At 43.2% G+C, this 284186-nt stretch overlaps 6 protein-coding genes, 1 long non-coding RNA gene and 1 other non-coding gene across 13 annotated transcripts; 6 read left to right on the top strand and 2 right to left on the bottom strand.

Annotated features, from left to right (window-relative positions):
• The first annotated feature begins 1407 nt into the window (after positions 1–1407).
• On the top strand, positions 1408–10827 carry HDC (histidine decarboxylase). 3 transcript variants are annotated; one of them, XM_072345611.1, is made up of 13 exons: positions 1408–1523; positions 2754–2926; positions 3451–3564; positions 4674–4796; positions 5591–5725; positions 6664–6807; positions 7062–7128; positions 7429–7591; positions 7729–7819; positions 8967–9065; positions 9735–9836; positions 10035–10388; positions 10419–10827. In XM_072345611.1, the coding sequence occupies exons 1-13, from the start codon at positions 1496–1498 to the stop codon at positions 10791–10793; spliced, it is 1968 nt and encodes a 655-aa protein (XP_072201712.1). In that variant the 5' UTR covers positions 1408–1495; the 3' UTR covers positions 10794–10827. The 3 variants fall into 3 exon arrangements, with proteins under 3 accessions (XP_072201712.1, XP_072201711.1, XP_072201713.1); XM_072345610.1 differs by having other exon boundaries at positions 10035–10827; XM_072345612.1 differs by lacking the exon at positions 8967–9065 and having other exon boundaries at positions 10035–10827.
• Positions 10828–21455: 10628 nt separating this feature from the next.
• GATM (glycine amidinotransferase) lies at positions 21456–33985 on the top strand. The gene is made up of 9 exons (XM_072345720.1): positions 21456–21595; positions 21925–22140; positions 27063–27258; positions 28000–28190; positions 29407–29544; positions 29813–29977; positions 31010–31073; positions 31181–31297; positions 33141–33985. The coding sequence occupies exons 1-9, from the start codon at positions 21527–21529 to the stop codon at positions 33251–33253; spliced, it is 1269 nt and encodes a 422-aa protein (XP_072201821.1). The 5' UTR covers positions 21456–21526; the 3' UTR covers positions 33254–33985.
• A 32777-nt stretch (positions 33986–66762) lies between these two features.
• PDE8A (phosphodiesterase 8A) lies at positions 66763–174812 on the top strand. 4 transcript variants are annotated; one of them, XM_072345638.1, is made up of 23 exons: positions 66763–67155; positions 141223–141279; positions 143257–143447; positions 144095–144151; positions 146266–146323; positions 147456–147544; positions 147768–147846; positions 148961–149098; positions 154138–154226; positions 155140–155191; positions 155292–155334; positions 156248–156325; positions 157192–157262; positions 157871–158035; positions 160195–160243; positions 160383–160518; positions 162378–162576; positions 165255–165472; positions 166310–166442; positions 171254–171418; positions 172465–172594; positions 173339–173461; positions 173544–174808. In XM_072345638.1, exons 1-22 carry the CDS (start codon positions 66895–66897, stop codon positions 173446–173448), a joined length of 2568 nt encoding a protein of 855 aa, XP_072201739.1. In that variant the 5' UTR covers positions 66763–66894; the 3' UTR covers positions 173449–173461; positions 173544–174808. The 4 variants fall into 4 exon arrangements, with proteins under 4 accessions (XP_072201739.1, XP_072201740.1, XP_072201738.1 ...); XM_072345639.1 differs by having other exon boundaries at positions 173742–173773; XM_072345637.1 differs by having other exon boundaries at positions 173339–174812.
• A 4277-nt stretch (positions 174813–179089) lies between these two features.
• On the top strand, positions 179090–182182 carry LOC140256776 (uncharacterized). The gene is made up of 4 exons (XR_011904852.1): positions 179090–180071; positions 180701–180949; positions 181136–182046; positions 182155–182182. It is a non-coding gene; the product is annotated as an uncharacterized lncRNA (long non-coding RNA).
• On the top strand, positions 179418–179548 carry LOC140257049 (small Cajal body-specific RNA 15). The gene has a single exon (XR_011904937.1).
• Positions 182183–182660: 478 nt separating the features above from the next.
• Positions 182661–202805, bottom strand: FSD2 (fibronectin type III and SPRY domain containing 2). The gene is made up of 13 exons (XM_072345568.1): positions 202729–202805; positions 198080–198858; positions 197904–197999; positions 196690–196923; positions 195367–195389; positions 194300–194421; positions 193220–193375; positions 192049–192183; positions 191563–191716; positions 190337–190470; positions 188056–188188; positions 185237–185413; positions 182661–183039 (listed from the first exon to the last, which is right to left on the bottom strand). Exons 2-13 carry the CDS (start codon positions 198815–198817, stop codon positions 182787–182789), a joined length of 2355 nt encoding a protein of 784 aa, XP_072201669.1. The 5' UTR covers positions 198818–198858; positions 202729–202805; the 3' UTR covers positions 182661–182786.
• Positions 202648–215785, top strand: WHAMM (WASP homolog associated with actin, golgi membranes and microtubules). Its single transcript, XM_072345567.1, has 10 exons — positions 202648–203426; positions 205326–205499; positions 206802–206952; positions 207433–207602; positions 208465–208630; positions 209578–209765; positions 211159–211245; positions 211330–211425; positions 211789–212260; positions 214513–215785. The coding sequence occupies exons 1-10, from the start codon at positions 202650–202652 to the stop codon at positions 214797–214799; spliced, it is 2568 nt and encodes an 855-aa protein (XP_072201668.1). The 5' UTR covers positions 202648–202649; the 3' UTR covers positions 214800–215785.
• Positions 215786–221433: 5648 nt separating this feature from the next.
• On the bottom strand, positions 221434–273749 carry HOMER2 (homer scaffold protein 2). Its single transcript, XM_072345704.1, has 9 exons — positions 273515–273749; positions 254211–254367; positions 239417–239548; positions 234212–234304; positions 232728–232867; positions 231420–231576; positions 230063–230173; positions 227640–227720; positions 221434–226385 (listed from the first exon to the last, which is right to left on the bottom strand). Exons 1-9 carry the CDS (start codon positions 273604–273606, stop codon positions 226197–226199), a joined length of 1152 nt encoding a protein of 383 aa, XP_072201805.1. The 5' UTR covers positions 273607–273749; the 3' UTR covers positions 221434–226196.
• Between the last annotated feature and the right edge of the window lie 10437 nt (positions 273750–284186).

Genomic DNA, 284186 nt, shown 5'->3' with positions numbered 1-284186 from the left:
AAAACAAGTGATGATGCATACGGTATGTTTCTGTGCGCTCTTCTTGGACTTCTTTCAGTGCTTTTATCTTCCTTTTTTAATTTCAGTCTATTAATCTGATGTGTGTATCAGCATCTTTTTTTTATCTCTGAAACAGCTCTTTCTCAAATATCTAATCGCAGCATGAACTCAGGAAGGTTTTTACACTGTTCTACAGAAAGGAAGATGTAGCAGCTTTTTAGAATCATGAAAGAGTTCAGGCTGAATTGAGCTGCATTGAGGGCTGGTTCCTTTCTGTATGACACAAATAGGGGAACTGCTGCGATGTATCAGACCAAGGGTCTGTCCAGCTGGCACTTCGTCCCCAGCAGTGGCCAGCCACAAATAGGAGCCTGGGGAGTAACAAAACTGAGTATATTAGCCTGTGTAATCATTTCTCCTTCTAGAGCTCAGTCGTTTAGACTGCTAAGATGTTTAAGTCCTACTTCTCTCTTTTCCCAGGACTGCCTGATATCAGTGTAGAGCAAGTCAGTTGCTTCTGCTGAAGATGGTTAGTGCTCCACATCGAAGTGTCAAAGACTCTGCTGCCAATGACAGGTCAGGATGTGTTTTCAGTTCCTAAGTGAAACTGGAACAAGGGGAACTCTGTGGCTATTTGTTCAAACTGGGAACAATATAGGTAGAGGACTTGAAGGAATTCTGGAAATACACGGCCAAGTCCCAGTGCTTGTGCATCCCAAATGTGAGAAAAGCAAGCAGGATGTGCAAAGCTGTGTTTTCCCAACTTAGCACTCTAGAGTGGTATCAGTGGAGGAATATAACTACTCGGTATAACCTAGTCTGATCTGCAAGGGCAGAATTTCCACAAAGAATCACTGCTTTGTATCACAGGTCTAGAACTGGTAGTGTTTGTAATGCTGTTCTTTCCAACAGGGTGAGTGTGACAGTGCAGAGGATGAAGAGTTGTGGAGATGTTCTATTCTTGGGGAGAACTCAGTTATAGATTAATGAATTAATTAATTGTTTAGCCCTTACTTGCTGGAAGTGCAGTGTCTAGTTAATGTGCTGGTCCCTTTGTTACAATGACTACTGCTAGTGCTGATTTCAGCCTGCAGAAGAAATACGGCTGCTTTTATTTGTTTTTGAAAGCTCCTTCTCTTGCATGATTCTGATATTAATGTGTCTTATATCCACGATGGATTACTGCGTGTCTTCTGAAAGGTGCTTGCAAAACAAGAAAGAATTGGAGCCGAGGAAGCTGGTCTCACAGACGTACTATCTTATACATCAAAAGAGCACAGATGAGGATGTACAAGAGACTGTAAAAGCCCTCCGTTGGGAGGAGTTAGATAAACACCAATAACCTGCCTGTGTTAAACCTTGTACGCAAGTCTGAGATAAAGAGAGAGCTATAAAGGGTGAGCGGCTAGCAGGGCACCAGACCAGTCTGCCCACAACTCCCTGAGAGGTTGCAGGCCAAGCAAGAGGTGAAGAGGTGCTCCTGGGAGGAATTGGCATGGAACCTGAGGAGTACAGACGGAGAGGTAAGTGATCCTCTGCTCATGGAAATGGGTAGCATTTGCCTCTGAGGAAGAGCTGTTGTAAGGCTGTGAGTTGTACCCAGCAATGAGGGTGGGCTGTGGACTGTTTAACTGCCCGTGTCCTTGGGGCTTTACATCTGCTGGAGTGGAGATGATGGTGTGTCCCAGGACTGAGTTTGAATTAACAGATTTAGTCAGTGGAAGACTTGGACTTTTTGATCTTGCATTTGAAATACTGTGGGAAAGCCCCAAAGCCATAATTCTAAATAAACTTGTGTGAAGGGGTTATGCACAATGGCTCTTCCCTGACTGACACTGAATTGTTCTGGAGATGGGGAGCAATCTTTGGTCCCAGGGCTGGGGGAGGTTGCCTCATAACTGGAGCTGTGTAGTTGTTTTCAGAGGATGCTAAAGGGATTATGCTGTAATAACAGAGAAGAGTGAACTGCATTTCTCTGTTTTCATTTTATCTGAGGAAAATCTATCCCATCTGTAATCAGTCTGTATTTGCATCGTGATCTTATCTTAGAAGAACATTTGAACTACTGAGCGATGACAACCTTGTGAATCTGTTCAGTCTCCATGAAGTCTGTTTTGGAAGCTGTGTCCCTACCTTATTAGTTGGGACTTATAATGCAGACAAGGCATAAAGTTTGGGTAGCTTTCCCTAGATTATCTGGTCACAGAACCAGAGATTATTTCAGGTCTCCTGTTTTTTACCTGCTGTTTCTTTCAGTGAAGAATGTTTTCTCTGAATAATCTGAAGCCTTCCAAAGGCCATTCAGTTCCTGTGTGTGGTGCCATATGCCCCTGGTAAACAGGAGCACTAATTCATGGGGCTGGTTCGTAATACATTGAATTGAGAATCGTACTGTGGAATATGGCTCTATTTTCTTAGATAGGTAAGGTAATGAATTTATTGTCAGAGTGCTGACAATAAATTTTTTCCACTAGTGGACCATGTGGTGTTAAGTGATGATTCAGAGGACTGGTCTGAACCAAATGTTGAGCAGAACGTCTTTTTTTTTTTTCCTTTTGTGTAAATCCTGTATCCATTTTAAAGCTGTTAATAGATGGGGTGGGGAGGAATTTTTAAAGCAAACTTCTCTCTAGCCATCAGTTGGCAACAGCCTAGGCTGTGTCCAATGCTCCTGACAGACTGCGTGATGTGCTAATGCTGCAGTTTGATTTTCCTACAATCCTAAACTCAAAGCACTGTCTTACTTCTTCCAGGGAAAGAGATGGTGGATTACATTTGCCAGTACCTGAGCAGTGTGAGAGAGAGACGAGTGACTCCTGATGTACAGCCGGGTTACATGAGAGCTCAGCTGCCGGATTCTGCCCCAATGGACCCAGATAGCTGGGACGACATCTTTGGAGATATAGAGAAGATCATTATGCCTGGGGTAAGAAATACAATAAGAAGTCATTACTAACTGGGTTAAACACCCAAAACCTGGGAATGCACAAGTTGTGCAGGATGTGTTTTTGGATGCATGCTTACATTGGTGACCAGCGAGTGAGCTCTTTTGGGAGTACTGAGGAAGGCTATAAAGCTGTGGCATATAGCTAAAAACAAATAAGCAATAGCAACCTGGTTGTAAGGATTCCCCATATCAGGGTAAAATTTTCGGACTCTGTTGTACAATTTTGTTCAGTTCTTTCCTGTTCACAATCTTTGTCTGCCTGTTAAATTCAGATAAATGCTTTTGCTATAATTTGGAATTTATCTAATAACGGCACAGTTTTATCATTTGATAGTGCTGCACTCCTATTGATACTATCTTTATAGCTTTCTGCTAGCAGTTCTATAATTGCACATACTATGCTGCTATGATTCTTTCCCATCACAAAACAGACACTAATCACTACATCTTGTGCAGAATTTTCTCATGTTTTCGGAATTGACTTCCAGATAAATTCATTCTAGGTGGTCCATTGGCAAAGTCCACACATGCATGCCTACTTCCCAGCTCTTACTTCTTGGCCCTCGCTCCTTGGAGATATGCTGGCTGATGCAATTAACTGCTTGGGATTCACCTGGGTAAATTACTCTTATTGTTTTGTTACTTTAGAAATCCTTCTCCTGTGTATATTATGGAGATCACAGTCATACCTCCTGGTTCTATGAGTCAGTATAAATTTTTACCGTAGACCATTGTAAGCTATTTGTGTAACTGAAAAATGTCTCTTGTAGAAATAAATCATATATAAAAGCAAATATTGCCTAGTATTAAGAGTTGAATGAAAAAAATATACCACTAGAAAGGTCTGCTTTCTAATCATTTGCATATCTCACAGTAAGCATTGTTCCCTGATGATTTATTCTCAGTACTAAGACTGTTGCAGAAGCACTGCAGGCAGTATTGCAGCCAGCACCCCTAACTGCAAGCTAGGCTGGGCTTCATTCCAGTTCTGCTCATTTGAGAAAGCACGTTTTCTATTCTTCTCTTTCCAAAATAGAATGTTTGGTAGCCTGTCCCCTAATGTCCAAGTATTTGGTATTCCACTTAAATATTTGTCTCCATGTTAAGAAAGCAGTAGAAACCCATAATCCTGTAAGAAATGGGGTTTACAGTCTCTGTGTACTTGTATCAGATTAGCTCGTTGCATACACAGAAGTGTCCATTTCCATGTTCTCTATTTATTTTGTAATTCTATTTGTTTCTGTTAACTTTGTAATGTAAACTCACATAAGCTGTTTCTTTCATAAGCAGAAAGCTTGACACTGCAGAACTACTTGAGTCTTTTGCTGCTCTTCAGAAACCCACCTTAGCTGGAAGATGGATCAGAGACTTTTTCTGCTCTGGGACTGTGAGCAGTGGTAGTGAACTGCAGTTCTGCATTTTGGCCTCAAATAGCTTTCTACAATCTCAACATTGAGGTCACCAAACAACATCATCATTTTTATTGAAATAGCATTGTGCTCTGCTGGGTAGGAGTCATAGTTTTACAGGGTTAGCTATTTATATATCCAATGTTACAAAGCTTGTAATCTGTGTCTTTGTTGCATCAAGGTGAGATTTCTCCCAAGGCAATTACATGCTAACAGCTATGAATTAAAATGCAGTATGTGGTGTACTCTCTAAGGCTTAAACTCCTACTGTGTTTGCTGAGTGAATTTACAGCCTCTTTCTTGTTTGATTTTTCTAGGCCTCCAGTCCTGCCTGTACGGAACTGGAAATGAATGTGATGGACTGGCTGGCTAAAATGCTGGGCCTTCCAGATAAATTCCTGCATCACCATCCTGATAGCGTGGGTGGAGGAGTATTGCAGGTAAAGGAGATCAGAGTTAGTCCCATCAACATTTCTGGTTTCACTCAAGTAATTTCCTTCTCAGTAATCATTATCTTTGAGGCAAAATCAATGAAGTCTAAATGGAAACAAGTCCAATATTGACATTTCTTTCCCAGATTTTGGGTTTATATTTGGATGATAATGGAATAAGAATTAGTATTGCTTTCAGCCCTTAATATGTTATGGACTAGGAGCAGGTATTCTTGTGAATGGACCTAAAGATAAATGAGATAATCAGATTTGGTTGTCTGTTGCTTCACTGAAGTTATTCCTACCTAATTAAAGGGGAAGGCTTATCACTGTCCTCCCAGCAGTTCTCATCCACATAAATTGTTTTTCCTTTATCTCACATTGACTCTGTGTCTCTGAAAGCCCCAAGATCCAAGGCCTGAACCTCACCTTCTTTCAAATGGTCTCAGCAAGTGCTCCCTGGAATCAGTGCTAAGGCTCTGTCTTTACTGCAGGAGCTTTCTTTAGGCTTGTATTATTTATAGTAGATACTAAATTTAATCTGTAGAAGAACAAAAGAAAAATGTGATTTATTTGCTCACCTCAATACCATGAAAAATACATGGCAATGAAAAGGCTTTGCTTTGTGTTCTTGGCCCTGAGAGCTGCTCATCAGCTAGTGACTTTTCACTGTGTCTGAGAAAAGTGGTAGGAGAACCAAGAGACTGGGTCAGTAACTGGGCACTTGAATGACTTTGCTAAATCACTGGCAAAATAGTAACGAAGTAGAGAAATGTTGCAGTAAATGAGCAGTGTCTTTGCAGAGCACCGTGAGTGAATCAACCTTGGTTGCACTCCTGGCAGCACGGAAAAACAAAATTCTGGAGATGAAGCTTTCTGAGCCAGACGCTGATGAGTCCTCACTCAATTCTCGTCTCATTGCTTACGCATCTGATCAAGTAGGTTGCAAATTACAAAGAAAATAAATTGGCCTCTGTCTCAGGCAGACCATGAGATGACAATGTGAACTTACATTACTGTACGGAAACTAAAATACAAGCATGAACAAGTCACTCTAAAGCCCTTTTTTTCAGATGAGGAAATGAAATAGATGTGAGATGAGATTTTGCAGTGTTCCAGAAGTCTAAAAAGGACTTTCTCAGATGACTGATTTCTGCATTTCTTTCCTGTTTCCTGCAAAACCTTTCTTCATACCTATAGCTATGTGCTGATCTCATGCTACTTCAAGCTCTTCTTTTCAGCCTCTTGCCATTTGGAGACAGGCACACTCAAGGCCTCAGTGTTGCTAATGTTGTTTGTTGTTGTCCACACTCTAGGCCTGCAAGCTTGTTCTTGGAGAAATGCCTATAGAATGATGTGATTCTGTTTGCAAACCTGTTCTGTCCTTTGGCTCCTAATCTGAACTATCACATTCCCCTGTGGAAGACAGCAGTGGGAGTTGCACTCACGCTGGCTTGCATTTTGTATAACTAAAAGGGATTTTTCTTCTGAGATGTTTAAATCTATGTCAGCCCAGAACAAGGCACATTTCCAGGTTGCCTTACAACAGTGAGGAAAGCAAATGCTGAGACTGATCCATTTCTAGCGAGTCCCTCAAGATTTGAGTTTTGATAAATGACTGTTACAAGAGAAGTATGGTATTACTGGATTTTAGAGGCCAGTGTCCGAATAAATGAATTGTATACGTTTCTTGAAATTACAATGTGGTTTTTCTTTTAGTTGTTCACAAGGAACAAGCTTTCAGATTATATTAATCTGGATTACAAGAATTACCTTATCTGTGGCAACCAATGTCTTTTATAATTCCATAATTTATCACTTTTATTCAGGCTCAGAACTTGCTTTCTTACTGTTCTGTTTTTTGTTGTTTTTTAAGGCACATTCTTCTGTAGAAAAGGCGGGCTTGATTTCACTTGTGAAGATGAAATTTCTGCCTGTGGATGAGAACTTTTCCCTTAGAGGTGAAACTTTGAAGGAAGCCATAGCAGAAGACAGAAAGAAAGGCCTAGTGCCCGTCTTTGTATGTTCAGTTTTCTGATTAAGAGTATCAACATAATGTTGTAGTCTTAATGTCAACGTAAGAAATATCTTAGATGTAATTTTTTATGTGTTAAAATGCTTTAATTGAAGGTGAAAATGTGTAGGAGAATTTACGTTTGATTGAAATAAAACATGTTGGTTTCCTTTTAACTATACTGATAGTCTTTCAAGTTTCAAAGTGCTGCATCCATTTATTTAAAAAAATGCCATCTGAACAGTCTTATTTCGTTCCAGGTTTGTGCAACTTTGGGTACAACTGGTGTCTGTGCTTTCGATAGTCTCTCGGAGCTGGGTCCAATTTGTAAGTGTTATTTCTCCCTTTATTTCTGAGAATTTTGTTGTAGATTCAGCTCTACATCAGTTGACGTACATGTAATGAGAGTCAGAAATCAGTGTTTTCCCTTGTTTTGTGGTCCTGGTTCCACAGCCTTAAAATAAAATTAGATTTTCAATTTCTTATCTTACATTTTGTTTTGTTGTCAACCTGTCCACCTCCTGCACAAGCATATGCCTGATTTGAAGAGAGGAAAGTAGTGGTTTAATTGAGGAGGAACTTTGATTTGTTGTATCCCTTGTGTAATAGCAATTTCAATTCCAACAGGTGCTGCTGAGGGACTCTGGCTTCATATTGATGCTGCATATGCAGGAACAGCATTTCTTTGTCCTGAATTTCGATTGTTCTTGGATGGAATTGAGTATGCAGATTCCTTCACTTTTAATCCTTCTAAATGGATGATGGTTCATTTTGACTGCACAGGATTTTGGTGAGTAAAGGCAAAACAGAAACAACACCAAAGAGATAATAAAGTGAAGTTTTTCTCTGCACATTTTTTTTCCTTTTCTTTCTTTCTTTCTTTTTTTTTTTTGTTTTGCTAAATATAGTTCATTCTGCAATTGATAGGGTTAAAGATAAATACAAGTTACATCAAACCTTCAGTGTTAACCCCGTCTATCTCAGACATCCCAATTCAGGAGCTGCTGTTGATTTCATGGTAAGTTTTTATTTGAGTTGATGTTTTAAATTGCCTATGGAATGGTCAAATGCTGACTGAGAAATTCCTCCAGAGTTATTTTTCATGTGGTCGTACTACTTAAAAGTGTTAAAAAAGTCATTTGGAGGTCATGAGTAGATTAATTGATAAAGCTTTTGGAGATTTATAGAGATTGAAGTACACATTTTTTACACAGGTGGGGATCCAGCCTAGCCTTTTTAGTTAGAAGGATTGTTTTGGTACACTCTGTTGTTTGCATAATTCCCACTGATGGCATTTGGAGTGGTTTTCTTATATTTCTGCAATGTGATAAAATAGAAAAAGGAGTAAGCAATGTAAACACCAGGCTCTGAAACAGCTGTATAAGGAATTACGCTTTCCTCTGATTAAAACTTACTGAGATAAGAGAACTGAGGCATTTTGCTTTAGATTCATCTTAAAGCAGATTTCAGTACAGTGAACCAAAAGAATACTCAGCTGCCAGTTGTTTCTGCTGTGATCTCACCCAAGTCCTGAAAAGATAACTGTTTTCTCAGAATCAATGGTGCTTTTCACTAGGAGTGTGCATAGAGAGTGGAAAAAAATAAGTCTATGAGTCTCTCTTGTGGTAAAACAGGACCTTACATGTTATTGTGTAGCTCCTTAGAAGTACACTTCTGTCACTCTTTTCCATACAGTAGGTGATATTTTCTCTGCAGGAATTTTCTCCAGCATGAATTCTTGCTGTTGACTTGGGAAGATGGAATTTAAATATGCAAATTACAGAAAGTGAAGTGAACACTCAATCCTGAATTGTAAATAGACAGATCACATCTCGAGTTAATAATGCTCTTTGAGTGCAAACAAGTTGTTAATGGCCACATGCTGGAAATTCACTAAAAATTCTGAGTACGTCCAAAGATCAACACCTCACTTCTAGATGAAGGGGAATAGGCAAAATCTTACTGTTGTAAATGATTGAAAAAGACAGACATAGGATTTCCCTGATGGCTCTTTCCTAAGCTTACCTGTGTTTCAGTAACATGAAATTAATTGTCAGTAAAGATGTCTGAGTTGAGCACAGGTCTGAAGCAGCTGACCATGTTTGGTAAGGGGACGGTCCTTCTGTTGCTTTTGCCTTTATTGATATACTGTTGTGTTTTCACAGCACTGGCAAATTCCACTGAGTCGTCGATTTCGTTCTTTGAAGCTGTGGTTTGTGATTCGTTCATTTGGGGTGAAAAAGCTTCAAGCTCATGTTCGGCATGTATGTGCGTTAACCATGCAAGCATAAGTGTGTTATGTTTCATTTACCAGTAGCTGAGTCTCTTAAGTTCAGTCACCCAAAGATGAGTAACAGAAATTCACCATGTGTGCTAATTTTACCCTTAAGTGATACGTAAAGATTGACTGTGTTGGCAAAACATTTCCTGTACCCTTCTTGGAAGCAATAGGCAGTGAAAAGCAACTTGATAAACCAATGCACATCACTGAGTAAGTTTGTAGAGTCTTTCTTTGAACTGAAGTGGTAGATGTTTGGGAGGCAGGATGGAATGGGTGACTGAACACATTGCTATGAAATTTTATGGGATTAAGTCTTCGATGGAATGTAAATAGAAGAGATCCTATTGTGATTAAGTGGTTGCTGCAACAGGACTTTAATCTGATAAAAGAAACATTCAGATTTCTAACTTTCTTTGAATTTCTATATCCAGCCCAGGTACTCTTGATCACTATCAAGGATTTGGGCAAGTAGAGACAGCATTAACCATTCCTAGCTTTGTTGTCAGCTTTGCTACCATACTTGTAAATGGAATGATACCTCTTAGGGAGGATGGTAGTTTCTTTTAACAACGTAATGGTGTCTTACAGTGGGTTTGTGATAAACCAGCTTATAACTGCACTTTTTTTCCCTCTCCACCCCACCCAATCATAGGGCACTGAAACAGCCAAATTCTTTGAATCTTTGGTGAGAAGTGATCCGCTGTTTGAAATTCCTGCCAAGAGACATCTTGGACTGGTTGTGTTTCGTTTAAAGGTAAAAGCTGGGACATTCGCACGTCCTTTTGGAATAATTTGACTACAACTGGTATCTCCATAGGCATTAAGAACTGTGAATAAACTTTCACGTAAGATTTGTAATGACCGTCTTGCAGATATTTGGATGTAACTGGAAATCTTAACAGTTGTGTGTTGTTTTTTGTTTTTTTTTTTTTCCTATCCGTATTTAAAACAGGGCCCCAACTGGCTGACAGAAAAACTCCTGAAAGAACTGAGCAGTTCTGGCAAGCTCTTCCTTATTCCAGCAACCATTCATGACAAGTTCATCATCCGTTTTACTGTAACATCTCAGTTCACAACCAGGGAAGATATTCTGCAAGACTGGAACATCATTCAACACACTGCAGCCCACATTGTTAGCCAGCATAATGAATTGCACCACATCAGCTCTGGTGATGAGGCAAAAATCCCTAATACAGTATCTGAACCTAGTTCTAGTGTTATTAATCACGCTTCTCAGCTCTGTTTAGAAGAAGGAAAATACAAAGTACCTTCCAGAAAAATAGTAGGCCAGCCTAAGAAGTTAGCAGTGAGTCCTGGTACATGTGTGATCAGTCAGCAAGTGAAAGGTCAAGGGGACCTAGATGATTGTTTTCCAGACGATGTGCAAGATGTTACCAAACATAAGTTAACCTCTTTCTTATTCAGTTATTTGTCTGTTCAAGGCAAGAAAAAGACATCACGTTCGCTTAGCTGCAACAGTGTGCCAATGACTGATCTTCTTGAGCAATGTAATCCTACGGCAACAGACACTGACAAGAAGGAGCCTCATGGAAATGCCAGAATTCTTTCCAGGCTGCCCGAAGAGGTGATGATGCTCAAAAAAAGTGCCTTCAAGAAATTAATTAAGTTTTACAGTGTCCCGAGCTTTCCAGAGTGTAGCATTCAATGTGGTCTTCAGCTGCCTTGTTGTCCCCTGCAAGCCATCGTTTAACAAGTAAAAGAGATTTGGTGCTTAGGAGCTCTCTAGGTAGAAAGAGAACCAAAGTTTGCTTATTCATATGCAATACTACGTGTAATTTTCTTCAATATGTATGTTGTGGTAACGACCTCTGAGAAAATTCCTGTGCTTTTATTGGTGCAAAACCGTGTGTATTTATAGATTAAAATGTCAAATAAACCTTGTAGACATATAACATGAAACTCTGGTTTGTAGACTGTGGTAAAGAAAAAAGCTAACTTCTGCTTTATAAACCACCCTTTGCCAGGACTGATAATTGGTAAACTAGAAACATTTTGACAGAACATGTTGACCTCAATAGGGTGTTAAAATTCCATTCCCTTCTTTTTATTTTCTTTTATAATACCTTGCCTTAAACTCTGTAGATTGCTGTGAGAATTGGTGTGTGCAGGCAGTGCCAGCATCCCTTCTGCATTGTGAAAAGCGGATGACGTAACCAGACGTTTTACTGCACATCAGTGCAATTTTTTCAGCTCTTGAGTTTAAAAGCAGCAACTCTGCCATTCTGTCTGCACTAATCAGCTAACAGTACACAGGAGGCTTTATGTAACCGTGTTTCAAGAAAACAAGAATGGAATTGACCTAAAATGATGTATGTGTGTCTGTCTCCATCTGACTAACTCTGAATTGTCCTAGTGTGTTCCATTTGAGAAATTAATTGAGGAAGTACCTACTCAGAGTGAAGAACAGGACTGGACAGGTCAACAGTCAAAATTAGTCCCATGGAGATTTTGAGGATGACAGCAGCAGGTCACTGGAGGATGGAAGCACCCTTGCTGTAGAGCAGGCAGCTTAGGAAAGAGGAAACTCTGTTTCTTGGGTGGTGATGCTTTTAACAAGTGAGTCATTTTAGAAAACAAACCTTCAACGAGACATCTGGGTGATGAGATTTTACTTCTTCAGGCTTCAGCACAGTAGATGCCAAACTGTTTTCAAAGTCAAGCATGGGAATAATAGATGGCAGATATTTTGGAAACCTTCAGAACTATTTTGGAAAAACAAGTCTCTATTCAGAAGTACCTGCAGCAGCGCTCAGCTGTGTGTGGGTGTCAATTTACTTCATAGTGCAATATGGAAAATCTACTCTTATTTGTTGTGCTGGAAGACATATCCATGCAGAAAGAGGGCAGGAAGGAGTAAGAACCAGTTTATTGCCAAGTGAACAATTAATTTGATGCTGTGGGGTTCAGTACTTCAGATTTGTTACTTGGCTACAGACCAGGAGGGCTTCTTCCCTCCCCTTCTAGTGGCTGAGGACACCAAACAAACAGAAACATTTTGGTGTTTTGACAAATTCCTGGGTATTTAGATAATGCAAGTAGATCAGATCTGAGTATGCGGCATACCCGTGAGCAGCACTATGGTTATTTCTGTTATGTTTCTGTAGATCGTTTGAGAAGGACAAGCACTAGAGTGCTTGTGTAAAGCAACTACGTGGAAACAGTATTATATGGAATTTCACATTAGAACCCCACAGCCATTGCTATGAGTAAAGGGGTGGTGGTTTTTTTTTCTCTCTCTCAAAACAACCATAACTAATTTGAGCCACCTCCTCAGAAGAGGTTGTAGCAATGCCGTGCTGTCATGCTGCAGAAAGCCTTCTGAAGATGAGATTTCCTATGTGGCATTCACTCATTCAGTTATGCCTTTGGTTTTTGTATGTGGGCTCTGGCATTGGTTCTACAACTCTAGCAGGGAATCATGATCTGTGGTCTGGAGAGCCTACGAGAAGTTCTAATGTTGTATTTCCTAGGTTGTCTGCAAGAATTGAGCAAGTTGGCTGAAAACAGTGAGTATCATACCAAGTTTTCTAGCTAGATTAATATACATCAAACCTCGGCAGGTGACATATTATATTTATTTAACTGTTTAAGTTTTTTTTATGTCGTTGATAAAAAAAATGCCTAAGTATTTGAAAATGGAGGTTCCAAAATTAAGCTTCCAAAATCAGTTAATATTTTAACAACATGTCAGTAACCTTTTACTTAATGTCCAAACCTGATTCTGAGCTAAGTTATTGCTTCTAGCCTCTGCCAGCGATGTGTAGGAATACTGAGAGGGTTAGTCGTTTAATACTTGTAGGACACAGTGAGCTATGATTATTTGCTTTTATTTGCTTATTTGCTCTTATTATTTGCTTTCTGTGGCCACCATAGCAAGCAGTGCATAGGTTCCCCTTGGCTTAAGCTGGCAAACCCTCACTGCTTAACACTTGCTTACTCTCAACTTTAGAAAACAGTACCTGTTTATTAATAGAAAATGCAGTTCAAGGAGTTTACGTGCTGCCCTCTTTGAGGTTTCTGTGCTCATCTCTCCCATTTGATTTTTTCATGCTTACCTCTATTTTCAGTTCTTTGCACAGGGCTTGTTGCTGTAGTAGTCATTTGCACTAGCCATGAAGCAGTAAGGGAAAGAAAAAATGAAGAACAGCTAAAATGTTTAGGATGCTACAGAGCTCCTTGGACTCGGGAAGAGGATTCTCTCCACATGTGCAGGCACCCGTGGCTTTGCCAAGCGGTAGGCAAGGGCGGCTTGTTTTTATCCACAAGGTGTCACTAGAGGGTAACAAGTAACTGTGCAAGTTCGTATTAGACGGATTGGAGCTCACTGCATTGCTTGTTAAGGGGAAAACAAGCGAGCAGGAATCATAGGAAAGCCGAGCACTCCTTGTACCCCCTAACCACAGAATGCTCCAGGCTGCGTTTTTTTTCTGTTCATACAGCCTCCTCTCTTTTCTGTTTTCTATTTCTTAATGGTTTGGTGGGAGATCTCACTGTAACAGTACATGACAGCACAGTCCATTCTAGCTATCTCAAGCAACCAGGAACCACTCACTAATCAAGGGCAGAACACTGGGGTTCAGAGTGGATGACATGTGGTTTGAATGAATCTGTGTCACTGATCAGTCAGAATGTTTTCTTTTCTTGCCGGATTCATCTGGCTTTTCCTATGGAAAGCCATAACTGGATAATCTTCAGGACTGCTAAACTGAAATGTTCTAACTTCAGTTTCCAGTTTGAAGTGCCTTTCTGACTGATTTTGTTGTTGTTCACAGTGAATGCAGTTGCTATTAAGGATTTATTTGCAGTATTTATTCAGTAAGGTCATTTTAATTAGAAGAGGTAGGCTGACCTGAGCTAATTCACTGGTGCTATAAAAAGGGCTGATTCTGTTTCCCTCTCATCCTTATCAGGTCTCTTGGCTCCACTGCCTCTTTTGCTCCAGCTCTGGTGCTCTTTTGGCACCAGTGACCAATCCAGCTCCCTAAACCAGCAGAATATGTTTTTCTGAGAGAGTTCTCCGCTGACTCATTGGATAGAATTGACTCATCAAGGGGTTTTATTAGTAGCAGGAACTATGAAAAGGGTGGAGTGAAGAGACAATACACAGCCTCTTGAGCTCTCCCTGTTTGCTTTCCTATTCTGCATGAGTTGCAAGATGTCTATTAACCAGGAAAAAACACTTCTTTGTATTCAAAAACCAAGTTCATTTTAGGCTAGAGTTAAATCAGTGAACCTACTAGTGGCAAAGTTCAAGCCATTCCATTTTTGGCCTCCCAGTCTGGCAGAGATTCATGAGATAAGGGTCAGTAAAAGAAATGCCCTGGCACCACTTAAACTATGCTAACATCAGCAGCTTATTGGTATTCTTTTCCAGATCTTTCCCCGCTTCTGACAGATAATGCTCACAAATTTGTAATTCATCAGAATTTCTGGTCGGTCACCTACGTGAGCTGACTGGGCAACCAGCTCTGCAGCTGATCTGACACCTCTGTTCACTGAAATATTTTGCAATCAGCGACCTCCACAAAACTCTTGGAAGTGAGTTAACCTCTCCTGTGATACTGGAGTTTCTTAGAAAGTTTTACCCTGATAGGGTTGCAGGGTGCCTTTACTTTGCTGCACTCTATCACAAGTTCTTGTACGTTCCTTCTTGTTGAGGAAATTGCTTTTAAAGGTAAAAGAGGTGCAACCTTGCTGTGAATAAACATAGCACAACTTATTAAACAAAGCTATATAGATAGTCCAGATTTATATGACATACTTACAGATATTTAATTGTGCAGACAGTGTACTCCACTCCAAAGGAGATGGGAGCTATGTTGAATAGTATGAAATGACACTGCTATTACTATATATACAATTGATAACTATGGATCTCAGCTACTCCATCCTGCATATCATGGCTTTGTTGTTCAGCCCATTGCTTAGAAGCATGTATGGTATCTTGAGAGGTAGCCTGGACTTCAACAGCTTCCAGCAGCTCTTGTTGGAAATCTAAACTATTTTCCTGTGAAGTCAGAAGGTTTGTAGTACACATGCAGCACTCGCAATGGGCAGTCAGTATCTGCCTTCCCAGTGACCTGCATGGAAAACTTGAGCTAAAAGTAGTAGAAGGAAAGAGATCCTTTCGTGTATTTCTACCTGTATACATTGGATCTAAAACCTCTAATGAAATTTTCTTGTTGAAAAGAAATAGGTGTTTTCAGGTAGAAACTTGTTTTGCTAGGAAATTTCCTGCCAAATCTCCTTACAATGCCATGTTTGCTTCTAAGATATGAAAGTTGAAACCTTAAACTACTTTCTATTGAGGTGCCAGCTCAGCTGTAGCACTCTGTTCAAACACAACGGGCTGAAGGAATTCAAAGTGAAGCTCTCTGAGTCATAGTGAAAATCATCTTTCTGTTGCAGAGGTGTTAAAAGCAACTGGTGTGAAATTCTAGGAATCAAACTGTAATATTCTGCAATGACATACGAGAGATTCCTGGCGCTGGTTAGTAGCTAGATTCTTGTCTCTGAGCCCATCCCTATTCTCCTTGGGTAGAGATGGTTGGAATTCAACAGAACAGATGTGGTTTTCAAGGTCAGAGAAGAGAGACATCAAAACCCAGGACTGATCCCATCTCCTAATACAGAGACCCCAAAGGGAATCTTGCTCAGTTTTCTTTTGAGGAGATGAAAGGATAAGGATTAAACATATAGCTTAGATGAGCCACAACCTCAGGAGAATTTCAAGTTACTCTTTCCCAGAAAATTTCACTTTTGCCATTTTTTTTCTTGTCATTTATGATGGAAAAGTAGATGACATGCATACATCCAGGACAAGTGTTATTTTTGAACCACTGAATTTAGGCTTGAATCAGATTCAGTGTAAAAACTTCAGCGAATTTATGAAATAACTGTTCAAATCCTATCTTATAATTTAGTACCATCCTACCGTCAGGACAAGCTTATACTAGACAGACTTTTAAGAAGAATTAAAATATAAGCATTAATCACAGTTGCTGCCAAAAAGAGCTTTAAGTGATAGAACATGCTTATCAAAGAACTCTGTTTTCTTTGAAAAAGGGATGAGGAAAGAAGCAGCTTTATTCTCACAGCCTTATTTGCTGAACTATAGCAAACTGAATGGAAAAGATCTGTGATCTTGTGTAGTTCAAGAGTTCTCCAGCCTCTTTCACAGGAATAAACTGCATGCATACACTGTAAAATAATACTTGAGTAATTGCTCATCTGTCAAAGGGAATGTTAGAAACTCAAGAAGCTACATGGAGTAGCTGAGGTTCTGTGACTTACTACTTTTGTCAGGGAGTCTCTGCAAGACATTCTGTGCTTGTGTGTGGAAAAGACAAGGAGAAAGAAAGCTGCTTTTGCAGTGTTCTCCCTGAAGTATATAGAAGTCTAAGAAATTTGGTGCATTGAGCTCTTCTCTCCTTGAAGCTTGAGTGGATGAGGCTGTTGGAAAGCCTGTGTTTTCTGACTCTTGCAAGAAAAAACAAACAAGTGAAACAAATCTTAAGTATTGACACAAAATTCACTTAGACCTCCTTTGCATAAGGAGGTGGGAAGTTTTCTTTGTTGCCATTGATGCAGTGGTTAAAGGAGCCAGAATTTTTGGAACCATTCAGGTGCGTTTGTCATTGCTGCAATTTTAACTCTAGAAGGAGTGAAAGGGGAAAAAAGAACAGCTGCAGTTGTTACTTTAGGTGCACAGCAAATTTCTGTTATTAATGTCTATAATTATTTTTCAAGAAAAATGTAAAACAGCCTTCAAATTTTACGTGCTGATGCAAATAGGAGTTTGTCAATGGCTCTCTATTTGAGATTCAAGAGATTTCACGTGTGGTAAAGCCATGAAGTTCAGTTGGCAGCCCTGACAGAAAGTATTGTCACAGTACTGACCCTGAAATATGCTGGCAGATCGCGTTACTGTATGCATGGCAATACTGGTCTGAATGAAATCGATCCAACCAAGAGATGTGCCTTTTGCTGCATGAACCTCCTGCATTCTACGGTAGTCAGCAGTGTGCTGTCTCTAGAAAGGACAGTGTAAAATGTCATGGATTACGATCACTAAGTCCCTTGCATTCACAGAACTTTCTTCAGCTCTGTCACCTTTCTATAATAGAAACATGGCATCTAAAATTAAAACAGATATTTATATGTATGTTTGTACTCATGTTTATAAGCACATGCAGCGTAGTTAATCAGAACATGCGTTTTGCAAGCTCTTTTAGGAGAAGAAATTGATTATTAAGTCGGGCATTTCTATGATATAGCATGATCTGCGAGTTTCCAGTAGGACAGTATAAGTCCTATCTTCCTGAACTCAGATGGATTTGGTGAACAAGGAATATTTTATTTGCTTAAATTTCAAAACTTCTTTTGGACTAACTTTAAGCAAAAGAGTTGACCAATGGTTATCTCACTGGAGCTCTGTCATTATTTACTATTTAATTGCAACTTCTAGCTCCTCGTTGGCCCCTGTCCCATCCTTCATATATATGTGCCTCTGCTACCTGTACTGTACTGTTTGGATTTAGTTGTATTCCGCGATACCATTTAATAGATATTTTAGTGGAAAGAGATACGAGGTATGTTTGCATAAATAAAAAATGTACTACCCGAATCATGGCAGTGAGCTGGGAATCTTACAGAAGTTTGATTTGTTACTACTTATGTTCCTTATGTAACGCATCTACATAACTCACCCAATTTCATGTAGGAGAGCATTTTTCAAATTTCATTTCTTTAAGACAAGGAAATCTCAGTCTTCGTTCCTAAGAGCACAGGTTGCATGATTATGGATTGGATATGTGCATACATAGAACTTAAGAATGGTTTGAGTAGGAAGGAACATCAAAAACCATCCAGTTCAAGCCCTTTACCATGGGCAGGGACATCTCTCACTGGATCAGGTTGCGCAAAGCCCAGCCAGCTTCCATGGATGTCGCATCCACGTCTTCTCTGCACAGCCTGGTTAAGTGCCTCACCACCATTATAGCAAGGAAGTTCTTCCTTATATCTAATCTAAATCTAACCTCTTTCAGTTTAAAACCACTACTCCTTGTCCTATCACTACATCTTTCTTATAAGTGTCTTTTACTGGAAGGCTGCAATGAGGTCTCTCTGGAGCTTTCAGCCTATATCTGATCCTCTTTCTGGCCTCCTCTAGACCTGTTCCAAGTTTTCCTGAGGGATACCACTCACCACCAGTCTCTACCTAGACACTGAGCCATTCACAGCAACTCTGCATGCAGCCACACAGCCAGCACCTCACCCAGGGGATAGTCCTTCCATCAAATCCATGTCTCCCCAATTTAGAGACAAGGATGTCGTGTGAGACCATATAGAGTTGACAAGAAAATAAATATGAGCTCAAAAGAGAAACAATAATACATAATATGCAGTTTTACTATTTTTCATGCATCTCTTTCAGATTTCTGAACTTCAGGAATTTTGAAACTCGCTTTCTAAGAAGCATGTTGGATTCTTCTGTGTTGCTCCTGCTAGCAAACAGATAAGATCCGCAGTGCCAGCGGACATATCATGGTGACTCATGGGTGAGTTCTGATGGAGTTTAGCAAGCAGTATCCTTGAATTAATGTAAATTTTAGCAGCTTTCTTCTATTTGAATGAATTTATCCAGCTTTACTTGAATAATTATTTGAATAAGTGTTTCTGTTGTGTTCTAGGACTTACATCGCTGTTAAAACTTATATGGGTAGATCAAGCCTTCTTTCAGAAGGGGAAGAAGATATAAAGAACTTGCTGGCGTACAAAAAATCAGAGGACTCTCATGTTGATGTGAAAGTGTGGACAGTGAAGAATGACAGATTCAAACATCACGAACGTGAGTTTTATGAATTCCTATTTTATTAGAGAAAAAAAGTATGCAGAGAAATGTGAGGGATTACTTTAAAGAGACAAGTGAGATTTATTTATTTATTTATTTCAAATAACACTGAAAGTAGTCTGGTGATTAAAGAAGCATAACGATAACTAATTGCATTTTAGGTGATGGGTGCGCAGGTAGCATTACAGATATCAAGGCTCTCTGTGAGGGCAAACTGGTGGTCCAATGGTCTGGCCTCTGAAGGCTGGAAGGAAAATGCTGTGAAGCATGAATAAAGGGTTTAAGGTCAGGTGATATATATGTGCTAGTTAGGAGAAGGAAAGGATTTCTGCCTTGACTGTACTTAAATGAAGGTTGGCTTATGTCTGGGAAGAACTGCACCTCAGATAGGAAGGAACAGACCTTTGAGATGTGAGAAAGAATGTTTTTCACTGAAAACATATGAGCAGAAAAAATGCAGTCCAGCAGGAAAATAAATAAATGGTAGGGTATTCAGCACAAACCTGCTGTAATGGTGGTGGCAACGATCTTAGGGACCCTATAAAGTAAATGCCTCCTATAAAGTAAATGTCCCACAATGTCAGAGGCAGATGGTGGTGGGATGGCAGTAGAGGTTGAACCTTCCCACCAATATTCCATTACATTTTGTTGTTGTGTGACAGATGGCAGCAGGGAGGCAGTCTGACAGAATGGTGTCTGATTGTGAAAAAAATGGCTCCCATTGACATTCATTGATGCTTGGTGAACGTTAATGGAGACCAAAGAGTGGATGTGAGCACAGTGAGGTGGTGGATGGTGCATTTCAGCAGTGCTGACAGTTACAGTGGGTCACCTCTGCTGATGCAGATCTTTATGAGCACAGCACGCAGGCTCTTGTTCATCAGTGGTGAAAACACATGGTGGTGACTGTTAAAAAAGAGTGTTTTGTAGCTGAGAATTTGCTCTATGAAACAATGTTATTGTGCTATTTGTTGTAGTTCCAATGGATGTAAATAGGAGGCATTACTTTCAGAACGACCCACGCAAATATAGTAAGTTGGAAAAGTATTGTGCAGAGTCAGAAAAACTACATAAAAACTATGTAAACTGAGTTGAGAAAGAATGATCCAAAGGTCCCAAACTAGCTGATAAGTTGAGAAGGACAGGAAAAGAAGCAAGACCTTTGGATTTAGCCTCAAGCCAATCATTAATTCTTTTAGAAGGTCAATGTGAGTAGACTGACCTTAGCAAAATCAACTGAGTGAAATAACAAGCATTTGAGCATACTTAGAACAAACTTTTGTTAAAAATAAACAAATAAAATTAAATACATGGTAAAGAGAAACTGTCTTCTGAAACAATGAGGAATAAACTTTTTGATACAAGGAAATACTCAATACAAGGACATATAGTTTGAGACAACTATATTACAAATGAGTCCTAACAAAGATGAGCATGTCATCCAAAAGTTCCGCTGTCAGATGAAACAGGACAAGCGTTCTAGATGTCGTAGCAGCTACAATAACTGACTTTTCTCCAAGAAGTATGTAAATTCATGATGAAAGGAATTATACTGTCCTATTTCTCCTGTAGCGTTTGTCTGTGTCAGAAAAGCAAACTGCTGAATGAATAATTACCTGGTAGCATAAAACTTGCTTACTCCTGTATCTACCTTACTTCTGGTAAAATCTGTTGCTAATGTGCTGTATTCTAAGACCATAGTTTACGTTTTAATATACATTAGTGCTAATGATGTTTACCTTTTGCCTTCTGTATACACGTCTGTATCATTAGCACTGCTTGTGGTCTTATATATAGAAGTAATGTGGAGTATCATGTCTATTCATGGGCATCCCTGTGTCCCAGCACTGAGCAGTGAACGTGGACTGAGGGGGGCTGAGCAAAGATGAACAAATGGCACTGCATGGGTGGGAAAGGCAAAAAACAATAGGGTTGGAAGGAAGGTTTTCATTGCTTTAAACTAAATTACTCAGGCTAAAATAATTTTTTGCTACATCTGCTTCAAGCAACAAAAACAAAACAAAAAACCCCAGAACTTTTGTAAGGCAACATCAGCTGGTTGAACAGCACACTTTTATGTAAAGCTGAGAAAATGCAGATCCGTTTGTATTAGGGTAATCATTGCTATGTATTTTCTATTACTGGATATGAATAGAGCAGGCAGCTATAAAGTTTCTCATTGTAGACTGCCGTTCTGCAGAAACAGAAGTATGAAGATAATGTCGGTTAATATCATCAGGAGATTGCAGGGTCCCCTAGGAGCCAACAGTAGTGGGTCTCCACTTTAGGATGACTTTTCAGCTTAGCACAGCGTGCATTCGAGGAAACCGGGGTTTGCAGTTGCTCTGGATTTCACGGAAATACGCCTTCAGTAACTCAGTATCTGTGACGAGACCCATGTACGGGCAAGCAGCGCTGCCTGTTTCGGGACTGGCCTCACGCGGACAGCCCGCACCCGCAGCTCCACGAGGGGGAAAATGGCCGCGCCCCTCAGCGCTGGGCGGGAGCAGCGTGACCGGCCGCTATAAGGGCGCGGGCCGAGCAGCTCGGGGCTGTCGGGGTCCGCGGAGATGTTGCGTGTGCGGTGTTTGCGCGGGGGGAGCCGGGGAGCCGAAGCGGCGCATTTCATCGGCTCGCGGGTTGGTGCCGGGAGGGAAAGACGGGGCTCAGCGCGGCCGGGGCTCCTCACAGTGGGAGAGCGGGAGTGGGGCGGAGAGCCCCGGTTCGGCAGCGCCGGGATCGGTGACATCGCTCACCGCTGTCAGCGCTGTTTGCCCGAGTGCGCTTTAAAAGGCACGTTGTCCTTTAAGCATTGAGCACGCGATGAATCGGAGCGCTTCTAATAAACTGTGTTACTGCCGATGCTCCGAGCGATGCTCGTCGCTTTAGGATGGCGGCGCTCGGCGCGGACTGAGCCGTTGCATGTTGTCTTCTGTGAGGAAAACGTGATCTTTGTTTCTGTTTTAAGCTCGGAAGGGCCTTCACGGGATGGGTGCAGCGATCTTTGCAGAGCACCCAGGCGGCGGCGGCATCCCAGAACCGCTGTGCTGCCGAGGACAAGGCACACAGCCCCGCGCCCAAGGAGTGCCCCGTCTGCTCCTACAACGAGTGGGACCCGCTGGAAGAGGTCATTGTGGGAAGAGCTGAAAACGCCTGTGTGCCTCCTTTCTCTGTGGAAGTTAAGGTAAAAAAGGAAAAAAGCAACTTTAAGTGAGAAGTAATGCGTATTCTATATATACAGCTTAAGCTTTACGGTGCATAAGGTGTGGCTTTTGCTTAGGAGAATTCCCCTCTCAGGGTGGTGATTTACATCCATGGGATTTTACACCATCACTGCATTATTGAGAGATGAGATTCTTGTTTGTGCTGCCAAACTGCACCCTGTCGTATTCAAGATTAACCTGCGTCAGCCCTGGCACCCCATTGGTGAATTGGGGCTTGGAAGGAACCACTTAGAGTTACTACTTGAGGAGGGAGAGTGTCATATGCTACTGAGAAAGACAGGTCTGTAGCTGCAGGCAAGCAGGACTGTTTTGTTTAAATAGCTTTTGCTGGAACTCCCATATTCTGTATAGAAGTATATTCTCACCCTTTCTTCAGATTCTTCTTTCATGTAAAAAACTGTAGCAACAATTAAATCCATGTCTCTTTGTTCTCTAAATGTTGCACTTCTGCATGTTTGAGAGAAGCTTTACACAGAATAGTAGAATTTAAATGGTTTTAAACCAAGCAGAAGCTCTCATCCTCTAGCTTAAGAGGAGTGATCAAATGCTGGGCTTCCTCCAGATTCTTATTGTGAGCTTTACCTGGACTTTAAAGGTGCTGAATGTGTGGTTTTACCTGCATTCCTGGGGGTAATTGGGATGTACAGTGCATGGCTGTCCCAGTGAAATGGCACAACACATCTGCTGAAGGGGCCTTAGTAAAAATATTAAGAATATACTTACAAAATTGGCTGAAGGTCTCAGTATAAAAAAGGAAGCAGGAACACAATGACTCTAATGCTCATCTCCATGTCCCCTGCCAGGACCCACATCTTGGCAAAGAGGAGATTATACTAAAAAGATATTTGAAGTCCTGGAAATGGCGATGTAGAGGAAGTGCTGGATGTACTAGAGGAAAAGACTTGCCGTCCTCCAGCCTCTTTCCCCTTAGTAAATTATCATTTAAAACTTGAGTGATGATTCTGAGCAGAGGTGTCGGCAGGAATATGAATGAATTACTGCAGCTCGGTGGTTCTGGTTGCCAGTTAGAGGAGTACTCCTCTGACGTACGCTGGGATACTTGAGAAGATATATTGGCCCCAGTGAGCTCAATGAAAATTTGCTACTGACTTCTTTATGCCTTCTATTTACACCTTGAAAGCTGAAGCTTGTCTTACCAATCTCCAGAATCCTATTTCAGACAACCCAGAGAAATTCTAGCAGCCTCAGAAAAAGAAGCTAATGAGGGTTGGCATTTATAATGTAAAATGTATGTATGTACATTTATATATTTCTATATAAAATACCATAGTGAATGGACAGAAAGTGTATGCAAAAAGGCCCAAACCCCGAATGTCTCTCTTTGTTATGTGGTGTAACATCACATTTGGGTGAAATTCTGTTCTCAAGTAGTGCTTTAATGTCAGAAAAAATCTACTTTCAATTGTCTACCTTGCTGAAATGTCACAGCCAGGTTTTAATGAACACAGAACTTCACTTCTTGTTATGTGCAACGTAAAAAGATCAATGAGGAGGGCCAGAGTATACAGTTATCTCTGGAATCTGAAGGCCCACTATGAGAGGTTAAAGAAAGCTTTACTTTTAGCTGTCCTTTAAGATGTCAAATCTGAGGAATGCGTTGGCCACAACAGGTATTAGTAATAGAGTGTGCTTGATGAAATGTGTTTTCTTCTAATTTTCTCTGTTATCTATTCTTAATTATACTGTAAAAACTGAGACAGTAATTCTGCCAATAGTTGAATAATCCTACCTTGCCAATAGCAGAAGATATTAATAGATTCAGATGTTGTTCAAATCTCGGCCACCTGTCTGAATGGTAGGGGAGGTCTGTGCATGTTGCTACAGTGTAACACAACAGCCAGGAATGGGAGGTAAATAAAAATCTTTTTCTCAACGACTTTCCTTTAGATGGCAGTTCTTATGTTTTATATATATCACATGGCTTCTGCCAAGTATGAATGAGGGTTTTAAAAAGTAACACTAAAAACAGGCAGTTTAAGAAAGGAGAACTAAGGTACCTGAAATACTTCAAAAAGCACATCTCAAATTATAAAACACCTTTGGTAAATATTTTCTTTGGGGTTACTTCTAAGTTGTGTGTGAAAATTGTATACACGTTTGCAAAATATAAGGAATTATAGCTGCATTCAGCTCACCTGTGTGTATCAAAAGTATAAGGAGTCTTTTTGCTGTGATGTAGAAATGAAATGCTTGGTATAAAGAGGAAGAGTGAGTGAATTTCACAGTTAATTTAATGTGTATTATTTTGGGAGCTATGGAGTATGTAGGTTATGTACAGGTAAGTACACTATTAGAAAACCATGGAAAATCATAGCTACAAAGCTAACCATTAATTAGGAAGATGCCCTTGTTTGAATTAGCGCATTCATTAGAAGTCTTGTCATTCACTTGTGTTCTTCTGAAGCAGTTGATATTAAGCCAAATGGTTGAGCTTTATGACTTCGTCCTTTGCAATATTTTTTCAGTATGTTTTGTGAATAATGCATTTTTGATGAAGAGGCATTATTATATGAGAGTTGGGTCATAATATCTTAAGTGAAAGCTTACCTTAAGGTAGGTCCAGAGATCATTGGTAATATAGTTTCCCCACTATAAAGGTTTAAAACATAAATCAACTACAGGGGGTGATTCTCCCATTTCTTAAATATAATCCACTCTTACATTTCTTTCTGAAAATGAATTTGTGTTGTTATTGTTTTTTTCCACTCAAAGGCTACTACAGTTTTTTGGATACTTTCAGGCTATAGCTCGTAATGTGCACTGAGGAGATTATTTAAAGCTCTTTCCTGTTTCCTGGCTGCAGTACTTTTTGGACAGACTGAAAGAAGTTGCAAGTATATGATCTGAGGGGCCTGAAATCTTAACCCTGTGTTAATACAAAAGAGACATCCCGGATGTATAGTTTTTTCCTCAGCTATTCAGAAGGTATAGGATAAGAGGGGTGTTATTGCTGTGTTACTCTGTCTGCCTTCATTTTGAGTTTACACCATTGGATTAGTGTACCTCAGGTGTCTTTTTTCAGGTTTGAAAAAGAGGAGCTGTACCTCTAAGGAATTAATGAGATGAAAATATATCATGGGTGGCTCTGAAAATAGCTAGCTTTACTCCTCAGGACAAACTTATCTCCTTAACAGAACAGGATTCCATAGGAATGCTATGGGGTTCATGTGATCTGCATGTGGTGTATGCACAGCTGGCAGCCCCAAGGTGATCAAATTACCCAAGACTTCAGCTGGGGTTGGGAGGGAAGGAATAAACTCCTGCAAGAAGGATGAGAAGTTGTTCCAGTAGTGGAGGAGCAGATTGGCCATACTGAGGCCTTTTGCCTGTATATAAGTGTTAAGAATATCTATAAGATTGACTTTTTTTTTTTTTTGTCTTTCTTACATCTCTAGTTTAAAGGTAAATTCCCAGAAATAGTAGAGAATATGGTGCATAGCTTGGATTGATAGAAATACCTTCAGATGAATTGCTGTATCAGCAATACTCAGGGTTGGGGGTTCATCTCTGCGTTGTCTCTGCTGCTTTTGGGAAGGCAGCTTGGGCTGCAGTGGCAGGAGAGGCCTTGTGTTATAGAGGGCAGCTTCTCCTGCATCCCGTTGCTGTCCCTCACTCCGGCTGAATGAGCAGAACTGGTAGAAGGAGGTCCTGACTCTTGTTTACTACTTCTGATCCCTTCTGTTGTCATTCCAAAAGGGCTCTGTTTGCACTTGCTCCTCTGTCTGAGGTAGTGTTAGCAGAGAACCATCCGGGGTGCTTCAGAATTCCTTATGGCACTGCTATGACAGTAGCAGGGTGAGGTTGTGACAAGGTGACTGTAGGCGTGTGCACTTCTGCTACCTTTCTGTGGTGTGTTTGTACAGGTCTGGTGTAATGAGGCCCAAATCCTTCATGGCCACATGGCAGCACTACCTAGTAAACAGTAACTGAAGTGTAAATAGAAGATGTTTCTGTAGTCTGTCATGATTTTCGTCAGTGATTTGCTGATATTGAGACTTTCTGTAGGGCTGTGACTGGAGAGGGGAAAAGTCTTTTCCCTAAGTAGAAGGGATTTACTATGTTATTTGTGATAGTATTTCCATCAGTAAAACAAGGAGCATAAGCTACTGATCCATCTATAGCCAAAAATATGAGGGAATATAATACCCTGAAAATCCCATCTCAAAGTCAAAGCACTACATTTGCAAACGGGAATGAAATGTATACTTCTTCCCTTTCCTGAACTGATCTATTTTATTTTTCTTCCTGCTGTTCGTGAAAATACACTTTATTTGGGCATCGTGCCACAGGTACTGTCTGTCAGCAGTGCTAAAACTGTCTGCTAGTTGAGTAAGACTTCTCAGCATGTACAGCTGAAACTTAACTCTGTTACACTGCGTGTAAGTATTTGTGAAGACATCAGCCATTCACAGCTAGTCTAACACCTGCACTTACACCTATCTAGTAACTGGACACATGCACATCATAAAGCGTCTGAGCAAAGCCTTGCCAATGGTAAGTATTAATAGCAGAAGCAAGCACAAAAGTGCAGTGGTGTACTGTTAGGGCAGGAATTCTCTAGGAGGAATAATTGGTAGCATTTATCTGAAGTCTTGAGGCTTCTCCCTTCCTTTCCCTGCACCACTCTAGCCATATTCTAGAAGGATCAACAGGACAGTAACAACTCTTACCAACTCCTTGAATCACTGCTAGACCTGAATGTAAGATACACTGGGAAGTGATGGTGGTAACTTAATACAAAACAATTGGAACTGGTGAAAGAACAAGAAACTATAAATGTGAAGATTTGTATATTGTGTATCTATTCTACTTTTACAAAAATAACTGCTGTTTTTCCTTGTCACTTGTCCTTTTGCTTTAGGCCAATACGTATGAAAAGTACTGGGGATTCTATCAGAAATTTGGAGGCGAAAGCTTCCCCAAAGACCACGTGAAAAAAGCTATTGCTGAAATTGAAGAGATGTGCAATATTTTGACAAAAGAAGGTGTAATTGTCAAGAGGCCTGATCCAATTGACTGGTCTGTGAAGTATAAAACTCCTGATTTTGAATCTACGGGTAAATGTTATTCCTTTGTTGAAGGCATTATAGGCTGTTCAGACACCTAGTCTTATTTCCTGTTTCAAGCAGGAGTACAAACCAGTGCTAGATCAGATCATAGCGCCTCCGTGTAGCTGTGACTTAGAAAATCTCTGTAGTTGGAGATTCTGATACCTGCTTTGCTGGCATGTTACAATGCTGCACTATATAATAACAAGGATGTTGTTGGTTTTTTGTTTGTTTTTGTTTGTTTTTTCTTATTTACAAACTCTGTTGGGTCTATTTCCACATTGCATCAAATTCCTATTCTGTGCTGTAACTGTTAAAAAGGATGCAATATAAAGAAATGCAGTCAACTAAGATAGCCAGCTACCTCTTTTTATTTTGAACTGAGTAATCCATAGATGCTTGTCTATTTAATTTCCATTAACCAGTTTGGGAAGTGGGGACTTAGATTGTAGGTGACTCCCTTCTATCTGTAAAGGTGTTATGAGTGAGGCTTTGTAGCAAAGTACTGTGAGAATTTGTAGCAAATATTTTGATAAAAAAAAAACTAAACCAAAACATAAAAACGCTTAGAAAAACTGAAGAATATCAGTAAGGTCTTCTTTATGGGCTGGTTTTCTGACTTCTACGAAGATGCTATTTGCAAGTCTTTCAGAGAGCAGTAATGGTAAAAATCAGTGTGAAAAATGAATAACCTGAAAGAAATGACGAAAGCATATTTGTCTCATCAATGAATGGATTTTTTCCTTTTAGGTATGTATGCTGCCATGCCAAGAGACATCCTGCTGGTGGTAGGAAATGAAATCATTGAAGCACCTATGGCTTGGCGTGCTCGTTTCTTTGAGTACAGAGCATACAGACGAATAATTAAAGATTACTTCAACAATGGTGCTAAGTGGACAACTGCTCCCAAACCCACAATGGCAGACGAGCTCTATGATCAGGTATTACTCTCATTTTGCTTCAGAACTTGTTAGTTTCAATGTCTGTTTCACAAAATTGGAAGGGGTTGGAGAGAAATAGGGAACTTATCCGTGTATGCAAATGTTTTATGGCCTTTCCAGGTGGAACTGAATGAATGCCTGGGTAATAAGCAGGAAGCTGTGCCTGTTTAATTCAGGTCTTCTTTCAATTGTTTTGATTGCTGACTGAAATGTAGCATTGCTGGAAGGTCATTACAAAGATTGCTTTATAGAATTAAGATTCTTCGAGGGTGTCCCTATTTTCTGAGTGTATCAGCAAAGTCAGACTGCATGTTTTTCACCAAAAAGACCTCATAAGTCTTGTTTTGCATGAAGTTTTGGAAGTTAAATGAAGAACTAGTGGAGGATTTAAACTGGCTATTTACCTTATAAATACTTAAGTGAGTTTTTTACTGCTTCTTCTCCTCTGTAATGGTTTACTTTGACTCAGGCAATTTTGGTAGGTCCCCAAATACTTTAGGGTCTTGACAAAAGCATCTACAATAAATGCAGTAAAATTGCTTGTGGAATCATTAAAACTTTTTTGGTACAGTGACACTTCCCAATGATGCAATGTAGACTTTTTAAAATGAAATTACCTTAGAATAATTGTTCAGTATTAGGAAACATCCAAAGCGTATTCCAATGCATTCTTACTTATCTTAGTAGCTTTTTAATGCTCTTTTCCACCTAATTTGTTTTTAATTCCATTATATGATTCTAAAATGCATTTAACTTTTTGGAGATCTACCTTCTAAGTTGAAGTACTGCTCCACTCTAAAACATGGATAAAGTACAAAGTCCACCTGTGTTAGGAAAGAGCTTGCATATCAGTATTTTTGTCACTGTGCAGTGATTTGTTGGACTGATAGTTAAACTCCACTAGTAATGAATACTTTGAATCCAGAAGCCAGTGTACTGTAGAAACAGAGGCTCTAAGGGACTATTTACTTCTTAGTATAACTGATTTATCGTCACCTATTCTTGAATGTGCTTGAAATCTCATTTAAACTTCCATAATTAAGGTCTTTTTTTCTTCTCATTTAGAAGCAAGAAAACTAAACCAGCTTGAAGGAATGTGCTTGTTACTGGCTTAAATGTATTTTCTTCATTTCCAAATACTCTTTAAGTGTCAAATAGATTAAAAAAAACTTTCTCCTACCAACATCAGCCTAAAGTTGTTCTCTTTTATAACCAGGATTATCCTATCCGCACTGTTGAAGACAGACATAAACTGGCTGCTCAGGGAAAATTTGTAACTACTGAATTTGAGCCATGTTTTGATGCTGCTGATTTCATTAGAGCTGGAAGAGATATCTTTGTACAAAGGAGTCAGGTAAACAAAGGTTTCTTCCAGCAGTTTTGTTGCCTGTTTTAATGATTGGTATTTATATTTTTATATTCTTTAAATTCCTGAACAACATTAAAATAGTAATTTTGGCAAAGTAAATTATTTTATAGAGTGCCTCTTAGCTGTTAGAAGCTAGCTAGAGGCACCAACTTCTAATATTTTGGTGTTAAATATTTATTTAAATAAAACCTTAGAAAAACCATGCTAGGATGCTGTTCATGTTCTAGCTAGTGAAACTTAGTTCTGTTTTTAGGTTACAAATTACATGGGCATTGAATGGATGAGGAGACATCTTGCACCTGACTACCGAGTGCATGTAATTTCCTTTAAGGATCCAAACCCTATGCACATTGATGCCACGTTTAATATCATTGGACCTGGTCTTGTGTTGTCCAACCCAGACCGTCCCTGTCATCAGGTAAGATTGATGCAAAAGAAAAAGTATCATGTGTTTTATATTTAAAACTTATTCAGATGGATTAGGGCTCTGCTTGGCAAATACCAACCCACAAGTTGTATATACTCGAGTAACTCTGAATTATTCGACTTAAATAGCAATTGTAAGGTAAGAAATGTATCCCCCAGTTTTCTGCTGCTGCTGCTCTTTGCTTTCTTACTGTGGGTAGACTAGACAGGTGTGTTGTGTGTTTCTTCTTGTGTGCACAATTTAAATGTGATGGAAGTGATCTATTTTATAACAATGTAGGGTCAAAACAAGGATATAGGATATACTACTATTGTAATGCTTCCATAACTTAAATATAGTAATTGTATCCAAGGAGATATCGAGGGTCTTCTTGTTCCTATGAGGAATTCCTCTCTTCCCCCCTCCTACCCTCCTCTGTTGTTGTTGTTGTTCTAATTCTTGTTTCAGAAGCCTCTCCATCATTAACTGAGTTGCTTACTGAGTTTTTGGAATCAGAGCTCCCTCTCGTGGTTAATCATATACCCCTATAACCAGGAGCTCTTCCAAGAATTCAGGCAATGCAGTTGGAAAGTCAATTCTATTTTAGCCAAATTATCCTCTTCTTATTTTTAATAATTTTTTTAATCCTTAGAGAAACATGATTCCATACAATGCCTGTATTTCTTTTCTTTTGTTAAATAAAATGCATACTGAGTGTCTTAGGAAGCATGATGCAGAAGTAATTTCAAGTGATATTTTTGCTGATTCTGTCTTTATTAACGGCACTTCAAATCATACCAGTGATTCCTGTAGTCATATAAGAAGTAATAATACTAACAGTAACAAGCATAATACTAATATAATACTCTTATAAGTATCATTTTAACCTGACAGGCTCTGTGTTGCATATATCACCTTTGTCTGTAATGTATCTTTGTATATCTAGAGTGCATTAAGGAAAACACTAGAAAATGAAAAGAAGTGGAGGACATAATGTGATACTTTATGAGGTCTGTTTAGAATCTACCTAAATTTGTCTTTCAGATTGAGCTCTTCAAGAAAGCAGGCTGGACAGTGGTTCACCCACCAGTGCCACTCATCCCAGATGGTATATTCATACTTTCTTTTTTTAAAGAATTTCCAGAGTATTCTTAAGAGTGTTCTCATGGAACAAATTCTACGGTTACTGTAGAAGGTTCATTCTCTTGTATTTAGATCACCCACTGTGGATGTCTTCTAAATGGCTTTCCATGAATGTCCTAATGCTAGATGAGAAGCGTGTGATGGTCGATGCCAATGAGATTTCAATTCAGAAGATGTTTGAAAATTTGGGTATGTCTTAATTTATTCTAACTATTCTAGCATACTTTTAAAGTTAATTGATCTTGAGATCAGCTATGTGCTTCAGGAGGAATGGAGGCCTTGTAGTAGCAAAGCAGCCAGTATTGGAGAAAGTATTCAAACAATTGGATTACTGAATAAGAATCATTTAGTGATTTATCTCCTGAGTACTTAAGTCATATGAATTCAAGCTTCTTACACCTTGTGTCCCCTATGGCTTGCGGCAAAGGAGGGTATGAATACTAATTAAAATTATGAGTAGCATGCTTTTGAATTAGCTTTTTTAATATAAAACTGTCTGTTTGATTTGGAAGTCAAATTCTGTGCTACAGAGATTGCATGTACACACTGCTGAGTGAAGCAGCCAAAATGCTTCAGATTTCTCTTCTAGTTCCAAACTCTTTGTATTTCAGACTAAGACTGCTTAAACCAGGTACTTCTGATTACTTATGGAGACTTTCACTCCTGTGAGATGTAACCTCATTACAGGGAAAAATATGATATGCAGTGGCAGGAGAACTGTAATTGAATATAAAATCTGAGTCTTATGCTTAGCTCCTTGGAAAGACAAATAAGATAAACCTAGTTTGTTGAACTCATGCAGTTAATCTAATTGTTCCCATCACATTTGGAGGGAAGGATGTAGATGTATACTTACAGCTCATAAACTGCTTCTAAGCAACTGCTTTTGCTCAATGCTAGAACCAGATGACACTTGCTGCAGGTTAAGTTCATGGTCATGCAAGTGTTAAAGGGTTAGAATGACTGATGGTTAGATAAAAAAAATTAGGGAGAGTGAGAAATCATTATATTGGAGAGTAAGAGATGATAATCCTCAGTAGCATAAGACTCCTTTAAAGGGGAGTGAATGAACTAAAGGTGAAAGACTGATGGAGCCTAGAAAGAGGCTGGTGTGTTCATGGATGAATGCACTTCATTGAAGCTTCCCTCATCTGAGAGTGCTCACAGGGGCAAACCATGCAATGAGCAAGGAGCAGAAAATGTATAAGTGCTTTAATGCACTTAGAAAATGAGGCTATTAACACCAGTTGTGACACATCCTTTACACTTGAACTTTACTCCATGTGAATTCAATGTAAAATCCTGTAGTAAGCAAGTTCATAGGGCTGAGATCAGTCTGCTGGGAATTAACATATTCCTAACTGAGATGGTGGATTCTGCTGAGCTTCTCTTGAGTTCACAAAAAATACCAAGAAGCAAAACTTCAGACCGCAAAAGTCTTCTGATCCTAGTCCATCTGTCAGGACTTCTTATAAGCTGTGCCACAGCTGAAAAAAAATCAGATCTGAAAAGAAGAGGGAGGAAACTTACCTTAACCTGGGTATTAACTGCAACAGCCTTTTTCCCCTCTCAGAGAAGGACAGGCTTGGAGATCTGCACTTTGAATTCTACTTTTCTTGAAAGGCACTTGAAAGAGCACCTTCAGTGACTGAACCATAAACACTAAATGTGTGTTAATGTGCCCTGGTCGTATATCATAGCAGATTTCAGCAAATTTTTCACATACTGAAAAAAAATATTTCTTTTTTTAATCTTTTTATGACTGACGTGTCATAACACATCAAATACCAGCTGTGCTCTGGGTACTGTATATTCCCAGGGGCATGGCTGGAATTAATGAACAGACTGTGTTCCCAGCTTGTTCTCTGCCTAGAATTCAGGGAAATAAATTCTTAACAAATGAGTAGGAAATACTTTCTGTACTTGCATCCAGCCGTATGATCTGATAAAGTATTAATTGATGTCCTGATCAAAGCTTACCACATGAATTTGAGATTTTCATTTAAAGGTATGCAATGTATGTTTCTTGCAGGCATTTCTACAATTAAAGTGAATATTCGCCATGCCAATTCACTGGGAGGTGGTTTCCATTGCTGGACATGTGATATCCGCCGCCGTGGTACCCTGCAATCTTATTTTGACTAGTCACAAGCCAGCTAGGCAGCAATGGTTTAGCTTCAAGTATAAGCATAGGGAATGAGCTCACAAAACCATTTTAACAAAAGTGAAATTAATTTGCTCTAGTGCTTTATCAGTAGTGTCCTTACAGTGGTCTAGGGAATGATTTGCTCTTAAGTACTCTTCACTTTAAGCAACGTAATTGGAACTACTTCCATCAGCAATACAGGCTTTCTGGCTGGCTTTTTGAAAGACATCTTTTATCTGTGAAGCCTTTTCACCTTGGCTTTGAATGTAAAGACTTGACAAGACAGCTAAAGGCTCTTGCTTGATGAGCTTGGTCACCAACATTGGACATCTACCTCTGTCTAGTACTCTATGAAGTAGGCAGCTTGGAATGTTAAACTTGAATTAACATTTCTTATTCCTTTTAATCAGTTTATTATTCTAATATTAGTGTTTCAAGCAGTTAAAACAGGCACAACTGTACAGATTTCTTATAGAACCAAGTAATTTCATAATGCTTTTCTTGTTGGACCATACAGAGAATTTCTAGTATGATCTAACTTTAAAACAATATTTTTATTTTCTTGTGATGTCCTTCTGCATTTTCTTCTAACACATTTGTCATGCATCTGAACACATTTTTATATTACTTTTTGTATTGCTGAAATAGGTTCTCTTATTTAACTTTTTAAAGTATATAAATGATAGCTAGTCTGCATTTACGGGTTTTACTGTGAATTGTTTACATAACTTAAAAATGAAAAAACAAAACAAAAAAAAAATCACAAAAAATGAAAGCAAAAAAAACAAAAAGACACAACATCTCCCAGCTCAAACCTCCAACACTCTTAACAACGTCCTTCAACAGTAGCAGGTACAGAAATTTGAGTATTGATTACTGAATATGTACTTTTTATGCTAATAAATGTTTTTGCATTCTCTGTTTGTGTTGCCCTTTTTCTTCTGAAAAGGAGTAAGCAGAAAGCATCTGGAGGGCAGATAGAAGGAAAGGTGATAAATCATTTGCCTCTTCTACAGAGAGAGATTTCCAGGGTAGTTCAGACTGGTTCAGCTCAACTGCACGGACTTTCAAACCACTCCCTAGGCAGGGGCTCTGGGTTTGCTTCTGAGACCCAGCTGCTAAAGGCTCACTGATTATGAGAAGCCATGTGTATCTGTGAAAATGCCTGCAATAAAGGTTCCCTTTGATTTTTTATTTTTTTTTTAATTTTATTTTTTTAAGATAAGATATAATCCTTGAGGTACCATTGCCAAACCAGAGAGGTTGTGGAAATACGTTCCTGCCATATATCTATAGTTTGTGGCTGGGAATACTATCATAGTTTTCAGTAGTGCTTTCTTTGCCCTTCTTAGTGGGCAGAATGGAAAGAATGGTTCTGTCCAGTCAGCTTCCTCAATCTGTGTCAGCAGAATGTGTTTGTGTCTTGTTTTTGATTCCTCCTGATTGTTTCTGCTGTTCACTTTAAAATACCATATTTTGGTTCTATTATCTGGTATCTAATCTGATTAATAGCACAAACTGCAAAGCTTGGACAGCACTGCAATGGCTATGTTGGTGCCTAAGAGGTGCAGGCTGATATATGTGTGACTACATACAATTTATTTTATTTTATTTTATTTTATTTTATTTTATTTTATTTTATTTTATTTTATTTTATTTTATATTTTTTTCTTTTAATAAGAAATTAGACCTGCTGGGGAAAATAATTTTTTGCTGATTTTATGTGGTGCTGGTGGAAATAAGATTTCTGGATCCATAAATGCTTCTGCTAGTCAAATATCTTGCCAGAACTGAATTCCCCGTTCCAGCCATGCAGAGTGGCAGGGGCTCTTCATTCATTCCCAGTGTGTTTAGCTCTGCTGGAACTGTCAGGATGCCCCTCAGCCTCAGGCATTTATCACCTCCCAAGTGTGTGTGCTGCTGCTTTTCTTCTGCTAAAGTACTCTCAAAGCTTTAATGAGCAGGCAGGAAATAGCTTTATGATAATGAATGGTGTCCCAAGTTAGTGGCTCATTCATTAGTTACAGCAAATGGTCATAATTCATGTCTTAATGAAGCTAGATGTAGAATGAGAAACAGAACTCTCCAAATGGTTTCTTAGTAGAGTGGTATTTTCATAAGCTTTGTAGTATGACATATAAGGGTTCTCTTAAAAATAAAACATATTCTAGCAAATCCAACGTATGCGCCGTAACACTTTATACCATCTCCCTGTTCACTTCATGTCTTGCATGACAACAGAAGTGGAAATATTGCTTGACTGAGACCCAGACCAGATAGCTTGTAAGTGATTATAGCTGTCAGGGATTATCAGGAGGTAGAACTGGCAGAGACAGAAGTCAGCTACCCTGATCTATCTGTCATCTACATGGATGATAGTTTAGGGATCTATTGTTGACTTATCTGTGTTTCTGTGAGTTCCTGTATAGAAGAAGGTATAGAAATACTATTTTGTGTTCCTGCACAGGAGATCTAATTTACTCTGCTTTCTGATGTGAAATATACCTGTCCTATGGCCTTAGAGCAGACCTATTTTGAAATAGGACTTTTTATTTGAAGTTCCATGACATGCCTACACGGAGTTCTGGATCTCAGCTGGAGGTACTATTATGCAGCTGTTGGCAGCTCTGCAACTGCGCTGTGATTTTGGGACAGCAGTAAGTGGTTTTTGAGTCGTACCCATCTAAAGTAAAGTAGGCCTCCCACCACCTCTGTTTTATATATAAAATTCTGCCTCAGTCTTTTTCATTTACGTCCATCACTGTGATAGATGAATTTTTAGCTAGTCTATAGACCTGGACTTATGCACCTATTTCACTATGACTGACAATAGTTGCATCTCAACGTTATTTGAAACTTGTTGCAGTATTCTCATTTCTCTTTTACTGCACAATCACAAAATAATCTATGTGCTGCTCTTTATTCCCATTGCTTGGGAGGTGTCATGCTGTGCTATAATGGCTTTTAACACAGCACAAATATCTTAAGTAATTGCAGCTTAAACATTTGTTAATACTGATGGATTTGTCACCTATGTCTCATTTTGTCCACAAGATGGTGTTGATATTCTGCCCTTATGGTGAGCTCTGTGTCGTTGGCAACGTTCACTGAGGCATGTATTCTAAACAGAGCTCACCATTAGATAACCTTTGGCATTGACTGTGAGAGAGAACCTGAAGGCCTGGCAAACTTTTACAAGGTAAGCTTTATTCCAATGGATTAAGGGAGATGCAGGAAAGGGAATGCCTCATTTAGCCCCCTTCCCAAAATCACGATCCTGCAATATGCTTGAAAACCTGACACAAAGAACCACGTTTGATTTAGGTATTGCTCTTGCCAGGGACAACTGTAGAGGGTGCTGCTGTGATGCCCGTAACTTTTCTCCAGCCTACCCTAGGGGATGTTGCAGAACAGTTTTTGTTTATTCTTCTTGTTCCTGTCGACATTTTGCTCAAAGTAAGTGAAAATACCTACAAGTAAAACACTTTCTGAGGTGTCTTTTGGCCACACACAAAGTACTTTTGGTCAACATCAGAAATAACGTTTCTGTATATGTAACAGTGATTGCTGAGGATTGCTAGGATACAGTCAGCTATCTCCTTAGGAGTCAGCTGAATTGTTTAGCTTTGCACAGTGCATCAGAAACTACATTTAATTCCAAACGAAGGTGCATTCTGCCTTCTGGCAACTCCTTTGCAAGGGCCGAGAGCTACAAAAAGGTATCAGTGTAACCACTGATTTTAAAAACGTGGCCCAAAAGCCATGAATTTATAGTACCATTACCTGCTCTTTAAGGCATCTCCTTCATGTTCAGTTAGCCCTCTCTGTCTATAGGAAATTAAGGCAAAATGTTGGTATCCTATTCAGCTCTGGCACCAGTGAGATTTCTGTGGGCAACATGGTTTATTTCAGGAGTTCCTGTTCCCTCAGATCGCTATTTAGAATATTGCCTTCTGTTAATCACAATACACTGCTCACTTTTAGAAACAAATAATGCTTTTAGAAGAACCAGGAGTTAAGCTATTGACGTGAACCTTAACAAATTCCAAGTCATTAGGACAAAGTACAATTCAGGTTCCTACAGAAGCAGCAATTGCGTTGGGGATTTCTAATCATTTCTTCTGCAGATTTGAAATCTCATTTTAGAAGTACATCAGCAATGCCCTTTTGAACAGCAAATTTAAATTAAAATGCAATCTGTCTTCTTTATTCTTTCTGTATTACTTCTGAGTCAGCAAAGCACTGAAATAACTGTTAGGTGGCTTGCTTGGCCCTGGCTAGCTGTAATACGGAACTGTGTTCAAGGGAGCCGGAGTTCATTGACCCAGGCTCTGTAGCACAGTTCATGTAAAAGTTATACCAGAGCTGTTAGTTTTTTTTTTTCCCTCCAGCTGACTAGTAAGCACTTTGGTAGCTATTAAGTTGTCACATCCTTGTAGAAGGGGGAGATGCAGTATTTTCCTTATCTCATGTTAAAGGTACCATTACTTGACAACTTATGAAGTCAGTATTTATCTAATACTTCATATGCAGGTGTATGTTATTTACCACAGGGTAAATAACTGTGGGAGCAAATAATCACTGCATTTCTCAATACAGTAGTGGTAACTGTGACTTGTTCTGGGTTTGTGGGCTTCCCAAAGCTCAGGAATTTTGAAGACTGAGGATTTGTATGCATTCAGCCTTCCTTTACGGGCAAGAAGGACTGAACCAGATTTCTTTGGCCTTGTGGTGAGCAGGGATGGCTGGCATCAGGAGATGACGTGTCCAGTTGCAAGGTGTTTGTGGTGTTGCAGGGAATTTTTGAAAGTAGGAGTGAGAAGGGGATTTCAATGTACCTGTTGTGGCTTTGTTTTGAAGGAATAGATCTCCAACTTCTTCCCTGTAATCCTACTTACAAAGTCCTTGGGAAAGCTCAAGGGCTGTCAGAAGACTGGTGAATATAATCACAAAAAAACACCCAAAAATCCTGAATTGCAAAGATTGCATTTCTTCACTACCATGAAAGAGGAAATCAGGCAAGACAATAAATAATTGGTCTAATATGTGCATGGCATGAACTTTAACATACAGCTGTTCTCTTTTCTATATATCCAGCAACATGTGGTAAATGGGAAACTAGCTCAGAAGAGGCTGGGTAGAGGACTGCAGTGGCTGTCCTTATCAGTTGTTAGGCAATGATTTCACAAATGTAGTTCATTTTCCTCATTATGATGGCTGGAGACGGGCTGTACTGCACCACAGCTGTCAGCAAACACCAGCATACTCAGATCTTGTCCCTACTTCTGCTGAAAGATGAGCACAATATGATGCAAAATGAGATTTCTTTCCTAAACAAGAGGAGGTTTATAACAGCCAAATGCTCAAGATAAGTCTACTAAATATCAAAACCTAAAGCCTTTGCAACAATCTTTAAGATACAATCACTGCTATGATAACTTCTGATTTCAGCTCACAAACCTCTTTAATCTGGAACAAGCATGTTTATTTCACTGAACCAAGAATCCATGTTTTCACACAGCAGCCCTGATTCCTGTCTTTCAGCTTGCCTCAGGAAGGAGAAAAAATTAAACCTTTGTTTAGTGTTAACTGATAGCATTGAAGTTGCAGTAGGATGTCAATTAACCTAATATGACATGTTTCTTGTGACAGCAGCTTGTTACTCACAGGCAGGGCAGCCCCTGCAATGGTCTGCCTCATCAGGGCTTGGGTCAGAGTCTGCAAGACTTGTGCTCTGAGTTTTGTGCTCGTGCCTACTGTGAGTTCAGCCCAGCACCCAGCTTGGTGAGATCTGAACAGTGCTGAGTTGTCAATAAGAGCCCAGCACTGCCAGGTTTGGGGCAGCTTGGTGTCACACATACACCTCTGTAGCACTGGCAGCTTCCTTTTAGTTTCCCACATTAGCCTTCCTGATGACTTGATGTCAGCTGGGAGCTTCTTGTTCAGCAGGGCATTTGCAGGATCCCTCCCCTTTGCCAGACCACCCATTTTCACAAACTCAACTTCTCCTCTCTACAGAGTTTGGCTCTTTTCCCATGAAACTCAGGCAGAGCCCACAAGTAATACAGTGCAATTTCCTTAGGAAACAAAATGAGAAATAGTTTATAGCTTTTGCTGCTGATCCAAAAGAAATATGTTTCAGACGTGTTCATGAGGATTTCTCCTTGCTTCCACATTAGAAACTCAAAGAGTTGTTTTGTCTCTATGGCCCTTCAATTTAACAACTCTTCTCATGCAGAGGTAAATGTTATTCCTGCCTGTTTTCTGAGGCAAAGAGAAAAACTGCATCATACCGTGGGCTTTCCTGAAATAAAAAAGGAAACAGATACCCAGATGCAATTACAGCTCTCACTTCCTGATCTCCACTCCTGCGCTGTACTTCAAGACCCATCTTTAGACCCATCTGCATTTTTCTTTTTCTTTTTCCTTTTCCCTTCTTCACTTTCCTGGCTGAAATTGACAGTCAGGACTTCACAGTTACTAATGGCCTGAAAAGTCTATTTTCCTCCAGCCTCAAGTCACCTTCTGATGCAGGGAAGAGACATCGCTGTTGCTTTACAGGGGAAAACCACTGAGCTACACAGACAAATGTGTCTGGCTTGTCGTTGCCCAAGAGGTTAGTGACTAATCCATGGGGAGAGTCCTGATGTCCTGAATTAGTCCATAGAAAACCAAGCTGTGGGCTCTCCTTCCTGTGATCTGACACAGCTTGGAACAGATGTCTGGTTTACACTGAAGGTTCAAGCTGAAAACCTTGTTGGGTTTGTTTCTCCACAGCAACCATAGGAAAGTTTATTGTATGTTATGCTCTGCGTGGGGAAAAGTGTTTCCTTTAATTGCTCTGTTTTAAATTAGGAAATGGCCAATTCAAAACCAGAAAAACTCTGACAATTACTGCTATGGGATATCATCAAAGCAGGAGGCATAGCATGGACACCTACGTGGATAATTAGATACAGATCTTTTGCTTGTTAGTTAATGCAAACAAGTTTTGGAAGCCTAGTTTGCCCCTACTCTGGGACATAGCTAATATGTCATGAAATGGGTGACCTGTGAAGAGAAAACAGGAATGAAATATAAAACCAAAATATAAAGAAATTTTATTTTTCATTCTCGTTTTTTTGCCTCCTCCCTCAAAACTCAGCAGGCAATTAGTGATCAGAGATTTTTGCCCAAGAGACTCAAAGGAATGGCAGAAAACAGAGAGTCCTTGAAGCTGCTGTCATAAAGAGCCCTTGTGAATAATTGGGCAAAGACTGGCATAACTCCAGCCTGTGTGCAGCAGAATCTTCCAGCTGGGCAGGGAGTAATTTGGCTGATCTGCTGCTAGTGGGGATTGAGAGTTCCTGCGACCCTTGAATTATTTCAAAATAGGCAAAACTTGTTGTCAGAGACTCCGCGCCTTGAGGAACACAGACATGTGTTGATTACTGGGAGAAGGCTGGGACGATGTTACGTGTTTGTCACCCATGGGGGATGTCAGCTTTGCTTTGTGTGGGCAAGTGGTAGGATAAGGAGTGAACATCTTCACTGCACAGCATGCTGTTCTTGTGAGATAGCAGTGTGAGTATTGCTAGTCTCGCAGCACAGGTGGGGAATCTGGGGCACACACCAGGTGACTGGCTTCAAAATTCACGCTCTTATCCTTTGCTGTCTTGCCTCACTCCATAGAGACAACTGTGTCCTTACACTTCTGGCCTATTTTGTTTGTCATATTTGACTTCATTTCTCTGAAACGGTCGTGTAATCAATAATGCATACACCTGGCTTGCAGCTAGACATTGCACTATAGTGTTTCTATTCGTGCCCTAACCTCGATAGATGCTTTTAGTCAGTTGCCATTTTGTAAAATGTAATCTCAAACCAGTTTTAATTAAACCGCTGAGAAATATCTCATGAAGTCAAATTTAATTATTTGATTAACGAAAAGATGAGTGCATGAATCTAGGATGTGGTCTTGAGTAAATCACTTCTGCACTTGGTGCTTCGATGGCAAAAACAGGTGTAAACATCTGATCCCAGTGCCTCTAACAATTAGAGGTACATACTGCCAGTCTGATCAATTGATTAAAAGATTTTCTGCTTTGACAACACTTAAGTTAATCTTTCTTTGTAGTCACTATTAAAAAATAAACAGATGGACTGCTACCATATAGATAATCATAAAGAATTGCTCAGCAAGGAAGAGAGTCATGCATTAGACAGAAGAAAAGTGGCCAGTCCAGTGCCCGGGACTCCTCTGTTTTGGGGATTATTCCAGGGAAAGCCTTTCCTGAGCTCATCAAGCAGCTGCACTGAGCACGAAGCCACGTGTGTCTTGAAATAGATGCCAGAGATCACAGTCAGTTTCGAAACTGTAGGGCACCAAATATCTGCAACTGCACTGCCTGATATGCAGTGCAAACAGAGCAAAGAGGGCTGTTGCCTGCTTTTATTTGTACTTATTGTAGCCCCCCTCTAAGACGTGCACAAAGTATTTGAAGAGGAACGTCTTTCTAAATTGAGTGTGCTCCTTCAGGTACACGGTGTGCTCCTTCAGGTACATGATACCTGAGAAAAATGATCCGTTTGCTTGAGGAATCTTCCTCAGATGGGAAAAACCTGCCTCAGCCTTATCAAGTAGCCCGATTTTTATCGACTCTGGCAGAGAACTTGAGACTATTTTGTAAATGTGTCCCTCTTTTATGAAGACTTTTGAGAAGGAAGCTGTTCTAAGCTGAGTGTGTGGCAGGTACCTGTGCAGGGGCTTGTGTTCTCTCTCCTGCACATGGTTGGGCCAATGCACCAGGCTGTGGGACCCCCAGGGCTGCTTGTGCTGAGTTAGGAACAGCCAGTTTCCCTGCAGTCTTCCCTGGATTTCTTTCATCTAATAAAAATATTTATCTACCCAAGCAATAAGTTGAATGTAAGTTGGCTTTATTGCTGCAGTGACGTGGAACGTTGGTTGCTGGGTGACCTTGCCTGTGATTTTATGGCCTAGGCCAACTCTGCAGCGCAGAGGTGTGGCCAAACCGCTGCACTCCATTCTCACCTTTCTCCTGAGATGATCAGAGCTTCAGTGTCAGCTCTCTTCCAGTACCTGGAAAGACAGAATCTGATCATCTGATTTTGCCATTTGTCATGTGAAAACCTGGATCCACAAAGGAGGCCCAAGGGAGATCAATACCTGACTAGAGAAGCTGCAGAGCTTATCAGAAAGGCCAAGCTCTGTGCTGCTGTCATCCAGCAAGGAACCAGGATCTGAAACCTCGGATTAGGCAAATGGCCACGCAGCTTGTGTGTGGCTTACTGCTGGGATCTGACAGACTGGAATGCTAGAGCCTCATTGACTTGGTTTGGTTTTGCCTGGAGGGTGATTTAATGTTTTCCTTTGGAAACCAAAGTTTTTCAAATAAGCAGACATGGAAGAAAACGAAGGAGTAGATATTTTGGAAACCAGACCTGTCTCAAATGGTCCTCGGAGCAAGGTGAGGACTTCTTTTTTTTCCAATTACAGAGAATATTATATCTTTCTGCTGTTTCCAAGTGACTTTGGTAAATGATTGCCTTAGGGCCAGAATGCACGCAAATCCTACATCAGCCATTGTAAACAAGTTCAGAAATTCCTTACAGCAAGGCTGTGCTTAGCATTAGAAATAGAACTGAAATGGTAATGTTTTGGGTTAGCTACTGTCATCCGCCACCTGGGAAGTTGCATATATCTGAGTAAGTACAGGTTTCTGTGCTGTGGAAAGTGTCAAAACAGTTTTCTAGCTTCTTGGAAAATCCATAGATGACTTCTTACGCTAGCAAAGCCACTGCTTTATGAATTGCAGGTCAAACACATCTGGTAAGCCACAGCAAGCATAAGGTAAGACAGGCATTAACTTGGACAATTAAACTGTGTGGAATGCAGTGTCTAGCAGCAAACTTCTAATGTTCTCCTTGAGCTTGCTGGAGATCATTTAACCTCCCTAACAGGTCAGCTGTGCCTCTTGTCAAATCTTGGGCAGTGACGTTCAGAGATTGTTTTCTGTTTGCTTGTGTTTGTAATTTGATCTCATGTAACAACATTGTCCTCAGCTCACATATAACCACAGGACAACTCTGACATCCTGCCTGAAAAACCCTTGTTGTTTCCTGTGTCTGAAATCTGAAAGACTTCCAATTTGGACAGGTTAGCATGTTTGTATTAATCTCATCCTGTTACATGAGATTAAAAGATTAGTGAATTGGGAACTGGGCATTCTACCTCCATCTTGTTGTACCCCTCAAAACTATTTTTTTTTTTTTTTCTTATTTTTTCCAGTTTTGGACGGGGTTGGTGGAAGTTTTGCTATTGTTGGTGCTGAGGCCAGGATCTCAGCGCAGACATTCATGCTTTGGAGAAAGTCTCTGTGGGATCGTGTCAGGAATGTGCCAGTTCAGATTTTAGCTCAAAATTGCTTTTTCTTGTTACTGGAAATTAAGAGAGAACTGGGAACCTGCAAAATACCTGTATTCTCAGTGAATACAGAAATGTGTGCATCTAATGACAATACATTTGGTTGCAAGAGCTGATTGAAACAGTCACCTCATCCTGCTGGGCATCTGCTCAGCTCTGATCACTGCTTCTCCAGACTGTTGTTCATACTAGTGCTCAGCACCCTTCACCTGAGTATCTCCAACAAAAATATCCACTGCTGTTGCATTCTCTTTTTGTTTTCTGATTTAAAAGACAGACATCCAGTTAATAGGCACAAGCAAGCAACAGTCCAAAAAAACATCCGACCAACCAAACCAAAAAGAGATGAAACAACAGAAGTTTTTGAACACCGGGGGTGAAAATTGTTCCCCCTGAATATTTGGCAAGTGGACAAAGGTAACAAAATAAGTTCACGAAACTCCAGAGCAGCTTGCAACCAAAATGGCTGCGCCTTGGTGGTCTGTTACCCATCTCAGATCCTGACTCTTGTGAAGGTGGAGAGTTAAAATGATTTGTGGAAGTACTGTGCAGCTGTGCCCTTGCTCAGTCATATTTCTATGTATCTGCAAGCATGTATTGCTTCAATAAATAGGCAGTGCTTTAGATCGGAGTTCAGGGGAGCCTGGGCAGGATGCATGGCTGTGGAATGACAGAATATACCACATAATCATTTGCACTCTCTCATGGCCTGAATATTCAAATAACTTGTGAAGCTTTACATATTACAGTACCATGGCTCATACAATGAGATTTTCCCTCTGCTGATCTGGAATTTTCTAGTTTTGCTTTAAAAACTGAAAATAATTTTTATTATTTATTTATTTATTTATTTAATTTTTCTCTGGGAAAATCCAGGAGGATTTATTTATTTATTTCCAATCTCATTCAATTCAATCTTATTTTTTCAATCTTTATTGCGGTCTTAGAATACATAACTAACAAAACAAAACTGCAGCAATGTGGCAGCACATTCTTCCCAACAGTTACCAAGAAATAATATTGAGAACAGCTCACTAACCAGCTGTTCAGCAACTGCCTTCACTGCTTTTTTCCTAAGTGCAAATCTGCGTTTGCAAATAACTTGGTCTGTATGTTATTGTTGGTACAAATGTTACTCATTAGAGCCTCTTTGTCGGCATCGCTAAATGTGTAATTGAAGATCCAGCTACAAACATTTGCTCGTGTTCCCTGCCTTCGTGTTCAGCTTAAGAGGATTCGGTCTCATTTCAAGATGCAAGTGAAAGTGTGTTGATGTTCGTTTATTTGTTTACTTTAAAAACATTAAATAACATTATTTTCCATAATTAGGAGGGACAATGCCTATGCTGTGACTCAGGAGGAGACGTGCATGCAGGCTGGCTCGCACCAGTGCCAACAGGGCCCTGCTTTCATAGAATTTTAAATGCGCTTGTGGGGTTCTTAAATAAAAAGAAGCTGGTTAGTTATTAACTTGCAAGAATATCTGATTTTAGAGAACAGAAGATTACAAAACAAACTGGATTTTCACCAGCTCCTGAAGGGCAAACAGCACACTGCATCTGGGGGGAGAGAGAGAATTTTCCCCTTGCATTTCCCTGCAGTGTGTTTGTGCTGAAGCTTTTTCGCTCTCCTGGTACTTGATGTAAATGTTAATTAGCACTCCAGGGAAAATGTGTTAACAAATGTACCTTTGACACAGGTCCACAGCCGTGCTTTGCTCTGTAGCTGCAGGCTGGAAAGATTAGCTGGCAAAACACCTTGTGCTGCTTTTGAGGAAACTCCTCAAACACAAACTCAGCAGTGCTCGCTGAGCGCTCCGGCTTTGCTGCTCTGTTGCAGCTCAGGCTGTACTTGCTGCTGTGAGGAAGAGGTGCTTGGGAAACCTGAGCAGCTGTAAAACATAAGAGCTAACTCCTGGAAAAAGGAGGCTTGAAGCCATTAACAGGCTGCAAACAAGTCTGCCTGGGCTATTGTTTTCACAGAATTAGGAAAAATCGTTTTGACTTAGTGTGAGCTTTGGCAGAAATGATTCCTTCTCCTCTCGCAGTGCTGCTCTTGATTAGCAGTAAGTATGGGTGGGAAAGCCATCACTGTTAGAGTAGAAAGGTGACAGCAACGCTTTTATGAACTCATTTATTTCCTTTCCATATGTGGCAAGTCGGAGATTGAGAAATGGAAATCCTTTGGAGGTGGATTTGTTAGTAGCGTTCAGACCCGCTTTGACTCAGGTTGGTACATAGACCTTCCAGTGCTGTCTGTCTGGTTTAATTCCTGAACAATGAGGTATTTTGTACCATGGCTTCTGTGAAAATATATGCAGACCTTTTCCAAGATTTGTCTTGTTGAGCTGTTTATCGCTGTGCAATATCAAGTATTGATTAATTTGCTGTGAGGATCAGCTCATTTAAGATGAACACACTGAGAAGTGAACTGGTGGTTGGCAGCCCTACCTACTGCAGAAGGTTGGAACACAAGTCATTCTATAATTCTATGATTCTATGATTGTAAGAGCCCAAGGTTACTAACAGCCCTATGTAATTAGGTCAGTGATTTCAACCCAGCTTGCATGGATCTGGCCTGGGGTTTGCACTAGCAATAACAAACCCCCAAGAGGACAGTCCCTGTGTCTCAGAGGGATGAGCAGTGCAGCTGTTGGACATCTTCCCTGTTCATGCAGCAGGATTTCATATAAAGGGTGCTCATATAACAACACACTCTTGTGCAGCAGATCTGGCTCTGGCACTTACATGTAGCCCTTTGTGGGTATTTGGAAGAATTTATACAGCTTGTGATGACCTCGCCTGGTGCAGGGCCATCAGTGTCCATTTTGGAGCTGACTTTGAGGTTTTCTGAGGCATCAGTGAGGAGTGGCACAGGCAGAACACAGCCACGTGTCTGAGCAGCAGGTAGCCCAGAGGGCACGGTGCTGACCCCTGGGGAAGTCTGATCACCCAGCATGGCTCGGCCCTCTGCCTTGTTGGACTGTGGATGTTGCTTTAGTTGCTTAAAAGGAAAACATTTAATAAATGCTGTATTCTTGTTGGCCCAAACAACTGAAAGAAAAATCACAACATTCCCTAAATCAACAGATGGCAACTTTCTAAACAAAATCTGAATGTCAGCCAGGAACTTAGACTGGATGCTGTGGCCAAACAAGTCCTTGAAGCTGCCAGGCCCAGGCTGAGCTGGGAGCTCTGCCTGGTGATGTTAGCCTGGAACTCAGAAGAGTTGCTTGTGCATGACCCTATCTGGTTTGCAGTCAGGAAATTTGATTATCACTTCCACGGAAGTGCACCTGCTGCATGAAATATGCATTTATACTCGATGTGTCCCATGTTTTTTTTCTGTTTCCGCATATGGAGTTAAGGTTAATGTTCCATACACTGTGGACAAATAGTAGTTGCCATGGGTACCATTGCCTTGAATTTCCCATCTACTGAGTGATTAACTTCCGCACCTTAATTTTTGCTTTATTGGTTTATTTTTCTAACTCCTGATTTCCTTGGTTTGCTCTCTCCTCATGAGAGCAAAGCAGGACATTTCACAGGCTCCTTGTGTCTTCTTAGGTATTGCATTTTGCACACTGGTCTGGAGGAACACGTAGGGCGTTGCTTTGCAACGTGCAGCGGCAGATAAGAGCAGCGTGACGCCCAGCTCCCAGAGGCCACGTGAGCCTGGGGCTCCCTGGGGAACTCCTCACATGCAAGGTGTCCCCAGGCACAGCTCTGTGCCTGAAAGGGCTGCAATTATCTGATGGGCTGGGCAGGCCTCTGCAATGCTGCTGGCTGCTCTCTCCAGCGCCTTGCAAACTCTCTGGATGCTTAGGTTTATTCCATAATCCTAACCCTCCAGAAAGTGGCATAAAATAATATTGAATTGGGAACCACAAGCTATAAAAACATAGCTCTAGTTGGTAAGTAAAATGAATAAGTAGCTGTTAAATGCAAAATGAAAAGGTATAACAGGACACCGGGTGCTTTTGCTGTTTAATCTGAAGTGTTTTATAAATAAAGCCAGGTTGCTACACACTGACAAAATTGGTCACCCCCTAATTTAAGGCATATCATGGGCAATGGAAAAAGTGGCCCATAGACCTGACTAATATGGATAGAAATAGAGAGCAATTTGGAGAAGTAATGATATAATTCCAGCCTTGTAACTGCAGACCTGCAAACTGGACAGCAGCACCATCATCTTATTGGCGCTTCCCTCCAGCAAACTTACAGCAGCTGACGTAGATTATCTGACACTGTTTACTTTGAAGTCATGGTAATTAAAGCTAGAGTGTCATCTGCACTGTAATTAACAAGCTCCTCTACCCCTAATTTATTCTGACAGTATAGATTAATGATGGTAAATGACCAGCAAACATTTATCATGAGGTGATTCTCTGTTCTGCAGGCTGCCTTAGACAATGGCAGGAAGCGATTGTTAAGTTTTAGGCTATTGTCTTGATATAATTCTGCATGCTCGTTCGTAGCTTTGTTTTGCAGTAAAACTCATCCAAGGGCTTAATAAAGATTTAGTTATGGCCCCTATGAGGCTGAGCCATGTTTGTAAATGGGAGAGACGCAGGCTGGTGATATTGCTCTGATTTCCCTGTATCGCAGTGTTTGTATCCCTGCTGGTATCAATAGGAGCCAGGACCAATCAGCTCTTCTGAAAATCAGGAGCTTTAGCTGATGGTGAGGGGTTTAAAAGACCAAGACAGGCTGTATAAATGAGATGCTCCCCAGAAGGGAAGGTATCAAGTTCCTTGCACACTCAGTGCCTCAGGGGCTTTCACTAGTCCTGCTTGCAGAATCTTAACTTTCAAGTCAAACCGGTCACGGCTCAGGGCACAGCACCGTGTCATGCAAGGCAGAAAGTCATGAAAAATGATACAAATGAAGTGAAATTTTCCAAGGTGTACATGGCTCTCAATCTCCTGTTCCTTCTGGCTAGAAGTAGTTTCATCATTGGCTTTCCTTAATAATAGCTTCCTTGTGTACACAAGGACTTAACGTGGCTGACTTTAACTGCGTCATGTATTGCCTCAAGAATACCTGACTAACAAGATGATCAAAATGTGCTGTTCCGTGTGTCAATCAATAGGAATTAATATGCAGTGAAAAATGTGAGATTATGATGCAAATTTGGTTTTCTTTGCACTTAAGTGTTGCTGTGAGCAAACAAATGCTAATGCAGTGAGCTGGCTTCCATTGTTTCTGCTCCCTTAGGCTGGCATTTTTCTTGTTCCTTGCGTGTTCCCCCATTTTCACCAGTCCAAACCTCCCATCTAGCTGTACTGATGCTCCTTCATGTTTGCAGCAGAGGTCTGAGATTTTTGAATTAAAGCAGTGAAACAGTGGAATTGCAGAAATGCACAGCACAGGTACTTAAGCAGCAGCAGGTGTCTGATTTGGGTTTGCCATATTCCCTAATGCATGCACAGATCCCATCCTGAGCATCAGGTTGCAGATCAGCTCCAACAGGTAGTGATCATATGTCGAATAACTGATATCTTAAAATAAATAGGGCACAAGGATAATTTGAGTTGGCCATGTAGACAGCTCTCAGAGCACACAGGTGGATCCTGACTTGCTCTTCTTTGTAGACTAGTTTGCTTAGAAGGAAATGAGTGGTCATAGCCTTTAAGGCCCACAGAGATGAAAGGACTAATTGCTAGCATGACTGCAAGGACTTTTGGCTGGATGCAGAGCAGAATAGCTTCTCCCCAGTGGCACAGCGATGTGCAGCAGCACCAGCACAATTTTGGGTACAGAGGGTAGTCCTGTGTGCTTTACTGCTCAACCTACATACCTGTGTTCTTCCTCCAAATATCGGGCTGGCTGCTTTGGCTCTGTCAGCTCTGTGCTGGAACAATCATCCCTCTTTGAGATAGCTCCCTTAAAAGACATTTTGGCCATTGCAGACGATGCTCTGTTAGCAACCTTTTTACTACTGAATTCAAATTCAGGCTGTCTTTTAAATGGAAATGTACGTAATACATTTTCAAAGGGAGGAGTATTTCATGTCAGTTTTCATTTTGAGGGAGAGGTAAAAGTTACCTACTCTGAAACTCGCAGCTCACATCCCGTTTCATTTTTGTTCCCAACTGTAGCAAAGGGAAGCTGGGGAGAGCTGGATGATAGTTTGGCTTGAAAGGGACAACTAATTCCCTTTCCCTCGTCTCAGAAGGTAAATGTGGGGACCAAGACCTGCAGTGTGTCAAGGGGGAGAGTGTTATGGGATTGGCCTGTGCACAGGGGCGCTGATAGTGTCTGCTTTGGGAGCAGCTCACCAGTCAATGCTGGCCACAGACACACAGTTGGACAAAACAGTCACCTACCCCACACGAACTTGTCAGGCTCTGCTGTAAGTGATTGCTGATGTGATGTTTGGTAGGCCGTTGCTTATAGACTTGCCCAAGCACAAAGCTTAAATGCAAGTGCCTTCAGTGATTATAGGAAAATACTGCTGTGCTTTACCCTGGGGATACCAGCCTGGCCCTGGTGGCTGCTGACTGTGAAGCGGTGCTCCCTATGCTGCTGGTCTCCACTCCGTAACCAAATAGTTTCTCTTCTGTAAATGACCACACAGGGAGAGTAAATACACCAGGGGAAAAAGAGGGATGGGGAGAGAATGAAAGAGCAGAAACGCGTTTTTTATTTCCCTTGGAACAAAATCTTTTGGGAAATGAGTGCATGGGAATTGTTGCCCTTTCTCCAACCTCAGAGGGATGATGACGAGGTGCTGTTGTAGAGGAGGAGCATGTGGATTAAAAAGGAGGTCTCTGAGGCACCGAGGCCATGGAAACTCACAGTGTGGGCAGTTGTCATGTTAGTGTTTGATACGGTTGGCTGTAGAGATGCCTGCTCTGCACTTTAATCCCTGAAGAAACTGGGGTACATGGGAAAGGGTCGATATCTTTGCAATTTTTCCACCTGTGAAATAAGAAAATAGGGACTGGGACCAGAGCTGGATGAATGTGGAGTGGTTCTGATTTGCTATTTGAACACCCCATCCTGGATATGAAAAATAAACAGATCAAATGAAACGAAAAGCAGAAATTTCTTTGGAGAAAATGTAGAGGTTTGGGAAGAAAAGAAAAAGATGCACCATGTTTTGCTGAGTACTGAAGTGCCCGATGCTGCTTTATAAGCTCTTCATTTTGATCCCATTTCATTCTGGAAAAAAAATAAAATAAATTAAAATCAAACCCAAGCCATTTCATTTAGAAAATGCCAAAGCAAAACACTTAACAGAATCACAGAAGAGTTGATGCTGGAAGGCACCTCTGGAAATCGCCAATGCCAACCCCTCTTCTCAAAGCGAATTTGAATGTGCTATAAACAGTTCTGTTCTGAGTTTCTCTTTGTGTCATTTCCCAAATTTGACTTACATTCCGAATGGGTCTGGAGCCCACAGATGGTATGTTGGGGTGGATTTAATACATATTGATTGGTCTGGTTTTTTTTAGGCTTCTGTTAGGAATATTTGTGTCCTCTTTGCCAGGTTGGCAATGTACACCATTTCTGAACTCTGTATACAAAGTGTTTCCCAGATGTCATGGATTTCACATAGTCCCTCTTTTCGTCTTCCATTTGGTTTGATATAGCCAAGACAGTCTGACCTGGTGTTTGTTTATTATAGTGCACTTCTTTCTTGTAACTTAAAAAAGTGTTGGACGCTTGTGGAAGGAAAGCATCTGTACTTGTTATGAAAAATAAGCACACACTGTCTGGTTGGCTTCATACCTGAGCTCATGTGAATCAAAATGCTCATTGATGTCTGCCAATGATTTACTAAAGGGACAAAATAGGATCTGCTATTTATCCATTAACTTCTTTTGGGAGAATTAAAGGGTGAAGGGGCAACATTCAGAGCACATAAAGAGCAGCTGGTGACCAGAAACATGAATGAATGACTAGGATGACTCTGCTTTCACCCTTGGATGTGCCCAGAAGTTTCCTCAAAGCCTAAAAAAAGCCCTCAGAATTAGGAAAATAATTAGCTGGTGCCCATGACCGTCCCTGTGCTGTGTTCTGTGAGCTTTGGTAAGGACTTCTAATTATGACTGGCGTGGTTTGGACACTGACTGGAGCAGTCAAATAGGTCTTGTCACACACGTTGTCATAAGGAGCTGTGTGCATGAGTGAGGAACTGTCCTATGCTGACTGCTAATGTACAGCTCAAATAAAGCACAGCCCTGTTCTTGCTTCCAGCACTGCATGAAACGTGCTCACTCTTTGTGAAATGGAAGGACAGTAATGGTTCTGTCAGCAAATGCAAGTCAGCACTTCTATTTTATTTTTTTTTCTATCAAGGTTTATTTTAGTTTCCTGATCTGCCTTTTCTTATTGCAAATCATAAAACCAGACTCAGGCTCAGGGGTTCCTTTGCAAAACCATTCCCTCATGCTTACAGCTGGAGTCATTTTCCAACATGGACATGAGCTCACAAAATGTTAGTCTGAAGATTTTCCAGAGTTGGCTGAAGGTTTTGGCTTAGTTATAGAATCAACCATTCCAAAAACCATTCTGGAGTGGATTCTGGATAACCTGGCACCATTTAAAGCATTAAGAAGTCATGCATAATTTGGCTTTCCAAAATATATAAGGCTTTTACATTTCTTACCTCAGAAGTTATCTTTCTTTTCATCAAATATCAGCTGTTTCCAATTGCTTTATCCTACTTTGGTCACCTATTTTCCTCTTTTTTAATTTTTTTGTTCCTATGCATAACTAAATACCTTCTTTAAATCAACTTGAAGTAATTCCTTTTTCCATTCATCCTCTTGCTTGTGCTGGTTTCTTTTCTGATTGGAATGCTACACGAAGGAGCAGTATCATCTGTGCAGTCCTGAGTGCAGAGTACTTGGCTTCACTTCTGCAGCTTAATAAGCGAAAAACATGAGGACAGCTGCCAGTTTCTGCATGTTTTTGCTGCTTTACTTTCTGCAGCTCTGAGCAGAAGTGCTGAGGCCACAGCAGCTCGGCACAGCACGATGCCCATGTCCGTGGTCTGGTGAGTGTGCCAGTTCCTGACTTCTAGTTAAAAGCTCAGGGTTGAGGTGTAGAAGCCTTATAAAATGCATCCATGCAAGTTCTGCATCAAATGTGAGTGAGTATTGCCACTTCTTGGTCCTGCCAGCTCTGTAACACCCAAATACAGTTTTACTCTGCATTGATGTGTGGCTGGCAAGCATGCCTGCTGCTCTTAAGTAACCTTGGTTTGTTGCCCTCAAATTAGAATGAAATTTCTCCAACATTATACAAGATCTCTTGTATAATGGCCAAACACCCACCAGAATTCGATCAATGTCCATGTCACACATGCATATGATATATCTGTGCTCCACAGAGGAGTGGGGTCAGGTCTGCATGCAGGCCCCAAGCACTAAACCTTACTGTCCAGAGTGGGATATGTAAAACTGCATTTCCCCAGGATTGCTGCCAAATGACTAATCTTGGACACTTCCAGGCATTCCAGCATGTCTGGTTAGTGGTTGCTCTAGCCATCCTATCATGTTTTTGGGAACCAAATGTTTTACATGCTGAAGCAAGGTGCATGTTATACAAGGAGTGTTTATAATGAATTGAGATAGAGTCTGTAGCCAGCATGCAGTGGCTTTACATCAAAGATAACCATCTGGAGAGGGAACACTGTGTATGTGCTTGAAGTCAGAGATGAGGAGGAATCAAACACCTTCCTACTGTTTATTTAGGAGCCATGGGCAGAGGGATGGATAGGAAGAAGGGATTTTTAAACTCTAAGTGAATTAATTTGTTCGTTGACTTCTGTTTTGATTTCCATGCAAGTGGCAACTACATGTTATGGCCAGAGCTGACCTAATGAGACGTGCTCTGAAGTAAGCACTGCTCAGACAGGCATCAAACTATTGCCAGTAAAAAAGAACTTGCACTTTTTGCAGAGACATCCTGAGCTCACAGACTGTTCCATAGCCTCACCTGTTCACTAATGCCCTAAAGCCGCACTATCTGTGCTCATTTCTTCACTGCTTGCTTCCCAATGGACATCCTGACGTCACCTCACAAGATTTCCTTTTATTGCTTAAGGTACAATTTACATTTAATAAAACAGCCAGTAGAATGTCTGACCACTGCCCACCCACTGCCTGAAGCCTGAACCCTTCCCTGGAGCCAGTCTATCTGCCAGAGGGCACGGCTGGCTCTTGAGAATGCTCTGTAGGATTTCACTGTTCTTTTTGCTTCAGTGATACACTATTGTGGTTTCCAAAGGTTAACTGTAAGTGCTCTACAGAAGAGATGCCCTGTCCAGATAGCGTGGTTTCCTTTTAATTGTGAATCTGGATCCAGCTTTGTACTTCTACATGGTAATGGGCCAAAGGTGGCACGGTGCAGGCTGCATTGTTACGAGTTGAGTCTTTTTACAAACTCTTTTGTTCCTTCTTTTTAATCCCGTCTCCTTCCTCCCTTTATGTGGAAGCTTTGTATCTCCTGTTGGCGTCAGAGCTGGATTGGGTCTCGGTATTCACAGTCTGATGGAGGGTGCAGGCAGGAGGATGAGCTGTGCTGGGCAACATGTGGCTGAAGGCCGCTCCCAGCTGCTGTGCACTGTTGTCTGGTGTGTTAGGCAACACTCAGTCTTCTAAGAAATGTGTTAAACTTTGTGGTTACACGTATCTATTGTCTTTGCTGAGAATTTCAGTCAGTAACCTGTTATACCAGTGCAAGGAGCAGTTTTCATGTTCCAACATGTTCCCCTAAAACACTGGGTGTTCAGACAGGGCAGGGCTGACAGCTGTCAGGGTCCCTTCACTCTGGCTAGCTAAGCTCGATTTTACACCCATGCAAATGAGCACTCAGGAAACACCTTAAAGGAGGCCTAAATAGCTGGAACTGGGTAGGACTGGAGGGCTTTGTGGCTGTGGGTGCCACCCACTGCCATCCCACCATGACTGAGTGCTGGGCTGCGCCCTGCAGCTCTGCTGGGCTCCAGGAAGGGGAAGCAGCACCCCAGTTGTCATTTGGCAGCAGAGAGCCATAAGCAGGCTCAGACAGAGCATGCCGGCACGCTTTTGGGCCTTCTGCTCATCTTGCTAGTGCTCCTCTTTAAGTCCTTCCTGAGCAGGACACCTGCAAATGCAGAAAATGCCAATGGATCCATGCGCAAACAAGAACTTAGAAGTCTTTAAAACCAGCAGAGTTGAGAAAATGGAAGATGAGAAGTGTTTCCTTGAACAGATGCAGGTATCAGGTGACCTGTTACTGCCCATATTCAAGTCAGGTGCTGAGAGATCCCACTGCACTTGTCCAGTGCACCAACTTCCTGCAGGAGCTCCCATCTGTAACAAAGCCAGGAGACTTTCCAGGGGTAAACCTGCTATGCTAAATGCCATCTCGCTTCAGTGAACCTGGCTAGAATTTTCATTATATACTGAGCATCAGAGAAGTACAGTCTTAAATATCAGCAAGTTGTGTTTGAAAGCCTCTTAGATGAGCGCTGGACAGTTTGAGCTTGTGGCTGACACTGAGCAATTTCTTGCTGGTCTTGACCGAGGTGTGCTACCTCCAGGAGAGGCAGGGTTATGCTGTGGGTTATGCCAAAAGTGCTTTAAAAACACAGATTATTATTTTTTTTTACTTGACTATATTTTAAATATGCAATTGCCCAGAAAACTGGAATTTCAAGAGAGGGATTCTGTTGTGAAGGAAGTCAGATTACAGCCTTTCTCCCAGGCCATGGCAAATAACTTCCTAGGTGATTTGGGGCAAGTGACTCAATTTGTGTCTTCCCTTCTGTAAGGAATTAGAGTCATAGATCAGCCAGTATTTCTGATGTATTCAAGTTTGCCTGTGATACAGCTGTAGAACTAAAGATCAACAAGAGCTTATTTTCATTTGCAGCTCAAGAGAGAAAAGAAAGCAACGCGGCAGCACTTTTAGAAGAAATCCAAGGTTTCTGTAATCTCTTCTGAGGCTCTTTTTTCACTGAGGCGGTTAATAAAGCTTGGATGTAGTGTATTCTAATGTGCATAATTGAGTTGAGCACTTTAAATTCTTTTAGTTATATGGCTCCTGTCTGTCTGTTTTTGTTTTACTTTTTTTTTCTTTCTTTTTTTTTTTTTTTCCTTTTTCCATTGCTGAGCTCCATAATTGTTCCTTTTAGCCACAGTCACCTCAGGTCAGGCTGTACCTTGCGAGGGAGCCGAACTGCAAACAAGGCTAGCTAAATCCCGTTCCTGTTGTTAATCCTCCCAGTTCTGGGTCTAGCACTTGGCAGAGCAACAAAAGCAAACTTTTTATCATAAGTTCACATTCTCCTCAAGTGGAGGATGAGTTGGGTAATTCCAGCCTGCTCTGAGCAGGGTGTAAAGTGGCAGCTAGCTCGTATTTCCACAAGGCAGGGTTCACAGAGTACCTTATTTAGTGACCATCAGGGTGAATTTAGTGTGATGACATTGTTTCATTTCTCAGAATGTGTATGTAAAAGGTAAATGTGGCGTTGTCTTTAAACTGACGAGAAAATGGTGAAAAGCATCTGTAGTTTGTAGGCTGGTAGAGCTCTGGCCTGGGTCTTCAGGTTTTCTCTGAAGCTTGCAGTGCTATAAAGGATTTTTATCCCTGCCTCAGCCTCTGTCTAGCAAGGTCCGTGTGTAATTTGCTTTCTCTTCCTCTTACAATTTTTTACAATCTTCATCTCTGCTTCAGTTCTTTGCACGTCATGTTCGTTGCGTGGGAGCAAGCAGAGCAAATTGAGAAAGTCCAGCTGGAAGCAGGGAAGGCTGATGTGCTTCGTGCCCTGAGCCTCGGGGCAGCCTGGGGGAGCCCAGGTGTGGCCAGCACAACCCTGTGTGAGTACAGGGACCCTCAGATGGGAAAGTGTGCTTATTAATGTGCTGGTGTTACCAATAGGCTACTATATTGAAATAAGAAAAATCGTTGTCGTGTGAGGAAATGGCGAGAAAAGTTGGAGGGGAAAGAAAAGGATAAAATGTAGAAACCCTAAAAAGAGACAAAAACAGCAACCCTCATCATTTGGGAAATTATATATTCCTCATGTAGGTCAGTATTTAGTTACTGAGTTTGAAGGCCATATAGGAGCAAGGAGGAGAAGTTTTGGATGCAAGAAAAGGGTGCACAGTGAGAGTCACCTGCTGGGAGCAAAGCATCCCCCGCTGCTGCTTCAGCCACCACCCAAGCAGCTTCCCCACAAGAAAAAGGGAGTGATTATGTAGGGCAACTTTCAACTTTTCAGCCTGCTTTTCCTCCATATTCCGACACTGTGAAAACCCGAATGCAAACACCTCTGAAACTGGAGCAGATTTCAGACACTTCTTCAAATGAAGATCTTTAGAACTAGTGGGAAGGTTTTAAAAATGTGGGTAATGCTGTGTTGAGAGTTGCAGCATTGTGTACAAGTCACTGAAGCTAAAGCCATTGAGCAAAAGTGACGGTGGCTGATGTAACGGGATTGTCTTTACTCGTGAAAACACAGAACTTCAGCGAACAGTCAAAGGAGGGAAATCAAGTCTGGTTTAAAATCATTCGGTTGCCAAAGTGCCACGTCATTACTGTGAAAGTGACCTGTAAGCGAGGTTCTGGGTACTAAAACCGAACTTCATCACCAACAGGAAGTCAGCAGGCATGCAAATCCTCCCTCGTACCCCAGAATCACCTTCTGGTGGGGCTGTGTTTGTGTCTCCCACACCTTAAGGAACAGCCAGCGCAGCTTGCCAGCAAAGAAAAAATAAACAGTGTGTTTTAGAAAGCAAATGCAAACAAGGGATCTGCTCCCACTTATCTAAACCTGCGTGTCAGTGATTTTTATCTGAGTGTCTAATGTTGCAGGTAATTTGTGTAGAGATGCCTATCCCTAAATAGAGCTATAGGTTAGCACATCTTTTTTCTATTCTTAAAAGTGCAACAACTTGCACTACCAGTTGGGAGAAGTTTGCATTTTTCTGGTTTGTTTTGTAAAAACAGCATCCCATGAAAGCAGTCGATGCATTATACTTCACAGGTACACCTACATTCTCCTATGATAACGCTTCAAAATATTCCCTGTATGCTTTTTCCTGTTTTTTTAACTTATGATGTTAATAAAACTTGAATGGAAATGCTATGAGGAATGGAATTTGCCGTATTCCTTTTTCTAATTTAATTTATTTTTCTTTTTGATCATCTGTTACATAATCAGTGCAATACCTCCCAGCTGGAAGCACAGCTTCAGCTGTGAGATGCCTCCAGCTGTTTTTGGTAAATGAGCAAGTGGTTTAAAAAATCAAAAGAGAAACATTGCTTAGAGACTGAGGGTTTGGTCCTGTGTTTTCTCTCTGCTGGTGGTTCAAGGTAGGAGTAAAATGGGGACAGGGCTCCTGCCCTTATGCTAAATATACTTTGTGTGGCTTTAAGAGGTCTCCCGTGTCTCTCCAGGTGGCATTTGGAGGAGAGGTGAACAGTGCCTTGCTTGCTCAGTGGCAAGAATGAGTCAGGGTTAACCTGCTGCAGAAGTGATGATGTTTTAGGGGAATACTTGCAAGTGTTTCCTGGTGTCCCCCTCCCAGAGGTTCATAGAAATCACCCCTAAGTAAAAGAGAGAGAGATGAATTGTTGAGGTTTGCCCCAAGACTGTATGTATGCTCACCTACTGTGGATAAGCTGAACTGCCAGCTCATGTTTTTCTTGAATAACTGTATTTCTCTGGAAAGCAGACTTTGCTGGGATTTGCTGTTCTTGCTGAACTCAAGCATGGCTGTGCTCGAAAAAAGTTTTTGTAGTGAGGTTATTTCCAGTGTTTTAGTGAACAACTTCTGTTGTAGGAATGCCTTTACTTTACCCCTCTCCCATAAGGCCAGATAACTGTTCCTGTGCCACTCTGAGAAATGGGCAGTTACTAACTTTGTTTTTACAGTGATGCTGTTTTAGATCAGGCTCAGAGCTGTCTTTTATTTTTTTTATTTTTTTTATAAGACCTGGTTGTTCCTTTTAGTGCTTTTCAAAAGGAAGATGTGATTTGTAGGTGTTTATACTGGCTGGGTAAGAGGGAAGCTGCTTGTGTATTCACTCAAATCACTCTGATGCTTGTCTAATGAACTTAAAAGTGTACAGAGATGTGTCAGTCTTCCATTGTTTTGTCCAGAGTGCTACACTTGTGGTAATGATTGGTTCATTTCAATTCTTTGTGAAGCTGATGTGCTCACTAGTTTCCTCTGAAACCAGGAGTGTAAACCAGCTTGGGGCTGGGTAAAGACTTGGGGTGAGAGGTGCTATCTGTGGCCGTGGTGTGAGCATTTTTCCTACAAGGGGATAGGGAGTAGAGAACCGTGCCCTGGAGGCATACTGGGATAGGAATCTCCCCTCAACAACGAGGGGAGATTAAAAGCCTCTAGACTGAGCGTGAGGAACCTACTCACATGGATGGAGTATGTACCAAGGAGAGATTGCCAAGGTGAATAGAAGCCATGAGATGTGCCTTCCTCATCGGCAGTGAGTTTGTCAGATACACCCTCCCCAGCGATCAGGAATCCTCTCATGAGGTTAAAGGATGTGTCTTAAAGCCATTCTTTCTGCTTTCAACCCATTTTGGTGAATTTTTTTTTATAGCGCTCATAATTGTGACTGTGTTCCAGAGCCTGCTGTGCTCTGCAGCACCCAGCTGTGCGGCTCTGACCGTAACTCATGCAAACTGCTGAAGGCTGCTCTGCTTAATGTGACAGATCCTTCCGTGACAGCAGCACTGCGGCCAGCCCTGGGGGAAGTGTGGGGAGGGATGGTGTCTGTGTGGTAAGATCTGTTTGTTAGGGCTGTGGTGAGTGAACCTGCAAGGGCTGCCTTCCCTTCTTCAAAAACTCAGAAGATTTATCTCCCCCCACACGTCCTGAGCGAGTTGGGTTTCTCTTTGCTTTTTCCATTTTTAATAGCTATCCCCGGAAAACTTGCGCTGTCTGGTTTCTCCACCTGCTCTCAGTGTGGTTTCGCCTTATCTCTCCTCTAAGTTGTCATCTCCTCTTGCAATTCTTGTGGTGTTGCTCTTCCCGCTGCTCTGCCGCATGTGCAGACAGCTGTAAAACGGAGTTTACAAGGCTCATGATCTACGAGCACTGTGCCGTGGCACCGCAGAGGTCAGGTTCTTGTGCATTCCTCCTTACAGCTGTCTGCACGCAGAGCCGCATGCAGAAAAGCGGCACGGAGCGTAACTTTCCTGATGAGAGCTTAGAAAAACACAAATACAGTTGGAAAAAAATTGTATGAATCATGAATGAAACTACTCACAGAGTCTGATGGCAGCGTAGGAACTGGATGTCAGACATTCCTGGAAGAAGGAGGGTACATTTGACGAGAATAATAAATTGCACAACCCATCTGGGCTATCTGTCTGATGGTACGGTATGTTTCTTGTCGTTAACTGAGGGCTCAGCTTCTTACAAGTAAATTATACGGCCTTGCTACACAGAACAACCTAGCATCAAGGGAGAAGGGCTGTGCAGATAGATAGGGCTGAGTGTGTTTAAAGGTACTGGTTTGGCCCAAGAAAAGGAAATATGCTTGAGATTGCAGTTAACAATAGTTAACTATTCAGATTAGATCCAGTCCTCTGTCCTATAGAATGAATTTTTCAGATGTTTGAGTGCTCTGGCATCGTGTCACTGCCACTATGTGTGATTTTTCTTTTAATTTTTACTTTTTGTTGTGAACGTGTAATGAATTACTGCTTAATATAACCATGGGTAATGGATCTGTTCCTTAAGTAATCCATTCAGCAATCAAAGAAAGCCATCTATTTTGCAGGCGTACAGCTTGTCTTAGAGTGATTTATTTATTTATTAAAGAGTTTTTCAGCTCCCACTGCTGCCACAATGCAGGGATATGTTTCTACCTCTGTGTTTTGATGTTCTCTCTGCCATTTGTGCCCCATGTGTCTCTGGGAAGAATGCTGGCACAGCACTGTGGGGGGGGCACTACTGATCCTTAACACCTCTTGGTTAATGAGAAGCAAGTAAGAAAGGAGCTGCTGGATAGGAATGAACACCTGTCCTGGGATCCAGAGTCTTGATTTCTGCTGCAGAGGGGATGTGGAGTGTAAGGGAAACTGTTAATCACAGCCTGAACCTCTGATTAACAATCTGAGGCAAGTGACAGGTCAGCTGCAGGAGCACAGGTGAAGGTAATTCAGCTGTGCTCCGGGAAGGGGTGGACCCTGACTCCACCTCTCCTAGATCCCATTTAAGGGCTGACCATCACTAAGGCAGCATTTCTTTCTGGAGATTGCTCCTGTGTGTAGTTTCTGCTGCAAGCCTTAACATTGGGGAGCCTCTTGACCATGAGCCTCAACATCGGTGAGTCCTTCCTATATAATCTCCGGCTATATGTCTACTTTACCTTTGTATAATTACAACTGTACATCTTTATATTATTACAGCTGTGCATGGGGGAGGGCAGAAAGGCTTCTGTCTGGCTTTGAAAGCCTTTCTTGAGCACCTCTTCCTGCAGGAATTGGGCCTAGTTTGCTGCTGAGATAGGCTTGCTAATGTTAACAGCTGGTTCTCGTGGCTTTGGTGACCAAATAAATGTGGTCCACTGCTGGAGAAACCATGTGTAGCAGAAATGCTAAACCACAGCCTGAAGCAGTGATTGAGCACCTGGTGGGAAGGCATGGCCAAATCAGAGGAGCTCAGGTGCATGCATTGTAATGCATCTGAGTGACTGGAAAGGGTGCAGCCAGGAAGGGGTGCACCCGTTCCCAGACCTCCTTTAAGGGTTGGCAGGGGAGATGAGGATTTCTGTCTGGAGGTCCCTGCTTACCTGAGGTCTTCCAAGGGTAAGCAGATTTCTTTTTCTTCTGTTTTTGTGTCTGTGACTATTGCATTTGGGCTTATCCTCACTTGCTGTAGCCCAGGACTTTACTACTCCCTATCATTACTGAGTTTTCTATCGTGTTACGGCATTACACCATGTTACTTGTTTCTTTTCCTGATTTACTGCTGCTTGCTGGATCCAGACAGGCTACAATGTGTTATAGTGTTTTATACCATCAGGACCCAGTTTACAAGTTGGAGGAGTTCTAAGGCTGGGGTCACTGCTGGGCTTGGCCAGATGCAGGCTGACTAGGATTGGCCCAATACTCTGGGAAAGCAGAGGGATAACAGGCAGCCAGGCCTGCAGAATAGAAGAAATGGGGATAGTTTTCTAGGAGAAAGACCAGTTCTCATCCCTAGCTTAGTAAACCATAATCTGCAAGGGATGTATACTAAACAAATGAGAGTTAACTTAAAAATATTTAGGAAGAGAAAAGGCAAAATTCTCCAAGAAGGGAACGGCTTTCTCTATGGTCACAGCTGGCAGCATGGTGCTTTGTATCCAGATAGATAATCCCACTTGTGAGGCTCAGGATAATTATAGGGGAGTGGGTGGGTATAGCAGTGCTTTGTTCCTCCCTTCCCCACAGATTTTTGGCTGACAAAGCACTGCCAGGCAGTGGGAACTGTTGGAGGCCACCTTAGCAGCAGCTGGTGGAGCAGCTCTCTGCCACTGCGCTCTGGGGCTGGTGCTATGGTGGGCCACCCTGAATCCCACAGGGATGTGCTGCCTGGGCTGAGGAACCAGAAGGAGGAGGTTTAGGTGGTGAAGACCTAGATATCTGGGAGGAGGGGATTGGGTGGGAGAAGAAAACTGAAGCTTTTAGGCCTTATCAGTTCAAGGATCTATATATCTGCAGTGCTTAGGGAAATCATGGTGCTGTGGCATCAGCCTCAGCTGCACCCAGATCCATGTTCTTCTTCCCCGGGGGCTGAGGAGATTCAGAGAGTCTGTGCTCTCACCTTTTTTCCCTGCATATGTCCTGCCCTGCTGAAGTTGGGCTACAAATGAGCCTGCTGAGAATCAGCCAGCAATGGAAGCCCCATGCCCTGTCTTTATGATGCTGCTCTTGGGTGATTTGAAGACAGCTTTCAAACGATAACATAAAGTTGTGCTGGAGGAGACTAGGTATGAAGATAGGTATGAAGATAGAAAAGGGGGGTACGTTTTTTCCTCCCAGGTACACTGTCTGTCCTAAGGATCCCTGAGCAGTGGTGAGTGGGATGTGGAAGTTATAGCTGCAACAGCAGACAAAGTTTTGTGAAATGACGGCAGATGAAGTTTGTAGATGCTTTGTGTATGTGAGCTTTGGATTCAAATGTGCTAGAGTTTAAAATGTTGCTGACCTAGAATTTCCTGAGGACTCTGATTTCCAAATGCTACAGGCAATTGTCTGTATTCTGCAATCTTTATTTTGCAACAATGCTGGGACATCAGGGAAGTGGTGAGGGAAACAAACCCATTGTATGTATTTCTGTATTTGCTAGGAGCTGAGGATGATCCAGCTCAGGATGAACTTTACACTTGCCTCCTGTCACCTGAAAATGCCCGTCTCGGAGGTGTTTGTTCCTTATTCACAAGCAAGATCAAGTACCCTGCCTTTCTCAAGGGATGTAATGCTAAGGCAGAGCAAGGGCCATGTTTTGTCTTCTAGAATGACTTGGGGATGAAGAGATGAGCTCTGCTGCAGTTTGCATGTCAGTAATTAGTATAGGGACCACTCAGCTGTTTGTGTCCTGGCACATTCTCCCATGGTTTCTCCTCCTCCTTACTGGCCCAGGGACAGACAGGATTGCCTCATTTTGAGAAGGCTGGGAGACACACTTGGAACATACAGCTGAATTGGGGAGAATTAAAACAACATGGCGCAATCTTGTGTTGAGATTGTTCCCTTGTGCTCATAGACATGCTTGCTCTGCCACCATGGTTATTTTTATTTTTTTTGCTTTTGTTTTCCAAAGCACACTATCCTTGTTGTCCATGCAGGTGTTAGTCCATTAATCCGTTGTTTCTTCTGCATAATTTTGCCTGCCAGGCTCTTTGGCGTTGAGTTATTTTCAGCACTGCGTTTTGGTACCAAACCTGTTCTCTGGGCCATCACATGTGGTTTTTGTGTAACTGGACAGGGGTGAATTGCTATAGTGCTTGTGCACAAGCTCTTGCAAATGTGTAACTTGAAATGGTCAAGGACTATGTGAAATGGGTGCCTGCTGCTAATGCATCAAGGGAAAGTGCTTCTGTTCAGAGACGTCAGCAGGGATATCACAGACGTGGGGTGCAGCGTCTCTCCCAGGTCTAGAAGGCAGTGTGGTGTTCAGTCTTCTGTCGAGAAATGCAAGATCCAATCTAATTTGTCTTTAAGATGTACAAGGAAGTGGCTGAATACTGTAATTTTCAATCCCTTTTGAATTTTAAGCTTCTGCATTTGCTTTCCAAATACTTTGATCTTCCCCAGCTCCCACTTGTCCAGACCCAGCTGATAACAATCACTGCAAGCTCTATCCTAGCCTTCGTTCTTATTCTGCAATCCGGAATGAAATTCAACTGTATTCTCCATAAATAACCTTTCTCATCCCCCAGCTGTCTCCTAGAGCTACTTTTCTTCTGACCTCTCACTCACTGACTCTGATCTGACCTTGCACTCCCCTCCCATGGCCCTAATCTGCCAGCGTCTACGCTCCTGTTTTCCCTCTATCTTTCACACTATTTAATTTAATTTGCTGAATAATTGGGCCCACCATTTCCTGAGCTGCCCTTCAGTAAATAAGCTTGAGCCAGGCCCTGTACCTGCAAACAGAACTTCTGTAGTGTGATGAAAAAATGGCCACTGCTGGTGATGGTTTGGATATTTCCATCTCTTCTGTCTGTTTCAAAGCTCCAGGCATTTCTGTGCTCATCTCATCCTCTCATCTGAAGCAGCTCGAATTCTCCTTAGACAAACTTGCAAATGTGTATTTAGTTTTAGTTCTTTGAAGTTAGGCTTAATCAGTGCAATCAGCAATAACCTGCCTATGGTGAGTGTGGGGGAACTTGTGGAAGAGAACGGAGAGATTGTGTGCACTGTATCTGCATGGGCACTTTGTTTTGCCATGCTGCTGTTATGGAATGTTGAACAAAGCTTTTCCCCTCCCGGTATTTGTTTGTATTTGGATGAACCGAGTAGTAGTTGAATGTGGAATACAGCTCTCATCTCTGTGTAGCTGCAGATCAGACCTATTTGTTTCACGAGAAGCCTTAACTGTAGGTGTCAGCACTGCAAGCTGAATGCGGAGCACTGAAAATGAAGTCATGCTGTCTGTGGCTCCCTCAGTGCCACCAGGAATAAAGCGCAGCGAGTTCTGCAGACAGATGCATTAGGACTGAAGCAGGCAGGAGCCCACACTCGTGGCTGATGGCACCAATAGGAGCTGCAGCTTCTTATGCAGCTTCTTTCCAGCCACTCTGAAGTGCGTTCTTATCAATGGGATCCAGTAATGAGAAACTGAGCAGAAAGAAGGAACGAGGATGAGATTCCTCTCCAAACAGCGCGTGCTGCTCAAAGCCCATACGGTAAGCTTCTCCTTCATGTTACGGAGTGCTTCTCTGAAGCGGGCATCCCAGTGAGGGCGCGGGGAGCCGCAGCCATTCCTGGTTCTGACAGGCAGTTTGTGAGACAGCACGGCATGGGGGGCAGGAAGGGCTTCATTTCCCAGCCTGTAACCCTGCCCGTTCCTGTGACCGAGCGAAAGCACGTTAATGGTGCCGCGGTTGTGCTGAAACGCAGCGTTCCCTACAGGTGCTGCCCGGTTGTTTGGTGCTCCGGCCCGCACGGAGCGGTGCGGTGTGAACGAGGAGCTGCTTTTTGACGGTCGTTTCTCAGTCTTTGAATGGCGGCGCGGCTCCGAGCCGCACAACAGCCGCGCGGAGCTCCCGCACTGTGACCCCGCGCGTTGTCTCCGCTTTTCGTCCCCTTTTCCCCCCCTCAGCCCCACGTTCCTCATCGCTCCTTTCCCGCCGGCGCGTCGCGCTCCCCCCGGCCGCAGCTCGGCGCGCCAGGCGCACGCGGCGGTTTAAAGTTCGCTCCCGCGGGCGGGGCCGCGGCGCGGCGCGCCATTGGCGGGGCGCGGCTCATTTGCATTGACGCCAGCGCGGGCCGGAGGTCAGCGCCGCCGGCTGCTTTTATTGGCTCCGCCGCGCCGCTGTCAAGCGCGGGGGCAGCGCGGGCGGGAGGGGCGGGAGGGGACGGGCGGGTGGGGGGGAGCGGCGCCGCATCGCTACAAGCGAGGGCGGGCGCGGAGCCGGAGGAGGCACTGCCCTGCTGCGAGGGACGGCGGCACCGCGGCCGCGGGAATTAGGGCTGTCGCCGCTGCTGCGCTTTCCGTGGAGATGGGACGCTAGGATCGCTCTGTGCTACTTATCGCTATTTTTTTTTTTCCTTATTTTTTTTCCTTTTTTTTTTTTTTTTTTTTCCTCCTTGATTTTTTGATTTTCTTGTTATTTCATTTTGAATTGTTTCCTCGCCTCCTCCTGCCGCCCCACGCCTTCTTCCCCAACATGGAGGCCCTTTGATGCCTCCTCGGGCCGCCCCCGCCGCCCCGGCCCGGCCGCTGAGCGCTGAGCTCCGGATGCCGCCGCGGCGGGCGGGAAGCGGCGCTCTGCCTGCGGCCACCGCGAATGTCACCGCCGCGGCGTGAGGGGCGCGGGGGGCGCCGGGGCGGCTGTGTCCCCGTGCCGTGCTTTCCGTGAGCCTTGCGGCCGCCCCGAGCGCTGCGCGGTCGCCCAGCGGGACCCGGCGGACGCGGCGCTGTCGGCGGGGAGCGCGGAAGACGCGGTGGGGAGCGGCTCCCCCCCCCGGCCCCCCTCCGGGTTAATCGGTAACGCCGTGCGAACCCAGGTGGAAAATGCGCCGAGCTCCGGACTGAGAGGGAGGAACGGTGCAGCGCCTCCGGCCGCGCTGAGCCGACGAGACGCCGGGCTGTGCGTGCGGTTGGGGCTCGCGTTTTTGTGACCTCCCTCATCGACCCCCCTTCCCTTTTTTCCCCCTCTTTTTATTTTTTATATTTTTCCTCATCCCCAGAAGCAAAGTGAAGCCGAGCTTTCAGATGGCTTAGGAAAACCCCTAACAACCTGTGACACCATGACGCCGGCTCGCTGCTGACCGCCCCCCCCGCCCGCTGCCGGGCCGCCGTCACCGCGGAGCCGCGCCCGGGGCCGAGGAGCGCAGAGCCGATCCCGGCGGTGCGGAGGGACCGATGGCAGCGCCCCGGCGGGGAACCGAGCCGCGGGACTCGGCCCGTTAGCAAAGCCAGGCGGGGGGAACGTACCAACGGGAAGGAGAGAGAGAGAGAGATACGCGTGTATATATATCTCGTATATATACAATTGAGAAGTGTTCCCCAGGTGGCCACAAAGCATGGGCTGTGCTCCAAGCATCCACATCTCTGACAGCAGAGTGGTCTATCACAGTAGCAAAGAGTCTGAGGAGTGCCATTCCCCTCACCAGACCAACACCACCATGTCTCAGCAGCAGCAAGGAAACCCCGTCCCGGGATTATTCATTAAATCCTCCAACACATCCACTTATAAAGTGAGGACTAATTCCTCTAAGAAAGACAAGAGGGAGAACAGCCAGAGCATGGAGGCAGAGACCCAGACCAGCAGATCCAGTGTTAAGGTAAAGGGGTGCAGACCACAAGTGCCGTTTCTCCCACTGAAGTCATGCATTGCGGGGCAGCTCATCCTGCCGGAGCTGTCAGCGTTTGTTTAAAACTCATCAGCCCCACAAAACGGCTCTAGGGCTGTTCTGGGCCGTGGGGTGGATGCTGTGGGTGCAGCCACCAGGCCCGGGGCTCACCTCGATGCTGGGGTGGGCTGCTGGGCAGAGGGGGGGGCTTCAGGTTGTGCGCCGGGTGCTCTTTACACCAACAACTTGTTGACCTTTGTTTGTTGCTGCAAACAGTGTGTTTCTCTTCTTAATTCTTATTTATTTATTTATTTAGCATACCTTTTAGTGCGTGTACTGTAGAGATGTAGCATCAGCCCTGTAAGAAATCAGCAGGCACATGCTGAAAAAGAAATAATTGCATTTTGATTTCATGACTCTGTTTCAGCGTGTGCACAGTGTGCGGTGCTTGCTCGCCTGCCTCCATTCCATGGGTGCACCGTTGCTTTATGTGCTGTGCTTCCATTCCTAATGCTGCCTGCTTTGAATATTCCATGTTTTCTCTACTTGGAGGGAGCTGTCTCTGTTTCTCAAAAGTAAGTTGTTGCAAACGTCAAAGGAAAGCGCAGCACCCCAGGGATGTTGTATAACATGGCTGATCTGCCCTGGGCTGCTGTGATAAGCACCGAGATATGCATGCTGTCAATAGGAGATAGGGACTGGAGGTGCAGCAGGAGCTCACACAATGTCAAGTGCTTTGCACACACAGAGACACCAATGATTTGTAGCTTTCTCGGGACTTTTATGTGCTCAGGAGCAGTGCTGACCCGACAGTGCTGACTCTGCGCTGCGGGTGATTTTCTTCAATCATTTTCCTTCAGATTTCCTAAGTTTGGTTCATAGAAGCTTTAAAAAAAGCTGTGGGAAACGGGAAGGCATTGTGTGAAGTGAGTTACAGGAGGGATGAATGGGACCTCAGCCACCACACCAGGGTCGGCCGTGTTGGAGGAACCCCAGCTTTTGTGTAACGCCGTGCAGGAAGCGGAGCGGGACGGCTCTGCTCACACACGGTGGTTGTGCTTACATGGCACACAGCAGGGTTGCTCTCCTCAGAGCCCTGACCACCGCTTTGCCAGCTTTATTTTTCACCGTGGTTGTAACTGTGCGTTACAGAAGTATTCTTAAACTTCGTGTTGCCTGAATTTGTCTTCCTGCTCACTGGGGGGAGTAAACAACACCACGATCATCTTCTGGAAGCCTGTGCATGGGAAGAGGTCCTAGTTGTGTAGGAATTCTGTTGCTTGATTGCAGGCACTTTGTAACAGCTCTTGTTACTTGGTTTAGATAGCCCAGCCAGGTGCTGTGTGTTCGATTGGGACTCCTTGTGCAGCTGTTCTGATGTTCATTACTCGGTGGTTTTCTGCCCTTGTCGTCGCTCTGAGCACGTTGCTTGTGCTTTGGGAAGTGAGAATGGAATCCTGTTTGTGGTCAGTCGAGTACAAAATCTGATTGAAGCATCCTCTCTGCATGGTTTTGATGTGTAAAAGCCTTCTCTTCGGAGATACAAGGCAGCGCGGTACTTCATTTGCTGCTTCTATCACTAAGTGTGTATATCACAATTGGATTAATGGGTTTACAGTTTGTGTATGCCGTGCCAGAGTACAACCATGTTATTGCAGAAGTCGTGCTGCAGAGAGCTACGTTTGACAGCAGCTTTCACAATGCAGTGCTGTTGTTTGAAGCCAGGAGGGTCATAGGGCAGCGCTGGGCACTTCTGGAGTTAAAGGAATTTTTGGTTTGAGAAGGAACTGAGGGAATAGTGTGTAATGGCACCTGGGGTACCCTCATCCAAACGGCAGATGCTGCATTCCTTTTGTGCCTCGGGGGTGTAATCAGCATTTGTGTGAATGGCCAGTAACCTGCCCGAATGCTTTCTGCCGTTGTTTCACGGCACTTCAATTGATTTCTTTCTCGCTCTCGTGTTGCTATGCTCAGATTAAAGCCAAGGAAGTGCTACGTGAGGGCTAAGAACAAAACTTGGTCCTCGTGTAAATCTCTTGTTGTCACTTCAGCTGACAACAGCGTTAATTTTATTGAAATAACAGGTAATACAGCGACTTTTATTGCATTGGTTTGGTAGCAACAGTGCACGTATTTTCTAGTCAGGCAGTGTCAAAAGAAGAACTAACCCACACTGGTTGTAAAATGGCCTTATTTATATTGCTAATTAGCCTCCAGACTTGTTCTGGCATTATGGTTATGTCTTATTAAATCTTTGCGCTGTTCAGATAGCGGCGGATTGTTTGTCAGGGTGTGTGTTGTGAGTGTTGTGCGATTTGCATTGATTTACAACCTGTGGCTAAAAAATTGCCTGCTGTTTTCTAATAAGGAGAAGCCTAAATTTATCTGTAGTAAACGTGCAGTAAACTCCTGGACGCGCCATGTGCGGAGATCAATGCTGCAATAGCTACTTCCCACGTAGATGAATGTGGCAACAGTGTGTGATGCATGGAGAAGCCCTTGTAATAAAATGTTTGGTCCTGGTGCCTGCACGTCCCTCTTTAATTAGTAATTTCGTATGTGGCTTTCATTTGGAAATTTATGAGCAGCTTGGAAGCAGCTCTGTATCTGAATGGTGAACCAGCCCTGAAACCCTTCCCTCAGTTTTCAATGCAGACTGCACAGCTTGAACTCTGTGCTTTCCCCAGTGGAAGATGAGCAAGATTTACACAGTAACGGCACTGTTGCAGAGGAGTGGTTGACTGGCTTTTTATTTTTATTTAATTTTTAATTTTATTTGAATTTTTCCCAGCTCTAGATTGCGGGTTCAAAATTGTGACAGCCTTTTTGTACACATCCTTATGATTTGCTTCTTCAGACTTCTGTGAAGCTGAGTTTGTATTAAGGGTGCTTAGCTGGACACAAATCTGCTTAAACGCTTTCCAAGCAATAGCTCTATTGACATATAGTGCAGGTAAGGGCTGGCACAGTGTAAGGACCTCATGAGCATGTGTTTAAAACTGGCTTGGGTGTCCATAAGCCTGTGCTGTCCCAACAACACGTGTCAGTGTCACTCTTCCATAGTGCGTGGATGCACGCTGCAGTGCATGCAGCACATTTATTTTGCTCCCCATTCTTTGAATGGGGATTTCCTTCTTCTCTTGTCTAACTCTCCCTGTCATGCATATATAACACAGAAATGCACGTGTTTGAGTGCAGGGGATTGGAGAGTAAATCCATAGTTCCTTTATTGTAAATTAAGAGTTGCCGTCAGCCAGCAGGACTAGATCTGCCACGGCCTTTTGGTTGATCAGCTGATGTGAGGCACCCGGTTACACCCACGGTGTCACAGCACCAAGTTTTCTTCGTTCAAAACCTGCAGAACTGTCTGTGAGATTCATGGTCACTGCAAAGCAATGGTTGCGTAATTCCGCGCTCAGGAGGACGAATGCTGACTTGTACTTTCAATGCTGAAATGGATCTCCAGTGTTTAACAGCACGCTATTTTGTCTGTTTAGCCGTCTGTTCTTTCCCTGCCTGTCTGGAGATTCCTTCCCCTTGCAGCCTATCAGCTCTCCCTCCTTTGAAACTCCCACACGCTCTGTCCCTGCTTGCAGCGAGGCCATCCGACCCTCCCGATCCCTCCCTGTTCCCACTGAAGCTGTCCTCATCCATTTCCCCGACAAACCTCCCAGCTCCGTCTCCCTCCCACTTCCACTGACGTCAGCCCTCCCATGCAGAGATCCTTGCTCCGCCGTGAGGATCCTTCCCACGCTGCCATACACTGGCTGTGCTCAGCCCCAAAGCTCTGGGCTCCCAGGCCGATGGTCACAGTGCTTTTATTGCAAGGCATGAACCCTTCTTGTTTTTTCCAGGGAATGGGGAGGTTGAATTTGTAAATGATGTGAAGTGACGGAGCGATGTGAACTTTCCATAGTCATGACTGGGTTGTTTTGTTTTTTTTTATCTTCACCTTTTAATTTCCTGTTGTTTGTAATGTCAACTGGAAAAGAACTGGAAATCGCTCACAGCGTGTATCTCACCTCTGTGAAAGTGGCCAAAGATGTGCTTTTGATTTTTAAACCATTATGGCCAGACCTTTCTTGGTCACATAAACCAGCAGCAAAATGTGCTGCTGCATCTGAGGGTCCTTTCCTGCATGACTGAGATGAGCAAGGTCAGAGCCTGTGTTTTTGCAGTGCTTACTGTTGGTGGAAGCTCTGCTGAGTCTCCTTTCAGCTATAAATGCTTGCTAGTCACAAAGCACTGCCTTTTCTCTGCCCTTGGTACATCCCTTGCCTGGCTTTAACAGCTTTAAGTTGTCTGGCACCCAAATGTGTGGGTAGATTAAGTATTAAAAACACATCTTTATTTCTATGGTTCTAGATATTTGTCTTGCTGTCTTGCACCTTTTGTAGAGCTGACATGAAAGCAAAGTTCATCCACGGTGAGAAATGAGCACGTTGGATGTACTTGTAAGACGGGCAGAAGAGCGAGAGGTGGTGCAATTAGCAGTTCTCCATCCCTTCCCACGTACCCAGTATTAGATGTGGTGTGAAATGGGCTCTGCAAGGGACCAGCATCGCTTTACATTTAACATGCCAGCCAGGCACTGAAGTCATTCCACTTTTTGAGCAGCTAGAATGCTGACTGACTTTCAGATAAGTCCTCAAAGAGGAAATACGTATTTAGGGATATGGACAATTAAAGCTCTTATTAGCTTGCAACAAAAAAGTGAAAGAAAAGCAAATCTGATAATGAGCAGCTCGCCCTCAGGGTGAAGCTGTTTCAATGGAAGCTTTGCACAAGGGTTGTGTCAGTGTCAGGGGACCCTACATGCACCTGCACACCTAGGAGAACAATTTAGCACTGTGTTCCATTTGGGTTGTGAGTCTGGATACAATGTACCACATTGCAAACAGCTTTACCAGCCGCGGCTGGAGTTAAATCCTTGTAGAGATGTTTTCAAGATTACACGTGAGATGTGATTTTTCCGTCCAAAGGGCAGTGCTTGGTGTGAGCTGCATTCAGTGGGGTAGGTGTTAGGCTCATTAATTCACCAGCATTTCAGTACGAGCTTGCTCGGCCCTGTGACATTGTACTCATTGCTGTCAGCCCATCGGGGGAAATAATTGGGTATCTTCATTTAACCATAATTTAAATGGGCATGGGATGACAACATGCAAATTGAATAGCTTTAACGTGCGTGTCGTGCTAAATAGCTTGATTGCTCAAAGTCAGATTTTAAGCTTTCAAAGGCATGGAGAAAGTGATGTCAAAGCCCTATTTGTCAAAGATTTCGGCATCCAGCTGCTTTTACCTTCCTTCTTAAAACCTCTGTTAAGGTCAGAATGGAATAAACAACACAGACAAATGCACTGTGGGACTAAATAGTGCAGGCTTTAACTTGTACTTTCTTCCAGACCATCCCCTTTTACTTTGGGCTGAATTGTTGGCCTCAGATCAAACTCCCAGGCCCTTTTCTCCTCTTCCTTGTAAAATCTATACATGTGTCAATGTACATAATGTAAAAAGCTTCACATCCTATAAGGCAGTGCCCACGTGTGTGGTTGTCTTTCAATGGATGAGGGCTGAAACCTACTTTTCTGACATGGAAATGTGTTGAGATGCGTTATTGGTTTTACTTTTTTGGTCAGGATAGGAATGAATCCATTTGCTAAGTGATGTCAAGCAGATTTGAGTTGTGTCTGTTTCTGTATTACAAATGAGGGTTCACTCCATTTTCCAAAAGCAGAATTAGTTTAAGCTTTGGAAGTTGCACAGAAAACTCTGGATGTTGTATATACTTGGAAAGATCAGACCTTTTCAAGCAAAAAGTGTTTTTCTCTGTGAAACAAACCTGTGCAGCTCCACAAACAGGTTTCTGACTGCAGCTTTGTGAAGGGCAAAATGGTAGCCTCGAAATCGTTGTTGGATCTCCCATTTCCTAAGTAAATCCATAAAAGAAAACACAGAATCACTGGGCTAATATGAAAGAATGACATCCTCTGCTTCCCATTGTTTTTAACTCTGAGTTAGCAGCGACCTTTAGCTTCCTACTGGGATGCAGTGGAAACTTTGAGGCCCCACATTACTTGCTACTGAAACACAAGTTACACATTTACCATCGGGTTTGTGGTTTTTTTTTTTTTTGTCTTTAAGCTTGAGGTTCTGTTATGTCTGATACAAACTGGCCAGACAAATAGCTGCAGTAAGTAAACCGTCTTTACACAGATCAAGCTTGAAGAGGTGTGCGGATAGTTTACTTAAAGCACAGCAAAAGCCCTTTGAACTGACGATGATCTTTCTGTATTCTGTGATTTGCTTCATCAATCTCTGTGCCTCAGTCGTGCTGATCTCACAGCTGCTTCTCTTCCGACACTTAGGTGTAGAACTCTGCCTTTGCAGCAGCAGGTTTAATCCCAAGTTTTGAACTATGTGTGTGTTGTGCGATAGGCAGGTGGGTCAGGATCTGTGTTCAGCTGAGCGGGCTGAGTTTGCAGCTGTGTATTCCTTTTTCTTTGGGGCACTCTGTCTGCTGGTTCTGTTTTTAAGATTTTTATTTATTTATTTTTTTTTTAATTTAATAAAGTTTGGTGAGAAATTCCTCAAATGGTTGAGAACAACCGCACCTTTTACTCTGCTATGTTGAAGCAGAAGTGACTTACCCTGTGCACTCCTGCAGATTTACAGGCTGATAAAGTCACGCTGTCCCACTAGCTGTGATTTAGTAATAAATGTCCCAAGGCCAGGAGGAGGATCCAGGGGTCCACAGGTACCAGCATTCAAAGAAGCTCTGCCATGTCAAATATGGATGGTGTTGGGACTGCTGGCAAGATATCTGTGCTTTGTTTTCCAAAATAAAGAGCAGAATTATTTTCACGTAGCAAAGAGGTTTATTGGTGGGTGCAATTCGGACTGAAACTACAGTCCTTCAGCCCCATTAAGCTCTGTGGGCTCAAGAGGTGTACCTGCAACAGGGCTTGGACAGCTCTGTTTATCTTCCACTGTTGTAGAAAATAGCTCCACGTTGGGTCTGAGATTTGGAAATAAAAATAGTGGCAATAATACTTGCAGTAAGGGCAGAGTTGCTTTCTGTCATTCCAGAAGGGCGTTGGTATGGCTCTGCTGGGCAAGTTCTTGGCTGTACTGAGGCTAATGGAAAAGTTAGTTTTAGAACAACCAGAATTTGGTCTCTGGTCTGTAAATAAATAAAACTTACTGGATTCTGAAGTGCAACCAGGGTATGTGCCCTTATGGTTGGGTACCATGTTTTATGATTGCTTAATCTGACCATAACACAGAAAAGCTACCAATAACAGATACTATTAACTGCTTAATGATGGGAGTAATAGTATAAAAGTGAAATATATATATATATATATTTTTATTTTTTTTTTCCCACAGCTTTGTGTAGCAGTGAGGGCTGTTATCAAGCAGTAGTGATGTAAAGAATATAAATTGCTGTGGTTCCAGGTCATAAAGCAAGTCTGTGAGTCTGTTGCTGATCTTGAGAGTGCTGGCTGTCAAAGTTAAAATGGGATTTCTAGGTGTTCAGAAAGATACGTTTTTCTGTATGTTTGTAGCTGTCGTTATCCATTTCTGTCTGAAGTGCTCTGGGACGTGTTGGTTGCTGGGTGTTTTCTACTTGCAGACAGTTGCTCTGGGAACTCCACTGCAGCCAAGGCTAGAGACGTGGCACTGAAGGCAGAAGTAGGCTGCTGGTGGTTGTCGTGTGTCTCTGTGGACGAGTTGTTGTATGTTTCTGCTTGCATGTTTGATCTTAATTGTGTGTCACGCAGGATCAAGGCCACCATGTACCCAGGAACAGGGGAGCTGCTCTCAGATCAAACCATGTCCATGTAATGCAGTGCTTTGCTCTGCCCGCAGTCAGCAGAATGTGCTCTGGGGAAAGATGCAAGAACCTATTTAAAGTTACAAAAACGAGAAGAGTTTTTGATGTTCCTCTTCTGAACTGAGCCTGGATGTGCTGATTTACTTCTCCTTTCTAACAACTCTGGCATGCTGCATGGTACTCGCATTTTAATTTTATCTCCTTAAGACTTTGTTGCTAAGCTGATAAATGCAATTAAAAATGTGTACTCTTAAGTGGAAGTTTTAGATGGCAGAATGACTTCCAAAGGCTGTTCTGCCATGGCTGTGCACACTTACCACTGACACGCTGCCAGTGTGGAACTCTTGTGTATTTGCAAATCTGCACATAGTGTTGCAGGGACCAAGAGCAGATGGAAGCATTTAAAAGAAAGCGAATGGAATGAACTGTAACCAAAATATGAGTTTGCCTTTTGAAGAGAACCTTCAGGACCAGAAAGGCAAGGTGCTTCAAATGCATAAAGCAGAATCTCCTGCAGATGGTAAAAAGAAAAATGGGGGGGTTGCATTGATATTTTAGAGGGATGAAACATTTACAAACTCAGGCAAAGAGGGCTTTGCAAACCCAGACGGCTTTTGTTTTGTTAACAACTACACTGAGAAGAAGAGTAAGTCCTGGGAACTCAGAATCAATGCTTCCATTGATTTCCCTGAAACTTTTAATTTGCTTATTGTTTGTTTTCTTTCTGCCTTTTGCTGTGGGAGTGATCGGCTCTCTGCAGAATTTCAGACAAAAGGGCTGTTCTGCGTATGCTGTCACTCAGCTGTGTTATCATATGTCCTCAGTGCTGGAAATGTTGGGATCCTTCCTTGCCGTGTAATGCCATGCTGTGACGTCTGTTATGACAACAGTTGAGTCAAGTTCAGTGGTAGTGCTGTTGTTTGCAGCCCCTCCTCCAAAGAGCAGCTCGATAACCTTTACACAGTGCCCTGCAGAAACCCCCAGAAGCAGCAAGAACCAGCTCGTAGGTGATTAGGAAGGCTTAGATTTTTGTGATCCTTGATAACGATAATAAAAACTCATGAAATTAATGCAGCTGCTCGGTGAGGAAGCTGACCTATCCTCCTTACGCTGGGCTTTGCTGGGAGGGGAAAAGACAGTGCTTGCTTCTGAAGGACAGGTTGTTGAATCTGGGTAGACATTTTGGTTCCCAGAGCTAAACAGCGATGGATCAGATAATCGCATTTTACTGAAAAACAGAGTTTTGCTGTCAGTGTTTATATGTTACAGTGTTTGATTATTTTATTTTTTAATTAGTGCAAAACCTCAAAGCTAGAGTAGGAGAGGGACCAAGCTGTGCTGGTGGTTGATGTAGGGATCAAACGGCTCTTCTGATCCCACAGTTAGCCTGAGTCAGTGTGAGCACTGAGGTTCATAGCTGGGCTGTCAAAGGAGAGCGCTGAAAATACTTTCTTATTTTGCCAATTAAACTGAAAGGAGCTTATTATCAGAGATTAAACAGCACTGAAGTTTTCTCCTAACTTAATCTTGGCTGTTCCGATTCTTAGAGAGCTCTTACGAGGCTGTCTTGTGCCCTTTGGGTAATACAAACTCTCTTCTACTAAGGCTGTAGGACTTAGGCTGCAATGAGTCCATGTGGTCTCTTGCCCTTTCCTCATGGATGACCTGCAAAGAAGAGCTATCATTCCTCTCAGGAAACTTGACACTTCTGGTCAGTGGCCCCTTGCATTTTTTCCCGGCTGACTGATCACAGAAGTACCCAGTTGCACCCACTTGTTAGGATTCCCCATGCCAGTGCTATTCCATTTCAGGAGAAAGGTACCACAGAGGTGCATTCTGTTGACTGTATCTGAAAGCAGAGCTGTGCTTCCCTGGCTATGGACAAACAGCTCGACTACATTAGGTTCTTCCTTCTCTGTAGCTCTGTACCAATAAGAGTAAATATGCACGTGAGATATTACCTGGGGATCTTTAAATGCTTGACTACTGTTAGCTTCATGCCGTTTTGTGAGGGTCACAAGGAGCTCTAGTGTATCTCTGACCTTTTTTTCAACCCCCCTCCTTTTGCAGGGAGGTGGATGTGGGTGAAGGGCTTGGTGTTTTTCATCAGTGGAGAGGTCCCAGGCTAGCAGGTGGAATGCCCAGGAGATGCTCCTAGTAGAGGGATCTCCACAGTTTGCACTGAAATAGTTTAGTGATTTGAATGTAAACCAACAAAACAAATCATAGAGAAAGAAAAACATGGCAGAAGATTGACAGGGTGAGAAAGGGCTCATGGCTGTCAGCACTGCACCTCTGCAAAAGGTTCTTATATCCTTCAGAGTCTGAATAATGTTTGGGAAACCTTGACCTCTGACAGAGGAATAAGCTGAGGCCAGTGCTAATGGTTTGTTTAAACACAAGTTCTTAAACTCTGATTAATTGATTGCTATAACTCTGTTTGGTTACTACAGATATTTTTGTCCTAGAACAGATGTCAGCAGACTGTCTGGAGGAATATGTGCATACAAGCTGTTTGCCAATTAGTTTGCAGTTGGTTTAAATAGAAAGCAAAGGCCTAAATTCATATATCCTTAGGTCTTGTTTTTGAAACCAGTTTGGACAGAGCATTTGGCATGTGGTAACCTGGTTGAGGTGCAGGAAAGATAGTGACACATCCTTAAGTGCTTAGTCCAAAGCCATGAACAATAGCAAGGAAGTAGTTTTAGGGTGTACGGAGCAGCCTGCCTTTCCTGATGCCCTCTGAGATTTTCTGCCTTCATCTCAGTAGGATGGACCTCTGGGACCATGGCTGTCACATCAGCACATCCATCTGCAGCATGCAGTGCTGAAAGCTCAGATCTTCGCAGGGTTTCCTCGGGAGGATCTTCTTCCTCTTTCCAAATCATACGTGTCTTTCTAAAGGTCAGATCTATCTTAAGACACCACTGCAGACTTTTCTCAAGTGATTATGCATCTTAATTCTCTAAAAATAGAAAAAAAGAAAAAAAAAGTAGCTCCTAGACATGCTGTGATGACCAGGGGGCTTTCTTCAGATGCTTTCTTAAATAGCACTTTCTCTCATCATATGAGCTTTTAATTTCTCAGTTCAGAAAAGTATGCAGCACTTCACAGCAGCGCATAGCTGGGCGCTTTGAGAGCCTGCTTCTTCAGACAAAATATGTGAAAGATGACTGTTAACTAAACTTGGCTTAATTAAGTTGACAATTTCACAGCTCCTTTGAACAGCTCATTAACTGCAGGCTACAGTGTCTTTGCAGCCAAAGCTCCACAATACATCATACAGTGAACCTGCTGACAGAAGGGTACAACTTCCAACACAGGCTTGAAGAGATCAGATTTATTACTGCAGTCCTGCTTCTTCTAAAACCAGTTAAGGCCTCTGTTAACAGATGCTGTAATATAGTCCAAATTTAGTCTCAATGGTAGCTGATAGAACATCTGCTGAAGGTAACGCAGGCTAAGCTCACTGACTTCAGTTTAGCTTGTTGGGTCTCTTCAGCTCTGCATTGGAGCAAGAGTTCATACTGTTTCAAAGTAGTCTGCAAACCTCTGCTGCCCGTGATCCTCTGCTGAAAGGTGCCGTTGTGTGTTCTGGAGCTGGTATCTAGGGTTTTCCTCTTGTGTTAGCATTGCAATGGTCTGTTCTTACCACTCGTGATTCCTTACTGACACAGCTAGGCCAAAGCCCTACAAAACTGCAGCAATTTTGATACTTGTGACTGCATGTTTTCTGCCACTTGAGAGCATAAATAAAATGGAAGAACTTCTTCCACAATAGAAGATTTTCCAGTATTTTATTTTATTTTATTTTTACATTTTTGGTGTTTCTGATTTAGGCAGCCTTAGTACAACCAAGGCTGGCACTGAACAAAGAATGTTACCTAGCCTGGAAATGTCGGCTGAAAGAGCTGGATTTTTAATAATACCTTATTTCAGCAAATTCTCTGATACTGATACACTGATAGTGGCAGGAAAAAAAAAAAAAGCCCCACAAAACTGGCCTTGCTATTAAATTCTAATGTGGGTATTTGCAAACCTTTGGTAAGAAAAGGCATTTTTTGGTCAGCAAAGCTGTGTATGCTGGACCAGGCAGCAGAACAAACATGACGGAGCAGTCCTTGAATCAGGACAAATAAGTGATTGTTAATGGCCTTTGTCCTCTGTTGCTGTTTTTGTGCCTTTTAGTGTAGGACATTTTGCTCACTTACTGTAAGTATGGGGCTCTTCATTCTGCAACTTCAGGTTATTAAGGAAAAGTTGAACTCTCAGTTAATTAATTGCATTGTTTAGGAGCCAATAGACTGTTAATAATTATCTCATGAAACTGTCCTAGATTTGTGTTGAAGTATGAGACAAATGATTACTGTACAGAAGATAGCAATTTACCAGGTATGATTCGATGGCAGTTTGATAGTAATGCAAAAAGGTAACTTGTGCTACAAATGTTGTGAAGCCGCAGCTGCTTCTGCAGCAGAAGAGCAGCTCTGCTGCTGTTTGACCACATTACTGCAGCATCTGCAGCAATCTGTAGTTTCTCTTTAACTTGTTCAGCTCTGCACAGTAGAAGTTCCTTCCTACAACCCCTTTGACATGTCACAGTTTGTACAAATCACTCTCCTTCCTTTTACCATCTGTTTTGCCTTTGGCTGCCATTTTTATGTTTCTATACTTTCTTTTTTCACAAGCAGCACATCTTTTATCTCGCTGGCAAGATCGACATCAGCTCCTCTCTCTTAGTACATTCCTTTTTTTTTTTTTTTTTAATAGGGAAGATGCTTTAGTTGGGTTAAGGTCTTTAAGGACGGTCTGGCTTCTTCCCATCCATTGCCATTAACGCTATCCTAGAAATGGTATAGTCTCTTGTTGTTGACAAAGAAGAACAGCTGGTAACCAGATCTCTCCCTGAAATTCCTTATTTTGTACACGCAGAATATCGTTAATCATTTGCACCAAGGTCAATAGCCCCCGAAATGCTATATGATAAAATATTATGCTTAAAGTAAGCTTGCTGACATTTTAAATTGTAGGTGTGTTATTTGTGTTGCTTAACCAAAATAAGTAACGTGTGGGATAAAATAGGTTTGTTTTCTTTCTTTTTATAGCACAAAGCATAAATAATTAGCTGATGTGTAAATTACTTGATTATCTAGTTTGTGGGTATGAATTTTACTTATTTGAATGTGAAGAGAGACTGTCGTGACACTGAGCCTGGACTTGTAGTTTTGTATGATTCAGCTGGTGCTGACACATTTTGTTATACAGATTAGACATTTTCCCTCTATTTTTGTAACCACATCAGTTCAGGTATTAGCTCAAAAAGGAGAATAGTTACAGAAGTAGTTGTGATCAAGCTGAACTCTGTTCTGAAATGGAAAATGGTGATTACATGCTGGTGTCTGGGAGCTCTCTGTAGCCTAGTGATGATGGCTCACACCCTTTCCCATGTCAGACTGTAGATTAGAGATAATTACTGTCATCCCCAGATGTTTCTTTCTTTGCTGAGAATTTATTTTTTCTTTACTTTTTTTTCTCCTTACCAGTGATCTTGTTAGGCCTTCCCAAAGTATTGAGCTCAAGGTAGTTTTGTGGCAGCTTGATTTCTGGCAAGCACCAAGTGGAAGAAAAAGTTATTTTTCCTCCAGACACTCCCTGTAACGGCCATCTTTACAAGTTATTTTTTTTCTCCAACAGCCACGGTTATGGTTTCTCTAATGTAATTAAGTGCTGTTTTATATCTTTCAATAGCCTTCAGTGTTTCCTGTTCTCTCTTGCACTTGCCAAGCTGGTGGCCATTCCAGAGGTAACTGGAATTGCTCTGTGTGTTCCTTCTGGCTTATAGAGATATTTCCAGTATCTCCTTCTGCAGTCTGTTTTTGGGCTGCCAGCTGTTCCTCTTTGGTTTCCTGAGAATGGTGTCAGTAGAGTGAGGGAGGCCTGGCTGTGATCCTGATTGCACTAGGATGGGGAGGAATTTCGCTTAAGTGGGACTATGCAAGGAAATGGAGTTGTAAGACAAAGCCTCTTGCTTCTGTCTCCATACAAAGCTCTACAAGCTGATGCTTGTGGCCTGTAGGGTTAACTGGAAGGCTGTTGATACGGTCATGTTCATAGAATCATTTGAGTAGGAAGAGACCTTTAAAGGTAACCTCATCCAGAGCCCATCCAGCCTGACCTCAAATGTCTCCAAGGATGGGGCATCCATTACCTCTCTGGGCTACCTGTTGTAGCTTCACTACCCTTATAAAAACAAAACAGAACTTGTTTTATGATGTTATTAGATAGTTTTGGCTCTTTTTCGTTTTCTTTTGTTGTTGTTGTTGTTTTCTTTTTCCTGTCAGAGATGACCCTTGTGTGATGACCTCCATATAGTGCCCATAATGATTTTAGCATACTGATAACTTCTGGTGCCATGTTAGACCTCTGCTGTGCAGTGTAGAGCACAGGTGAATGAACCCTGCTGGCTTGGAAAACGGAGTGCTGAACAAAATGTTCTAGCCCATTTGAAGTCAGCTAGGTGTCAGTGGCAGGGGTGGTCATAATTGTCTTTAATATGACATACAGCCAAGAACAGAAGTGACAGAAAATATTAAATAAAAGGAATTAATTTGGGTGATTTTGCAATGTTGCCATAACAAGCTCTGTGAAGTCAGGCTTAGCACAAAGCTCGGGTAGTGTGTATCGGTACAGAAATTTGTTTAGGCAGGAGATAGGTTTGTGTGTTGCAGGGAAGCTCTTTATTGAGTCAGCAGTCATTTCTTTTACAATTCATAATCTGCCAGTTCGGTCCATGGAAAATAATCCTAAAATCTAATTGTTGTGCCTGTTTTATTCTTTGTTCTTTACATTGTTCTTTCCCTTTTTGATAACAACTTTCCAAAATGCCTCACCATCTATAAACATTACGCTGTTACGTTTTCAAAGCTCATGACAACATTGTTCCATGGATGTGCGTTTGTTGGCATTTGTGGGGTAAACACCCTCCAAGCAGAAACTAAGCAAGCTCAGTCTCTGTGGCACACTGAGTCCTCATGTGCCCCGGGATCAAGAGTCCCTGGTCTGTTTTCATGTCACTCACATGATGTTGTTTCGCACTTGGCGTACAGCGTTGGGTCAGCACTTCCTTGCTCTTTGAAAACGCTTCTCCTTTTAGAAAAGCAATTGCTTGATTCTAACTGTTCTTTGCAAAATAACAGCTTGTTAGGGCTAATAAGCGAGTATTCCTAAACTTTCCAGCTCCTTTCCAGGCAAAGCCTAGCAGCATAGAATTAGAAATTACGCAGCAAAGAAAGAAACACAGCAACAGCAAATAAAGCTCAGGAAAACAAATAGTGTTTCTTGGGAAAGACCTTCATTATTTTCGGAGATTGATTCCCCTTTAAAAATGCATCGGGCTGATCACAGTGTGCCTTGGCAGAAATGTTTGCCATGTGGAAGGATATTTTACTCAGTGACTTGTGGGTTTGCATTGCTCAGGCAGGAAGATAAGATGGTCAAATAGAAAAATGTTAACTTTGAATGATGTCTAATGGTCAGTCAAGGCTATTGTATAACTTGTCTGCTTCATGGCAGATAAGCAACTGCAGTGCAAGGACTACACGCATTTATTAGTTTAAAAATTCTCCTTTAGCTTTGTCTAAATCATAGGAACTTTTTTTTTTTTTCCTATAACTGAAAGTGTGGTAACCTCTCCTCGAGGTATAATCAGTGTGTGACTTGTGGGGGGGGGGGGGAAAGGTAGGAGGTATTTTTATGAGATCTGAAAATTTTCCAACTTCAATGCCTTGAGTGTATCTAGGTGTTAGTAGATCCTTTGATTCTGTCTCTCATAGTAGAGAGCCCATGGCTTGGACCAGTGTGATCTTTGCTCTGTAAAGAACTGCCTGGAGGGCAAGGCCCAGAGCCTAGTGGTAAATGGAGTTAAATCCAGCTGACATCTGGTCATGAGTGGTGTTCCCCACGGGCTGGTATTGGCACTGAGCCGGTTTAATATCTTTACTGATGATCTGGATGAATGATGATCTCCGATTGAATGCATCCTCAGTAGTTAGCAGATGACACCAAGTTGGGAGGAAGTGCTAATCTATCTGAGGGTAGGAAGGCACTACAGAGGGATCTGGACAGGCTTGATTAATGGACTGAGGCAGCTTATGTGAGGTTCAGCACGAGTGTTGAGTCCTACACATTGGTCACAATAACCCTGTGCATCACTGCAGGCTTGGGGCAGAGCAGCTGAAGTGCTGCTTAAAGCAAAAGCATCTGGAGTATTAATCAACAGCCAGCAGAACATGAGCCAGCAGTGTGCTCAGATGGCCAAGAAGGCCAGTGGCATCCTGGCTTGTATCAGGAATAGTGCAGCCAGCAGGAGCAGGAGGTGGTCGTCTCTCTACTCGGCACTGGTGAGAATGCACCTCAGGTACTGGGTTCAGTTCTGGGCCCCTCACTACAAGAAAGATATTGAGGCCTTGGAGGGTGTCCAGTGAAGGGCAACAAAGCTGTGGGGGGTCTGGAGCACAAGTCGTATGGAAAACAGCTGAAGAAACTGGGATGATTCAGTGTGGAGAAGAAGAGGCTCAGGGGCGACCTTATTGCTCTCTAGAACTACCAGAAAGGAGGTTGTGGTGAGGGTCGGGTCGGCCTTTTCTCCTGGGTAACAGTGACAGGATGAGAGATAATGGCCTTGAGTTGTACTAGGGCAGGTTCAGGTTGGATATTAGGAATATTTTCTTCTCAGAGTGATAATGCATTCAAACAGGCTGTCGAAGGGCAGAGGTGGAGTCACCATCCACCATCCCAGGTGTTCAAGAAAAGAATGGATGTGGGGCTGAGGGACATGGTTAGTGGCCATGGTGGCAATGGGCTGGTGGTTGGACTTGATGATCTTAAAGGTCTTTTCCAACCTTAATGATCCCATGATTCTATGATTTCAGGTATCACTGCTACTGTTCAGAAATGTCTGGCTGTATGTGTAAGTTTGGTGTGTTCTGTTCAGTTGAGTAAATTCTATTCTGTACGTGAGTTGTTGGGGAGGACAGAGAGGAGGAAAACTGGTTTGGGAAAGAAAACAAGCTGTGGAACTAATATAGCTGTAGTGCCACTGCATTTGTGTTAGCGTGGGGTAGCGTGCAGCTTATGAAGGGATCTTTATAATTGTTTTGATGTCCAGTCCAAAAAAAGAGGAAGGAATTGGCACTAACAAGAAATCTCCATCTTGAAATGTAGATTAACAGATACAGGGATCATCTTTTCTTGTATGTCTTGTATGTAGGGCTGTTGTACAGTTCAGTGCTTGTATGATACAAAGATGAAGTAAAAACGATGTCAAGAAGTGATTTCTCTGTTCATTCAGTCTCTACAGTGACATGCTTCTCTTAAGGCTTAAACTCATTTATGCATGAGGAGAGAGCAAGTGTTGCATGTTGAATTAGAAATAATTTAGTTCAGAAATAGATGGTTTGCTCTTCTGCTGGCACAATCAATGACGGTGCCAGTTTTTAGTGTTCCAGTTATGTATATTAAAAGAGAGAATTGGCACTAAAGTTATCAGACTGCAGTTACCAACTGGAGGTTAAAAAAATATAATAATCAGTCAATCTTATAATATCCAAAAGAGCATATTGCTCATTTCTGTATGTTTGCACGGCTATGTTTTTATATTCAAATGTAACTTTAATCCCTGATGTCTTAATGTTTAAAAAAACAAACAAACAAAAACAACAACAACAAAAAAAGGAGATGAAAGAATCAAGACAGTCTACGCTTGCTGTGTTGTTTTCTGCATCTGATTTTGCAACCGCAATCTTCAGTAAATGGCGTTGCTCTCCCTGTGGTTGCCCGACTGACGTCAGTGGTGGCACCGCAGGGGGGGGGGGACAGCAGTGGAGCCCTCCCATGGAAGGACACATGATGCTGAAGGCAGCTGGAGGCCTGCCAGGCAGCTTTGTGCTCTCATAGAAAATGATTTTCTTAACCTGTTGCCTCAAGCCTGAGAGAAATGAACAGGTCTACCAGAATAAAGGATATCGTGATATTTGAAACCGAAACGTTGCTGGTGGTTGCTGAATTGAGTATCTCTTAGGAAGCGTGATATATTAAACCAGAACTAGATAAAATGCTCTGACTACTATTCTTGCAAAACCAAAACCAACCCTAAACACCAGGCTTTGCAATGCTGCTGTCTAATGTTGGCTGCAGCAATCCCTTGTGCTTCTCTGGGGCTCTACTGACCAGGGAGCATGGGCTGGGAACTCCAGCACAGTGGCTCTAGGGTGACCCCAAGGCTTGAAGTGATAGGTCTAGCAGTAAACAGTAGTTATGAAGTGATTAAAGTCCTTGGGGTTTCTTTAGTAAGATCTTGGACTGTAAGTGCAGTACAGTAATCACCTGAAATAGGTCTTGATATTAAGATATCCAAAAGTACGGCCTAAGCTGGAACTTGAGCTTCTTGGAGCAATTACTTTCTTTCCTGCCTGAAAAGGCAAGGTGTGCTCTGAGAAGGCAGTCCTTGATGGCTGGCCGAGGTACCAGCAGGCCTCCTGCAGCGGAGCGCTGACCTCAGAAAGGCCCAGTGCCCTGGGGAAAAATGGTATTTATTTAGCTTTTACATGATTAAATTGGGATTAAGTTGGATATGTAAAAGACTGTCCTGTACTTCGTGCTCTCAGCTCAGACATTAAGAAACTGTTTCCCAGGACGTAGATTGAAATCCTAACACCGACCAAAGTGCCTTGTTCTTTTGTTTCCAGGGAAGCGAGATCCAGGTGTGGAGAGTGTTGTTCTTGGGAACTGCTTTGTGCAGCTTCATCCTTCCTCAGCTGAACCAGTAAAGAAATCTGAGGGTAACTAAAGGGCAGAGGTAGAGCAATAATACATAGAGGAACATGGCTCCCCGGGGAGATGGTTGAGTCACCATCCCTGATGTGTTTAAACTTTGTTTGGATGTGGTGCTTGGGGACATGATTTAAGAGTAGGGTAGTTTGGTTAGGTTGCGGTTGGACTTAATGATCTTTAAAGTCTTTTCCAACTTGAACAATTCTGTAATTCTATGAGATGGCCAGGCCAGTCTGGGTGATGATAATTGGAGAGCTGTGAAAACATGTGGACTTGTTGGTGCAATGTGCTGTGGGAATAGAAGTGCGCCATTTCCAGTACCTGAGGGAGGAAAGTTGGAGCTGGCTTTGATATTCACTGCCCTGAGTCCCACTACACAGATCTCCTTGCAAGATGTTGTGGGTGTTGTGGGGATCACACCCTTGTGGGCAGGAGCACAGAGCCCCTTTGGTTCAGCGCAGCCTGGCCAAGGACTCTGACCGTGGCATGGGACAGTCCATGGCAGCATAGGAGGAGGCACAGCCCCTGCAGTTCCTGCCAGGAGCTCACTGCATCCCAATGGCTGGGGAGTGCAGTGTGCTGGAATCCTGTCAGCAGGCCTGTGAGAGTCTTTTCTATGCTTCATCTTGTGAAGAAGGGAAAAACTGTCTCAAGTGCTGGGCAGTGGCACTCTAGGGTGTACCAGGGCAGGCCTAGGTTCTCCAGAAAGTTGCATCTCTCTTCTTCCACATCTCTTAGCTCTTTGATTGCTCCCATATAATTTTGACACACCTCAGTGCCTGCAGTGGTATGTGCAAATGGCAAGCACAGGCTGGCAGAAAGCAAGGGGGGCAGGCGGCTGTCCTGTGGTGGAGTTGTTTCCAGAAGTGACTCTAAAATGACAGCAGGAGGTTCCCACACTTGTTCTCTCAATCATTTTCAGATAAAACGTTGCTTGGTTTACAAGTCACAAGGTGATTTTTCTAACAGGCAGTATTTCAAACTCTCACATTTGGGTTTGACAATCAAGCTGTTTTCTGTCTGAAACTTACTTCATTGCCAGTAATAAAAATTCCAGCTCGCTCAGCCATGGTAATATTGGTTTTGCAGAGCTAACAGTAGTAAAAGCTTGTTTTTGTCAGCAAAATTAGCAAGATTAAGTCTCAAAGAAATGTCACCAAGACAACGGATGTATGGGAAAGAGCTTTCTTTTGTTGGTGACTTACCTAGGACCAAACTCTACTGGAACGACTAAGGGCTCGTTTCACCATCACTGGGCTTCACTCATTGCCTCACCTAGATAAAGGAAAAAATATCTCACTTCAGAAGTGTTGAGGCTTATGTGACTTGCTCTGTCTTACTGACTACTGCAACAAAATTATTCCATGTTACAGGAAACGTTACCTCTCTTTCCTTGGTTTTATTGCCAGTATTTGAATCTTGGAAATTATATGTTATCATCAAGTAGATTTTTTTTTTTTTCCTCATGGAATTTTGAAAACTAATGAATTGCTGATGGGATCCATTCCTCCGCTTTGTCCTCTGTTTACTGTTCTTTCCTTACTTCGCTGGTGTCTTGCAATTTCTGTTTGTATTTAATCCTTCACAGAGTTGACATCTTCATTTTGAAAGAGGGAAAAAAATAAAACCTTAAAAGAAAATGCCAAATATATCTGCTTAATTGTCATCTGTTTACTCTGCAGTCTGTCGGCAGAACTATCTGTCTTCCCTGCCTCCTGCTGATCGTCATTTTCTTGCTGTCACAAAGATTATCAACTTGCAAATGTTCCTGTGAAGTCGGAATGTGATTTCAAAACCTTGTGCACATTAGTCCTATTAGCAAGTATCTGTTATCTTCTTTCCTCTCACCCTTAGCTTTCAGATGTGAACATGACAAGTATTTTATAGGACCACAAAGTCAAAATTCACAGTTTGAGGCAGTGTCTTTTGAAGACAGAGAAAGAAAGCATATCAGTTGAGGAAATAATGCCACAGAAAAGGGATGCTGTCCCCCTTTGATACTGCCTCAATGTTCTGTTCAGAGGAGTTGTGCCTGGGTTTTTCCAGCTGCTGCATTTGCTTGTGGTGCTACAGGAGGTATGGGAATTGAGTATGCCAGCCTAGGCAGGAGTAAAGCTTGTGCAGCCTGCCTTGTATTCTGCAAAATACATTGAGGACATTGAAATCTGTGGTATCCTTATCCAGAAAGTAAAGAACTTCTGAAATGTAGTTCCCATGTTGGTGGACCTGCTGTGTGGTCACTTGTAGTGTAGTCCCATGAGTATCTTATGGAAAATGAGTAAGTGCTGTCTTGGTTTGCTTTTCCTGACTGATTTGTTTCCCCTTTAACCAAATGCAAAGGGACTTTTCTAACAATTCAATCACAGAATATCTTCACTTGGAAGGGACTCGCATAGAGTCCAACTCCTGGCTCCATACGTGACCACCCAAAATTCAAACCCTATGTCTGAGAGCATTGTCCAAATGCTCCTTGAACTCTGCAGGCTTGGGGCCATGCCCACTGCCTTGGGAAACCTGTCCCAGTGCCCCAATGTAGCGTGCCTTGTGCTGTAATATATAGGGAGCAGGTAGGAGACTGAGATGTGTGGGGGAAAAAAATCAGATGCTGCTGGTTTGTGCAAGATTGTGTTGTGCTGTGTAGGTGGCTGTGCATTTTGCAGTGTCCTCAGCTCCAATGAAGGCTCTTCTGGTGGGGCATGGCTCAGTGGCTGTCAGGTGTTTCTTGTGTGGAGTGTCTGAACTTTTTCAGTCTCAAACCTCATTATAAGATAGACACCCACGTCTTGTTTTGGAGTCAGTGTTCTCTATTAATTAGAAATTCACGTGAGGGTTGAACTTCTCCCAGCGGATTACTTCTGCTGTTGTTTTTCTTCTGCTCTTGCTTCTTCTCAGTACATTAGTTCTGCTAAGAACCTGCGTCACCTCCTGCTGGAGTTTATGTCCTACCTCCTCTGACAGTGCTTGTTCTGCTTACTGCAAGAGGACCGTGTCTGGCGGGCAGCCCTGCTCGCAGTGAGGAGCCCCATGCTGGGCCCATGTTGGAGCTGCTTCCCCACTGCCAGCCGCAGGGTCCGCCCATCTCTCCCCATCTGGGGCAGGAAGCATCTTTTGGAAATTATTTTGCCTATGAAGTTTGTACTGGGGAGGTTGTTAGTCCTTGCTGTTGATTCTAAGCCCCGAGCAGATCAATAGCGATCACAGGAACATAAACAAAACCAAATTAGACACTGCCAGTTTGAGGTTTCCCCCTCTGTGGGGCCCTTGTGGTTCATGGGCTCAAGCTGTGAATCAAGGCAACTGTGTTGCCACAGTGATCTCTTAACCAATGGCAAGTGTTTAGTTCCTTGGGCTCAGCATGGCGATTCCATTAAGCTCAGCACAGGAACGTGATTTACTGCAATCTTCTTGGCACCACTCGTTTTTCTTGTGGACTTATTGACTCAAAGGGCTTCAGTGTCCAGGTTCTGTGGGAGGTTTGGGTCTTTTTCTTCCTCTTCCTCCCACCGAATGTGTTTGCGTGCCAGGTGTGAAGTTTTGGGGTGGCTAGTGTGATTTTTCTCTTGAGAAGCTTATACAAAACAGATTTTGCACTGAATAGTCTTCCTTTTATAGCTTCTGTCAGTTACACGCAGAGCCCCTTTCAGTTTATATTTTCCCCGTTCCTCACAGCAGAGATTATTTCTTTCTTCTGCTTTCTTTCCCTAATCTGTTTGTTTATTCCCATATGTTTCTGGCGTAGTTTAACTAAAGCTGGGAGTTCAGTGCAACTTTGTGGCTTAAACTGCTTTGTGCAGGCTTAGGCTGTGCAAACTGTCCCTTCGTGACACTCAGTTTACTGATTCTCTTCCTTTGGAAGGTGGGCAGACGCTATTTGCAAGACTTTTGGAGCAGCAGGAGGGGATACCTCTTACTGCTCTTCCTAAGTCATTACAGAAGACTACTTCTGCTGAAGATCTGCAGGCCCCAGTAAATTACCATGTTGAAAAAAATCTTGTTTTAATACACATATTGATATGCATCTCTTCTGATCAAGGTCCTGGTTGTTTTGTTTTGTTTTCTCACTGAGTTAAAACATGAATACCCAGCAATGAGTTTGGAGATAGCATTTTCTGGATGGAACAGCAGCAGATTGCCACTTCTGATGATCCGTACCAGCATGCAAATACTCTAAATGCCTTGGCTCTTCCTTCTGATGCAGTGTTAACCTTTCAGCTGACACATCTATGCCTTCAGTATTATTCAAACATAGAGGAGTTAATAAAAAAAATGGACAATATAGATGCATCTTCAGTTTTTTACTATGCACTTTTAGGTACTACTAATGAGTTGTGGTAGGCTTTCAACTGCTCTGTCAGCTAGGGCCATTGGTAGCAGAGGGAAGAAGGCTGCCAGGTGCCTACTGCTTTAGCTGCCATGGAGAGCAGTTCCTGAGCCAGATGATGGTAGGTTTGAGGTATTAGAAGAAGATGGGTTTGTTAAATTAAGCTTCTGTAGTGTTTCTAGTCAGGGACGTGAGTGTGGCTCTTGAGCCACTTGGGGAAAAAGAGGAGGAATAGTTAGTAGCAAAAGAAAGAAATAAATAAACTCAGCAATTTGGACTTGAAAAGCTGTTTTCTGGCCCTTGCAACCTGGGTAAACTTTTGTGGGTTGAGTGTTCTTGTTTGTGCATGAGACTGATTAGCATGAGCCCAAGATTGTTGGGCTGTGCCAATCACATATGGATCTAACAACAACAAAAAAATGGCATTCTGCAGCCAAATCCAGTTTCTGATGACTCAGTTGGTAGGGTGTGCAGCCAAGATATGTGCCCTTCAGTGACATGAAAACCACAGTTGCTTGTGGAATATAGGTTTCTTTTCCTTTCCATTAAGCAAGTAGAGCAAAAGGGTTTGCAAATATGGCATATTTTCTAGGTGATAAACTTGAGTTTCAGGGCATGCCATGAAAAAAGATCATTTTAAAGAAACGTCACTAAGAAAAATAAAGCAGTTCTTAAAGTGCATCAAGTTGGGTCAAGTTCTTACATACACAAAGAAGAGATGCAAAGTGCCAGTGTGTTTGGTTTAGTAAGAAACTAGCTTAGGAAAAAAGTTAACTTGTAGGAAAAAAGATTATGCAAGGCTGTGAAATCTGTTTCTTCTGTCTTAAAGTCATTCAGACCTTGTTCTTAACATAAACCGAGTTTTGTGTTGAAATTATTATAGTCAGAATAAGGAATGGTAAGCTGATATTTTTTTCTAACTGAGCAGAATATACTTTTATTTTATACCAGCTCTAAGATTTAGAGCAAAATGAATTTAAAGCCAAACGTTTTTACAGGGATGTATATCTCCGATGCCTAAATATTTTCTCCACTATCATTTGATACTAGAAAGGTTTAAATAAAAAAATCATTCCTGCATAATCTCGCCTCCAGATAACCTTTAGAAAAGCAACAGCATGAATGGACTGGGAAGGAGGAACAGGCCAAAGTGGGGCAACGAGAAGAGAATGTGTTAGGGAAGGCAGCTGAGCATGCTCTTGGTCTGCATGTGTCGCTGTGCAGGTTGGCTGCAGAGAACTCCAGTTTATCCTGTAGGAGTGTGCCAGTAGACTTGTGAGTTCTGTCTGATGCAACATGAATTAATTGATGCTCAGAACTTTCACTCAAGATCAGTAGATGCTTGGACAGGGATGCCAGGAATGAGCCTACTTGGATGTATCATCTTCTTTAGCAGACAGACATCATTCAGTCATGGGTTGGAGGTGCTCTGTGCTGCAAAGGAGGAGCTCAGCAGTTGATAAAGTCAGGCTGCAGTTGTAATGAAACTGCTTTTTGTATTTTTAGTTTAAAAAAGAAAGAAAGAAAGGTTTCTCCTGAGAAATAGCATCTGTCTCTGCTGATAAGGAGGAGTGCAATTTTAATCTATGGAAACTTTAATCCATGCATCAACAGTTAAGTTTCTGGGAGGAGCACAAAGGTACTGAACTTTGGGCATCTCAGTAGAGCCTTGAGGCAGCCTGAGTCTTTTAATTTCTCTTTACCCGTGTTGGAAGTATAATCTTAAACCCTGTGCTGTTTTCCTTTAGGGGGAAAAAAAAAAAAAAGAAAGGATGCTTTTTTAAGGGCTGTGAAATCAGAGACAGAAGCTCGTCATACCTGCCTGAGTAGAACATTTCTGAAGCTTTTTTTGTGCGCATTTCCGTTGCCTTTCCCATCTCCTGTTGCATGTTTTCTGTTGTATAATTGTACATATTTCTACTCAGTGCCAGGCAGCTTCTTAGCAAAAATTGGACTGACTGAACGCCTTAGTTTCTTAAAACAGTACATTCTGGCATAACTTCTTTTCTTACTTGTCTTCTGAGCTGTCAGCAAGGGAGATTTAAGAACTTTCAGCGGAGGTTTAAATGTCTGGCTTTCTGAAAACATTGCAGCTCTCCAGTTGTGTATGTAATTTAGGACTTGCTGGCGTTCTGTAACAAAATCTTAGACTATTTATTTCCCCCTTTCTAATATTAACAGAATATTTTTGAGCATGGAACTGTAACATCTCTATATACAAAGCTCTGAAGTTCACAGCAGTTTGTGGCGTTTGTTAGCTACCTCACAAGTCTTGTGGAGACAACCAAACAGTAATTCTTAATAGCAATGCTCTTTACAGCATCAATTTTAAAATTAACTTTTCCCTTCTGAAGCTTTTAACCATCCTGTTTATTTTGGAGCCTTCAGGTTTTTCTGCTCCGATGCTATTAAAATAATAATACCGAAGGCTTGGGGTATCTGACTTAAAAAATAAATCCTGACTTCTAAAACAAGGGATGTTACCTAATCTTTCCCATATGGATGTTTTGAAAATGTAAAATCATTTCTTAAATAGTGATTCTTCAAATGCTGGTAACAGCAAAGCTGTGAGTTTGCAAAACCAGCTGAAGTGAAACGATGAATCCTGGAACACTTTGCCATTGCATTAGCTAATAGTGCTTGCATTGCTGTCCAGAACTTCACTTTCGAAGCCTTAAATACAGGCAGTAATAAAGGAGCTGTATAATGTGGTGTTAGTCAAAAGGAGCAAAGGGAAATATCTGGAAGATACTATCCATCCTATAGGAAATGAGCTAATAAGTGAGTTTTATTTCTCAGCCTATGATTTCTAATGTGTTTTTGTGATACCAGAGTATTCTGTTCTGTTACAGAACTGTGGTATGGGTAGTTAATTTTGTCGTCTTATGCCTGTATTCTTTTCAAACTAAAACAACCAAACGATGATATGCTTGCTTTTCTTCATGCGGTCTTTACTCACAGTACCTACCACCTGGCCTATGGCTTTCTGTGAGCAAAGCCTCCTTAGTGCCACGTGTCCATAGGAAGCACACCGAAGTGATGCAAGGAGCGATGGGGCAGCAGCAACCAGTATCTTCCTGGTAGTGCTCTTGTGCAGCTCATCGAAGCCAGCCTGCTTTCCTGTCCTGTGTAAAGACCAGGGAGAATTTGCAGTGCTGCAACCAGTAGGGTTCAACTGACATGGCTTTAAATTAGCTCAGGCCAAAGCAGATGTAATTTTGTAGGAATTTATTTGATGGTGGGGTTTGTAGAGTCTCTTGCTGTAAATGTTTCCTGACATGTATGCTTGTAAGCCTTCTTACTTCTTTATATTGTTATCCGGTCAGGCTTCGAGCATTGACTATAATCTGCCATTCAGGGCTCTGCCTCAGGGGTAGCGTGTGTTTGTGCCTGGCTGTGTGTGCAATTCCCAGCCCAAAGAGTTCTGCTGCTTATAGGAGCAGTGCCATTAAAACAGGCTTATTTGGCCCACCTTGAAGCCCTGAAACGGTTTCTTGTGAGATTCTGTCACAGATTGGGTCCAAGAACTTGACCAGTATTTGTAGCTGGGGTCTGGACTTGCCTGAAGAACTTTGTGGAAGGAAAACTTAGAGGGGAGAATTCCTTCTTGATGGGTAGCTCTTTTTACTGGATTTGTTTGTTTGTTTTAATTACGAGACTGTAAATATTATTCTATCATATAAATGATGTTGACTTCATATGGGAACAAGCAGTGTTTACAATAAGAGGAGAAAATTAACAGTAGATTATTTGATCAAGGGAGAAGCTGCAGCATACTGTGCATTTTGGGACATAAGCTGCTTGCAGAAAAGGGAGAAAATGGAAAAAAAAATTAAATCAAATTTGTGTGGGGTTCCACTAATGCTTCAGAGTGAAGTGCACAATGTAATTATAAAAGCGTGATGTTCCCAGGAAACATAATTTATTGCTTTTTATGACAGTTAATAAAAATTATAAAGGCTATCCTGTATGTAAATGTACAGATATAGTGACTGTGATGTTGCAAGTATCATACTTAAAAGTAAACCAAAATGCTGGTAGACAGAATGTTGTTTTTAAAGTTCAGTAAGTTCTGTTTTTCCATTGTTTAGAAATACCCAAAGGAAATGGCTGCATATAATGGATTAACAGTTTATACATTTCCTTGTCCACAGCTGGAAAAAAAAACAACAAAAATACTGGTATGTGGAATCTGAGCACTCAGTATCCAGCTACAAATTGCACAGCCTTTAATTTGCACTAATCTTCATATCTCCTCCGCGTATTCCTAGCCTGCTCTCCTTTATGGGACTGTGGATTCCTCTTGTAAAACTGTATTGCTAACTGGTAGCAAATGGAGCTGGATTTATTAAACTAACAGTTTATTAAGATGTCATTAAACTATTACAGTCAGATGCCAGATAGGGAGCAGTTAGAATTGTCTTAATATGTTTGTTGGAGCTGCGGGCTGTTCCCAGCTTGGGAACTCATTTTTATACACTCTGTATTTTGAACACCATCTGCCTTTCAGCCCCCCCATCCCTTTCCCTCAGACCAAAATCTCACCAACCGAAGCACCCCAGCAGGCAGCCTACCCTTTGGCTAGCTTGCTCTTTCTGAGGACCACAGAAAATGAGAAGACTTATCCATACGGTCAAAATCGGAAAGCTTTTTAAAATTGTTATTAATTTTTTAAGATTGAGCTCGGAGAGAGAGAAGAGCCTGATTAGCATTTCAGACTTCATTTGGCTCCAGCAATTTGGGTGTGCTCCCATTGCCCTAATTAGAAGCAGCCCTGGGCGCTGGCTGCCGGGAGCAGGGAGGGATGGCCCAGCTCCTGCCTTCGTTGGGGCAGAGCCCACTGCAGCCCTCGGTGCTCGCTGGCAAGGCAAGCCTGGTGGTGCTGTCTGCTGGAGACCATGTTGGATTTGTATAATGCAATAATTGTGGAGCTAATACGGCTCGCTCCCTTTTTGCTCCTTGTTTTGAATGCCTCTCTTCAGAGTGTTTGAACATTTTATGGAGGCCTTTTGGTTGGCTGGAAAGGCAGGACAGCATCCCTTTCTATAAATGGAATAATAATCGCACTGTGTGCTGGCCAGCAGTGACCAACATCTGGGTCCAGGTTATCGGTTATCTTTTAATCGTAAATATGTGAGACGTCTTTCTTGTCAGTTGCTCTTTGCCAGGGCCCAAGGCATAGTCAGGAGGTAGAGCTGTTGGCCATGTGCTCCTTGCCTGGAAAACAGGGAGAGATACAGCAGCGCAAAGTGAGTGGATGAGGATCCCTCTTGCTCAACAGTACTGTTTTTACCCTTGGATGTTTGGGAATAAATAGAGAATAAAGAAAATGTGTGAACATGTTTTAGATGTTAGAAAGAAGTGCATTGCTTGTCAGTAAAAGGTGCAGCAGGATGGTGAAAGTAGGTGAGATCTATGCAGGAGGGGAGCAAATAGGTTTTGCTCTCTGCTCCAGGGCTGAGAAGGGCTTTGCCTCTGTGCCCCCGTGGAAAAGGATGCCAGAGAAGACCTCTGTGTCTCTGTGAACAGAGGATGATGGATTCTGAGAAAGGTGTAATAGCGACTTGAGTGCCACCCATGTTTTATACTGAAAATCAATCCTTGTCTGAAATTTCAAAGCAATAAAAGCAGTACTTTGGTAATGCAGCCCTGATTCAGGATGGATTTGAAGCCTTGTAAAAATCAACTTCCAATTTGTTTAAGAATTTGGGTTGGAATATCATCTGTTTGCATTCTCCTGTTGGAATTTGCAACTTTGTATTTTGGGGCTTCCTCTCCCATCGGCAGGAGTTGGGTGTTTTTCAGTAGCCAGGTGGTGTTTTGGTTGCCAGCTGTGTATCGGTGTAACTAAATTGTTCTCCTTCCACTGGCAGTCATGTACCAGCCCTTTAAAGAAGAAAGTTGAGTTAGTGCAGCCTTATTTAATGGGGAAGGATGAAATACTTTTACGTAGAGTTTGATTGCTAGCACTTAAAAAAGAGGAACATTTGAAAGGCCTGGCTCTTCTATATATCACTTTTACCTTCTTAATCTCGAGAGATAGAGGAGCTGGAAAAGCAGAGTTGACTTCTGCAGTTATGATAAACAGACATTTATCAAGTGTAGACTGCCTGCATACTAGGCTGTGGGAGCCCATGACATCACATTTCAGGTGACTAGAGCTCTTACTTAGGGCTGTATCCCACAGAAAATATTTGAGGTTTTGTAGTCTATACAACCCTAAAAGATGCAGATTTCAGCTTGCAGGAGGCTGAGCAGTGCGAGGGGAAGCTGCAGAAGTCTGGAGTTAATGCTTCAAGTGCCATCAGCTCAGGTCTGGGGGTGGCATTCTCAGAGCCCCCACAGCACCATCACCTCTGGAAGGTGCTCACATCTCCCAGCACTCTGAGTAGGACAAGTGTTCTGAAAGGGGGGAAGGAAAACAAATACGGAAAAGTAAGCATGGAAAAAATGGAGGCCAAAGCTGATCAGAAATTCTAAAGTGCATAGAAAGGAAGGAAAAAACTGAGTGTATCAAACGTGTACGTATGGCTTACGTGAGAAATAATGAACCAAGGATTTGGCAGCTGCTAAAAGGAGGGAAAAAAAGAGCACTTCTATCCTAGCTTTGGTTGAGCAAAGACCCCAAACTCTCCATCCTGCAGGCTGCAGACACACACACTGCTTTTGAATATTTGCCACGCGTCGCTTTTTCTTCCTCTTGTGGACTGGCAGCTATGGAGATTCATTTCAAAACAGATCAAAACTTAAGGAAGCGTGGCTGCTTTTTATTTTAGCTCTAAATCTACTTGCACGGGGAAAGCAGTGGAAAAAATGCTTCAGTTCAGAGATAACGAAGTGTTCTGTTTGAAAGATGAAACCGATGGTAGGAAGCTGAGGAGGTGAATTATCTGGCGAGGAAAGTTTTTTTTTCTCAAGGAAGTTCAGCTCTGCTTTGGTAGTGGTGAGAAGATCTGACAGGTGGCTGGGCTGGAGCAGGTTTGGTGGGCTCTTGAATCCGTGTTACTAGGAATGCAACAGCACTGCAGAAACCTAATTGCCGAGTGATTTAACGGGACCGATCTTCGGAAGAATTATAGCCGTTAAGATCGGTCGTTCTTTAGAGTGTCACCAAGAACTTGTCCTGAGTAAAGCCTCCTGCTCTTTGTCATGCTGATCGATGCTGAGTTATTTGCATTTCAAATAAACGAGCAGCCCAAGGACGGATAGAGAGCGGGATTTTGCAAGGGCTGGTTAGTGAAGTGCTTTGTCAGGTGGTACTCTTTTTCTGCTTATAGATACACATTTGTGTTAATGGGCAACATGACAAGACTTTCATTTTCTCTTGATTTATGTATTTTTTTTCCAAATAATTCAGAATTCCATTATTACTGTTGCTGCGAAGGTAGCGCTGTTAGAAGGAGTAGAAAGGTGAGATTTTGGTTAAGGAGGATTATACAGCCAGTGCCTTTGGCTGAGTGATTTTACTAACTAAAGATCAGACTGTGAACTCCTCAGGCTAAAGACTTTCCTCGGTGTTTGTACAGTGCCTTGCAGAATGAGCTGTGGCGTGTGGTTGGAGTCCTTAGGCTCCAGCACAGCACAGCAATGAATAAAAGGTAAGTAAAGGGCAGCCGGACTGTTTGGCTGCCCTGGGAAATCTTAACTCCTCTTTTATGGACAAATGTGCTGGAATTGCTTTGGCATCAGCCTCAAAATGAAGTACTTCAGTTTGCCTGAAGGGGTTCTGCTTCAGTTACTCTCAGAATGTAAGGTAAGGCTGAGATCCTTCCTAGGCTACCCGCAAACCTGTGTAAAAGCTGGCTTTGGAAGTTAACAGCGTTACAATTACTGCTTGATGTATTGGAAATCCACGTGTAGATTATAAATCAGTGCAAAATGTTTTCCATACCTCTCTGTGCTTGCTGTTAATGTTTTTCTGGTATCTCTAGTACTGACAGCACGTTATTACTTTTAATTCCATGCAATTAGAAGACATGATGGACTGAGACCCAAAGCTACTTGCCTTTGCTTTCTAGCATAAATGGTGAGATGGAAAATAAGACTTGATTTTGGTTAGCCTTAAAAACAAGATAAAAAATAGATGATACAACAGCAGGAATTTGAGATGCAGGTTTTGCTGATTAAGATACAGTTACATGACCAACCTCCAACAACTTGGAGAAGACTGAGTTTAATGTTGTCGTAGCTGTGACTTGCTAGTAAAAGTGCTCTGACCCATGTAGGACTTGCTTTCTACCTGTGCACTCGTTTTGTATTTGAAAGCTTCTTTAGCAGTTCTCTCTTAACCATCGCTCGATCCACAGCCTGTTCGGATGAATGAATCCATTCAGTGAGTGCAGGAAGTATATTGTTAAATACTGCTCTGGAGTAACTGAGATCGGGCTGACTCTGAGCTGCCTGTTTCTTTTTGCCACAGACGCTACATACCAAAGTTAAATGGATTTGTTTGTTTGTTTTAAATCAAAATATAGCTCTGCTTTTTTCCAATATGGGGCATCTGGCTAAAACATAAGAAAAGTAATCTTTCAGCCCTTGCTGAAGGTAGCTTTCAGTATGTATTTCAACAGGAGTCTTTAGGTTGAGGGAGGCAAAACATTTGTCAGGATGCTTAGAAAGTATAGCAGCAGGATGGAGTTCAACAGGCAGTCACAAGGCAGAAGAATTTATATATGATGACTTCATTTGTTCGGAGTGTTTGGAAGTGAATCCTAAGGTCAAGTCTATTCTGAGTCTGAGAAGCCTCTTCTTGTCAAGCGCTTTATTTTGCACATGGCTGACTGCTTTTTGGTGGGTGCTGTGTAGCTGCATCTCCAGCTGCTCCCGAAGGGGTGCCCAGCATCCTGCTGTATTGGTTGCCTTTCCTCATTCCTTCCACGCTTTGCAGTTCTGTTTGGTGTCTGGTTTGCTGTCCTTCCTCACAGTGACACCACGACAGAGGTATGGATCTGGGCTGGTGAGGAATGTCACCTCCTGGATGTTGCTGTTCTTTCTGCTTCTCCTCTTTCTCACTGCAGCTGCTTTGGACAAGCAGTGAATCTGTGGAGGTGCCGTCCAGCATTGAAAGCTTTCTGCTGCTGACAAGGGGTAAACCAGATACAAACATCACAGCAGCTTCCGTGGGTAGGAAGTCATATGAATGACACAGAGATAAGTTTGTTCCACAGCAGTGGACAACAGCAGGGCACTCAGCGGAGCTGGGCTTGGCGTTGTCAAATTAGGCACTCCTGTTTTTTCCTTCGGTTTTTAGTGACAGCTTTGGAGTCAACCTGAACGTTTTCACTGTTTTGAGAGTGGAAAAAAGAACAGAATGGAGATGGGGGAAGAACAGAAAAAAAAATGTGAAAAAATACTCCACTGGGAAGCGTTCCCTTTCAAGTTGCTGATGGAGCTTTGGTCCCTTCAGAAGCAAGTTGTAAAGTCAGGTGTGTGTTTTTGTCATGCTCTAAGGCTTCCTGTGAGTTTTGCCATTGCCCCTATCAAACCATATATATTTTGAACCTGAGTGCTGCTGTAAAACATTCATAAAGGCTTTTCATTTCAGCTGTAGGTCACTTCCTTACCTTGTGTGTTGTGAGTTTGAGGTGGTGCTGGGAGATGAACTTTTGTTTTATGTTGTTGAGTGTTCTCAGGGTGTTTGTGCCTGATAGAAGCCGTGTCTGTCAAAAATCATATACTGAGTGCTGAGTCAGAGCCGTTCAATGTAAAATATTTTATCTATGGCCTATTAGAAAACAAAGAGACAATAAAAATGTAACATCTTCTATCCTCCCCTTCAACAAAAGAGGCCATCCAGCCATGGAGATGCAGTATTATTTTCAGAGGAGTGAAGTAATACTAAAATAGGGGTCATCAGTGTCCTGACAGCACTTCGGCAGCCCCAACCTTCACTTAGCTGCGTATTTTGCAGCTCATTGTGCATTTCATCCACCACCTCAATATGAATTGCAGAAAAATTTCTCTAAGCAGGCCTTGAAAAGTTGCACAGGGTTTGGAAGTGGAGGAATAGCTTTCTCCTGCTAATTCTGCCTGACCTGACCAAGGAAGGGTGGTAAACATCTCCGTAATTAAATGCCAGCCAGGAACAGTTCCACTGTTGCCGGTTCAAACTACTTCATGTGCTTTGAAACCTGAAAGCTTTGACAGGGTGCTTACTATGAACTGATGCCAAGCTGTGACTAAACAATCTCATTAAAAATGCAAGGTAACTGAAGCAAATATTTCCTTTGAAGAAGCACTATCAGTTAAGTACTCATTTCCTCTTTTAAGTCTTAGATTAAAGGGGTAGAGACAGGTGGGCTGATAAGAGCAAGATAAGGCTTGTTGAGTTAGTTTACCAGGTAATTTGGCAAAAAAAGCAGTCTTGTTTCATGCAGCTTTAAGAGCTTGTGTTTGTTATATGAGGCATCAACTGTCTAAATATCTAGTGTAATTGTGAAATGTTTTTGTATGCACAGGTAACCTGATATATTTACATATTTTCCACAAGATGTAATACTGCTGAGATAAGATCTCACCTACATAGTACCCATAACCTCTGATGCTAATTCCAAGCTCCTAGCTAGACTTCCCTCTAACAAGAGCAAACCCAGGCCAGCTGCAGTAATGATGTTTGTCTCTGTATTCCTAGAACTGCTCTTGAACCTCAACATATTTGGTGATAGCCCAGTATTTGGTCCTTCTGTAGGCTCTACCAACAGAGAGAAAACAAACAAACAACAACCTCACCTTACGCGAGTCTGCTGCGCGTTTCCAAAGCAATTCAAACGTGTTTTCTTAACATTAAGCTTGTACCTGGGTCAATGACTTGATCCAAGAGGAGAAGGTCCTTGGACAAGAGCAGTACAAGAGCCTTTGTTCTCGTGTGTCTTTGTCTGTGCCCTGTAAGGAGTTGGTTCATGAAGTAGCTTGTAGCACCTTCTGCTGTAGGGTACCAGTGTGGCTGATGGGATTCATGAACAGCTTTATGGTAAGGTGAGCAAACCGTTTGTCACTGCAGTACAGAGTATGCTTGGTGTGATCAAATTTAGTAATTAACCGTAATTTTAGCAGTCTTTTTTTGGGGGGCGTATGTGTGTTTTCTCTCTCAAGTCATTTTAAAACAGAGAAAAATGAAATCTTTCATAGCTTTCCCAACCAGGGCATTGGATGCTGTAGAGAAGTCAGGAAAAAACTTGTAAGTTTCCTGGTAAAACTCTTGTGGATCTATTTTACACATCACATCTATTTTACCCTCTCACAGATAGTTTGCTCACAGATGTTAGAAGAATGTAATGAAGTTAATGATAAAACTGTATATTGTGTGTAAAAACTGGACCTGGAAGGCTGCCCATTGGTTTTAATGGCTTTTGGATAAGGCCCTAAGAAAATACAGAAGACACTTTACAGGACAGACAAAAATCATGCTTTAATTTTTCTTTGGCAGGCTGCTAACCTTCAAACCTCTCCCTTTTCATTTTTCCATCCCCTGAAATTGTGGAGGTATTTTGATCCCGAAATACAAAGGTGCTGTGATGATCAGCCTCCCAGACTACCAAGATTTTGGGAGGGGGCAGCTCTGATGGAAAGAAGTCGTGTCTCTGTACAAAGCACACAAGCATCCCGTTACTGCTCTAAAAAGTTTATCAGTTGGACACATTGATTTCTTATTTCACGTGGGGGCCCCCCCAGCACCCAGTTGTGAATCATAATATTAATTCTGGAAGGAAAGAACATCTTCAGAGCTGTCTTTTACCTCCTATATTAGCGGTCTCCTAAGCTTTTTTCTGGGTCAGTATTCATTCAACTTTAGAAGATGGGAACATGTGGGATTACAAGACATCTGTGACTTTTTCCATGAGAAAATAATAATAAACTTTCAGTAATTTAAGGATAAGTTCAAGCTTTCCTCTGGAGACTTGTACATGTATTTGCAGATGAGATAGTTCTGATGTTTGCTAAGAAAAAAAAGAAAATAATCTCACAACAGGAAAGAATTTGTTTGGAGGAATCTCTCCTCCGCTTTTAACCATTGTCTGCACTGAGAAGCTTTGTGCAGGGCTCCCAGCATCACACGCACCAGATGTCAGCAGGAGTTGGCAGTGAGCAGAGCATGGGGTTCACATGGATCCTGGTGCCGTTTGGAAGGCTGTGACTGTTTGCACAGTGGGCTGTGAGAGCCAGTTTCTGTCCATGTAACCATCTAATCACCAGTAAGATTAGGATTCCTTCTAAAGCAGTGGTAGGGGAACACCAGGGCAGAGGCCGGCCTGCAGATCTAACAGCTCTAATCACAAGGGTTGCCATGTCTTTCAGGGTGAGAGAGGGAGCCTTGGGCCGGGCTGGGGCTGCTCACGGGTTGGGGACAGGAGATTGACATATGTCTAAAAAAAATCTACGGAGTGCTGCAGGTGAATCATAATTACAATTCCAGTTCCTCTGCTGCTGCAGTCCTGTGTGAGTGACCGTGGTGTCAGGGACCAGGTGAGCATCTCTGGCAAGGGAAAGCCCTGCAGCTGCTGAGCAGCGCTCACTGTGTGCTGCCCTGCAGCGCTGCCAAGTAATTTCGTCTGTTAAAGAGGTAACTTGTCCCGCTGGCATGCCCTTCACACAACACAAATTGTTTTACTCTGTTTCCTTTCACTGTGCTTTCCCTCCTATCTTTCGTATTACGGCCTGAGGTGTCAGCGAGGTGATGAAGTTATCCTTACAGCAGGGTTTTTTTTCTTAAACGCTCCTGGGTTGCTCAGAGCAACGGAGGTGGTGAGACTTGTGTGCAGGCTGAGAAAGCAACTCTGCATCTGGTTGTGATTTGGGCCTGGAGGCCGGGTCAGCTGTGCAACCCAGAAGGAGATAGCTTGGAGCTGAGAGAGAGAAACCTTTCCATTTGTGGCAAAGGTGCTCTCTGCAGGACAGCTCTGTTCTGTCCTCGGTGGACTGGCAAGGCAGTGCATAGGGCCCCCACATTATGTTCCCCTCCAGTCTTTTCTTTTCCCCGTCACTTTCTCAATGTTCTGTGTGTGCATAAGTGGCCCTTTAATGGAATTGTTTTTTCCTGTATCTCATCACGAGAGCTGCACATTTATCCTTGTGTTTGGAAAGGTTTCTAAATATTCACTTAAGCTTCAGCGCATTTTATTTTCTTCTGTAGCTTAATAAAATCTTGGATTTCATTCTGACTGGCTTTCTACAGGGATTTACAGAAGGCCGGTGGGGCTGGAACACAGGATTAAGCTCAGAGACAGAGGAAAATAAGGAGCTGTGTGAATACGTAGCATTTGCTTGGCATGCAGGGATGCAGCTCCAGTGCTGCTTAAAAAAAAAAAATAAAGCTCGTAAATTATTAATACTTGTAGGAGGAAATGAATATAGTCGTGGTTCTGCAATGTTGGGGCTGCTCTGAAATGTCGGCTATTTATGCAGGCTTCAACCACAGCACGTTGAGCTGAAGGTGTTCTTGCTCCTGCTGCATTACTGGGGCCCTTCTCTCTGGCAAGGCTGACCAGCACCACTCATTTCTGTCAGGCATTTGCCATCCAGGTAATGTCTTGTACCTCCCAGATACTTCAAACAAACATTCTTCTTTCCCAGGTTATGGAGGAAGTTGCCCGATAGCTGTGCGTTCATGTGCGAAGTGAAGGAAGAGATAAATGTTGAGCCCATTTAGTTTTGACTGAGGTGAGACCCATGGTGATGTTCTTTCCTGTGGAAGAATTTCTGTGGCCAGGACTAGCACCAGCAAACCTCTGTCTGGAACTCAGCAGCGTGCTGACACGCTTGTTGGCAGTTCCCTTCTGCTGCTGGAATGTAGATGCTGTGGGAGATTGATGCTGCAGGAGCAAAAAAAAAATGTAGGCAGCTCTTCTTCCTTGCCAAGGAGGGGTATGTGTCTCGTGGGGCAGGATCTCTTACCTGGTGCAGACCTGCACAGGATGAATGTTTGCTTCTGCTGCGGGCTGGATGTAGCTCAGCACACTGGGATGCACCTCAGCAGGCTGGGATTTCCTGCTGCTGTGCTTTGGGCTGAAGGAAAGGCTTCACATCAGAGGTCACCAGCACCTCTTCATGCTTATTCAGTGTATGGAAAAATCATGCAGGTGTAAGAATTTCTTCGAGGTTACTGTCACATTAGCATATTTTGGCTACCGGATATCCCAGAAAAAGAAGAGCTTTAAACTAACTTAATGTTCAGTGTTTGACGAGAATCAGAGAAGTCTACAAATATTTGTCAGACACATCTTTCTGTGTCAGCAATCCCATGGAATTCAGTGCTGTAGGAGGAGGATGGCAGTGATGATGGCAGACAACCAGGGTGTTAATTTTCTTTTTTCTTCTTTTTCCTGTCTGAAAACTGTGGTGGTGGTTGTGTCTGTGCCACAACTTCTCTGATTCTTTAGAAGGTTAATTTGCAGAGTGAGGCTGGAAGAAAGAATTTGGTACTTTGGTGTTTCTACCCAGAGGGAATGATGATGAAATGAAAATAGACAAAAATTTGAATTCCTTAATATTCCTGAAGAATCAGACATGTTTTCTGCCCAATTAGAGGGCATTAAAAGGTGAAATAAAAAGAGGGATGTTATTTGACCATTCTAATTCTTTAAGACTTTATAAAAATGATTTACTGTGACTGGAGCTATTCCCGTACCCTATTGAGAAGTGAACCCATACCCTATTGAGAGGTGTACCCATACTCTATTGAGAGGTGAACCCATACCCTACCGAGAGGTATTGCAATATAGTTTGACTTTGGAAGCTCTGTCACTAAATCTGATCTACTGCTACAAGCCATCTGAACTGCAGTAAGAGGTTAATTTCTGTGGGTTTTTTCCTACATCACATAAATTCGTATCTTCCTGTGCAGGTTGCTTGAACACAGTGGGAGGACTTTGAAATACATCCCCTTTCCCTTGTGTTACTGGAGACCTTCCACTGTGTCAGTCAGTTCTTAGGTGTATTTTAGGTACTTGGGACAAATGTATTTAATCTGAAATGTTCTTTATATTCCTCAAAGATGATCTAAAACGAGTTTATTTATACGTATAAAATACAAGTTGCTTTTTTAGTAAGTAGAAGTAATAACGTGCTTAAAATGGAGATGTGGCCAAATTCCTCTTAAAGCAAACAGTACGAGATAACACAGAGGAGTAGATACAGTAAAAATATTGGCTTAGTTAATGGTGTTTTGCATTTTAAAACAGTTTTTACCGAGTAATTTACTATAAACATGGCAAATGAGATGTATTCACTTTAAAGGCCTTTCTATTGTGTTTATCAAATAACTGTTATAGTATTTACAATGCTGTATCGGGTTGGAAAAACTCTGAAGCTGTTTTGTGTATTTTCTCTCAAGGTTAAAGCTTTGAATCATGGGATAATGTGTGATATCTCTAGGGCTTCTTGAAACAGTTCAAGAACACGCACAAAGCACTGTGGTTTGGGCTATATTTGCACAGAATTTAACATCGTGTTCCTTTGGCTGAAGAGCAAAGATGCAAATATCAAGGAAAATATCCTTTGCATTAGCACTGCAGTATACATTTCCACAACAAAAATCCCTGCTGTAGCTGTGGTGCGAGGCACAGAAGTTACTCACCAGCAGCTGGTCCTGCGGGCAGCTGGAAGCCCTCACAGAAACACAAAGCTTACGTTGGCAGGGAAATGCCTTCAGTTCTCAGGCCTTGTGATCAGCTGAAGGAAATCTTTGCAGCTCTTGTGTCCCCTAATACTTTCCTTTGCTTACGCTTGCATTAACATTTGCTGTCGAGATTAATGCATGCATCACTTTGTCACTCACTGCTCCCTGAGTTATTCTGTCCGAGTGGTTTCTGTATGTACAGATACACCAGTTCAGGAGCCTGCATCCAAATACCTCACATCCTCTAATGTATTTCTTCTCAGCGCCACCCACGGAGCTGCTGCTCTGGCACATGGGGGTAAACAGCTCGGCTGGGTCACACATACTGCGATAGACCAAGAACTTGAAGCATGGCTCCCTCTGTTCCCTGACTGTTCTTTGTCTTACATTTTAAACTCACTTTCTGTACAAGCCCAAAGTGCCTTGCTCCGTGCTCATTTAGCTGCTGGGGCTGTGTGCTCTGTGTAACAAGGGATATTTAAGTACACGTACAGTGTGTTCCCCAGGGCTTGTGGTCCTGTCTGTGCAGCAGGACATGGAGTGGGGCCCAGCGCTGAGCCCTCCATCCCTGGCTGTGCTCGGCGATCTGCCAAGTGTTGTGAGGGTTGTGATGGTAGAAGGGAGGCTGTTCTGCATTGGAGAGGGCATGCGTTTCAGTGCAGTGTGCCAGATTTTACCTGTATTTCACTGTTGTTCTGAAGCTTGTCAAGAAGCCAATGCTGGCATTCTGCTGAGTAACCAATGGAAGGATGGAGGAGCTGCTTTGATCTCTCCAGCCTCAACATGCCTCTGGACATTTCTAACCATGCTTCTGTCTGGAGATGCATTTTTTTCCTCTGCAGCAGCAGCATTGTATTTTATGGCTGGAAAAAGAAAGGTGAATTCTGGCATCTGGCTTTCTGATGCGTACAATTCACTATCTGCTTAATACAAAGTGCTGGTTTTGATGTCTTTTCAGGAAGTTATCTGTGAGCATTTTTTCAGAGGCCTTACTTTGCTTGTGTGACAGCTTGATATTACTTACAGGTTCCCTGCTTTCTTTATAGCCTTACTCAAATATTGCCTGACTTGTTTTCCAGATATTTTCAAAGGGTTTGTGAAAGCTTAATACTGCTGTAATCTCTGTACATGAATAATTGCATGGAAGCTGTTATGATTCATTCTTCTAGAGGGGTTTTGAAGTCAGCACATGACAATCTATTTATGAGTTGCAGCTAGTCCTCCAGCATGCTGCATCACGCTTATTACCTTGTGCATTTTATGACTTTGCAATGCGTAGTCTGTGTTGTTTCTGTTTAGCAGTGGGTTCCTTGTACACTTTTAGTCTAGGCTTTGAATGTTTTCCTGTTTGATCTGTCCCATTGTCAGCATATATTGGCTTTCGATGGTACAGCTGTAATGCAAATGATTTGCCCGGTCAAATCATTTTCTGTTATGAAATTAAGTGCAGAAGAAAGGTCATACAGACTTTGAAGGCAAAGCCTTATCCATGGTGAACTTCTCCATTGATTGTGGTAGAACAAGTGCAGGTTTAGACGAGCTACAGCTGTTCCTAATGAAATGCAGTGTTCACCTGTATAAGCCTCTGCAAGCCTCGTTTTTCATCTGTACCTTGAGAAGCAGGCAAGATGTGCTGGTGGAATCTTAGTTTGGTTAACAGGTTGCTAGAGAAAGACAAAATGAGCTACCAGGCAGACTACTGCTTCATCACGGTGACAAATCCTGTTCAGGCTGTTTTCCATTTCTTTGGCTTTCTACAGTCATTCCACGAAAATAAGAATTAAGTTGGATAACATTTGCCAAATGAAAAACAGCACTTTAGCATTAGAAATTGGAAATAGGGACCTAGTTTTACACTGAAACCATTAATGTGCATATTTTCTTTTCTCGGTGGTACGGTCAGCTTCAAGGGTGGCAGCAATCACTTGTTCAGGAAGTGGCTGTCTCGTGGGCCCAGCTAGAGCTGTGCCATTTCCACCTCAGCACAAAGCCACAGCGCAGTCATGCCAAGTAATGAATACACAAGATGCACGTCTTTGATTTGTTGACAATAATAAAACTACTTCCACACACAGTTTCTTCTTATAACTGTGTAACTACATTTAGTGATTGCCTCCATGGAGTAGCTTTTGTCTTTTTCCTTTGTAGATTCTAGTTTGCTGCCACATAAAACTGAACCCGCTCTTGGGTTCAGTACATTTATCTTCAAGAAACCCCTGGGGAATTCGTGTTATTTGTTCCAACCTTTTCTTCACTATGCAAGTTGAAATATTGCTCAAGAAATAAGTAAAAAGAGATGATTGTTGTGTTGAAGAGTTTAGAAGTTAATGTAGAAAGGCAAGCAATTCATAAAGAAATAGTTTGGGGGAAGATTAGAATATTGTTGGAGGATTTGTTGGCTAATGAGTAAAGCATGAAAAGTTCTTTTTTAAATAAAGGTCTTGGGTAAACAGACCTACTGAAGATGTTAGGAGGAAAAGTTGGCTGAAGAGAAGTGAGAAGCTGTTCTGGGTATGGGGAAAGATGCAAAACTGAGAAGGAAAAAGATAATGGGAACAGTGGTAGGGGAGGAAAGATGGAGATGGTGTGGTAAACATACAGGGTGTTATACCCGAGGAAGAAGGTTTTTTTGTGTTTGCAGTAATAACAGGAAACCACTGGAAAAATTCAGAGATTTTAGCGGTTTGCTTTAGGGTGGAGTGGAGAAGAGTCGGGAGGTAAGAGAGCCTGGGCAGAGAAAAGCAGGTTGAGATGGGCAGCCAGTGGCAGTGTTAGCTGTTAGAGGAGTACAGACCTTGGAGCAAATTTAGACACTGAATTTACTCTGTTTTGTTTTGCAAGCTGTTTGTAAAACTGGCGTGGCAAACACCTGTAAGTTTTGCTTTCATCTTCAAGACAAATGGCTTTAAAGTAGGATCTTCCCACCTTAAAAAACAAAACAAACCTAACCAAAATACAAATTTTGACTACTTAGTTTTTCAAATGAAATCCAGCAAATGCTCAGAAGACAAAGTTATATGTAAATCAAAGGAGGACTGTCTCTATTGTTTGCTTCCCATATGGGCTGTTGCATAGGTCAGAAGTATGTAGTGCTAGATTTGACATTCAGATGGTCAGCCTAGAAACTTGGCAGTGCTATGCACTGTTTCAGTAAAATCAAGTACAGAAACCAACTCAGGTTTCTTATCCTGCTGGCCAGAGGAGCTGGGACGTTTCCTGAAGGTGAAACACTTGAGTTGAGGGTGAAAAGAGTGCCAACTACTTCAGTGAATGTCACGAGCTGGAAGCATAAAGATCACATTGGGGAATAAAAAGGTAGCGCATTGAAATAACAGTGAACTGCAACTCCTCAGCAAATGTTTAGACAGATGACTTTAGGATGAGGAGATGTCGCGGTTCAAATGATATTGCATTCACTGTGTATTCCCAGAAAAAGAAGAGGGGACTGAATTAAGGAAATAAATCAGACAAATGTATTTTGAAGGATATCTTGAGTTCAGTAACCTTACATGACCCAGAAGAAACAGTTTCTTCTGAGTTCTGCATTGCTGAGAAAGAGTCTCCTTGGAGTCCATTAGAAGTCGGTGCCAACAGGACCTACTGGAACATTTCCATAGTTTGCTGTCTAACTTCCCAAGGTTAATTCTGGGAGCTCAGCAAATTCTGCAGACGTGACGTGCTCTTCTGAAGTACAGAGCACCTCAGAGGCCTCACTGCCTTCATTTGTGTGGTCAGCACTTCCGAAGCACAAAGAGCATCCAAAACTTCAAAGTACATTAAATAGCAAAGATGTTTGACCTGAGATTCTTTCCTCCATCAGACTGCTTCCCAGAACTCAAGAGAATATTATTACTTAAGTTGATTAAATACAATTTAAGCAATCATATTGCTTCTCATCCTAACACTGCTTCTTTTTGACAGTGATTGGATGTAATCTGGCGTAGGAAAGGGGAAAATAAATATATATTATTTAGTTTATTTCTCCATTTTGTTTCTATACATAACCCTGTGGACTAACCCTACTCTCTTACTGTTGATGTCCCTCTGCTAGGAATTTACATGGTAGTCTGGGGCTTTTATGAACGTGCATGGATAAACTGTTGGTATCTTAATTGGTAGATTTTGAGATTGAGACATGACACTTAAACCCAGAGGTCTCTGTCTCCATCTGTTGGAATGAGAAGGGCATAGCCCCAATGGCTGCTGTTGGAAGAGTCATCACAATGAAACTGAAATTTCATTTTAGCTTTGTCTTCACCCACAACTTTCAGTCTAACCAATGTTAGCAACAGCAGTGATTTGACATTCTGCTTTTGTGCCCATGGAGATGGGAATCTTGTCTTCACTGCAAAATGACAGTATGGTAAGACCTTTTCAGGTTCTCAAACATCACTTCTGCTTCCTTAAAGACAGGCTGGAGTACTTAGAAAACCAACTCCCTTTGAAATCAGAGGGAGCGCAGTCTGACCTCAGTACAAAACAGATCTGGGCCATGTAAAAGGATGAAGTTTTCTCCCTGCATCAACCAAACTACAGGCTATGTACCTGTGCCAGGGACTTCAGTGTAGAATGGTGCAGTAGCTCCTTGGGTGCTCCATTCAGATATTGGCTGGTCACATTTTTCCTCCTGGGAGCCATTTCCCTCCCTGCCCTTGGAGCTCTTTCACCTCTGAACCTGCCTTTCTGCTTCTGACAGGGCACTGCATGCTGCACTGGTACAGCAGGGAGTTTCTCCTGTCAGTTTGTTGGAACCTTGCTTTGTGATTTGGATGAAGTGTGTTTATAAATGTTAACAGAGCAGGTAATGTTTGTCTGCTCACATGACAAAGAGAATACTATTTATAAATGTTGGGACAGGTTCTTCTCTTGCTGTGATACTGATAGGTAACATCTGTGTAGAAGGCAAAGGGAATGAGAGGAGTGTGCTTACTCATTTTTTAGGTATCCTTATATCAAGACATTCAAAACCATCCAGTGATAAAAAGGATTTCAGTAAATGTCTGAAATTATCATTGCTCTCTGAGAAATTGAGGGGTGGATTTTGACCAGTTCCCAAAATGCGTATGAGCACCAACTGAGATATTCAGCAGCCCTCGTTTTATGCAGGTTTCTTGCTTGGGTGCTTTGGGAAGTTGTGTTGTCTCTCTTTATGCTTAAACACCCTGGACTTGTGAATTAAGAAAATGTCAGCCTAGTAATCATTCGATTAGGAACCTACCTTGAAATCAGTGGTGTTTGTCATCTCACTATCACTAAGGATCCAGGAATTTCAGAGCTTAGTAGGCCAAAGCCACTTTCTACTATGTGAGCTTTTGTTGAATCCTCTTCTGTAGTAGGGCTCACTGCCTGGTGGCAGGAGGTGTACCAAGGCTGTAGGAGTAGGGAGCATTGCTCTGATTTGGTGCCCATGCCTTGTTTTGGACTTGCCAGCTGTTGGCAAAGGATCTGTCATCTGAAAGGTTTTCAGCGCTGTCTTTGAAATGGTTCTGTGGCATGTTTCGTAGTTGTATGTTGTTGTAAGGCTCTCATCCTATCTTGGAGTAAGTTCTGGAGTTCATCCATCAGAATTTACCTGAGGACTGCTGTGTTTTGGCTTTTCATGGTTACAGGAGTGCCTTTGGCTTCGGAAAAGGCAGTGTTGACTTTGACAAGAATTTGAAATTCCTGGTTTTAATGTAGTGCTCATTAGGTTATTTCACCATCTGCCTTTGGTTAAGCCTATCAGTACATGTAAGCTCATATCACTTCGAGGGGAAACATTTTCTTCTGATAGCAAATGAACTCCTGATGTACTAACAGGTTATTCAAAATACATTATTTTCGTTTTGCGTTCAATAAAAGCATCTCATCATTGCCTGAGATGTTGCATGGTTCCCTGAGAAGTCCTTCAGAGCCCATTGTCCTTTCTTGGAGTAGGGCCACTGGTGGAGCAGCGTTGGTGATGCTGTCTGTAAAGGTGCTTTTGATTTACAGGTCTGTGCGTTCAGCTACACAAATACTAACAATGTAACGCACAGTAGAAGCTGGGATACAGGGTTGTCAGGTGAAGATCTGAGATTGCAAGTTTAAAACAAAGAGCACTTTTTCGTGTACTGCATAACTCTAGAACTCACTGTCTGGGGTTGTTGCAGGTGAAGAAGTTTTATGTAGCTCCAAAACTTGAACACAGCAGGTCAGTGGAAGAACAATTAATGCATGGTGTCACAGAGATGTACAGCTCATGTTGTGCTGCGGGAATCCCTCAAGCCATGGGCTTTAGGGTGAGCAGCTTCTGCCTACCCAGCAAGCAGTGACTGGCCACACACAGCATCCCCTCACTGCAGAGGAAGGGACACCTGATGGACCCTCAGTACCTGATGCAGGAGCACGGTGCCCACAGGGTGCTGCAGCTGGGCTGCACTGCAGCCTTCCTCTGTGCTGGAGCTGCTGGCTTTGGAGTGGGGATGATGTTCTGGGCTGGCTTTATGCTTGGTGTTATTTTTATTCCTCATATAGATTTCAAAACAAAGAAATTGTTGCTTAGCTACCCCTCTGGAGGGACAGTCTCTCAACATTTTGCAGCTCAGTAATCTTAATATTGCATTTTTCGCTTGTTACAGTCTATTTTTGCTGGCTGGTGTTTGATGCGGACGCTTCTGGGACTTTTGATCAGCAGTAGTGGGAGGGCTGTGTACTGCTGGTTAGAGAGGAGAAAGAGGTGCCTGGTTTGGGAGGTCTGGGAAAGGCCCCTCACCAGAAGCTGGGTGGTATTTCACCAGTCAGTTTGCTGTTGGTTCGGGAATGATTCTTACTCTGATGAAACTCCATACTGGGGGTGTCTGTATGTCTTTGTCACTACAACATAGCTCTGTTAAGAATAGATTAATTTCGCATAGGCATAAATACCAGAAAACAGAGGATTTGACTCCCGTTTTCTCAAAGATGTCTTGAAGGAGAAGCTGTAAATTGGCATTTTGAGGTCATGGTACCGCTTACTACAAAGCACAGCAAAATGGAGCTGGACAACCTTTTGTGCAGTTAGAAATGAATGCAAAAAAAAAACAAAAAAAACAAAAAACAAAAAAAAAAAAAAACCCAAAAAACACAAAACAACACAAAAACAACCCGAAACTCTAAATTATTTCTGTTGAAGAAAACAAGACATGCCTAGTGCCCACAGCTTGTACTTTTACCCTTTGTATGCGGCACTGAGACAAAAAGGAAGAGAAGAAGCTTCCTTAATGGAGAGTATCACTGCCGAAAAATGCTCCTTGTGGTTAAAGAGTGTAGATTCTGTTTGCTTCACTGCCTGAGTAGTACTGTAGTAATGGGCTGAGCAGCATTAGGCTTTGGTTGCTCTGGAGAAAGAGCTCACTGGGGCTCCTGCATGCTCTGGCCACTGAGCTGTGTGCGCCTCCATGGTGTCCCAAGCAGCCCTCAGCCACATTTGCAGAATTAGCCTGACAGTCTTAAATACAGCCCCCTTCCTCTGCTAGGTGCAGCTGACAGTGCTTGACACATTTCTGTCTGCTCTTACAGTGCTTAATTTACAGCCCTTTGCCACAAAGCCACTTTCTGGCATTGTTAGAGAAACCAGAGTCTGTTCCCATAAAGCTTGTTACTTGACAGCATTTATGCTGCATGAATAATATGGTGATGGCAGCAATTTGCAATTAGCTGTTTGAGCCCTGTATCTCTCCTCATGTCCCTGCCACGTGCCTCCGAGGCTGTGTGGCTAAGTCTGACCTGCTTCCCTTTACAATATTCCTTCTCTATAATGTATGTTTTTAAGCTCACTGGGGGTACTGTGAGACTGGGATAACTAAAAGGTTGGACGGCAGCTGCAGAATGTGGATAGTTGTGTTAGGTTGGACTGAGCCACGAAGCCATCCTGCCCAGCAGTGATGTGTGAGAGATTCAACCCCATGGGCAGAGTGTCACCTGTGGAAAGGACAGGCAGACCCCATCCCTGGAGCTGGCTGAGGCCTTCTGCTGGGGCTGTGCTGGACAGGAAAAGCCAGCCCCTGGTCTGGAAGTGAATGCCTGGCTGGGTATGGAAGGTATCCGGCTTTTGGCTTTGGGGTGTCCTCACCAGCATCCAGAGGAGTGAGACATTGTTGGAACCTATTTGAAGCATATGTGGTGATCTGTATATAAGGTGGTTTGTCCCCTCTGCGTGTACCAGGAGTGCCCTGCAGGGCCAGCTGAGCAGGCAGCTGCTTGGAGGGGCCTCCAGGTGCCAGGGCCTGGCCAAGGCAGAGGGCAGGAGGAAGGTGGGCAAGCGGGTGCTCCCATCCCTGCCTGCAGAGCAGCTCTGGCGTGTCTCCCTTCCCCCATCTGCAGCCAGTGCTGCTGAAGCACAGCTATAGAGCAGGATTGAGTCGGAGCCAAGGAGAGGAGCTGGCTCAGTTCCACCAGCTAAAAGTGAGCAAAGCTTTTGAGCTTGATTGGAATCTCTCACAAAAACAAACAAACAAACAAAAATCCTTCCCCAGATCCATGTTTCCTTTCCCCCCCTTCTCACTCCCCCCAGTTCTGGTAAAACCATTCCTTGCCTTTTCATTTGTTTTCCAGGTTTTTATCTTCTTTTTCCCCTTCCTGACTTATATAAATGTATCCCTCTATGTGTACGTACTTGAGATGTTTTCAGTCAGTCATGGAAAGTGTTCCTTTCTGTGGTGTTTTCATTGAGACAATCAGGGGCAAAGTTCTTGTGGCAGTGCCAGGTCTAATACCACAGGAAGAGCTGTGTCCGCTGGAAATACCACAGAGAGTACAGAACCCACAGTATTTTCTAAAAACACAAAATGGTTTTGAAAGCAAGTCCAATACTGCAAAGTCAGCTCAGATTATTATTTTGTCTTAAATTGTTTATTTGGCTTTGTTTTGTTTTCTTAAAAGGCTGAGGAACATTGCTTACGTTAAATCTGGTTTTGCCACTGTGCCCTTCCAGTCAGAAACACAGCTGTAAAGTGATGGAAATGCCATGATTGCATCACTTCTAGTCCTGTAGAGGCACATGGCTTGGTCAGCAGTCTGGGTGCTGCTCTGCCTTTGGCTTTTGTTGACTCTGTGTCTTGTTGCTGTTTGCAGTTGCTCCTGTGGCATTCAGTATGACAGCCATAGCTCTGCTTTCTCCAGAGCTGTACCTGGGGATGAGTCCTGTGAGATGCAGCGCGCAGCTCGGTGCACAAGAGTTTGTGGGATCAAGGGCCCCAGTCTTAAAGAACATAGCATGAGTAAATCCCCTATGGGAATCAGGGGCAGGGAGCAAATCTGTGCCATTGGAATGAGTGCACTTCTACCCGGTCACTAGTACACATGGGTACACAGCATTTCCTCCTCCGCTTTGAGAAGCAGTTTGGGAAACACCAATTTGATCTTTTTGTTTACGAAGGCAAATCATGAGCGCAAACAAACAACTGAATGAACTGTTTCTTCATAGAAGTCTGTATTGCAAGAGATTTTAAAATCTCAAAAGGAGAGTTTGGAATACATGGGGAAGCAAGTGGTGAGCGCTGAGGTTTGGAAAGACATCCTCATGTCTTTTGGAATGGCCTTCTTCTGCAGCAAGAATAGCCAGCTCTGTGTGTTACTAAGTAAATGATTTCCCAGTGACTGTGAGTTTGCAGTGGTTGTTGTGCAGAGGCTGACAGCTGGCCCCTGGAGCCAGAATACTCCTGGGTCTGTGCTGATGCTGTGAGCTGTAAGAACGCACCAGTGGGCTGCGAATGGTGCAGAGCCACGAGTCGCAGCTTCCTCTGGGGATGGTGGTTGTTATTGCACTGAGTGCTCAGGCTCCAGCCTGGGGAAGTAACTTTGGTTGCTTAGTGTTAGATGTCAATTTAAAAGTTTTTCCTGTTTTCACAAGGGCCGAATTTTAATGCTGCTTAATTATGCCCTGTGTTAGCTCTGTTCTAAGCTAAGAAGTCTTGTGTAGCCTGCAACAAATTGTTAGAAGGCCTTCAAGAATCAATAGTTCTCAGTCATTAATAAATGAAAAAGAAGGAAAATATTACATAGTTCATTTCAAAAGGCGCTGTTTGACTGAGAGAGGAACTTGGTAACTGTGTGGAAAAAGCCAAAGCCAGTGTGTAAACAATGTGAATGTCATCAGGGAAGTCTAGGTGCTGCTCCCTGGCCGGGATATTTCTGCAGAGATATAATCCTTTTCCTCTTTGTCTTTAATGTGTCAGCATGGTTCTCTCAGGAATTTGCTGTCCTGCCCTGCTGTCACAGTGGCTGAGGTCTGCAGTCTGTCCTGAGCTTCAGCCTTGCTGTTGGTGTTTCAGCCTTGCTGTTGGTGTGAGGGAGCAGTAGCACTGTGGTATGGGGTGGTTCTCATCAGAAGGATCTGCTGCTTTTCTGCTTGCTTGTGCTCAAAGGAAGGTTCTTCTTGTCTCTTCATTATCAGATTAAAATCCATGTGTGTACATGCAGATTCTTCCTTTCTAATTAGCTTATTCCCAGTGACCAGTTGATTCACTGTCACAATCCAGTCTTATGTGGCCTCACAGTCCCCTCGTGCCTCTTCATCTAAGCGATACGATGCAGTCAGGTCCAAACAAAAGCATACAGACAATGCTGTTTCTAAAAATGCACTTATTACAGGTTTGAAGTTGACACATGTCAGCGCTAAGCACAGCCCTCATCTTTTCCCAGCCCACAGTAAATATGACACTCCTCATTCAAGGCAGCTCCATCCACCCCTATGAGAGTCTGGGAAAACAAGCCCAGCAGAGAGCCTGGGGGCCAACAAAACAGGCTCTGTTGGGCAAATTAAGTATCAGAGCAGAAGTTTTCAGAATCTATATGGTTGAACAACAAATCACATACAGTAGACAGTGGGAGTCTGAATATGTGGTATAAATGAGGCGTTTTGTGTGCACTTTTCTTCAGGTTCCTTAGATAACTAGTTATTTATTGCTTTATAAAATTTTCTAAATAAACCCATAAAAATGAGGCAAAGATGAATCAAAAAGCAGATAGCACTCAGCCATGCATGGAAGGCATGGGTAGCAAATATAACCCCAGCTGTGCAACTCCCATCTTAGTCCTCTTGTTTACGTGCTACGTGCTGTTTTCTGCCAAAGTAAAGATTCCCATCATCCCGGTGGCTTTCTTTGATGTCCAGCAGAGCAGATCCCTTGCACATATGGGGGAAACTGGAAAAATCTGTTCTGCCATACCTGATGTCCTGATTCCCTAAAAGAGACAGCACAAGGAGTGCTCACCTCCTGCCCTGCACTGCTAGCCAAGCTACCCCATAGCCACTTTTTGATGCTGCAGACCCCAGAGCATGGCCAGGCCTTGTGCATTTGTTGTTTCCCAGCATGAACAATTCAAATTGAGCTAATAGAGACTAGGCAGGAGGAGGGAAAGGGAGAGAGCCCTGCTATCAGCTGTACCATCTCATACCTGTGGACACTAAAGATGGCAAGTTGGACCTGGCCTTGGTGGCAGTAAGTCTGGACAAGGTGTGAATGGGTTCATAGTTCATGTTTCTCAGTGTGGGAGTGGGATTTGCAGCACTAGAGGATTTTGCAAGTGGTTCCAAGGTCCGTGGAAACTCAGGCTCCTGGCTCGCCTTGTGGTTGTGTTGGACTCCTCCCGCTGCACCCCTGGCCTGGCCACTTGGACTTTGCTTTGGTTATGGCTGGGTTAGAAAGGAACCAGTCCACAGCATTCTTGGTTGGTCCTTTTTTTAATTATTATTTTCCTTTTTTTCCCCCTGTACCAGTTTGTGATCCGTTACCTATTTCTTTCCCATTCTCAGCAGACCTTGCTTAGGCCATGGACCTTACAGCTCGTTCTCAGGGCTGGGCCCTACATGTCTCTTTCCTGGAAATTTATGACCATTTGCTTTGTGATAAGTGCAGTGTAAAACCTTCTTGCTTGTGGGAAAGGTGTATACTGCTGTATGCGTGCATTTGCACTGAATACCATGTGTCAGCAGTGTGAAAAATGTCTTTGAAAGTAAAATAGGTCAAATAGATTGTAATCTTAACTGCTTTATGGTTCAGATATTGAATCAATTAGCAGCTGCCAGAAAAGAGCACAAGAACTCTGGGTGCAGATGGAGAAGTTTTATATCTTTTACGCTGCCCCATCCCTGACGAGACTTTTACTGACTGGAAGTTACAAATGTTTTCACATCAGGAAGTCCTTGGAAGTCTCCTGCTTTGCTGCCAAGACCCAGCCCAGCTTCTCCTTAGCTGATAAAATACAAATGCCTGAAATGGGGAGGAGAGCAGCAGTACCTTCTGGGCTGCTGTAGCTGGGAGGGAACAAGCAGACCTCCAAGTGGGATCTTGACTGTGAGAGCTGGGTGCTCCTCAGCCTCTGCAGATAGGTGCTTTGAATGCAATCCTAAGGGAGAATAAGACTTCCGTGTGGCATTGACTGCAGGACAGATGAGGGGATTTTGAAGAGAAACCTCAGAATCAGTTTTTTTACCCAGCCATACCTCAGTCAGATTCACACAGATGCTGAGTTTTCCCATTCTCACGGGGCAAACCAACTGTACTGAAGGCAATGGAAACCTGTTCTAGCTTTGAAATGCCATTTGGGTGTCTTGCATGAAGTACCTGAGCTGACTTTTGGCTGGGCATTACAAAACTTGTAAACAGAAAAAAAAAACCAACCCACAAATAAATCATGCTTTCCTTGATGAAGGTTTATGCCAAATTCATTGGTTTCTTTGGAACCTTTCTCTTTAGTCATTGCAGTGCTAAGGCAAGTCAAATAGACGTGGAGTGCAGGCAGGGAGCTCAGAGCCACTGAGGTTTGTTTGCTGTGCCAGAGCAGGTCCTGCAGCCTGCCACTGGCTGTGCAGTGCCATGTGTGATGAGCTGCAGAATGGAGTCGAGCTGCCTGGACAGCTGAGCAAATAAACAGAGAATTTACAGCCCTTTGTATACAAACTGTGGGATTGTTACCTGAGGCTCTCAAAATGGGAGGCAGCCCGAGCTGCACGTCATGCGTGGCTGTGCAGGCTGCCCTCTGCCTTTCTTTGGGATGAGCTCTGTGTGCCGCTGAGCCATTGCTTAATTTCAGATCCCTCAATTCACATGCTGACTTTTGAGATTACTTTTCAGTCAAGGCATGGTTGTAATTATATTTGAAGTATTAGAGGCCTAAAGAGCCAAAGTCAATATTTTTTTTTATGACCTGTTTAATGCCAAACATAAAACATGAAGATTTAATTCCCCAATCACTTTTGCATTTTTATGCTTTGAGTTGGAGATGGCAGATTTAAAAAGTTGAGTTTCAATAGTAACGCATTTTGGCTTCGATATCCTGATTTATTCTATTTTTATATAATGCATGTTCTTAGATTAACATTTTTTTTTCCCATTCCCCTTGCTTGCTATTCTACTGGCTAGTGTAGCAGTGGATTAAGGACAAAATAAGCAGATCAGCAGAGGGGCTTTGAACAAACAGGATTTTGGCCCTTTTTGTGTTCTGGGGATATAGACGGTTACTGGAGTGGGAAGGATGACCTGGGTCATGGAGGTCACTCCTCTGTTATTATGGGCAGCCACAGCATTAAATGACTGTCATAAATGCATCCTGTACCATCTCAAAGCTAATTACTTTTCAGCTGTTCCCTGTTCCTATTAGAAGGTTGTTCCAGATCCTTCTTCTTCTGAGGGTTTCTAATCCTCTTTATTTCGAGTCTATGCTTACTCATGGTGAGTTGATGCCTATTTCTTCTTGTGACAGGGTTTTACTTTGACTTCTGTAGTTATTTTCCCTCCTTGCTCTTTTCCTGCCCCAGCATTTTGATAGAGAGCAGCCATACATCCTTCCAGCCTTTATTTGCATATGGGTTTGTACCTGGGCTTACCCAGGGAAAGCAGGAAGAGGGCAGGGCGGAAGGACTCTGCCCATTGGAAATGCAGATCCTTCTGTCACTGGATAGTCTTTGCACTAGTTTGCTGCTCAGAAAAGCTTGCCAGTGCTGCTGATGGGTGCAGGGTCAGATGCAGCTGTGCTGGACCTAGTAACTGCCTGTCTCTGGTCTGTTGGAAGTGCTGCTTTCTGCTATGGCCAGTGCTGTTTTCTTCATGTGCTCCATGCCTTATATTTGCTCTGTGAGATGCTGCCCATCATGTTGGTGATACAGCACAACCATGCCCAGTCTGTTAAGGGGGCTCCTGGATACTTGGGAAGTGCAAATAAACATGCGTAGTGGAGCTGGAGGGAGAGCAAAGCTGCAAAAGCACGTGAGGCTTTCCCATTGCATGAACAGCAGTAAAGGTTGTTAGAAGGAGCCAAATCCAGCCAAAAGAGACTTGATTTAGGTTTCCCTGTGATCCCTAAATCCTTCAGTTAGCTGCAGAGGCACCTGAGATGTGCTGTCCTTAAAGTGCTTTGCAGATCATGACCATCTCATGCAAGTCCTCCTCTTTGTATTATATTCCCTGTTAGAATTTTTACTATCTCGTTTTCTTTAGACACCACGTTTGCTTGTAGTGCATGTACTAATGTAGTAAGTAGTAACTAGTGTGCGTATAAGTCGTGTACTAGACCCAGTAGTCTATGAGTGATAAAAATCTGTCCTATGGAAACATGTAGCAGCTTTTCTCATTCCCCCCATCCAAACTGTTGTTTAATTGAGCAGCCTTCAGGTCTGCGGACTCCATTGATTTATTTCATGCAGACTCTTTGTAGCGGTCTGTGTTGTTACTATGGCAATGGGAAAACATAAACAGTATAAATGAGTAATGGCAATAAGGAATTGTTAGCTGGCAACAGAGATGATACGTTTTGACCCTTTGTGAGATTTCTTTATTGTCTGAGGACAGACAACAAAATAAAGGGATGGTTTTCATCTGTCTCAGGAACAACATCCAAATAGAGAAAATGTTGAATTGGGAAGGGATGCATTAACCCCAGAGCAACCTTAGACCTTTGTTAGGGGTGACAAAGCTCAGGGACCCAAGAAGATGTCTAGAAAAGTGTTGGATGATTTGACTGCTATCAATCTGTCCTGGAGCTTGAGCTGTTCTGGCCCACAAGTGTTTCTGCAGGAATTAATTGCCATCTGTAAGATGTTACTCAGAGGTAGCGCCTCACATTGTTTTACCTCCCTGACAGGTCCCAGTCCCTAGCAGCTCCTTCCAGCAGCGCAGGCAGCAGCACTGCAGGACTCATCCCAACCAAATGGATGAGCCCAGGAACCCCACTTTGCTGTATGGCTCTGTGATTGAGCTCAGGGCAACTTGTGTGAGTTGTTTGTTGGTTGCTCATTTGGATCTGTTCACAGTGCTGGGATGAAGGGTTTTTGCTACATTTGCCCTCAAAATCAATCTCCCCAGAGGCAGTTTAAGCATAAATCAAATTGCAAGTCTAGATACTTGCTTCATCTAGACTTCTAAAGGAGTAAGGTTCTGCACAGCAGGAGCAAAGCTATCAAAATCTATCATCCATGTTTAAATGAATATGGCGCCTTGGATTAATAATTGCAAACGTGGAATAATGACTAGTGACTTGATAGATGTCCAGGGTGAACAGATGATGAGATCTGTGATCAGCCTGGGCATTGCCATGATTGCTTTTCTCGTTTGTAAGGAATGGGACTTTAGTGCCATCTGTTTGGGATGCTCGATTGTTTGGTGCTGTAATATCCAGAAGGCTGTTGGCAATGAAACTTATGTACTTCAAACTGGTGCAGCTGTGGAAAGTGCAACTTCCTAAATAATTGTGTAAAAAGGGTCAGGTTCTCACCTGGGTGGGTTGTACTGCTACCAGTGCTCATGCTGACTGGTGTGGTTTTATTCTGGTTGGGGAGCAGTAACAGCAGTGTGCTGTGGGTGCGTTGGAGGTAAGTTTACCTCAGAAGATGTCGAGTTCAATTAAATTACCCAGACAGGCAAAATTCAAGACTAAAAGCACTGGAGGTGCTTTTCTTGGCACACAGTTTTAGAAATCCTGGTATGTGTTGGCCTGACATTAATGCCTGGCATGTGTGACATATGGCATAACATCACAATGGGAAGACTAACATATTGTTTCTAAAAGCTCAAAGACTGTTTTCATGGACTAGAGTGTAGTTTCCTGCTGGTGCAGCTGAGGACTGTAAAAGCTGTGCCTATTCAGGCCAGGACACGATTCACTGCTTGCTCGTGTTTCATCTGTGAGAACACAACCGCTGCTGTACTGCTTTGTTGGTCAGTGTATGGGGTGAGTCAGACAGCAGAGAGATGGGGTATGGATTGATCAGTACCAAGGAGATGCTGCTGCATGTATTACCTGGTCCCATGGCTCTGTCTTCCTTGGCTTAGCTGCAAGGAAGTTTGATATTCAATCTTTTCTTTTTTTTCTTTCTTTTTTTTTCTTTTCCTATTAAAGTCAAACCTGCAACTTCCTCTCAAACAGAAATTACTCTATTTTCAACATGATTCAGGGCTTGCCTGATACTGTACGATGTGCGCACAGCTTTTAAAAGCTTTAGTTGATCGTGGCCATGATTTCCTATTTCAGCAAGCTGTGTACTCCAACCCAGTCCCTTATAACAAGCCAAGATAATAGAAGAAGCATTTTTCTGTTCTGAGCAGTCATTAGGCATTACACAGCTGTTTCCTTTATTCTTTCTGATCTGCAAGAGTCTCATTCAAACTAAGTAAGATGTGTGGCCAGTTTGTTGTTTCCAATAAGCTTTTCTCTTCCCTTTTATAGATCTCTGAAAACTTCTTTTATGAGTTTCTGTGCTGTGGAGATGTCAGTAAGCACTGAGATTTGTATTTCATTCTGAAAAGTCTATGGGAAATGTAGTTATGCAGTTACCTCCTGCTAGGATTCCTAGTGTCTTTACTAGAGCACATAGTTAATCCCAGCTGTTGTAATAAATATCCAGTGAAATTTTCTTTAGGGACTGACAAAATCAGCCCAAACGCAATCCTAAGAACAAGATGTAATCCATGTAATTTGAATAATGTCTAGGTTGTCAGACTGAAAATGAATGCATATTATAGACTTCTTTGTGTACAGCACCAAGCCACGATTCAGCAAAGCAATCATGCATGAGCTTAACTTAAACATTCTCTGGATCTTAGTAAGAGGCAAGCAGGCATTCACTCGTTGCCCTGGGCACAGTCCTTTCCTTGTGGAGATGCAGGGCTGCCTTTTTTAGCAGAAGAGCTCCTGTGGCTGTCAGTGCCTGTGCTCTCTGGGCACTTCTTAGACATTGGGTCCATCTGCTAAGGGCTGCATCCTGACCCAGGCGTCAGTTTGTGCTGTGCTGGCTTACCTGGGTCTGTGCTTGCTGCTGTAGCAGGGCATGCACTATAGAAGCAGTAGTTCCCACCTTTGGCCTTTGTGCAGCACATTAGCCTTGGTTACTTGTGTCTATCTGGGACTGTCAGACCATGTGCTAATCCCTGGGTTTCCTGATTCTCATCTCCCTTACAAGAGGCAGCCCTTTACTTGGAAACTGGCTGCTGAAAACAGCCATCTGAATATTGATTGAGGTCTGGCTTCAGGAGCAAGACTTAATCGAGCTGATCCTTGCCCTTTTACCCTGTTTTGCTGAGTGCTTAATGCCTGTCTTGCTCAGATCAAAGTTCTGCAGTGGTTGTGACCCTTTTCTCCTGCACTGGTGCAGTACTGCCAACTCCTGAGGATGAAAAATCACTATTCCAGTTAAAAAAAAAAAAAAAGTGCTCTGGGCTCGGGAAATTGATTTATTTTAAATAAAAGCACACTTCGGTTCTCTCTCCTTACAGTTTGATGTTTGAATTTTTAGGATTCAAGCAATTCAAGTTGGTTCAAGTTAGGGTTATTTTTCTGTTGTTTTTTTTTTTTTTTTTTTTGTTTTTTTCCTGTATCTGCAAGAGGTAGAAGTACCATCCTTTGCCAGGAAAGCTGGTGATCTCATACAGCTACGTGGCCCCAGGAGCTGGCCCTTGGGCTTTGAGGAAAAGAGCAAATATGGGATCCCCTTAAGAGATGCTAGATCCGGTAATGTTGCCACTCACTGGCGAGGAGAAAATAATGTGGTCCCCTGTGGTGTGGGGACCCATGTAGCAGATTTTGGTGATTTTTATGTGATCCTTTGATCAGGTCAGCAAGATTACATTGTTGATGGCCATTTTCTGTTTTTTAGTGAAGGTTTGGTGCATTGCTTATCAGTGATTTTCCTTTCTGTGTTCAACCCTTGCATTTCTGTTGCGATCTGAGGTCTCTTTCCCTAAGCGCAGGTTTCTTTATCCCCACCTTGAAGCGACGTAACGTCATCTCCCTGCAAGTCACTCCATGCCTCCATCTAGCCAGGAACATTGATTTTTTTTGTTCAAACTCTTCCGCAATGTCAAAGAATTTTAAAGTATACATTCCTACTATATGACCTCTCTGGCTATATGGTGATTATTAATATTACAGAAGCAAGTAAGGAAATGACATCAGTAGATAAGATGGACTGTGCAATAGCAGAAGCTTTATCCACACTGAATACACCATTCATTTGCACAGAAAGATCATTTCTCAATTCAAAGAGGAATATTCTAATTTAAGGTCTAACTTCAGCCATATGTCAAAATCCTTGCAGACACAAAGCTTAGCACTGTGCAGGGTGCCCATAAGAAACACATTCCCCTTTGTGGATGGTGACTGGTAGGTGCATCCAGCCCTCGGAGTTCTCGTTTTTTTCCTGACAAGCTCTCTTTTTATATCAGAAAGAGCTTTGCTTCAGTCTGTTTGTAATTTAATGTAAAGTGACTCAAAATAGGTGTAGAAAATGGGAAATGCTGTAGTGAGTGGCCTCCAGGTTAACTGCCCCATAAGCCTTGCCTAAGAGGTTTTTATGTCTCATTTGAGCAGATCAGAAAGCGCCGTTACATCGTGCAGCTGAAGCACAGCTCCAAAATTTACTTCCATGAAACAAACTTCTGTGTAAAAATTCAACTGAATGTAGGTGATAGCAGTGAACATTCCAGACACAGAAGGTCAGAGGAGTCTCTGTTTAGCCGCACGGGTAAAGCCAGGAGCTGGCTGCCTGCCTGCAGTCTCTGTGGTGTGGTGCGGTGCTGTAGGGAGGGTAGGAGAGTGCTTTGTGTCCTGTGCTGTACCTGCTGTGAGGGCCTCATGCTGGGAAGGGGAAGGGAGGTCCTGCAGAGGATGGTGCTTTTTCAGCAGCCCCTCGAGGGCTCCATCAACAGATGGCCAGCGTGGCCACCCACCCTTCCTACGCAGTGCTGTTCCTGTGCTCACACACAATAGCGTTCCGTACTTCCATTTATATTTGGAGCCACGTGCTGCCTGACTTTGGTCACTGCATTCACCTCTGGTGACATAAATCAGTGCTTCACTATGAAAGGCCCTAAACAAGCGCAGTGTGTAGAGATGGACTGTATGGCTGTGGAGCTTCACTCAGTTCTGTCACAGCATCATTGCTGCTGTCACTGCAAGTCAAGGCCAGGTGCCTGTCCCTGTCTGTGCACTAGCTGTAAGCTGCAATGGAATGAAAATATGGAAAGGGAGCTGTGGTAAAACTGCTTTTATCCTGGCAGGTTTTGCAGAATCCCAGCCTTCAGATGTTAACTTTTTCACTTGGTTGTCACACCCAATTGAATGTCATTCTCCGATAAATACTTTGGCGTTCCTCCAGACTGATTTGTTTGTTCTCGGAAGTGTTGGTCAGTCACATATATTTTTAACCTTCTTTTAACCAAAGTTAGAGGAGGATTGTGAACAATCAACCCTGTCTGCTTGCAGAGGATGTGGTGCCCTGGTTCCATGCCTGGGCAGCTCTGTGTCCACTGCTGAGAAGACCAAGCTTTCTGTGACAGATCCTAGGAGCAATCTGCAAGCTATGGCCTGCATTGCACAGACAGTGCATGGTGGGGTTCTTTACTGGCTCCAGTGTAGTCAAAGCAGCTCAGGGTCTGCAAATTAGCACCTTTGTTAGCAGCTGAGCAAGGCAGCTGAGCACTCAGCATGATGGGAGCAGCGTCCGGTGCCGTGTGATGCACAGACATGCAGTGTCCTTCCTCTGGTTAGGTCTTAACATGTTGTTGGAGGTACTAACGTAAGCTGTGAGCCAGCATAAGCTGCTTGATAGCTCCCAGTCTGTCACTGCCAGCAACTTGCACCTGCAGTGTTTGCTGGAAGTGGCTTAGGTGTGCTTGCAGCACCCTCACTGCTGGCCTGAGCCAGCCAGATTCTGCCTACCTGCATCTCTGTTCTGCATGCCCATGTTCACTTGTTGAATCTGAGGGGACAGAATCTCCCTTTGTTCCTTACTCAAGCAAAACACTCACCGCAAATTAGCTCTGCCGAAATCACGAATTAATTGAGACCAGGAAAATCCTGATGTAAGTAGAGTGAGGAATGAGAAGCAATTGGTTGTCTTTCTGCTCTTTTTTTCCCAGCCATTTGTTAGCCTAATGCCACTTGCCGGTGTTTTGGAAGAACTACGTCTGTTTATCACTAGAGCTGTGTTACAGACAGCTCTGGCCCTGCGTGTGTTAGCCGTGTCATTTGACTGCAGTGCTGACATGTTCTTGGTGTGTCCTCCTTCCCAGGATTGCACTTTACATTTTGTGTCCCTGAGGAGAGGAGAATTTGGCAAGGAACTCTGAGAAGCATCTGGCTTTTTCCTGTTGTTCTCTCTCTCTCCTACTGAGAGTGGACAGCTCTATATGTAGCTGCTGATTTTAATTGTTGGAGTCTGTTTTGCTTAGATTTTGGCTGGCAGTGTTACCTGGGTAGGAGGAGCATCTCAAGATTGTACTTACTGAATTGCATTCTTTCAGGGAATCATCTTTTGGTAAGATCTCTAACTTTTCCCAAGCAGTATCCTGGTCTGTTTGTCATGAGCTCCTCGAGAACTTGTTTAGCTTAGGACTTGATACACGACATCCCTTTGTAAGAAGCAGCTTAATGGCAATATGAAAGAGCTGAAAAATGATGTGCCTCAGTGGTCTCTTTACAGTGGCTGAATAGGGATGAGGTTTTTTTTTCTGGAGGATACTATTTTTCTTGATACAGCTGCTTGGGATGCAACAGCACGGCTCTGTGTTTGTGGTCAGTGGTCAAATATTACTCTTCATGGTTAAGGGATCATTAAATAGGGCAGAGATGGGCAGAATGACATTCAGTCAGAGCAAAAATGCCATCCCTACATTTCCTTTTTGCTGGCTGTAACCTGGCTTTGACTCACTGTGTGCCCAGCTGAGAGGTTATTTTTTTGGATCAGGTTTGACATTTGCCCACAGCTGGAAAATACGAGAGGAGATTTCACAAAGCAAATGCTGAAATACATAAAAGAGATGTTACGCCATGGGTGGGGCGCTGAGCTTGCTTCTTATCAAAGCGCTTTAACAAGAACATATAAAAATATAAGTTGTTATTGTTCTACATGAAGGACTGATGGTGGTATGACCACAATGGAATGGAGCCTGCATTTCTGGCACTGCTGTCTGTACGTTCACAGAAATTTGTCCTTTTTGTTCACAGCAGCTTTTTGTGTCCTAAAATAATGAGAATACTTACAAAATATTCCAAGTGTTAACCACGCGAAAATGATGTTTTTATGATCGCACAGGTAAAGATGTGGGATCTCATCTTACACAGACCAAATTAACGTAGTTCCTGGATTTCCAGGGAGCAGCTCCAATTTGCATCAAATGAAGATCTCTCCCTGTTTCATTGAGACAGTAATTTTCATGCAAAACACACCAGACATCACAGGATTCCAGTAGTTCCGGCCCATTTGTCTGCTGCTGCTAGGAAGTTGTTTACTCTTTTGTATCACTCTCTGCTGACGTCTGCTCACTGAACAATGTCATCAAATTTCCTGTTTTTTGGCTTGTGGAAAGTAGCTCCCCCACCTTAAGCTGCAGCTTTGCAGCATGGAGAGCGGTGTTGCCGGATGCACCCAGCAGACAGGATGTAAGGTTAAATGCAGCATAGCTAAATAAATAAAGTAGGTGTTCGGTGGTAAATGAGAGCTGCCTGCTTATTGTGAGGATAAAGCTGGCAGTTTAAATGTTGAGCTGTGATCAAAATTCACGTTTGTGTCAGTGATTTTTCTAACTGGCGTTTGGATTTGTTATTTTAGTTTTCCATGGGTCTCTCTTGCAGAAAGCTATCAGTAGATTCCTTCCTGAGGCAGCCAGTCTTATCGTATGAAAGGTTTATAATTCGGTGCTGTAGGATGTGTATGTGAAACCGCCTCCATCCAGATCTTGTAAAGCATTCTGCAAACTGTTGAGCCCGAAGCTGCTGCTCATGTTGTCACGCTGGGGCAGAGAACTGCCAGCAAGGCGTGCAGCAGCACTCCTCTGCTAGCTGGCTGAGATCAGGAGTGCTGACATGCTGCCAGGGGCCTGATCCCCTTACGGTTTGGTTTGCTTGTGTTTTGGCCAGTGGCACGGGGTTATTAACTTCCCCTTGGACAAGAACCAGTGATGAGCAATGCAGACCTTAGTTCAGCCGTTCTTCCAGGCGATGTTTTGGGCAGCTTTACTCGATCATACTGACAGCAGCACCCTGTTAGCCTCCTGTCACACACAGCAAAAGGAAACACCTATTGGAAGAAAGAAACAGCCTTTGAAAAATAGGGTACATGGTGCACCTGATGGCGCTTGCGTTGTATTTCTCTTCTGTAGGTCTGTCATGCTGCAGATGATTTCCCCATCACCCCATCTCCAAGTCTTATTTCTGTTTTGTCCGAACAGCTTGTGTAGTTGGCTGAGAGCAGCAGATCGCTCAATGAAAGCAGTTCTTTAAGGAATCTTCTGAAGTCTTATATTTAAAAACAAACAAACAATTTAGAGCTGCTCCACAGAGCAGTGGGAAAGGGATATTTCCATCTGTGTATCTTTATGGTCAGAAAGTGCCACACCTGGTTCACATATAATCCAGAGCTCCTGTGCTTCCAGTGTCCTGCTTCACGAGCAGTCACTGTGCAGAGAAACAAGCTGGATGCACTGCCCAGCTATGGGTACTGGTGTAAGTTTGCTTTCCATGCCCAGGACTTTGGGACTCTCTTTTGCTCTCCAGTTGGACTGTCTTGCTAAGATCACACCAGTCCCTAAATGTGAGTTTTCTCCAGGACAGCCTGCCAGGTCAAACAGGATGAGATACGGCCAGCTTTTGCTCCAGGCCGTTAAACCCTTGCAATGGAAACCTTGCACACCACACAAGTAAAAATAAAGAAGTTGATCTGGTCTTCATGTGGACCTGCCCGTAGCACAGGACCAGATCAGTCACCTTCCACTTTGGAATGAGCCCTGTCTGTGCTCAGGGGAGACTCAGGAAAGCCTCAGGAAAGGAGATGGCTGCAGGCAATGAGTGCAGTGCCTAAGCAGGGATAACCTTCATCCAAACAGTTGACAGGGTCTTCTCTCTCTTTGTTTCTCCACTGCCCTTCTTCCTCTCTGTGTATTCCCTGTTCCCTCCTCTGCATATTTTCAGAGGTTCATCCTGTACCCTCGTGCCCTCCTCTCATCAGGTGACAGCGGCAGTGTTTGATTATTTTGACCTCTGCCCCCCATCACAACCTTGTTTGCAGCCCTGACCTCCCCAGTTCATCCTGGGGCTCCTCACTTCCCTTCCCCTTTGCAGCATCATCTGAAGTTGGAATGCTCGAGGCATCCCATGCCTCCAGGCATCATCCCCATTCTTCCCAGGCCCCCAGGAGAGCTGCTGCCTCCTGCTCCTGATTACATTTGTTCAGAACTTGCCTTCATGGAGGAGATTTAGAAGTACAGGTGCAAGCTGGAAATCCTGAAAAGATGTCATTTATTTTATTTCAAACAAATTCCAGATGTTTGTCTCTGACTCTTGGAGTGCTGATGGAATCAGCCCGGGGCTCCGCTTGTAGCCTAGTGGTAGAGGTCAGAGCAGGGAGAGAAATGAACACTCACCTCTGCCTGTGGCTTGCGGTCACAGAGATTCTGATTTTCCAGCCAGATGAAGCTGGGAGAATTCCAGGTGAGACTGTGGGGGAACTGTGTGAAGTAAGCATCTGATGGGCACTGTGTTAGTAACTAAATGAAAATGAACTTGTATGACAGAAATGCTGGAACTAATAGAACATTTCAAGAAGAAAATATGCTATCATGCACTGAAAAAAAGGTCCATACTTACCAGAAGGTGTTTCTTGCTGCAGGACTATGCAAAAAGCTGCTTGCTATGTGGGAGATGTTAGCTTGAGTAATGATGCTTGGAAGGCTGCAACTGAATTCTTTCTGGAAAAAGTAGGCAGCCAATCCAGTGGTAGTCCTGGAAGTCCTACATGCCATGCAAGTGTTTAAAAAGATGTAATAAAATAGGTACAAAGCAGAATTGCAATGCAAAATCATCAGTTTAACTATTAAGCTGTCATAGACGCTAAGAAATTACGTCCTAAAGCTCTGCTGAAGTAGGAAGGTGGTATGTGGAGTATGGCTGGAAACACCCATAATTCCATGTCTACAGCATCAGAAAGATTATTCCTAGCAAAGTCAAGTTTTACTTGTAAAAGAAAATAAAATAAATTAGTCCTAATTGGTTAAAATGTAGGAGACTCAAGGAGTACCTGGTTAACAGTGACAGGGCTTAGCACTGTAAAATAAAGAGGAGACACGAGGCTGAAGTGTCACATTTGTACCTGTTAGATTTACTCGACAAAAGCAATTTGCAGGCAGTCATTCATTCATTCAGCATTCACAGCCAGCTGTGTGGAGAGGGTACCCACAGCAGCAGCCATGGAGCTTCCATCCATATTGGTATCCTGGTCAGCTTCCCTGTGCAGGACTGAGGAAAGTGGGTTGTACATGGAGATGGGGCAGGTTCAGGGCTCCAGATGCATTGGGTCATCTTCATCCAACGGCAGAAAATTGTTGATTGTGTCACACAGCCTCGGCAAATCATGCATACTTCATCTGGAAAGTATTTCTGGGTAGAGCCTCATATTACGGCCTGCAAATTTTGTTACTCTGCTTTGTGGAGAACATGCTGTGAGCAATTTATATCTGATGGGGCAGTGGTTTGATGCAGCCTCTAATATTTTCCTGCTGTTCTAGAGGAGGTTTGTTTTGTTGAAAGACATTTGAATGTTCTTAAGCAAAATTAGATTACAGATATAACTGGTTTAAATTATGCACCTCGTACTATATTCTGAAGTCATCCAGAGTACAACATAATGGTTCAAATTAAGCGGTGAAGAAACAAAAGTAAACCTTTGGTGTTCCGTGGCGGCTGCCTAGACTGTACATGTTGGTGGCTCGTGCAGTTAGTCAAAATACATTACTGTCGCAATGCAGCGCGAAAGTTGCAAAGTTCAACATCTAGCAGCACGCCGTTTGTTGTGTCTTTGGAGGATAAGGATAAAAGAGATGCAGAAAAAACTGCTAACCGCACAAGTACGAATGCGGTAAGGCCATTCGTCCCGGCTCAGGGGAACATACAAACACATAAATCAAATGAAGCATCTCATGATTGATAAAGGCTTTCCTAATCAAGAGCACGGCTCTCTCCCACGCTTATAGTAACTACAGCCTTATGTTCAGAGTTCATAGAGGATGAAAAAGAAATCAGGTGATCTAAGTAATAAGACTTTCCAAGAATGTGATTTACGTTATTCTTCAATGAGTATATAGGATTTTTTAATTTTTTCTAGTTTTCCAAGTGACCTTGGAGTATTTCATTGCTGGGAGGAACAGGAGAAAGAAAACAAGTGTGTACAGTTGGTGCTGCACTCAGCTCACAGCTTCAATCAGCATGTTACAGGCTGCCGGAGCAGCTCTGCAGTCTGCATGGGGCTGTGCAGATGCAGCGCAGGGAGGACACCAGGGCTTGTAAATGAACATTTCCTGCTAAAATTTCTGGTAAAAGCTCCCTGCCAGAGCTATCAGCAGTCTGGATCGCTGTCTGGGAAGAAACACTTGGTGCAGGGGAGGAAGAAGGAAATGGTGACTGTGAACTTGTTAACGGTCTCGCCAGACAGGACTTTGTCTCTTCTCCCTTATTTGTGCTTTGGCGCGGAGCTTTCTCACTTGCACCAGAAAGCCTAGGCTTACTGCATCCATTCGCAGGAAAGACAGGAGGGTGAGAAAGCTTATCCAGGAGGGAAAATAGTTTGGATAGCTGAAAAACAGATGAAATGAGCTTCCTTCTTGTCATGTGCCAGAATTTATATCTCAAGGGAGATCAATTCTTTCCTTGCGACTAGTTACCACATTGTGCAGGTTGACACCATTTTAGTGTATGACAACCAGGACCTTTTTCTTCCACAAAGCTCCTTCTCCTGCTTCATTGCTACTGCCCAAGTAGAATGAAGAGCTGGTAAGAGATGTGGAGCTCAGAGGCACATGGCTCTTACTAACAGTCTGTGGGCCTGTGGCAGGGTCTGGTGACCTATAACTGGAAGATGCTGATACAGCTTCTGGAAAAACAGATTCCAGACAGCCTACCCATGTTATAGGGAATGGAACCACCGTTTAAAACTGGTGGTCCAAAGAGTGTTTGAAAGGCCATGTCTGCTTGACCAGGTGCAGCCCTTCACCACCAGCAGCTCTGTGCTAAGTGTTGGTGATGTTATCGTGCAGTTATCTGTGCAGTTTGCAGGCTAGCTGTGCAGTCAGTGCATGTGTTTACATTATGGATTTATTCGGTGTTTTTTCACCTTCTTTTCTTGGCCTGTGATCTCCCTGCACAATACAGACCTTTCCTTCCCAATCTGCTGTGCAGCAAGGCTCTCTGAAAGCTTCATTTGCTATCATAGCCAAGTAAAAGGATCTGATGCAGGGATCTCCAGATGCTGTCTCTCTTTCCTGGAAATCTCGGGTAAATAGAAGATGGAATTTATATGAGGTTATTCAATATCAGCAAATTACGATCTGCACAGTTATGGTTCTTGTACTTTGAGAAATACAAGCCTTAGATGTGGAAAGAATATATCTAGACAGTTGTATAGTCAACAGACTTCACAGTGGGCAGGGTTTTGCCTTGTTGGCTGCTAGATACCCAGATGGATTTGCATCCCCCATTAACAACCACAGTGGCTGCTTTAAGGGGTGTTGATTAAAAGGGAGCGGCTCTACTCAGAGCTTGGTTCTCAGTTTTGGTCTGTGAAACTTTACTGGGAGTTGGTGACATACTGGTTGCTTAGGCATTCCTGGAGGGAAAAGCAGGCTCTGTATTAACTCATTTTTATGCCAGTGGTGTCATCTTTGGCACATCAGCAGCTCTTTGGTAAAGGGATTGCTGGGGCTGTGGAGATTATTTCTTAGCAAACACAGTAATGCAGTTAGATTCTTTAAGTAAGGTTTTGAGTTAAGCTAAATATAAGACAGTGCTGGAGCTTGCCTACCACAAATGCAGATAGAGTGAAATTCTCTTCACCAAGACAGCTAAAATGAAAAGTGGAATTCTGATTATAACGAAAAAATCCACTTTAATAAAGACATGCAAGCAAAGTTCAGGGGGATTGGTGTGACTGTAAAAAGGTTCTACTGTACATAAGGAAAAAAACACCAAGAGTGATCCCATCTACAGCGCGTGCAATGTAATATTTCAGGAGCGCTGTGGGCTGGCAAAAGCGTGGTGCGTTCCTGACCCAGGCATGAGCACAAGGCCTGTGTCGGGTTTCAGGCTACCCGGTAGGTCCTCTGAAATGAGGAGGCATCTGTGTGAGAGGAAAGCAGCCACTGGTTCCCCCTGCTAGTGAAGTTTGGAGAGGGCAGAAGAAAGGAATGATTCCAGCACTCTTAAATCCATCTGTCTGTTTTCTTCCCTATGACAAAACCTGGAGTGATCCTGTTGGAGTGGTGTCTGGTACAATCGTGCTAAATAAATGCTGGAGAGCAAAAGAGAGGACACAGTGCTATGAATTTTGTAGTATTTAGTTTAAAGGTTGTCTAGAATATGCTTGTAATCTCAAGTTTTCTGTGATATGTTGGAGATAAAGTTCTCCATTTATGAGAGATTTGAATGCCAAGAGCATCGCTTTTGGCTTTCTCCATTATTAACGGACAGTTGCATTCAGTAAACAAAAATCCTGAAATGTTTGCTGTCACTATTGAACATTTCCCTGTGCTGACCTGTATTAGTTCATGGTAGTGAGTGGCAGCAGATGGAAAGGATTATTATGGTCAGTGGAGTCAGAGCTGCCTTTCCCTACAGTGTAATGCTTCAGGTTTGCCTTTCAGTGAGGAAATTTAGACAAAGATTTTTCTTGTAAAATTTTCTAAGTTGTTCATCTGGGAGCACAGGGGCTCCCGGGAGGCAGGCTGTGCTGTCAGCCTGTTGTACACGTTGTTTACCAGTGCTCTTTTTATAGTGTGGTGTTGCTCTGACTGTACATTTGCCAAGGGCTCAGGCTTCCACCATGTCAGCATGAACAATGAGTTGTTAATGGCAATAGGAAAATAAACGTTGTTCCTTAATAAAGGGAGGCTCAGGATGGAGCAGAGATCATCTTGAAAAGCTAGCAGACCCACCGGCAGGTTCACGCTGTTTTGTGCTGCACTTTCTTGTTTTGCTTGTGGCAATTACAGTGTTGGTAGATGAAGGCATGAAAATTTGATTTGACACAAAGAAACAGTATTTGGAAATCTTCCTAATAGACTGGAATTTCCTTTTAGATACTGAGCCTATTCAAATCCAGATGGTTCAGTGAAAATGCCACTGAAGAAATCCATATGAATGAAGCAAAAAATAAAGCTTAGAGTGACAGTGATGGAGATGTATTGTATCCTGATGTGTCTGTAATCATCTCTAAAATAAAACCAACAAGTGGGAGCTGCTAGAAGGAAGAGAACTGGTCGACAAATATAAAACAGATTAGTGCTTATTGCTGCACTCTGGGATCTTTTGGCTTCTGTGGAATCACAAGAGAGCAAGAGGCTTGAATATTATTAAACAATAGAACTACTGTGCCGTATTTAAGTCTCCCAGAGTGCTGTGCAGCTCAACTGTGAAAGTGCAGGCAGCAAGAATTTCCCTCTGGGCCAGAAGAATGCGGTGTTTGTGTGGAAGCGTCCACATAACTGGGGGACAGGAAGTAGTGATGCTGCAGCTGGCCTGCAACATTCATACACCTGAGGCACCAGGAGCAATGAGTTCTTCTGGAGTTAGACAAGGATGTTGAGAAAGCCAATGCTGGATCTGTTTGCTTGCAGACCCCAGTGTCCCCCAAAATACTGTGAGCTTCTGATTTTAGATGACACTTCCCCTCTGAGGTGCCAGATATTCAAGACAACACTTAAACTTTGTTTAAAACAGATAAAACAGAATAAGTTGCTAATACCCTGAAGATACCCTCTCTTTTCATCTGAAGCAATTCAGTTTCTGCATTTTGCACGTTCTTAAACTGGACTCTCCGAAGAGGCAAATGCTTAAGAACCACGTTTAGCTTTGAAAAGCTGAAACTGTTCTTACTACTTTTTTTTTTTTTTTTGCCTTGATAAAGGCATCCATTTGTGCAACCTATGTATAGCAAACTGTTATTATAGGGTTTAAAAAATTCTTCTAAAGTACAAGCCAGATCATTTAAGCTGCTGTTTTTCTCTTTAGTGCAGGATATAACTACAAATGCTTTACAGCATGTCCTCACCACACAGAAATATTTGGCTATAGTTGAGTGAGCATTCCAGGGATCCAACGTGGGGAGAGCCCGCAGCCTCCAGCCGAGGTCTGTGCGTATGTGGCCTCTATGGAGGTGTTCCAGGAAAGCTTCCAGTCACAGTGGGCAGCCTGAGGGGAGACCCCAGCCAGTCAGCTCATGTTTGAAGGTGGTGAAGGTGTAGGGCATCTTAAACTCAGTGCTGGTTGGTCATAAAGGCATTTGACAGAATGATGATGATGGACCACAGACCAGTGTTAAGGGTATTCGCGTTCCTGGGGTTGCTGTAGAACATTTGTTTCGCATTTTTCCAATCTAATGCAAAATAGAGACAAACAGATGACATTTCAAGCCCAGTGCGTGTGTGTACATCATGCAGATCTCTAAAGGATCCCTGGGTCAGGGGGGTGCTGCAGCAAATGTCACTTGCTGGACTTGAATCTTCTGATGTGAGAACTGGTTTCCATTCCACAGTGTTCTCTTTGGTTAGAAAACATCATATAGATTTGTGAGCTGCGTCTGCGGGTTTGAGATCGGTGTAGTTGTGCTGTAAGCACACTAAGTGTTAACGACATTTATCATTTAAATATCCTATCAAGAGCTGAAGGAATCCTTAGAGCTGCTGTTGCGTTCTGTGTAGAAGTTCTGACCTTTAACAATGGTAGAGGTTACCATCTTCTTTTCTGTTCTGTAATCGTACAAAGTTGACCACAGAGCCTGCTGGTCTGGGCCAGAAGCCACCCAGGCCTTACCACATTGCACGTAATTGTAAAAGTCCCTTTGGGACAGCATTTTCTTTTTCTTCTTCCTTTTTTTTTCTTTTCCTTTTTCTTTCCCAAATAATTTAATGATTCACCTCTGATAATGTCAAGCTTGCAAAATGATAACAGTAATTTCATAATACAAGTATGGGAAGATTTTCCAAAAGGTGCAGAATGAGTTCTCAGTTGGATCTAAAGCGTGCTAGAAGGCAGCAAGCCCGATTTCGTAATGGTATTACTCCAGTTTTGTTCTAATTTAGTTTTATGTATTGCATTGGACTAATCCTGAAGCAATGCAAATGGGAATTGGATCCAGAATGTGACAAATAACGTACAGAGTTGAAGGTGTCACCCAGAAGCTCAGGAATAAGAGCATGGGTCCCATGGCTGGTATGCTTAGCAGCCTCACTCGAGAGGCAACTCATTGAGCTCCATAGAACTTCTCACACAAACTGCAAGCTCTCCAAATTCTGTGTTCCTAATGATGTGAATCAGAGGCCAGAGCTTGCCTCCCAAGAGCTCATTTACGTAACACTGATTCACAAGCTGTTACTAGAACTTCAGAAATGGAGAACGGAAGGTATGTTATCTCATCACTTGTGTTGGTTGTTGTATCATCATATGGCAGCACCATAAATAATTCTTGTAGGAATTAATTTAACACTTTTTTTTAAAAAAAAGTTATCGTAGCAGACCCTCAGGTGATCTTTAGACTTTGCAATACAGGTCTGGTTCCATATTGTTTTGTTGACAGAGATGCATCAGGGGGAACTGGATTTAGAAGAAATGCTAGATTTCATAAGGACAAATTGCACTGAGTCAGAATGCTGCGTTACTTAAGTTGTTGAGTCTGTGACATTTGTCTACTTTTCTTATGAAGCAAACATGGGAAAAGATACCAAGGGATAGAATTAACAGGTTTCGTCTGGGTTGAACAGCAGTTTTGATAAATGTTAGCTGCCTTACAGAGCTCTGTATTTCAGCAAAAAAAAAAACTGAGTACAGATTCAGGTCTTTAAGAGCCTGGCTTGCCTCCATTCTTGAATCTGTTGAATGAAGGCAGGTAACCCTAAGTGTTTTATTTCCTCCTTTATTCTAACTGTTGTGGCCTCCAAACAGTCAAAGGAGTAACTGTGGGGCCATATTCCTTCTTTATAGTGAAGTAAATCCATGCTATTCTCTTTGTGGAATTGCTCTGATAGCCAGTGGGGTACTTTTGGTCTTCCATCATCCACCAGCCATTGGCTGAGGTCTTTGAGAAATGATGTTATCATGTGGAATTCAAATTTCTGCCATTAATGGTTTCCAAAGGAGTTGAAGTTTGAGGTATGATTTAAACCTGTGAGTCTGAGCTTTCCTTCTCAGGGGTGATAAATCTATGCTTAGCACAGCAGGTTAAGGAAAGAGATGCTTTTTCCTTTGTATAATTCATCCCTTTGTTTTTCTTAGCACAGTCTGAATTTTGAGTGTTCTAGCGGTCCTAATGCTCCTAGCATGTTTTGGTGCTTGGTTCTTGCTGCAATGAGTCAAGTCTTCCTGTACCAAGTGCACGGGCAAAACTTAAGTCTACATTTTAAAACTAAATAAAACAAACACCATTTTTTTATGGTGTGTTAGAATACTGATCTGAGTAAAGTGATGAATTGTTCTGACAGTAATCCAATAAGCCCAATGATGAAGTCTTATATCACTGTGGTTATCCATGTCCTAAAATAACAAATCAGAGCCTTAGGGCTGAAGTCTTTATTTGAATGGGTGGTTGTCTGGTATGGAACTGCACACCGTTTCTCACTGCCTGCTGGATGTCAACTGGTTGCCTCGGGCAGCCCATGGCTCTGCTTTAAAACATCCCACAAAAACTTCGTGAAAGAAGTGACCAAAGAAGAAAGCTCTAAGAAAGAAATGTGTTTGCCGCACCATAGTGGGAGCGCTGCATGGGAGTTAATGGCCAGAGGGTGCGTGGGGCTGACGCTGCCTTTTAGTTTGCTCTCCTCTCCAATTGGTAATGGTAGGAGAGGCACGCTGGAGGCAGCCAAGATGTGAGACCTCTAGCAAACAGAGACCTGTGGAATGCGGGCTGCTTTGATGTGTCCTGTGCCCCAACCAGGCAGTTTATCACCACAGGGAGTGTGCAGATCGAGCAGGCTTTAAGTCCACCCTTCAGTCCTTACTATATTTATTCACTGGGCAAACTCCGCATGGTTTGTGTAGCTGTAGGAAGAAAAAAAACCAAAGCAGCAGCCACCATGAACAGTCCATTCCTGTCAATTTTGTACTGGTAAAATGTGAGGAATGACTGATGGTGAGAAGTACTGTACCAGGTTATATCAGGTCAGTGCCAAGTCTGTTGTACTTTAATCAGATGGTCACAGTTGTTTGGGTCTGTATTTATTTCAGTTGTTTTTATTCACCAAACATTCACTTATCTCTGGGCATGGGAAACATGCAGTATTTCTATCAGCAGTCACAGTGTTTTCAGTTTAGTGGCTGCAACAGGCAGTGGGTCAGAGAACACGGGATGGCTGCAGTGCTGTGTGAGCACTTAGAGCAGGCTGGGGTTGGTTCTTACTCCAGTAGGAAAGCAAAACTCTTGAGTGAATAAGGATGTGTTTGTGCTGTTACAGTACATGTGAGCCTTGGCTGGGCTTGGTTTGTTGTGAGCTTGTGTTTGTGAAGCTCATTTCGTTCACCCATAGACTTTCAGTTCACCTTTGTTGCAGCCTTGGTTTCTGATACAGAGTTTAATCAGCATGCTTCTTCTCAGTGCTATCAGCAGCAAACAAAGAGCTGAAATGATTAATCAAGTGATTGAACAGATTTCAACAGCATTAAGAATTAACTGGGGTTCACCGACATTTTGTAGTGGAGATGTAGAGCAGGGTTTTTCTTCGGCCCAGGACAGGCAGTTAATGTGTAATGACAGCTTTTCATTTGGGCAGTGCCTGTAACTTAAGCTGCAGTGGTGCATGCATGGGTATTTTCAGTGTTGGAATGCCACAGGTTGTTGGCATAAAAGCATTTTCCAGGCTCTGCGAACTCCCTGTAGGATAAATCTTGTATCATAACTTCATGGAGCTTGGTTCTGTGTTGGAACTGGGTGTGAGGGTGCACTGCCTTGAGACACAGGGTTCAGAGCTCCCAAACTGCAGAGCTCAGCTCCAAGTCTGTGCCCTGCAGCTCCCCATGGAACCGATAACACTTGCTGCTTTATGCTGGCAGCTGGAGAGCAAAATAAATAGTGCAGAATTTAATTTGAAGTGTGGCTGTGGCCAGAGAAATGACTGTAGAAAGGCATCTCTTATTCAATAGATACACCTCCTCTGTGTCCTTTGGGCATGCCTGCTGATCCCTCTGAATGAGAACAAGGAGTCAGTGCTGGCAGTGCTGCAGGGCCAGCACAGCCCTGGCAGATGGGGCTGGATCGCCTTCTGCTCCGTGCACTGTCAGCAGAACTATTTACTGTTTTCTGGTGCAGATTTGGAAGAAGTGGATGATGGGCCTCAAGGGAGAAGAAAGCAGTTTGATTTTTTTCCTATGGAAGAGAGGTTTGGGGTCTTAAAATTAGAAGAATTGACCAGAAAGTATTTAAGCTAAGCCACTCGAATCTAGGATGGCTGAGAGTAAACCTGAAGCCCACCCACACCATTTTAATGTCGGCTTTTTGGGGCCCTCTGAAATAACACAGCAAACCCTGGCCCCTTTTTTCTAAGTGCTACGTTGCCATTTTTCCTTGATTTGTGTTTCTTGCTCATTTAATGTTACCCTGATGATTTCCAAGTCGATAAATAAATAAAATCACACATGAGAAACTTGGAGGGCTGAGCGATGGAGCAATGAGGTCAGAGAAAGAATAGAGCATGTAATTCAAAAAGATTTTTCTGTGGGATGCGGTGAGGTTTCTCTAAAATTACTTATTGGAAACGTTCTAGAGTGCAAAGCAATAAATCTGATCTTCAAGTGTGGTTTTACTTTGAAAAACAACAATGTAAAAATGACACCTTTGTACTCAAGAGATCTTTTCTTTGTACATGAGAATCCGGAGATGTTTTCCATTTACTGTGTTACCCATAGCAATTTTCTGCTGCGTTTTCACTCCAGTATCTTTGAACTGCCTGTTCTCTCCAGGGACCATTGGCTGGACGCTGCTGCCCTTTTGGAATCAGAAGCATTGTTACTCCTGATTTCTAGTTTTCATTTCAGAGATAAGAGATGAGAACTACTTAAGCACATGAAAGTGCAGTTACTTGCCAAATGGGAATTCCTAAAGACTCTAACCTACACAATCCTATTAGTCTCCTCTGTATTTATATGTTTATCTCCTTGAGAACGTCTGTCCCAGATACCTTGAAGAGTTGTTCATGCTGAAGCCTGCACTCCAGCCAGTGATACCCAATGATTAATTGCATCAGAGCCAGCTGCCATAAGCAGCACCTGGGCCATTTGCCTCCATTGCTTCCAGTGAGGAAGAAAAGATCGTGACACAGTTCTTGCACAAAAAGCTAAGCTGTTTTGAGTTACTTGAACAGAATCCAGTGCAGAAATCATGGTGTGCAGAAATCATGGTGTGCACAAAGCATGCCATGCCACAGCAGCATTTTACAGGGTTTCTCAAAGCCAGGCTGCATGCTGAGTGCATGCAATGTCAACACAGATATCTGGGTTCTCTTGCCTGCCCTGGAGGGGCTGGGTGGGAAGGAGGGAACACAGCACAGCATCCGTGGGGCTACTACATTTGTGTGCTTTTGTATCACTCACTGGCATCTATGACATAGAGAATTCTAGGAGTAACATTTTTTTTGCCTTTCTCCAGTAGGTTTAATGTACTATAGAAGTTGTTGGGTTTTTTTTGTTTTCTTCTTCTTTTTTTAACAACTTTTAAAATGCTTTTTTGTTTTGCAGGGCATCACATGTCATACAGGGGTTACAAAGAACAAATAAATACCAACAATCTGCCTATAGAGCTTTCAGGACTCATCCATTCTTTTTAAAATATAACCATCAAAACTGACCTGATTTGTAATGGTGTTAATGCTCAGCAATGGCATTTGCAAAAGCAGTGGTTATATATCTGTGCAACTGTAGTCAATAAATCTTCTCTAACAGAGCTATTTTTGCTTCTTCTTTAGGTGTGTATGTGCTAATAAGATCCCCTTTTGTATTTCCTAGACACCAGTTACAGATGTGCAGTTTGGCCCTATGAGACTTCATCAAGATCAACTTCAGGTAGGTGCTGCAGTTCTGACTGAAGTCTTAATTTCTAAGATATCACAGAAGTCAACATTGGATGTATGTCTGGAGTTTTTGTAGCGTGGAGATCTCCACAGTGTTTTTGCAAAGTGATATGCGTGCACCTAAGAGGTTGTGACCACATTATATGTGACATGCTAAGAATACTGACAAACTCTTTTCTCCAAGCATCTCTCAGCTCATAGAAACAGAGCCATCTATAGCCCTTTCCTCTATCAGATAGCTTGTAGTCAATGTAGTACGTTCCATGATTAGCATTTTACTTAATGAGTTTTGCATTTACTTTATCAAAATCTCATCAGAACATTGCTAAGTCAAATGTCCTGTTGAGGTCTATTACACCAGCATTACTACCAGCATCAACCAGACGTGCAGTATCACAGAAGGTAGAAAGTGAGCTTGGCAACATGTGAAATTGGTTTTTTTAAAATTATTATTTGTTATTGACTGGCATTAATTCAGACTCCTTTATCTCTTTATTAATAAGGGTCATATGCCAGTTGTCCCCTTCTTTTGTCTGGGATGGTAGATGGTTTGCAGATACTTGACTCCCTTGAACATCCTTTGAAAATTCTCCTGTGTCTTGTAGCATACTGAAGTATTAATAATAAGAAGAAGATGTTCCTCAGTGATTAATTACAAAACTCTTGGGCGAAACTTATCTGGGCTTGCTGGTTTGAAAATGTCTGTCTTCAGGAACTGTAGTTCAAAATCCTCCTGAGCTGTTGTCAGAACACACAGTGTTATCACCTAACATCAAATAGTAGGACAATCTAATCCAGCTTTCCCCAGTTATAAATCAGAAACATTCCTTGAATATTTCTGCCTTTCTTTATGGTTATTAATGGTTGTATGACTTCTGTCCAGTCATAAGCCACTCTACCAGCTAATCCTTGTGATACAGTTGGCAGATAGGAGGGAAGGAAAGGTCAGACAACATTACATTTTTGCCGAAGTTGATCATACAAATAAGATCTCCTGACTGCTCTATGCTAATGCTGAAAACCATTATTCCACTCCTAAGAGTGTTATAAATTAACTTCACTAAATATAGCCCAAAGTATGACATGTTTTTCAGGCAGGTTTACAAAGGTTACTATAAAAGGAATCTGAACTAAATGAGTACTAAGTCCTTCATTCTTGCAGAAATATGCACTGCAGGGAAATGTTGAGATTTACTGGTAGACATTCCGTCAACCTGGTCCAAAGTGTAACCAGCACCAGAATTCCTAAAGTCACCCAGAAGATAAATGGCAGTGGGATGCGGTATGAGTTACACATGCTCCACATTGTTGTCTAACCAAAGCATATATTTAAGTATAGTTTGATTAAATTACTGAAAGATTGGTGTCCTGAGACAGCGGGACAAAATGTTGGTCTGGTTTATCCATCTTTCCCAGAAGGCTGCATCTACTGAGTCATCCACAAAAGCGGCGTTAACATAGATGTATATTCTATCAGCCTGTGTATTCTCTCTGCAAAAGAAATTATTCCGTATAAAATATTACCCCAAAGCAAAGCACAATCACGTCAGTGGGAGTCTTCCTTGGTAGGCTTCATGTTTATCTTTCATAGTGTATTCTACCGTAGAATTTAAAACACATTTCATTAGGAATTAGGAATGTTCAACATTTGGGCATTGTGTTGATTTTAAAAAGACTCAGAGAGAGGAATGCTACTGGCAATTGTGCAGCAAGTTGTGACAGAGCAGATCATGGCTCTCCTGACTTCCACTTCTGGACTTCCAGCATGGCAGTCCCTTTCTGTGATACAAATCTCATGGCAAGCTTTGCATAGGAGTCACAGGGGTCTTCATATACAGAAATACTCTCGTCTTGTATGAGTTCATGTTGGCTAACCTTGTTAAAAGTGGGTAAAAAAAAAAAAAAGTGGGTCATGGATTCTAATGTATATATACATGTTGTTTGTCATGATTCTCTGTATTTGAACCAGGTACTTCTAGTGTTTGCCAAAGAAGATAACCAGAGCAATGGGTTCTGCTGGGCCTGCGAGAAAGCTGGATTTCGATGTAATATTGCCAGGACGCCCGAGTCTGCACTGGAATGTTTTCTTGATAAACACCATGAAATTATCATTATAGACCACAGACATTCCAGATACTTTGATGCAGAAGCATTGTGCAGGTAAACACCATTTCCGGGTAATTAATGAATAACTGTGTAGATAACTCATCATGAAAGATTTCTTGCTTTTTTTATGACCCTTCTATAAAATCTATTGAATGTTACTGTTGGAGTTTTTCTTGGACAGAAGTCCATTTCCATCATCAATTAATGTTCTTTTATCTCAGTGCTGTGGCATTTTTGATTGTTTGCTAGGACAGTCGAAGCTTGACCTGGCGTGGAGCTACAGTGTGCAAACTTGTTGCTATAAGGAATGTTTTTTCAAATACCCGGCTCTGCTCATTTTTACCGTTCAACCCCCTGTGAAGTGAAATGCTCCTTAAATTAGTGAGGCCAAATCCTTGAAACTATCTCTTTCCTACTAATGCATTATAGTGTGAGCTTCTTGCCATTTCAGAGGGTTGACTCCTTTTGCTGTTTCCCTTGACAGCACTTGAGGTTTCAGTTAGCATATATTCTGTATGTCCTTATTTATTCTCTATTCCCAGTAATCCTGCAGGCTTCGGATCTGACTTTTTTGCTGTTGTTAAATCAAAGCATGCAAAAGAGGCATGTTAAGGAAAATAATGTATGAAGGTTCTGTATGGTCACAGTTTGTGAAATGTGAGCTTTATGAAATGTTAAATGTTCTTTCTTTTTACTTAAAGGTCTATCAGAACAACAAAACCCTCAGAAAATACAGTCATTATTGGTGTAGTACGAAGGTAAATGCATCTTTACTTATAAGTTTCATCAACAAAGTGTGAATCTTAGCAGTATAAATATAAATTCTGCAGTGAAAAAAAGCTTGATTTGCCTCATAAGTTGTTCTTGGATTTTAATCAATACAACACAATGAACTCTCGATCTGTCTTTCAATCTGATCAATCACAGCACAAAGAGGAGATCTGTAGAGTTATGAAAAAAGTATAGAAGAGTTTGAGCAGTGAGAAACAGCACCTGAGCATGGAAATTCTGGCAATAACATAGACTGCTAAGGCATCTCAGTGTAGCGGTGCATGTTTTTTCCTCCTCCTCCCTCTTGAACACACTACTTATATATCATAAAGTAACATAGAAGTAACCAAAATACAATATATTTAACTGGAAATGGATTTGAGCTAATTTTCTGGGTACAATTTGAGACCAGCCATTTCTCAGAAAAAGTTTATTCTGGAAGCTTAGTCTGAGATGTTGAAATTTCCCATTAGCAGTCCTGCTTTCCACCACCATCTCTAGTGAACAAAAGATCTTCGTTAAACATTTCAAAGGATTCCATTGTGAATATAGTCTTTATTATTTCTGTGTTGGGAAGTCTTATGACTATGGGAACCACTGCTTGTACAATCAGTGTAATCTCTCGTCAAAGTAATACCAAAGAAAGGAGAAGAACAGGAGCAGGGGAGAAACAGTGAGCTAACTCAAGAGCTTCTTTATGTACATCAGAGAGAAAGACCCCTGTGCTTCTATGAGCCAGCAAGTCCTTTTTAAAAGGTATGAAAATTGGAAGCCGAGCTTGCTGACTCACAATTAGGAAGTTACTCAAAAAGGGAAGAAAAAGAACCAACAACCCTGCAACTGATTTTGTCTTTTCAAAATGTTCATATCGTGTGCTGGGACAAGGTAAAAGCTCCCTGCGGTGACTAGAGTTCTCAAACTTTTCAGATGTTTACTGCTCCTGTTAGGGAACCTTCAGAAATAAGCCAGCTCTCGCTAGCACCAGTTCGGTTGTTTCAAATTCCTGTGTGCTTACACATGCCTTCTGTAGTCACTATTCACGATTTCACAGAGTGAGAACTTTCACACATTTCCTTTCTTGCAAGAAGTGTATTTGTGAAAAAGCCTGACATTTAGCCAATAGCATGTGGAAGGGCTTCTCTCTGAGGACTGCCATCCTTCAGTTTCCTGCAGTTCAGTTTGTTGAGGTTGTTTTTTCCTGCAGTATTCCTGATCTCTTTCTTTGTACTTTTGGAAGGCAGCATTACGAGATAGCTGGCATGAGGAATAGAGAAATTTTCTGCCCTTGTCTCCCTGCTTAGTCTTGATGGGTATCATTCTCTTTGTGCTTAAGAAACAAGTGCATGGAAAACAAAAACAAGAGATGCCAAAATTTCAGACATAAAGAAAAGCTATTGTGCCATCTGCTAGACACGACCAGCTTCCATCTGCTTGTTTAGAGAAATCTAGCATAACGACCTTTCTTCCAGATTCCATTCATACATCACATATGTTGAAGTGTCTTTTGACAGTTGATGTAGCCAAGATTTTGAAAATGATTTAGATATCTCATTTTTGGAGTATGTCATTCTGAAGTGACCTGCTAGTAGGTGCTGGGTAGTCAACGTTGCCATCATCGCGATGTCAACACATCCATCATCATTCAGCCACCCTAAGTTGTCCACTGAGGTTTGGTATATACAGATAACAGATCATTTCTTAAAACTTTGCTCATGTAGACTTTCAGGTGCATCTTTGGATAGGGACAACATGAGGAACAAGAACCTGGTACAAAGAAACGATCCATGCAACAGTCTGGCTAATTGTTTGAAGCATTCCTTGTTTGCTTTGCAAGAAGCTCAGTACTTACAAATAGGAAAACAATATATTGGCTTATTTGTTGCAAAGATATAAGTTTGTAGTATTAAAAAAAAAAAAAAAAGAAAGAAAGAAAGAAAAAAGTTTTATTCATAGATCCTGTTAGGATTAGACATATTAGCCTGTAATGTGACATCTGGTGTACAAGTACAGGTATGTTAATGGCTTGTGAAATTGGGTTTCAATTGGTTACAAAAATGATATCTGCCTTTATCCTTCTTTTATCTTTTATCTTCTTTTAAAGGCATGCTGATCGTGAAGAGTCATCAATATTGCCTCTGATATCTGCTGGTTTCACAAGGGTATGTTTGTTTTATAATCTACTAGTTAGCTCTGACATTCCAAACCTGTCACTGTGTCAGTAATCCCACCTGTAAATCTTGTTTGTGCTGCTCATTCTTACATAGTTCCTCATTCTGAACTACAGTGCACTGGTAGAGCTAGAATAGTGCTGACTAAGTAGGCAGGCAGTCAGGAATACCAGAAGTGGTATCGAGGCATTTCTTCAATGCGTGTTTATTTCAAAATAAGTGTGCTCTGATTTAAAGGTTGACATTGGCAAAATTGACTAATTACTGTAGCAGAGACAAAGAGCAGCTTCTATGAACAGCAGCGCGTGCTGTGGGAGATCATTTCTATCAGATGCCAATTCACATCTGTAAACAGATTTCAGACACTGTCAAATGCAATTATCTTTTGTTTAGAAAGACCTAAAAAGTATCACATTGAATCTGTTCCTTGGCAACTATTGCAATTAAACAGGAAAGGTGCTTATTAGCCTGTCAGTTGAGTGGATTCCTGACTGCATTTAGCTGACAATGGAACAAAAATGTGCATGATTTTACCATCGTAATTCAGAGTATATTGGTTCCACGCTCACCAGATTTTTTACCATCCCATCACAATTCATTTGCTTATTTGTAGTAGGGTCCTAATACAGGAAATGCTAAAGCCCGAAAATAACTGTGCTTGTATGCACGGAGTCATTCCAGTGGGCACATCAGTAATCTGACACAGGTTCTGAATTATTTATAGACCAGAACCTTGGAGATTGTACTAATGGCAAAGCACAGAAAGCTTTGTGTAGCAGCCTTGATGTGTTGGCTTATCTTTGATAATCTCCCATCCCCCCCAAACCATCAACATCAATGGCGGTTTATCATGAGCAAAGATGTAACACTGAGGCTTGTACCTGATTAAAATGAGAAGTATAAAAAAAAATCTACCAGAGAAGATACTTGGGTCATCGCTATCAGGGCCAAGAAGTTTTCTAGTTCCAAAAAATAACCTTATCAAGTTGCTTACATTGCAACGTGTTTATTTTATGCATATCTGAGCCTTTTTTGTACTCCACTGGGCAAAAGAAAGCTGAGCTTCGTACCCTTGAGTACAGAAATGTGAACTAATTAAGTATTTCTAATGTTTTATTTGCAGAGATATGTAGAAAATTCCAATATCATGGCCTGTTACAATGAGTTAATTCAGCTGGAATTTGGAGAGGTGCGGGCACAATTCAAACTAAGGTAATTTTAGCAAAAACATCATCAACAAAATTTGCCATTTCAGCCATATCCTTAAGAGAGTATCCATTTTCCTGTACTGCAGTTAATTATAGAATGTCAGTTGGCTAAATACATTAATCCTTGCAGTACAGCTTTGTTCAGTATGGAATTACAATAGCTTGTTAGCATGTGCAGTGAGAAGTATGTGGATCAAAGCTAATCAGATGTCGTTTTTCGTCTCCAGGGCTTGTAATTCATTATTCACAGCATTAGAGAAAAGTCAAGAAGCCATTGAGATCACAAGTGAAGACCATGTAATACAGGTTTGTTCCAGTTATTTTTATAGGTACAGAAAATTGCTCTGCAGGCTGACTGTATTGTATTTCATTCATGATTACATTTACTTTTTATTTTTCATGATACAAGACTCCAACCTAACTCAATGGTTCTGATAAGGCTGCCGTGAGTTTAACTGGAGAGTAGAACTTCCTCCATTTGCAATATATCACATAAGTCATTTTCGAGGGAGGCTGTTGTTACTGAAAAAAAATAAGCACTCTTTTGGTTTTCTTTTTCATAGTTTTTTGATTTCACGAATGAAAACTGCTGATTTTTGTGTGTGTGTGTGTTTTTTTCCCTAAAAATACCAGATGTTAATTGTGTTCTTTAGAAATTAAACCGAAGTGCTGCTCTGTTTAAATAAGAGCACAGCAGGTTGTTCTTTTTTAAACTGATACTATTTGTTGAATCGGGATTTTTGAGTGCACTGTTTTGGAATGTAATCATCTCTTAAGAACGTGTTGAAAAGTGGAAGAGAAATTGTGCTTAGGTTTGCATTCCTGAAAAACATCATCTTTATAAGGGAGTTCGTTCCATCCATGACTGAGAAGGCTGTGAGGAGTGATTTTATTATCAGTAAAGAGGTTGAGTATAAGCCTCTGGGAGTTATAATGTGCATATAAATTGTACCCTCTTGACCCAGATCTTGACAATGGCAGTTTCATTGAAGGATGTGCTTTCTACATCCCTTTCCCAAAACGAACACAGCCTGTCCTGGAGCTGTCTGGAAATACACTTTTTCAGGCTGAATTTTGTTGCTCTTTGGACAGACTCAGAATATCAGGGAACCAACAGGAGGGAGTCGTGCAGCTCCAGCAAGCAGGGCTTTCTTCTTTGATGGGCCAGGAGAGCAATGTTAGGAGCAGGGAGCACCCAGAGGTGCCCTTTCCATACCTGTCACATGGAAACATTGCAAAGTGTGAGGCATTCACGTCCTGTTATTATGGGAAAAAAACATGGATAACCTTTTTCAGCACATACAGAGGTTTATTCCAGGTTGGGGGAGCGGTTCCGTTTGGTAGATTTAGCAAGTAGATAAAAGGTGATCTGATGTGCTATTAGGACTGTTGAATGTTTTTGTTTGTTTTTCTTTCACAGTACGTCAATCCTGCATTTGAAACAGTGATGGGCTATCAAATAGGTGAATTAATAGGAAAGGAACTAACAGAAGTGCCTATAAATGAAAAAAAAGCTGATTTCCTAGATACCATTAATTCCTGCATAAAGATAGGAAAGGTAAGCAATGCCATTGTACTGCTCCTCACTTCTGAACTTTATTGTTGTCCAGGGATGGTGTGTGATGCACATGCGCAGCTTCACAGCCGTGGAACATTTGCACCTTTATTACTTTAACAAGATAAGGAAGTAAAAAATGATCATTTTTAAAGGCTTCTTCCGCTTTAGTTGTTTGGAAAAGCTGCATGTTTTATGAAAATTGTTGACCTGCTGTATTTATTGATACCACAAATGGGAATGCTTTTAAAGAAAAGGAGTTAAGATTCAAATTAGATGTAAGGGGCAGTTTTTCACAGAGAGGGTGGTGAGGTTCTGGAACAGGCTGCCCAGAGAGACTATGGATGTCCCATCCCCAGAAGTGCTCAAGACCAGGTTGGATGGGGCCCTGGGCAAGCTGATCTAGTACTTGATCTCGGGGCTGGCAGCCCTGCCTTTGCTGCTGGGGTTTGGAACTTTGATGATCTTTGAGGTCCTTTCCAACCCAAGCCATTCTATGGTTCCAGGACTGTTTATAATGTATGCTATATATAGCAAAAAGTGTAGACATACCAAAGAAAACTAGAATGAAAGCACGTTATCCAGAAGTATATAAATGAGAAAAGAATAATGTGGAAGTTGACCTGCAACTTTAGAATGTAAAAAATATCAGAAAAGACATCTTCAGTATCCCGTGAGAATGATAGGCAATGCGGCAATGCCAGCTGCTGGCTGCCAATATCCTTTATCCTCTAATGGCATGGGAGCTGTCTAACAGATTCCTGCTAGAAATGTTTGTCACACCCAGAAAGTACATGAGAAATCCAAGGGGGGTCACTAGGCAGAGGCATCGCTGCTTGCCAGGTATCTCCACAGTGTTCCTTTGGGACTGTTGTGGCTGCAGTGTGAGGACCATCTGTGTTTTGGCAATGAGCTGTAAGTGCTTCTGGTGTCCCTGAATGTGTCATTGTACCCTATAGGAGGAAAATCACAGAGGTAACAGAAAGGGATTTGGGAGTTAGTGTTTGTAGATATGACACTGTCTGTGCTCTGACCTGAGTCCAGGTAGCTCACGGGGTCATGCTGGCTACCTGCTGGAAGCACTGTGTTACTGACACTGTGTGGGGAGATGGCAGAATGAAGCCTGGTGCCTTGTGTAAGCAGGTAGTGATGCAAAAGCACCGATGCAAAGTTGCAGTGAGTCCTGCTGTGTAAATCAAGGTGCTAACACAGACATCCCGTAACAAACCTGCAGTCTGGATACTGATTGCACGTGCATTTCAACAAGAACGTGTCATTCATTTCTCTGTGTGTGTTGGTCTTTTCAAAGAGATCCAAGCAACAGGCCGTGTTCTGTTCATGACAGGGATCATGGTGCTTCGTACTTCTGTCGCCTGACCAAAGTTGTTTCAGTAAATGTGCGTAATACAAAACTGATGTTAGAAGGGAGTATTTATTAAGTTATAATTCAGATACGTTGGACATGTCAGGCTTTAAAACCACATCATCAATTTTCAAGATATGAAGTGATCAAAGTTTTAATAATTTAGTGTGCTGATAAAAATGTCCTTAATAATAGAAATGTGTTTCACTCCATGAATGATAAAAATCTAACCCTAATCCATCTCTTTCTTTGCAACCTATTTCACTCCTGGCTCTAAGACTTTCCAACTGGGATGACTAATGAAATACTGCTTATTCAAACCTGTCTGACTGGAACAGCTTAAACTGTTTCAAGTGGATATGTCCTGTTTGCAAGTTTTTCTGTACTTCCCTTTGCAACATTGTATGGTGTGCAATCCCTGTAGCCCCACTTTTATGTGTTAGTAAAAAAATGAATTACAAATTGAAGTTATTACAGGGAGTATTTGCAAGTAGAATTTGACTGCATGGTGCAACCTTTGAAATGACTCCATCCCTCTGAAGGTGCTTTAGATTGAAATGAGTCGTGTCAGGGTGTTACAGCGCTTTCAGAGGTGCCTGACTTCTGTCTGGGTCACCCTGATTTGGTCTGTTTGTTGCTCTGAGGCTCGCAATTACTTTATATCCTTATTTTAAAATCTGCTTCCTATTACAATAAACTATATATTGGTTACTGTAGGATATAGCATGCCAAAAAAGCCAGCTGTGTCCTGTGATACTCTCCTTTTAAAAGGTTTAGTTCTTCTGCTTTGAATAAACACGGTACTCTAACAAAAACAATAGAAAGTGAGATTTGGCGATCGTTAGAAAAACTGAGCTGTGGAAAAATTGCATCTCGTCTTCAAATGGAACCTCGGAAGATGAACTGTCGTAGCATTTCCCTTCTTGTGCCAGCAGACCTCACACTGTGAGCAAGGCCCGTATATCTAAACAAGAGCTGATAGGCATCACACAGAGATGGTGAACTGCATGGCACATAGCAATGGCTGGGTCAGGATGGTGCTCTCGTTTCTTGTCACTACAGCTGCCTGTCATCTGCAAGTAGCCAATGTTATGGGGACCCCAGGCCTGTCCAGACCTGACTTACAAAACAAGTTGCACTTTTTCAGTGTTTTGTCAGATTACATCCATTAAAGTGAAACGTATAATTTTACTTCTGATGGCATTCCTTGCTTCCCCAGAGCTCTGCACATTGACACAAAGCTGCTGACCTTACTTTCACTTGTCCTGAAGTGAGGTAAGGGCTATCAATAGGTCAGACCAGATGTGCAATTCTCTCAGCCCTGTTGGTGGGTGTGGGCTGTCCTTGCACCAGGCTGTGCCATGATGGGCAGCTCTGTGTGATTGCTTCTGTGGCACCTTGTGCTTATTTTTACTCTATTTCTGCAAGGAAATGTGTAGTGTGAGAAGCACCAGATTTACAGGGCAGGCTGAGTGATTCCTTGTTATGCTTGAATGAATGGTTTCAGAGGATAGATGCATGCCAGAGCCTTCTGAATGAAGTCTTAAGTCGCAGCATTGATTCCTAGCACACTCTATTAAGGGTAGAACTATTATCTTTGTACTGTGCGTGGCTCTTACTCTGTGTTTGAAGTCAGCCCGATGGGTGGTACAGAAGTGACCGATGTTTGTGTGGCTGTAACGTGGCCGTAACAATGGGCTGACGGACAGCACGCCTTGGGAAGCAGCTCTTCTCTGCTGGACTGCCGACAGGCTCTGCAAGACCATATGCTGTTCTGAGATGTGTTTAAGTAACATCCCTGGGAGAACTTAACAGAGCAGCAGGACCTTGGCTTGGACCTTTGATTTTTTCAGAATTCTGCTGGCCTTTTTCCTCTTGCATTTCCCACCACAGCGTCACCAGTTGTAGACATTCACAAGTTGAAGAATCTTTCTGTTGACGATGAGGAGCACATCAGTGAATAACAAAACCCACCCTGAAAAGCACACGCTTGCAATGCGATAACTATCCAATCTGTACCTTCTGCCTTCCCCCTTTCATCCAGATTCCATCTTTATTACCTGGGTTAGGGATCGATTGCTCATCTCTGCCTCATCCTGGTTGTCAAGAAAATATTGATATGCACACTTCTAATTATGAGATCACTGAATCTCGTGGTGTTGGCTTATCTTCATTTGTATTCCTCGTGCAGCTCATGCAGAGATGTTATGTCTGCTTCCTAATTTGTTATTCACAGCACTTTTCTCCAGCAGATCTTGGGAAGAGCTGTTGGTATTCTCTGCTCTGCAGCCTCTCGCCTTGCAGCTCTGTGTTTGTCAGCTCCATTAGCATAAGTGCAAAAGTCCTCTGTCTGTGCCTGTGCTTTGGCCTGTTCTGCTCTGAGATTTGTCAGTCCAGTGTAAAGAAATAGGTGCTGTGTGCCTCGGGAAGGCATTTCATGTGTATTTGGACCTGAGCTAAGGTCTGTTGAGCTAAGCTGATGGACAGCAGCTGACGCAGGTAGTTTGCGTTGAGTTAATAAGTGAGATGGATTGCATTAATTATTAATCATTTGGTAGTTATTAGCCACCCAGATCAAAATCTCATGCTTTTTTAATATATATATATATATATATACTGCAAAACCAAGCAGGAACAACTACTCTAGAGATGGCAACATGTAGGCAAGGCTGTAAACGATGCCTGCTGCTGCGTTCCTGCTTGGTTTTGCAGCTTGGGCTGCTGGGGAGACTGCTGGCTTTACAACCACTCAGCAACAGACGTGACTGTTTGAACAATATTACACTCATAAGCATGGCTGAAACAACGAGGGTTGGGTCATTTGCTGTGTCTCATTTGAAAGAGAGGATGAGGCTTTGGAATAATTTACACTTTGCACTGGAAAGAAACGTCTCATTTCTAGAGGAGAAAAATGGCTTCTCACTGCAAATTGAAAATTTCCTTTTTGCCTTGTCTTTTTGTTCCATTTGTGAGCTTAATAATAATAATAATACAGTGATACTGGCAATGACAATCTGGTACTGCAAAAATCATCCGCTTCAGTGTTATCCTGAGATGGGAGCGCTTTCAGAGGGGAGGTCAGCAGGTGGAAGGCAGAATCCAGGAGATGTTCTAAGCTCTTTTGCTCAAAAAAAGAACACCAAAAAACAGGATAAATCTCTGAAAGGCTTTGAAGCTGAATAGGCAGCACGGAAAGTAAATGCACCAGGATCCCAAGGCACTTCTAGCTGCTGCTATGTGATGTCCCACCACGTGCTGAGTGTTCTGGGGCAGGGTGCAGGGCCTCCCCAACGCTGAACATGCAGGTGCTCCTGTGGTCTCTGCAGCGGTGCTGCTGTGGTCTGTCCTCCTGCAGGGCATGTGCTGGGGCTCCAGCAGCTCCTGGAGAGCTCCTGAGGACTGCCAAGTGTGAGATAGCATCTGAGCCAACACTGTCATTACATTGCGTTTTTACCGTCAGATGTTCCTCTGATGTATTCTTTACCTTTGTGACCCTTAAGGATGATCCCTTAGGTTTGTGTTGTACAAGAGTGTTCATTGAAGAAAGGTATGAAGCTGTATCTTCTCGTCCTGTGTCACTGGGCCCCTCTAAGTTGCCCAGTGAAGGAGAATATGTAAAACGCTGTATTTGCCCTGCTGATCGCATCTTCAGCTTCCTTCCACTTGAATTCCTTTTCAGGAATGGCAAGGAATGTACTCTGCGAGAAAGAAAAACGGAGATAGCGTACAACAAAATGTGAAGATATTACCTGTCGTTGGACAGGGGGGGTAAGTGTGACAGCTGGAGCTGTGAGTTGGGTGTGAATGGGGCTCACTTAGAGTTCAGTCATCTCAGCAGGCACTGAATTATCTCGTTTCCGAGTATAAAAGAAACATGCACAAACAAGGGAGCCTCAGACCTCTGCATTAATTCCATGGCGTAAAATCAAGTTTATACGCTGTGTACAAGGAAATTCTTCTAATACTACCCAGCAAGGAGCCAAAAATCCAGGTGTGCTCTCTTGTGCCTTATTCTTCTAATACTCACAGAAGCACATGTACTCCATCCTCCCTGTCTGCGTGCAGTGCTGGGAGCAACAGAACCCACCTGTGCTTTGTTCTGCTGCTCAGCTGCATGGTGTCCTTCCATGCTCACCTGCTCTTGGCTGTAGTAATTTCAGTGCCCTCTAAGGAGACCTGAACGTTAATTAAAAGCAGTTGGCTGAAATGCTTGTTCAGAAAGGTGTGCCCTCCTGAGGGAGGGGGCTGAATGCAGCTTCTTCATGCAGCTGCTTCCTTAAAAAAGAAGAAGTTTTTCAGGTTGATTTCATCCCTTGGTGATAATTCATGCTCTCTATATCGATGGAGTGAAAACATATTTTCAGCTTAATATGCCAGCGTTGCAAGATGAATATTTTTTAGTTATATCATACCTGACGTCCTACCATAGCCCAGAAGAAGCCATGGGGGGCAGGGAGGAAAGGGAAGGGGGTGTTCTTTGCAAAAGATGTTTCTATTTTGGATTCCCAATCATGTGCAGCAGAACTGCTTTTAGTTTTTCTTTTTCATTCCCTGCTGAGCCCTCCTGCCAGAACAGGATTTGCCTTATATTCATTTGTTGCTATTACCCATTTTGTGTATCAGCACTGAATTAGAGCTGAGGTTTGGATGGGAATTAACTCACTGTTTTTTTTGCCTACAGAAAGATTAGACACTATGTGTCAATTAGTAGACTGTGCAATGACAACAATAAGGTAAGTAAAAATGATGATATGCTCACTTTGCTTTGAGCCCTAAATACTGCAAAATAATGGATAAGTTCTGACTAACTGGATTTCTCATACTGGTTTGTAGGCGGAGAAGACATGCGAGCGTGTTCAGGCTGAATCTCAGACAGGTATGACACATCTCTTCTGTATTACTAAGAGGAGTGTATACCTGGGGAAAGAAAGAAGGCAGTTTGTAGTGAGCTGGCTGAAAACCGGAGCTGTGCAGGACTGGCTGAACTGTACTGTATGGCTAGCAATAAACTGGGAATACAGCTCTAACTCAGCAAAGTAAATGCAAGCTCTCTCTCCCTGCCACGCTTCTCTTAGAAGGGGTACAAAGCGACCCACCCTTGAAAATGCAGTGTTGTGGTATTTCTGCACTGGTGACATGTTTCAGTTGTATGTAGTGGATCCCTGTACCAAAATCAGAGAAACTGAGGATGCCATCTAGATGGCACGTTGCTGTGGCTGATCCAGGGTTGTGGCACGTGTGCTTGCATCGCTTTTAACTGTATGGGGGAGTACTTGTTTGTGGTTGGAAATGGGGATCACCATCACTACTGTTCATCCTTATCCCACGTGTCAGCACTGCATCTTTGGCATCTGTGCCACAGCTCCCTGTTAACTGCAGTGCTATAGCACAGGCTGTACCTGTTGGAGTCTGTATGGGGTCTAGGATACAGTGAGTGCTTTGGTAGTGTGTAGTGTACTTCTGGATACCAGTTCTATGTGCAGCTGTTACTTGAGTGAATTCAGGTGTGTTGCACATACTGTATTCACAACTATGCTGTATCAAGAGAAGAACCTTTCCCTCCACACTCTAGTAGATCCATTCTGAACATGGCATGTTTTGTTAGAAAGCATGATTGGGTTTGTGGCAGTGTAATTGGGCTGGAGGTTAAAAATGAGTTTTCATTGACCCTTGTCTGCTGGAGCCTTCTGCTTCACTCTGCTGCTGTCGTGCTATCTCTGAGTTTCAGTTCCTTTCACATACTTCTTAGGCAAAGCTTATGCCAATGCATGGTATCATTTTCTCAACAGATATTCAGACTTCCAGACACAAAGACAGGAGGAAAGGATCGCTGGATGTCAGATCCACAACATCTCGAGGGAGTGATGGTACGTTAAACCAGCAGATTTTTTTTTTCAAATCTCTATATATTCAAACTTTTATATGAATGCATAAAATGCACGTACAGATACAGATAAGTGTGAGCGTATATGTGTGCGTACATACCCAGACACCAGTAAAATACCAAGTCAGCAGTCTGTGGACAACTTCATGTTTGTATAACAGCTCCATTTTCTTCTATTGAACTATTTCAAACCTATTTAGAACCACTGAAGAACTTCTGTCCTGTGTGGATAGAAGACCTAATGAGATTGAATAGAAACACTTTCCAACCATTCTAAACCATTTTTTTTTTTCCTCTACAAAACCAGAATTGCTAATTGATATAAAACATTTATTTTTCAATTTCCAATGAATAAGAGGCCAGAGCCTCTACTGTTTTAATTTGGCATAGCTTTCTTCACTTCAGAGGAGCTTCACTGATTTACCTCAGCATGGAAGCTGACTCATGGCTTGTCGTGTTGAACCAGGCAGGAAAAGTATTTGTATCCTGTAATACCTAACGCAGTTGTTACCTACGTGTGCCAGCCAGGTTAGACGCAGGCGTAGCTATATAATCTTTTAACTGAGTATTTCCTTAAATATTTAATTACTTTAAATACAAAACCAAAGCCGTGATTTAGCCAGGCTGTCATAGCTACTTATCTCTAATCTGGATAGCAGTGGTTCAGCAAGCATCTCTGCACCTGTGTGTCCCCAGCATTACCAGCGTGTGTACGCATCCTTCAGTAGATCACTTGTGAAGGGCAGTGCAGAGTAAGCCATTCAGAAAATAAACCCAGGTCTCTTGGCTGCAAGCTGCTGTGGTGCGGTGTTGCTGAGCTTGGTACTGTTTCTGCTTTGTCCCATGCAGGCAGCTCACAAAGGCGGCACTCTTCTATGGCTAGGATACATTCCATGACTATTGAAGCACCAATCACCAAGGTAATGAGCAACTGTTGCTAGTTGTTGTCAGATGTGCTGTGCTGGAACACCATGGCACAAGGCTCCAGCACAGCATCTGGATGGAGGAGGAAGGCAGTGATGGCTTCCACTGTGGCTTCTTCCCCTCTTCTGCTTGTCAACAGCCTGATGCTTTGAGCTGAGTTCTCCCAAGGCTGCCTAACAGGGTGTCCTCTTTGTGGCCAGCCACAGCACAACCCTTTTTAAGGGCTCTTGCCTGCAGGGAGAAGGTGACAAGAGATCTTCCTTCTTATGCTTTGTAAACGACTTCCTGGTACTGTTCAAGGATTTGTCACAAATTGATGCCTTCATAAAGTGACAGAGGCAAATGGAAGAAGGTTGTACTAAATCAAAGACGTTCTGAGACTGAGGAAGGTAATTAATAAGAGTGCTGTCTTCAAGGCCATGAAGTCCTAAAGCCAGTAGCAAAAATCAGTGTTTTATTAACATCCCTTTCATTTTAATTCTCCCGCACATGGATTAAAGGTTTAGATCTCATGTAGTTGCTGTGAGTTTTCCATAATAATTGATGAGAGTCTGTTCTTTCTTAAATAGCTTTTAAATTCAAAGCATGTCTGATATTAAACTAGGTAATAAACATCATCAATGCCGCACAAGAAAGCAGTCCAATGCCAGTTGCAGAAGCTTTAGACCGAGTTTTGGAGATATTAAGAACCACTGAACTGTACTCTCCACAACTGGGAACAAAGGATGAGGATCCACATACAAGTGACCTCGTTGGAGGGCTGATGACAGTAAGTACATGCAGCCACAAACAGCTCGATTCATGTTCTGCTGCCTGATGTTCCTGGATACCTGATTTTTTTTTTGTCATCTGGCATATGCTTGGCCTATAAAATGCTACATTCTTTTCGTGTTTTCACCTCAAGGACCCCATTTAATTAATGTAACTCTGCACTAAAACAGAGCAGTTCATTTGAAGCATTAGTTTCACTGGATGTGGGAAGGAAAAACTCTTCTTTTTTTTCAATGTGTTTCATTTTGGAAAGACATAGATGGAAAAGAACGAAAGGCAGATACTTAGTAATTAGGATTAGAATGGAATGAATGAAAAGTATGTGAATAGGCAGTATGTGTTTTCAGAAGAATACGAAATGCTGTTTGTTGCTTTTCCTTGGATTACATTTGAACTTGCAGCGATTCATGGAAAGAATCAGTATTTTGCACTTAGAACATGAATGTTCGCATTTTAAAACGCAACCACACTCCACAGAACTCAACATTGAAATAAATGAGGCAAGAAAAAGACTGAAGAAGTCATGCATTGTTTGATTATGTTACCTAAAAAGGAACAGGGACATTGGAAAAAGTGTAACAAAAGCTGAACAAAGGGCCTGCAGCAAAGCAGAGGAATGAACCCAAATCCTCAGAGTCTGTAGTGTGGCCCTCCTGGTGATAACTAGATGAACTTGGATGCATGTTACCTGTGCCTTAAGGTTATGAGCTCCCTTTAGGTTGCATATAAAAGGCTTCCTCAGGAAAAAATAAAACCAAACACACAGCAGTGTGTTAGATGCAAAAGGATCAGAGGATGTGAGCTTTTCAGACTCTCTGGGCTGTTATTTGATATTATTTGTTATATTATATGATAATATATATCATTTCAAGCTCAAGACAAGTTTGCAGAATCCATTCAAATCTTGAAACAGTTTATGTATATTTTTGTCTTGCAAAATAGCCCGGCAAATGTCTGATAAGGAGAAACGTACACAAGGCTTCAAGAATTCCAGAAGATCAGGATGCTTTGTGCTGAGTTGAATTTACTAACTCAGGAGACAAAATATATTCTTACATGAGCTGTTAATATATATAGGAGGAATGATGATGCGTTAGTCTCAAAGTGAATCTTTGCTCCTGCTGAGTACTCATGCAATGCTCAGTTTTTAATCTCAGCTGACCACTCCTTTTCATGGATTATTAGTTTACATACATTTGTACTAGTTCTGTACATACATTTGTACTAATTCTTTGCATACATTTGTACTAGTTCTTTACATACATTTGTACGCCACTTGGAATTCAGCCCATTTTTCCAGCAAAGTGTTGAAAACAGAATGATAGAATCATAGAATGGTTTGGGTTGAAGGGACCCCAAGGATCATCAAGTCCCAACCCCAGAATCATCTTATTCCATTTCACATTCAGAAGCTGTATCTGAGGAGAGGAACAAATAGTGGGTTATTGGATTTGGCCTGTTACCCAGAATTCATGATGGGAAGGGCACTTGGAGTTCACAAATGCAGCTGCCAGATACAATTACACCTGCAATTTCAACTCTTAAAAAGATACTCTTTGATTCTAAAGGGTACCGAGCATCCGGTGTTCTAAATACTTGTACCGTAGCAGTGCAGTTGAAGAGTCATTGAGACAATTATAGTGGTAGTGCTCCATTTTAAATCACAAAACTTAGACTAATTTACTTATGGATTTGAAAAATACAAGAATTTCAACAGTTCCTGAGATTCTCATGCTGCTGTGGTGACCTGATCTGTCAGCACTGGGAAGAGAGCAGAAGTGTGTCCCCATCCATCCCTTCCCAGCACCCACTGCTGTTTGTTGATGGGAAGCATACAGACATACTGTGCCTGGTTTGTGGCACACAGCCAGACCTGATGTCTGTGTTGTTCAAACAAGGGTGTGTGTGAAGCTGTAATTCCATCTGCACCTGAGAAATTCAAGTCTTTACCTCCCAGAGTTAATATTGGACCCCACCACCTGCAGTTTCTCATCCATTATGATCTACACATAAAGCATACACATAACAGGCGGCTGTGATGACTGTGAGAGGTCATGATCAGGCTTCTGTAAAGTCAGGGTGCTCCTGTTTGTTGACATTATTTTACAGACCACTTTTACAATGCCCTGCATTTAACTCTCAACTTTCATTGCACAGGACGGTCTGCGAAGATTATCAGGGAACGAATACATATTGGCAGCAAAACGTAAGTCTTCGTTTGGCGGCTACTGAGATGTTCAGATCTTAAAACAGTTACAAGATGTGCAAAATGCAAGCAGATGGGGCTTTTGGTGTTTGTTTGTTTGTTTTATGAACGTTGTTTGTTTTGACTTCTTCCTCAACAGAAACTCATCAGGTCGCTGGCAGCTTGATCTCTCCCATCTCCCTCAATGACATACCCCCCCGGATAACACAGGCAATGGAAAATGAAGAACACTGGGATTTTGATATCTTTGAACTTGAGGCTGCCACTCATAAAAGGTCAGTAAACTATGGGCTCGTGAATGGAAGTTGCTGAAAATGGACTTAGGAGTCATCCTGTAACAGCTCTGAGATTTTTCTACCCATGTTCTTCAAATTGAATTACTTTTATTTTCAAAGTCAAATGTTTGGAATTTTCTCCCTGTGTGTGAACCCATTAAATATCTGCTGTTTCATCACACACTATTTCTCACAGATTCCCAGTGGGTGTAACTGCAGATGATGTATCTTTGATGTGGTTTAATAACAAAGACACACCATTTTACAAGCTTTCCTTTTCTGTTTTCTAAAATAGAAAAGTTCTATAAATCAAATCATTTTCTTGCGGGGATTCAAATCCAAGCTACATCCAACTACACAGAGTCAACACGCTGATCTAATCTGGTCGGTTGGTATAGACCATGCTTTGTTCTGTCTCTGCGTAACTGGGTAGTTTCTACTCCCAGTTTTGAGTACAGCTTTTCGGCAGCATTCTCATTGCCCTTCTCTGGGATTAAAGGAGGATTTTTGATGTAAAAACTTAGCGGGCTATGTGTTATATATAAGAGTAACTGAGGAATATTTACTGATAAAATAGAAAGCATACAGTTTTCATCATCGGTGTTTTCAAAAGCAGATCAACAGTTTTGATGGTCTGTACATCACTAGCAGCAAAAGCTCCTACTGTGACTGTCAATCGATCTCTTGCTCAGATCTTTGCTTTTATTTCCTGATGTCTACCAAAAATTCTCCTCTGGGTCCAGTTTCACGCATTATGCTTTGTTGCAGCCCAAAGCTTCTGCAACACTGTGATTTGGAGGCTAGAGCCTGCAGTACATTTCTAATGAATTACTACAGATAAAGTTATATATATATATATATATATGTATGTATATAAATCCAGCCGTTGTAAGTTACAACATTTAATATGTTCACTGCAGAAACTCAATTCCATATCAAAGGCAACATGCATGATGTGACCAAATAGGTTTCTCTGTTCTTATCTCTTATAGAGTCCAAAGGAAGACAAAAGAGGTATTTTGCAGCCTATGTGCTTACTAAAGATATATAATTAGGATTGCCTCCTACTGCCTTTAAATAAAAGCATTTCAATTACTAAGGAAATTAAGGCGATCACAACTACATATAGATCACTAGTTTTCAAGTCTAAGCAGACATAAACTGATAAAGCCAAGACATTTCATTAACCCTAAGCTCATTGCAGGAGACAGTGCAGTTCCCTGACACAGAGCATCCTCTGGCTGTGCTGCATGGTGCTGATGAGCTGGTATGCAGGGAGACCTTATTGCAGTGATATCCCAGCCAGCACCTGTTTTCATCTGCTTCTGGAATACCTCATCCTTTACTGCATGCAAAGTCAGTGAGCAATAGAAGCCTTCAGATGGTTGGTGTTAAAGAAATGGAGCAGGTGTAGAGCAGAAAGAATAGTGATTGCAGCACTGCATGGTATAGCCATACATAACCTAAATATAAACAATCTGGCTTAGGAAACTGGCAGTAGTAATACCACCTCCCTCCTCTCATGTGCTGCATTCTGGACATGCTAATTTGTCTTGTTTTTGGCTGCAATCAATGTGTGTTTAGCCAGCAGAGACTCCCCAGGTACCAAAATGCTGCTACATGGAGTACAGCAGTATGCAGAGCTTGCTTAGTGTTCCCAAAGCTGTCAGACACTGCCACATTCTGAGAGCTGGCATGTGACAGGAAGGTAGAAGATTCTGAAGTTCTGTAGCAAGTGAGTCTGTGTGCTGATCCGGCACATCTTTGGTTAAAAAAGCTTAGTGGAGTTGTGCTATTCACACTCAGTAAAACCCTTTCAACCTCATTTGTTTTAAAGCTTTGTTTATTTTTCTTTACAGGCCTCTGGTTTATCTGGGTCTCAAAATATTTGCTCGCTTTGGAATCTGTGAATTCCTGAACTGCTCAGAATCAACCCTGAGGTCGTGGTTACAAGTTATTGAAGCCAACTACCATTCCTCCAACTCCTATCACAATTCCACCCACTCGGCAGATGTGCTTCATGCCACTGCTTATTTCTTGTCTAAAGAAAGAGTCAAGGTAAGTCCACATCTATAGTAAATGCTGTAGGTGGGAAGTACAGTCAGGATTAAAGGAAGATGTCTCAGAAGAGATGCCAAGACCCAAATGTCTACCTAGAGCCAACCAGCTTGGCAGCTCTGAGGTGAAAGAACTGGGCTGCTTTACATCAGACCTAGAATCTGCCATATGGCAGTGTATGTGGAACAACGGATGCCACGTAGCACTATAGGCATTGAGCTATTCTTGATGATAGAATAAGAGAACCTCCTTTTACAACAGAACTTCCAGGCATCATTCAGTTTTCTCGCATAGGTGAGCTAATGACAGAATTATTTTTGTGATGATCAAATACAGATTTAACAAATTGTCGTTTCTTTATGCCTTGTGATGGTAATTTTGTGGAAAACTCTTGGAACAATATAGGCCATAAAATATGCTTAGTGCTTCCAAAGCTGTTTTACCCACTGGATTAAATGCCCTGAGGCTTAAAGAGGCTGCATTGGAGGAGTGTTGAAACAGATTACTTGTTGAAGTTCCCTGTACCATAATGCCCACTGGTATATTAGAGCCACTGACAACCAGAATAAATCAGAACAGCCTTTGTTCTCACGCCCAGAGGGCAGAGTGGAGTGTGAGAAGGCAAATTAAAGCAGTGCCTGCATGTATACTGGATGGCAATACATGTATCTGAGTTACATTTTTGGATGGAAATTCCTTCTCTGAATTGGCCTGCCTAAGGATAGTGTTAGCGATGGGCACCTGGCTGAGACTTTTGTGATTGTAAACAAGCTTCTGACAGCTCATTAAAATTGTAGTCTCTTAACCTGGAGCTGCATCTTATTAGTGTGATCTCCAGAGGCTGACTCACATATACTGTATGCCAAGAGGGAATAGAACTTCTCTAGAAATTTGCAGCCCCTTAATTGCCAGAGGTTTAACTGGTTTTCCCAAGAATATCTATGAAAAGCAGACAAGATCTGGAATCATTTCAGTGCCACAGAAACATGGCTGCCTCCTCCTCCTCCAAAATGTTATTTCCATTCCTCTGTAGGCATAGCAAAAGAAAAAAAGAAATGTTGCAACAGAAGAAGGAGTCGAATCAAAGTTCAAGATTTGCTTTTTATCTTCTCAGAGTTACAGCCCAGCTGCTTTTGCACCGTCCAGAGTTCAGCTTAAGTTAAATACAGAAGGCACGATTCTGCTACTCTGATTCACACTGAGATTTTTTTTCAGTACATTGAACTCAGTTCTTGTCTGGGAAAACCTTCTGGTTCCCAAACTGAAGCAATATTCTCAGTATTCCCATTTCTGTGGCACAGGAGTTAATATGACAGAGTTAGAATCCTTGACCTGAAGCTGGAGGTAAAGGTACTGTAAATCCCTTCAAAGTTTGTTAAGTCACACTCAGGAATAAGCTTGGGATACATTGCTGTGGTCCTGCAGTCCAAGTCTTCTCCAGGTTTTTGCTACTTTCCATCTTCTCAGATTGAGCACTGATCAGTCTGTCCTGCTCAGGAGAACCTGTTCTGCAATTCCTCTAACTTTATACCTCAGTAGCAGCTGAAAGAAAGAAGCTAACACAAAGGAGACAGTATTTCAGACAATTCTAATCGTGAACATAGGGTAGAAATATTTCTTCGCCTCTTCTTGTTCTGTGCAAGACCCTTCTTGTGGTCCTCAATATCCTTGCTCCATCAAAGTCAAGTCTCTGTATTAATTTCAGAGAGTAAACTAGCATAGGGACAGTCTTTTCACCTACCAGATCTGAGCACTGTGAATGGTACAGTCAGAGGCAGCAGAGAATTCCCACTTTAACTCAAGATCATTTGAATCAACTGTTCCACTCCCAGATTCAGCTGGAAATACTTCTGCTCCTGTCTCTTATTAAAATTCTAACAAAGGTGTTTTGCATGTAAGATCCAGCATAAAAACAGTTTCAGAATGGATGAACAGTAAAGCTTCCTGAGAGGTTTGGTTCTCTCTCCTCTGTGCTATTAATGCACTGTTAGAACATCACAGTATAAAACCTTAGTAGTCAAATAGTTTTGTATTTCATTACAGAGTAAACATAAGGAAGCATAAAGAATTACCAGTGTAATTAGACAGAAAACGTGGAGTACACCATGCTAAGAGAATCTGAATCTGACAGTGCCATGTGATTTTTCTAAGGATATCAACTGTCAAGAATTTCACCCAGAATTTGTATTAGCCCAAAACACTGTTATAGAACTGAATGTATGTGAAATATTCTTTACAAATCACAGGCTTAACTTACACATAGGTAGAATATGATTAGGACATGCTGAGTTTCCAAAAGAAATGAAAGGATCTGCTGGAAATAGCATACTTTTTAGCAAAACTAGGGTTTTTTTCCAAGCCAAATACCCTAACTGCGTGAAGGCTGTTTATCTGCTGTTAGAAAGCATAAACTAATTTATCATTTTGCATTAATTTAATTAATTTAGCTTATCAAAGGTATGGCTAAGGCAAAATCCAAGAGGCACAAGATGACAAAAATGCTGGCGGTGTTCAATAAAGCTTATAATGAATTTTCCAGAGTGCTGTCTAGAATGTCTGACCCTTACTGATTTGCAGAGTTCTGGCTTTTCTCCCTTAGCAACTTGGCTTAACCTTTATGGACAGAGTAGCGTTTCTAATGAGTCTGCCAGGAGAACTAAGCATCCTTCTGTTTTCAGCAAACTTTGGATCCCATTGATGAAGTTGCTGCACTTATTGCTGCCACAGTCCATGATGTGGATCACCCAGGAAGAACAAATTCTTTCCTGTGCAATGCTGGGAGTGAGCTAGCAATTCTCTACAATGACACCGCAGTGCTGGAGAGCCATCATGCTGCCCTGGCTTTCCAGCTCACCACCCGGGATGACAAATGCAATATATTTAAAAATATGGAAAGGTAAGCTTGAATGCTCTCTTGTCTGCCCACTGACATCCCTCACTTTGTTCTGTGCAAGGCAACAGGATGCAAGCAAGCATCCTAGAGGAGGCTGCTCCTTGTGGATGAGTGGACGCAGGCTTTGTAGAAGTTTTCTTTAGTATCTGTACAGAGCTTCTGCCTGTTCTGCACAGGCAGAGCCATTCCTGGGCTCCTCCTGTGAATAAAAAGACAGACCTCATCTGTGGAACTTAAAGTAGAAATCCTGATGTTAGCAACTAAAGGAGAATCATTTCGTATTACTGCAATGCAGAAGAGAAGCAGTGGCTGAGTGTTGTCTATGTATGCTGGGTACAACAAGGCTGGAAGGACTCAGGAAGTACTGCTAAAACATTAAGTGCTTTGTTGCAATGGGGAGGATAGTGAAGGACCTTGCTGTTCTTCTTCCAGCCCAGGAAAGATGTTTAGGGTGTAGGATGTAACCACTGCCCCGTCCCCTTCAAGATACAGCAGGAAAATATTGCTGAAAGCTTGGCTGGAGCTTGAGCCCTGGCTGAGTGTCTGTGCTAAAAGCCTTGGGAGCACATTGGTGTGGCATGTCCTGGCAGCCCTCCTGAGTAGCTGGTGCCTCTGCCCAGCTTTTGCACTGTTTCTCCCAGAGATCCAGTCACGCCTCTAGCATATATGTCTCTGCACACCAGATGCTTCATCCAGTGTAGGTGCAGCTACCAAAGCCTGTCTATTCTTTCTTCCCCTGGCACCTCTCAGCAACACAAGCCGTCTTTAACACAGCCTTGTTTTAGCAAGCAGCCCTTTGTGAACCAGCCAGCATTCTTAATTGTTTCCTTCTTTAAACAGGAATGAGTATCGAACCCTTCGCCAAGCCATTATTGACATGGTCCTAGCAACAGAAATGACAAAGCACTTTGAACATGTCAACAAGTTTGTCAACAGCATTAATAAACCCTTGGCAGCGCTAGAAGAAAATGGGGTAAGCAACAATGCAAATCCTCTTTAAAATGAATAGGCAGGGACTGGGAACCCTTGGCCATAGGAAACCTCCACGTGGTATTCTGAGAAAGTTCATGAGAAACATGGAGAAAGAGAGATAAGAAATGTGTCTTTCGCCTCTGGCTTCGAATGCCCTTTTTACATCTCCCAGCTTTGAAGATGAGTGGGACTTGCTTGGTTCTTATTAATACTGCAGCACTGGGATGTCTTATGAGAACCAGCCATGTGCTTGGGACCAGCAGCTTGGCCTCTATAATTCCCAGTTTAAAAAGCCATTTTGATGAACACAGTCAGTCCTATGGAGAGTGCTAGCAGAAAGACTTGGTGTTCTTGTTGGCCGTTTCTGCAAAGGTGCTGAGATTTGCCTCAGAATAGAAGCTGAATTACTCCCTCACTCCCAGCAGGAATGCTGGTGGTGCAGAGTGAGGGCAGGTAAATTGATTGCCATATGGCACATTCTGTGGAAACAAGGGCCTTCAGCTTTTAGTGCAACCTGGCAGCATTCATGGGTTTTCTGCCTACTTTCTTTTTTAATCTTTGAAATAGATGATAGTGGCATTATATATCATATAGACATAATCAATAGCCATCTGGAACCCCTTGGACACAATGAAATTGCCTGTTAGGAACTCACTCTAAAAAACCACACCAGTTTCAATAACAGCTTCAACCAGCAGTTTTGTTGCCAGTAAGAGTAGCATATAATTTTGTTGGAATGGTTTTTGCAAAGAGAAGATTTTCTGAATAGTTATAATAAAGTTTGCAACAGTGGCAATGTCCTGTAGGAGCTGTAATGGTTTTCTGTGTTTTCTTAACCATGTTTTTCTAGAAAGCCGCATTTATGACTATTGTGTATGGGGAGGGTAGAGCAGACTTTTTGTTATCAGAAGGTGGGAGAGGAACAGACCTTGTTCCTCACCCATCAGAAGCAGAATGGAGCTTATCTGGAGGAGAGTACCCTTGCTCACAAGACAATAAGCTAGAGTTAGCTTTGCTCTTGGCACTCGGTGATGCTAATGAGAACTCTGTGAATGTGGAGTCAGAGTTGCAGTGGGATACTGGTTTTACTGACTTAAACTAGGAGAAAGGCTGTTAATTCTGTGACAAAACTACCACCATCTCTTCAACATAACAGCTTCCGTTATGTGCACGTTACAATGCAGTCAGGCCGTAATTGTCTCACTAGATTCTGTTTTGCACTGACACTCTTCTCTCATGTCAGAATCCCTTTGCTGCCCACTGGCTTGTCACACCATTTTCAGTTCGCACCCACCATTCTGCTCCTTGGCTTCTCACTAGCTCTGCCTCTCTTTCTTCTCCATTTCCCAGCACTAGCTTCTTTGCTCAACAGATCCCTCCTTTTTCAGCCTTCCTTCCCTCTTCCAATGGTGTTGGCTTGTGGTAGTCCAATCTCTCAGAGTTCCCAGGATCTCTGTGCCTCTCTGCTCATTTTCTTCTCAACTTCTGCATTCAGAACAGGTAACAACTTCTTCCCTGCTGCTGTTTTTCTGCAGGTTTTGTTTACTGCAAGTAGTGGAGAGGCAGGTTCCCATGTCTTAGTTATACAATCTGAACCTGGACAGCTTCTGCTCCAGCACAGCCAAGAACTACCGTTGCTGCGAGAGTCCTGCTCAGTCCCAGGCTCCAGCAGTTCCTACTGAATCTACACAAACCCTGTTTTTCCCCCTGATATTAGTAACACGTCCAGCAGCTTTCAACAGAGATGGTGACTGGCTTACCCCAAAATCATCCCTCCAAATCCATTACGGGTTCTCACTCATAAAGGTGTGAGGGTATTTAGAAAAGAAAGAAACAGCAGCAATTTTAGCATCAGCGCAAGGAGCTGATAAATTCCCCTGCCCTCGTATTCAGACGCCACCAAATCATTTTAAACTGCAATTTTCAGAAAAAAATAAAATGAATAAATCTTTGCCTGAGGCGGACACCTGGTGGGGAAACTTCAACCAACCAATTTCAGTTGGCAGTTTGAACAGTATTAAGTAAAATCTTTTAATGTGAAGCATCAGCCCGCCGGCTAGCCGGCAGCTGGAGCAGAAGGCGATCAAGCTGTTTCATTGTAGATGGGGTTTTTTAAACATACATACCTGTTAATTCCTGGAATTTTCCACAGAATCTGATTTATTTGTTTATTTATTTGCTTTTGTGAGCCAGTTTGGAGAAGTAGCATGCTAATGCATATATTTGAGGGCCTCATAAGCATTTTGTTTTTCTAGGGGGGGATGTTCTGATGGAAATGTAAGGCCAGCAAAATGAGTGGGAGATTAGGAGGGTAAATGCTTCTCTGCTCAGTGCCTTGATTGTCACAAACACGATAAGAAAGGAGAGTAATTCTTAGTAGATTACAAGCAAGTGAGGTGGCCCCAAGCAACAGGCTGCATCATCCATCCAAAGATGGATGGTCTTTCTTATTGACGGTTACAGAGAGCTGGGTGGCTGCTCCATGCTCTTTGGATGGATTCACCCTCCTGCCTGTTACACACAGCTGGGTAGCTGCTGCCACTTCAGCCTGTACAGGCAGACAGTAAAAGTAAGGACAGCAGCATGTGGAGATCAAAGTTTAATTCTGCCTGTGAGCCCCAGGGGCTGTAGGGAAATAATCTGCCCCACGAGGTATTTGTGATTCATAGCAAATCCTGCCTAAGAGTGGGAAGAAAAAGGCAACATAACTTTTATAGAAATCGAGAAGCAAAATGTTTTCCTTCTTTCAGTTGGGAGTTTCTCAGTTCAGCAGGTTCCTATTAAAAGTTCTGTAATGTGCGAGTGGGTGAAACCAATCATTTGCTGTGCTTGTTACCAGCAGAACAACACTGACAGATCCCTTTTCAAGTCTGGTTGTATATCTGGTTGCAGCAGCAGTGTGTGTTTCCTGGCCCTGTTTCCAGTCGTGGCTGTGACTCAGTGTAATGTTTGCAGGCTGAGCTGCCAACCATGTATTCCAAATGGGACAGTTCCACTTCTTTTTTATTTATTATTTTTGTACATATTTGTTCAAAGAGCCATGCTGAGAAGCTGCTCTGTTTGTTTCCTTTCTTCTTTTGTTTCATAAACCGAAAAAAAATCCTTTCCAGCTCCAGCATCCTTTATCCTCCCATTTCCCTTCATGATGTCACCTAAGCCTATGACAGGAAGCCAACATCTGACATGGAGAGACGCCTCTGCTCTCTGAGCAGGATGCTGGGACTAAGCACAGTGTGCACATTTTATTCCCAAGACATCCGCAACCAGCAAGCAGAGCTGTGCCCTTGGTTTGAACAGATCACAGAAGCAAACATCCTTTCTGCATTCCTGGTGGCTCACCTAGGAGGATGTTATCTACTGTCCTTAGCTGAATGATCTCTGATTATTTTCAGTGCTTCGTTTTCACATGTTACTTGTGTTTCTGGAGCTTCCATCACTTTATGTTGATTTTCTTACATCATTTTTTCATGCATCTGAAGGTCTATGCAACTCACTTTGTTTCCTCAGTACTTCCTCTTCTGCATATCCACAAATGAGGGAAAAGAAGAAATCTGAGAATCTAATTTTGGTAGGAACTGTGGATCTGATGTTTCTGACCCAGTACCCACCAAATAATACTGTTTATATTATTAATTGTGATTTTCTTTCTTTAGGAAGGATTTTCTTCCCCAGAACTTCCTTCTGTAAAATACATCCCATTAAAAGATCAGAATGTTTCTGCTGCTTTGTAGGAGCTGACTCATACCTCCCTTTATGTACCAAGTACTGCAGGAACTGGTGGCTTACTGTTCTCTTAGCATCATCACAGTTGTTTCTGTTACTCCTACTGCATTTAGACCAAGACAAGCCTAGTAAATGCCTTGCCTCCAAGAGTTTTTCTTTTGAGTAGAAGACGAGACCTTGTGGTCAATTTCTGTACTCTGTGCATCCTTGAAGAGTCAAAGTAATTATGGGGTCTTGATGTGTGATATTTTAAAGGTATTTTAATCCTGAGCATCTGTCTTTCAAATAAGAGATCCACAGAGAATAGTTTCTCATCTGGATCCTAGGATCCTTTACTTATATTAGCTATGTGCTGGCACCAAGGATCATTGCTGCACTTGTATATGCAGCCTGGGAACCAAATATAAGCTGTGTGTGGGCTGAAACCTTTCCTAGACTTGCAAAGGAAAGATGAGGCTGTACAGAAGTATGTTTTTAGTATGAGAACACTGACAAACTCTCAGCAAGCACAAATACCAGTCAGGTTGGAGACTGGTGGGCTCCCGTGGCCCTGGTGGAAGGCAGAGCAGGAGTAAGCCTGCAGGCAGCATGGGATCTGACTCTCCTAAGGCAGCAGTGCTGTCAGTACGATTGATGCTCATGGAGGTTTGCATGCAGAGGATGACTGTGCATGTCAGGTCAGTCCTTTTTTTCTTAAACCAGCTGCTCCACTATTAATGTGCAAGTCCATTAATCCTCGTGTTTCAGCAGAGAATTGCATTTTCTGCCTATATAGCGCTCATCAGTGATTAATGGCTCCTTACCACACATGTAAGGAGGCAGACAAGGCGTAGAGGGATTAGGTGACTTGCCCAAAGATGCCCAAGACTTCTGTCACAAAGACAGTGAATGAATCCAGAAATGAGTTCAGTGCTAGTTTGGAGCTGTGGCTAATATTCATAATCCCCCCATGAATTCAGCTGGACATCATATATCGTAGTCAGTAATGGCGCTGATCCTTATAGAATCTGCTGAAAACTTTCCCAAAGCTTTTGAGTCGGTATGCAGAGCTTCTCCTAATGGATTGCTTTTAATTCTCCAATGTTACAGAATAACGGTGATGGGGATTCAGTCAAAAATGTTCTCACGTCTCCTGAAAATCGCATCCTCATCAAACGCATGTTGATAAAGTGTGCAGACATTTCCAATCCATGCAGACCTATAGAGCAATGTATAGAGTGGGCCGGACGTATCTCTGAGGAGTACTTTGCACAGGTAAGATAGCTAAAAAGTGCTGCTGAAATTCCAGGTGAGCAGCTCTTAAAAAGGGAAGAGAAATGTGCATGTGTGACATGTCCCAAAACACATAAATAAGGGGCATTAAGCACCTCTTTAAAATACCTTTTTCTTCTTTTTTTTCTTTTTTTTGAAATGATGGGATATTCAGTGTCCAACAGTGGGCAAGGAGGTCAAACATGACAAGACAATGGTTTTGATATGGATATAAGGGATATGATTGTTGATAAGGAAAAGGCTCTCAAAAATGGGTGCAAAAGAAATGTTTAGGTGTGGTTCTAAAGGATAGAGCTTAGTGGGGTTGTGTTGATAGTAGGTGGACGGTTGAGCTGGATGATCTTGCACATCCTTTCCAACCTTGATAATTCTATGTTTCTCATGCAAATACCAGCCTAGGTGCCTTCAGACAGAAGAAAGCTTGCATGTTGTGTTCCCATCACAAAAGGCAGAGAAAGAGTGCCTTCTGCCTGCTGTGTGCTGGCTGTGTCTCAAGAACAGGATCACAGGTGTTAGCATGGGAGCAGTACTCAGCCCAAAAAAATGCTCTAAGACCTCAGTGAGCCCTGCTGAAGAAAGGTGCTGGGGAGATGGGGACAAGGAGCAGGCATTATTACAGATGATAGACCAAATACTGAAGTTGGGCTTTGGTACCTTAAGGAGAAAAAGAGGAAGAAGAAGATAGTTTGTCGTCTCTGATTGGTACAAAATGCTGCTGCCATTAGAAGCTGACAATGGATATACATTCTAGATGCAAATCAGTCATAACTTAAAGCAGTAACACACAGTTACTTAGGGCCAGCTCTGTGTGTTAAATGCAGAAGGTGAATTTGTCACTTCATGGGAAACACTGGAAGGCGTTGTTTGGTGGTTTGGCTGAAACCCATCCAAGTAGGAGCTGCTGCTTCAGATTGTTCAGGTTTCTCTCGTTATTTAGCAGCTGTGCACTCTAGTCAGTGCCAAACAATCTGCCGCTCAAAGAAGCCATTAATGGAATGTAATAGAATAACCACGAGTGTTCTTTGCAGACTGATGAAGAAAAGAGGCAAGGTTTACCTGTTGTGATGCCAGTTTTTGACAGAAACACTTGCAGCATCCCCAAGTCCCAGATATCTTTCATCGATTACTTCATCACTGATATGTTTGATGCTTGGGATGGTAAGCAGAATTCCACAAATCTTTTGTAAACATTTGAAGCTACTGTGATATAGAATTGCTTTCTTGTCGCTCCTAAAGAAAATGGGAGAAAAAAGAAGATTCCTGTAGTTCAGTTATGCTTAATAACTTCATTATTGCTTGGAAGTGTTTTGATGTTGCTACACACCATTCTCATGGCTTCTCTTCAATACATCTGTGTCAGGCAGTGTTTAACGCTCTTAGTTTTAAACTTGCTTCTCTGCAAATGGAGGACAGAACCCTTCCTCTCTGAGAGCACTTTGGGCGCAGTCCATGTTAATATCAGTTACTCTTCAAGACTAATTTCTACAGTCTGGAAAATGCCTGGGGGAGCAACTGTTTCCTTCCAAGCACTGCCTCTGTGGTAGAAGTGGTCAGAAATGTGACTCTCCTGAATGCCAGATCGTGACATGTGACTGAGATTTAATGAAGTAGGATAATTACAAGCATAATTAGTTATGCCCCTCCTGGAAAATGGCGTCCCTTTGCTGGTGCTTGCAATAGCAGTATTAAATAAATAGACTCTCAAAACTGCTCTCAGTAGCCTGGGAAGATCCATGAGTGATGAGAGCTATAAAGCCAGAAACATTTCAAGTAGCAGTATGACAGATTTAAGCTTTCCTACTTAACACAGTTGCCTGGACATTTAAGTGATATTTAAGCAGACAGCATCATGTGACTATTCCAATCCTGCAAACTAAATACACTCTGCCCTTTCTCCCCTAGCATTTGCTGACCTGCCAAATTTGATGCAGCATCTGGATAATAACTTTAAATACTGGAAAGGACTAGATGAAAGGAAGCTGCGGAGCCTCCGACCGCCACCACCAGAATAGCAATTAGACTATGGTGTGTAATTTACTAACCAGATGCATATTTATTCAAGCTCACTTTTGTTCATGTGATTTGAGATATGTTTCGGTCTCTTCAGTATTACAGTAAGGATAGCCCATGCGCTTGGGGAACTTTCAAATTCAAGAGAACAGGAGGTCAGCAGCTGACTTCCACAAACGACCATGTGTGGACTCCAAGGAAATAAGCCTGTCAAGTGGAATTACACTGGATTGCTGCAGTACTTGTTCTGAAGGGGGTTTATTAGTGAACATGTTTTGCGCTATCTTCTTACCAGTGTGCAAAGCTGGAAGGCCTTGAAGAATCCATACGACGCGGACATTCACTAGAAGATTTTGCTTAATCCTCAACTCTGCAAGTGAAGAAGAAACACAGATTAATAGTGACTCACAGCTCTTGTGAGAAAGCTACATGCTTTTTATAAGCACTTAGGACAGTTACGCAGAACAATCGGACATTTAAAATGCAACTCTCCATGAAGGAATTTTTGATCTATGAAAAATAGATGTACTCTATTTTTTCACATCACAGAAGGTGCAATCATTCACTTCTGAGCACTACTGAAAGTGAGTTCTCTTTAAGAAATTTAGTAGCATATGTAAAAAATAACACAAGAATTTTTGAGGTTGATCGTTAGCATCTATGATTAAAATGATATGTTTTATTTATTTTGTTAGATGTTCAATATTTTCTATGAATTTATAAATACTTAAAAGCCAAAGCCAACTTTAGATGCATTACAAATTTACATGATTCATACTCATTAATATACATTTAATTGATGTACAGACCTTTTATTTTCATAATGCAAATACAAAATACTATACAATGATACATTTTTATTGCACTGTAAGGATAGATGTGTATGTTTAAATATTGTCTGATTTATGTTAATTAAAATTAAGTTTTATTGCAAAGGTCTCACTTGAGAATAGTAGAATAAACAAGAAATGTATACCGAGCACCAGAACCGCAGTAGTTCTCCCCTAAACCAGTGACCGCCACCTGATCTTCCCTTGGCTGCAAAAGATGATAATAACACGTTGGAACTTTTTGTTTTCTCCCTTGAAATTTTATGACTGAATTCCCTCTCAAAGTCTGCCTTATTTTATATAGTGTTTCTACAGAGCATTCCACAGCATATATGAAGAGGTGTTACTACATATCTAACGAATTTCAACATTTTATAGCCTATGTATTTTCCTCTGCCGTGAAAGAAACAGAAAATAAAGCCACCGACAAAACGTTCAATTCAGCAGGTTTGTAAAGGCTGTGTACCTTCACAATTTGAATAAAACCTTCATAGCAAACACCGGAAAATAATAAAATGTATATTTTAAGGAGTGTCAAGGTCCGGCCCATTTCATTTGGAATGTACATGTACTCTGCAGTTTGCATGCTAACAGGAGCATGGAATTCCATTGGAAATAACTGCTGTCTGGGGAGGGGAAAAGCTGAGGGGGCTGGACTGTTGTTAAGGAGCTGAATGGTGGGATGTGGCTGGTGAGTCCCTCTGCGGCCTGCATTTGGCAAGTCCATGGAAGACCTGTGGGCACTGAGACAATGCACCACAGCTGGGAGCCCTGCTGGGCTGTATTGTGCTGAAGGAACCAGGGAGGATTCTACCAGCATTTCCTGTAGGCAGGAAGGCACCCCAAAAGCACGGAAGGAATCACGGACTATTGTCAATTCAGAGGCAACGGACTGACTTTAGAGAAGAGGCATTTTGAACTATTCTTCAGGAAACACAAGCTGAGGAGATGTGGATGATGGAGCGGTTCAAGGACTGCAGCAGTTGGAGCCCTAAAGCAGGTAATAAATGAACAGATGACCTCTCCTGTTGTTACCTGTTTCTGTGTTTGTCCTTTATCTCCAAGCTGATGACATTCATTGCTGCCACCATCTGTACCTCACTGCTCTTTGTGTTTGCATTGTGCCTTTCTTCAGTGCTGCAATTACGTGTTCTCTCCTCCTGCTTGGAGTCTGTGTTAGGTGCTTGGAGATAGAGGATCCCCTTTTGTAATTCCCTTTAGTTCATCAGTGCTTGCATATTGTCAAGCCCACTGGGGCCCAGATTCTGTTTAGAAGCATCCAGACCTTAGCAATATCTCAGTGATTATACTTAGGATGTAGGCTATGGGATCACTATTGATCTTCCAAATGGCTGACAATCATTACTGAAAGAGCAGACCAATTTCCATTGAGGATTTACAAACAAACACAGTATTCTCTCTCAAAGGGGACATGAAAGGAAAGGGAGAGTTGGCTGCCAGGTGTGATGTTTTCCTTGCAGTATCACAGTCTGTTTCCATATACACCTACCTATTGTAATTGGCTGTCATTTGCTACCTGGTGTTATTCTTTTCCACTGCATGCAGGCTCCTGTATCTAGTTCAAGGAAAGGCTACTCTGGCTCCATCAGGGGAAGCTACGAAGCGGATAGGAGAGGAACAGCAGCAGCATGTGGGTCCATAGAACGTCTGCAGGAAAAAAGTAAAAATATTTCTTCATAAGCACAGTTATTAATGCTCTGGGTTGTATTAATGAGCAGTGAAAGCAGTTAATTTAATCCGCTTTAAAAAATGCCTGCTGAATCATCACTGAAAAGAAGTGATCAGTGTGATTAATTCCCTGAACTTCACACTGCATCCCTAATGCCATTACTTGGAGTGTAGAGCTATGCTCATCATCCCGTTGTATCAGCTAGATTTATGCCCATACTGGTGTATAATAATTTCACTTAACGTAAAACAGTAATTTGCAGCCACTGAGTGCAGCTCCGTTCATTCTGTTGTCCATCTGAATGCTGCTGTTGCCAGGGAAAGATTATACTTAAAGCAAGTTTGAAACCAGTGTGCCTGATCCTCACCCAAGCTGGCTTCCCACTGAGCTTCCCTCTGCAGATACATCCCTTTTGCTTTTCCAGTCTGGCACCCAGTGATGGAGCTCTGCTTGGGACAGAAACCACGGGTTTACTGATGTAGTGATGGTCTTACACTGTTAAAGGGATAACACTGGAGAAAATTGGAGGAGTATATCTGAAATGATTCCCAATGTCAGGCAAGCCAGCAGTCTTTGACAGCGTCTACACTGTTCATTTATTCTTGCTTTAATGTTAATACAAAAGTAAATTCCAGCATAGCCGAGATGATGGGGAGTTATCTTATTCACCTCTGGGGTTTTAATCTTACAGTGCATTTTAAAACTGAATAAGGTTCAGCAATTCAGCATTAACTGAGCCATTCAGAATTATTGGCTGCTTTTTATGCTGCGTATTTTCAATCAGGTCATACTGCTGCTAAAGCCGGCTATCAGGTTTACCAGCTTTCAGGTGAGCCTGGAACTCTTCTGATCTGGTAACAAAAAAGTTTGTTCTTTAGCATGAATATCTTGGTCCCTTCAAGAGGTAGGTATAAAATTCTTGGTCATAACTGCTTCCTCTGATAGGAGAAACCAGACAGGTACTGCACGCAGCCACCTCATAACAAGTCTGAATCTAGCTTTCATATTACAGTTTTCCCAATGACCGTATATAAGTTAATGATCACCTACAATTAATGTCTTAGTTTTTGTTCCAGTGCTGCGTCTCAGTAGAGACATCATTGATATGACATTTAAGAAAATGTGTCATGAACGCGAAGGTGATCAAGCAGTGACAAAGCCATTCCTACATAAAAGAGGGGAAAGCATAATAAAATTAAACGTCTACTAATCCCTCACAGGATGCTCAGAAACAGCACAAGGGAAGCGTAGTCAGTTGTGTCCTGTGAGGCGAGGAGGGTTTGAGTCATGACTGAGCGGAGCACTCTGAAGTGAAGTCTGGGAGCTATTGGCAAGCTTCAAAACAAATAATCTCTGCTGACGTGTGACATCACGCCTCCAAGGTACAGCGGTCCCAGGGGTGTTCATTAAATGAGAGTGGGATGGATTGCATTTCATCCTGACGTGGTGTTCGGATGCAGGAAACAAGCTTTCAAATTACTGCCGTATCCCTGTGCAGCCTGTACTGCTGCTTCAGAACGAAGGGGACATCCAAGTGCTTCATATATTTCTTTGTTCTGCTGCAACGATGGCTCTGTAGGCATAGGGTTTCTGAATGCTTTCTCTTGCTGCCTGCTTTGAACATTACTGGGACAGCGTCTTGTGTTTTCATTTTCTTTCCTTATTTAACAGCTTTAAGAATCTCCTCCCACACTTCCCAAACCTCAGCAAATTTAGCTTTGCTAACCATGCCTGGTTAGAATCCTCTATAACAAGCAAAGCAACTGAATTTAAAAGGCCCGGGGGCTCAGAGCCACTAAGCAAAATGGGCTTGAGGCTTCTAAATGCCTTTCAGCTCCTGAACCTTCAAGCCAGCCTCTAGTCTAACAGTGTTTCTCAGGTCAGGGAAAGGATTCTCATCTTCCTGTATTCCACTTTTTCCTTTTCAGAACAAGAAAGTTATCTTTTTTCTGACTGAAGTTAAAGCGAGCCTGGAAAAACACCCCGTAATGGCTGAAAGCCCTATGCTGGTATCCACAGCCAGGAGAAAGCAAGCATAGTTATGAGAAGCAGACTGTGAGCAACGCGTTGCTGCTGCCTGTGGGGCGTACGTGTATGCAAGGTCTTTTATATTGTTCTTCTACATGCAAACTGAAGTTCAGCAGTGTTCACAGGCACCTCTGCCTGTGGGGTTGTGCTGGCAAATGCAAGCAGCCACGGACACTTGGAAGTCTGAATCACTCCTTTCTTGGGTTGCTTGCTCCCCCCCTCGAGTGGCAAGAGTCATTGCTGGAGCTAAAACTAATCTTAGTTCAGAACATGGTAATTAACAGAAGTTACGTCATCCTTTAATCACATGCACTTCCCTTGAGGTCGAGCACAGCAGTGTTCAGTCTTAGAAAGAAGTGAGGAAGGCGATTACCTGGGTTTGGGGTGGGAGGAGGGAACGAGCCAGTGTGCAGTCATTCACATGAGAAGTTGGTCTTGTCTGTCTTTAATATTTGTCTGATGTCAGTCCTTCCTCAGCTCCCACTCCATTAGTTCTCAGCACCAAGTTCAGCGTGCAGCACAGCTTGTAACCAAGATCAACGTTATCTGGTTATCCTGCAGCTCTTCAGAGGAGGTGGGGGGTGTTGGGAGGGGGTGTCACTGCTTGGTCTTCAGCCTGAAGATGAAATGGAATATGCTTGACAAGATTCCCTCGGTGTCTGGAGTATGGAACATGCAAGGAGCATTGCTTTTCCCCAACATGGTGTTTGTTTGTTTGTTTGTTTGTTTTCACAGGATTTTATTATTTTTTTTCTTTATAGGAAAACTCCTTTTTCCTGGCCCAGCCCTGGGGGCTGCCAGGCTGCTGTGCGGGCCTGCGTTTGAACTGTAAGTGCTGGGTGACAGCCAGGGCCTGGGCAGGGAGCGGCACGTGTCCCATCAGACACGGCTTATGGGGGTGGTTGTGGAGAGAGCATCCAATTGCATGAATAGATTTTACGGACGTCATCAAAGCACAGCGAAACTCTCCTTGCTGTGCAACCAAGCCCTAAAGCCGACTGAGCAGCTCCAAAAATCCCTGCTGGCAGACTTCGTGCAAATAACGCTGCGCCCCCCTCAGAACACCCGCAAACGCCCGGCCCAGCCCCGCCCGCCATCCCCCGTGCCGGCAATGGCGCCGCGCTGCTTCCATGCCTGAAGGCACCGCCCCCGCAGCGCCCGGAAGTGCCGTGCGGCCTTCAGGAAATGGCGGCGCAGCGGGGCGGGCGCGTGGCGCGGTGTGTCATGGCGGCACGGTGTGTCATGGCGGCGCGGTGTGTCATGGCGGCGCGGCTGGCGAGCAGCGCTGCTTGCTGCTGGAAAACGTAAGTGAGCGCTGCAAAGAGCGGGGATGAGAGCGAGGGAGCGGGGTAGGGAGCCGCATCCCGAGCCCTGTGGCCGAGCATCGGGTAAAGAACAGCCCGGCGCTTCTCTCGGTGTCGTCCCGGAGGACTAAGAAAGTGGAGTCGGTGCCTTCATGCCGCCTCCGCTGATACTATCCTCCTAGAGGAAACGGTGGAAGAACAAGGCCTGCCCGCGAGGTCGGGGCAGGGCCTGCTTCCTCCACCGACAAGGCTCTCGTGGTGAGCAGAAGGAACGAGCGGGCGGGGTTGGTCGGAACGGGACGAGACGGCCGCCCCGAGCCGCTGTGGCCGCTCCGTGGCGTTCCTTCAGCTGTGTGCGGCTGTCCTTGGTTTCTGGCCGCGGGGCGGACCGAGGAAGGACGGCGGACGCTCCGGAGCGGCGCGATACCCGGCTGGGCCGATCCGCAGGGTCAGCCCCGCTCGGCTGGTGCGATCCTGCGGGCGGCCGTGCCCGGGGGCGTGATGCCCTCCAGTGGCAGCCGTGTGTGCTGAGCCGAGGAGAGTGGGAAGGGTGCGCCGAAGTTTCGCGTCTCCGGGTGCAAAGGTACCTTGGGTTTGCAGGTGTTCCTCTTCACAGTGCCTACAAGCAGTCCCGAGAACAAATCAAATCAGCAGAACCGTGCTATTGACTTAGCCCTCCGGCTGCGACAGAAATAACTGAGCTCTGGGGGAGAACGGCTCCAGCCAGCTTTGTGCTTTCAAAGAGATGCTGGCAGCTTGCAGCAGAGTTTCAGGTCCTGTTTCTGTCTCCTCTCTTCAGCCAGCACTGTGGTTTTAATGGATGTTTTTTCTGTTTTGTTCGCTGTTCTGTACAGACACGCCACAAGCCAAATATGATTCTTGCTAGGTACATAGGGCTGGTTCAGGTTCATTGCCTTCTGGTCTTTTTGTCCATGCTAAAATGGATTGAGTGTAACTTGTAAACGTGGGGGTCTGTAGGTAGCCCTGGCAGGGTCCCCAGTTAGCTGCTGGGTGAGGAGTAGTTGGGACTGTGCTGCCCTTTGGCTGTTCCTGCTGCTGCTGAAGCCTCTGCAGGGGTGCACAGATCACTGCTGCAGGTTGGGGCAGCCCGTGGTGTTTGAGCAGCCAGTGCCAGAGCTCTGGGCACAAGCCCCCATGTTTCACTGCAGATGAGTTTTTTATGGTAACAGCTGGTTTTAAAGAATTGTTCACACCTTTTACTTTGCTGTGTAAATATTTAAGTGACAAGGTTGAGGTTCCTGGGAGGGTAAATGCTTGGGTTACAGCTGACAGGTGAAGCTTTTATTAAACAGAAACATGCAAACTTATTTCCTTTTTTTTTTTTTTTTTTTTTTTTTTTTAAGCCTGGCAGCTGATGATTGTTTCTGTGTTCTTTTTTCAGATGTTTCTGTTGCTGCCTTAGCAGCCTCATACACCATCCTGCTCCTGTGATCTGCAGATTCACCGAGCCAGCAACGTAATGGCAGAGCTGTTTTGGTACCCTTAGAGTCTCTGTTGCACAGTGTGCAAGTACTTCATAGCTGGCTCAGCAAATCAGTCCTTGCAGCACACCTGTGAGATAGCTGTGGAGTTCCAGGGACTGGATTAGTAAAATGAGAGACGAGCAGCTCATCCTGAAGCTGGAATACAGGTACAGTTTAAGCACTTGAGGTGAAAGCTGTGGGTGGAAGGAGACATTGTGGGGCCATTCGTGGGGTGGGCTTTCATCAGAATGGCTTTGTTTACCTGGCAGTCTCTGTAGTAAAGTTGGCCTTGAGGAGTGTCAGTCATCCTACCTCTGCTTTGATGCTTGTTTGTTTTTGTTTTATTTTTGCAGGTCTTTCTCTACTTGTAAAGAAGAGTGTGGCGTTCAGTTTAGCTGCTGTTCTCTGGTACAGCCTCACAGTATGTTAGCAGAGCTCTTCTGGCCATCTTGTGCCCTGTGCATTGACAGCGGTTGCTGGTTTAGTCACCTGTTTGTAGAAGACAAGTTGTGCTCACTGCAAGACACTGAAATTCTCTGACCTGCCTCATAGTGAGTTTGGCAGGGTAATCATAACTGCACCTTCTGTTTTGGAAGTCTGTGGATTCCTGGTGGGCTAAGAAACGAAGCTATACGAGCATAGTTCAGAGCTGCTAAAACCATTTTGTTTTGCAAGCTGCAGGTCAGTATGCTAGTGAAGATGTTACCAACCACTGCTGTAAGAGCATATTCTACTCCTGTGTTCATGCCTTCTGCAAAGCCCATTTTGGGAAGACACATTTTTTCTCTTGATTTCTCAGCCGTTTGGAGAAGAACAGACAAGCTTTTGGCACACAGTTCTACATCGAGTCTCTGTAAGTTTTGCCAAGCTTTATTTATAAGGACCGTGTCTATTGTAGAGACAACCTGTTCCTGCCAATCCCCTAGAATAGAAAATCTGAACCAATTATTTTTGTATTGAACTTACAATAAACGTGTTGAAAAGCGACCTGTTAATGACTCTTGCTTAAATTCTGGTAGATTGACACAAGTGAGGCTGTTAAGAGCTGGACAAGTCCTCTTGACAGATGGTATTTTTCCAACTGTTTGGAATCTGGAAATGAGGTTTAAACAAGGATGTTCCAGTTGAGCATTGGGCCAGTGCTGCTGCTGTCGGCATGCAACGGAGGCCTGAAGTTTCAGAAGCACCAGCATCAGAGGTCAAAAGCAATTTGTGCTGAGGAGCGGGGGAAGAATTTGTCAGTGAAGAACATACCAAGGCAGAGGTGAGGATGGTCACCAAAAAAGTAAAAGGATGACTTAGAATTTGATGTATGGGCAGCCAAGCGCTGCAAAAGGCAGCCATGTGATTTTGTTTTTTGCTTTTTCCCTAGATGAATAAATGAGAAGCATGGACATTTGGTAAGGATGGTTTTTTGTTTGTTTTCATGTTTGAGGCTTTAGGGCATGCTTGATTGTCAGTGAATTGGCAGTGAATGTCACTGTTTGAGTCTTCCTGCTGTATATGGTATGTGCTAACAGTTCACACACAGGGGAGGTATAGTTGATGATCTTGTGCAGACTGTACTGACAAGAATACTTGACTGAGATCAGCTTCATAGTTAGAGTGTTTTCAGCTTTGTCTAGGATCTGTATAGTGATCGTGCCTTGTGCTATTTTAGCTTTTTGTTGAATTTTTTGCTTCTCAAAAGACACAAGAGTGGAGTTAATGATTGCTGTGGAGCAGGGGAGTTCCCCAAACATAAAATGGGTATTGGGGGAACCAGTAATTCATCTGTCACTGGGGCTTGGTGCTGATGAACCTTGTGACTGTAATGATTTTCTTCTAAAATGCTGCCTAAGATGAGATAAAATTGTCTAAGGGGTTAGGCCTGGCAGATTGCTTGGGTCAGGGATGCTTTGCTGTCTCAGCAGAGCTGGGTTTAAGGGAGTGTGATGGGACAGTGCTGAAAGAGGATTTCTCAGTGTTCATTGTGTGCGGGTAGGTCTGTTGAGGAACGCAGGCTTATAGGAGGGCAGTCCATGGGGGTACTGTAATACCAGTGTGTACCTTTAGGCTACCAGGCGTTTCCAAAGCAAAGCAGGGATGGACATAATGCTGAAAGTGTGAGTTGAATGTGTAAAGGTGCTGGGCAATATCAGCATTGTAAAATGACAGTCTGTAGCTTTCATAGTCCAGCAGGATACCAATCTTTGTGGGGGGAACAGTAATTCTGATGTCTGGTGTCATCCCACTGTGCAGGAATTCGTACTTGTGCCTGTGGGCAAGAAACACAGTCAAAAATACCCCACGGCACTCTGCATGTAGGCATGCTTCAGGGTATGTTTTCCTGCTTTGCATGCATGGTGAAGACAGTCCTATCCCTCTTCCCAATAGTCTCATGTTTATTGCCCCAGTCCCATCTACTCTGCTGAGCAATGCTGTACACTGCTTTTCCACACGGCTTTATCCCCCTGCTCAGATGTGCCAGCCTCACCCACATAACAGGCCTTTGTACCCACACCTGGCTGAAAATGAGCAGGTACTTATACTTAGGACAGGACAAGGTCAAAGGGACTTTCCATTTTTCCCAGCTACAAAGCTTTATCTGAAGATATTGTTTCCTCTGTGAAAAAGTTGTGCTCTGCCAGGCGAGTTAGGCTTTCCCCTGAGCAACACTTGTCTTAAGTCTTGCATCTTCATAGTTTTAGGTGCAGCCAAGGAGAGAATTGATGAGATGACTCAGTCCAGTCCTTCCAGGCCCCGCAGTGCTGCCCACTTACTCTCTAGGGCCTGTGGTACTGAGCCCTCTTTCCTGCCAAAGGCACAGGAACTGAAAATGCTCACGCCCTCAGACTGCAGCAGCAGTGAGGGAATATAATCCCTCAGGCAGGGGCAGGCTGACTCAGTGTGACTCTGCATCCTCCAGGCTATTTGCTGTCATATTTCATTTCTGGCTGCTCTCATACAAGACTTCACATGGCTCAGCCAGGGTGCTGCTGATGGGGACTTTTCAGTCTTTAGTTACTGAAGGGTGACCTCTAATTGTGATTCCTGTCCTGTGTGCTAACAGAGGCTAGGAGGATGCTCTGTACATAACTGCTTTGTCATGAGGGTAGCCCTTTTCTTCCCTGGTGTAGTTGCTGTTTGAGTAATGCCAAGATCCTTTAGCAGTTACTCAATCAGCTGCCCCTAGCATGGCACACTGCATCCAAAAATATGAGACTTTTATGGGAACATGTACCATTCTGGGGAGAAGCAAGAAGATTTATTCAGTAAAACAAGTTTTCTGATATTTCACAGGGACCAGCTTCTTCACTAACCACCTCTTCCACCCACACAGTACGAACCTTAGAAAATTTCCCTGTAGAAATGGCTATGACAGTGACTCAAACAGCAACAGCCTGGCTCTGTTTTCTCTTCCCTGAAGTCCACGCTTATTGCTCCAGAAGAGTAAGAGCAAACCTCAGTGTACCTCTTAGATCAGTGTAGCAAAGAAATCAAATTAGCCTTCCTGCAGTGTATGGGAGAGTCATTAACTTCAGTGGGTTTAGTCTCCCTCATTAAGCAGCATTTCTTGCTGTGTGGGAGGCAAATGTCAGCATCGCTAAGAACTTTGGTTATGCAGCAGGCCAGTGACTGGGGAGCTGTGAGCAGCAGGCATCTGGGAATGTGCGCTATAGACAACCAAGCTACATCCAAAACTCTCCCTACATACCAACAGATAGAGGACTGAAAGCAATGGTATCATGCTGTGTCATCATTACCATCTGCTGACAATGTGTGTGCTGGGGCGCTCAGTGCCTTGTTCAAGGGGACCCAGCACCACAATGGTAACTCTTAAAATCTGAGTGCCATTACAGGCTGAGGCAATAGGGATTACTGGAGGATGTTTGGTATGAAACTTGTTTGCTTGCAACTAGTTGCTTCACGGTGTGCACAAATCGCACATACAGTTCAAAGGTGATGCTAATTCAGTTGTCATTGCCCAGGGTAGAGCCAGTGGATGCTGCTGAGGCATGAGGGAGTTCTGGCATTTCTGCATGCAGGTGTAGCTGTTGGGTTGGGCACCTCCAGAAGGAGGAGATGGAAACAAGTTTCCTACAAATGGTTTTATCTAGATAATTGCTTTTTAGGTGACGTGGACTTACTACTGGCTGTCTTCCCAGTGGGATTTCAGTGACCTAACAAGGCTTTTATAGCTAACTTCTGTAATGGAACTGATTCAGATTTGGTTTTGGGGGCTGCTCCTTTCAGTGTGAGAATGGCACAAAGCAGTGGGATTTGCTTAAAGGTTCCAGAATCATTCCAACACCATTTCACAGTGCCAGTGGTAGAAATGACCACAGGCCCCAGGTTAAGTGTTTGACCTGTCCTGTCTGCCTCCTACAAGTAAGAGTTCTTTGCTGCTCAGCCTGCAGGTGTATGTGTAGGAGGTGTTCCTATTGGAGAGCTGTAGCCTGCATGTCCCTTACCTTGATGGTGTGATGATGTGTCTCATACACCAGGATGAGTTGTTTGCCCCCAGATAACCATGTCTTGGAGTGTTTTCAAAAGCCACGCCAATTCTGTACTCTGTATCTTCCTCAGCTTCCACCTCCCAGTAATGCTTTCCTGGAAAAGGGATCAGACTGCCCAGGATGGCGATACACCTGTGAGAGATACAGGAATATGTTCTGGGTAGGAACTTTTCACAATGCTAGCTATGCAGTGTACATGGATGTTGCATATCAATACATAGAAGTCATGTTTATTGTTTCTGTAGCAGCACAGCATGAGTTTTTCAGTACACTGAGGTTCACATGCTGAGGACCTGGCACATGACCTGCAGGTTTTTTGGCGATTCCTACTCAATTTTACCTTTGGGTAGTTTTGTATTAATTAGCACCCTGGGCACTTTCAGGAGCAGGGAGAATAGCATCCTGTGCTACCTGAGATTCCTGGGGAGAAGAGTGCTTTGGTGGACCCCAATGTAGTATGGAAAAAAGTCTACATGCTTTTTATTTCCTTCCCACAGAAACCAGGACTTAAGTGTCGCCCACCATCAGGAATGGAGCACTAGCAATGTGAAAATCCAGCATCAGTTTGGAAGGGGGAGATTAGCCTGTGCTGTGGTAAGATAGACAAGCAAGCAGTGAACATGTAACAGACCTTGGAATAAATTTAGTGCCTGGGCGATGAAAAGTTTTGGCAGTAGGCCGTGGTTCCTATCCTTTAAAAGGATGGGGAGGTGAGGCAAAGACAACACAGCTCAGAGAGAACCGTCAGCTTGATTTACAAGCATAGTTTCAGAGTCAAAGGAACTGAGGGCTTTGAAGATGCAAGTCTGCAAAAACACAGATTCTGAAGGAAGAAAATGGGGCAAAACAGGCAAGACCAAATGCTTCTTAAACACCCTGTCTCAATTTAAGAGGGCAACTTGAATCCTGTGAGACTACATCCCAGTTCTGCTTCAGAAAAATTACACAGGATATTTGTATTAACTGTCATTGCTGCATCGCAGGGCATAGCGGGTTTCAAAACACTGCTAAAGTTTTGGATGCAGAGTCACAGCATGTATGTTTTTGTGGTAGGATCATGTAGGGATGTAAATTAAAAAGACAAAGGTTGTTGCTGGAACACTCTGAGCTCATCTGCCTGCAAGTGGTACTGTATTCATCATGATGAGGGCCTGATGAGGACAGGAACATCAAGTGCAGGCTGTACTTTGTGCCACCTCAGCTGCAATCACGTAACTAAGTGTACAGTTCATTAGAAGTGCATGTAGATGTAGTGGGAATAGATTAAAGGTTGGTGAAATTGAAACTCAGAGAGGCTACGCTGCTACAGCTTGAAAGGGACGACGCAAAGTGGATGGCAAACATCTGTGAACAAAATATTACCATACTAATGAGAGTTGCAAAGCCACCAAGGCAAACCTGAATCAGCCAGTAGGAGCTGGTGTGGTTAAGAAGCGTAATTTTTAGCCTGGTGGAGATCACACAGACTTGAGAAAGAAGACTTTAAAGAAGACTTTACTGTGTAATTTCCTTGTGCAAGTATTAGTCATTTCAACACGGGAGCTTCTTTCTCCCCCCCCCCCATCCCTCCCCCTTCCCCAGTATCTTGGCATGAAAAGAGGCATATGAGAGTTTACAGTGGCATCAAAATCATCCTCAGAGTTCAGAATGGGATGACTGCCGGCTGGCTGTTTATGTGAAACATAAAAGCACCCTGTAGAAGGGTGGGTGAAATCCCATTTAGACTCATCATGATGACTTTAATGAAGAGAATCTTCTCTCCTGGCTCTTTTCAACTAAGCCCTGGATTTCCATGGAGGGGATAAGTTGTGACTGTGTATTACTATGTGTCTGCAGATGCCTCTCCTACTTACATGTTGTTTCTGTGGTGCTGATTGGAAACTGATACATTCCAGCATGCTATGGCAATAGCTTTAAATGGCAAAGGGCCTAATTCTATTTTGAAGCAAAAATCTGTAAGCCCAAATAGCATGAGCTAAGCAAAGAGTTGGCCAACTCAGCAACATTTTTCAGCTAAAGGTAAGTATTCAGATCTATCTCCTTTCTTTGGCATTTGCTTTGGTGCATAATACCTGTTTAAATTTAGCACAAAGTGTCCAGTGTAAGTGGATTTATACATAACTGCAGCTGTCGGCATCTGTAATCCTCTTTGCTAACTTGCATTGACTTCCAAACAAAGTTTAAGTTCCAAAGAGCAGCTGGAAGGAGAGAGTTCAGCTCACAAAATCAATGAGAACTGGCTGAAAACCAAATTAGATACTTCTGGTATCTATTTTAAAAATGTCTATGCTCCATGCCATGGAAGCCCCTTTTGAAGAAGAGGTTCAAGCACCTAAGGCACCAATAGCAGTGTTTTTGTTGTTACTGTTGTTCTGTCTGTCTGTTCTGCATTGTGTGTTCAGTGGCTTCCATTGAACAGAGCTCTATAAGAACAGCTCTTAAATCGCCATGTGTGAGACCAAGGAAGGATGGGCAGAGCCTCATGTACAAGTCTGTATCACCCTGACATCCTGCAGAGAAGGGCAATGAGGAAGGAGCAGCTGCCAGCAGAAAGGAGCAATTCCTCAGATCTTAGAAATGTGTAAGTACTAGATCACTACAATTAAAGGGAACCTAATAATTATAAATGTTTTTTAGCACTGTATTAATAGTAAATGGGTTCTAATTTATTTATTGTGACACTTATCTGGGTTCTTTGGGCTCTGTAAAGAATTAAATAGGAAGAAGTTTCAGAGATGAATAGAAGTTGGTGAAAATGGAATTTTCATGTTTACCTTGTAAAGCTGTTATCATAGACGGGCAGATCACACTCTGGGTTTTCCAGTTCATCACATGCAATTGTAAATCCATCATCTAGGATTGCCAATAAAGGATGGGCTGTGTCCTCATTAAGACAGAAGTAGGTGCCTGCAAGAGAAAAGCATGCGTGAGAACTACAGCAACTTCTCATGGCATTGTGGTTTGCAACAAGGGTGGGGAGGAAATGTTTGGATCCACAAAAAGAATAGCTAGCATTCTGGAAGGAATCTGGCTGACACTGAGAGGACAAGGTTGTCCATTTTGAGATTTTCAAATTAATGGGTGTTACAGGAACAACTCACAGCTTAATACTGTTTAGTTACAGCCTTGTTGAAAAATAGAAAATGGGCCTTAGCCCTGTTTTAAATCCAGACGAGGTTCAAAGCTACAGGCATAGCACAGGAAGCAGCTATTCAGAGATGACAGCTCCTTCCTGCAATAGCCTGTCTAATTCCAAGTCATCTTCCTTAGAGGTGAAGTGATATATTTTTATTAGCTGCTGAAAGTAGAATGAAGGGGTGGAGAGGTTCAAGTCCTCTCCATTGCTCCACTCTTCCACTTAAATGCTAGACATATTTTTAAGAGAAAGGATGACTTACAGAGGTAACATGGAACAGACCGTTGTGGGGTTCCTGAGTGCTGCTGCCCAGCAGTCACTCAGTTCAGTCTCTGCTTTCTGTCTGCCTTCACAGAATGTGGGCTGGATGCTACTGACACCAGAGACTGCATTCTCCAGAAAGTGACTGCTGAAAAGGCTGCTGCAGTGTCCCCAGTAGTGCGTGCCCACCACCACGCAGTACCTGTAGCCCAATACAGCCCTCCTGCTTCAGCAGCTCCTCAGCACAACAGCCTTTAGAGAGTCAGGGCAGTTAAGCCAAGGTGAAAATACTTCTGTCTTTCTTCCCTTGGACACTTCATGAAACAGGTCTGAGACACAGCACTCTACTGAGTAGGTACGTGCATCACAGCTGCTGTTTGTGATTTGTAGCTGCATATCAACCCCAGTAAATAGGAATCAAAGGCCATTTCCAGTGTTGAAGGTGAAATCTTGCAGCCGACAGAGCAGTTTGCTACAGCTGTTCACATAATGTAGACTGAGAAGTTAAATCTCTCCATGCTAATCCAAAATGAAATCATTATAATCAAACTGCAAGTTACTTTAATGCAATTATAATACAACAACAGATGTGCTGCTGAAAGTAAATATATGCTGTGCTAGCAGAAAGGGTAATTTCAAATATTGAATTTGATTTAAGTAGTTGAAATAGACACAAACAAAAGTCACACAACGAGGGTCTTCCTGTTTGGGACTTGAGAACATTTCTTTTCTGAGGTGTTAGCAGTGTAGCCAGAGCGGAGTTAAATCTCATTTGTAGATTCTTACACAGGTTAACTTTCTGAATAAGAATGATTTGCAAATGTCTCACAGAAGATAAGAGCAGAAGAGATGAAAATATGGCATAAATGCATTTGTGAGTGAAGTAGAAGGTTTGGGACACCTCAGTGATGTTGAAGCTCTGTTATAGCAGTGGTAAAGATGAAAACAAGTGTCTACCTATGAGCCACTAATCTGAGCTCTGATTAGACACTGGGAGGGAAAAGAGCTTCTAATTTCCCCTTGGGGGAGACATTTAATGCTTGTCTAGTGTGGCAATAGGAGCAGGGATAATAATACAGTTCTGTGATAGTTACCAAAACCAGATTTTCCAGTTGAATGCTGAACTGCCTTTTTCCAACAGATAAAGCCCTCAGATTTTCCCCTAGCCAAACTGGAGATGAGCTGATACATACAGAGGAAGTTTTGCATATCCATATTATTCTGGAAACTGCCAATTGTTTCAGCTGTACTTTCCAGCAGCTGCGTTACAAGGTAATCTCTGAACTAAGGTAAAATCACACCTCAGCTTTCTCTTCCCTCATGTGTCAGAACTTGGCAAGCCAGTGATATCCAGGAGCATAGGGTTGATCTAGTCTTTTGAATGTTTAGAAATTAGTTACTTTCAAGTCTCAAATGGACTGAACAAAAATGAATTACAGAGCTAAAGCAATGCACTTACAGTTGCAAAAGGTTGTTTGTTTGTTTGTTGTTGTTGTTTTGGGGGGGCTGGGGTGGTTGGTTTCATTTCTAAAAGGTGGGTAACTAGAAGTAAGAGATTAGGACCTGATGCAGACACCATTGAGACCCAGCAGGAAGATTTCTGTTGAGATAATAGATGCCACAATAGGCAGTAGGAGTTGATCCATGCTGTACAATACCTGTGGTGTGTATCAAGACAGGTTCACTTCTCTCACTGGAACCGCCCAGGTTTAGGGCTTTAACACAAATGTGATAGCTTTGCGCTGGTTGCAGGTGAATTAGGGCTTCACAATTAGGAATCCCAACAATAGATCTACAGAAGATAAATTCATGGAGAATGGTAAGTTAGTTGGAGAACGAGGTTCAGGTTATTTTTCTGAACAAAGAAGAAACCACACGACCAGCTTCTTTTATAATCCTTTAACAAGACCTCATCTTTTTGAGTAAGGGTTACTAGTGGTAGGGATATGGGAGTCTGAGATTTTTGCCTTTATTTCTGCCATTCCCCTTATGCCCTTTATATTCATTTTCCATGAGCACATATACAACTACATTTACTGACAGGAGTGTTTCTGAAATTGAATTCCTACAAATGTAAAACAAATTTTAAGTTTGCTTCTTATAAGTGGTCACATCCAGCTCCTAACAGAAGTTCCTAGCAAAACGAAGAGGAAGGAGCAAATACTATTATCTCATTTGACCACTTACAAGTAGGCACCATAACCTGAATTTTCAGATTTCAGACTTCATATGGAAAGATATTTTTGCAGCTGGGAAATGGGAAATGTCCTCAAACTGTTTCCAGCAGAGAATAGAAGTAAAAAAAATGCCACAGGATGTTTATGAATAGTGTGCAAACGCAGAAGTGAAATTGTTTTAAATCATTTGTTATGAAATATTCACATAATTATCACTTTAAAATGCATCTAATTATTTAGATTTCATTTAAATTTCATTTGTTCTTAAAATCTGATGGATTTTAAGCCAAATCCAGCTTGATTTTCAGGGAGGGAGATGGTCTCTGATTGTCACTGTCACAGAACTGGATTTTTGTGGTTAGATTTTATGTACGTCTCCATTTTGGCTGGGTTAAGGATGTGCCTGATGTTACTGTTACTGATAGCGTCAAGGCTAGTTCCTAATTACATCTGAGTTTTTCTGCTCCCTACCCCAAGGAAATCCAATCATTGGCTACTAAAATGCTTATCATGAAATTCATTTCTTCAGCCCCATATTGTCCTCTCTTCCTCAGAAGTTGTTCTGCACAGCCTTAGACTTTTCTAAATAAATTGCTTTTGGCTTTTGACCAAAGGGCCGTGGATCCTTTCTTGGTGCTACCTGAAGCCATGTGACTTAAAATGGTTTCATCACTACAGGTTGTGGACTTGGTAGAACATTGACTCACTCAGTAATAACGTCACCGTTTTCTTCATCTGTCAGCTTGGACAATTCGACCGTGTAGGAATCAACAGGATTAATGTCTCTAGATTCCCAGCACACTAGTGCTGCATTTTCACAGCTTCGTATCTTCTTACTCTTAATGATAGGTGGTGAAGGAGCTAAAAAAAGGGGGGGGGGAAGAGCAATTTAACAATTGCTTCTAGATATTTGTAAATAGAGCAGTATATAGTCAAAGAAATCTACCTCCCCAAAGGACCATGGTGATCAATAGTACTATTCAAACACTTCATTTGGACTACAATATTTCCAGAATAATTAGCCAGAGAAGAATTAGCTGGCTCTCCAAATAAAAGTAAGAAACTCCCCTGTAGTCATAAAACTTGAACCATAGGAAACAAAGCACCCTGAAAACATTACTAACATAAAATCCAGAGGCTACTGTGAATTCCATTATGAAAACCACCCAGTCACATGAACAAAGTATGTTTACCTGTTACATAAACAGCTCTTTCACTTGGTGGACTGATGCCTGAAGCATTTAAAGCAGTGACCCAAAACTCATATTGTGTATTCGGCAACAGATTAGAAATGGTGCAGTATGTTTCTTTGACTTTTAGCATATGCTCTGAAATGGAAACAACAAAGCATTTACAGTGCCTTTATACAGTTACAAACCCTCCCCCAGAGCCCTCTAAAATAATGCAGTTGTGGCTTATTTTTCGTGCTGAGTTCAGGAGCTCCTATTCTCCCTACCCTCTGATTAGGCTGCTTCACCCTGCCTTCCTCTTAGAAGGCAGAAATCATATAATGCTTCAGTCTCTGTAGGAACAACATCACTCCAAAAAAGAGAAAGAAACTAAAAAAAAAAAAAAAAAGGAGATTCACCCACCTGTCATTGGTATGTCTTTTGAAAAACACTCCTGCACATTCCCACACTGGGGATGCCATCTGGTCAGCTCCTTCCAGCTGAATCAGTTTCACTACTCATTGCTCATTCTTTGCTTTATGAAATTTGGACAGGTTCTGCTTTTCTTTTTGTACTGTCTGTTTGGCACTCTATGGAGTTCTCCGTCTGGAGAAGTTCTGGGTGTTTTCAGTAAAAGGTTTTGAAACATTATTACTAGCAAATGTTGTTTTATCGTAAATCCAGGAGATTGTTGGACAGTCCAATGGTTCTGTTTTGTGTGTGTGGGTGATGAGGAGTTACAACCTATTATTAGCATTGAGATAAACTGTAAAATGACTGTGGGGGTTTAAGCAGGCATGCTGATAATATGATGATTTGCTTTCTAAAAATACAGTGCTTTGCAGTTGATGTGATGCATGTATGTTTAAACTCAGTTCCTTCTCCCCTAAAGGAAATGCTTTTGTTGAGACCTGGCTTTATCCTCTGCCCCCTGCCCTTTCCTTTTATCCCAGCTGCTCCCCTGGTCCTGTCTTTGCTTCTGTGGTGGGTTCTGCTGCAGCTGGCATCATGGTAGATCTGGCAGTGGAAAAGTGACAAAACCAGAAGCTGGAGCTATGCTGGCACATATGTTGGTAGCAGGGAGAGTAGCTATAGAAGGTGCACTGGTTGCCACAGCAGAATCCAGGAGCACTTTGGAACCAGTTGTTTTGTCAGCAGGGGCTGAGGTGTCCTCTTGTTTCTCAGTTTCTTTTACCTGCTTGTTCATCACTGTGCCTCTCGTTGCTCACTGGTTTGTAGCACAGCTGGTAGCACTCCACAGTGTCATCTGAGAAGAGGCCCCAGCACACTCTCAGTGAGTTGCCAGTTGCTGCATTGGGAGCCTGGGGGTTGATCACAGGGGCACAAGGAGCTGCAGAGGGGAAAAATGTGTCAATTTTTGAAAGCATAAGAAGCACGCTCTGTTATTTGCTGGCAAACAGTTCTCCTCCCACAAAAGAGTAAACGCAAAGTCATATTCCTCTCACACTGAGAAAAGTTAGGAGCTGATCTGTTAAATATTTGGAGATGACCATCAGGCCTCTGGTGTATGAACTTAAGTCTTGCTTAAAATCAAAACAACAAAATAATATGAACCTCAACCCACTCCTCTATGAACATCTTTTTCCCTGCCTCTGAAAGCTGCTTTTCTCCAGTCAACTGGTATAGCCCTGCAGGAGTGATATTCCAACAGGCACTGCACCACTGAGGACTAGCTCTGCTGCTGAGGATCCAGCGGAGGAAAGATGAAGGAAAAGTGATCCAACACAGGGACAACAGCACAAACAAGCTTGAGGTGAGTGCTACTTTATTTTAAAAAGAAAACAACAACTCTGGTTTCTGTGTGTGACAGAAAATATCTGCCAAGTAGAAGAGGAGCAAACTACAGTCGTATGAAAGCTGATCAGGTTGTTTAATACAGCCGGTGCCCCCCTCTACTTTGTTCAAGCAATTACAAGGAAAGACAGATTATCAGCAAACTCAGCATGTCTGATCCTTGAACAGAAGGGGAAAGTCTTCTAGGAAAGTCTTCTAGGAAATCACCCAGCAAAAAGCAAGGAAGACCAAACTTGAAATTTCTGGTAATGTTATACTGAAAACAAATGAAAGAATAGAATCCAATAATAGCTTCCTGAATCTCTGAACAGGCAAACAAAAATTATCTAGGGGGTAATCCAGAGAGAAGGTAACTCTGCATTTGCAGTTTTCCTTTAAAATAAGCAATGAGCTTCTGTGTAATGCACATACTTAATTAACTGTAAATAGGTCTAAAATAATGATCAGATAGGAAGAATACCTGGAATAGTATTAATGGAGTTCATTAGTTGTTCAACTTCTGAGAAATCTATGGCACGCTCTTCAAAGTCTGGACGTGTTGAAAGCTTCAAATTCACTTCTTTCTTTAAGAATTCTTCCAATCTACAGTAAGAATAAAAACCATCTAATTGGAAGTGTCACAGTATTGGAGATAGCATTCTATGTTAATCTGTTGTCAAGAGGAAAACAGCAAACTCTAAAATAACAGCTATTTCCCTAGAACAGTGTTTCCATAGTTGCACAAAACTCAGCCCCCCCATGCTCTTTGCTTGGATATGTGTGGCCATACATCAGATCATTGCTCCAAAATGCCAAATGCAAATAGTTGGGTGCAGATGGGACTGAAGGACCACCCTTTGCTTTACTCAAGCAGTGAGGTGGCTGTAGCACCCTGCTTCTGAGTGAGATTTCCCCTAGCAGCCCTCAGTGGGAAGCAAGCCATTAGCTCCACGACTTTCATCCTGTTATTTAGGATTCATGACTCTCCTACTAATTCCAGACTTTACGGTCGTAGGTGGTGTAAATTTGAAACAGAAGAGTATCTTTTCTGTGTGTCTTCATCATGGATGACTTTTTTTTTTTTCCAACTGATTTAGCATTCCTTAAGATTTCTTCCAGCTGCTGTAACAGCTTTCATGATCTGTCTTGACTTCCTACCCCACTATATTAATGTATAAATTGGCTTGTTGCTAATCTAGTTTTAGGTAGATTTGTATCCAGGGCCTTTCTTTCAAGATCTTCAGAAATCCTGTTTGTCAGTCACTGAAATCTATTCCTTATGACTAAGCTGAAAACAGAGATTTATTCATGTTCTACCTCTCCTTTTAGGTTTTTTGAAATTAGCTCAAAACTAGTTTTGAATGTTGAACTTCTTAGAGCAACTTATCTTGCTGCATTTTGAACAAGAAATACAAAGGTTTCAATGGCTCTACTAGCTCAGGTGAAATCTGTGTGCCCTAATGGAGTCTAGAACATGCAATTTGTCTCCAAAAATAGATCCAATTAGTAGGAAGAAATGTGACACAAAATCCCAGACTGTGATACTACCTGTCAACCATGGTCACTGCTTCCTGTAGAAAAAAAAAAGAGTTTGTGTTAAAGACAGAAAAGATACATTTTCTACATAAGAACAAAGCAGACTACATCATGCTGTTGATCCATGCTGTATGAATTTGTTACAAATTCAGACTTTAGAGTAAGCTAATTGTCCTTCATTCAGCCCTAAGAGCAAAGCCTTGCATAGCAGCCCATTCAAGTGGATCCTAGGTCAGTTTATGATAGTATGCAACATCAAGAACTTAGCAGCATCTGCCCATTTAGACTCTAGACTCTTCCTTTCTAAAGTGTCCAACGTCCCAACAGATCCTTTGCAAACAGTAGCCAGTGATCCAGTGATGTTGGCAAAAATAACTGTGAGAGGATCTGCAGCGGAGGGAATCTAAGAATTACTACCTGTCATGGTTTTGTAATTTTTTGCTATTGGTATTCCACATCATAACAGCGTGTGGAGCACAGAGAAGAACTACACGTCCCAGAGGACCTCACGGTCAGAGAGGAAAATATGCCACAGAAGTGATGCTGGCTCTCTCTCACTGTCTGGCAGCAAGTGTGGGTGTGCTTCCAAGCCATGGCACCTTCAGTTTCAAAGTAGGCTTCTCTGTCTTCAGAAACCTCTCTCTCTCATTTTACTTGATTTATTAGCTTCAGTTTCAATTAGATTGTATTATATTGTGTTATCTTGCATTCCAATATCATAGTTAGTAAAATAAGTTTTCCTCCTTAGATTCTTGCTGCTGCTCTGTTTGTTTCCTTGAGCCCAGCTCCCATCTCCTTACCCCTTTCCCTTCTTCCCTTCTCACTTTTTGGGTGCCGGGGGGCCCACAGGCCTACTACTGCCTATCACGGACATAGATCTATCTAGATAACTCTGTGACACTACCATAATTTATTCACGCAGGAGCCATACTGTGAACAGTCCATGAGACCCAGGGCAAGCACTGGTCTGCAGTCCAAAATGGATGCATCAGCCTGTCTGCCTTGTGTACAGCGAGGAAGCTGAGCCTGAACAAGACAATGATCACCAGTAAGCATTTACAGTTTCCTGAGGTAAGCTTTCTAGAGATGTATCTTCTCTCTAAACCCTTCCAAGACTCGTAAATTGTTGAGCAACCAAGTGATAGACATCTGCCCCTGCAACTGTATTTTGGATCCAAATGCCACTATGTCAAACACCTGGAGCAGCAACAGCAGGTGGACCAGGCACCCCAAATTCCCTCTAGCAATTTGGTTGCTTGAGGATTTCCCTGCTGGAAACTACCTACAAACAGCAAAAAGCATTTAGAAGAGGTCTTGCCAGTCAAAGCTCTTTACCTTCATAAAAGTGACTTTGTCATTTTCTTGGTAAAGCTTGTGGGTTGTGTCCATCAGCTCCTTGCAAGTGTCAAGATGTTCCCCACAACTGACCAGCTGCTCATACAGTGCTTCCAGTTTCTGCCTCTTCTCTTCCCCCAGTGCTTCCAGCTGTTCTTCATATTTCTGAGCAAGCACTTGCACTGCATCATTGTAATGAACCTCGAAGTTCTGCTCCTGCCTCCCAAAATTCTCCTGCAAAGCATTTGGGGTTTTGTTGTTTGATGTCAGACCTGAACTGTAACTCAGCCAAAGAGAAGTCTTTCTTGGGCCTGCCTTAAATTAGCCTTGCCAGGGATGCAATGCCAGTAAACAGAAGATGTTACTTGACTGATTTACATTTTTACTAATCATTCACCCCCCACTACGGCAAAAGAGAGTGTCAGAGTTGGTTCCAGACATCAAGAGCATCAGAACTATCTCCAACCTAAATCCAGGAAGCACTGCTTGGGAAATATCCTAGCTATAGTCTCCCAAGTATTTCTGCCTACACAGCCAAGCATATCCTTTCACTAGAGAAACCATGGCAACCCAGTTGGATCCCTGGATTTGCTCTGGGGGACCTGAGCAGTTAATGCTGGTATCCTCACTCACTGCTGGAGAAAGCATTAGGAAGGAAGATTTAAGGAGCCAACAAGGCTCTATTGCCAACAGCTGCCCACTGATCAGGCACTGATGTTCTTTAGTGCCATATGCAGCAGAGAAAACACAGTAGGTGCTTTGAGTTACTACTATCATCTGACTTGAAGCCAGCTGGGCCCCCTTCCCCAGAGCCAAGTTGACATCAGTCGTGCAGGAGCACAAACGCTGAAGTGCTGCATCTTGATGCAGCTGGCATGAAGGCTTCAGTAAATGGAACAGTGTAAGCACAAATGGTACATTGTGGATGGATTTGTTAGATCAGAGTCCTTAGCCACTTAAAATCAAGTTAAGCTGAGTGGGAAAGGATTTATTTCTGAAGGCAAGTGGTTTAATGTGTTTTTACTAGCCCATCTAAATATATATATATTAAATGATTGGGATGAATTTTCCTGAGTACCTCAGTCCAGGCAAACCCCAAGTAACTCTGTGCTCTGTTACTATAATTACTTACGCCATTAACAACAATATGCTGTGACTGTCAAAACAGTTCCAATCCCAGTACCGAAGTGTTAACCCAAGGAGAAATGCCTTACCTCCACAGTAATGAAGATCTCTTCCAAGTGACTGGCAAAGTTTTCCACCTGAGCAATCTGCTCTTCCAATTTGCACATGTTTTTATGAATCTCCTCCTACCAGAAAAACCCAGCATGAATCTCAGTATGTCCAGACACTCTTTAGAGGCACCACAGTGCACTTACTCTATTCTTACCTTTTCAGTTTCCACGGCACTGGATAATTGAGCCACTTCATGATCCTTGTGCTCACCGAACAGTTTGTCAAAAGCTCGGATTGGTATCTTGCAAGTACAGCAAAAAACATCTGCTGTTTCTTCCTCCTCACTGACAGCCTGGCTGCTCCGCTCATCTGACATGCCACTGCTGCTAAGCCCCTCTCTGAACCATGTGTTGCTATCAGCTTCATCCTCTGCTCTGGCTTTGTTCTGATCTTCATCTTGAGAATCCTCATCGGGAAGTTCCTGGTTCTTTGTGCTTTGACTTTGACCTTTCACAGGAGAGCTGCTTTTTGATCCATTATATACAGAGTCCTGCAATCCTGATCTTTGTGTGTGAGCAGGTAGCCATTTGCTGCCCACTGTCTCCAGATGTCCTCCAAGAAGCTCAAGCTCTTTTTCTCTGTCCTCATCAAGCCCATACATCTTGGCCAGTTCTGCAACCTCCTTTTCTAGGTCATATCCAGCTTCTTGTGAGTTCTGACATTTTTCACTACTCAGTGCAGATTCTCTTCTGCTATTTTCCATAAATCTGCTTCCTTGACCAGATGGCTCCTCAGGAAAGATATCGAACCTCTCATTTGATCCGTAAAGATCCATGTGATAAAATATCAAGCCTTCAGTTTCACTAGACTTTGGGACTGGTGGAGAAGCTGAAAGACCAGGAAATTGGTCACTATTTTCATACTCTCTTGCACTGACAGATCTGGATGACATTGGTATCCTCTGTGAGGCTTTTGAGATGATGAGTCTCAGTCCTGTAAAAGAAAAGAAAAATCCCAGCTATGTGCTTAGAATCAAGCATGACATGTTCTTTCTTAAAAATGTAGAAAGGAATAGGATTGGCTGAGGACAGCTCTGGGCCTAGAGTTAAGCATGGGAAAGGCTAAAGCTTCATTTCCTAATAGGATGCTTGGCTTTTCTTACCACTGTGCAAAGAGAGCTGTCTTTAGTGTGTATCTTGTATTTTCTGAGTGACTTCTCTGTGACCTGACATCTAAATTCCAAACTGTGTGGTAGTCCCATCTTCAGCATTACACCGGGATGTGCTTCAAGTGCATATAGTGGTGTTCTGTACAAATGGAGATGGACTGATCTGAAGTCTGTTCACCCTTTAGCTGCCATCAAGCACTGCTTCTGAACTGTCATTAAGGCATCCTGTAGGATGCCCTTCTCTTGTGACCCCTGGTGCCCCATAAAACATGAGCTAATGACCTGCATACTCCTGTTCTAGATTTTTCAGGTTGTCTTTCTTGAAGTTGAAACTTGATGTTCCTTTTAGTTTTATTCTCACTCCCGTTCTCAGGTCCTTTCCATAGAACAGGGATAAATTCTGCCCTTTGGGGATTCTCAGGTGTTGTGAAAATACATTTTTTAACATATGAATTTTGCAGAAAAAGATCCACGATGATCCCCATGATAAATCATACAGTCTCCAGGAAGCAAAGCAGGCCCTTGAACTGAGAGAAGCCTGATCTGACCTGGAGCTTGCAATGTGGGAGGTGTGAAAAGAGCATATGGATGTGAAATGCAAAGCTGTATGATAAAGCAGATGCACGTGGGACAACATTAAAGGTACAAAAGCAATCTTTATGCTGACTCCCCAGGCTCATTCTTCAATATCCCACTATTAATAACAGCAAATGAAATAATGCTGGTACAGGGAGACCACCAAATGCTCTGTCAGAGCTGCAACATCCCCCCAGCCCTCCACCACTCAGCAAAATCATGGCTGCAGAACTGCTCAGTTCTGTTTTTCTAGCAGTTGACTATGACAGCTAGCAGAGTTCATGGGGATATTTCAGCCAAATGTAAATGAAGCTATAGTTACTTCTAGTCCTAATTTAGTGAAACAGGCAAAACCCTGGAAACCATTTTCTCACAGAAACAAACATACAAAAAATTCCCCAGAAAGCTAAAAGTTCAGTCACTCATCACTCAGGATTAGAAGCTTTCACATAAGCTTTGCTGTCAAACTACTTTTTACAGTCTTCATAGTTACAAGTACTTGCTGTTGCCTCGACATTGTTTCATCAGTATTTTACTAATATTCCTGAGGATTACTTAGCTATCAATGTCAACAAATTCAGTGATTTATTAGAAAGCTACTTATTGAACTGGTGAAAAATGCTAGGAAATTTCCCACTCTCCAGTTGGATACCAATGGCTGAAAGCAGTCCAGCCCCCTGGATCCCTAAGAAATTATACACAGAAGTTCACTGTTCTCTTCTGGCACCGCAGAAATGAATGTAGATTCTAGAGCTCGCCATTTCTTACCACAGCAAAAAAAACCCCACGGAAGTTATGCAGAAATACTACTATTTATGCTAGAGCTGATCAAATAAATCATGCAAATTCTAACATATGGAACAGAGTAAAGGACTTGAAACATACCAGCAAATGTTGTCTGGCTCCCACAAAGACTTTTTTCCCCATAATTGTAACAATAAGCCTTGCTTTGCAAGCTACAACTAACTAAAAAAGTGAACAAGTATTTTTCCTACCAAAATAAAATTAAATTATATAAATTAAAATGAGCATAATTAAGCGTGTCTGGAACCCTGCTGCCTAAATAAGATTTTCAGATGATACGTTTGCTCAGTTTACAGACACAGATACAATTACAGTGAAGAATGTTTAAGTCCATGACCACCAATAATGAAAAAAATACAGCAAAGTATGTTACTACCTAAAAACTTGCCTTCTATCTTAAGACGTCATAAATTCTTCTGATAGCTCAGATGATATCAAACTTCACATTTATTTCCCATAGTAAAAATTAATTCACACAAAAGCAATTCCCTGCCACTTTCCTACGTCTGCAGTCAGAAGACTTATTGCAGTAACTCTAGACTGCCTCTTTCCTCAGATAGGGACACGCCAGCAATGAGCAATGGCACAAATATAGATGTGCCCCAGCTGTCCTTGAGCAGCACACTACTTGAGTGTCACCAGGACAAACGCCATCCACCGAGAAAAGGCTCTGATGGTTCTGTATGATCCCTGAGCCAGAGTACTTGGAGCATTTATACAGACCCCTCTCTAAAGCCAGAGCACACTCAGTTTCTGAGCTGATATTAACAAACCCAGCAGAGTGAAGTCATGGACTCTAGACATAATTTCCAAGGGTGTAGTTGTAGGTATGTTATCTTGTGTTGCATGCACAAAATGTGCATTCTTCACGAGCAAATTCAAATGGATATGCACATGCATACAGCAGGACAGTTAAACTGAAATGTCTGTGTTGTTCTTTGCAAAAGTTTTATGGCAAAACCTATCTGCATATCAAATTACTAGAAACGCTGCTAGTGATATGAGTTGGAATCAAAATTAGATTCTAGAAAAGACATCTAGGAAAATATCTAAAAAATAACAGAATTTAGTGGGGGGAAAATGCATGATGTGCACTTGTATATATACACCATCCCCACTCTGTGTACGTATGCTGGGACTTTGGAAAGCTATTTATAGTGAAGCAAGTGGCTAATGGGCAGGCCAGGGGAGGGTTTTCACAGAAACATAACCCTTCGGTCTGTGTTTAGCAATGGATCACCTGATAAAAAAAAATAGGCACACATTACTGCTGAACATTGTGATTACTGCGATTACTTCAGCTCCATGTACCTGCTCAAGCCCACAGAACTTCTAGTTGTCCAGAATACATAATGTTCTGTTTGTAAACCTGCTAGTGAGCTAACCTTGCTGGCAGGAGATGTTTAAGTGTCCTTGAGGACACTGCAGTGTATATTTATTGAGCTCAGTAAGTTGGGAAATGTCTATTGCATCTTGACAGAGCTTTGCTTTTTCCTCCATTCCAATTGCACTTGGTGTCATTTCCTCACATTTTTAGCAGCACAACTGCTGGCTGTTTCAGTAAGGAGTTACAAGTTAATTACCCATATAGTCATAATCTCATTACTGCTGATAGTGTCTCAGTCATCTGCAAGATCAGAGCAGAAATGTTCCCACATAAATGATGCAGCCTTTGCAGGAATGTTAACGTTTATGCTGTCAGACGGATGTTATTAATTTTTCAGATGGGAGCTCATTTATACCTCTTTGTTGTTAATCTACAATATCTCACAGGCTTTCATCTACTGAAAAATTAGTAGTGTCGGCTTTACTTCCAAGGACCAGAACAAAATGTGTTGTTTACTGTAAATTAAATTCAGCCTTGATCGCAAGCCTGGATGAGAGATACGTGCTGTACAAAAAGCTGTGTCACTTCCCGCTCTATTGCGAGGCCTGCAGATCCTTTCATAGGGGCTCACTGGAAAAGGACAACGCGTGCATTCAGGTTGGATATTAGGGAATATTTCTTCTGGGAGGGAGTGGTGAGGGATTGGCACGGGCTGCCCAGGGAAGGGGTGGAGTCGCTGTCCCTGGAGGTGTCCAAGAACAGGGTGGATATGGCACTGATGGGCATGGTGGGGAAGGGTTTATGGCTGGACTGGGTGTGCTTTTACAGCCTTAACTACTGCGTGCCGCCCTCCTCCTGAAGTCATTCAACAGCCGAGAAAGGATGGGATATTGACAGGGCAAGCATTAGATGCCCCCGAAGCAATACCCTATGGAAGCTGCCTCATTCTGCTCTCCTGTTTTTGAGGACCGGTTGTTTATTTCCGTACCTCAGCGCATGGTTCCGCTCGCACCGCCCCTTTTCGCTTCGGCTCCGCCCCGATCGGCTCCAGCCAATGGAGCCCACTCAGGCCCTCTGCCCGCTGCGTGCTGCTCCCTTAAGGCGGACGAGTTTCGTTTCGTTTCGCTTCGCTCGGCGGCCGCCGCCATCATGGAGCCGCAGCACGACAGCCTGGAGGGGTGGGTGGCCGTGCGGGACACCGCCTTCGCCGAGCCACAACCGCCGCCGCGCCTCCGCTTCCTGGTGGGCTGGAACGAGGCTGAGGGCGCCTTCGCCGTCACCTGCCATTGCCGGGCCGAGACGGCGGAGCGGGCCCCGCAGAGCTGGGCCGGCCTCTTCTCGACGCCGGCCCTGCGCGGCGTCCATCAGCAGCTGGCGGCCGTCTGCCCGCGCCTGGAGCCCGCCTTGCCCGCTCTGCCGCCCGCGCTGCCCGGCGCCTCGGGCGGGCTCTGGGCCGTGCTGTTCCCCGGCGGCGCGGCGCCGGATGAGGCCGAGTTGGCGGAGCTGTGCCGGCAGCTGGAGCGCTACCTGGGCTGGGCGCTGGAGCTGTGCGGCGGCCGCGTGCTGCTGGACGTCCTCTTCGCCGCCGATCGCCGCCGCGACGACGAATACTTCGAGAGCCTGCACGAGTTCCGCGGGAAGGCCCTGCGAGGGCACCTGGCCCGGGCCAAGGAGGGCCTGCGGCGGGTACGGGCCCTGGGGCGGGGCTGGGACCGGGCTTTGCTGCCGGGGGTCGGCCCTGTGAGCAGCCCGGGCTGAGCCTTTGAGCGGTGAGGGGCCGTTACTGTTTCAGAAAGACGCTCTTTAGAAAGGAAGTTGTAGTTTGCAATGTATTCTCGTACAGTGTTACATGGGAGAGTTACAGTTCTTGCGACAGACTGACTGTGACAGTTTGTGGGCCGGTGAGATAATGCGTTGTAGCCTCGGTGCTCTGCACTCAGCGCAGGAATGTGTGCTTTAGGGTTTGGTGGCTGAGTGTAACTCAGCATTTCTTTTCTAACTGTATTTTAGGTGTGTCTAAACATAAAGAGTGCTGTTGCACATGCAGGCCTGATGGGGACATAAACTCATTCCATTGCAATCTAGACCAAAGTTACACTAGATTTACAGAGCAAAGCTGGAAATAAAACTTCTATCTACAGGCTCTAAGCTAGCCTTTACATTACCCTTCCCCTTCTCCATCTTCATCTTTCTCAAGTATTTCATCCTCTGGGCCAGGATGGAAGAATGCAGAACTTCTCAGTGTAGTATGAGAGTGGTGCCATATAAATGTGTTTTGTTTGCTTGCTCTAAGACGGCAAGTGCTGTATGGGAGAACAAAAACCCAAGGGCAGCACTGCCAACACAACCAGAGACTGCACTTGGACACAATCATGATAGAGCAGTTACATGAAAAGAAGAACATATTGTATAAAAGCAAGGATTTTATCCAGACAAACCCAAACAGACGAGAAACCCAACCTAAAGCAAAAATCCCTCTGCGAAAAGAGAATTCTGATTTTTCTCATTAAAAAGTGAACTTGTTTCTCTGGGGTGGAAGGGGGGGGGAAAGTCTTTTATACTGCTGCAGGTGGAGCTTCAGACCTCCAAGGGTTATCAGAAATGCTGCAGTTCTGTCCTGCTGTTCTCCTGCCACAGAGCTTCCCTGAGGAGATTTCTCCATGGCTGGGACCTTTGCTCCTGCTGTTAGACTCAGCTGGCAGGAGGAGGGGTGATGATTTAATTCCAATGCTTCTCAGTTGCAACATAACCAAGCCAGCATTTCTAGATGCGTTTTCTCACTTTGTTCATTCCCTCAAAGAGCCACAGACCAAGCAGTGTCTATTCAGGGAGATCTGTGGCCCTCAGCTGCCTTGCTGTGTCGCGTGCTCTGTGGTGCCTGGTAGCTCCTGTCAAAGAAAAATCTTTGAAGTTTTGATTTTAGCCTGTAAACAAAAGCAATTAGGGGAAGTTTCCTGTTTTGTTTTTTTGTTAGAGGAGCAACTAAAGACATCAAAGAGAGACTAATGTGTCAGAAAGAGAGTAGCTCATTGCATGAATTACAGGCTATAAAATCTTCTGTCACTAGGACTGTGATCTGAGTAAGCTGTTAGAAACTGTGTGAATGACAATGTGATTTAACTGCAGGATATATCAGGAGTAGAATTCTTATTTTTAAGTCTAATTCTGAAGTCAGAAATTTGGGGTCCAGACACTCATTTCTTATTAGTGGGTATATAGTAATTGTGGACGAGATGCAAGAGTTTAAGAATACCTTCCTTGCCCTTGTAGTACACAGAATTTCCCTTTACCAGTCCTGTTTAAGTCACCTATACACAACTGCTGGGATTTCTGCTGTAGGAGAACCTAGGCATGATGACTGGGCCTGAGAAAGACTTTTTGCAGTCTCCTAATGCAATACAGAGCAATCAGTGCCTGTTAGTGTGGTGTTAATAGTATTTCATGCTGGGGTGGCTGCTGGCTGCCTGGGGTGCTGGGAAGCTGTGCCTATTTCACCTGGTGATAAATGGCAGGTGCCTTCCACCACAGCCCATCAGCAGCCAATACACAAAGCAGCCAAGCCTGATTTACCTTTTATCCCACTAGGTTCTTCAGATGCATAACAATGCTGACACAATGGTGGCTTTGATGAAGGTTTATGAGGAAGAAGATGAAGCTTATCAGGATTTGGTTACCATGGCAACACAGTTCTACCAGTACTTGCTGCAGCCCTTCCGAGACATGCGGGAACTGGCAACACTGTGCAAACTGGAAATCCTGGTAAGTTCTGTCTTTATGAAGTTTATGGGTTACATAGTGAGAGTGAGGCATCGCTTCTTACTCTTTAGTTTTGCCTTGGCCTGCTTTTGTTTTTTTTCCTCCTGTGAAGCCATCAAATGTGATTGAGAAATGTAGACCTGGGGCAGAACTGCTCTGAGAGGATCTCAGTCTGTGGTATTGGTTTGAATGAAAATGCAGCTGTACTCCACCAGTGTCCCCCTTCCCTCCGTTTTGAGGGCTTAATAGGAAAACATGCCTGAGCTCTACCTGTTCTCTTTGCTTAATAGTGAGCTGTGTTTGCAGAGATCTAAGTAGCTTTCATCATGTCACCTTCAGTGGGATCGGTTTGTGACAATGAGAATGCCATTCTGCTCAGTGCTGATGCAGTATATCAGCTCAGTTCTGGAAGTAAAAGAAAAAGTAGAGAAGACCTGACCAAGAAAACAGGCATGTATTGGTGCTACTCCTGTTAGGGGTACAAACTCAGATTAGTCATTTTTTTTCATTTCCTTTTGTGTGCATCTTAAACTGGAAGCACACAGTGAAAGTTACGACATCCCTGGGAAAGTGGGCCATCCACTATTTGGTTTGTCAAATTAGAGTTAGCTGTTAGTGTACCAGAAAGGATCTTAACCATACTAAGTGTAGGTTAAGGAAGGTTTTTTAGGAACTAAAAACCTAAACTGTGAAGGTAAAATATGTTGTACTGAAAAATTAAAATGAAAATTGGAGAGAAGTAAGGCCAAAGCTTGCTACTATATAATTCAGAATGATGTGCAGGGTCATTTGAAATCTCGATGCTTATATTAATGAATATGCTTATATAAATGAATACTAGTCCTGTACATATGTACTCCCCGTGGACTTGAAAATATTCTCTTATGTTTCTTCCCTATATCCCTGTTCCTATATGAAAGAACTGATGAGCTGGAGAACCTGGCATGGTGTTGTGCTGTCAACACGTGAGGGAAAAATACATAGAAGAGTGTATCTGTGTCACTCTTAGCAACAAAAACACTTCAATTGGTCATTATTTTTAAGATCTTAGTTTTAAAAAGTATTTTAAGAAATAAATTGTTCCAAAGTGAATGCTTTGAGGTCGTGATTTAGGTACAAAGATTCTGAGTTAGCTCAGAATGAGGAGTGGTCATGCACAGGTGTGAGGAGTGGTTTGCTTTGTAGGAGGAGGGAAGTCCATGCTTGCCGTGTGCTGTGCCTTGCTAGGAATGTCTGTCAGTATAGTACAGTGCAAGATATACCACTTTAGTAACCAGCTGATAACTGAGAATTTTGTCTCTGCAGAAATCTTTACAGTATGATAATCTGGGACCTAAAAGAGTTGCAGCTTTGCAAAAAGATGCTGAAGAATGGACTAAGCGAGCTGAGAGTGCTGTGTGCTCCATTCAGGATATAACTGTGAAGTACTTCAAGGAAACTGTGAAGGCTCTGTCAGGTAATCAGAATGGTTTTCACAAAAGGCTCCCTAAATACTTGATTTAGGATATTGAAAAGTGGTTTTAGTACCTATGTTGCTCTCTCTTCAAACTCCAAGGTTAGGTAAGCTCAGGAAACATTTTATTCACTTAAGATTTACATCTTTTAACCAATTTGATTTACAGCTTATGCTTTTCTTGCACTCAAATATTGTTAAGGCCTAATACTTGTGGCTACAAACCTCTGAACAGAAAGCATGCGTGCTTTCGGTCCTTGGTGTGCAAGCGTGTCGGACTTCAGCATGTTAACTCTGCAGATCACTGTATAATTGCTAAGACATGTCAATAAAGTGTTTTACTTATGTATGAAATAGTAAATTCAATCTTCTTTAATTTTAAAAAAGCTTTGGACATTGTTTGATAGCAGCTGTGGTATAAATACACTCAGATTATTGTTTTTCTCCATTTTTCATCTCTTACTGCAATATTTTAATCTGCAGCAATGCACAAGCAGATGGAACAAGACCAGGAAAGATTTGGTAAAGCCACCTGGGCTTCAGCTTTGCCACGACTAGAAAACCTGAAATGTATGTTGGCTAAAGAGACCCTTCAGCATCTGAGGGCAAGAGAATTATGCCTGAAACAGAAGAGAGCTTCTATTCAGAAAAATGTAAGACTCTGCATCACCTCCTTTGCTGTCAGTGTTTTGTGAAAAGCTGATCAAAACCTATGAAGGGTGTTACAGGGAGACTTTCAATCTCTTTGTTTATGAAAAATTTGAGAGACCTCTTTCAGCAAAGCACCTACATTCAGTGCTATGTATTTTACAAGGTTGCAGAGCTGACCTAAATGTTTTTAAACACTAGAAGTGATGACAAAACAACCTGTTGTTTCTTTACAGTTTGGGGAAGATAAATCAATTTTTAATTTAACAAACACAGAGCTTCAACCAGATGGTTTTCAGTGTGGTTTTAAGTTATGAGAAAATGCTGGTTTCCAGTTCTTGAAATTGCTCCTGCATGCATGGAGACACTTAGGAAGGGTTAAGATAAATGCTCATGCAAGTACCAAGTATCACGTTAGCATTTTTGGTGTTAACCTTTAAAATTATTGATTTTAGGCAGATAAGGAGCAGAAATTATGTTCAGTGGACACTACAAAACCAGAATATTAATTTTAATATTCTGACCTACTCTGCTTCATGTTGTTTTACCGCTGCTAGGTGTATCTGATTTTCATTTTCCAATAGCAGTAGTGTTATTTGTGCTGATCATGATGAAGTCTTTCCTGGTAGACTTATGGTAAAACTACATCTTCAGACTAATGAGGCTGCTGCCTCCTTGGAATTCTGCTCCAAACGTTTCTAATATTCTATTATTTCCATACCAGAGCACTTTAGCAGCTGCCAGATAGGTCAGGTTCTGCAGGTATCTGGGCAACTTCATAGGCTGAAGTATGCATGCATGCATGCTTGTTTCCTGTGTGTATATTTGGTTATCAATGCTTTTTATTTTCTGCTTTGGGCTGTACAGATGGAGAACCTCGGTGAACAAGAAGAGAACGTAACTGTAGCAGAGGAGCTAGAAATATATTATTATGAAACCCAATTGGAATTATATAATGTACAGCTCGATGTATTGAAACATGAAGAAATGCTGCTTATTGTACAGTTGGACACTTTGAGGAGACAGATTAAAGGTAAGAAAAAAGAAATAACTAAGCATATATCTAAGATGAAAGAGTGGTGTTCTTTGTATTTAATAATAATTAAAAAACAGAGGATTGTTCCTATTCAGGTCTTGCTAATAGAAAGCAATCTGGGAAGCACTGGTGTTTTGGCACCATCTGATATTATGTCTTCTGACACTAGTTTGATATAACACAAGTATTTAAAATATATATATGTGCTGGTAGTTCATCTTGACATCAGATATGACAAATGCATGCCCTAGTTTGGTATGTAGAATAACTTGCATTGCAAATACTGCTTGCATAACTACGGGGTCTATGTATAGGATCTATGATACTGTGACCTATTGAAATATGTCCTGAAATTAATCACAAGTTTGTTGTAATTTTACATGTAGAAATTGCAAAATATATCCTGTAATGACAAAAAGAAGTAATTAAAGCTAGACGCTACTTGAGTGCTCCTTTTATTTCTGTTTAAAAGTTTGTTCATAATTTAAGATACCAAGTTAGGTATCTTTTTGTTTACTTGTCCTTGATGAGTTCTCTGTTACTGTGTACCCTGTGGAGTAAACATTGCTCCTGCTTGTTGCTTAACTAAGTAACCAAGTAGCTGGTAAATAATAAAGTAAGTTAATCATCCAGTATAGCCTTCAGTATTCCAGGAACACTCCAGTTGGTGAAGGTAGGAGTTAAAGCACAAAGAGACATTTGAGAGAGGAAGCTGAATAACAGCAAATGTTAACAGCATAAATCTGATCCTGCAAAACACTCCTGTGAGTAGCATGACATGTTTGCATAAAGCCTGTAAGGTCCAAGCTTGGCTCTGGAGCTTTACACTTTCTAATAACTAACTCACTGCCCTCAGTGGCTTTTAAGATGTCATTAGTTCTTTAAATGTTTAAATAACTGTGGCAATTTTTGGGTTTTTAAAAAAATACCAAATGCCTTTTTAGAGAAACAGGATGAAGTTGTTTACTATGATACATGTGAAAATCCTGAGGAGCTCAAGGTCATTGAACAGACAATGGAACGCCATTACGCTAACTTGTCAGAAATGACGGTGCTGAGGCAGAAGACTAAGCAGTTGGAGACAAAGCGTGGGACTGTCTGTGCGAGGAGAGCCTACCTCAGGAACAAAAAAGTAAATGCAGTCCTGGAGATGTGCAGTTTCTGTAGCCAATGTCATGAGCGTTGACTCATCAGGGATCGACAGGAAACAAATAGGAAAGGTTTGGGTGGAGTGTAGAAGATGATGAGTGATTCTGTGTCAAGGCCTCTAAAACAGGAAGAGGGGCAATGTGGTTTTAAGCCATCTTTATGCTCTGCTGTGTGGTATGAGTGCCTCTCAAATGTATTGAGAGCACAGACTTACATGGATGACTTGGGAGGTGCTTTTCTGTCAGCTAAACTTCATACAGAGCCCTGCTGTGGCCAGCTGAAGCTTTGCCCATGCAGTCTTTCACAAAGCAGCTGCAGCACAGGAGAAAACCTGTCCTGCTAAGGTGCAGTGACAGAGCAACCCACACAGTGATACCTTTGGAGGGAGGGGAAATTTAACTACTGCAATACTCTCTCCAGCCTTTCAGTTTTGTGCAAGATACAGTTTTTTCCTTTGTTTTATCCCCTGAAGCAGAACACTGGAAGACAAGTGAGAACAGTTAACTCTTGTGAACCTTCCTAGTGAGCTGGGTTTATTTTACACTTGCACAGTTTCACCGAAGCAGAGGGCAGAGCTCAAGTCTGTTTGGTTTCCCACTCCTAGCTAGGCTGGACAGTAGGAATGATACTGAGAATGTTGTGTGAATGATTGTTATCTCTTGCTTGCAACAGTTTCCTCTGCAGACACTTTCTTAGCTTCCATTTTCATTCACTTAGTTGCTGTCTACTGGTTACATTGATTTGCTTGCACAGACATGGGTTTTCCCCCCATAGAGTGACAAATAGTGACTCCTGGAGAAAACATTGAAGCCTGCAGCTTCAGTTTGTTACTAACGCAAGGTACTCCTTGTAGGCATTCATTGTGCTTCACCTACATTTATTTCCCTGGCTTTTGCACATAGGAGCTATGTTCTTCTAACTTCCTTTTTGCCCTCCTTCTCATGTTGCTGCACCCCTTGCCTGAAGGTGAGACTTGAGTAAAATTTCTTCAGCTCTTGTTGCTGCCTTTTTTTTTTTCTTTCTTTCTTTCTTTCTTTTCTTTTTTTTTTCTTTTTTTTTTTTTTTTTTTTTTTTTTTTTAAGCCTAAACATAGCATAGACAGAAGCAGCTTTTCAGATCTGGGTTATATTCCCTCTGTAGCGTGAATAACTATCATTAGTTAGGATAAAAACAGATCAAATTGGCTTTAGCCATGTAGGAGTTCCACAGATCTCACCTTCACAGTGTCTCGCATTTTGCCACCTGTTGAGCTTAGCCATCATTCATGGCACAGCCATGCACTTGGCACTGGTTGTTGTAACTTGTGCATGGGGAGTTAATGGCACACAGTGAATGTGAACTAGCCAAGGATCATATGAATTTTGCTGTTCTACCAGGATCAGTGTGAAGCAAGCCATCGGCAGAGACTCCAGCAAGCAGAAGAGTTGAAAAAACGTTTCCAACAGCATCATGGCATACAGATAGTGAGTACTGAACAGCAGCTTTGAAGAATCAGGCAGCTGCTTGTTTTCACACACAAATGCTCACTCACTTATGTTTTAATGCAGAAAAGAGACAAGCAAAAAGAGGAAGAGAAAAAGAAAAAAGCTTGGATAAGCCAGGAACGTCAGAAAACACTGGAGAGGCTGAAGACATTCAAGGAGGTAAGTAGTGTGAGTTACATTTGTCCTATATGATACCAAAACATAACATCAGATATCTTGAGCGTAGTCCAAATCTGAGACCACCATTTGGGTAACATAAATAGGATTGTGTGTAATTGAGTAAACAGAATTCAACCTGCTAAGGAAATAGTTTCCAGGTGAGAGCCTGCTGCGAAGAATAGAAGAGGAAATGGCTTTGAAAAAAACACTTTTACATTCCTTTAAATATGTTTGGTGTTGAATTTTCATCTTAAGTGGGTGAGTGGTACAGGCTTGTGTTCTTCTGTTTTTAAATCTCTTTGGGGATGTTGGTTTGGCTAGTCCCATGGAGATGTGACCTTCTGCTTATGATTTGCTTTTCAGAAGTGTCCAGCTCACGTTGTGCTGAAAACGTCTCATCCAGAGCCTCTCAGTCCCAGATTGCCACGAAACATCACTCAGAAGGCTGCAGTAGGGTGCCCTCCTCCCCCATCAAGAGCAAGGCCAGCACCAGAGCAGCCGAAGAGCTTGCTGCTAGTAGAAGCACAAGTATCAGAAACTTCACAGCAGAATACCCCAGCGGATATCCCTGCCCAAAGTTTTATTACTGCTGGTGATTCGAAGCAACAAAATCACAGTGAGGAGTTGGTCTCTCTATCCTTACCTCCTCCACCACCCCCACCACCTCTACCTCCTCCACCTGCTCCACCATTACCCCCTCCCTTACCTCTGCATTTAAAGACAAGACCAACAATAGAGGACAAGCCACTTTCCCTTAGATCTGATGACCTTTCAGAAAGCCCTGCACCGAGCAAACAGGATGATTCATCCAGGAGGTCTATAAATAATTGCATAGGTAAGTAGGCTCGCATTGACTTTCTGGTATTCTTCAGTTCTTGCTCTGGTTCTAGGCAGTAATAGCATGCAGTCTTTCTCAAGAGAAAGAAGTTCTTAGAAATGTAGTTTAAAGACATTGGCACGCAGTAGCACCATAACTCAGGATTCTAAATGAGTAAGCATGGTTGGTTGATCCAGTTTGATATGCTCCACAGGATTCTGACTTCCAGAGTGTATGACTTGTGTTTCTGGGGCAGTGCTGTCTAGTTGAACATTCAGGTTGATATTTTAAAACGTCTGCACTTGCTGAAGATCCTGCTGGTGTAAGAGGTAGAAAGGTGTCAGAAATTCCAGGTACAGGGAATTTATTCATGTTGTTCATGTTGGAGGTAAGCAACCTTCATTTATTTTTTCCACAATTTTACAACAGTTGTACAGAATGACTCATTTTGATGAGGGTAAATCATCTGTCCAGTCAAAAGACCACTGTAGGTACATATGTGGTTGTACAAAGACTACACTTGATTGTTTATGATGTATGTACAGAGCTAGCAGCTGGGCTGCTTGCAGTTCTAAGGTATGCACAGCCTGTGTCTGCTTACAATTTGCTTGGTTTCTAAATGAAGGATTCTTGAGAGAATTCATGCAGAATTCCACCAGGATTTGAAAGGCAGATGGGTAGCTTTGGCATATTTACATTCCTAGGGCAAAAATACTTCTCTGTTACCCCCTCCGCTTTGTAAGCAAGATCATGCAGGTGAAATTGAAGGCTGAACTTTGCAAGTGGAGCACAGTCATTTGAATGAGAATAGAGCTCAGCAGCCCCTCTAGACTGCACTGGTTACATCCTGCTAACAGACTTATTTTTGTCTCTAAAGCAAGTGTTTGGTCTGAGCCAGGCAGATTGAACCAAGTTGGTAGGCAGCAATTTTTTGTTGTTGTTGTCACAGTTGAGCTCTGAAGAGTGAAGCAGGTCTTTAAAAACTGAACATTCCTTTTCAGACTATTCACAGTACATTTAAGCAGGCTTTGTATCCACTCAGTTAAGAGGCAATCCACAGGCAGATACTCTGAGAAGTTGAGAAGTTTGAATTCTTCCAAGGTGTGAGGAAGTATGAGCAGTTGGAAGGCTGAACGCAGTCAGGCTAGCATGACAAACTACTGTGCATCCAGTGGATTAGTGTGCTGACTTCAGACGAAGAGGACTGTGGGATTACTCTGCCACAGATACTCACAAAAGGTTTTGATAAGCAACACGAGTTGTACACCAGAGTATTCAGATTGCTGCTGGAATAGCATCACTAGTGGCTTGCTTACTAAGAGGCGCTGCGAGACAACTTTGTGGGTCTCTGCTTGATCCTTTTCTAGCATCTCTATCAGTCTCTGAAGGTACCACAGGATTCAGCAGAATGTTGCATTTTCAGTGCTCAATCAGCTAACACTGTGCACTGTGTGTGGCTAAAATCCTTGCGGTTGTGAACCATGGGTGGTCTGTGTGGCTGTAGGACTGCACTGCTGTCCAGGGAAACAGCCTTTCCCATCTGACAGTCTAAGAATCCAGCAAGAGGACTACAACACAAATTGCAGCGTGTATCCATAGAGCCAGCAGAAGCTTTCTCACTGGGGTGTTCTTTACAGCCTGAAGTTCAGAAACATAGCCCGAGATTGAAATCATGTTGTAAAATAAGATATATATATATATATATATATATATATATATATTTGAAGTGGACACAGAAAAGAGCTGTCTGCTTGCCTGCTTGGGCTGTGATCTGGCTCCCATTGACTTCAGTGCTGTAGTTTCAAAACCTTCTACTCCAATCTTTTCATTTTTCTCTTGGCTGAGCAAAAATGCAATTGATGGTCTCAGCAGGCATCTGAGCAAGCGAGGAGTGGTTGATTGTTTCTAATATGGAATACAAGAGATTTCTTGGTTCAGTAATTTTTTTTTTTTTTATTATTTTTTGAAAGGCCATAAAGTTATAACGAAAAAAAAGCATTCTTCTTTGTGTATAATTTCTTTGTTAGTGCTCAACCTTGTATAATGTAGAAGAGGTGTTGCTTTCTCAGTTCAAGATTCAAAGGTTTAACTCTTCAGTGCCGGAGCATGGCACTGTTATGAGTCTGTGTCATAAGGGACTATTCTTCCTTCTGTCTCTAGCGAAGATGAAAGGAGATGAAAGGAAGAACCCTGAGCACACGGGTAGGATTCTGTACTTGTAACTGTGCTTGTCTTCCTGCTTCTGTTAACACTAGACTTATCTGTTGCAGGCACGATGGATGAGGTGCTGGCTTCTCTAAAACGCGGTGAAGTTCACCTTCGCAAAGTGGAACAGCCAAATCCATACGCCTCTGTGAAAGACAACATCCTCTCTGCCATAAGGCAAGGAGTTAAACTAAGAAAAGTGAATAGAGATACTGAGAAAGACGCCAGTAAAGAATCTACTAATGAGCTAGAAAGAAGCATTAAAGCAGCCATCCAGAGAATTAAGAAAGTGTCTGCCGATTCAGAAGAAGAGGAGAATAATGATCAGAATAATGGAGAATGGGACAGCTAACCAATTTAGAGTAACAGACGTACTGACTGGAACAGTATTGGTCTCATTTTTGCACATCATAAAGGGGTGCCTTTTAGAATGAAAGAACAGTGAGACTCTGTGTGTGTGTGTGTGTGTTAAAGTGCACAAATGTTTGTAGAGTTAAAGGGTCCTGCTGATTTTCTACAGGAGCTGCAGGTTCTTATTTTTGCATGAAATGTCATACTCCAACATATGCTTGCATTAACAGATATTTCTGGCTCAATGCTATGTAGCTTTCAGCACATCTGAAGAGAGCTAAAACACTGGATATCCTGGATTGAAACATACATGTTTAGGTTGTTTCTCCTCAGCAACGCTATCACAAAAACTTTCTGGGAATGAAAAATGAAATGAAAATCTATTTTATCATGTGGTGATAAAGGCAGTCTAGCAAAGCTGGCATAATTTGGTACCTGCTTCTTACTTCTGTTGTCTAGAAATTTCTCAGACATTTTGCTTGTCTGATTACAGTCTGCTCTCAGACAACTGCATTGGATACTCCTCTTACCATTATGTTGTAAGGTGTGCATGTATGAAGGAGTCCAGCAATGCTGTTTGGAAAAGATTGCTATTGAGTCTGTGATAATCGCTGCCATGGTATTTACTGAAAGTTTACTTTTTAGCTGGAAGCTTGGAGTGTTTCTAGACTAAAAGGTGTTTCTCCTACATCTACAGTTCTACTGAAGCTGTGGCAGAGAGGAAAGCCAAAATGTTGTAGTGATATTTTCTGGAATATAGCCCTGTGCAACAGAGCTGCATTTCTCCAATGACAACATTAGTATGTGTTCATAGCTCCTTCCATGAGTTTAAATTAGTTATCTGAATACTGTAGCTATACTTGCATTGTGCCTTAAAAACTCAACTACATTGTATTTAAAGACTGTTTCTGCTTTGGTGACAAAAATGATTCAACATTTCTTCTGGAATTTACACTGACCATTAATAAAAACAGGTCCAGACAGTGTAAGTGGGTTCAGGGTGCTCTAGCTGTGGCAGCAAGCGTCAGCCATGCAGCAGCAATTCCCTATGAGGATATATGGATATCCATTTATGTTTTCAAATATTTCTGAAATGTGTAGGTCAATAACAAATCTGCAGATAAAAGCAGATCTATTTAATCTGTACACGCAGAAGAGCTTGAGACTCTGGGATGGGGGCTGGCTTTGTGGTGAGCAGGTCTGTAGGGCTGGATTAGTGCTTTGCATTGCTATTAAAGCAGCCCCTTCTTGGGCCAGTGAAGGAACAGCCTGCCCTTAGTGTCCAGCTGCAGCATTTGGTGAAGCAGAAATGCAGCTGTCTGGCTTTAAGGGGGTTCATAGCACCAGGAGCTGCTGTGTAGCCCAATGGTGAGGGCTAAGTTCCTACTAACCCCAGTTCCTGTGCCCTGTGAGCTTTAACAAGATGTGGGCAGGCAGGGCAGCAGCTGCTAGTACTTTCTGGGAGACTTTTATTCAAAGACTGCCTGGGCTGCTGGGGAGAGCTGTGCTCTGACAGCCTGCTCTTTGACTGCAGCAGGACTGCAGCACCCAGCAAACGCAGGCCCACAGCAGTGACTGGGGATGGCAGCACATCATCCCCAGCAGTTCTGTCACCGCACTGCTTTTCAGGATGGATGAGGCTCCTCTGTCAACAAGCCCTGGGCACACACAGGGCTGATTCATGGCTGAGGCTGTATCCTGCATGTGTGTGCCCCCCACAGCCCTGCCTGGCCTGAGGGCATGAGCAATGCCTGCCAGCAGGCTGCACAGTGTCACTTCTCCATCCCATAAATGAACAGTTCAAGGCTTCATCTCATGATGGATGACTCTGATATGGCCTGAATGTTGAACTCTGTTTCATTTCTCATCACTGCAAACAGAACAAGAGTCCTCCCCAGCCACACCATGACTGCACGCTGCAGACCCATGCCTTCCTCTGTTGCTTAGTTAGAGCCAAGAGAGAAAAAAGCAACACCAAATTACTGTTTCTACCAAAAAATCAAGGCCTAACCTGGTCTTTACAGGGCTCATATAGGGCTCCTCTGCTGTGCTCTCACCATTTATAGGTATTGGCTCTTTAGAAGGGATAGGCAAGGTAGGGAATGGGAGTTGCTCCCTATGTTAAAGAGTGATAGACCATGGATAGACCATGAAGAGCTCCCTGTGAGAAAGTCAGGAACAGGTTGAGAGCCCGTGGGCCCCAGAAGCCCCTTTGCCCACCTGCTCTCCCTCCTTTTATCCCTTAAAATAAGAAGATGCAAATCTATGCCAGGACACCTGGAGCAAGGAGAACAAAGCTGGTCTGTATGAAGGCATTCGTTAGGACTAAGAAAAAGATGAGAAATGCTGCTTCTTTCAGCCTTTTTCAGAGAGGAGGTGGGTAGATAAATGCGCACTCTTTCTTTCTGAGGAAAATGAGATTTGAGGTAACGCATACTTCCCAGTTGAAAAGCATTTTTAATTCCAAAACTTCCTGTTTGCATCAGAGAGAACAGCTGCACACACCGTGTGTCATAACAACATGATACTGCAGGAAAGAGGGATGCATCATTTCAATTAAATCCACAGCGATGATAAAAGGTGAGTGGCAGTGAAGGTTTCCTTTAATAAATGCCGCCGCAGGGCCTGGCACTGGAAGCAGCTCCCCACAATCCATAAATAAATCCCAGGGGAAAAGCACACACTGGAAGCTGCTCCAGAACATGGTGGGGTTTTCTGCTTTTCTTTCTTTCTTTTTTTTTCCTCCTAGTGGCAAAGCACGCAATTTTCATTCTCAGCATGTCACACTAATCTGAAAGCGAGAAGCAGCTGAATTAAATCTGCTCAGGTAGAAGTGACATTAACAGCTCAGCTACTTGTGAAAATGCTGCATAAAACAAGCCGTCTACAGCAAGCCATTGCTCCAGCAGTAAGAAAGAGCTGCTAACTGCACCAAAAACGTATTAAACCAAAATCCATACTTGCTCATTTTCCACCAGAAGCCCCATTTCTGCCACAGCTCTTAGTGCCTTCTTGGGCTCCCTCTTGTCTCAGCAAATCCTCCATGTCTGTCTCCTGAACTCCGCCCTCTGTTTTCTGCCCTTGACCGATGGCAATGGCACCTCCAAAGGACCAGGGCTTGTTCAGCAGGGAGCAGAGGACATGGCAGGTGGCTGCAGGTGGGTGAGTGGGCAGGAGGAGTCCATAGCCAAACACAGAGCTGCCAATGGCCAGAGGATGAGGAGTCTGGGGAAATGCTGTGACATGGATTTCACTTCTGTGGCAAACAGCTCACCAGCCTGAAAACAGGGGACAGCACAGACCTCTCCCATAAACCCTTCTTGCTGGCAGGCTGCAGCTGGGGAAAGGTGCACAGCATCCTGCTGGGATACTGGTCCTATAGGAGTTCATTGCACTTACTTAACCACTCTTCTTATGCCATAAAATCTGCAATACCTTTCCATCTCAAGCCAACAGTCCTTTGCCTTGCTCTGAACACCATCCTATAGATCGAAACATGGGGTAGCCCAAAGCCAGCAGCCATTCCCACTCCCCTCCTGGCCAGCACCCACTGCCCACAGAGGTGGGTTTGGATCCTGGTGCCAGCAGCCAGGTCTTGGCTCCACAAGAGTGGGCAGCACAGACACTGGGGTGACAACACAGATCTGTCCTGCTCTTACAAAGACACCAGAGCTGATACTCATCAGCAAGTGAGTCACTGCCCATCCCACAGCCTCTTCCTGCTCAGCAGTGGTGACGGCAAAAAGGGATCCTGCACCCACACATCCACTGTGTTACATGGAGACTATTGCCACCTCCCCCTCCGGAGCTTGTCAGCTACTTCAGAGCAAAGGCACTGAGAAGTGCTCATGGACACTGAGTACATGGAGGGGCAAAGCAGAGGTGTGTTCTGCCTCAACTCATGCCTCCTCTGCCTGCCTCACCTGTGAAGGAGCACTTCCTGCTGAGGGGCATTTGGGACTGCAGCCTGCAGCCTCTGGTAAACACAGCAGTACCCCAAAACCTCCTTAATGCTGTCTTTGCATGCATCTATCATACAGAAATGAGGACTTGTACATCAGTAATAGCCTATCCTTGCCTTCAGGTTTCTTTCTGAAAGAGGAGCTACACAGCTGACTGTATCCCTGAATGACAAATCCAGAGCAGCAGCTCTCTCTGCTGCAGAAAAATGCTGCCTGGGTCTGCCCAAGGACCTCAGCAGGTTGCAGAGCTGTCTCCCAAACAGCAGCTGCCCCAGGTGGGACACGAAGCAGAAAGCTGAGGCTGTGAATCCCTAGGGACCTGGGTCCCTGTTTGGTTTTCATCTGAAGCAATAGAGTGTACAAACTCTCAGTTTAATAAAGGAGAGCTGGGCTGTCACGCAATGCATCACTGCCTCTTCCACTCCCCATTTTTTAAGCATTTTTGTGTCTCTCTCAGTGCTGTCCTAAAGCTGTTCCCATCCCACAGCAGCGACTGTGCTGATGGCTATGGGACCTCTGCAGTGAGAGAAGAGAGTGAATCACTGCGCTTTCCCAGGCTTCAGAGACAGGGATTATCTCTACCAACGCACCCAGCACTGCTATATGTAAGCAAGATCTGAATGACATAAATACTTAGTTACCTGGGTCCTTTCTTCACGAGTCTCCAGGATCCTGTTTGGCACCACTCATCTCTAGGTTAATGAACAGTGTAAAACTGCACCTCCTGCAACTGGAAAGCCCTGGCTAATGGCAGCACTGAAACAAATGACAAAAGCCTGAAAGTGGATAGCTTTGAAAACTGATACCATTCAGGATGATACGGTAATGCAAAAAGGTTGCCCGTCCTGGTGTTATTTATAATTCCCTGTATGCCTGGATTCCCTCCAGCCAGCATACATTACGCTCAATCCAGGGCATATGCAACAAATCACACCCAATTATGGAAACTCAGGAGACAAGCTCTCTCTTGATTACTGCCACAGATTTCTTTTCCATAGACCACCAGTCCTAACAAGGGAAGCAGACAATAGAGAAAAAGAAAGAAAAAAGCTCCAATCAATGCCTGTCATGTACCCATGGATATATCCTCTCTTAGATCTGAATGCAAACCATTGACAAGAATTGTTCCTCAGGCAGCACATGGCACTCAGCCTGGCAGGGATATCAACAGGGTGCTCAACACAATGCTTCCTACTGCATCACGGTGTAAATGCAGCCCTGCCATCAGTTACATGAAGCACAGTGAGTCCATCTCACCCAGCACACTGCTGTGGTACGAGACTCCCACTGGTAGGATGGGGTTTTTTCCTCCAAATCAGGACTTAAGCTTTTCCTGTGTTGCTGATACAAGGAGAACGCCAAAAGGAGCACATATCACAAAGTCATTCATCTGTTCATGTGTCAAATATTACACTGAAACTTCATCTCCCCTTCGCTTGTATTTTTGCCAGAAATGCCACGGCAGCGTATCACAGCTCGCTATCACACAGCCTGGCAAAAAGCTGTTTAATGAATAGCTTGAGAAGTACAAACCTCGTTTTGGAGGCTCTCCAAGCTTCCTGATAGGAATCCAGTCAAAAGCGACAACGAAGGCATTATTGGCATGCAGCAGCTGATTTCCCTGATGGCTCTGCTTGCTGACCCGGCTGCTTCTACAGGGAACGTTCGTCACCCATGTGCCAGGCAGCCGGCAAGGAGCAGTGCTTCCCACCAACTGCTGCAGTGCATATGAGCTGCTTTCATGGCTCCTCGTTACTCGGGGGCTGCCCCAGATTACTGAGCTGCTTGGCAGAGCTATGGATGGCACCTGATGGAAAAGCTCTAGAGAAAGGTCAGGGGCAGCCGTGCTACCTGTTCACCCCAGTGCTGACATTTGCAGCCGTGTAACCCAGAGTAACAAAGGCACAATAAGCCTCATCCATTTAGCAGTATTCAAACCTCATAAATCCGCTGTGGGAGGCCTGGGTTAATGCCAAGTCGGCAAACACTGTTTCTGTGCGATGAACACAAGGATGCTGAAAGCATCTTTATGTGCAATCTGCAGCAGCAGCACAGTGCTATCCCCACCCAGGAATGGGCTGTGGGACACAGATGTTTCACCTCAGGAAACTGCGTCTGCTGGGAGGGTGCTGCTAACCTCTGGATCCTGATGGAGAGCACTGCTGTCCAAACACCTCTTATTTCAAAGTACAGGCTTACTCCTGGGTCCCATTCATCCCTCCAAAGAAGATATTCCAGCCCCCACTAGGTCTGCTCCACCAGTTACAGGACTCCATGAGGATTTTGGTCCTAAGCATCCCCCAGCAGGATGGCACAGAGCCTCCTTCTAGTAATAGGTCTTACCCAGAGCGCAGTAAATCCCAAATCTCATAACACAGTGTATCTAGAAATGACTTTTCCAGTTCAGCACTCATCTCTCTGCCCAGCCCTGCACTCCCTCTAGCTGTTCTAACAGTAGAACAGGACAAAGGTTTCTAAGTTCCACCTCATGGAAACAGGGTTTTTAGAGTATGTATCTAAGGTACTACAGCATGCACATAGATCTAAACTACATTCCATGCTGAGTGACAGCATTACCTCGAGTCCAGCTTCGCAACTGTGTAATACACTGCAGGGAAAGGATATCCATTTTCTGAAGTAAATGAAGACAGTGAGACAAGAGATTTTACTTAAACTATATATTTTTACGTAAAACAACTTTATGTTACAATAAAATCAGATAAAAATCACAAAGTTGTGTAAGTTCATAAAGCAAAAAATCAAGTTTTTCTTATATATATGTATGTATATATATATATAAAACCCAGCATTTACTGCTACTAGGAGTCTAAATGTTAACACTGACTGTCTATGGCCAATTTGAAAAAAAAAATATATATATTTTCACAGCAGACAAAATGACGAGGTAAGAGATGTTATTACAATGATCCAACTGTAGTAAACACTCCAGGTTCCGTTAACTCACATACCAAACATAACAAAACCAAATAAAAATATACATTTAGAGCACTGCAGTGTTTTCCCACAGTTGTGCATCAACAAGTTCTCATTCACTAAACGTCACTCGAAACAGTTAAAACAGGGCGCATGGATGTCTTCAGTACTGAAGTCTCATCATAATCTAAGTATTTTGGTATCGCAGATCACACTGAGACACTCTCAGAACTCTCAACAACAAAGGGATATATTTCTGTTAAAAAACAATGTGCTTTGTTCAACATTCACGATGAGTTTTACAGAACATGATGCTTGTGGTCACTACCATTCAAAGGAAAGAAAACAACAAAATGCGGCAGAACACTCCTACCGAGCACAGCTCCTTTTCACACTCCCAGGTTGGGCAGCACACTGCAAATGGAGAAGCTTAGCTCACAAATCCTGCATTATTGGTCTTTTTTTTTTAGCTAGTATATGGCTAAAATAATTATTGCTGACAGTGTTAAAAACAAACGAACACGCAAACCCCCCAAATACCACACAAAATTACATGAGTGGATCGATTTTCCTCACGTGCCTTTCTTGTCTGTGCCATCATTAGGTAACTGAACGAGCAGAAAGGGAAGAGCTATCTACTTCAAAATACACATATAAAAAAAAGAAAACGAGGTATAGGCACCTTCATTTGAAGACCGTGTATTTAGACTGTCTTATGAAACAAAAAAAGAGCTAACACAGAGCACAGCAGAAAGTCAGACTGAGAGAGGCTCCACTCTGCCCACTGCCTGCAGAACCCCATGGGAAGTATGGCTGTCGCTCTGTTGGCAATCTCCTGAATGCAGGTTTCACTTCAGGTATATTGGTTAGCACAGAGATCAATACTTCAGACATGCAAACTTCACATAATGGTCAATTTATCTCCTAGAGGTCAGCATGAATGCTGCCAAGCAATCAGGCCTGCAAATGCCCCAGCCACCTGCACAGGACCTCTCTTTGGAGCTGCTTCTGGATTAAGCGCCTTGTGCCTATACATTGCTGTGCTTAACACAAAGGTGAGTGAGCAGGCATGACCCCAGGGCAGCTCCATGCCTTGCAGCCACCCAACTATGCCAAGAGCCCCATCGCTCCCCCGTGTTCTGACACAAGCTGTTTGGGCTGCCAGGCTCTCGTGCCACTCAGCTGTGCATGGATACTCACTTCTCAACCCTCCCCCCATCTTTGATATGCTGAAGACTTGGATTCCAGCAGACTTCAGGAGCCAAGAACTGCCTATGATAAGGCAGAGGGGCCAGCAGTGGCCATCTCAGACCTCTAGTGCTCCATCATTGTGGGGCCAAGCACAGAGCACATCCTGCACTGAAGCTTTTGCCACAACCATCACCAAAATCAGACACAGCTCCCCAAATCCTGTTCCAACCTCTTCCCTTTGGAATCAGTGTCAAGAATACACTGAGACATACAGCCATTCACCCTGACAGCAGTGTTATTTTCTTAATCCACAGGCTCAGGAAGACAACGAGAAGCCATCGAGGCTTTGATGGGTTTAGTTTGGAAGAGCCTAACAACATGTGAACCTTGGATTCAGCCAAACAGGAAAAAGAATAAAAAAAAGGAAAAGGTTAAACTGTGTTATTTTTGTTTGTGAAACAAAGTTTTAAGTTCCTCATTTTGAATTCATTTACTCTAACGATTAGGCTAAGGTCATCTTCCAATATGCTAACTATCATGCCAGGAGAAACATTCCATTCCCCTGACAACAATTATCTCAAGGCATTTTTCCGCCACTGAACAGTTCTACTGGATCTGCCAGATTTGGCCACTGCACCAAGAGGAAAACCAACACTACCTGCAGCTCCACCACTGTGTCAGAGGAGTAACTCTCTGGAGAACACGGAAGACAGACAGACACTCTCACTAAAGAGTGTCAGTGCAGATTTCTGCTCCCAGAGCCCCAGCTTTACATGTGCCATGGGGTAGTGGTGGCACTCGGAGCCAGGCAGACGGCCTTTGCAAACATGTGGCCACACAGCTGAGGTAGGAGACATCCTGCCATGCACCACTCTGGGGGAAAAACCTATCTGTGGAGAGTAAGATCATGGGTGTTCAAGGTGAGATACAGTCTCATGTACAATGGATACAGAGCTGACATTCCTTATTGCCAGCCATATGGGTTTGCACGGCCCTGAGCTGAAATAATGAATAAAATCAAGCTCTGGGATCTGCGACAGATCTGACTAAAGCTGGAAAAAGCCTGAATTAATCCCAGTAGAATCATCTCTTTGCAGAGTCTTTTGCACACCTTTGACACCATATCTTATATTAAAACCAGAGCAAGAAGCCCTAAGATCACTCAGCAAACAAAAGGAAGCAGGAGATGGAGCAGGGTGCTCAGTGCAGACACGATGAGCACTGTGACCAGGAGCCCCGACTGCCTGTATTGCTCCCACACATGGAGCTCTGCAGCAGTATGGAGGGGAGTGGAGAAGCAGGACAAGCTGCCTTTCCATCATCGTGGACTTGCTATCAAACAGAAAGACTATAAATGGAGATTGCTTGCTCACCACCACACACAGCTTCTGACGTCACTCTCAATAATGAGAAGTCTGTCCTAACCCCACATTATGCAACTGTTGCTGGCAAAGTCTAATTTTCACACGCCTACATGCAATGTACCTGATTTTGATTTTTATTTTCAAATTCAACAGCCTACAGCATTGTTTTTTAAAAGACTTAAATGGTCGTAGTGGATATAAAAGGTCCCAGCTTCACACGTGTCATTTAAAAGGATTAAAAGCAAGAGTACAAAAAGTCCAGTCTAAACAATAGGTGACGATTGTAACGCAGTGGATGAAATGAAAACTCATGGGACAATGGCAGACAAAACCCATCTCCAGCATGTGGATTATAGAGCCATGTACAAAAATAATTCAACGCGCGTTTCATCTATAACCCACATCTTTTAAAGGTCACTTTTATAATAGAAACGTGCCAAGAAAGAAAAAGTCCCTAAGAAATAATATGCAAACATTATGGCGTGGCTATTGAATCAGTCACTTCTGGAATGCACTCACCTGGTGCTTCACCAAGCTTTCACCTGATAGGAGCAAATATAATATCCATAATCACAAGTTCCTTCCTGAATGAATTCGGATGCAGCGTAAACAGAATCTCAAACCAGGATACGGAGAAAGAAACGAAAGAAGCTGATGGCATTCCTAGGGATGAAAGCAAAACGTGGGCTCCTCTCTGTTCCTTCTCACATCAGTCCGTGTCACAACGATGTCCTCACTGCAGTCTGGCGTATGAGTCTGCATTTCCCAAAATCTATTTAGAGCTGCTGAATAAACAAAGACCACATTTTCTGCCTTTGAGGTTGGGTTGGGGCTGCTTTTTCCTTTGTCAGTCTATCCAGGTGACTAACTCTCACCTGCCTGTCTCCTGAGGGGAGCACACAGGAATCATAGGAAAGAAAGAAAGGGGTTTTGCTTTCATGCAGTCATTACCTGCAAGTCTCCTGGGCAGGAAGCTGCTTCCTATGACCTCCTGGTGCTTTTCTGATCACGCCTCCTGAGCTCCTGCTGTGGCAGCCGAGCAGCAGCGATCGGGGTGCACAGAGGTGCACATGCACTGCATGCCAAGCAGCAGTACGTCTCCTCCTAAAATAAATATCTGGTCCCAAGACTCAGGTGTGTACTTTTCAGAGGCACACACAGTGACTGAACAATAAGGGTTCAAAACTGAGATGACGATTCAAAGAGAGATGGACTTGCTAAGCAAGAAGAGCTGTTCTCACCTATGGGTAACATGTGACTTGAAGTGTAAGAGCTGGAATTCATTTCTACACTGTTGACTTGGTGCTGCATGGACCCAAGCAAGCACACGCAGCCTGAACTGGAGGTTATATGAAATCCTCTAGATTTCACTCTCTGAATCAGGCCTGATCAACATGGTCCCTAAAGATACTGGCACACGTGTCAAGTGATTCACTTGACTGCAGCTCATCATAGGCACATTTCACCAGGCTGATTTACAGACTGCAGGAGCTCCATCTAATCTCTCTGCTTGGCCAAGAAATAAAAGGATACGTTGCTAGGAGTGCTGATAGTCTGGAAAAGAAAGACTTGTTTTCTGTTTCTATGGTTGCAACAGCCCTTAAGAAAGATATAAATTTCCCTGCAACAACTAACTGCATATTCATTTTAAGGTAGATCTAGTTCCAGATTCCTGAGACAGAACCCTCTACCTGTTCCCAACCCCACAAAGCCAGAGCAGCAGTATAGAAAGTTTCTAACCTCAACAGAATTCAGTGAGCAGCACGATTGGTTTGGAAAACAAACAGAGAAACAAAAACCCAAAATAACCCACATCAAATTTTCAGCCTCTATGTACAAAAACAATGCAAACAGGTGGAACATTCTAGTTATATTTTGTAAAACACATGATTGGGATCAACAAAACATCAAACATCCAGACCCTAGATTACAAAAATCTATTGCCATCTAGTTGTCAACTCCAAGTTTAGACAGTCCTTGTCGGAAATCGTGTAATTCATCTATCTTCCCATCTAGTACATCTAAAAAATTCTTTAATTCAGTTTTAAGGTTGGTCTGCCTGTGTTTGCTCTCTTCAACTTCTGTCCTTAGTGTTCTGACTTTCTCTTCAAGATCTTTGTTCTTATTCTCAGCATCCTTGAAGACATAAAGACAGTAAGATGAGTCATAGAGAAGAAAGATGAGCAGCATTTAAGAGAGTAAAGCAACAAACAGCATCAGACTGGAAAAGTTTGCTCTAACTTCTGCAAACTGATTAACACAAGAACCTCTGAAGCAACCTACACATGCTGGACAGATTAAGAAAAACCCACGCAGAAAAGGACACAGATTAACTGGAAAAGACACTTTCCTTCAGATTTTGTCGTTTGGTTGATATCTTAAAATTCAGCCGGATTTAAATCACACACCACGCATACATTTCTGTCACTGCTACAGTTGCAGAATTAGATACCGTGCCAGCAATTACATACAGAATTATCCATGGTGGTTTAATCTTGAAAGACAAGCTTTAGAAAATACTGCCCAAGGAATGTTACTGTTTTATGCAGTACTTCAGGAATTATCAGGATTTTTATTTATTTATTTTAAAGTTTGCCCCTGCCCCTGGGGAGCCCTTAGGCATGCTATGGGGCAGCCAGGTATGGGGATGGTACCTCCCATCCCGCAGTCTGCTCCTGCACAAGCTCTTCTGGTCTCCATTTCAATAACACAATACCCTCACTGAAAGCCATGAGCATCGCTGAATCAAACCACGCTCAGCACCTGCCTCCCCTCAGCAGTCTTCTATCTGATTTGACACCAATTATATTATTAGAGTGTTGGTGTCATTGACTGATTTCGTTGATGAGACTGCTTACATTTGTTCTTCTATGTATTACTTAGCGAACTTAAGCAGCCCAAGGCACAGCCCCACAAGTGCTGCTGGGTGCAAGCACCTCCACAGCAGCACAGCCATGTGCCCCAAGGCCTGCGGGACCACAAAGCACCAGCAGAGCCTCTGTGAGCTTTGTCCCCAACGACACACAGCTCTGTCCATCTGTAACTTCCCAAAAAGCCTCTGCAGGGATCAGCCACAAGTCCCGGGGTGCTGCTTGGCACAGGCTCTGCTGGGGCAGCCCCACAGTGGATGTGGGATAGCCTGGAGCCAGCAAGGAGATGGATGCAACGTGAACCAGGGCACACTAATTTGTGCAAGGGAAGAAACAGAGCAATGAATGACTCAGTGCTATGAAGGGCACGGTACATTTTGCAACTAGCAAGTATCTTCTGGTTTTGTGAACTGAGGTTCTTTGCCTTTCAAACTTGAATTCCAAACAGAGAACTACATGGGTTATAAGACAAAACAAATTCATCAGCTGCTTTATAATTAATTTCACTGCTAAACTGTACCTGTAATTGTTGAGATACAGATTCGCATTCTGACATGAGCTGTGGTACAATTTCACCCTGCTTTCGGAGCTCTTCCAGTTCCTTTGAAGACATGAAAGAAAAGAAAAATCATTGCAAGCTTCAATTTAAAACAATGAAAATTTGAGAATAATTTTGCGTATTTTATTATATTCTGTGTTGTATTTGGACTGAAATACTCGAAATTGCATGTCTGCATTCAAAAACATGCTAGAATACATTTTTCACTGCATTTCTGACTTTGTACTTCTATAACGGACACTGTAGTCCAATCCCTAGCATGAATGTCATTAGTTACATTAATTAAATCTTAACCTAAATGACATATCTACACAAAAGATATATTCAATAAGAGATAATCTGAAGTGCTGTAATGCTATGAGCAATTTATAGATGGTAGCAAAGAGCAAATTGGACGTGAATTTCCAGTGATAGATGGCAACAAAAAGGGCCAATGGAATTATGAGTTGCATGCAGAGAGGCATCATTACGGAGCACAGCTGCGATGGGTTCTCCCCTACTGCACAGCCCTGGGCAAAACCTCCCCAGGTTTGTGTTCTGTTCTCCCACTGCTGTCAAAACTGAGAGGAGTAACTGAAAGGAGTTCATGAACAGAACAACGTGACTCAGTAGGAGACCCTGTCTGGTGGAAATAAAGAGCACTGAATGCATTAATGCCACAAACGAACACCGCCAATGTGGTTAGTAGGGAAAGATGCTAAGAAAGCCTGTGCATCTTGCAGAACGATTGCCAGCGTCTCCGAAAAGCACATTTGCAGGTCCAAGAGAAGCTGTGCCTTGAAGAGAGTGCAGAAATGCTGCCCACACAGGTCGTGGTCTCAAGAACAAATGTGAGTATATTCTGTTTCTCAGCATCAGTTTACATTCATGTAGGACGGCACACCATTTAATACTGCACTGAATAATTTGTTTAACTGACGTATGAATAACTATATCCAGGCAATATTCCAGCTATTGATATGGGGGAAAGGAAGAGTAATTTTCTTTTTATTTTGAGATATGAGCTCTCATGCATATGCATATGTACACACATACACAGTGCTTGAGAACTTGTAAGTAAAGACATACAAATATTATACTATATATACACTATTATACTTTTTACTTACTATATGTACAATAATACAGTATCTATGTGCATAAATATGTACCATATTGTATATGGCATATGATGTACAATATATGTCTATATAAATATTTCAATAGATAGTTCCATCCTGACTCTCATGTCTTTAAATTTCTCTCCTCTAATCTCCTACACAAAGAGAGTATCAGCAGTTCTTCTCAGAGGGCAATGCTCACAACCGGGCTTCATGCTGGTTACTTCTGGGTGGTTTAGACCTAATCAAGGACCTGCTAATGCAAGCATGCAGTTTGCAAACAAATTAATGAACTGGATGACAGGAGATATTCAGAAGATAACTGAGTTTCTGGTTCATTTGATATCACAAAAAATGTGAAATTGGAGCAAAATGCTAGTAAATAAGGGTTCTTATATGTGCTGTTAACACAGGAAGGTTGGGAAGAAAGCATCACATTTTCCTTGGAAACACAGTGCTGAGAACCATATTACATTTATAATAGTCCATCAAAATCCATCTTCCTAAACTATTTCCTTGAGCCATCTTAAAACCCCTTAATAGCGTGGCTTTTAAGAGTGCCAGCTGAGATGTTGTAATGGCACACGGCAAACTTTACTGCACCCGCTGACAGCTCTTTCTTTCTCAAACAGCACAGAGCATTTGGTCCCTGTAATGAAGGGAAGACAAGGACCCCATTACTTTCCTGCTGTTCAGGGGCTCCAAGCCATCAACATCATTCTCCTTAGAAAAATGACCACCTGTATATAAAAAAATGACAAAATGGGCTACTCTAAATGAATCCGAGTTTCTCACTTCTGGCCCTTAGTCATGAGATCAGAGGGAGGCTGTAAAATGGGTAAACTGAGCATATGAGCCATCTGGGGGAATAAAAGGAAACAGGACCTGCTAGGTGAATGCCCAGTTGCTTTGTAAATACCTTTTTAATCAAAAATCCCACTGCTCCTGATGTGTGAGGAACACAGGATGTGGGCAATGACAACAAAAACTGTTTTCAACAGACATCTGTCTGACTTGGGGCAACTTGTTCCACCTCTCCAGCTCTTCTTGTGGGAGTAAAGCACTGCATACATAAACCACCAGAATAAAGTGTGCTGTCACAGTACACAGTATCGTGAAACTGAGATATGAGAAACTATCAAACAAGTGCCGAAGAGTTCTGCCCAGACAACAGGCTTTTCCTGGCTCTAGGTAAGCCAGACCATAAGTCTATGCCCAAAGTGAGAAGCAACTCCAGCTGTGCAATGTATGAATGTATGCCCTGTCTGTATTTATGGCACTTACCAGCTCTTTGTCTTGAAGCTCTGTTTCCAGCTCCTGGAGACGTCTGCTCAGCTGTGCGTTTCTTTCCTTCTCTTTATTTATTTCATTGCACTGCTCCTCCAGCTCTTCGATCTTTAAGAGATGCCAGAAAACAGATGTAATAGTCACGTTTCAGAAAATCTGGGGCAGGCCACAGCCAATGTGAACGGGCATTGCTCCACTGAGCAGAGGGAAGCACAGACAAATTTAACATGTCATGGATCTGCTTCTCAGATAATAGCACTCAACTACTACAAAATCGCTGCTTCTTGCCTTAAAAAGAATCCATGAACACATCCACGAGGGAGCACTGAGGCTGTGCTTAGCCTCTTTCACACCGTACCTCACGTAATTACTCAAGGATGCACAAAACACTGAGCTGCTACAACAAGCGGGGCTGTGGAAACAATCTGCACATCAGTTCTGTGAAACTAATGCAGGGTTGTAATGGATAGGGTGTGTCAGTGTTGCAAGGAGAGAAGAAATCCATCCCGTGCTCCCAGCATGGCCTCCTCAGGGGCTGCTTGCCACTGGGGCTGCAGCAGCAAGGAAGGGGCAGCCATCTCCATTCCTCACTGCAAGGAAAATGACAGCACATCGTACTGACTGCATTTCTGCTCCAGCCAGCCTGCAGGACAGTGACACTGCAGCTGTAGCAAGGGGTGTTTAGATAATCTCTTCAGTTGTAGGCTACAGCCACTGAGAAGTGCTAACGTTAGGAGCTGGTTTGGTGCTGCAGCAGCAGCTTCCAGCTCTACTGCCCATCTCCGGGCCTGGCTTTATTGCTGTGTGGTTCCAGCTGGGTCTTGCGTGGGTGATCATGCTATAACCACTCCTGCTCAGCCACCCTCCAGCAGTGTTGAAGTGAGCTTTGAAAGGCATGCACAGATGTACCCCTACTTTTATCACGCTTCTGCTTATCATCATGGCCAGCACCCCCTGCTGACACCACACTGCCCAATCCAAGAGGCTGGAGCTTCAAACTATGCAGCAGTACACATCCTCTCTGATCCCAGCTTTGTGAGCTCCCCTGCCACTGCCTCAGCCCCCACACTTCTCTATCAATGACAACATCTGTCCCCTAGCACACACACATAGACAAAGCGGCAGCAACGTAAGAAAAGAGCACAGCTAACCCTCAAAGCTCCTTGAGGACCATCCCATTTATTGCTCTCACTACAGACACCTTCTATCCAGAACCCATATTTGTATCTATGTCTTAAAAACTGCCAATTTGAACTTGCTGGCTGCCTCTCTCATTGTTCACTGTTTTTGGCCACCCTCAGCAAAGCTCATTAGGTGCCCTGTCATCCCCTGGTTGCTGCTGGAGCAGGGCTACCTTGCTTCTGAGCTGGTCGTTCTCCTCCTTGCAGGCTGAGAACTGCTTCTTCCAGTGCTCTATGCTGGCAGCTGACTCCTGCAGTGCTGTGGTCAGTCGGGCGTTGCTCTCCCTCAGCGTCTGCAGCTCCGTCTCCCACTTCTTTACGTTGGAGGAACTGGGAAGGATTAGACACTGTTAGATGAGCTGACCATTTAATCCCACGTTTTGTTACTGACCGATGCACCCTGCTGTCCTGCACCTGTGCATCACAGTGCCTTGTCAGCACTGCTGGGACCCTTCAGGATGGACAATGTAGAGGTGAAAATAATACCTCTGCTCACAGCCTTCAATATGCCTTACACAGTGCTGAAGAATAAAGCTATGCACTCCCCAAAGCTTTGAACTACAAAACAGAGCAAATGGAGGCTCTGGAACCTCTTCCACAGCAGCTTCTGTGCCCATGGAGGTGACTTCAGCAGGAGGAATGAGCAACTGGTATGATTTGGAACAGGTTACGCTTCTGAAATGCTGATAATGTGCTTCAACTGTAAAACATGCAACCTTAGAGTTGCTCACTTCGTAGCACTGCTCCCATCACTGCTGCCTTTATTTTAAAGAGCTTTTTAAGAGTAGTTAGATCCTGAACTGCTTTCTATCCATTCACAAATATACCCACACACAAGAGGCAAACAAAGCAAGCAGAATTCTAGAACAGAATTGCACTACTTTAATTCTACAGCTTTGCATATTCAAGTTCAGTGCTTTCACTGTGGCTGCAGATTACCCTTCTCAGCATTTCAAATAATTTATCAAAGCAAGTAGCAAAAAAACGTGACTTCAAGGGGCACTACTTGCAGCTTAAGAAACATCCCCCAAAGACTTCTAGAAAAACCCAGTAAAATTATAGTTTTCACTTCAGCCATTTATGGCGCAGTGCATTCCCTTTAAGAATTTTAAATATCTCTACCTATTTGCATTGAACTAAATGCAGCAAAAACAAAGAGGACTAACAGTTTACCTTCATATATCACCAGTAGCAATTGCTTCTCAGTGACCTAGGTCTTATTTCTGTAGCTCTACAACTCCGCAGAGGAAGATGTGCGGCATCACCAGATGATGTTACCTCATCATGAACCAGATCAGGAAAAAGTAAATATCTCCCAATCAGATACCAGGAGGTGCCTGCTAAAATGTGCTCATTCATTCCTTCTGCTGCATCATTTTAAATTATGTTATTACATCTGAATAATTTCTGCTAACACCATTAGCCATCAGATAATTACAGCGCACCATCTCGATGGAAGTAAGTTATTAAAGGATCCTCACCTTTGGGCTAGAGCAATTTTTAGTTTATCATTCTCAGACTTGAGCTGTGCCTCAGCAGAACCACCATGGGATGCCTTCTCATCATCAGTCCCATTCACACTAGATGCCCGGGTGGAAGATGGTGTTTCACGCCCAGATTCCTGTGGCACAACACACAGATTAATGCAGGGCTTCTTTCTACATCCCACATCTCTTGCAAAGCAGCCTGACTGCCGCCACCCAAAGGTTACACAACTTGCATGCAGAGGCACACAAGGAGAGCATAGAGGGCTTTCCTTATTGTCAGACAAAAAGGGCTCCTGTCCTCCTTGTACCCACACATGAGCGTGTCAGTGCAAGGAGGTACAAATGCACAGGACGGATAATGTGTCGTGAGCTGAATGCTCACACTTCATTAGAAATGCAGAGCTGCTCTCTTCATAAAAGAATGAAAGAACGTTAATGACGCACAAAATGAAAGTTTCAAATGTTCTAAAATAATTTTTAAAGGTTTTAACAGATGGGGCTTCTGAAGGGCTTTTGGTTGCTTGTGATTTTTAAGGTAATGAAACAACACAGTGCCCCTGGAAGCACACAAAGAGTAAGCCAAAAATATACAAAATACTGCTGCTCCAAAGAGATGACCTGCACATCTGCTTCTTGCTGACCACAAATACGGAACAAGCAGAGAATCATGGAAACCATGACCAAAGTCTTCAAAAAACACAAATATCCAAAGGCAGCCTCTATGAGCTGTATCTGGACCTCTCCCAGGAGGTTAGTTGCAGGACTGAGCCTTCAGCACCTTTTCCTCTAGTTATCCAGCTCTATTTCCTGAACAAAACCAATATAACCTTCCTCCAAATATCAACACAGGCCAACCAAACAAGCACACATTCTTTGCTGATAACACCACTGCCCAGTGTCCACTGCACACTTGCTTGGCTGTATGGAGGCGTGCTACCTAAAAAGGCATGTTATACAAATTGCAACATGAGCTCTTCCATCCAGCCCTTCACTAAAGCACAGTCTATTTCTGCAGAGCAGCTTTCAATGAATCACATCCAGGCAACGAAAGACACACTGGCCATGAAGCAAGCCTTTGCATTGGCAAACCCAACTCCAACAGAAGTAGATTAGACAGATGACAAAAAGGAGTATCTTAATAAATCTTACTTATTGTCTGCTACAGAACTATGCTGATATACTTGCTAGTGACCCAACCTACATATAACAGTACAAATCCAAGGATGTATAGCAATCCCAGTTATTAAAGATTTGTAACAGCTCAGAACTGCTGAAAACAACTTACAGGCAAAAAGCATGGATGGATTAAAAATATTCCTCTGACAATGTTAATGCCCAGCAGCTGATAATTACCTTGGGCAATCTTCATTTGATATACTCCACCCCAGCCTGCTGCCAGAGGCTGGTAGTTCATTAGAAAATTTAGCTTTAAATTATTTATCCTGTATGCATACAGGTATTAAAGATAAATTACAAACCTGTGAATGATTGCTTGAGGTCTCAATTTTCTCTTGAGATCTGTCTCTTGCTAGCTTGGCAGCCTCTTTCACTTCTTGGAATTTCTCTGCAAACTGGAAATAGCATAAGAGACGCTTATTAAAATGATTAACTATACATTAAACTCTTCGGTTTATAATCTTTGTATGCCTCGTAGATCTCCAGAAATGACCGACTGATTTTGATAATTTATTATTTTTGGCAAGAAAAAACTTTTTAATTCTTTGGCAGGAAGGTGCTTCCAAAGGCATGGCAATGCTGTTTCTAAAAGCAGGACTCTCTACAGCTCACAGTAGAATCCCACAGAGCTATTGGTGCCCCTTGGTATGAAGTGGTTTTATTTCTTCCCCCTCGATATTCTTCACTCAGTGCTGATGGTCTATCAAGGTCAAAAGTATGCATGATTCTACGATCTTATATACTAAGCCCAAACTATGTAAGATCATGGAGTCATAGAATCACATTTGGATAAAAAATTATCAGTCTTCTATTCCTCAGAACAAGTCAACTAAACCAAGGAATGCAAACGAGCTCATGAAACATCTGCAGGATGTGAGCAAGGGATTATCAGGACAGAAAAGGTGATCAGGATGTGCTATGGGGACTATGAAAATGCCGCTTTTTTGGTCTTATTTTCTAAGTACTGGCAAAAATAAAGGTAGAAGACTTCAGGAAAAGGTTTGAATGGTTTCTATAAATATCAAACTGGGGGAGTCAGTGGAATGGAAAGATAAAGATGAAACGCAACAGTCTCATTCCTACAAGTTGCTGGAGGACATCTGCTCCTAAGCCAGTCTGGCAGCTTTGAAATACAAGTATTATCGCAGCCAGTCAGTGGTGTGGGGCTCTAAACACTTTAAACAGCGTGTAAAGTTTTAAAAAGATGATTGCAAAGATGGAAGAAAAGGCATTTAAAAAGAAGTAATTAGGATGCAGGCAGTATACGAGTAGGTAACTGTCTATCTGCTGAAGTAACCTGTGATTTGGAAAACTTGAAACACCAGGAAGACATTACAAGCACATATAAATAGATCAATTTTACTGCACAGTTTGTGGCTAAAAATACTGTCATTATATCCTCGGAAATTTCAGAATACTTATGACAAAACTGTAAATAAAAGCCTTAAAAAAAATCACATTTTATAGTCAAGGAATGGGAAGGATCATTATCCACATACTAATCTTTCAGATTTACAGCTCATAGCTAGCATGTTTTCTCCCAGTACAATACTGGGACTGTCTAGACTAATAAACAAATCTTCAACTGGTCTAAAAGAAATCTGGCTATACATATGGTGACAGTGCACACAGAATGGAGATTTCCAACAAACACACACACATCACTCTTAAATCCCATGGAGGAACATATTTTCAAAGCCAACTGAAAGTTTGCAAGTCACTTATGAAGCACCGTGGACCACAGACTATAATGATGCTTATGAATAATGAATACGGAGCTCTTGAATCCACCTATGTTGTATACAACAGCTAGAACTGAATATGTAAAGTATTGAGCTTCTATTTGATGGCACATGCAGTCCCTACACACTGAATGACTTGATTACCTTTGTAGCTCTGTAAAGACCATTAGCATCTCATACTCTACATTCTGGCCTTACGTGATTTGACTCCAACTTTACATAAAGCATCTCCATAATATCTCCCACTGTGACAAAACAGCTACAGCAAAAGGATTATTTCTAAAATACTGTGTCAACATAAGTTCTACACTTGGATTTCTTGCAAACAGTGAAGGGCTGTTTCTGAGTCTCGCTTTTCCAATAAATCCTTATGGGCAAAGTATGAAAAATTTATGAAGGTTCTTCGTGGACTTTATGAAATATGAAAAAAGAATTAGAAGTGATCTATCAAATTTTATCTTCGCAGCTATCTTCATAAAGCACACAGGAGACTGCTGTGAAAAATTATCTGCGCCAAGAAGAAAAGGATGTTTTTACACAGTGCCATAATGGAAATCGTATGTGACTACACAGAAGCGACCTTCAGTACAAAGCTGATGAAGACCTTTTCACACTCCAGTTTACCAACACACACATTTAACATGCTTAAAAACAAGTACCAGGAGGTGAGATTTTCACCAATCTCAGACCCTTGGCTTTAAGAATGGAAGTATTATCCTTATTTCTAAGCACTGTTACAATGTAAAGAGGGCTGCAACAGAAACCTCTCTGTTATTTGTTTATCCCATACATTTGAGTGCAGTCCATAAAGTTCTGGTGCTGCTCCTTTTTTATTCTTAGCTAATTAACAGCTGCTACATTTTGCTCACAGTTTATTTTCAAAAGCAAAAGAGGATCTCTTGGCTTGCTATGAAATTAAAGCCTTTCACTTGATTATTCTGCTGAGTGCAGAAACACAACAGCGATAGCCCCGACCCACACAGCATTACCAATGCTGACTGCTGCCTCCCTCCAGCAGTTGACCAACTCTGCCTCAAACATAAACAAATGACAAATAATCAAGATACTAAAAACAATAAATGTAAGCTCCTGATGAGGGACTATATTTCATGTCTCCTCCTGTGGCAGCCATTGAGCAGCTGCTCCCACCCACAGCAGTTCCACACAGACCTCCTTACCCCCTGGGTTTGCAGGATGGGCTGTGCAGTGCTCCCACTTGGGACCACTGGGTGCCAGACCCACACACACTGCATGTGCGGCACTGCCACTATGGCTGTCCCTCAGTGTCAGGCAGACTGTCAGGGATGAGAGCTTTTGCTCCTGAAAGTGGCCAGGGATCATACTGCACACATAACACCCATATACATAAACGGAAAGCAAAGGTCTGGCACTTTCTAGAAGCTGGCTTCAGTTGCTTTATAACATGAAGTCTGTGCTTACTGGACTTCTCACCTGTATAAATCTCTCCCTATGCCCTTGGCTAGCTACTGTTCCTAAGATTATCATGTCTGTACAACAGCATCTTGAGTGATAGCAGAAATGTTACCTTACTGCTTGGTGTGCAAAACACATCACTAGTTTTACAGCATCAGCCCTGCCTCTCCATCACAACACCAAGCAGATCATTAATTCTGGTTTGATTCCTGTTTCAATTTTGGTGTAACAACATCTGAGACATTTTTGAGGTAGAGGGTGAAAGAGGTAAAGGAGGGGCATTGACTCCTGTCAGGAAAGGACCCTGAGCAGGACATTACCATCCACGTCGATTGGGAGAGTCCCAATGTCTGTGGTTAATTAGGTTACTAGGTCACTGAATGCAGTTTTTGTTAATGGCTCATGTTTAATTTGAACTGCTTGTCCCTATAGGTATGGATTAATGCTTAAGAGTCTCAAGAGAAGAAAGCCATTAGAAAGAGGCAATATCTTTTATTAGGCCAGCCAATATGCTTAAAAAATGTAGGAGTTGATAGGTGTGCTAACCTCTTCTCATGTCCCATTAATACCCATTGTTTTCAGCAGACATCCTTCATTTTCATGTACTTATTTATTTTAAGCCAGGGCTATTGATCTCTGGTTCACAGGAGTTTTAGCCTCCCAGATCCTGGCTAAAAGCTTGAGGTATTTTCGGGAAGCCTGGCACACTGTTATTTAAATCTTTTTAAGGAGTGTAATCACATCAGCATAAAAATGAAACGATTTTGCTATTCCCAGTACACTTCTACGTCTGTAATCTCTTCACCATCTTTGATCTTTCATACAAATGGCTTAATAATTAAATGGAGGAGCATGATCATAAGGGAAATCTTGGTCCCATTGCTTTGCATGTCAGTAATGAACAGCCTTACTAACATTTTCAAAACAGACAACTGTCAGATTTTCAAACACAACATTTTAAGCCATTTTCAGAAGTGCCCCTTAAGCCATCTATTTTCAATATTCTGATCAGAAACAGCATTTCTGCTGGTTTTGGAAGCTTCTCCTGCAAGTAGAAGGCTGTAGCAGGGCTTACTGGCACTTCAACAGATTAAAGACATTAAAGAGTCATTTAACGATATCAGCATTAAACTTACTCTAAGCATATCTCTGGTCAATCCCAGACAGCACGGTAAAATGCAAGGACCTCCAAATGTGCTGATTCTAAAGATGCCCAAATGTTGCATTGTATCATGCTTACCTGTTACTCAAAACAAATGATTCCCCTCGATCCACATTAACTCCCCGTGCTACTTATTCAGCTGATATAAACACGTCTTTGAGGTGAAACGAGCACTCCTCTACAACTAAACATCACAAAAGCTCACCATCACCAACATCACATTTGTAAAAAACAGTTTTGCATGTGATTGACTGAGTGGCCTTAACACCCCAGGACAGCACCCCATTATTGCCATGGCACCTTAACAGACATCCCAAATCCAAAAGAAATCTAATATGCAAGGTAAAGTATGCTTTGTATTTAAGAAACACATGCAAAAAAAAAGTCGCACATCTGAAAACAGCAAAAACTCAGTAAAATAGTTTTAGAAAACAAAAACCTTGTAAAAGCTCAATTGATTGAAATGTCTCCCCTCAACCGCAATGACTGGCCTTAGCTATTTCAGACACTACAAGAAACTTCTGTTCTCAGGAATGCATTCAAATAAAGCATGCAAGAGGACAGCAGCATGAGAGGCTGTGCACCACGTCCTAGCACACAGTGTTTACTTAACTGCTAAGCTTGGTGCCAAGTAGCCATGCTTCAAGTGGTAACTATGCGCTAGATAAGTAGTGCTTTTCTGTTGCAGGAACAAACATCTCAGCCACTTGATGAACACTTGGCAAGACCCCTGATTTAACGATGGAGAATTTATTTTAAACTGCCGGTTACTCATTAGCAGAGGCAGCCATGTGCTGCTGCAGACAGCCCCTACCCAGGGCTGTGCAGCACTGATACCAGGGTCACAGCAGCTCCAGTACGTGCAGCCTTGGTCCCACACTCAACTTCACAGCACTGTAAGCATCTGGAATTGCAAACGTTTTAAACCACACTGGGCAAAACGCTGAGATCCCTGCACTAGAACCATCATCAGCAACCCAAATTAGTTCATAGTTTAGACCACAGGGCTTGTAATGCAACCTGCATTCAACCTAGAGACACTAGTTATAGGAATTGATGGATACACATGGATGAAAAGGATCTGCAGAATCATGCAGACCAGAAGAAGCTGGATGGGTACATGCACTTCTTCACCCTCAGCAAGCAAGACTGCTAGGGAGCCCCGTTACCTTGGATAGCTGCTGCTCAGAAGGAAAACCCAGCCCGAACACAGTGTTGGCTCTGCTGTCAGCCCACTGGCCGAACTTCTGCGAGGTTTTGGTGAAGGTCATGTTGGGGGTGATTGTGCTGTTTATGATCACCTGTTTAGAAACAGACCAAAAAAGAAGTATAAGAAGCCACATCAGAAATTTATATCCTAGCAACCATATAATTCAAAGGGGTTAGCAGTCTGAACAGAGAAGCTGCAGTACTCCCAATAATTTTTCCCAAATCATATATTTTATACATTGTCTTACTTGATGCAAGTATTGTGATATTTTGTCATCTTTTATTACCATCACAGTCCTGTAGTTTAACACCACAGAACTCAAAGTAGGGATGCGGGGGTTATAAAATGACCCTGGCAGAAACGTGGAGTAGATCTCACTTTTTCAGCACAGAAGCACACAAATTATAGTTTAACAGTGAGCTTAACCAGGGAAGGTGGTAAATGACATCACCAACAATGCACATACGGTTTCAAACATAAATGTCTTCAGGACAAATACCCCACCACTTTCACACCGACTGATAGCTGACTCAGCAGCCTTGAAAGCAGCAGTGGTTCTTGTGAAGAACCACTGTCCAATGCTTCTTGTGAAGAAATGGACAACAAGAGGAAGGCAACTGGGATGCTGTCTCTCAGGAACTTGGTAGGAAAAGCATAAAGTATAACCATACCAAAAGGAATGAGATCTACATACCAGTTCATTATCAAAAAACTGAACTTTGTTTTCAAGATAAGTCATTATATGAACCTAGAGACTCCTTCTCTTGAAAACGAATTCATGAGCAAGAGTCCTCCTGCTAGCAGAACATGAGCTTTCTTTAGTAACGTGTACCATCATTTCCAATATGCAAATTATGGAGTAATTAAGCCAAATCCGTGGGACAGCTTAATTAACATGATCAGGAAGTATCCTGGCAACATCATTTGCTAGGTATTCCAAGCAGATTTTTTCCTAAGCTATCATTTACATTTCGCAAAAAGTGAGAATTAAATTCACCAGAGAAAGAACATTCCTTGCCTCCATCCCCTCCCTAACTTCTGCCCTCTGTGTGCATGCTTCTATTTTCCTTCTTAGAAACTGCACATCTTCAGTGGCTCCCCATACTCCGTGCTATGACTTCCCAACAAGCGTACAATTCCCTGCTGTGTGCACAGGACCGACTCTGGCACACAATGAGTTGAACCAGACCAAGCTCAAAAGCGGGATGAAATCATTGCTGCTGGAAGCTTCTCACCGAAAGGATGAAAGCAGGGCAGAGCCAGGTGGCTGGTACTCATAAATTCTGTTTTACTTTTTAAATAGGAAGAATCAGGATGAGAAGGGGGAAGAGGTGATTCTTCTTCAGCCAGCGCTGGCTGACATATGCTGTGTAGAAATGAACTTTCGGAGATGAGATGTGGTTTTTTTATGGCTGTCTCATAGAGATGGAAGGAAAGCTGTCCAGATGTGCTGCGCTCCAGCTGTGTCACACAGCAGAAAGGTGGCCAATATAAAAACCTAAGTTCAATTCCAGTGCTTTGAATTAAAAGAAAACCAAAGACTTAAAAGATTTTACGCATGGTTTTGACAATTCAAAGGAGGATTTTGACAGTAGGAGGATAGGATGATACGATGAGTCACAAGAAAGCGGGGGAGACCTATGGCCAAATGAGAAATCAGGATGTTTTCCATAAACATTAAAGAAAGTGCTGAACGTATATCCTACATCAGACAGGTGAGCTACTTAAATATATTTGTCATATTGAGTTATTTTAGAAACTCTGAAACAACCATAAGTTTCAGGGGACAAAAGGTATTATTTCAGCCCTACCATGCCTATCAAATTAGACATCTCTGGGTGAAAAACTAATAAAATGACCCCTCCCATTGAAAGGCGAGACCTTCCTTCACGGGAAGCCAACAATGAGATTAATAAAAACCCCTAAAATAAACATTTAGAAAATACAAATATAAAAAACACACCAAAGAGAACTTTTAGACCACAGCCCAACGTCAAAGATGTGATAAGAGGAATAATGAAGACTACAAACTATAACACAAGGCAATTTATTGAGCAATGAGATGAAGTACGTTAGCTTAGCACCTTAGAGGTTAATTTCTTCTACAGCCTGTGCAGAATCCATGGGAAGGTTGTGGTGATCACACACCTCCAAAAACTGTCAGTTCATCTGCTAAATTTATGAAAAGCTGCAATTAGTGAAACTGCTTGGAAGCCAGATTCAGCTTTCTGTTGTTTGTTTGTTTTTTAAAGCCCTCCTCTGTCAGTCAGATGCCTCAGACACCACAGAGAAGTGAAAACCTGAGGAAAAGCTGGGGAAGCAACTCAGAGCTACATGGAAACAGTCAGGAGAAGGGGAACACAACTCAGCGCTGTGAGCTACCCATGATCAACACTATTTTCACCAAGAATCCAAAACACAGCACCATACAGGCCTCTATAAAGAAAATAAACTCTATCCCAGCCAAACCCACAGTGCTGTGGGAAGACTTCCCATAATCCGTTACTGCAGACCTATAAGAAGAATCCACTCATCATTCAAATGGGCTCTTATGGAGCAGCTTTGCATTGGCCCTCATTCCTATAACACATACGATGGAATTCTGTCATCAAAACCCCAGATAAATGCAGGGACTCTCATTCAGGGTAATGTTTTCATAGACAAACAGCTCTAATGAACTGCCATCAGTCCCTGAAGCAGTTAACGTGTTCTCCCCGCAGACAAAGGCAAAGAGGAGCATAATGTAATAAGCACCTTACAGAATAATAAACTCATTCATCACGCTGGTGAAGTTGTCTACATGTGGTTAAAAAAAATCTGCCTTGGCTCTCATCTTGATGCCAGCGCATCAGATGGCAAACACTCCTGCTACGTCCGCAACAAGCCAAACAAAATCTCAGGCTAATTTCACTTCCTCTGGGAGAAAAACAATCCCGACAGATCTAAATTTTTACTTAAAGATGACACTGAATAATTTTTACAGTACAAGGTGGTGCTCTGTCAACCAGAAATGATTCGAGACATTTAGGAACACGTTCATCAGATAAAAGTAAGCAAATAAGCTGGTGCAGGGCAGAGCCCTCACAGGCTGAAACACACCCACCCCACTGCCTTCCCATGGAGAGAAGTTGCCAAATAAAACAAGCAGAAAGGTCACAAGATAACCAGGGTAGAAGAAAAAACTGTATTGGCAGCTCAAATTGCCCATGATATACGAGTGGTGTATGTACATGCAACCACCTTTTATCATGGAGAATGCTTAGTGCATTTAAAGGGTTCTTCCCAAACTTCCCATTATCACCAAATCACACTGATGTATTTCCTGAAAGGCATTTTCTCAAGTCATGGTTAGGCAAACACATACACAGGAGCCCACGCAGAAAAGAACTAGAGCAGCCAGAGGCTACCAGCAGCTTGGGATATCTTTGGTATCATGCTAGGTTTCAAGAGGCAGCAGCATAGATGGGAGCAGGCTCAGCCCCAGGAGGAGAGAGCTGATGGCTGTGAGCATCTGACAGAGCCACCAACACATTGCCCTGAGCAGCACCAGGACATTTCCTTGACTGGGACACCCACCAGCAGACGCCAACCCACAGAGCCAGCTCTGGCAAACACCTCTCTGATTGGGAACAGACCAAAGTAAGAGCTGTGGGATTGCTAGACTAGCCAATATGTAAGTTCTAGAACCGCATTAAATCAAATCAGAAATGGGACAGATATAATCTCATCCTTTATTCTGGGACCAAAATCCCAGTTCACCACATTGGGAAACTCCAGAGTAATTCCTCTTTAAATTCACATCACCTGCTGTTCTGAAGCAACTTCACCTCCAGAAAAGCCCTAAGGCTCAAGGGCATAGTATCTTCTCATTAAGAAATCACTACATTAAAACCTCCCCATTTCATTTTCACACCTCTCAATATGTGCTTTCCAGTTTGCAGCCCTTGTGAAATTTAATTTCCTCAACCCACCAGGCTGCTAATCTTCAGTAAAGATGTATCTCAGCCTAAAAACAGAATTGATGAGGGCAGGGAGCTGCCAGTCCTCAAGCTGCAGCTATCACAGGCTCAGCGGGTTCTTCCAGCTCATCAAGCCAATGTGAATCAGAAGCACTCGTGACCCCAGACGTGAAGACCAAGGGAGAGGGATGGGTTTGCAGAGAAATTCTTCCTCTATCTCACATATTCAGCAACTCCCTCATTGAATTTATCCACCTACATTGCCATGATTTGCACTTATCTTCACTATTTACCATCCTTTGCTGAGGGCTAGACCGAAACGTAATGTCTTTTCACCAATAAATCAATGGTCCAAGAAAGCAGAAACTGTATATTACATGAGTGAAATGACACTGTGAGGAAGGTGCTAACCTTGGTGTGGGGCTTAGACTTCTTCACCTCCATCTAAAAGAAAACAAAAACGCTACTGTAACCTGGAGCCTAAACCACCATGTTCACACTGAACTGCAGAAACAAACCACCCACCTGTGACCCCATAACATCAGATCATCTCTGCTCCGGCCTACAAAGACAGCACACACCTGCATACCAATGCCATTAGCCATGACAGGACTTGCAAAAGGTAAAAAGGGAGCTCCCTCCTGAGCCTACCTTCCAAATGGGATGAAGAGTAGCACAAAGACACACTCACAACAAGAAACTGGGATGCAAAAAAGAACAGCTCTTGACCAAAACAGTGAACTTGTAATGTAGGAGAATTAATAATAGCTGTCTAACAAATCAGGGCCAACAGAAATCTTTCTCCCCACCTTTTCTACTAAGACTTTGTAGGAGGTCTTTCAGAAAGAAAGAAAGAAAGAAAGCCTGGGAAAACTATAAGCAGCATCTGCACATGTTCAAACCTTGCCTTATCTACTGTATCTCTCACACAGGCAGTGCTTCACCTGGGACAGGCTGAGCAGACTGAGAGCATCATAAACATGCCAAAAAGAACACCAAACATCTCCATCCTGCCTTTCTTCCTGCTTTGCTCCATCACTTGTGTGCAATGGGGGATTGCAGCAATGGGCAGGGGACAGCTGCCAGGTCTGCCAGGTAACTGACTGTGGCTATGCCATCCAGACACAGATTTCAGAAGCATCTGTAACATGCAGTGCTAAGAAAGCAAGCATGGAAGGGGACTCACAGTGATCACAACCCTCACACGCTGCCACTGCTGGCTCTGCGGGATTAAGGGACATTTCTGCAGTTGCACTTCTCTCTCTTTTCCCTACAGATCCATTCTGCAACCCCAAGGCTGTGTGTTTTTAACCCTGTAAAGCAGCAAATCCAAAGCCACGCATGACATGTAGGTAGAAGTAGCTCTTGACTTCCTGTATGAGAAAATATGTAAAAAATGCCCTCCCCCCTAAGAAAAAAGACTAATAACTGTTTTTCCTCTACTAAACTATTTCTGTTGTAAAGTCCTCATTGTGAACCTGTCTAAATGCGATGAAAGTGGGTTCACAGTGATGTGAATTCTATTAAGTAAACCTCCTGCTACACCTACTTCATTGTGCTCTTTTTCTTCCTGAAGTAATTAACATCTCCGCAGAGTTGGTTTCCCACCTCCTCCACCAAGCCTAAATCTCTACAGTCTCCTATTTTTGCTTTGACATCTGATGAGAATTTCTTTTCCTTTTCAGCACAGCACACACATCCACCCACCACCCTGCTCAGCTCCAGCAGCTGCTTCTTGAAGCAAAGCTACAGCACGGCTTTCCAGCCCCTCCCCTCTGCTCTCTCCAACCCCTCTGGAACAAATTGTCACCCAGGAATTTCATGCATTGTTTCATAAAAGATACAACCTGATAAGCCTGTGCGTTATTTCCAGATGAGAAATAACACTTCTAAATTTCTAGAGATGAAGAAGAATTCAGGAAAGCCATTTCTTCCTGGTGACTACAAATTGGGTGAGGGAGAAAGCTGCATTACTTACAGTTAGATACAGCCAAAAATACATAGCTGTCTCACATTTGTGCTTTGGGGGATTTCATATAAAGCATGTGTTATTTGCATAATTGAATCCCTACATGAAGCATTTAAGCACACCTCTGTCTGCACCCTTGAAGCTATACCATAGCCTCATTTCCTTTTCTTCAGCCTGAAGGCCCTGTGCAGAGCTCAGACAGGATTTATCCCAGGACCCCAAGTTGTTCCACCATGTACACATTACAAAAACACCATCGGAAGGTAGGAATAGTTAAAGATACAGAAACTGAATGAGCCAAACAAAGAAAAGATGACCAACACTGCTTTTAAAGACAAGGCTGAGATGATGTCTGAGAGGCAGAAGGCAACAGCCTGGAGCAGGGCTGCAGAACATGAGCAATATGACACAGGTAGGATGACAATACCGTGACCATCCTTAAAGACTCCTCTGTTCTGAATGGCAGCCTACACACCCCATGGAGCAGCTGGCAGTAAGATAGCTTACCACTGCCTCTCTGAAATCTGGCAAAAACTGCCTTTTGGAATGAGGAACAACCCAGAAGGACAGGTATGTTACTCTTGGCAGATGGCAGAACCTGCTTGGCATCTTCTGAAGCACCCCGACAAGGTCAGTTAAAAGACAGTGCAACAGGTGCAATCCGGTCCTGCAACACTCAGAAGCAATATTCTAACCTAACTGAAGATATGAAGCAGCTGTGGGAAAACATAAAATAACAACCCTCCTGCATCCCCAGAGATGCCTGATGGCTTATTTTGCTGTTAGAGAATGGAGGCAGGTGGAGATTAGAGGATCCAAAGAGAATCGGCTTTGTAGATTATCTACTATTCTGTAGTTGACAGTCTTTTAAACTACTCCTGGTTTTCCCTCCAACAACTACAGTGCCACTGAACGCAACTCCGCAATGCAGAATCAAGGAAGAAATGTGTTGGGGTTTTGTTTGTTTTCAATAAAACCAGGAAAATATTGCACTGACTTATGCTCCATGCTCAAAATTTTAAGAGCACACAAGTGCAGCGTAGTTTATTTATAAATTCCATCTGGCATTAGTTGATTAGTATGTCTGATACATTAAGGGGTATTTCCAGGTACTAGATACCTCTGGAACTATAGCAAGAAGAAGGGAACAAATAATGGATGCAGCAGCTGTTTCAAGGGAAAAGCAATCCTCAGAGCTCCATAAAGCACAGCTTATAGAAATGATTCGTTACTTTTGGCAGCTGAACTTGAAACAACAACAACAACAACACAACAAGAGGGACTACAAAATTCCACATCAGTCAACCAACTGCTAAGCAGAGCTGCGTTCATGGTGATTCCTGATAGATGTGCAGCACTTCTGCAACAAATCAAAGCCCTTCTGGGATGAAGCTGGGGAAAACTTGAGTAGATAAAACAGGTGTTCAGCTGATCCCTGGGCAAAGGGGTTCCTCAACACTCTCTAGTTTTTTGGAAGAAAAAGCACACTGCAAAGCCTGTACCCAACCTGAGCAACATCTGAGCTTTGGTGAGCAAGTGTGAAAGCTTTTGGCATGTAAAAATATGCCTACTCCAAGAGTTTTGCTCTGTTAAACTAATGAGACCAGAAAGACAAGGGAAAGCATCTGCAAAATGTTCCATGTTGTGCCTGTGATGATGATATTAAAAACCTTCATTTTATCTTATCATCTAATTACAATTATGATCATTTTCCCCTCAGATTTTTTTTTTACAGATTCTTCAAAAGCTCTATTAAGATCAAGGACCATGACCTGAAACAGAGCTTTACCAAGAGACTTTACAGAAAGGCTATAAAGAAGGAAAACCCATCCAAGAAGGAAGGCTCCATATTTGCTTCTGCAACCAGAAATCCTCTAGCAAGTATTTCCCCCCCCCCCCCATAAATTGCATTTATGAATAGATTTCTGCAGCACAGGTTCAGTTGAGTGGTCTCACCATGGCCTGGTGGCACACATATGTGCTCTGTACCTGCCAGGCAGGATCAAACAGCAGCAGGTATGCTTCCTATTCTTTCGTCAAAGATTCAGATGCTGGCACTTTGTTTTCTGCCCTCCTGAGCTCACTAACTGGCTTCTGAAAGACTTCCTTTCAGAAATAATCCAGAGCAAAGATTTTTTTTCACATTTCAAGTGTAATAACTTGGAAAGAGATTAATATAGAAACACTTAGGTGATGCAAGCTGTACAGCTTTACCCAAATCCCATCCTCAGCAGATGCTCGGGACTTCTGGCTGATGCAGTCTCAAGGGACCCACCACATTTCCTGGTATTTACTTTGCTCCATTTCCCAGCATTTGACAAGCTCTCTTTCACTTGCAGCCCCGGGTCTTGTTTGCACAAACATTTTTAATGTTTCCCTCCACTCCCAGCTCATCTCCACTGCTATCAGCAACTCAGAAATAACTGCTGCAGTTATACAGTTCTTCCCTCTGAATGCTCAGGGCCCCACTTGCACAAGGGTACCCCACCTTACCTGCTCTACCACCTCAACCAGGACCAGAAATGGCTGGAAACTTCTGCAGACACAACTCCAGGCTACACATCATCTTCCCCAATTATTAGAATCCGCACCTCCCCTCTGCCTGAATTTCTGAATACATGATGTCACCTTGAGCAAATACAGGATGATGCATGCAGGCAGTCCCACGCTTGGCTGGCAGCTCTGCATCTCCTTTACACTGCTTTTCCTCACCACCAAACTTCAAAGAAAGTATTCTCAAGTTATTTTAATGTCTAGAGAGAAACAAAACCGCAAGTATACCACAAACGCAGATAACATGAATATTTAAGATCACTGGGGACTGTCATTTTCCCTTAATTTCATTCAGTTATTTCAAAACTTCTTTGACAAGAGTATGAAGCCTTGGATTCTGCAGCAAAAGGATCCATTGCACACCTCAGTGTGCTGGCTACATGCAACTATTTGTCTTTAAAAGGTGTATTTTGTTTTCTATTTGCACCTGTCTAGCTTTAGCTGCCAGCTTACTGCCTGGTGAGTTATTTATCAGAGGCATTTTCCTTGTATCACCCCAAAAGTCACACTTCTCCATGCCACTCCACAGGCTGAATGAGTTGCATCTCCTGCATGGTGGAAAGACTCTCTTAAACTGGGAGTCCCTCCTGGAGCCCTTCAGAGAGACACCAAATATCTAGAAGCCATGTTCACCACAACTCTGCTTCATCTTAAATGGAACTAGGAAACAGAAATTAAAACCAGCATGGAAGAAGTATTAATTAGTTTCACTGAATGAGAAACCACAGCTTGGGTGAGCCCAGTGAGTTATGACCCAGGGCAGGACAGACGTTCCCCTGCTCCTAATCTGCTCATCACACATAACCAAGGAGAGCATCACTACAAACAGAGCAGCGGCCTCTCAGAGAGCAGCCCCATCCAGTCTCATTACTTACAGCAACAAGACCAAAAGGGGCAGCAAGAAGCAGTCAGAGACCCTTATTGCATCAATTCCAAAGCACTTTTTGTAGCACCATTAGTGCTTGAACCTGCCTGGTAGATGAGCACCCATCTCCAACTTCTACTATGAAGTCTGAAGTGGGAGAAGCCCCATTGCAGCAGCCTTACCAAGCAGTAAATAAAATGGCATCAAATCATTCTAAAGGTTCTAATATGGATTAGCAGAAGTTTAACATATACACACAGGATGGTAGTTAGTCTGTCTCAGTGGCAAAGCACTTGTCTACATTACGTTTTCCACATTTAAAGATCATAAAGCCAAAACTAATGGTTTTACTCACTAGTCATCAGGCTAGCATAAAAACAGTGAGATGTTTGTTATACATATAAACAAAATAAGCACACTGGAAAACAAGATTGTGTATTAAAATGATATTTTATGCTGTGTTTCCATATTTCAAAAGATGCTTTTTTGATGTGAAGGGTTAATTAGTTCCATTTGTTGGAATTACCCTGTTATGGCACCAGTATAATCTCCAGTGCTAATAATCATGCTGAAGTTGGTTCCAATAGTTCATGAAATTCTGAACATACCATGATAGGGGTAAAGAGAAGATGAAAGCCATCACATATGCTCATTTTTCTGTATTATAGCGGAGAGCTAGTTCAGTAACGGAGATCTATTGGCATAAGAAGGTTTCTGTCTCACTTGGACCTTGAGAGCTCAAGGCCTGTCCATCTCCCTGTTGTCTTTCCTTTGGAGCTGGGACACTTTGGGGGCTCAATACACACTCGTGTGTGTCACGCTGCCTTTTCATGAAAGGGCCTTTTCTTGTTGGCTTTCAGTAACAGAAGCATAAATAACACTAAGCTCGTGCCCCTCCATTTTATGGTGGGCAATCCCTCTGGAAGAACCAGAGAAGAACCCTGGAAGAAATGGGATGAAGAGCATGAAGAACACAACAGGAAAAGTCTTGGGGAAAAAAAATAAATAAAGGAATCTCCATCTCAGTTACTCTGCAGTGAAAAAAAGTCTTGTGAAGCTGGAATAAGTATTTTCTGCTAAATTAACCAGATGTTACCAGCAGGGTCTCTCTGGGAATGGCAGTGCTGCTGCCAGCAGAGCGACACGCAAGGAGAGGAGCATCAGGCACCGGGCAGCCCGCCCGGCCCCAGGCAGCACACAGCACAGCTCAAAGGCAGTCACAGAGCTAAAACTAGGGCAGGTCAAATGGGAAATAAAGGAACCTCCATCTCTTTGACAAAACACATATTTGCTCAACCACACCTTTGAAAAATCATTGCGTTTTATTAAGGATTTCTCTACACCCATGAAAGAAGAAAAGACAACACTTCAGTTTCTAAGGTCACTTTCATTGTTCTTTTCCCTCCCATTATCTTTTCTACCCAAGGCAGTAAAACATCCTTCTATCATTTCACTACGAAATTATGACAACCATTACCTGCTTACAGCAGAGAAATGCTGTGGGGCCACACTCGCCCTGCCACAGAGGAGCACATCCATTCTGAATGTGACAAGAAGAGGTGCCATGCTTGTTCTGATCTCTCTCCATCACAAGTCACAACCCTGAGGTCTTGGAGGCACAGTTAAAAGCCACCACAGCAATGTAGAGCTGTTGCAATGCACACATTGCTGGAAGCCCTTGTTCAATTCAGTTCCAAGTTTGTAATATTTAAATTACTTGGTAGGTTTTTTTCCTCAGCAAGAGTCGATATTGGTTTAATGGCTGAAATTACGTCAGTGAAAGAAAAAACACACAAAGGAACTTGCCAGATGAAGGAATTTCATCTCTGATACCTTACCCCGCAATTTCTTTTCCTGCAAAGGGAAGCTCCTCTAATCTAAGAGTCACCTTTTGGCAAATTACCCTGGAGTATTTTTAACAACTATGACTTAAAATAATTTCATTGCCATGGGCAGAGAAAATAATTTGTTTTCAATCTCCAAATACAGAACCGGTAGAACTCAGAATTGCCTATAAATGTGCAGAAGATGCCCTGCCTCCACTCATGGGAACAGAAAAAACATCATTGTGAAGAGGTGGGTGGCAATTAGGGCTGGTACAGGAACTGAGAAAGCCAGAAATATACCAAATATTAGCAGATCTACACATCATTTGTTCCTACTGCCCCAAATATCTGCTGCCAAATGCCACTGTGGCTCTGATTCTGCCCTCCAAATCACACCACACCTTCCTGGTGCCAGGCACCCTGACAGACCTTTATGTCTAAAAACTACTCTTGCAGTCCATTAGTCTTCAATTTTCTTTTATTTTTTCCTAATCACCTGATTAAAGATCCCACAAACAATTTCAGACTGCCATCTTAGGTGGCTCTCACTGCACCAGTTTACTTGCCTCCAGCGGTCTCAAAATGCCCCCTACAGAGTTTATTGCTGGTTATTAACTTTTAAGACGGCTTTATGTTCTTTGTTAACAACTTATTTCTCTAAAGATGAAAAGGACACTCTCACAATCACGGGTTTTGTAGGCATGTAACATCAGAGCATTTGAAACTGAGGACAGCAGTTTGCTTCTGAGGTCCAACAAGAATTATATTTCTTTCTCAAATTCTAAATGGAAACAAGTTCCATATCCTCTCCCTCACTTGGATAACACATATTTCCAATTTAAAACAAGTGCAAACAAAACCCACCAATAGGGGCGCTACCTTGCATTATTCCAACAGATGCTGGAAGATACCAGTCTGAGCAATTTGCATGCTTTCCAGCCTCCTTTCTGCCTCTCAATTGCAGCATAATGTAGGTCATTTTTAATGAGGAGCCTTGCATGCGGCTTCCCCCACACAGTACGCAGCAACCAGACACTTCTGAGTCCACGTTCTCCCTGCATCATTGCTGTATTTTGTCATTTTTCAACAGGTTTGGCTCTTGCCCACAAAGCTGCGGACTTTCATACAACAAAGTCTCTTGGCTGCCTCATTAACTCCATATCGGTGTGTGCTCTTGCATTTTACTGTACCATTTCCTTCAGCATTCATTATGCTGCAGTTTAAACAGCCTCTGGCGAGAAGCTTCTTAAAACATCATGATGAAACGGTTTTCTAGACAACATACAAGTCAATTATAATGCAATTAAAAGATAGGCTAATCTATTCTTTTGTTTGGCAATAGTATCTCAGTATCTCATTGAGTGCAAGCGTTTATGGTATCTGTGAAATCTTTTGCTATAAATTGTTTTCTACTGTCCACAGCACCTGTTTTTGTGAAGAAGATGTAGGAATTTTAAAATCTGTTCTCTTCCAGGCTTGGAAATAGAGAGAAATTGAAGTGGTTTTGCACTGGGCATGGCCTGCCAGGCTGGCAGTGCCTCTGAGGGGCACTCAGCCTGCTCTGGGCTGGCTGTGCAGCCTGCCTTTCATTCTGCATGGCAGCAAGGCCAGCAGGCTTTGGCATTTGGGATTTAAATGACATTTCCCTGCAAGTCAGTGTGCATCACGTGTTGGTCTAAAACTGCCAGAACAGGCACTTTGCATCCAAGGATGGTGAGCTGCTGAAGATACGTGTCTTTCACACCCACCTTCCTTCTAGGCCCAATCACTTCTTTCCCTTGAGCTTCAGCTTTCTGTCATTAATAGAGGGATAATTTTGCCTGCAGGGATGCTAATCTACCTGATACTTGCCAACACACGAAGACTATTCTAATAAGTGACACGTAAGCAGGACAGAGCCAACCAATGCTGCCTTTACTCTTCCTCAAGGACCTACTGGGCTTCGCTTTGGGTGAGGAAAGTAGGTCACAACGCTGAGCAGTAGTTGTGTGAGGGAGAAGAGGGACTTCTATCATTAGCTGGGTACAAACACCCTTCTTTTTCCACATCAGCACTCTTAAACGGACAGGCTGGGAAATGGGACTCTCCAGAGGCAAGCATGCAGGCAGCGTTTCTTCTCAACTTGCTCCTTAATCAGCATGGGTTCAATACAAGAGGAATAATTCATGTGATGAGCAATTGATCCTTGCTTGGGAAGCCCCAGGGGAAAATTTTAATGGAGGAAAGCTTGCCCTATTCTAGGACATGCTCAAACAGGGAGCTGTTTCCTTTTGGATAATGCCTTTTGGATAGATGAAGGGGTTCTGACACCCAAGCAGTTTGCAGCCCTGGGCAGGATGCTCCAGCTGCAGGCACATGGCTTCCCCCTGACGTGCACAGCAATTACTGGCTTTTCATTAATTGCTCATAACGCATGTGTGCACACCCACAAACCACACAGGCCACAGGATGTGGCACCAGCCCAGCTGCTGGAGCCTAGAGGTGAGCATACCAGCACAAACAGCGTTACGATGGCCATGCATTAGTGCTCTACCAATGTCAATGAACATCACCATCAATTTAAACAGGTACTTGGGCTGATTTATAAGCCACTATATAACCAAGTACAACACAGAGGGTGTTCGGAAAAACAAACATTTTAAATAAGATTGACAAATACAAACGGATTATTAAGGGATGATTTCTGAGGTAGCTCTCTCCCAGGATGGTCATATTTCAACACCCTCATCTGAGCAGGAACATGGGTAAACAGGCTGTAAATCTGTCATCTTATTCTATGTTTTGCACTTCTGCAAAAAAATAGCCAATGATTTTTGTGCAAGATTGGAATGTTTTAACTTACACTTCTGTAGACTGCTAGGGAAACACAGTCACCTCACGAGTTAATCTGGAGGGGCCAGATTGGAAAAAGAAGGCACTAAAGGTATTACAGCAGTTGTCTGAGGAACACCTTCAATTCAAGTGACGCAGATACTTGCAGGAAATACTACAAGAACACTGTTTGGGGATGTAAAACAAAGTCAGGCGAATAAAAAGAGCCTGTGTGTGGGGAAAACATCTTCATGCCTAATTTGTCACTCAACGCTGATGAACTCCAGTAGAAAAGCTGTAGAAAATTAAGTGCTAACCTGTAAACATTTCAACCGTGCAAAATGGAATATGTACTTGGCATTTAAATCAAAAGCCCTATTCTGCACACATCTGTCTCCTTGTTCCCCTTAAAAAGAATGTTTCTTCACCAAAGAGATCTCAGTGTTATCTACCTCACACAGGAGGTGGGTTTAAGCACTGTGCTGCAGACTCAGTGCTGGCAGTTGAAGCCCTTGGCACATTAAGTCCATGAAGTCAAACTAATTGGAGATAAAATCCTGTCTAGGTCAATTCATTTGGGAAAAATCACTTATAAGTCGCCGTCTTTTCAATTGTCACTAAGAGTGTCCACAATGGATTACATATCGAAAAAGCAGGTATTTATCAACTTATGTGTTTAATACAGCTCATCTACATATACTGCCAGCCAGGGCTGACAGCCACAACGCTCTCCACACAGCAAACACACCAGGATACCATCAGCCTCCTACCTTGGCTCCATCCACACTGATAATCCGATAGCTGTTTCTCGTGCTGTCATAGAAGTAGGAAACAGTTACAGCCTGCTTGCTTGCAGGGACCCAGTTCTTCTTCGTGCTGGGATCAATTTGGAAGACATGGGCTCTGGTGGTGAAGATGGGCTGTTCTCTGGAATAGGGAGGGACAGGAGAAATGGATGCATGAGTCTGTGGAAGATGAAATGTCCCAGAAGCCTAGACGTGACCAGGCAGTACAAAGCTAACTTTTCTTCCCTGTGTTATGATGACTTTGTAACCCAAATTTCCCTCAAAATCCCTATCTCCAGGAAGGGATGCTCATGTGAGCTCACTCTTTCCCCATCCACATGTTCTGCCAAAAGCACCAACAAACCCCACACAGCTGGCTCTCCTGCTCACTGCTGTGAGCATGCTTGGGGCCAGGGTTGCTCTGCAGAGGTGCTAACGATGCTAGCAAAGCAAAGGCACAGTATAATTACTGAAATATTAAAGCGCCTACCATTAAAGCTGCACTACTCCGTGGGCAGTTAATCAGCATGAGAAGTGAAGGGGGAAAGAATGAGGTCCCAGGCCCCATGCTGCCTGCCAGCACAGGTGACTGCATCCAGTGAGGTGTAGTCTCCCTCTTCCTATCCTTATGCACCATGAGGAACACCTCATGCCCAGTGTTTCTGCCCTAAATACAGACAGCCCAAGCCACACACGATAGCAGAGAAAAAGCAGGGCTGGAAGGACAAGGCACGATACACATCAAGGCTTCTATAGCACAATTAACACCACTTGCAGACAGCAATACTGAATTATTTTCAAGTCATACCTTTGAGCCAAGTTTAGAAGTGAACTGCAAATCAAGACATGCTGTTTATATATATATAAAATACCTATGTACATTGACGCTTTTTGTTCCTAAAAGCTACAGCATGTAAAGGTATATATTAAGTGCACATTCAATATAGTCTTGGTACATACAAAATGTTTTATCATCGATAGTTGAGCTTGACAGAATACTGACAGCATTCAAAAACAACTGGACTACAATACAGTCCACCATTGTTAACTCCCCAGAATAATTACCTCATCCACACTCAAAGTAAATAGAGGCAGGTATGTGAAAGGCCAGAGAAATCTCTCCACACTTCACTCTTTCCCACCCATACAAATAAATCTCTTCAATTATTCTCAGTCCTATCATTTTGGAACTGTGTTTTTAACCATTATTTTCAACTGCTTTTAAATCCACTTCTTTTTAAAACACAAAAACTTCAGGTACTGCATGTAGGAGCAGCACAAAACACCACGCACATTCTCGACCATTACACTTGAATTAAAATTGAGGGGAGTAGCTCACCAACACCCCACAGATGAAGCAATCTAACTGCAGAGCCAGCCGAGGAAGGCAGGTGTGATCTTGCAAAGCCCCACAAAGCCCCAGAAGGAAGAAAATGAAATGATTTTTTTTTTTCCTCGCAAGACATATGTAAAGTTTTACATTTTTCAGGGGCTTCCATGCATGTTTCTGGATAGACAGAGTGCCAAACTGTGTGAAATACTTCAGCAAAATCAATTTAAACTACAGAAGAGACTGCTACATTACAACTGTGGAGGAACATCACGTACTGCACCTCTTCCTTACCAGCCACAATGGGAATCTGCCTCCCATTTCAGTGCTCCCATCACTGCTGCCCCTGTCTGGGAGGAAAGCAGGGCAGAGCTCTGCAACACTTAAAATACTTCCATCACACATTACATGGGATTAGCAGTATAAAGCCCTTGGAGGCCATGGGTCTGTTTGCAATAAGGAATGCAGGGAAGGGAGGTTTCCCCCAAGCGACTTATTCCTTTATTCTAAAAATATACATGTCCCCTGAGTGGAGCATAATTTAGAACTTACCCTTCTACTTAGCTGAATATTTTTAGCAGATTCTATTGTTCTTACTGATAGTAATATGACCTATATATCGCAGCCTGAACTTTAAGGAGTTTCAGGCTTTTCCTTCATAAAAACCCAACCCACAAGCAACTTTATAAACACATTTCTGTTAAATCACCTTAACAGTACCAGAAAACACTGCTAAAATTATGCTTGGCCTCACAGCAGCAGCAACCATACAAAGTAAATGTGGAGATATCCAACAGCTACAGCGCTAACTTGACACTCATTTGGTGCACAAGCCCCTGTAACTTGGTGGCAATGGGAACATGAAGGCCAGGAGCAGCGGCTCCACCAGGCAGCTGAGATAAGAGACATAAATCAAGAGACAGAGAGAATTTATGAATGTTTAGAATTCTCATGAATTTTAAACGGAATTGTTAATGACTGATTAAACACATTTCTCTTTAAGGAGAAAAAAAAACAACTTAAAAAAATCAACCTGACGTTAATATCCACCGTTTTGAGAAAAGCAGCCTGAAATCCAGCAAATGGAGGCCTAAATCACAGCCAGTGATTTCTGTTTAATAATGCAGATTAAAATAGAGAAGGAACTTTGATAAAGTGTATTATTAAAGGCGGCCAGCATGTTTTATAAACACAATTACAACTTTCAAGCCATGGTTTTATCTATTGTAGTTGACTTTTAACATCCGTCTCTGTGCCACGTGAGACAAATTTAATGTAAAAAGCAATACTTCCCCATTATCTAAGAAATATGCTGCTAGTCTTTTCATAGGCATTACAAAATCAAAAGAACTAAAGCTCTAAAGCTCAGTAGCTGCATCCACAGCAGTGCAAGGTGCAGCGCTCCTTTACAGTTGATAAACAATCATACAAATTATAGGAGCGTGTGTCTTTAAAACGCATCTGGTGCAGGATGCACATGCCTCCAGTCCGTGCAGCACAGCAGTTTTTGGAATGTGATGCTTCCTGCTACAGGCCACCTTCTGCACATGCTGAGATTTACAGTGCCTGACAGCTCCGACAGATCTGCAGTGATGTGCTCTAACAAGCAGCAGATGAGGGGCTTTCGAGAAGGAAAAGAAGTAGGTATGGACATAAGATCCTACACTGTGACATACATACTCTGCATCACTGCAACATGATGCAAAAGCACGCATTTGCTAAATGCGGCACGATAAGCACTGTGCCAACAGTAATTTGGATCCAGCACCACTATTATTGCCTTTATGACAGTGTAATAAAATGAACTAATCTCTTACATATGCATATATTTACACAGAGCGTAATTTGGAGTGCCACGTGTTTATTAATGATAGTGCAAAATTTAGCAACATTGCTGAAACAAAGAGTTTGGTTCTCCAGTTCACGGTCCCCATCCAGGCCCTGTGGGACCAGGACAGCACCAGCTCCTAAACCCACCAGGAAATGCTTATGCTCCAGCTTCTTCAAAATGGACAGTATGGATGAGGAGGAGTTTAGAGGGCAAAGTGCAGCAGGAGCTGCTGAGGGCACTTGGTTTGGTCAGCTCAGAGAAGAGGCCTCATGGTAGCCTACAGCTCCCCACAAGGGAATGACACTGAGCAGCGTCAGGTGAGTTTCGGGTTCAGAATTAGGACAAGATTCTTCTCTGAGAAGGTAGGCCTGCTTTCACGCCTCCGCAAGACTCAGTTGCCCAAATCTAACGAGAACTGCCCATGCAAAAGCAGCTGGGATTTTCAGAACGCACTGTCACCATCAGGTAGCACAGCATGGAGCAGAGCAGAGGAAAAAGCCAAGTGTGGATGTTTTGCAGATGTGATGGCAGCAAACCAGCATTACAAAAGCAGTCAGCTCTCTACCCTCCCAAATTGGCATGTGCTAATTAATTCAGGTCAGTCAAATTTCATCAGACGCAACATGGAAGGCTGGGCGCTGGCTGCCAGCACACATAGCCATCAGGAGCACAGAGCCTGCCTAGACTTGCAAGACTGCAAAATCAGTATCACGGATCAGGCAGGTGGTAATGGCTCCATTTTACATCTGAGGAAGCAGCCATAAAGAACGAGATGGCATCCTGGGATAACGGAGCCAGTAGCAAGCCTGGAAATAAAATTAATTCGCCTCATTTCCCATCTGCAGCTTCACTACTGCTAACATCACAGGGCAGTTTGATAGCAGATCTCCCACTATGGGAAATTTTTTGATCACATGACTGGAAAAGCCTCACTCAACAGATGAATATTCACTGCTCACCAGGAGCAACTATTGCAAAAATCAGTAATCTTGGTAGACCTGAGGGATGCTGACAGAGGTTTCAACTCCTGCACAAACCACATCTGCATGGTACTCTGCAATAGGAAGTGTTCCTGCACCTGGTCAGCTCCTGATGGTCCTGAAATGGGAGCAGGTCTTCTCACACAGCTATTGCCACAGCAAAAATTACTTGGAAGGATGGAGAAGCAACCCTGAGCAAAGCAAGGCAGGCAGAGAAAGGGAAGAGAGGATATCTGGTGTGTGCAGTGGATAGGAGACCAGGGCCAGAGAGACAGGTGGGATGAACAGGGCATAGCTGCACCCAGGCTTTGCTCTGCTATTACTGCCCTGCCGCAGCAGTGCTAACTGAAGGGGAGGTCATGCAACTTGTTCAATTGGCCACTGGCATAATTCTTCAGTGCTCACTTTGTACTGGTTGTGGTACCAGCTCACCTGCAGAAATGCATTACATTCATGAAAAAGAAAGACATCTCTTTAGCTCCCATCTTTTAAAGTCATTATTATTTCAACAGACAATGTAATCAGCAAAAGTGCTTCTTACATTTGTAGGAAACATAATAGTTCCAGTTACTTAAACCAAAAAGAAGAAAAAAAAAAGAAAGAAAAAGAAAAAAGACCAGCTAGCTAAAGAGGAATTTTCTGTCAAAAGCACAGATGTTAATTAATCTCATTTTTGATTAACAGCTGAGTAAGTCCAAAAGAATAAGTCCTCAGGAAAAAAGCTCTCAGTGCAAAAATCGCTGCAGCGTCTGGCAGAGCTCACAATACCATTATGCCTTTATGAAGACAATATATTAATGAAAAGGCTTAAGGTGGACGGTGAAAAAGCTCACTCTCTACTTATGGGCTATCTCCAAGCAGTTGTTTGTCTTCTGAGGCACTCAGTGAATAAACACACACAAGAGGCAGGAGCTGAAAGGACCCTGAACTACTTCATTATAGGTTAAGATCATTCCAAAAATGAAATTAAAATTAAAAATCACTCAAAAAAACAAGTATAGGCACGTGTGTGAAACTGGTCTTGTTACTCCTGTTATTGCAGAGATCCTTCCAGAGCAGGCATTGAAAAAGAATCCGTAAATCTGTACCTCTGGTTTACACAGCCTCCAGTGGACATAGGGATAAATTCAAAACCAACAAAACTGGGGGCTGGGGGAAGGAAATAACAGTACTCTGTTTATCCCCTTTGCCAGGATAGAAACAAAGTCTCCTACCCTCCTTGAGGAATGGGGCAGCATCAGCACATAAATAGACCCAAAAAAAGCCTACAAATTTCGGCAGTTAGGTTAAAATTATATCCACAGGGCTCACCTCAGCCCCAGTAGTGTCGATGTTTCCAGCAGAGCCTCCTCCAGAGCACAGCACTCACCTGTAATATTTCAGTGATAGCCTGGGATCCAAAATTGGAAGCATAAATAGCCTGGAGCAGGTAGCCCCACGACTGTAGGAGGGCAAAGGGGCTGCCAGTCTGCCCTGCTGCCAACTTCTCCCACCCAAGCAGGAGACAAGTGCTCCTCACAGCTCATAAACCTGTGTACACGCACACTGGAACACATCCCATACGGCTCAGGCTGGGCAAGAACAAAGCCAGCACAGCACAGCCCGGCTGGGGACGTGTCCTGCACCAGCTTCCTTGAGAAGCACCTGAAAACAAGACTGTACACCCCAGCCTTGCCACACATTGTCCCATCCTGTTCACATCTACGCGGGTTGGTGTCCATCTCACATTAACGTAGTGAGATCAGGGAGGAGAAACTAACATCGACACAATGCTTGGAGCAAAATGGGAACTGACTTCGTGTTTGCAAACCAGCAGGAAGATCCCTCCATTTCTATTATTGTTATCAATCCTTTGCAACATCTTCTGTGTTGCAGAAGGCTGGGGGTATTTTCAGGCTGTGTGCACTGTTTGGTGTTCATTTAAAAATGAAAGAGATTAAATGGCAGAGGATATGGGATCAAAATACACTGTATCTACAAACGCAATATTGGAACAAAAGACCACAAGTGCATCTGAGCATGCAGAGCCACCACCAGCAGCAGGGCAGCATCTTCATAATCAGGATTAATGCTCAGGACATTTTCCTTTTACTTGTCATAACCATTTAAATGGCAGATGAGGTCATCTGCACACAAACAAATCCAAAAAGTTTATTTTAATCAGTAGCATAATCAAAGCCTCACCACTGCAAAACAACATGATTAAAATCTCCATCATCTTACACACCGCGGCACTAAGCAGATCCCTGGAGCAGAGCACTTTGCTGCACTAATCCACACACACACAATTATCAATATCCTTTTCCATACTCTATTCAAACGCTCTCCCTTGAGGCTTTTCTTCCACTTACACCCAGGGAGGAGGGGGGAGGAAGCTTATCAGTTCAGTTTAAAGAACAAGGCAGATAACTCCTTCTGATCGACCGCCTGAAGGAGCGAATCAGGAACTCCACCAAGCGTAACGCCAGGAGAAAGCGATCGGGCTCATCCTGCCCACGGCCAGGTGTGGGGTCAGCTGTACCCTGTGCAGGTACACGGAGCTGCTGGCACAGCACCACGGGGCTCAGCATCACCCAGGCCTGGGTGTTAGAGCACATAGAGAGTGTCAGCTGATGGCTTAACAGAAGGATGCATGCTCTTAATGAAGCTGAGGCATGTAAAAATTAAAAGCAATTAAAGAATAAGCAATTCACTCCATAAAGGATTAGCGAGATGCAAAGCCATGCTCACACCAGGTTTTTCAGCACACGTTTCAGCCTGCCTGTGCTGACAGCAGCGGCCTGGTGACAGCAGTGTCATGTTTAAACAGATCCCCGGTTCCAGACTCCTCCTCGATTAAGCCATCCAAAGGACAGAAAACACCAAATGCAGACAGGAACACACGGACTGCATTTTAAAAGGGGAAAGGACAGCTCTGAGTGCAAGCATGTCTGCCACGCTCACAGTCCCCAAAGGCCTGGATGTGAACAAGCACTGCCACAGCAAGCTCTGATCTGTGCTCTGTGAGTTTGGGCCGCATGGAGCAGATTGCCATTCCCTGGGAATTTTAATCAAAGAGCTTCAACAGCTCTAATGCTTTGTCTGCTGCTGGCACGCAGCAGCACCTCTGAGGAATGGGAGAACAATTCTTAGAGCTACTGCATTTACAAAGGCTGCTCTGAAAGTAATGCTTCCTATTTCATGATGCTAGCCCACAGCCTCAGAGGCATACATAGATATTGGTGGGCTGGCAGCAGAGGTAGAACCTTCCCACCAGTATCCCATTCCATGCTGTTGCTGTGGAACAGATGGCAGCAGAGGGGCAGTCTGACAGAACGGTGTCTGGCATGGAAGCATGGATGGAGCAAAGGGGTGCTTCTGAATCTCCTTTCTTCTGAATGCAGAAGAAAAATGCACCCATTGACATCCACTGATGCTTGCTATGTTTATGGGGACCAACCAGTGGGTGTGAGCACAGTGAGGTGGTGTTGGTGTGTTTCAGCAGTGACGATAATGACTGTGGGTCACCTCCAATGGTGCAGATTGTTACGAGCATGGCGTGCAGGCTCTGGTTCACTGCTGATGAAAACACATAGCTAATGGTGGTGACTAAGCTGAAAAACGGTGTTTTGTAACGGAGGATTTGTTCTGTCAGTGTTATTGTGCTCTTTGTATCTGTTGCAGTTCCCATGATAATAAATAGGAGGCATTACTTTTGGAGCGAGCTACATACTAGCAGCCAATGAGAGCACTTAATGGCACATTTTATCTGCTTCAAGTTAAAAATACAGAGGAAATTTCGAACACTCAGAGGCTAATGTTATTCACTGATAATTTTAATCTCTGCCAATATTCCACCATCTGCTGCCATCACGTTTACAGTACAGATCTCAGGGATGCACTTCTTCATTGTATTAAAAAGCCCAGCACAAAAGTGAGGATTCTCAGGCAATCTCCTGAGCCTCAGAGAGGAGGAACGACTCGATCTGAGAAACAACCTGCAGGTTGTATACAAAGAAACACAGAATATCTCTACTGCCCCTCCCACAAAGAAAAGGGAACAGCGCATCAGCAACCCCCCCACAGAACTAAACCCCTACAGCCTTCTAACCGCAGCAAAGCAAGCTGCACATATCTGTAGGCAATACAGGGATAAAATCCCCCCAGCAATTCCTGAGGCCGACAGCCACCTGTTGGCAAAGCCCTCTGCTCCCACGGCCTCGACATTCCCAACTGCAGCGCTGCTGTCAGGGTTATGTGAGGTGTGGGCTCTGCGAGGATTTCGCTTCAAGCATCAGCGTTTTTCATGTGATGCAGGTTACATAACTAGGAGTTATAATGCAAATAATGTGAAAAACGGCATTCTTGTATCAGCAGACTCAGAAATTAGCGTGGGCTGGCTGGAAATACACAGGATATACAAAAGGCAGCACACATTTTTGCTATGAACTTCCTATCCAAGATATGGCTGGCTAAGACTTAAAACCAGATGAGGAGCTCCACGGCTTTTTAGATGTGCATTGCAGAATTCACCCAAGTTCTGAACAGCCACAGCCAGGGCTCCGGAACCAAAGTATCTCCCAGAAATAAGGCATAATATTTCTCCGTGTCAGTGCAAACTTTGGGTTTTTTTAAACAATGTCTGTCAAGGGTGAAGGACGCAGCTGAATGGCACTTTCCCCCTATCTCATTTAGATATTGACTACAGCACAACCAGACAGGTGGGCTGATTCTGTCACCAACTGAAGTTGCCAGGACTGTGAATACTGCCACTTATGGATTGATAAATGGACTACATGGACTAATTGCATTTCAGCCTCTCTGGACAGATGGCAAATCTTACAGCCATATGTCAATTATTTCCACCGCACCAGAAGTATATTAACGCTTACCAAAAACATTTAAAGCAATGAGATAATCTAAAATATTTTGTTTCCACAAACTGGGATTGAACCAGCTCGGAGGGGCCGGGCTCTGTCCCAGCATTCCCACTGGGCTCAGGCTCGATGCCGGCGGACATCACACAGTTATTGATGGGAGTGGATGAGTCCCCAGCTGGGCACAGCACTGCTGTCATAGCCAGAGGAGAGCTCGCATTGCTGTAGCTGTTCTGATTGCCCTTGCTCAGTTGCCGCTATTTGTGGTTTGATATTCCAGCCGCCCTGTGAGCTGGCAGTGCTCAGGTACAAACATACTTTTCCTATTTTTATTTATTTTTCCGAATCCCTTTTTGCTGGAGCTGTGCTTTAAACCCCCACCAGCTGGACTGCAACCAGGGAGTCATCCCATCTCCGCATCAACACCACTAAGTTGGGCAGCACTACTTCAGCGCAACGCCTGGAGCTCATCCATTTACCAAATGCAGACAAAGCACTGATGGGTGACATATCAGGCCAACACACATCCCCAGTGACACAACCTGCTTGTGGCCACGTCCCTTATTAATACTCTGCTGTAGAGCTCTGAACCTTTTGTAGGATCTATGGGGCAGTAAATTCACCCATCAAAATCATCCAAGAGCACATGCAGGAGAGGTTGATCCTCCCTGCCCTAGGTTACTGTTTATTTACACCCAGCAGATGTGACCAAAATCAGCTCAATATATTCTAGCTAGGCTTTTTATGCTCGAATAATAGCTATGTTACACAACTCAATGACTTCTTGCTTCATTTACAGAATATAAATCCAAACATTGGTTTTAAGATAGGATTAAAATCATGTCTTGTGTTACATAGCAATTTGTTTCAAGTGCACTCTCATGGCAGGAGACGCTTTGCTAGTGGAGGCAGATGCATACACTCTTTATACCAGCAAAGGAGGTACCAGCTTCCCCTGCTTGCCATGAGTAAATTATAGCAGGTCAAGAGCTGGGAACTGAGCTTTAGACCCTGTGGTCTAAAATTAGTGCCTAGTGTTAACGTGCAGGATGATCAACTGCTCACCCAGCTGCTGCAGACAAGGTGCCAACTGGTAAGAAGTTCTTACTATGCTTTTTGCAGGTTTACACTTTAGCACCCTAGGAGTTAAATCGCTTGGACTCAACAGGCCTCTAATACAGAAACCAATGTTCTGAGAGATCTTTTAGGATTTACTACCCTTAAATGACAGGGGAAAAACAAAAGCATTTCAATGGCCCACTTCTTCATAGACAAGAAGACTGACCCACTGTATTACCACAAAGCCACCAGTGAAACACAGGAGCAAGGACGGGTGGCAGAAGACTGAGAAGACAAAAGGCAGGAACAAGAAGCTGAGATCTGAGATGTTAGGTGTGGACAGTCCTATCGGCCTTAGAGAAACCAGCCACTGTTGTAAGGAATAAGAGGTAACATTGAACTGTCCAAACCACCCAGCAGCCACGTGCCTGGCCTCTCGTCTGGCCAATAATTCAGAAGACATCCAATAATGGAGCTGACGAGCATAAACTCTTTCCAGTACAGCCCTGTGTCACTTGTGTGATGTAACAGTTACCTGAAAGTGCTCTATAAATCAGTGCAATGTTACATTTCCACATTTCATGGGAGAGGCCTCCCAGAGCTCACAGCACCTCCTCGAGAGGATGATGCCAATTCATAAGGTAAGAACGAAAGATTAAACTGGGATTGGATGTTTTGATTTCACTCCAAACACTAAGACTTAATTTAAAGCTTAAAATATAAGGACTTTGGCAATTCCTCCTGCACAGAATTTGGAATGCTAATTGGAACGCTAATTCCTAAGTCAATGGAGAGATGTTCCCGTAAATGGATCTAAACAAGGGGCACACAGGGTTACTGCTTCGAAAGCACAAAACTCAGAGCAGACTAAGCAGAGGGAAAAGAGGTGACTGTGACCAAAGGGAAGGCCTTTGCCCCAGGCACTGTGAGCTGGAGGCAGCAGCGCTCTGCAAACCCAGCCTGCTCTCTGCAGGCCAAGCCAGGTGAAACCAGTGGGAACACTGAACTGGATACTGCAAATTAAGTCCTTCAGAGCTAAAGCATCTCCCATGGTATGCAGCTCTGGAGGCCTCAGAAAGCAGATGCTCACAACTATCTGTGCCTTGAGAATGGCTTTGAGACCAGCAACACCAAGGGGGCTGTGAGGAAACTTTAAAGACATTATTTGTCCTCAGGATCTCTCCAAAGAGAAAGCAGAGTTTAATGTCATGCAGAAAGCCCATTCTCCTGCTCTGAAGCACAAAGGAAGGTAAAAGAAGCATGGAGAGAGCTCACAAAAGAAGCACAGATCCATGAGGACCTACAGAGCTCTGCAGGAGGTTGGCCTCCCCACCCACCCCAAGGCCACTTCCCCAAAGCAGCAGCTGACTCCCCTACCTGCAGCCTACCCTGGCTCCAGAGCTGCAGTTTTCTCCCCCCCGGGACAAGAAAAGAGGTACAAGCTTTTAACTGAATTGCCTTGGATCTGGGTGTAGCAAAGCATCAAGTCTTTGTTCTCAGCCAAGCTAGTTTCCATTCATGTTGAAAAAGACCACAAACCAAATCAGGGTCTTTCTATGCATTTGGGTTTTTGTTTGTTTGTTTTTTACATGATCCCTGAAATAAAACCTTGTAAGACAACTTCTGTAAACAAGCAACAAAAAACAGACTCTCTCTGCAGTGGAGTACATATAAGTGACAGACAGCTGTCATACACAAAAGATAAAATCATCATGAAGAGAGCTCTCATTCACCTCTGTGAATATCAGTCAGCTAAATCTCCTACACTGTCTCATGAAAGAACAAACTCCTCCCTCTTCCAGATGGAGGAGTGGAGATTACTGTGACAATCAATGGATTACACACATACATACACAGTGTCCAAAGAGTCATTGTCTCTGACACCCAGGGGCAGTCACTACTTTACCTATGAGCACCTGGGGCTGCCCCACCTACACAGAAGCTTCCTGGCAGATGTGGCAGCATTTTGGCTTTCTGGCTGCCAGCATCATGGGGTACATGGAGGTGGAAGATGTGGAGGCTTGCCTGGAGGTGCATAGGTATAGCCTGGCTAACATAGGGTGATGCCAAGGCAGAGGCAGGGGAACACATGGGCAGGAAGATGTAAATCCTGGAGGTGCCATAAATAATAGGTCACTATGCTGGAGACAGCTTTGCACTGGTGTCTGCAGCTGCCTCCCAGAAATGGGCTTCTGCTCCATCCCTGGGCATCACTGACACAGCCAGTAAGTGGCTGCTACAACCCACAGGTCCTGCAAGCAGTGCAGTGGCCTCTGTGTGGCCCCAGGCTCCGGCCACTGAGATGTGCTCCAACTCAGAGCATCTCTCCCCTTTACTGAAAAGCTCTCATTGACAGTTTACAGTTTTCAATATCACAAACCAGGTCACATGCTCCCACTTAAACTACTGCAGGGAGACATTTTAGATGTGTGCAACAGATTCATAGTGGGAAGCCTGAATACAAAAGCCCAATAAAATCAGGGAACGAAACAAAGGGAACAAGAGAGTGTTGCTGCTGCAGATCGTTGGACAACTCACCAAAGCACAGAACCTGAGTCAGTCCCTGCAATGCAATTAATATGAAGTAGAGAAAGCGAGCATCTCTGTTGAAGCACTAAGTCTGCAGAAGGGAGAGCCTTACTGACTGCTCCCAGCACTGGCTCCACTACTGCCCATACTCCAAAGGCAGGAACAAGCAGTGATAAATACTGAAAATAAGATGCTCAGACCTCCATGTGATAAAATTGTTTCCTTCCCAAGTTTTTCAAGATTGAAGCTTCATATTTTTTCCTGAAAACACAGTGTTCCCTCTCTATTGAGAATCTACTGCAAAGGATGAAGCAGAGGCAAACAAGAAGTAATTACACAGGGCGCTTGTACACACCACTTCACAGTCCATAAGGAATGATCTTCAGCACAACTAGGAATAGCTCTAGGGGAAAAAATTATATTGGACAAGCTGGCTATGTAATCCTGAATGTATCCCAGAGAGGTCTCTGCTGCCTTGCTGCATCAACGTACTAAACTGGGCTGGTAGGAATGCAGTGGCAGGGCTTCTCTTATTGTTACAAAGCAAACGCCAGTAGGGAACAGTACCTCGCAGCTCCAGAGGGCTCATTCCATGTCCCAAGGTGTAGGCAAAGGAGAGCAACTCCTACAGAAAATGTTGAGTTTCTAAATCCTGTAGGCTGCAGTGAGAATTCCAGACAGAAATAAGGCAGTTCATCACTTCAGCAATCCCTACCATCTCGCATTTTGATAAACCCCATTGGATAAATAAGATCAGGCTGGCGTGTGGGGGGGAGGACGAGCTGCCACAGAAGGGAACCAGCTCCGCACAACAACCAGCAGCTACTTCTGCTCACACCTCCACTGCCAGGCCCTCCCTTCCCCTGTGTCAAATCTGCTCCCTCTTCCCCACCATAAAGCCACAGTTGTTTTGCAGCTAACGCTCCCAGCCTTGCCAGCCTTCAACATAAAGCCCACAAATCCTACAACACCTACACAGCAGAGCCTACTGCTCCCATATGAGTCATTAAGCAGGCTGTCCCGCTTAGTGATGTCATCCAGCAACACCGATTTCTTTTTTTTTTTCTTTTTAAACAAATCCAAAAATGCCCAGGGCATCAATTATTTAAAAGATTTTCTTCATTTGAATCCTGACCCCAGTGGCAAAATTATCATTATGAAGCATTTCCAAGCAATGCAGGAGGGCCCCATCGCCTCTAATGGTCGCTGCATCGACGGGGAGCGAGCAGCCAACCCCCCATGCCACGCAGGAGCTAAGCTCTGAGCATCCAGCAGTGCCGGGCAGATTTCTCCCCTACGAGCAGACAGAGAGCAGCTAGCATGTGTCATCAAAAATATAATCAAACATCAACTGCAACACCCCATCTCGTACATTTTGCAGGAGCAGCTATTACACAAGCCCTCCTCACCGTCCCCAACCCGAGCGGAGTGATGTGTGGTTCTGGTGCAGCAGTAACCTTCCTTGATGTTAATGGTCTATTCCCTGCCTAATTGCTCTTGCCATTAAAAGTGCTCCTTTATAGCTCAAGCTTAAATGCTTCCTGTCTTTGTTTGAAGGCAGTGCCCTTGCCTTGCCACATTCTGAGATTTAATAACAGGATTGTCAGCTATTTACAGCGCAGAGGTGAATTATTGGGAGAAACTTTGCTGAAATATGTTCCCCTAAGCACATTTACATCCTAAAGAGCCACCACCAGAGCATAGCATCAATAAGCCACACGCTGTACTTGCAGCACACAAGGTGCACAGAGGTGATGGATGGTGCTCAAGGTGAAAGCGGGCACAGAGCTCACCGTGGGACACCCTGCAGGCCTCCCCACTCAGCAGCTGCCCTATCAAAAAGTCAACAGGAAAACCAATGGCTGACTCAAAACGCTTATGCTTCCTTAAATATATTTTCATGGGTGAGGCTATTTATTGTAGGCACTGCATTAATGCAGCCAAATGAGTGAATAAAAAGCAATGCAGAAAATCAAGCTGTGAAACCGGGCTTGTGCCCAAGCTTTGGGTTCCCAGCAAGCTGACTGCTCCTCTCTGCCCTTTCCAGCCATACAGAAAACCCACTCATACAGTTGCAGACACTTCGTCACATCCCAAACCAGTTAAAACTATTTTCAGTTACAGGAGTTGAACATCAAATAACTCTTCTTAACATTTCAAATGATGCTTTTGTTACCAGGAGACCTCCTAGCCCTCCTCTTTTCAGACAGAAGAGGGACATCCCAGCTTTGGGGAGGATATTTTATTTATGAGCTTATCCTCAAGTGGCAATCAAATTAAGTGATTAATTAGGCAAGCAGCTAAAAGAAACTTGGCTGCAATTACTTTCTCAGCATTAAAGTTTTCTTTTTGCTCGCTGTCTTCAGCGCTGCCTGCATGAGTAACTTGGGCTTTGAGTGTGCCAGGGCACTCCCGCCAGTTGTGGATCTGAGCTGGTGTCTTTTGCTGACATTCTCTCTAGCAGACTTTACGTTGGATTTGCTCCTGAACCCACAGTCTGTCTCCCATGTCAGTCATTCATTCACTCTGTCTTCCCTCTCCTCTTCTCCTAGTCTGTTCCATAATTCCTCCCAATCTCTTATTTTCCTGTATGTTTACTTACACTGGGATTTTTTTGCACTAATTCAGTTGCACACATTTATCTACAGCATTACAAACCTCTCACGCTGCTGTGTCAGAAGGGACCAGAGCTCCCATCCAGCAGCAGTTGTGAGGGATTGCCCCAATATTGGGACAGCAGTTTCCTGGCTCATCACACAGCAGTCCTGAGCACACACACATCCTTATGGCAGCCGAATGCCTCTGCCTCCACCTCCCTGAGCTCCACGCCTCTCTACCCCGATTAAAGTTGTATTAGACATGTGAAAGGAGCTACAAAGAACAGGTTTTATACATTCTGTTGAGGTCAACTGAGTTCTCCCATCCATTTCAGTGAACTCAAGATGCTGCTGCAGAACTTGAAGCTCCCTGGACCTGACTTTTCCACTGGATTGTGTGCAGACACCTCTATCTGCACAGAGACACTGAATTCTGCAAAGTGGAACAGCAGCCATTCATCCCCACTCTGCAGAAATAGGAACAGCTACATAAGGAAGCAAGGCGGTGACAAACCGAGCATCCCCCAGCCAGCTGCCTCAAGAATCACAAGAAGAGCTGCAACGTCTGTCAGATCTCAGCCTCTTGAGCTCCAACACGACCACCAGTTGGAAGCTGAGCGGTAGACCTCCCCATCCCCAGCTGAAGGACACTGGCCCGGCAGCAGCACCACGTGAGGTGGCATGAGGCCCTGCACCAGGATGCTACTCCATGCTACAGAGCTTCTTCATCAGCTTATCACACCGTGGTATCTGAAGTACTGAGGGTACTGGGAAAGGACAGCTTGGACAGCATCCAAAATTAATATCCTCCCATAACACTATTTTCATCACTGTTTGTATCCTTCACCTTTTGCTTCCCTTCTCCTCCCTTCAGTCTTTTACCTCCCAAATTGTTGCAGCCATCCATCCGATGGACATCGCTACCAGCAGAAGGGAAAGTGCAAGGCAGACTTCCCTGACACTCTTAAATGTCACTGCATAATAAAAGCACTGCTCTCAGAAACACTGGCCCCCAGCTGCTCCTTCTCATAATAAGCACCACAGGAAGGGCACAGATGTGCTCAGGACCCAGGCTCTGTGCAATGAGATTGCTCAGTGTCCGGCTCAGGTCTGGGACCTCACCTTCTCTATCTCCCTGCAGAGAAGGCAGAGACACCCACTGGGTGCCCATGGCAGCAGCACGGAACAGCACCTCACACCAGCCAGCAGAAACATCTGCTAATTCATCATTAACCTATAAAGCACACACACATCCATCCTTGCGTCGCTCTCACATTGGTAGGCAGCTTTCTGCATTCATCTCTAACACTCAGAGGCCCAATTCTCACTTGATATGGTTTTATAAAAACAGATTTGAAACTTGAATTTATTGCCAGAGGATATTTAAATTAGTTGAATTTTAATCCAACAGATAACATAAATACCAGCTTCAGCAGCAGTGAAGTGATTTCCACATCTAATCCAAACTTGTGACATGCCTCATAACAAGAAGTATTTTGTAACTGACAGATATGGAAATGCAAAGATACTGAAGAAATGAAAATAGTAAAAGAGCATAAGCACAAAGGATGCAGCTGGCCAATACCTCCTTAAACCACCTTGTAAGTGAAGCAGCTTCATAACTGGAAAGTTAACTTATACTGCTCAGATTGAGGCCAGCTAACTTGGATGACAGCTGTTCGATCAGAGGGCAAAGCCCACGAACACTGGAGCCACAGAGAAGCTGCCCATCTTCTTCTCTTTGGTTGCACTTGGCTTGCAACACCAACACCCAAATAAAGAGATTTGCAGACAGAAGCCTCTACAACTGGAAATTTGGTACAGTGTGTTACATTTAAACTTAGTCCCTTGTACTGTTGAGCTGGTGACAGCTGTCAGATAAGTTGGGTAGAAGAAAGCAGTAAATTACAAGAGGGTTTTTCTCTACAAAGTAAACATGTGCATAGTGAGACCTCAAGCAACAGCTTGACCCAAAGACATGGTTTGCACGGACACAACAAGCACGGTACCAGACTGCTTTTGCTCATACACTTTGTTTCAACATCCCCTGGCTTCCACGCTTCATTGGTTTCCAGCATGTGAATGACTTCTGTAAAACTTGACACTACCTTGCTGCCTACTAAGCTGAACTAAAACAACAGTTTAAATAGCTCAGCTCACAGCTAATAAGCAATTTAAATAGCTTTGCTGAGCTCGAGTGGCTCTATCGGGTTTCATAGCACCATCCGTCACTGCCAAACCCATAGGAAGCACTTAAATGAATCATTAGCAACAGTCACCCCCAAAGGAAGAAAACAGAAATAGAAAATAAATAATAATAACATATTTTAAGTGCTAGGAGTCAAGTTATTGCCACAGTTCCTATGGGAATCTGCCCCACGTGTGACACCAAATTGAGCCCAGTAAGCAAATCCTGTGGAATCACGGGGACAAAATCTTCTCCTTCAAATAAGGCTGAGCTCTGTGCTGCCCCACACAGCACAGGGCTGGGTGAGCACAGAGATGCCCATCTCAGTGAAGGAAAGGTTGTGGCGCACAGGCAGAGATGGAGCGGGGGTGGCTCCTGGCCAGGTGTACCGAGCCCTCCCACCAGGACTTGAAGTTCTCTGTGCCAGAAAGGTGAATGGCAAGGTAATGACGTGAGACACCTCCAACACATCCATGCAAAAAGCACCCTGTCTGCACTCAGCACAGAGCGTACCCATGTGTGCAGCCCATGCTGCAGCCCTAGAAATGAATGGTGTCAGGAGAGTGAGCTCCCATCAGACCAACAGGAGCTGACTGAAAACACACACACTGAATCAGGTACCAAACCAGACTGACGAGCACAGCCCAACCTGCACCCAGGGCACTGCAGAGCCCTTCCTGGGGTAGCACAGCACCAAGCAGGGCTGGGAGTGCTGCCTCCACCCCCTGGCTGCATTTCCTAGCTGAACTCACCCAGCAGCACAGAGGGCAGTTAAAAACGGCAACAGCAAACACCTGCCCTTAGAGACACACAGGTGCAGAGGCACAGGTGGGCTTCCCTGGACCAGGTGTTGCTGCCCAGCCTGAATTCAGCAGGGCTGCACTGCCCCGGCAGAAAGCACATTGTGATGCTGCTTTACAGGACCCCGAGGGTACTTTATTTAATTCTAGTGGAACTTTACATGCTGTAGAAGCAGATGAGCCCCTTGTCATCCTGCACTGAAACATCAGGAGACACCCACTTGGATCTTATTTCTCCCCCCTGCCTCTGGATTTTTATTCAGTGTTGCCAGGTATCAAATTCAGGCACATGCATGGCATTTTAATTCATTATTTATCCATACTGTCTCAAATTATAGCACTCTGACAGCAATACACTGATCCAGAGGGAGAGTTCGAACAGCTGAAAGCAGCACGAGGATGCCCAGAGCCTGGAGAGCAGCACCTGGCCACTGGCGCTGAGAAGGAGGTGTAAGAGAGCATAATGGCACCAAACTACAGCAAACTGAACGTGTGGGCTTGGAATCCCCCAAGGCGTTTTGGTCGCGAGATTCTCCAACATCTAGGCTGGAGCCTAAGGAACCACGTTCACCTCCACTCCAATGTTCAGCTCGCACACCGCTCAAACGCCAGCACTCGGCTTTTGTCCTCGAGTTAAAGTTAGAGGATAGGAGAAAGGCACGAATGCTTTGGGGGAAACTCGAGATGAATTCTGCGAGAGATCGCCGCGTGCGAGCAGAGATAAAAAATGAAAGGACGAAGGATATGTGCAGATTGCCGAACGCCTGACACAGTTCGGGCAAGTTTCAGCCGCGTCTCCCGCAGCCGGAGCGGGGCACGGGCAGCTGCCGGCGGCTCCGGGCACACGGCACGGCGCTGCCCGGGGCTGAGCGCTGCCCGCCGGACCCCCGCCCGCTCCCCGCCGCGAACCCGCGTCGCTGCCCGCCCGTCCCGGTGGGTTCGCACCGCCGACCCCGGGGGTTTCGCTCCAGCTCGCTCCGCCGGCGCGGTTCGGTGGGAGCTCCCGCCGCGGGTAAATGATTAATTGCGCTACAAAACGGCGGCTCCGGGAGCGACCGCAAAGCACCCCCGGCACTCCGGCACCTGCGGCGGGGCCGGGCCGGGGCTCAGCGGACTCACCCCATGTCTCGGCACCTCTCGGAGGCGGCGGCCCCCCCGGGCGGCTCCCCGCGTTCGGCGGCCAGCGGCGGCCGGGTTCCCACTTCGCACATGCGGCCGCCCCGCTCCCGGCTGGCTGCGGCTACCCGGCGGCACGGCGAGGCGTCCTGCTCCTCCTCCCGCCGCCTCCCTTCCCCCTTACATAACCTCCCTCCCGGGCGGCGGCGGCACCGAGCAGCCTCCCGCGGCACCCGCCGCCCCGCCAGGCGGCAGCGCGGGGGCGGTGGGGCGGAGCGGGGCGGAGCGGCGGGCGCGCCCCCGGGGTCCCTCCGCTCCCCGCCCCCGGCTCGGGCAGGAGCCGAGCTGCCGGGATGGGGGTGACCGGCAGAAGGTGGAAACCCCGCAGAGGGGGAGCAACCCCAACCTCCCGGCTCCTGCCGCCCGCCTCGAGGATGCCGGGGCCAAAACTTTGGGGGAAGTTGTGGGGGTGGCTACCGAGCGGACCCGCAAAACGGGAGCGCTGCCTCGACGCCGTGAGACTGAGAACGGCGTGGGGCCGTGAGCCGACCGGATCCGGCTGCGGTCCGAGAGCCCGGAGAGCCCTCCGGCCCCGATCGCAGGGATGTCCCGTGAAATACAAGCCGAAGATTTCCTGGCTCAGAAGGGAGCCGGCTCTGCCCGTGTCTTTACGCTTTTAATCTGTTTTCCCAGGGAAACGACCAAATCCCCGCATCCTGCAATGGATCCCAAGGAGCTCTGGGACCACCGGGCAGCTTCAGCCCCCTGGCCCGGACAGCCTCCCACTGGCCAGCCCCAGGCACAGTCTGCATCAGAGGGACGAGCGGCACCGACTGGCTTTGAGCCCTCGCAGCAGCCCTGCAGAGCAGTGCCACACACGGTCGCCACGCGTTACTTCCCTCTAGGTTCCGTGAAAATAAAGAGGGATGTTTCCTTACTACTGAAGGCAAAATCGCCCTAACGTGGAGGTGCCGCGTTGCGCGGCCCGTGGCAGTGCCGGTGCCCTCCGACATTTGCAAGACGCAGATCCATACAGAGCCATGGCCCTGCTGTCCTGCTGCTGGCTGAGCAGGCACGGTTGTTCCCTGGGAGAAGGCACCGAGTCCACAGAGAGGATTTTAGCTTCTCCCACAGAAAGTTATAATTAATACCTTGCCAGCAAGAGTGATTATTTTCGTCTTATTATCTCGCATCAATTCACATGTCCTTTCATGGCAAGTTTTGAAGTTGTTGGAAAGGCTTTATGGCTGCTTGCATACCCCCGTGTGCAGTGACACCAGCACAGCCCCCCACCTTAGCAGACAGCTTATTCCCGATGTCTGGAGAGCCAAAATGGAATTGCAATCTCATATACTAAAAGAAACACAACCCCACATTTCTTCAGATATTCCCTCCATTGCTCCACAAGGATGAGATATTCTCATTTATGAAGTGTGGCAAACGGTGGTCTCCTGGCCAGCACTGATCAAGGTGAAGTTCTGTTCCAAGCTGAAGTCAGTGGCAAAGCCCCAGAGGTGGGGATGAGGCTGAGGTTCGTGCAAATCACTTGGTTCCCATCAGCACTGCATGAAGCCATCCCCCTACAGATGACTCTATTCCTCTGCTGCTACAGCGAGTCCTAAGTTGTGCATCATTCCCATTGATTCACACTGTTTGATATAATATAGTTTGCCATTTCCTTGAGGTATTCTGAGATCTCTGTAAATGAGAACTATAAATATGCTTTCAAAATGAATCAGTACTTAAGCTTCTGTGTGTGACATGATAGGTCACTTCTGACCTGGCTCCAGCACAGGAGGGTGATGATTCCCTCCTCCTTTGGTATTCATGTGTGTGAATATTACAGGACTGTGGTATGGGGACACCCAAAGTACAGAGGGCACAGATGCCCTGCACAGCTCAAGCTGAGCTCTAAGCACAGCCCCCTTCTGCAAGCGGATGTAACTTCAAATGAGACATTCCCCCTCTTCCCACGGGCCTCCTAAAGGCACCTTGTCTGACTGCAGGATGCAGAGAGAACAGCCCTTTCAGAAAGCTGGTCCGTGTGTGTGCAGTACAGCCTTTCTGCTCCCTCCTTCAGTCTCACTCTCACTACTGTCATCTTTTGCCGCCCTCCTTTATTTCATACATGACTGTATTTCAGAGCAGCTGCTGCTTCGTCGTTTTGAACGATTATACTCCAAGGCAGTCTCCTTATTTCCCATGGCAGACAGTATTAGATAAAATACTCAATACTGTGATTCCCCCCCTTTTTTCCCAATGAGACCAATGAAATCTGTATTTTTCTTTACCAAAACAGAGCCATGTCATTTTCCTTTCTTTTTTTCCTTCCTCCCCTTTGACAAATAACCATCTTGAAACGTTATCCAGAAGTTTAACCAAAAAAAAAAGCTGCCGGGAATTCTTGATTTTTACATTTGAAGCAGAGAATCAGCTTTGAAAATCCCCTGACAGCTGGAAAATTCATGTAATTATAATATCACTGGATAGAAAATTTCCAAGACAAGCAGCTGTGAAGGGAAAGCATTTTAAGCCAGACTGCTGACAACGCTCAGATTTATGATTTTTGTTGTTAAACTCCACTTCATTGAATATCTAATAAACAATTTGGATAAATAATCCATTCGGTTAGAAAAGAACCCAACCCAATGCTCTTGTCCTTCCAATTACAATGAACGTGAGACCTTCAACCTGTCCCTTAGCAGGGCAGAAAAGCCCCACAGCTGACACCCATCTGATCCCTAAAGCAAAAGCTGCTCTCCACTCTCCAGAAATGAACCAACATGAAAAAGGGCTCTTTTCTGTGTCTTTAAACGTGACAAGGATGAGGCCACTTTTAAAACCATTTTGTCAATCATCTATAAAAGAGTAGGCTGAACATTCTCTTGCTATTCTTTGCAGTTGATTCTTATATGTATAATAAGTTGGTGCCAGGAAGCTTGTGTCTAAGCATAGTAATAGAGAGAGTAAAGTAGTTTCTATCTAACTTTCCAAAGGTTGTCCTGTAAAATATGCAAATATCAGCTCCTGACAGTAACACACAGTTCTCCCAGCCAATGTGTTGGATCCTGAATCACTCCCCAGCACTTCCCAAATGTGTTCAGTTTTGCCCTTCCAACACACAGCTCTTTGCACTTCATAGGTTGCATTAGAAGTTATTAGCTTTTTCCCTTGACGTTTATTTGGGTTATTTTCTTTTCAAAACCAGAAAAGAAGGGGAAAAAAAAAAATCAATTTCATTTGCAATTAGAGATGAGGACTTTGGTTTCCTTTTAGACCAACATCACAAAAGTCCATTTATTTGTAATTTATAAAGTGGAAGTGAGAGAAATCAGGAACCAAATATACAGATGGGGTAAATTAATTTTCTTCTTAAATTAATTCAGATCCATATTTTTGGTCCTGGCAGGCCAATCTGTGCGAGAGATAAGAGAAGGAAAATCCTGCATGTCTTGCCTCTGAGAAACAGGACCTTCCCAATCAGCTTGGCTGAGGGATGACTGTGACAGCCAAGGCTGCCAGTAGAGGAGCAGACAATGCAGAAAGGAAAATATATTCATAATTTTGGTGAAATAAGCTTACGTTTCAAACATGCAGACTTGCGGGACCATTCATCTCAGCAAGTCATTTTGCTCACATGTAAATTTCCTTGTAGCTCAGGAGTTTTTAATTCTCGGGCCCTTTTTTACCATCTGTAACTCAATCTCTATTTTTTTAAAGAAATCACAGACATCTGTTTAGATACCCATCTTTTCCATCACATGGAATTTTTGATTCAAAAACCCAAGCTCGAAAATAATACCATCGTTAGATTCCATTTCCAAGCAACCAGGGGCTGGCATTTTAAAGGCTGCCTTTTTAATTAGCCCGTTCCACTGCCTTGGCTGTGCTGGGCTCTGCAGAGCACGGAGCTGTGCCTGCTCTTGAGGCGCGGGTGTGGGTTGGTGGTTGGGGTGAAGAGGGGGACAAGAGGCTGGGGGATGTGCTGACCAATGTGGTTTCCCACAGCCTGTCCTTCTCAAGGGTGCCTCCCTCTGCCCTTCACTCAAAAGGATCCACCATCTTTGCTCTCTGGGAAAACCACCGTTCTCATCTTCTGTATCAGAAAGGACAGAGGAAGAGAGGCTGGGGCTGGACCAGACCTTTCAGAGCATTTTAATTCTTCAGAACCATTGGAGAAACCTTAGCTGCTTGCAGGAGTTCATATACCTCACTCTTTGTATTTCTTTAGAACTCATTCATTAAAGGATTTTGCCCCTTAATTAGCTCCTTGCTTGTCTTACCAGGAAAGCTAGACTTTTTCCATGGGTACACTGAGCATCTGATCCATTTCCATGAATGCCCCTTGATAAAGGCTAATACATTCCCTGGGGGGCAGGAGTAGATGGATCCCTCTCCTGTATGAGTTACCCAAAGGACTGAGCAGCACAAGGGCCATGTAGAATGAAGCCACACAGGATTTCAATCTTATTTACCAAAACTGATGGTTGAGGACTGTTGGTGTGCACCCCTGCCTCTCACAGAAGCTCCTAAGGACACACAGTACACTGGCACAAGAGTTCCCTCTTCCAGCTGGGGAAACCATCTTGACTTTAGGGAAGCCAAACCTGGTTCAGAGAGATGAAAGACATGAGACATTTGGGCATACAGCTCCCACAGACAAAGATGCCAGGCATATTTTGATGAGGAAATACCATTTAAAATAGTCCATTAGGTGGTAACCTGGGCTGCATGTACCCATTGGATAACACTAGCTCAAGGGAGATTCTGCATTCCTATTCCCAGCAGCATAATTTCATTCCACAATACCTGGCTAAATACACAAACTCTACCAATTAGTTAAACAAACACAATCTTATTTTTTCAGCTTCTTGTTTGGCTTCTCAGAAAATATTTACTGACAACATGCTTAGACCCAATGTTTTGTAATGCTGGTTAACAGAAGCTGGAAAAGTGCTCACCTCTAATACACAGATTCCACTTTTCTGGAGAAATTTCACAGTGTTGGAGGTTGTGTAAAATCCCATTTTGGGGAAAAATAGCAAAATTTTTGCTCAAATGTATGTATATATATAATATATATACACACACACATATAATATATATATAATGTATATATATTATATGTGTGTGTGTATATATATGTGTGTGTGTGTGTATATATATATATATATATATGGGCATTTCAGAGAGATATTCACAGCTGGAGCACTTGAGGAAGTACTGCTTTAGATACAGAGCACTTATCCATGTTTTGAAGAAGTACTGAAAGGATGAGGAGCAGCAGCAGTGCCTATCAGTATCACACAAAGCTTTTCAGCCGTAGTTCTGTTTGGGTTTTGGAGCCAAGGAGATGACAGCAGGCACACGGTTATGGAATTCAGCCTCACTCCACAGGGGTGGCAGAAGGTGGATCAAAACAGCTCCAGAAAAGCTTGGAGCTGGGCACTTCAGATGTGGTGTTTTATATTCCTCCATAGGCAGTGGAGAAGTATTAATCTGCACACATCAGAACCTCTTCTGCATACTTGAGAAAATGAAATCTAGTCAACACCGTGAGGTCTGGATGACACACATCCACTATTTTTCATTTACTGTTCATTTGCAGAAGAGCATAAGAATGATGTTATGTGTGGACCAACATTTTTCTGGGTTTAATTTGATAGTTCCCCTACAGGGCTAAGCTAATTTCATCCACACCTGCTTTTAATAATATTTATTACTGTTGTTCTGCTCCTCAGTGGCTGCCTGAATATTCTCAGTGTGTCCATCTGGTGAGTATACCTCTCAAAATAGCCCATGACCACTCTTTCCTATTATCCCGTTTGCATGGAAGAGATTAGGTGATCCTGCACCAATGTTTCTCTGTGATATCATTCATCCACACCGTAAGCTGACTTACAATCTGAAATGTGACATCTTGAGTGGTATGCAATGAGAGATCGAAGCAGAAAATTCCTTGCAGTCTCTCGAAGTCTAGATGTTATTTACGTGCTCTGTTTCCTTGCCCAGAAGAATTAACGTTTGGTCAGAGAGAATAAGCAGCAGCCATTGTTATTTAGTGTCAGTTTTCTTCTCATATTTGAAGTTGAATTCTTCGTGGTTTTCAGAAAGTGGTTTCTCTGATAGGATTCCATAACATCAGCCGAACTGGGAATAGAGCAGAGCCAGCTCTGAAAGCGTAACAAAGCGTATTTTGAATGTATGGGACATGCAAAGCCACAAATGCTGGCCAAGCAACACTGTGTGCTTAAAGCCATGCTCAACAAACTGGAATTTCCTCCTGCACAACAACGCCTGCTGCAACAACTATGCTCTTGAGGAAACAGCCTTTACAATGCTTGCAGTCACTAGCTAAGGCAATTCTCACTGCACAGACACTTTCAACAAGGCAATGCTTTGCATTTCTATTTGCTTTTACATGCAGGAATCTCAAAATCAAAATAGGCACACAGAGGTAAACCTGGTTTGCATGATGCCAAAGGAGAAATACCTTTTGACTTCACAGGCATCATGAACTGGACATAATTGATTAATCCTCACTCCTTTGCTATGAGGCAAGTGAGGGATATGAAGAGAGCACTTCACACGCTGCTGTGATGTGGCTGTCTCTGGAAAATATCAGCTGTTCCAAAACAGAGGAGCCCAGTTTGGAACAGGATGCAAAGGCCAAGAGCAGATCCAACTGGAACAATACGGGAAATGCTGATAGCCAGAGTGGAATCCCCCAAAATAGATTTTGGCCCAGCACACCAGGATTAAGAGCCCTGCTTTTAAAAAGGTGTGCTGGGACTTTTAATAACCATACATAGCCAGGACTTTGTTTTTGTGTCTCACTGGAAAGATGGTCCTGCTTGTGATACGGCATCCCCTCACACCATGCCTTCCCACTGCTTCACTGCCGGATCAGCTGTTGCTTTCAACAGGACTGATGTGGCTTCAAAGCTAAGCAGAGGGCCGCAGTGATGTCCCTGACCTGCTGAGTGCAGCATGAGAGCTCTCAGAACTGGTGGGACAGGGGTTTCTGACCCAGCAAATAGCCCCTGAGATCTGGTAGCAGCATTTCCCATCAGATAGCAACCATGAGATCTCGGGTATCTTACGTAACTGCTATCCTTAAATAAAACATATATCTAGTTCATCTTTTTTTCCCCCCTCTGATTTAATTAGAATCTTGCTTAGATTTTCAGGTTGGCGAAGTCTTATCTGGCAATTTGCTGCAGATGCTACTGCTTGGAGATTAACGCTTGCTTTTTAATTAAAGTTTTTACTCAGGAAGTTTGTGATATCCCCACAGCATCATTTAAGACCAAGAAAATAACAGTGTATTATTCTTAAATTGAGCAGCCATAGCACATCATGAAACAATCACATTCCATCGCCAAAAAATTACTGTGTGGTTTCACATAAGTGTGAGCTCTTCTGGGCTTTTCTTTTAAATGAGCCTCTATTAGGAGCTCCATCAGAATTTTGCATTTCCCAAGATATCATCTCTATATTCTTTTAAGTTTACACTGATCAGTAGTAAGCACAGCCTTGTGCATTAGGTCCCAGCCAACACTAGAAAGCAGTGTTCAGCTGAGCACTAGCTGGGTTGCCACCACTCTATAGTACAGGGATGGGAAAGAAGTGGCAATAACACATGGGGGTGGTGAAGAGACAGACCTGAAATTGGAAGAAGAAAAGAGCTGTACCATGGAAAGGCTCCAGGAAAGAAAACTGCCACAGGAATCCAGGGTCAAAGATGGAGAAGGAATTAATGCTACACTGGGTAAGGTGAGGATGATGTGCCTTGCCATCTGAGGGCTGCAGAGGGGAACAGTGAGTGGCAAACATGGAAGAGGCTTATAAAAGATTAGGAACCCTTGTCTGCTGGAAAGAATGATCACCAGCACTAATTTAGAAATAGAAGGGAGTTACTGCTGCTGGTAATGGTGCTGAATGGACCCTCTGCCAGGGCTCAGCACCAGCACTGCACAGACATAAAATGAAACAATGGTCTGTGCCCAGTGAGTTTCCAGATGATGGGTGGGACGAGGGATGCAGCAGGGAGCCCACGCCATCAAGGAGCCCACCCTGTAGATCCTGCAGGCTTCTTTCTCTTCATCTCTGCCCATTCACATACACTGTGCCTTGCTCCATCGTGGTGTGGTCTTGCTACAAATCGGTGTCTCAGAAACACTGCTCCACAAGGTTTTCTAAATTACTTCAGACGGAGAAGACACTCCAAACTTGAAGCAGCCTTGGCTTTCTCTAATGGCCCTTAATTCTAAGAGGAACTGCAGTGAACATGCAAGAAGCCTGCTTATATATAAAGAGAAGATGACAAAGAAGAGAGACAAGTTTTTGCATTAACTAACAGCTTCCTGGTAACTTTGGGGACAGTGAGGGACCTGAGTATCCCCTTTGTAGGTTGAATATGTGGCTTTGTATGTGAGGCAACTGATTGCCGTGCAATATGCAAACTGCACAAAGCATCCAACCCAGGAGAAATGTTAGACGTTTCCTAAGGAGGCATAACCATTTCCTTCTGCCAGGCCCTAGGTTATGCAGGGATCTGAGTCCCTGCTTTAAACACAAAGTGTTCCCAGATGTGCATGCTCGGGTCCTGAGCACACCATCAGGTCTTACCCACACTGGGCAGCCCCTGGGTCTCCCCACAGCCCTGCCCTGGGCCCAGACTGGGCTCTGCTCCCTGCATGGCATCAGGTCCCCCAATCTGCCCATCCCTCTGGGCTGCTGGGGTTTGTGGGATGGGTCCCTGCCCTGCCAGCTGTGCTGTCACACCTTACTCCCACTCCCAGCCCTCCTTGCTCCTGACAGCAAAAAGAGAATTCTCTGCACTCCCCTTCGGGACTCAGCGAGATGCTGCTAATTTGTGTCAGACTTGCACGTTGATGTTTCCGATGTTTCCACACTGCAGCAGATTTGAATGTATTAGACTGGAGAGGAATGCTAGAAATGAGCCCAAACTAAAATTAAATACCAAAATATATCAGAAAATTGATTATGAATAAAACTAGATCTAGAAACTTCTGCAAGCACCTCTTTTATATCCTGCAAGTATATTCACAATAGGCAAATCCGTGGCGGCACTGATTCATACATCCCCACTCACAGGATTGCTTGACATCTAAAAAGCAGCTGGGTTGAAGCTTAGACAGCTTGACGATTAAGATGAGTTTGATATCTTAACATTTGGCTACTCCATTTTCTGACTTTCAAACAGTTCCATGGAAGAATGCGTGAAGTATGTGAACATTCCTCCCACTGTTTTTCAGCCGTGGAAGGAACATAACCTGTGCACCAGATGTGCTGTGCAAAGCCCCTGCCTGCCCCTCAGCCGCAGCACGCGTGCCTCTGCGGGGCCTGACCCACCTCCAGCCCAAATGAGGAACAGATGGAGCACCACGAATGGCAGGAACAAGACTTTGCTTTGAACCACATTCCTCCTATCAAAGGGCCCTCTGTCTTGCCTTCCCCTCCGTTCCTCTGGGTAATCATAAGGAAAGAACCGAGCATTTCCAAAAGCCTCCTGGGGACAAATTCACTTCTAGTGTAACTCTGCTGAAGTTAATGGTGTTGCGCCATGAATTAAAACAGCACCATAATATTAAAAAACAGACAGCACACCACTCTGTAATTACTGTCTAAGAGAGCAAAAATAATAAAAATGATTCATTCTTACAGACCCCAAAGGGCACAGCTGGCTCAGGCAGTTTAAAAGGTGAAGATAAAAGGAGGCAGCTAGAATGCAGTGATTTTTAATTTGTATATACATATGGGTAAATGACAGATAACACCACCTCTGCTCTCGTTTTAAGAACAATATGCTAGAAATAAAATTTAATGTGACTGCGAGTTTTAAAAGACTGACATAACAGAAATAGCTCTTAGGAAAATTAAAGGCCTTCTCTCACACTGCCTTGAATTAGAAATAAATTCCTTCTAATCAAGAGTTACTCCGTTGTAAGCTTAGTGCAAAGGAATTTGCCCCCATAGCACCAGAATGGGTGTCCTTAACACAATCAAACACCAGGAATTGCGTTTTACCCTCCTCAAAAAAAAAAAGGACACGGTTATTTTTTTAGGCAGCTAACATTTAAAGGTCATTGTAATGGGAAGGAAACATCTCTTGCATTAAGTTCTGTGTAGATGGTACAAATGGTGCAGTCTGTTCCTTTATGGACTTCCCCTTACAATAGCATATGGAGGTGCGTGGAAGGAGCGCTGAAGCTCAGTGACGTTACACAATGCAATGGCAAAGGCAGAGATCTGATGGAATTACTGCAGGGGCTTCAGAGGCATTCAGCAGCGGCTGTTGTATCTCACTCTTTCTTGTTATTTAAGTGAGATTCATCTAAGCAATAATCCTCTCCAGCCAAAGCAATAACACCCCCATGATGAGAATTGATCTTCCAAGCTCAGGAGGTTCCAGTGGAAGAGCCCAGTTCCAGGTATTTCCACAGACTGGCTGAGGAGTACCTCTGCTTTCCCACCAGTGCAATGAATGATCCAGCCAATACTTCATGGTCATTAGTTACTCAGATGTCCCTGGTGGCCTTATGGCCTCTTATACACACAGCAACACAGCTTTCACTTCATGTGTAATCAATAACAAGGCTGCCACACGTGCCCTTTGTACCTGCCCTCAGCCAGAACACAAAGTCTCACT

The sequence above is a fragment of the Excalfactoria chinensis genome, chromosome 10 (genome assembly GCF_039878825.1).
Source record: "Excalfactoria chinensis isolate bCotChi1 chromosome 10, bCotChi1.hap2, whole genome shotgun sequence".
Classification (NCBI taxonomy): domain Eukaryota; kingdom Metazoa; phylum Chordata; class Aves; order Galliformes; family Phasianidae; genus Excalfactoria; species Excalfactoria chinensis.
The sequence above is the reverse complement of the archived record's forward strand: the minus strand, read 5'-3'. Positions and strand labels throughout refer to the sequence as shown.

What these genes read in the sequence shown, in the direction of transcription:
- HDC (XM_072345610.1), top strand. Translation starts at nt 1,496, where the DNA reads ATGGAACCTGAGGAGTACAGACGGAGAG. An exon ending in TGGGTGGAGGAGTATTGCAG is followed by an intron (nt 4,797 to 5,590) that starts GTAAAGGAGATC and finishes GTGTCTTTGCAG; the next exon opens with AGCACCGTGAGTGAATCAAC. An exon ending in TGGTTGTGTTTCGTTTAAAG is followed by an intron (nt 9,837 to 10,034) that starts GTAAAAGCTGGG and finishes TATTTAAAACAG; the next exon opens with GGCCCCAACTGGCTGACAGA.
- PDE8A (XM_072345637.1), top strand. Translation starts at nt 66,895, where the DNA reads ATGGGCTGTGCTCCAAGCATCCACATCTCTGACAGCAGAGTGGTCTAT. An exon ending in GATGCAGAAGCATTGTGCAG is followed by an intron (nt 143,448 to 144,094) that starts GTAAACACCATT and finishes TTTTACTTAAAG; the next exon opens with GTCTATCAGAACAACAAAAC. An exon ending in TGTCTAAAGAAAGAGTCAAG is followed by an intron (nt 162,577 to 165,254) that starts GTAAGTCCACAT and finishes TTCTGTTTTCAG; the next exon opens with CAAACTTTGGATCCCATTGA.
- WHAMM (XM_072345567.1), top strand. Translation starts at nt 202,650, where the DNA reads ATGCCCCCGAAGCAATACCCTATGGAAGCTGCCTCATTCTGCTCTCCT. An exon ending in TGTGCAAACTGGAAATCCTG is followed by an intron (nt 205,500 to 206,801) that starts GTAAGTTCTGTC and finishes TTGTCTCTGCAG; the next exon opens with AAATCTTTACAGTATGATAA. An exon ending in CCTACCTCAGGAACAAAAAA is followed by an intron (nt 209,766 to 211,158) that starts GTAAATGCAGTC and finishes CTGTTCTACCAG; the next exon opens with GATCAGTGTGAAGCAAGCCA.
- GATM (XM_072345720.1), top strand. Translation starts at nt 21,527, where the DNA reads ATGTTGCGTGTGCGGTGTTTGCGCGGGGGGAGCCGGGGAGCCGAAGCG. An exon ending in CAGACCGTCCCTGTCATCAG is followed by an intron (nt 29,978 to 31,009) that starts GTAAGATTGATG and finishes TTTGTCTTTCAG; the next exon opens with ATTGAGCTCTTCAAGAAAGC. An exon ending in AGTGCCACTCATCCCAGATG is followed by an intron (nt 31,074 to 31,180) that starts GTATATTCATAC and finishes TCTTGTATTTAG; the next exon opens with ATCACCCACTGTGGATGTCT.
- HOMER2 (XM_072345704.1), bottom strand. Translation starts at nt 273,606, where the DNA reads ATGTGCGAAGTGGGAACCCGGCCGCCGCTGGCCGCCGAACGCGGGGAG. An exon ending in ACGACCAGCTCAGAAGCAAG is followed by an intron (nt 230,174 to 231,419) that starts GTAGCCCTGCTC and finishes CATCTCTTAAAG; the next exon opens with ATCGAAGAGCTGGAGGAGCA. An exon ending in CTGTATCTCAACAATTACAG is followed by an intron (nt 226,386 to 227,639) that starts GTACAGTTTAGC and finishes TATGTCTTCAAG; the next exon opens with GATGCTGAGAATAAGAACAA.
- FSD2 (XM_072345568.1), bottom strand. Translation starts at nt 198,817, where the DNA reads ATGTCATCCAGATCTGTCAGTGCAAGAGAGTATGAAAATAGTGACCAA. An exon ending in TATGATAACAGCTTTACAAG is followed by an intron (nt 185,414 to 188,055) that starts GTAAACATGAAA and finishes TATCTCTCACAG; the next exon opens with GTGTATCGCCATCCTGGGCA. An exon ending in CACATCATCACACCATCAAG is followed by an intron (nt 183,040 to 185,236) that starts GTAAGGGACATG and finishes TCTTGCCCACAG; the next exon opens with GCACAAGTACGAATTCCTGC.